Here is a 245,735-nt window from a genome sequence, read left to right on the forward strand (position 1 = left end):
GGGGGCGGGGAGGGCGAGGAGCCACCGGCCTCGGCGGCGGGCTCGGGCCAAGGGGCTGCCGCTGCTGCTGGAGGGACTCGGTCCACGCCGGGCCGGGCAGCGGAACGCTTTACTCATCCCCCTTCGCCTCCCCTGCCCCAAGGAACGTGTCATTTTTAGACAATTGCATCACGCGCGCCGCAGCGGGGCACGGCCACGGGCGCCTCATCCAGCAGCCGCCGGGCAGAGCGCGGGTCTAGCAGCACCGCGGGGCGCGGGGTTCCCCCCAGGCACCCGAGTGTTAGGCCGGGTAAGAGCAGCACCCCCGGCTCGCCCTGCTGGAGACAGAGCACAAAATCCCTCGGAGGAGAGATCAGACTGTGGCCCCCGCTGGGCTCCCCTCCTTCACCACGAGAAGCTTCCCCCAGGGAGAGATGTAAAATCACTTTTCTATAAAAGCATAGTTTAATTTGGGGGAGAAAAAAAAAGTAATGGTCACATAAAGTTTGCTCCTAACTTTCCTTAATAGAGTGAAGTTTCCTTTTCCTCCTACTTTCAACTAAAGGCAGGGCAATTTTTTTCTGCAGGCAGCTGAATTCACTCAGCAAATGATTGGGGAGTTAGCAGTAGTTATCCTGATTCTACAGCTGTGACAAAAATGTTGATATCACTATTTTATGACTGAAGTATTCCAGGGGAAGGTGAATGAATTAAAATTTAGACCATAATTAATCACAATCCATATGTTCTGGCATTTCGAGCATGTTGAGAATCCTTCCTTTTGCCTTCGAAAGATGAGGCCTGAACTGCAGCAAGTACTGCATCACCCAAGACGTATAGCCAGCATTCAACTTTTTGTAGCTCAAACATCAAGCAAGGCAAATTTCTAGCATGAACACTTAAAAAGCTGCTGTTTTTATAGAATATAGCCTGCATTAACAGGCACACTGTCTCCTTTAAAACAAAAGAACAACCGTTTAGACCATTCACTTAGCTCATCTTTCAGTAAGCACCATGTCACGTAATTACCAAACCAAGTCTTCAAAGATATAAAAGCATGTGATTTTTGTAGTAATTGTCCACTTCTAAACATTTTCTGGCATGTCGATGTTTCAAAAAAAAAAAAAAAGTTCTGATTTCACTTCAAGATGAAGAGGTAAAACCAGAGTGAAGCAGCCAGAAATCAAAATCACAGTTGTAAGAAACCTAAACTGACAAAACAGTGATCTTACTTTAAAAAGTGGCATAGTCACTGATGGAAAAGTAATCGCTAGTGCAATTTTTCCTTCTTTCTTTTCATATTTTTTTTCCTGTTCAGCATTGTATAGGGAACACGCTAATGATTTCTTTATGATCCACTTCCGAAGAGCCAGAATCCATCCCCGCTACAGAGACTTCCCTGAAATGTCTCCTGGACCACTTTCAAAAACAATTCACTCAAAAAGTTTTCAACAAGTTCTCTAACACTATAAGCTCTGTTTAAACGATTATGTTTCTAAAGCTACTCCTCATCAACAAGATTAAGGTTTAGTTTACTAAACCAGAGTTGTCTGATTTTTTGAGCCTTTCTAAAAAATGGCTGTAGTCACATTTGAGAAATGACCCACAATAGTCAAACCTAGTCCAAAACCAGGGAAAAAACAGAAACTTATTCCTATTTTTCTATAAAAGCCTTGCTAGTTTAGTTACTTTAGATAACTGTACCAATTATTTTACTTAATGATACTTTCTAGACCATCTTTCTAGTATTGGCACAAATATGAAAAAGAGCAGTAGGGAATTTAAATAAATGTATTTAGTACACTGTTACCAAAAATGTTTACGTGTAGTCTAGAAAATATGTACCTGCAGGGGAAAGGGGGGCAAGAGAGGAGAGGAAGAGACACCTATGGCTTATGTTGCTATAGCTACAAGATGCTTAGATTCCCAGTTTCAGTGAATGAATCAATAGAAACCACAGCTTCACTCTCCTCTTTTATTCACCACAGGCAAAACGGGAAGATGGGTTGCTAAGCAACACCACACTAAAGACTGCAGCTCTTTGAAATTAGCATTACTGACTCCCCTCCATCCCAGGAGTCTCTTCTATTCGAACCCATTTATTAAGGAAAGAGCTTAAAAAAAAAAAAAAAAAAAAGCACAGCTACCAGGACACGCATTTTTAAAATAAGAAACTGTAAAAGCTGAAGGAAAGCTGAAATTAACACTCTCAATTAGTTGGAGTAAAGAGAAATTAAAAGAAGCCATCACTTCTACTGAGAAAGTAAACAAAGATTTAGTAAGGAGAGAAAAACTTTAAATTGGATTACATAAACCCAACGGCAAACAGAAAGGCTCTTTACTTCTTCTGGGAATACTATATTAAAGCAAAATTTTCTCCAAAGAAATATTTATAGACACCCTCTTTTTTTTTAAATCCAAAGATGTACCCATTTGCACTCTTCTTTTGAAGACCTCATCCATAAAAAGACACTAATGGCTAGACATGCTCAAGATGGCTAATAGGGAATTAAAAAAATCTTTTGTCTGCATTGTATAAGAATAAAGCTCTTCACCAAAACTTAGTCACAAAAAGCTCAAAGTCTCAATTTTATCTGTCAACCAACTTCTGTATCTTATCATTGTCATGACCTAATCTGTTACCTATCTTATGAAAGAGTAACATCCATCTTATGCTCATGATAAAAACAAAATAAAGTAGATGTAGATGCAGAGTAGTCTTGCCTGCTTTGAAAGCATCTTGAATGTATTGATGTAAACCCACTTATTTTTAGTCTAAACTTCAGCTACATGTTATTCCAATGCTATTGAGGAAGCAAAACCACACTGATCCTGTATGAATAGGGCTGTGTACAAAGAAATGCTGTTTTACTGGAAGCTGCCTTGAGAAAGCCTATACACTTATTCTTTTAGCAGTGGGAATAAAACCAAAGCAGCATAGTTTAAGAATTCATAGTCTGCTGATTGCCACAGCCCAGCTCCCTTACAGTTTCCCCCAGCCTCCGCATTTTTCCAGATCCTTCCATGTTCCTCATTCCACTCCCATAGCATTTTTTCACCGATCTCCTAAATCACCTTCCTCATAGCTCCACCACGCTGCACAACTTGCAGGCAAAAAACCAGGAGCCTGTACTGCGTCTGGCACAGTTTTGTACAGACAAACTGATTGCCAGTGCTCAAACAGAAGGGATGAGGCTACAGCATAAGTTTCAAGGTTCCATAGGGAAGGAGAGGCTGTTTATTTGGGTCTTTTCTCAATTCTAATATTCACACAAATCTTGTAGAAGAGTTAAAGTCCTGAGACATCTCTACTCATTTTAGTTCAGCTGCCCAGCAGCTTGAAGGTTACTGAAATGCAGAGCCTGGAACCCACCAGCAGGTAGCATCATCGCATAAGTGATGTTTGCCGATCTGTTTAGGAAATAAGGCTATAAAGTTATTACCCCAGATACAGCACCCAGTTATTGATAAGCAAGATTAGATAGAATTGTAAGCAGGCTCCCTTTTGTAGCCTTAGCATTCAATTGTCATAAAAAAGAAACCCAAAAAGCAAACGAAATTACTTACACAGTGCCAGCATGAAAAGACAGTTACCGGAGGAAGAAATTGAAATCGGTTATTTTAAGAAACTTAATCACTAGTATATTAAGAATGCCCTTTTCATGCCAAAACATTACTTTTCTAGTCAAATACATATAACACCAAGTGCTGTTTGAAAACCAAATCCAGCAGTGCAACAGTGTTTTTTGTAAGGCTTTTTTTTCAAAATTTCTGCATCACTGGAAAAAACCCAGATCCTTCTCCTTTCTCTCATTCATTTCTGACATGCCATTGCTCCCTTAAAGATCCAAAGGTATACTCCCTAGGAGAGACAAGACCATAATCCGCTGTAATCAAAACGATTTCTCCAGAAAGTTATTTTATATGGATTAAACAAAATGAGTGTCAACTTCTGCATATAAGACTCTACTATCTACACATGCAATGTTGAAAGACTAAACAAATTAAAAATGTCAAACATTTCTCTTCACAGAAATATGACACGTGGCTAACAGCATGAGTAGAAAATAAATTCTGTGTAAGACTTGCATGATCTATAAAAGTCTTTACTGAATATTTACATAAGGTCTTAATTTTAAATATTAAATTTTCATTAAAGATGTAAGTTTCATTGAGAACAATGCATCTATCTGTTTTTTCAAGATTAAAAAATAAAATGTGCTTATAAAAAATGTAAAAAAAAAGCCATACTTTAGAAACATACATGTAATAATAAAGATTACACTGTAATTATAAACAAACAGCTTACATGAACTGAAATCCAGCATCTTAACAATGGACCTGCACTAGATAGCACCCAAAACAACAGCCTATCCTACGTCAAATGGACAAAAAATACTGAGCTAATGCTTTAAAACGTCGTTTTGCAATGTTGATAACACTTTACATAGCATGCATGTAAGCAGTATCCTCTTCTGAATAAGAATAAATAAAATTTATTTTAGGGCTGCAGATTTGTCTGGAAAATAATCCAGATCTCTAGTGTAATTAAGTTAATCATATTCACAATAGCTTTGTGCTGCTTTGGTCTCCGTCACTGCAGTATTTCATCCGTAGTTTCTGAAGTCAGATTAAACAAACAAGTCTATGAGCCACACAAAAAAAAAAATTCATGCTCTTAGTGATGTGCGGGCCTTGTCAAGTATTTCCTTTCTGATCTTTGGATAGTTTGGATGTGCTTCAAGGACCTGTCAAAAGACAAAACAACCCAAAAGTTCTGTGTCTAAAAGGAAAGAATACTGTGTTTAGTTATCCCCCTCAACACCGAGCTTACACATTCTGAAACTAAAATCATGACAACTTTGCTTTAAGAATGCATAAAAATTTAACTGTGGCCAGAAACTACCATGTATGGAGGTCAAGAACAGCTTTATCAAAGATGCCTTGCTTCCCTTTCACGCTGCTCTGTCACCTTGGTGCAAAAGGCACTGGAGTCAAGGGCTAAAGCCTATGGGTGGCTTGAATTCCTGACAGTATGCATGTATTCCTGACAGTGACCTCTGGAGACATTGCCAAAGTCTTAAGTATACTTGCTCTATAATGATAAACTGCTCTTATGTTTTCGCTCCCTCAGGTTCTTTCTTACTCTACTCACAGCATCTTCTTGCTGTTTAATTCCGTCTTCTCTCTTATCCTTCCATTCAATTTTTCCTTTCTAGTTATCTTTATTTCCCCGTCAAAAGAGCAAATATAATTCATTATTAATACTAATAATTATTATTTCATAATGCTCACACTGCTGCTGTAACAGTAACCCTTCTTCTTATTCTGCAGATGCGCTGTTTATGCTTGGAGCACACAAAGACAATGCAATCCCAAGCACAAACACAGGCTGAGCAGAGAATGGATTGAGAGCAGCCCTGAACTGAAGGACTTGGAGGTGTTGGAGGATGAGAAGTTCAATATGAACCAGCAATGTGCACTCACAGCCCAGAAAGCCTACTGCATCCTGGGCTGCATCAAAAGAAGAGTGGCCAGCACTCCGTTGAGGGAGACGATTGTACCCCTCTGCTCTCCTGAGACCCCATCTGGAGCACCGCATCCATCTCTGGAATCCCCAACAAAGGAATGACATGGCCTGGAGCACCTCTCCTATGAGAACAGGCTGAGAGAGCTGGGATTGTTCAGCCTGAACAGGAGGCACTAGGGAGTCCTTATAATGGTCTTCCACTACCTAAATGGGGCCCACAGAAAGATGGGAAGGGACTCATATCAAGGAGTGTAGCGATAGGATGAGGTGTAACACTTTTAAAATGAAAGAGGATAGATTTTAAGATTAGATACTACAAAGAAATTCTTTACTGTGAGGGTGGTGAGACACTGGAACAGGTTGCTCAGAGATGGTAGATGCCCCATCCCTGGAAGTGTTCAAGGCCAGGCTGGATGGGGCTTTCAGCAACCTGCTCTAGTGGGGGGGGTCCCTGCCCATGGCAGAGGGGTTGGAACAAGATGATCTTTAAGGTCCCCTCCACCCCAAACCATTCTATGATTCTATGAATATTGAAAGTTACTTTCTAACAATGTCTTCTGATATTGACATTTGAATAACTTCCTCAGCTATACTTCTGTATGGATTTACTAAGCTGCAACCACAGGGCCAAAAGAAGCTACTGCCACTTGAATATGCTTTCACATATGATAGCCAGACACTTTATCTCTTATTTTCCTGCTGGCCAGGAAGGAGCTTAGGTTAAAACAGATCATATAGAGGCTATTTGATTTAATCAAACTTATTACATAGGGAATCTTTATGACATCAAGCTGTGTGTTTCAGAAATTTCAACTCAACAAAATAAAGGATTATTATGCACAGAAATGTTGCTACAGTAGACATATTAAGTACATATTTGAATTCTACCTTATGACAAACATCGATTGCATCAACGTATCTCTTTCCTTTCAGGTAATTGAAAGCGAGCTTGTATCCTGTAAGTAGAAGGGGAAAAAAGGCGACAATTTTCATTTCTGTACTGAATAATGAAAATATCACATTCAAATTCATTTTGGTCACCATAGTTTTCTGAAATCAGTAGTTTGTAATATTCCCTCATCTAAGCCTGTAGAGATCGAAATCTCTCCTCAAAGTCACTTCAAGTAGTAAATAAGAGTCCTTTACACCACTCATAGCTATGTCTGAATCAAAAGACAACATTATTCTGGAGAGCATGTGTTACACAGAGAATACAGAATGGTTGTCCTCTTTCAATTACTGTGCTACCCCACAGCGTTTCCCGCTGTGACCTACAATACACTGCCCCTTTGTAAAGGCAATTCCATTATCAAAGGAAGAAAGAATCAAGAAATAATCAGGAGAGCAATAACAAACTAGGGAATTAAAATGCTATTCTGTTCCACTGTCAGCAGACCACTGATTAAGAAAAGTCACATGGAATAGCTAAGTCACATAGCAACATGTCAGGCTGACGCTTTCAACATAAAAGATACAGCTCAAGTATATCAGCCTGGACAGGGATCAGGACTGAGGAGGGGGGAAAAGAAAAAAAAAAAAGAGATCATAAGCATGCAATTTCCAGAATTTTAAATTTTTAATCTTTTCATTTATGAACTTATCCTCACCAGCAAATGAGTATGAGGAATCCGATACCAGTTTATAGAGTTTTACTTGCCAGATGCAGTTTGTGCTGCTTTAACCATTTTAGTTTTAAACCATGACAATTCTCACAATTCTGTATGCAAAACTAGAAAAACAATGTGCACATAGTACCTTCAGTATCATACTCTCATTTTTTGTATGCAAAACTGTTCCACAGTTTAATTTCACTGAGACATTCTCCTGTCTAGACACCAAATGATTTTGTAATTTGTTCAATTCCTATGCTCTAGAGGACTTCAAAATAGCAGAAGAAAATCTTGATCTGTGTTCGCTACAAACTCAAGAAACCACATCTTTTTACTATTATAACTTCTTCTTTCTAATATGTTTTATTTGATCAACAACTGATCTCTTAGTCAAGACATCCATAGGTCAATCTACAGGAGCAGGAACAACTAGTAAAATTACTGCATACTCAGATATCTAGAGATTTTCCCATATAACTGAAGTCTGATTTCTATCAGTCATTTTTATTTCTGTTTTGACATCCAAGTCTTCCTTCTGCTTTGACCCTCCTAATTTTTTGACTCACTGTACATAGGGTTACACACGCTTGGCAATTCATCCGCGAATGTGCATTTTTATATCTTTTACTGTGTAATAATAGCAGGAGCTAAACCATAAAACATTTAGTTCCATTAATAAAACTCTACGTTAATCTACAGATCATATTAGATAAAATCATGAACCAAACTATTGCAGAATCCAGGATTTAAAGTTAAAGGACCAGAATGTATGGCAGCTCATACAACAGTTACAATTTTGTTAAAAAAACACTGGTTTTCCAGTGACGCCAAAGGCTCTCTCACCCTAACACTAAAAAAAAACCTAGGGCACAGAAAATACCACAGACTAAAGACCACAAGTAGTATGTATTTTTGAGGGGCCATAAGCATAGACCAAAACCTGGAACAGAATTTGTGTAAACCACCAGCCTCAGGACCTAGAGACAGATTCTAGGTGTTGAATAAGAAAGGTCATTTTATCCTATGTATCTGTTCCACAAATGGTTTCCAACATTAATCTAAAAACGTGACTGTTTAGTGCAGACTTCAATTAACCATCCAAATTAGAACTTTAATAGTATGCCACATTTTCAGTCAACCATCTTTCTTGAACCATATATATTTAAAGACATTTAAATAATTCATTTTAAAAATCTTTACGTATAAAACCTTATCGATATAAATAGATAATTGTTCTGATTATCAAAATGCAATAATTAAATCAATGATCTGTCACCATCAGATATATATTGGGTATTATAAATGGTTCTCTACTGTAGACAGTACATACTGCATTACTATAAAAACCAATACTGTACTTACAGAGGAAGTGGCTCACAAAGAGCAAACTAAAACTGTTTTAGAGCAAACCTTGTACTAAAATAGTAAGTAGAAACTTCTAAAGTATCATAAAGCTGCTACCTCTTTGATGGGGGCTTTCCAAGTGGCTGTTAGGTACATCTTTAAACATCTGAGGTTTTTATGTGAGGAAACCAGTGACACCTTACCTTTATGTAAAAGTAAAAGCAGTCTTTCCAGTAAAACGTAGTAGCTGTTTGATTCCTACTGTAGTGGCTGAAATCGTGTGTATATGTTATGTATACATACCTATTGTTGGATTTGCTTGGTTTCCATATTTCCAGGCCATCTCATAATTTATTGCTGCATCCTTATATGCTTGTTCCTTTTCCATTATGTATCCCATGTATTCATAAGCCTTGCAGCATGACTGCAAAATATAAATATTCATTCAAAATTTTATTTATGTAAGCTTATATGTAATAATGCCGAGAGCTTAATTGCTTAAATACTTCAAATAAATACAACTGGAAAGCGTAAGTGATACTTGTACTAACTTTGATGATCAGATAGTCTTGATTTAAAACATCTGTAACAGAAATAAGTTATATGGAGTTCTGCACAGCAACTTCCTATGTTACTCTGAGTCAAGCACAGAGTACATCACAGAGGACACTACAACTACTTCTTCAAAAAAGTTTAGAGCCTTCAGGAACCCTGTAGATACCTCTCTCTGTTAACAATAACCCTATAGGAGCTGCATTTTAAGTCCACCCAGAAAGTGTGGATATTGTTTGTTCCACTCTTTCTTAATAAGGTATTTTCACAGTCATATTTTTGTAAATTGTTTTTACAGGATCCTTTTACACAAAGCTAAAACAGACACAAGTATCCTGAAGAGAACACCACCCACTAAATATTTCATTTTGTGTAACTCCAAGTGGCAAGCTACGAGCATCTGAAAACCAGTTTTCAAGAACTATTGTGGAGTACATGGAAATACTAGCCTTGCTTGTGTTACACATAAATATAAATAAATTTAACTGCATAATAAAAGTTAGCATGAAAGACACAGTAATTCATATATAAATCTTATATTTAGTACATAAAGAAGGAAAAAAGTTACAAAAATAAGCAAAATCTTAACTACCGAATGCCCTTACTGTGAATAGCTTATATTATCATGATGCCAATAGGTCAAATATTTTCAAGAGAAAAATGAAGCTTTTATGAAAATATACACCTTTTTTACATAGGCAAAGAAATGCTGATATATAAATTACATTCCATCTTAAAGTTCACTATTTCCAGTTAGGCTTGCAAAATCTAGTGATGAAAAGCTTTCAAATCACAGCATACTGGGATAAGTAGTATGGGAATTGCCTGGAAGATAAGGATAAAAATAAACTCCCCCTCACATTTGTGACAAATGAAACAGAAAGCTCAAAAAACAAAGAAAAGTAATCAGTAAGATACCCTAATTTCATAGAAACAGCCTGCTCATTAGGATCTCAATAACCAAATTTGAATTTTTTCAAATCAAAACAAACCTGTATTAAAAGATACTAGGCTTTTATGAAGTTTTCACTCAATATATTTACTTAGACTGTGTGTATATATATCCACATCACTCAATCTTGACTTCTAAAAACAATTCTAAAAACTAATTCATCACAATAACGTGTTTCCTCAATCGAATCAAATCTTCCAAACCAGAGAATACCATGCAAAATACTGTCTCATGAATTAACAAGATATTTGTATAGTACAATTCCTGCTTAGCTGCTTTGCATGCCAGTTGGAGAAGAGTCACTATTTTCATTGTGCTGTTTTGTTAAGGAACCAGAGTTGCAGACTCCTAATTTGCCACCCTCCTTACTATCAAGTAGAGTTTGTTAATTTAAGTCCCTCAGAGGTTTCAAACTTTTTAGAGGAAAACAAATTACTTGGTAGGCTATGTTTTTAGAGCTGCTTGGGAATTTCTGCAACAAAGTGTCATTTGTAGTCTATAGCTGCTCAACAGACCATCTATTTGAAGATATGTCTTATTTTGGACATGATTTGTGTTTATGTTCCAGTGCTACAGATTTTGCAACTTCCCTTAGCCATCTGGACAAAAGTGCAACTGACCTGTAGGAAGAATTTTTTGTTAACTAAATTCAAACTCATTTTCTGTCAAAATGAAAATAAGTACATCCTATTTTAGGAAGCATCTCTGCAAAAGTACATGATACCATCATACCACGAACTGCTGTAGCCGCCTCTTAATTTTATATGTAGAAACAAAAAAAAAAAGAGTACAAGTTCAAAAAAGTCTCTCTCTCAAGGAGGCTGCAGAAATGTGACTGAACAATGAACCTTAACTCCTATACTGATGAATTCAGAAAAAGAAATATCAGGACCTTTTCTAAAACAAATCTGTGCACTATAAACAATATCCTGAACCTTCAGCATAGCATTTATGGAAGACTAACCTACTGGATGTGTCTCACGTGAAAAAAAGTGAAGTGTATAGATGAAAAAATGTGATCAGCAAAAAAGGACAAAAGGAAAAATAAGCACAAGAACTAATAGCCATGCTTCTTCCTATAGTCAAAGCAGTTTTCCTGCTCAGAAACCCTGAGGTAAAAACATTAGAGCTTGTCCCCAGACAATCTACCAGACAGTATCTTTACAGCAGAGAAATAATGCTAGCACATAAACAAAAGAAAACCCTGTATAGTAGTAGGCTTATGAACATAAATGATGTTTATAAACATATTTTCAGATACAAAGATAACATCTCTCAATAAATGGAGAAAGTCTGCAAAATCTATATGGCTACATCTTTCTTCACCAGGTTTGTGAGACTCAGTAAAATGCATCTCCGACATTCCACAAACACGTTAAGCTTCTAGTGGCACCACAGCTAAAACCTGTGTAAGTTATTACAGAATATGAATAAAAATGACTAAGCATTCACAGATTTGTTTACTGTGTCCCACTGTAAAGTTGCTGGTTTCCTGTCTTGTTTTCATCTACTTCTAAGTAAGTGAAATACTAGGCAACTAGAAACAGAAATCCATTTCAACTCATCTTTCAGAGGAAAACTCAACATTTAGATGAATTACAGTCAAAGGTTACTAATGGGCATTCACTTACCCTGTTATGACGGAGGCATCGTTTTAGTAATTCACCTGCCATATCATATTTTGCAGATTGAATATATATATCTGCAAGGAGAAGCCAACTCTTTTCAAACTCCTCTGCATCAATGGGATTCCAGCTCATTTTTGAAATCCGTTTTAACTGACTTCTGGCTCGTGGAGTCTGTTTCAAGATCATGTAGGCTGTGGCCATTCCCAAAAGTGCTGGTATGTGATCCTTCTGCAGTAAAAAGCATAAGGATCACTTGATACTTTTTTACTTCACTTTTAGCATCTTTTTTAAAGTTAGACTTCCACCAGGTATCTGAAAACTAAACTGAAAGCTAAATCTCAGGAAATAAAGATAGAACATTCAACCTTACAAACACGTTTTCCACCTAGTGCTATGATTATTTCTGTAAACTAGTCATGATAAACACCACATTAAGTGGCTGAATAAAAGTTTGGGCTCAAAAATATATTCTTCAGGCTCAGGAAACATTGAAAGCATCCACAGGTATTTCAGCTCAACAAGACACATTCTGATAACCGTTAAGAGCTATCCTTCTGATACACAAGTATTTACTTCAGATAGAATTTGAACTCACTTGAAGTGGTGTTTTCTACTTTTACAAGTGCCTGTCAAATGTGACTAACAGGGACACCAACTCCTACAACTACGTGTACAGCTCCTAAACTGCCTGTATTCAAAAGCTATGTATAACATACCTGCCTCTACACCTCTTTGTAGGGTTGTGCTGTAAATAGGCTTGCCATAGTGGGTTGAAAAATAATGACCCTACTAAAAGCCCCTCTTCCATGTAATTATGAGCTCCCCCCTCTTCCTCAATAGTCACACTTAGGATGGATCAATAACCTCTGAAGTCTGAAGACATCTAAACTACATATTTTATGTGACCCTGGAGAGAAGGCAAAGCAGAATGAGACATTCTTCCTGCTAGAATTGTGTCACCATGTGAAAAACATATATTCACAGGACCTTAGATCAATTCTGAGCAGGACTGTGAAGTCAGTACTGGAGAGAGAGGGATATCTTGATTGTGATTCTCAGAACTGCTTTACACACAAGATAGGCATCAGTATACTAAGCTCAGCCAAGGAGAAGTTTAGCACGCAGTTATTGTGTAGTAGTAACAAGTATTTCTTGGCATTCTGATGCATTAAATGTGTCCACGTGTGCTTAAATAAAATTTGTTGAGAGGTATTGGTAACAAGAGTACCCACTATTAATCCTAAAGGTTAGGATTAGTAGCTATACTAATACTATAGCTACTACAAGTAGCTATAAAAAATAATGAAGATTTCCATCTTAAGAATGAATTTTAAGCAGATGGATAATCTTGCCTGGAATCTAAATTCTGTCAATTTGCCATGAAGTACATGAAGGCAGCTTATATTTAATTGTGTTTAGAAAATGAAGGCTCTGTATGGGCTTACATCATCAGACACACTGTGGCAAGACTGGGAACTAAAGAGCAAATAGAGCAACTCAAACCAAATAGTCTATTTACATTTAAGTAATATTAACATTTAGTTGAGTTATAAATTTGCAATCCATTGAAAACTTCTAAAAGATGTTGTTATTTCAGCATGCATTTAAAAAAAAAATATATATAAAATATTATTTAACAGGAAAAAATTGCTTAAAACAAATACTGCTAACACATGCCACTATTCCTGAATGCAAACTGCAAGACTAGTTAAGAAACCATAGTAAGCGTGAAAGAGAAGACTAAGGAAATGAGACAGGTTACTAACCTCAACCATTACTATTTCAGTGAAAGTGTTCAGTGCTCGTTCAACACTTGATTTTTGTTTGGTTGCCATGAGACAATAATTTTCCATGATTCGCAATTGAATGTGACCCTGAATGGTCTGAGGCTTGAGTTCCTTCAGCAGATTTTCTGCTGTTCTTACAGCCAACTGAACAGACTCCTGCTTCTCTGTTGAATTACTGTTATCAGAAAGAAAGTACTTGTAAAAGTGTATCTTTTTAACATACACCAAACTAATTATAAGTTAGTACTGAGTCCATGCTAAAGGCATGACATTTTGTACATGATGGCTCTGTTATATAGATATTCTACACTGATTCTCCTCTGTAACAACAGCGGTTCCAACATAAGCTGCTTTTAACACTGCAAGTGACCAGGATTCCAATAACACCTTCTATATTTTCTGCTTGAGACTGACTTCACACAGTCTAGGATGGTCTCTCACAATATGCATTAGATAAGCTTAAAGTTCTAGCAATTCAAATTAAGTCACATTATTAAGGGGTGGCAGAGGAAGGAGATGACAGAAGAACCCAAGTAACACTTACTTCATTCACTTACCCTATATCAGCATCTAGATTTTCAAAGACCTCACCACCCACAGTTTCATTATCTGGGTTCAAACAAATTTCAATCATGTTGTAGACTGCATTCTGTCCCCAGTCACTGTCCTTTCGAGCTTTATTAAAATGCCGGAGTGCATCATTTGGTTCACCTGTATACCTAGACAAATAATTAAAATATTTAAAGCTGGGCAAGTAAAATTCACTGCCCAAATCCCAAGAACCCCGACTACTTAAAAATAGATGACACACTTGCACACACTGATAATGCACAGTTTGAACAGCACGCATACTATTGCAAGGAAATTGTTTTGCAGACTAAAAACAGTCTGAAAAATTTTTAAATTTGAAAATAAGTAATATTATGTTACTGAAGCAGCAAGAATATCACTTTTAGCAAGCAGGAAATACAAAAGATGTATGAGAGACAGATAAAATAGCTTCATTTTAAAGAGAAGCTAGTAGAAAAGTATTTCAGAAGAGAAAAGGAGACCTTTCCTCAAATCCTCACACGTTAAGTAATTAGGAAAGTAGTGCTATCTTACTTTTCACTTACCACACATAGCACTGAATAATGGATGACAAGGAAGTTAATTTAAATATGTACTATATAATCAAATAAACATTATCTTAATTATAATTGCAAGTACCAAAGATACAGTCCTTTGCAGTAGTGAAATCCCGGTTCAAGTTTTGTTCTAGAAGAATGCTTTTCAGCCATTAAAAGAAATCTTGGGACTTCTTCTAGTTTGCCAGCTCTTCTTAACAGATCAATTAATCGTGAGAGGGTTGCATAGTTATCTAAATACATAAATAATTAAGACATTGTTATTCTAGTTATTTGCTATAGGGATAGCTGAAAAAAGCAGCAAGCCTGCCTTGTTTTTTTCACATACTAGGAGATATGATGTAATACATAAGCCATATTACATAGTAACCACAGATACAAGAATAAAGATATCAAATGATACTTACAACACTTCTATGAAAACCTTGTATAAAGATAATTGTACTTCACTTTCAAAAGCACTCAAAAACATTTGCTGTACTCTCATGACTTCTTTCACAAAGTCAACTAGAAAACTTTGCATTCATTATAGCACTATTTTAATACATTTTAGTAGCTTTCTCTCTGGACATAGTTTACAAATTGCTAAAAGAAACTTATTCCTGTCCAAGAGACTTCTCCTTTATTAATCTTGAAATAAAATGCTAGCTTTGTTCTGTGTTCATGCACTCATATCTTAAACACAAGAGAAAGTGCTTTACAGTTACCAGTGAATAACACCCTAGCTCTATTTGGCTTGAGGTAAAGAACGCACATTACACTGCAGTAAATTACTGTATCTACAAGAAATAATTTTCTCATCCTCCCTTACAATAGCTTTATAATTTTATATACAGAAATGATCTTTGGTTTTTAGTATCTGTTACATTATAAATAGCACACTTCTTTTTATTCATACAAAGTATTTTTTTGGATATTTATTCCTCTATCTCACTAGAACTATGTATCAGAAAGAAAAATATCACTGCTAAATACTCACCCGGCTTGCGTTCTAGGAGCTGCTGGAAGTGAAAGACAGCTTGTTCATAATCTTGCTTCCTGAACATGAGATCAGCCATCATCTACAATACAGATCAATTTAGAGAAAAGCAAACAAAGTATTACAAAATTGTGGTTTATAACGAACTCTAGTTCTGTGAAGTGCTATATTGTGAAGCTATAGCGAAACTATAGCTTTAAAGTCCTGCAGGACCAATTTGGGTTTTTCAATATTCTCTGGAAAATAAACACTCTCTATATACAGACACACAGGATAAGAATAAGGAGGTACAAACTCCTATCTCCATTTTTCACTTCAGGTAGAAATTACAAGAAAATAAAACACTTTGATGCAGGGACACCTTCCATTAGACCAGGTTGCTCAAAGACCCATCCAACCTGGCCTTGAACATCTCCAGGGATGGGGCATCTACCACCTCTCTGGGAAACCCGTTCCAGCCTCACAGTAAATAATTCCTTCCCAATACCTAATGTAAATTCTATCCTTTTTCAGTTTAAAATCATTCCCTCTCATCCTATCACTACAATCCCCGATAAAAAGTATCGCCATCTTTCCCATAGGCCCCCTTTAGTTACTGGAAAACCACTATAAGGTCTCCCCAGAGCCTTCTCTTCTCCAGGCTGAACAGCACCAACTCTCTCAGCCTCTCCTCATAGAAGAGGTGCTCCAGCCCTCTGATCATCTTCATGGCCCCTCTCTGGCTTACTCCAACAGGTCCATCTCCCTCTTATGTTTGGGGGCCCCAGAGTTGGACACAGTACTCCAGGTGTGGTCTTATAAGAGTAGAGCAGAGGAGAAGAACCACCTCCCTCAACCTGCTGGCCATACTTCTTTCGATGCAGCCCAGGATGCGGTTGGCCTTCCATTCTGCAAGTGCATGTTACCAGCTCACATTGAGCTTCTCATCCTCCAACACCTCCAAGTTCTTCAGTTCAGTGCTGCTCTTGATCTACTCTCCGCCCAATCTGGATTTCTCTCCCTGACCCACATGCAGGACCTTGCACTTAGCCTTGTTGAACTCGACAAGGTCCACACAGGCCCACCTCTCAAGCCTGCCCAGGTCCCTCTGGCTGGCATCCCTTCCCTCCAGGATGTCAAATGCTCCACACAGCTTGGTGTCATTGGGACACTCGTTGAGGGTGCACTCAATTCTACTCTCCATGTTGCCAGTAAAGATGTTAAACAGCACCAGTCCCAATACCAACTCATCCAGAGCGCTACTCATTACTGGTCACCACCTGGACGTACCACTGTGCTAGTGTCTTGTTTTAACCTCAGCCAGCAACTAGGATCATCCAGCCACTCACTCACCTCCCCCAGTAGTGATGGGGGAGACAATCAGAAGAGTAAAAGTGAGAAAGAATTCGTGGGTTGAGACAAAGTTTAATAGCTAGAGCAAAAGCCGTGCATGCAAGAAACGAGGAATTCATTCACTGCTTCCCACTGGCAGGCTGGCTTACTCCAACAGGTCCATCTCCCTCTTATGTTTGGGGGCCCCAGAGTTGGACACAGTACTCCAGGTGTGGTCTTATAAGAGTAGAGCAAAGGAGAAGAACCACCTCCCTCAACCTGCTGGCCATACTTCTTTCGATGCAGCCCAGGATGCGGTTGGCCTTCCATTCTGCAAGTGCATGTTACCAGCTCACATTGAGCTTCTCATCCTCCAACACCTCCAAGTTCTTCAGTTCAGTGCTGCTCTTGATCTACTCTCCGCCCAATCTGGATTTCTCTCCCTGACCCACATGCAGGACCTTGCACTTAGCCTTGTTGAACTCGACAAGGTCCACACAGGCCCACCTCTCAAGCCTGCCCAGGTCCCTCTGGCTGGCATCCCTTCCCTCCAGGATGTCAAATGCTCCACACAGCTTGGTGTCATTGGGACACTCGTTGAGGGTGCACTCAATTCTACTCTCCATGTTGCCAGTAAAGATGTTAAACAGCACCAGTCCCAATACCAACTCATCCAGAGCGCTACTCATTACTGGTCACCACCTGGACGTACCACTGTGCTAGTGTCTTGTTTTAACCTCAGCCAGCAACTAGGATCATCCAGCCACTCACTCACCTCCCCCAGTAGTGATGGGGGAGACAATCAGAAGAGTAAAAGTGAGAAAGAATTCGTGGGTTGAGACAAAGTTTAATAGCTAGAGCAAAAGCCGTGCATGCAAGAAACGAGGAATTCATTCACTGCTTCCCACTGGCAGGCCATCTCCAGGAAAACAGGGCTCCATCACACATTACTTGAGGAGACAAATGACATAAGTTCAAGTGTCCCCTCCTTTCCTTCTTCTGTCCCCAGCTCTATTTACTGAGCATGATGCCATATGGCAGGGAATATTCCTTTGGTCAACTGGCGTCAGCTGTCCTGGTTGTGTCGTCTTCCAACTTTTTTGTGCACTCCCTGCTTCTCACTGGTGGGGCAGTATGAGGAGCAGAAAAGACCTTGACTGCTTTACAACCACCAAAACCATCAGCGTTTTACCAACACTATTTTCATGCCAAATCCAAAGCAAAGCACTATACCAGCTGCTAGTAAGAAAGTCAGGTCTACCCCACCTGGAAAAATAACTTCTTCCCTGACCATTAGGCAATTGTTAATAGGACATGTTTTAAACCATACTTTAGTCAATCTTGCAGCTACTACTTTTTTCCTTTACTGGTACTTTCAAAGACACGTTTTTGCATTGAGATAGAACAAAGGCTACAATTGCTAGAAACTTCATATTGAATCATCATCCAGCATAAACAGAAAATAATTTTCTTGCAATGGATGTTTCACACATTTTTTGAAATCAGAAGCTGTAAGCTTTCTTAAAAAGTAGTATTTTATCAATCCATCAAAACAGATTGATAAATCCAAGTACAGACACATTTCAAAAAACTTCTGATACAGGATTAGTATAATAGCCCATACCATGGTTGCTGCTTCATTATCTTGGTCATTCTTCAGCAGTAAGGAACACTGATGTTGACAGGCATCAGTATCATCTTGTGCAAGATATAAACGTGCAAGTTCCAACATTGCCTGTGGATTAAAATTTTAACTATATGTAATTCAAAGATTGAGAAAGTTCTACAAGTATTCCCCTGAAATTTGCATAGCCTCAGGGAAAAATGTATTTCTCTTTAAAAAAGAGAGCATTTTCTCTGTTGTTTCCTGTGGGCTCTTGGTCACGTAATTTCATTCATTTCCATTCCCTCACCTTTAAAACAGATAAAACTCCAGAAGGATACTCTGGAGGTACATTGAAAACAGAGTTACTCAGATAGCAAGAGACAGAAATTAGCAGTACACACAATTATTTTATCTTAAGCAATGAAGGGGAGAAAGTTCAAGGCTTTATGTATAGCATAAAGCAGAAATAATTGCAAATATACTTCTGCACTGTGGATAACTGGAAAAATGAATGGAAAAACAATGCAAAATAGTCAGAGGGAGAACTGACCTTCTTATCAGTTTCACAGTGAACAAGAGCTTCTTTGTAAAATTTAATTGCTTTTTCATAGTTCCGCTGGGCTGTCGAGTGTTTTGCAATCTCAGCACAAATTTCAGCTGCTAACTGTTTCTGTGCAGGAACTGCATCCAGCTGTTCTATCTGAGCCCGTTTAAGCACTCTGGCTTGTAATTCCCGAGCCTAGTGCAGGGAAAGGAGTGAACAGTCAAAAATTTCCAAAGGAATGAACTTTATATTCTTTAAAATAATTAAATTTTTAAAAAGTAATTTCTATAAGCACACTATGTATTTTATAGATTAAAAGCCCCAAATAATAAAAAAGCAGGTAAAAAACGTCTTCGCTATAACAAACATCAATGAAAACAAGCAAAACAAAGCAAACCTCCTCAATATCTCTCCCTCAAAAACCTGTTTCAAACTGCCTTGCTTCCCTAAAATTCACATTAAAAACCTGCTGGAAAGCAACCTAGTGTTCAACACTTTCCAGAAGATGGAATCCCAATATACCCTTTCTAAAATATGACAACCGCATGCCAATCCAATAAAGTACAGTCTACACTTCATAGAACCTAATTTTGAGTTAGTCATACATACAGTATTTTGTGAAACTTAAGGAACAGGACATTAAATCAAAAACCTGGGGAGGGATCCAGTTTACCCCTTGTATACTTGAAGAAAAGGATGGTGGAACAAGCTTATTTAATACCTCATTTAAGGAATATTTAGGTCAAATATATTCATTTGAATAAAGATGACACATTTTATTGGTCTAAATTTCCCCAATATTTTTTGCCTTGCATTATTTCTAACATATCTTCCCCATTTCAAATGACTATGTTTCAATTTATAACTACTAGGAGAGTTGTAATCACAACAAATGCTGGTGTAGGACATGATTGAACAAAGCCTTATTAATACAGGCAAAAGCAATGCTTTTGCACACAAGCCCTACAGTTTTTCTTAGAACAATTTTTATCAGCATATCCATGGGTTCTCATTAAGAACTTCCTTACTTTCCAAGCTACCTTTCAACATCAAAACTACCTCAAAAATATTAAATGGAAGTGTTACATGCCTTTTCCCTTTTTTTTTTTAATTCTTCTTAAAATTAAGCTTTTGATAAGGTGTATAAAAAAACACCTCAAGGACCATCACCCACAAGCTGTATGTACTCAACTCCTTTATTAAGTGCAGAAAACTCATTAAAAAACAAGATGGCAAATAAACCTTCACTTTTTATTTTCTAAGGTCCTTGATTTAGGGAGTAATTAAGAAAAGTCTAGCAGAAGCACAGAGGAAGAGCACTTTGTTAATAGCAGATGCCCCAAAAGAGGGCAGATAAGGAAATAGCTATGCCCAATTCTGACTATGCCTGATCAGTTTTCTTTGATTTCAACTGGAAGTGTAGCCAATTAACACACAAGAGATTCCCTCTTTCTGCTCAAGCAGTTTTGTAACTATCTTCACATTGAAGTAAAATCTCCGAAGAGCTGCTTCACTCAGATAAACCATTTTGCTTAGCATGGAAGGAGAAGTAAAACTTGAAGTAGAATCTGGGGCAAACTTCTAACATCACTCTGAAAACCAAGTGAAGAAAACTTGTTTAAGAAGAGGCAATAACATGACCAAGCAGTTCGTCCTACTGAAATAATCAAATTACAGGTGGTTTTGTGTAAATGAATGTAGCAGCAAAAGAAGAAGGGGCAGGAAAAGATTCAAAGAAAGCAGGTACAAAAACGGACAGTTTTGAGGGCAATAACAGGAAAAAAAAAAAAAACAACAAAAGGAAAAAAAGGGGGAAAGAGACAAACACAAAGCTTTTGAAATGTGATATGAGATCTGAAAGAACTTAAGTAGTAAGTTCCTCCATCTACTTCTCTTTTTTTTACTAAAAATCAATGGGGAAAAAAGGTCAGCTTTGAGAAAGAAAAAAGTACATTATAATGAAAAAAGTAGTAAGAATTTAACAACATAGTAAATACCAGTATCAGTAGGATTTCAGCTCTTATGTACAATTATCTTTCTAAGCAATCTACATAGCAACTTCTGACCAGCAAGAAAAATAAATTATCAAGGCTTACTGTTTCCGCAACAGAGATACAATGGAAGAGAGTGTACTGACCCAGTCTCTTGCTTGAGCTTTGTACCGAGAAAGCATCTAAATGGATTAAATTAGGTCTAGCTTCCAACTTTGCTCTTTCAAGCCTCAGTCTGAGTGATAAGATTCAACCCCAGAATGAACAGATCATATTATTGCTATTTATACTAAACAGTGGTACAACAAAATGACAGGTAGCCATTGAATGCTGCTGTTCTGAGTGATGCTCAATGAACAGCTTAAGATATGTAACCTACCTATCCCCAAAGCCAATTTTGTTTTAACTTGCTGTGCTAAAACTATGCTCCATGCACAAATGAAGGCGTAGTATGACCTAAAATTCAGAGAACACTGCTCACAAAAAACTTAAGCCGTTCTAACCACTTATGTTCTTTACATTTTGCACCAGTCACTGGTGTTTCATGTACACTTTTTCCTCACAAAAACATTTAGGTTAGAATCTAGGATAAAAGTGGAACCAGGGATAACAGTTAGGACATACCAAGCTTTCATACTTTTTTTTTTTATTTTTCCCCTTTACCTGTTGTAATGAAACAATAGCTTCATCAGTCTTCTCCATTTTGCTGTAAATTTTTGCCAGAAGCACCTGGTAACGTCCATCTTCCATCAGAGAAGACAGTTCATTAACTACAAGAATTGCATTAAACAAACATGATTCTTATAAGAACTGATCCTGGTAAAGTCAAAGAAAGATTAGGCTCTCTACATACTCCACGCAAGAGCTTACATGAAAAGTTCAGGGCTTTATCTTATGTATTTAGGATTGTGAATTTGGTTTGATGTGTTGTTAGTGGGCAGGGTAAACATCACAACCTACAGAGTGAGACTTAAGGGAAAAGACACTGAAAGACACAAAAGGAATAAAAAAAAAAAAAGAGACTGCCCAGTCCATTTGCATTCTCAGAAATATGAGAGAAAAGCTTTTGATTTAAGTGGACAGGAAATAAAGCCACTGACATTTCTTGTCTAAATCCTCCTCAGAGTCAATGAAAAATGTCCAAATTGATTCAAATGAGTGCTACTGTACACTCAAATAATATAAGGTTGTTTGATGAAATTTCTACTCAGACCTCAAACTACCTTTCTTTTGCTAGAGTCTGGAGCAGACATGAATATAAATAGTTATTTTATCTAAATATTTCAGTATCTACTCAAAAAGAGACAAGCTACTTTTGAATAATGGTTAAAAAATATATGCATAAAATATTTGAAGAGTAGAAGTTCTCCCTGGCTTGTATTCATTTTAATGTATTGACAAAGCAGTATCTTGAGCACAGTTCCACGTAAAAATTTAAAAGCCACAAAAATCCATCTTTTTATCTTTACAGAAATTTATAAAAAAAGTATATTACACTATACTTTACTAGCAAACTGTCTTCAAAGGGCTGTAATTGTGACATGCTATTCTAAATCAGAGATTAGACCCGATAGCCAACCTCTTAAGATCATTCCCTCCCTTTCTTTCACAAACAGAGGATATTGTAGCATTTCTAAAAAAAGATATTAAACTGTTCAATATTTTTTCAAATCAGCCAGTAAGATACACTTTTTTTCCATGCAGAGAATGTGTGTTTATCAAAGACACACAAAAAGGATATTGGCTTATATACTTTTTGCTTTGTTGTAAGATGAAATAGAAGATTGTAAAGTACATGAGGCAAACTGTGTTTACTGCTAATTTGTCTTTCCAGACTGGAAGATCAAGCTGTCTTGAGCGTAATTATTAAAGTAGCCAGATCCTCCAAGGCTTAGCTAAGATAGTAATATAACGTTCGATCACAGAACTTTTTCAGCAAGAAATAAAGACGATAGAAAACCAACATTCCCCTGCACAATATGACAGACCAGTAACATAGTGACATAAGACTACAAAGACTGGCTAAGACTTGATAATACTAACTGTTTCTGTATTCAGGCAGCCACGAAAGTTAACAAATATAATTAAACCACTGCAAAAAGATTTCCTGAATTAAGGTTATAGCTCACACTAAACACCTTAAAACTTCTTAACTGCCTTTTGACAAAAACAAAGAAAAAAAAATCTTAAGAGTTTTAGCTTTGTGAATGCATATTTCTAACATGCAAAAGAGGTTCCTAAGAGACATCATAAATCAGTTCAATCTCTTTGCTCTCAAGGATACTGGATAGCATTCACCACATAAACAACCATTCCCTAACAGCACAAATGACTTATCTTCATTTGATCAATTCAGAATCAGAACATTTGTTAGTCCAGAAGAGAAAGAACTCTGCTGTTGTATTTACTGACTTCATCTATCGCAGATGAAGTTCCAAGTTCTTCTTCTAAGAAGATGTTCCAAGTTTAAAAGTCCTGCCAAAAGCACCTTTAAATATAAATGAAGTTTCTTTCAGAGTGCATTTCTCATTTATCATTTAATGGTTTCCTGTGTTTTACAGTTAAAAAAAAAATTATAGGGAACTTGTTCAGTCCTTAGAATCATGCAGAAAACACAAACAACAGTAGAAGTTATATGTTTTGCTGTAAATTGATAACATTCCTACCAGGCTCATGATCTAAAGCTTGCTGAAGTACTTTTTCTGCCTTTTCGTATTGTTTCAGTTTCATTAAAAGCTCAGCCAAATCATGGCAAAGGAAATTCTGTTGACCACTTCTCAATGCAGCCTCATAGTAACTAATTGCCTAAAAGGAAGAAACAAAAACCTGAGTATTATTTAAAGACAACAACCTCACTACTTAATTATTTAATTACATGCCTTAAGTTTCTCTACTTTCTTCACTGCTCTTGTAAACAAGTAATTTCTAATAAATACTGTATTAAAAAAGATGTTATTTAGTTGCAAGTTCAGGCTTCCAAAAATGTAATGCCAAATTAGAGATAAATAACTGGAGCCCACATTTTGATAAACATGCATTTACATAGGCTAACCACATTATAACATTCTGTCTTTGACACAATGACTGTCAGTTAAACTACATTTTGAAATGTAATGAAAATTTTAAAAATAATATGTATTTTTAAACATAAAAACTGCTAGCCCTATCAATGAAAAAAGTCAGATATTTACTCAAGAAAAAAAGCAATGTTTTAGGATCAATAAACTATTACTCCATACGTGTTTAAAAAAACCACTTCAAAATAACAACTTAAAGTCTTGAAATAGGAAGAAATAAAAAATTGAAGTCTATAAAACCTTCAATCAGTATTAAGCCTGACGAAAAGTGATGATGGGAGCTAGTAGTCCTATCCTGAATCCAAGGCAGAAAACAGATTTCATAGAATCATAGAATGGTTTGGGTTGGAAGGGACCTTAAAGATCATCCAGCCCCCCTGCCATGGGCAGGGACACATTCCACTAGAGCAGGTTGCTCAAAGCCCCGTCCTGCCTGTTCTTGAACACTTTCAGGGATGGGACATCCACAGCTTCTCTGGGCAACCCGTTCCAGTGCCTCACCACCCCCACAGTAAAGAATTTCTTCCTAATATCCAATCAAAATTGTATCCTTTTTCAGTTTAAAACTGTTACCCGTCGTCCTATCACTCCACTCTCTGGTAAGAGTCCCTCCCCATCTCTCTGTAGGGCCCCTTTAGGTACTGGAAGGCTGCTATAAGATCTCCCTGGAGCCTTTTCCAGGCTTAAAAATCCCAGATGTCTCAGCCTGTCTTCATAGGAGAGATGCTCCAGCCCCTGATCATCTTTGTGCCCCTCCTCCTAACTTCTTCCAGGTCCAAGAGAGACAGAGACCATTATTTGAAATAACTTCCGTACGTACAGAGGAAGATTGTGCTAAGCACTTATGGAAGAGGTGCTGCTGAAGCAAAGCACTGAGCTATTTTTCTTACTTGGTCTCCCACACACTCTCTGTACCCATTTACTGTTTGTTATTTCAACAAGTGACTAGGAAAAAGAGCAGATACTGAAAATTAGGAAGTTGGCACTGATTCCTCTGCAATTTAAACTTGTCTATCAATCCACGTTAAAGCCACTTGTACAGAATGTACATGCCAGCTTGGGAAGACGTTGGCTTCCTCCAAAAAAGAAATGAGAAACCCTCAGCTTCTTTTGCAGCATATATGCAGGAGAATACTGCAAGCAAAAAACAATTTAAGTCTTTTTGGTAACATGGATGCTATTTAAGAACACTGTATTAAAAGGCTCAGTGAGATGTAAACAAAACATAAAAGATTCTTGTAATGGTTACAATCACACCATTTGACCCACGTTTCAACCCTGCTTGCTTCCTTCCCAGGATGTCCTAAAATACTTTCTACCCTTCCCTGTCCTGTGCAAGGGCCACCAAGCTGAATGACCAGATATTTTGAAGGGGATCTGCAAACTGTTTTGCACTTTAAAAGTGAAATGCTGCTTCTGCTGAACCTGAAAACAAAATCAGGCAAAGTCCATGTGTACACAATAATTAACACAATACTCAAATAGCCTAACACATTATTTATAGAATACCTTTGAATAATTATGTGTTTTGATTAGGGCTTTTCCAATTTTACTTGCTAAAGCTGGATCTTTCGGATTTTTCTTCAAGGCCTGCTCGTAGACTTCTATGGCTTCATCAGGCTTCAACAGTAAAAGATAAAAACACAGAAGTCAAGGATTAAGATAAAAAAGCATATGAAGAAAACAAAATCTGGTACAACCTCCAGGAATGACTGACAAGTATTAGTGGTTCGTAAGTTACAATACTTCCGAGAAAAGAACGGTCACTATGAAACTGCAGGAAATGTAAAGCCCATGGAAACTTACATTTCCACACTGAAACAGAATGTGCCAAGTTTCAGAACTCTTCTAAACATCTCTAGCTTTTTTTCTGGATTTAATTTCGCTCTCAGTTTAGATTTTTTGTTAGTCTTATGGGTTTGTGTTCTTCTACATAAAATTATCTCCTTGACTTTCATGGTCAGCTATCAGAAGAAATGCATTTCCACAGCTTTTTATTTGAACTTAAAACAGTTACATTTGTAGCCAGTAATTATGTTTTATTACATTCTAAAGCAGTTTCTGTTTGCCAACTACCAATCAATAGGAGTCAGCTTGCTACATTGTCTGAACTTGCCAAAGTCAACAAATGACTCAATCGTTCTTATTCATCTCTAGCAAGCACTTACCTCTTGAATATTCATGTATGCATCACCAAGAAGAAGGAAAGTATGAGCACTTGGCAGTTTTTCTACTAGGTCTCTGGAAAGAGAAGACAGAACCTTGCTCAATATTTAACATGTCAATACTGGTATCTAAACAACAATAAATAGGGCACAACAATTTTATCCTCGGCAGATTTTAGTTTGTCTTTACTTCTGAAAATAAAACAAAAACCCCCAAGATACCTTTCCAAAATAGGACTTCCAATTACTGTTTCAAACCTTACAACACTTATTCAAATAAATTCATTAGGTCACTAAATATTTCTGACTCATAGCAGAACAGGGAAAAAGTGAGCTCACCATGCTACCATTAAACATCTAGGAAAATATACAAGCACACACCACAAACTTTTACCTATAGCAGCCAGCATATAACTTCTTATCTTTCCTGTACTGCAGATAAACATCTGCCATTTTTTCTTTAGCTTGCACAAAGTAAGGCTGTTCAGGTGTAATATTTCGGAGCATAGTCAAGGCTTGTTCAACATCTCCTTGAGCAATTGCCAGATCTGCATTTGCAATCACAACTCTTAGTTCCTCAGGAGTTCCAGAAAATTCATTAATGGCGTCTTGCAGTATTATAGCAGCCTCATGCTGCAAATAATAAAACCGATAGAATTAAATGTATTTCCTCTTGTGAAGCAGCCAAAAATAAAGACATCATCAGCAAATGAATGTCTGGGGGCATTACACAAACCAACCAAAACACCCTACAAAACCCCCCAAACCATAGTATCCATTTGTTTTGCTAAAAGATTTGAAGTGGTTTTTCCTCTTGATTTTGTAAGTAAGTTTTATGTAATATGAACTACAAGAAAAAGTTTTAGTAGAGAAAAAAACATTTGCATTGCATATATACATGGAGGTGCTCAAAATTCAACTGGACGACAATGCCTTTAGCACTTTGCTCTAACAAGTCCTGCTTTGAGGAGAGTGACCCCCAGAGGTAACTTCCAATTACAGGATTGTATGGCTTCTCTGATATTCTTACACATATGTTGTGTCCTACTGTTTGAGATACAGCTGATACTGAGGATGATGATACACAAAGATAAGGACATAATAAAAAAATATTTCTAATAGCATTAGACAGCAAAACAGGAATCTACATACTGGAAAACGAACATCAACAGTATCTCCTCCTCAAAATTAAAAGGAGTTTTACAGACTCAAAATTGAGCACCTGCAATTAGGGGTTTTTTTTTCTCTGCAGTTTAAGGTACAAGCTGTCAAGTCAGCGATTATCACCTTGAATATTTTACCAAGCAAGTCCTCTTGGTAAAGGAGGTGGGGGGTTTTGTTCTAAATTAACAAGGATAGATACATCTGTTAATGGGAAGAGAAAATTGTTTTCAGGTATGTATCATATCTTAACAAGTTTGCCATCTCACCGGTTCTCCATTCAAACGATGAGCTTCTACTAGCTCTAGGAAGACAGACACACGATCGCTTGCATCAATTTCAATCTTCTTTCCTTTAGTTTTTGAGGAAGCTGTAGGTTTTCTCATTCCGGGCAAATTCTTTGCCATCTGTAAGGTCTTAATAGCTTCTGATAATTCTCCCATCTTTTTCTGAGTTTGGGCCTTAATTAAGTGATAAACAGGATGTTCCCTCACCTAAAGAAACATAATAAGGAGTTTCCAAATCTGACATTACGCATAGTATTCAAATTCCCTGAAAAAAACTTTTTTTAAAAAAGCAGCCAAACATTGACCTCTGTCTGGAATTAAAAATTGTTTATACACGGTTTTCAATATTTATGTAAGGATCTGAGAAAAAGCTATCATTACTTTCTTTTGTATTTCAAAATTTCAAGATGTTGTAATTCAGATACCATGTTAATATAAACATTTAGATATTAAACTTGTAAACCCACCTCAAAATTATAGCTCAGACAGAGTTCCAAGGATTGAGAACATAGTTTAGTATTATTTTGAGCCAAATACACCTGGGCCATCAGTAAGTGTGCATCTGCATATGAAGGATTCCTTTCAAGACAGTAATGCAGATTACTTTGGGCTGCTTCAATATCCCCTGGGAAGTTAAAAAAGGAAAGTGAAGGAGCAGTTGATATGAAATACCGAGGTTAAGTACAGAGCATTTATTAATTATCCACAAATTTTGTAATTGGGGAGGGTGTGTTTTTTGTTGTGTTTTTGTTTTTTAAAAATAATATGAGCATTTAGTGAATAAACTCACATACAAAGTATTATATGGCTATGGAATGAAATCAAAAACAGGTTAAAGTTAAGATATTTCCCCAGTGCTTCATCTGTAAATCATTCAGTGATATTTTTTTTTTTGAAGCAATAGATAAAAAAATACCATATTTATGTGTCTGTACAATTAAAATACGCTCAAACAAATCACAAAAAAGGCAGTGCAAATGTTCTTCACTTAGCTGTAATTAATGTTGTGCAGTGAAAGAAAAATGTTCATTATGATTTAAAAGTATGAAATTAATTTTTTATATTAAAGAAAGTAAAGAAGTGGATAGCTAGCATTCATGTAACATTTACCTGACAAGTATTTTACTTTTGCACTTAAAAAGATAGCTTGTTGAAGACCAGGCACAGTTTTTACCACAGTTTCAAGAACAGAAGCACAGTGCTTGAGAAGTGGGGAAGGAGACTGCCCAGGACTTGCAGGCTAGGAGTAAAAGATAAAAACAAAACCAAAAAGCACCACTGCAGTTCACAGGTTTTAGAGTTTCATTTCATTTTAAGTCTGAACTTGACTTTAAACTCAAATGAGCAATAGCAAAGCATTGTTATTTTCTTCAGCCCAAAAATCTAAAAGCTGTCATCGTGAAGAAATGTATAAATATGTTTTAAATTTAAGTGGGCAACTTCTTCATATCAGCAGGAACACAAGACACCCTCATGGACTTCAAGGATGAGAAAACACCTCAAATCTGACATAAGCTGAAGAGTCAGACCATAAATATTTGGCAGCAGAAAGGGTTCTGGTCCCGTCCCTTCTGCCCTTGTTCCACACCACAGAACATATCCCTACCACCAGCAATAAATTATTTCTCAACAAAGCTGAGAAATAGCTACTTCCATGTAAACTGCTAGTACAGTGTAGCACATTTTAGTTCCTTATTATCAGAAGTGTTGTTCATTTCCCTCTGTTACTTTAGATAGTTGCTAACTGTTACATATAAGAAAGGAAAAGACCATCTAAAGATCCTTCTGTTCACAGCTAACATTACCAGAGGACTCCATGTCCTGGGGAAGCTGCAATCCTCCACTATCAAACTGGAAACCTCCACTGCCTGCTGAAACTCCTCACTTTCTAATACCACAAACTCCTCTTTGCAAAAAAGAGATAATGAAACTTCAGGAAAAGCCTATATTTTCTTTTACAAATCATTCTATGGACATGAAAAACAGTTTTCATTCCAAATTAAAAACCATTATCACCATTAAGTACTCCTGGAATATACCCCAAGGATATCTTCAGACAAGACACTGCCTCACAGAGTGACACTTCTTATTTTTCTCCATCCATGACATGAAATTGTCATCACTACCGATGTTTTAGACTTTCAACCATTACCATTTTGTTATAGATGGTAGGATGGATCATAACAATGGAAAACTACTTGTTTGCCTGTTAGATTTTAAAACTGTACATAAACAAATATTTATGGGAAGGTTCTATAATTAGACTAGAAATCTGCTAATAACAGAGTCGTCTCCCAGCTATTTCAGATGAATAATCTATTTAAGGAAGATGCTTTTTAAAGAAACTTTAAATGTGTTTCTTCTGCTTTAGAGATGTCAGATCCCCATTCAATTTATTAAGTTCTACATGCCTTTGTTGCTAAAACTAGCACAAACAAATCCAGCCACAGAAAATCAGCCATCCAAGTGAGATTTTTCTTTGGGATTAGTAATCATATAAAAAAGTGGTATTCCACTGATTTTTACCAACACACCAAAGAAACACACTGTTACTTAAATTCACATTTTAAGAGGGAAAATTTTCTAACTTTTGCTTCGTGATTAACTGATCTCAACATTAAATCCAAGAATAATTTCAGACAGACGTGATCTACAGCTGCTTACCTGTGCTGGGCAAAAATTAAGATATTCCCTAATGATTTCTAGCAAGAAGTCAGGGTTTAGTTTCTCAAAATATTCCACACCAAGAGGAAAACCATGCAAAGATGAAAAGTGAGTATCCAGAACATCATTCAATAAGGAAAGAACTTCTTCTTGTCTCTTATGTTTTTTCATAGCTAGGACTGCACGCAAGAAAGATAATTCCTGCAGAAAAAAAAAAAAAAAGAAGAAATAAAGCATTCTCCATACTCCAGATACATTCACTTGTTAGTGACACAATGCTAAATAATTAATACCGTTAGCCATTTCTTCTTTATATTTAGGGATACTGTAAGGTATTTAGTATGTTCACTGTACGTGACGTTGATGATTATTACATCAATGCTTTCCTTTAATTTGTGCAAGAAGCTCTACATTTTCCTGAGCGCAAAATCCTGAAAGTAATTAATATCCCTCCCTTCCTGACATTTCAAACTTATATTCAGAGATGAAGCACTGCAGGAAGGCAATGATGTTTTTGCTCTGCAAGCAAACAGCCTTACATTGCAAAGTCAGGCAACACATTAACTTAGGTTAATAGGAAGAAAAACTGAAATTTCAATTTAATGGTACTCCATTACGAATCTTCTGCTCAAGTGACTGAAATATAGAACATGAAGTAGCCAGTAGATCACAATTCAGATTGTGATCAAAGGATTAATGAAGGAAGATATCCCCTACCCCAGATTTCCCAATGGAGTGTTGAATTTCATTAAGGAACTCCAATTGCTGCTCTGCATCTTCTAATTGTCCTTGTATAAGCTGACAACGGATAATACCTGTAACATATTTAAGCATTTTATTGCAGATTTGTCTTCCTAGTCAAGCACATGCTTTGTTTTCTAAATTAATCTTTTCTCTCCTCAACCTCTTCATAAAGTGTGGATACAAGAAGAACAAATAGATCGAGACTTACGGTAATACAGATTTTACATACTTAAAAATACTTAGGATAGTTGATGCACGGTTGATACATTAATACACACAATGCCATAAAGCAGTTTCATGGAAAGATCTCGTCCCTTATATTTCAAAGTTTAAAACAGTGAATTCAACTGGTTCTAGACTAAGTAGAAAAAACAGTCTGGCTTCTAAATTCAGAACAAGTACAAGCAAAATTAAATTAAAAAAAACCAACAAAACACACAAACACAAAAACCCCCAAAACACGCACACAAACCATTCCTACCCCTTAAACTCTTCACACTGTTTGAAGTTTCAGATTAGAAGGCAATAGCACAGTCAAGGAGAAAAAAATGCAGGGGAAGATCTGTGATTCAAGTATACCATATTTAGTCTCTATTTTCTTGACAGCTATTGGACTTTACCAAAAGCAATGTTTATTTTTTCTCAAAGAATGTAACATGTACATCAAAAGTATAGATATTTTGACTTGATTATTTTTTTCAATCTAATTTAGACACACATATAGGCACGGACAACTTGTTCAACTGTCCTTGAATTTTTTATTTCTCTAGCACCTAGGAGTTACCAGGCACTACAGAAATAAAATAATAATTAAAAAAATAAAATACAGTCACATCTTGCCATTACTCTGAGAGTTCTAATTCAAAGGAGAACAGTTTCTCTTTTCAAAAGGAAACCCAAAAGGTATATCTAGTGAGGAGAAACTGTTGCTACAGGGAAGACAGCATAACATTAACTGCCCAATAATCCTGTTCTAATAGTTCTAGATTCTCCTAGTAGCAGTAGTAGGAAGACAATCAAAAAAGCATCATCTCTGTCTTAAGACAAAGGAAAAACCCAAAGAAAGTATAAGACCTTACCAGTTAGTGCAGAAACACTTGTTTCATCAAGTGTCATAGCAGTCTTGTACCATTTTAAAGCTTCTTTCACTTTCCCTTGTAAAATCATTTGGTAGCCAAGTTCTGTAGCAAATTCTGCATTGTCAGATGCCAAGTCAGATGCTCTTTCAACTAAGGTTTGCGTATGTTGAAGGATGAGTTGGTTTCGACCACACTAATGGTAAGAATAATCTTTAAATCTTAAGTTTTTCTTATTTTTCAAATTCACTTAGGAAAAACACACTGAGTATTTCTGTAGGGTCTAGACAATAACACCTCTAACTAATATAATCTGTAGTAACTCTATAAAAATTGCGACATTAACATGTGCTGGATTCAAACATAAATATACAACACCATACAATAAGGAAGAGTTGATAGTTGCTTAAAATGCTTCCTTAAAACTAATCTGATAAATACAAAGATTAAAAGAAACCTCCAGTTTCATGTCTATGTGATTAACCTTGTCACTTTGCTACATTAACAATATGGTTCGTGGACATTTGAGTATCTTTTCATTGGAAATCTGTTTCTCATTTAAAAGCAAGCAGTGAAAACATTTTTGGTATGCTTACATATTGTAATTCATACTGAACGTAAAACTTTAAATAAATGTAGTTACCAAAGGATACACAAGGTAATTTCAATTGTCAGCAATCTTCTACTTTTTAGTAGACATCTAACATCTGTCCACCAGAAAGTAAAATAAACCCCAGGACATACAGATAGTTGTACGCTGCTTAAGAAAAAAACAAACCACAAACCCCAAACAAAAACCATACTCACTGTTCTACTGAAAGCTAAAGCCATTTTATAGAAGAGCTGCGCATTACGTGGTTCTAATTTGTCCAATGCCTTAATTAGGTCTCCCAGTCTTGCTGATGCCTTGGAGACACAGGAATAATATAATAAGTAATAGAAAGAATTAACAGACTAGGACAATTAACAATTTTCACGAGGAACTAGTCAATTTTACTATGCAATAATATCTTGAAATTAAAACTCAGAAGTTATCAGGGCTAGGAGTTAGATTTATTTTGGAATTCCTAGAAAAATACTCTGGAATAGTAAATTGACAATGAAGTTGATCATGTGTCTAAAAAAAAAAGAGTGGAAGACTTGAGTCGAATCTGATCGAAAAGAAGCGTCCCATAAAGCAAGATAGTCTGAGGAATCCCTGATCTGTGGATCTTGCTCCAGTTTCACTGCGATACAGACATATATGCTCAAAACCAAAACACTTCGATGCTCAGACATTTAACATCACAGTTTCTCAAATACCCTAATGTACTTTAGATATTTCTGGAGTTACAAGAATAAGATACACGGTGGGTTTTTAAATATGATTTTACATGTAGACACTGAATAATAGATAAATTTCATCAGTTCTTAATTTTTTTTCCTAGACAGAAGTCTTAGTCCCATGTGACTTTTTACCCCAGAGTCTAGCAAGTTTCATTCCTGGACAGCTTTACTGAATTGGAGTCTGCAATTATCACTGTTTCTCCATATTTCCTACAATTGTGCATAAGACTTCAATTTGATTATAAATACACTAATGACTAAACAGTTCTTTGCAATTAATAATAATGTTTGCAATTAATAATAATAATAACCTAAACTACATTTTCCTCTAGAACTTAAAAAAAACCATACAAAACACTTAAAACACTTTACTTTTTTTGCTAAGTCTCCACTTAAATTATACCAGCATCTTTACATAACGAGAAGATATAAACAAATATTTAATGATTTTTTGTGACAATCTAGATAATGTATTTTAAAATTTCCTGAAAAATGGCACAAGCACCATATAGATATAAAATACATGCATATATCCCTGTGCAGAAAAGGATCTTGGGAGTAGAAGGAAAAGAGAATTCTTAGAGCTAAAAAAACCCAGTAAATTGTCAAAAAAAATAAAAAGGAACAAAGCACAGGTTCTAAAATATAATGTTCGCAGACTGTCGTTACGTGACTATGACCCCCTTCAAAAATTTATCACTACAAGACCTCAATATTTCCCTTACTTCAATTAATAAAATACTTAAAATTAATGGAAGGCTTACACTATCTTCAAAATTTATGAAAAGAGCATTTAAACTATAAAAGATTACTTTGATGATTTGGATCAACATGATTCAGTTAACTGTCCAGAGGCAGTTAAGGAGACTTCTGGGCTTGATTCCTGTTCTCTGGGTAAAGTAAAAATTATGTTTCCCTTAGCATCCAGAAAACACCCCAACAATAAACTAAAACAGCCATTTGAGTTAGAATAGACAAATATATCATAGATAAGTGCTGTAGCACAGGAAGAGACAAAGTTTACGAGGATAAGACAAAGAAGATGGTGCATGTGGGATCTAGTCCCTACAAAGGCTATGTTTTGTTCAACAGTCTGCTACTTAGAAGGCTCACCTCAGAGATGTTTCCTTCCCTGCACAGATAATGCAGGGCCTCCATTCTTATGGCTTCTAAATTGAGGGCATCTTTCTGCAATAGTCTAAAACCAAACAAAAGGTAAACGTAAAGAAACCAAAACAAAACCTTTGCTCAATCATCTGGTTTATTCTAAAAGGTGAATAAAATAACTTGTACTGCACAGTCACTTTAAGTCATAGCTCTCAACTGAAAGCACAGCTTTGTTTCTTTATGCATATGTCAAAAAAGGTCCTCCTCCATCCAAAATGAATTCAGGTATTGATGCAGTGCCCTCACAGAATTGGAAGGCCGGGTTCAAATACAAACTAATTTGTGTTATTAATTTAAAAAAAACCCCACCCTGATTTAACACTCGAATTCATTAAAAAGTAATGGAAACCTATCTACTTTTGTTTTGACGTGTCTTGCAGTGTAAACATGGCAAGAACATAATTAGTGATGTGCTGCTTCATACTCAACCTGTGTGCCGTTTCAACTGCCTGCTCCCAGTCCTGCAAGGCCAGTTGTAGCTTCATTTTCTTTATGAAAGCGGGAAGGAAGTTTGGAAAGTTTGCAATTATCTGGTTCACGGTTTCCAGAGCTCCTGAATAATTCTGTCGGACCTCAAAATACTGTGCCTAATGGAAGGAAGAGAAGTCACATCAAAAGCCTGTACACTCATACAGGTGAGAAGATCCACAAGTTCTTTCGTATAGAAACCAGGCAAAAAAAGCTAGTAAGAGAAAAATCTTTAAGCAATAATTTTACTTCAGCAATAGCCACAACCAGAGATACTGCATCAAATAGCAAAAGATGACATGTAAAACCTGGTGTGTAGTAAGCACTCTATCACAAAGGTAACTGCAGTTTGGTGATTACAAGTTATTGTTCAGTCACAAGCAAGCAAAAGACAGAGAAATGTAACCAAGGAGTAAAAATGTCTTACTAGGTTTCAAATAACTTTGTATAAATAATCTCACAATTTTAGGATATTGATCATAACCCACAGATTTAAAAATTTTTTCAAGCCCTGAGATATGTACCACTTAAAAACCCACACTCAGCAGGTCACTGCAGTTGTTGCCAGAATTAACTTTTTTTTTTTTAATTGTAAAGCAACTTACAGAGCACTTTAAATACATAAGTACTGCAGAAGTATCAAGTATCATAGTTGTAAATGAATTTGAGTAGAAATCAATTTAGGACTTAAATCCTCTATATTGCTCTGATTTTATTTACCATAATCCAGGTGCCTATGTGGATGTCATTTTATTTCATATTTTTGAACTAGAAATGGTGCAAACATAGCAGTTTCTGAGATTTAATTTCTTAAGCCATAGCAAGATAATTGTCTGTCTAAAATCTAACTGCAGTAACCAAATTTAAGATATACTGGTAATTGAACACAACAGTCTGTGCAACTCTCAACTACTGTGCACACTCTCCTGAACTTTAGTCTTACTTTCATTGAACAATTCTTTTCTGCATTTAGCTTTGACATATTAAAAAACATTTTATAAATAAGTAGCAATGTCTGTGATATAAACAAGTAGTATACTCCGAAACAAAAAATGTGTAAAGAAAACAATTCATGCCACTCCCTTAATGAAATGTAATCAAAGCAAACACTTGAAACAGACTGGCAATGATTTAAAGAGTGTTAACAATGTTGACAGACAATCACACTACAGTGTTTAACTATTTTTTCTTTTTGCTGCGGCACACAGCAATTCTGTGATGTGGACAGGCATCTCACACAAAAAGGAAGAAATCACACATAGTTTTACATTTTCAGGTGATCTGAAAATTCATTTCTTACATGTAAATACAGGAATCAGAACAGTTTTCCTTGTGTATATAGTAAAATCATAACCTCAATATACATTTAAATTAATTTCATTTAATCTATACTTTTATTTTTTTATGCTGGTGTCCAACGGACTCTAAAGTGTTATCTGGTAATTTTCTTTCAAGTGTGTCAAAATAAAAACAAACCCCACAAAATTTTAACATACCGAAAATAAATACGGATATGCACTAAGAAATAATTACCAGCTCCAGTCCATCAAAAAAAAAAAAGGTGGAAATTCTATTTAGTGAAACGCTATCCCACTGCAGCAATATTTTATACTAGAGAAATGTAATAATAGAAAAACACCCCAGAAATTCATAATTAGTATAGGGTAACAGACACGGTGTAACATTACTGCAACCCAGGTATGCCCGTTTGTCTTAAGCGACGAAGTGAAAAGTCTTACAAACCTCCACTATCTGTTAAAATTAACTACAAACTATTTTAAATGGGCTGTCTACCACAGGGAACAGAACTGTCAGTATATTCTTATTGTGCTAGTAATAAATTTCTGTGAGAACTTTTCTATATTCCTTTAAAAAAACCAAACCATAAATCAATTAAAACTTAAATTTCTGCTAAAACCAAGCCTTCTCCTCTGAACAAAACCGGCATGACTGTGCTATATTTCTACTTTCTGGATAAGCTCACTTGTCATAGACAACTCTTCTCAGCATCTCTCTCTAATCACTCTACAAGACTAACATGACATTTAGGAAGCATTAAAATCATGAAGCAAACTTACTTTACCAAGCAGAGCAAACACATCATTGCCTTCCTGCAGTGCTTCATCAAAGTATTTCACAGCTTTTTTAATGTGAGTTTCTTTCCCACAGGTGAGATCAAGCCATGCTTTCAAAATCAACCCCTGTAAACAAAATATAAATTGGAATTCTTTGCTAACTAGGTAGTTAAAATAGTTCACTAGACACAGTAATAAGTAGAAATAACCTAAAAATAAAGTAGGACTTCAATTATTTAACTATTAAAAATATGTATTTGAAATAATAACCAGTCTACAGCACAACCTAAAATATTAGTAATTCATTCCAGCATGAAATTAATCAAATGGCACTGAAGTAATATAACAGACAGAACATAACTTCGCAGAACTGATGGCATAGGATTGCAAACATTTCCACAGTATATTTTCTTAAGATTTTGTTTATATAAGACACTGAGAAACATACAGGGTGCTGTTTGTTTTTTTTTTTTTCTACTGTCTGATTAAAAAGAAAACCCTATGTGTGAAGGGCAAAGATCTGACATTTCCCAAATCCTCAACAGTAATATAAAAAAATACATTACTTAGAACTTGCATTTAAAAGTCAAAGGTAAGTAAGAGAGGTATATTTTGTAATTGCTAACCATCAGGGACATGATTTCTTATGCAAAAAGAAACTGGCTGAAATTCATATACTTAGGCATTCTAAAAAAAACTGAAAGTATTTTACAACTCTATTAGGAGTACATAAAGTATCTTATCAAAACAAACTGCCTATACTAAGAAAATCATATTTCACTAAGTTTAAGCACCCCTAAACACCTCCCAAATGTCTAAAGCACATGTAACTTCGTATTGTTGAATTAGGAAACGGGATAAATATAAGTGAACCCAGAAAAAGGAAAACTATTTGTTTTCTATATATTTAAATGCTAATGTACATTTTTATATATGGGCATATCCCTCTGTAAAAAAAAAAATAAATAATTATTTCCAATCCATTAAATACTTCAGCTGGAAATGTTTCCTACTAAGCAACATTCCCAAATAGTGTCTCTTAAAAACAAAAACAAGCAACAAAAACCAACTACTATGGTTTCAATAAGCAAGGTAATAAATATTGCTAGTTTACCAAAAAGGCATATCCTTAGTCTTTCAGAAAATAATATATTAATGCTTTATTATATCCTTAATTATTGCTTAATTAGGAAAAATTAGCCAGTAAAATAACTACCAATTTTAATTTATAATCAGTCATAGTTCAAAAGCTAAGACATTAATTTCTGTAATTTAAGTAATGTTTATTTAGAATAGTTGCAGATTGCTAACCCATGTAATATCATATAAACCATAAAACTGTAGATTACAAATTGAGCAACGTACTGAACCACACAGAGGAACAATCCAGAAACATTTATGTTTAATACTAATGTCATAATAGAACAATTATGCATTCAAGTAACAGCTCTGCCTTGAAGATGTCTGACAACAACAACAAAAAAATGTTACTTTTGTTTTAATTCTTGCATTAAAGCTGATATCTCCTTTAAAAAAATAACACAGTAAGTTTTCACAAACCTCTTTAAAGATTAAAGATGCTAGTCAATTTTGATGTCAGTATATAAGCGCGGAAGATATTATTACATACAACACCTAAACAGATTTTAAAATAAATTACATTCAGTAAAACCCCATGCAAATTTTGCCTTTAACAACTGCTGAAAATTTAAATGCCCAATACTCTGGGTATTTTTGAATCTTCAGATTCAAAACAGGTGTCTCCCTCTAGTGAGGCTACCACATTTAGTTTTTGCTAGGAATTATAATGCTCAGTATCAAAGCAGCAAAATTGGCATAACTACGTATTATTTTCATCTGTCAATGCAGACCTCTCATTTCTCAAGTGACAATGAATACTTAGTGGGCAAAAAAATTAATTATGGGAATTCTACTGTCAAATGAACTAATGACATTAAGAAAGTATTAGAAAACAGTTAAAGGAAACCTCCAAATAGCATTGGTGCAGTAAGTCTACCTTTGTAGGATACATGGTCCTACTACTATTTTACATAGAAAAAAGAAGTTACCTCTTTACCACCACCAGAAATTTTGATCATTCTATCAACATATTCACGGGCTTTGTCCTCACGACCAAGATGCCACAAAAATAAGCCAGCGAAGTAGAGAGCCTGCTGTCCTGCTGCTTTACGTTGCTCCTTCATTTTTGCATCCAACTCTAGAATAGCATCTCGATCTGAAAAGGTTTTGTTCAGAGCTTTTTTTGATAGCATCTCAAAATTTCACAAGAGGAACACATAAGCCAAAGGCTTCCAAAACAAATATTGTTCTCTGTATTGCATATTGATAAATGCACAGGCGATCCTCCCAATTTAAAATATTAATTGGATACAGGCATAAAAGATAGAAGAAGGCTCCCTTCAACATGGTCATTGTGCAAGAACCCTGCTGTTTGTTAAACCTTAGATTCATAGCTGAGACTTCTGTCAGATAAATGGAAATCTGACAATAAGGTTCACGTTTATACCAGTGTCTGCCAGATAATTAAACAGTAAACTGTAGCGTAGCCCTAAAATACTGAACACAGGATGATTTAGCTCCAGAATCCCTGGAAAACATGATGAGTTTCTTAACACTAAAGCTCATTTTCTTCCATCCTCATTGTTATTGTCAGTTGCTCTCACCAAGTTAACCCAATACAGACATTTCCTTTGGTGTGTGTGACTTACTGCCAAATATTTTTCTTTTACCCACATTCATTTCTGCTCCTTTTTTAGGAGCCATTAAAACGAAGTATCTGACTCTTATTGCCATGACTTCCTCAGACAGCCTTGAAATGCATGCTAATTTTACTGCCCTACACTATTAATGCTCAGGGACTCAAATAAGAGTGATGTCATGAGTCAGAGCTGTTTCATACCATACTGCTAAACAAAACCCTCAGTAACACTTATAGATCTGCACAGTCTGGAAGATACAAGGGCAAGAGTTTAACGACAACCCTGTTTACCCGATAAAGCAAATATGTTTTTGAGAATATCATACTTAGCAAAATAACCCCAGTTTTTAGTTGGAGAAAGGAATACCAACATTCACAAAGTTATTTTCTCTATTTGTAAAGTCAGGGTAACTTGAAAGACAGAAATAGCGTGGCTTTAATGACTTCTTAAATTGCAGTTCTGCTCAAAAGTACTGACATCAGACAAGACAGAACAACAATCACAAGAAGCTTTATTCAATTTTTTCTTCCATAAAAGATTTTTCATCATGGTATATAAATCACATGATATTTTTTTTTTAGTGTTTTATTTTAACATCCAGTCTTACTATTCACAGTTTTGTGTTTTGATATTTTCGTTTACAATCTTGACAAATGTCACTCAATTCAGTACCAGATACCATGTCAAATGCAAAGCTAGAGTATACCTTTTTAAATTAGGCAGACTTAGTCTACAAGTCTCAGATCTTCACACACAGGTGTTTAAAGCATAAAGCAGTTTTCTCGTAATGAGTATACCTGGATTAGGGCTCTTTTTATGGGCATAAATCAGAGCCATCATTGTACAAAGTGACACCTCCTGCTTGTTTTTAATTGATTCCAACTGTCGAATACTCTCTTGGATGTCACCTAGTGAAAACAAGTACAGAACAGGCTATAACATTTTTCAAGACAAAGTACATCAGCATCAGAACCTCAACCCGACTTAAATTTTTCCCTCAATTTTTTCTTCTGTTTTTGATAACAATTTATTCATAACTTCCTTTATTATTCACATACCCATTTTCACTTGTTTGTGCAAGTCTTTCAGACAGACACAAGAAAGAAAAAAGCAACTCAATGCTGAAAACTTAAAAGGAGTTATGTGCTAGTTCTGCCAACTCCATAAAGATGAAAACAGTGTTTATTATTTGTTTTAAACAGGGCACTGTTTCTATATATAGCCAGGATTTTTGCCTTGTTTGTGTGAATCTTTTGAATATCAATAGAAGAGACATCTTGATACATAGGAAAGTAAAACAGACAAAAAAAAAACCAAACAAAAAAGTCAGGGAGTTTGGGAACAGATACACCACCTCAAAATCTTTTCAATCCTTCCTAGCCCCCTGCCACAACCCTCCCCCACTTTGGGTTACTTATTATTCCGTTGTTATTCTGCAACATCCTTGAAATATGGATTTAGCTAAAGAAACTTCTTAAAACAGTTTAATGTACACAATGATCACCACAATAGGTATGAACTCTTAGCCCCTCTGCAGCAGATATATATAACAAAGTTAGATACAGCTGCATTAAAGGCGAGAAATACCTGCTGGAACAAACAAATTTACCTTTGTGACAAAATGCAATGGGCATTTGGATACGGCTCAAACTCCTTCCAAGGAACCCGTTTACCTGACCCACGTTCATGTAACCATTTAAAAACAAAAACAAACAAGGAAAGAAATAGACACTCATTTCTCACTTCAGATCAGTTTCACTCTAACGTTTACCTGACCCACGTTCATGTAACCATTTAAAAACAAAACCAACCAAACAAACAAGGAAACAAATAAAGAGATACTCATTTCTCACTTCAGATCAGTTTCACTCCAACGTTTACCTGACCCACGTTCATGTAACCATTTAAAAACAAAAACAAACAAACAAGGAAAGAAATAGACACTCATTTCTCACTTCAGATCAGTTTCACTCCAACCCCGCGTGTCCGTATGAGACAGATCACGAGACACCAGTGATCCTCTCAACACGGGAACGTTCAGCCTCCGTAACACCCATTTATTTTCAAGCAGCAGACTGAACGCCGCATGCTGGGCCTTTTGGAAGGGGGGCGGAGGGACAGGACACAACCCAACCCCCAGCCCCACGTTACCTGCCCTCAGGGCGCCGTACGCCCGGTAGAAAAGGAACACCGGATCGCTGCCCAGCCGCCCCAGCGCCTCATCCGCCGCCGCCCGGACGTGGTGGAAGTAGCCTTCTTGGCAGTAATAATTGAGCAGGGCCTGCGGGAGAGGCGGCCTCCGGTCACCCGCGCGAACGCCTCACCCGGCACGGCAGGAGGCCCCCCCCGACCCGCAGCGGCCCCGCCTGGCCGTTCGCCCTCCTGCCCCAGGCTCTGCCGCCCCCCTCCTGCGGCCCCAGCCCCTGCGCGGCCCCACGCCCGCGGAGAGGACCGGGGTGTGAGGGCGCCCGGCGGCGGCGCCCACCTGTTGCACCTCAGCGTCCATGGTTACTACCCAGCGCCGCTGAGGAAGGGCTCTCCGGAAGGGCGAGGAAGCGTGCCTAGCCGTACGCTGCTATTGGCTGGCTTGCAGGAGCGCCCACTCCCATTGGCTCGAAGGGAAAGGAGGCGGGAGAGACAGGGGAAGAAAAACTCATGGAAAACGCCGGAACGTCGCTGGCAGCCTATTGGGCTCTCGGGAGATGAGGGCGGGACCACCCAGCCCGGAGACCCCGTACCATTGGGTGAGAGGCGGGAGGGCGGTGCCGGGTGCAGCGGTGAGGGGGGGGCGGCTGGGGCTCCCTCAGGAGCCCTTCCAGGGGTTAGTGCCTCACAACCTGAATGCTGAATAAAAAGCTTTGAGAATTTATTTATTTTCTTGGGGTTTTTTGGTTGGACATACGGCTAAGTGGCCCACATTCCATATATTTCATCATGTATCTTAATACTGAGCGCTTCGAGGTGTGCGAAGCTTCCCAGAGGAAATTAAATGGCAATGGGGAAAAGCAAATACAGAAAGTTCTTTTTCTTTTTTTATATAATTTTCTTTCTTTTTGTTTCCTCCTAGGGAATTACAGAGTTGCGAAGACTAGTACAGTTCAGGTTTTCCCCTGGAGGCGAAAGCATTCCTGGTTGTGGTTCCTAAACACCGGACCCAACCAGCCGCTGGTGAATAACGTTCCTTTAGAGCGGCTGCGCTGCCCGTCCAACATGAAAACCATCAATACTGCCATTTAGTACAAGGAGGCAAACCCACCTTCTGCTGCATTAGCAGGTGAAGGTGATTCTTCTAGAGGAGAGCGCTCAGAGTGAGCTTTCCTAATGAGTGCATCACACGGGGCACTATTCCACATCCTCCGTGTCAGGAAGGGGCTGAAGTGGTGTGTAAAGCAGATCTAGTTGTCCTTGATGGCCAAGATGATCCTCAAAATTTTCTATTATGTTTAAGTGGTGCTCTACTTGTTCTGAAGTAACGTTCCAGCTTCTGTAGCATTGAAAACCTAAAATGGATATGAGAAACAAGTATTTTTGCATGGCCGTGACCTGTGATGTGCAGTTACAGTGGCATAGTTCTCATTTATCTCAAAACTATTTCCTCGAGAAAGGCAAAAGTTTACAAAGCTCTATATAGAGTATCAAGAAATACTCAGTTTATTACCTTATTTTTGAAGCAGTCTAATATTCCTGTCAGGTTTTGCGTAATTTACATACTTTTTAGGATAACCTTTTAAGACGTATTTTGTTTGCATATTAATCTGAAAGCACTTATCTTTTTATTTTGATACTTACACTTTTCTATGGAAGGTTTTAAAAATCTTTTTCATTATGCATTTCAGAATGATTTGAAGGAGAAATATTTTCCTCCTCGAAAGATTTGTGATGAACTTCAGGGAAAGTGCTATGAAATTTTATTCCTGCATTAGCAACTGAGCAGGCATAGAGATTACAATTGCTCATAAACTGGTTCTACACTAAGTTCAGTATTCACTGATGAGCGTCTTCAATATAAGTTGTAGAGGAATGCAATATAAAATTATGCAAGCATATAAACGAACATTTTCAGAAATTCACTGAAGCAATTGGTAAGGAATAACTGACAGGCACGCTTTCCAGCTGCATTTGCATTTTTCCATACCAGTATCCACAAATGATAGCTTCTAGGAACATAGTGCTTCCAGAGAGGTTCTTAAAAATTCCTGAGGAAAAGACCAATGGTTACTCACTCCAATGCTGATTCACCTTTTTCAGAAATGCACTTGAACGCGAGATGTTCTGTAGCCTATTTGTGAATAGCAAGAATAAACTGGTGCTTATAAACCAAGTTGGGCGATTTGATGCATCTGGTACTATTTTCAGTCCTCACTTTCTCTTTGTAAAGTCCTGAATGCTCAGTTCTCGTTCCTGTAAATGCCCCGAGCCTCCTGGGACACCCTCAGGACAGCTCTGGCATTTGGCGGTTGGTTACCCCACCGCCTGGAGCTGCTGCGTGAACTCATGAAGTTCCTCAGGGCAATACCATGGATACGTGCAAGATGATCATGCTCAGTGTCTAACATGCATTGAACTAGAAATCCCTAGTCAGTGGCTAACAAGCAAGTCCCAAGGATTTGCTCACGTGGGAGAACAGTATAGCTGGCTGTAACAGGTTTCAGTATTCTTTCATCCTCTGCTTTTAGAAGCATACCCTTTTAATATAAATGTAAGATAAGAAGACAAAAGGAACATACAATAAAAAATGTAATCTTTATTATTTTGGCGCATTAATAATGTTGTTTAGCATCAGTTAGGGTAATAGTAGCATTTTCCTGCATGCAGTTCACTAATACAGTATTAGTCAATAATTTTAATAAAAGTAATCTATATTTAATTTTCCTGTGTAAGAAACATAAAATGTCCTGATGTGTTGGATTATACAATTTTGCTACTTTCTCTTTGTGAAAAAATATTGTGGACCCAAGATAATATTTAGAATGGTTCTACTGCAGCATGAATCAAAAAAAAAATTGTGAGTAAAGATGAGAAAAGATTAAGGATTCTGTGAAAGAAAGGTTGTATCTGAAAACTTATGATGCAGGCACTGCTTAGACATTCAGTTTGAACTTACACCATGTCCCAACTGCAAAAAAACTTAGATTTTTTAGAAGCAAATTATGAACTCATTTTGCAAAAAATATTGACATGTTTGCAAATATTGTAAAAAATAAGAACCTACAGCTATCCATTCTCTTAGTTATATCTTGTTCTCTGGAGTTCTTCTGTGAAAAAGTGCTATGGACAGAAAGTAAGAAAAATGGTATGACACTAACCTGAAGATAAAATTCAGTTCTCGTTTTATGTACATAATGCTGAAAAATAAAACAAAATGATTTTTACAGTATTTATATTTGCTTATAAAATTCTAACCTTATTTTCAACAGGTTTAGTAGTTTTCAACATCTGTACAGTTTCGATATACACTATATGCTTTCCACTGAAAATTAAAAAATGTAAAACAAATAAGCTCCTAAGTAGCTGCAAAATATTGCTTAATGGTATGGAGGAATGAGGTCTTGTTGAGTAGTTTATTTCACTTAGCTCTGATGTATGGCTTCCCATATTTAAGAATCCTGGACATTCAAAGGAAGAGCAGCATAGGCAATATAAACATGCATCGATAGCATCCAAACTATCTATAATGGTAGATAATACGTAATTTTACCTGCTGAACGCTTGCACACTACACTTATTGTGGTACATATTTGATGCAATAAATGTGCTTAGGTCATTATCTGTTTGCTCAAACATGCACCACAGGTTAAAAATTACTATTTACAGAACAGAGGGCTTTTCATTAATGTGTACAACAACATCAACCTTACTGAGAGCTGAAGATGGCTAAACAATACTGCAGGATAAAGCAGAACAACTCTATAAAGGGATCTTTTTGATCAATTTGGCGGGCTGAGGCAGATTCATTTAGTATTTGTATGCAGAAAGACATTTGACGAAGACAAAATCTGTGACTCCAGGCCTAGAAGGAAGTTCGCACTCTCTAAAACTTAATGGTCTGTGCAAAAAATAATCAATTTTTACTGTTCTTGTGAGTTATAGGGGACTTTACAGGCATACCAAGACTTGTTAGGACATGATACAACATGAATACATTAATTAAGCACCTCAAAATCTGTTACTCCTTTCCAGAAACACTGTGCTAAAAAAATCTGTTGTTCTTTGTGACTTAATGTTATTTTCATGCATGATCTATAAGTGCAACATGCCTTCATGCAAATCATTTCCGTGTGTATATTAGTTGTATAATAGAACACCTGGCCCTTGTACCTGTAAAGTTGTACTTAATCCCCTTCCCCAACAGAAGCCCCATTTACAAAAATAGTCACATATAATAAACAACATATGAATAAAAATAAGATGAATCCACCAACACAGATTTTGTAAAAATATGATGTATGTGGCAGTTGAAATGCAAACAGTGGATACAGTTACTGTATTGTTTTATGCTAAACACACAAATACTTCATTTGCACCCCTTTAACTGGTCCCTACAGTCTGAGTAGCCATTTTTTCTCTCCTCTTCAGCAGTGTCAGCTGGTAGTGAGAACAGTAACCTCCTGTCAAGGTTGTTTCCCCGTATCACAGTCACAGTCACAGTCGCTGACAAGGGGTCACTGTCTTTTAATAGGCACTGACCTTTAATGTACAGTATATTTGTAAAAATTGTCAGTTTGGCATAGACCTCCAGCAGGAGTCCTGTTGACACAAACACGTGATCTTTACAGGCTAGAACTATTTTGCACATAGATGATTTTGCTTGCTATTTGCTTTTATTTCTGACCTCCTTTATCTTCCTTTTCATGCTTTTTTTTGTCTGGCCTTGTTACGTGATCATAAGAAGGTGGACAAACTGCTGTTGATGCAGTTATATCAGTTTTCTCTGTAAAGGAGTTTTCATTTAACTTGTCAATAAGGATTTCATCTTTCATACCCTGACCAGCCCCTCCTTCCGTTTTGTTTTTGTTATAGATAAAGGAAGCTTGTTTTACTGTTCGTTTTAAAAGGTGACGCCTATAAGCCCGTTGAATAATGACAGCAGATACTTCCTCCTGTTTTCTTTTTAATGTGGTTGTAATTGGTTCATAGGAAGCTTTTGAAGGATTGGATGCCATAAACCGATCTTCCATCTGTATTCTGAGGGCGTCCATCTCCCCACTTTCCCCCAAAACACGCTTTGTGAAAGCAAACAAGATGTCAAGGCAGTGAATTCTGTCGCCGCTTACCATGGGCAGATCCATTGCAATAAGCTGGACTTTGTTTGGTTTGGGTAGATGAAGAGGAGGCTCAAGTGCTGCTGCAAAATCAGACAATTTCTCAAATTCCATGAATTGTGTTGCATCGGGATCAAACTTCTCCCAGACTTCGTAGAACATCTCAAAGTCATCCTCGCTCAAGGGTTCAGCACTTTCTTCAGTAGCAACACCAAAATTCTCCAAAATCACAGCAATGTACATGTTCACCACTACCAGAAATGATATGATAATGTAGCTGACAAAGAAGAAAATCCCAACAGAAGGGTTGCCACAGTCGCCTTTCACAGAGCTCCCCGGATGAGCTTTGTTAGGGTCACAGTCTGGCTCCCCACTGTTAAGAATTGGGGCCAGCAAACCATCCCAGCCAGCAGATGTGGTGATTTGAAAGAGGCAGATCATGCTGTTGCCAAACGTTTCAAAGTTGAACATGTCATCAATCCCAGCTTCCCTCTTAACGTAGGCAAAGTTGGACATGCCAAAGATGGCATAGATAAACATGACCAGGAAGAGCAGCAGACCAATGTTGAACAAAGCAGGAAGAGACATCATCAAAGCAAAAAGCAGAGTGCGGATTCCCTTGGCGCCTTTAATGAGACGCAGGATTCGACCGATTCTGGCGAGTCGGATCACTCGGAATAGCGTGGGGGAGACAAAATATTTCTCAATCATCTCGGCTAAGAACATACCTAAAAAAGAAAAAAATAAAACCAAGACACATTAACACAATCCATATCATAGTAGAAATTTAGAAGAATAGTTTTAAAATTGGTGGTTCTATGTAGCAATTAAAGATATTCTGTAGATTCTCTTATACCGGTTATACATAGTATTTGCAGATACAGTATGTTTTGAATTATTAGAACAGTTTGATAGTATGATTAGATAAATTATTAGATAAAATGAAAAGTTCCTCGACTTAATTGTAAACCTTGAAATGGCAAAGGCTAATCATATAGTTCTATTTGAGTAAAAGTTCCCCTTGTAATCATTTTACTCTATTTTTAGTTTAATAAACAAGACTTACCTACTATTGAGAGAATGACAACCACAAAATCAAAAATGTTCCAGCCTATAGTGAAATAGTAATGGCGAAGTGAAATTAATTTGAGGACACATTCTCCAGTAAAAAGGACAATGAACACCAGGTTTATCCAGTATAAAATATTTTCCATTTCTTTACTCTGGTCATCAGTTTCTACCATCATGGTCACCATGTTAAGACAAATAAGAATCATGATGCTGATGTCAAAGACTTGCTGTGTCACAAAATCAAAGACCATGCCTTGGAATTTGTTCTGAGGAGAAAAGAAAAAAAGAAATATCCAAAACAAACTGTAATTGTTTTTTGTCTTCCTGTTAGAAGAAAGAATAAAAATACATGCAGTTAGGCCTATAAGACTTCAATACAAATTTAACTAGTGATCTTAAGTAGAGCAGTCAAAATAAAGTGAATAGAACAGCTTAGTTCACCCTTCATCGTTTGTACACATAAAACGGTTGCAAGGGAAAAATGGTTGTATTTACTGTGTTTACATTTTTGCTGACTGGTACACTAGTTAATGATAATCTTCAGACGGGACGAGTTCTCTCTATATCAATAAAAAATGAGCTGTTCATAAATAGCTATTTGTCTGATGTATTATAAATAATTTTACCCCTGGTCTTGGTATAGGTTTTTGTGGTTTTTTGGATCCCAGCTTTTTCATTGCATTGTAGTATTTCTTCTGCTCTTCTGTCATAAATATGTCTTGACCTCCAAAGTAAAAACACGAAATCAAAATTGGTTATAATCACATTTATATGCAGTGTTGAAAAAACTCTTACAGAGAAATTTGATTTATTTTTTTATTTCATCAACATCAAGACCGAATTGGGAAAAATCTCACAGCTATCAATGCAGCTGTCTGCAGTGCGGCATTCAGTCCAGAAGTTGTCTGGACATCCAGTCCTGCATCTCACAAAAAAACAGTAATGCAGCGTTTTTCTACAGTTATTTTCCTTGAACCGCAAGAAATCCTTTTCAGTACCTCTTATCTTTTATAGGAAGAGGTACAGTAAACAGCACCTGAGATAAGCTCAAATCTTCTGGGCTGCTTCAGTACTGTCACCTCTGAACTGTGATTTTAGTGAAACAAAGGAAGCAGACAAACTCAGGTTTTCAGTGCATGAGTAAGTTAGTGCTTTAGGTGTCTCTAGTTTAGCAATCCCAACATTAGCATTGGGACTCAAACTCTGAAAGGTTTTCAAGAAGATGTGGTTTATCAGACTTTGGAGAAACTGAGCTGAAGATCAAAGCACTCCTGATACTGTTAACAGCAAAATGCTCTCTCTTAATTATTTTATCTTGATTAACTTCCATGTTCAATGAAGTTCTGATTAGCAAAAGCCAGAACTGGCCTTTGGAGTCGGACAGTAAAGATAAAGAGAAAATTATGGGTCTTTCATGGCAACCTAACCAAAATTGACTGCCCATAGTGTCTTTCTTGTAGAGGCAGCTTGAATGAAAACCCATGAGACTCCACATACCTCTTGAAATAAGTTTTCCTGTATAAAGGATACTTGCAGACATCTAATTCCAGGAATGTCTATGAACTCGTAAGACTGGATGCAGCCCTTTGTGGACGAGTGTTTGGGAAGCTTGAAGACATGGGAATGCATGCACTGGACAGGCATGAGCATCTGATACTCAGACCATCTCTACCACTGAGATTATCTACATCTGCACTATGAAACACTAAAAAAGAAGCCCTGAGGTAGTTACAAACCACTCCTGCTCTGTACAGATTGTTATGTGTCACAAAATAGAACTTGAATACTCTGGATCATTAAAACAGCATCTGTAGTAGCTGGAAAATAATGCTTTGCTTTTCATAAGCAGTTAGTTATTTTTATGTGCTGATAAAATCACTACAAATCAAGCAGAAAAAAAAAAAAAAAAAGAAATTATGAGTCCTTTAACACAGAGGCCTAAATCAGGGGGTTGATTATGTAAGAAGATTTCATGAAGTTTAGACGTGGAAAAGCAAATTACCCACATAAGACTAAACTGGACACTGGAAACAGAAGGGGTTGTCCCATTCACTACAATGTAAAATGTTATGACATTAATGCATATTACATATTGGTAAGATCTTATATCTGAATATACCTCAGCTTTTTCAATTTTAAACAAACCTTGGGTGTGCATTTCACCTGCAAAAATTCAGTATTTTAGAATATCTTTAGAAGAGAAATGAAAAAATACTTATCTTCTTTTTTTGCTGATTGAAGTTATCAATAATGACACCAATGAACAGGTTCAGGGTGAAAAAAGACCCAAAAATGATAAAGATGACAAAGTACAAATACATGTACAGGTTGTCTTCATACTTGGGTTGCTGTAATACCTAAGGAAAAAAAATGTGTAATATCATTCCTAAGATTTCATGGGAAAAATTCAACTGAACAAGCAGCAACCTTGGGCAATATGTACTTAATATTTTGTGTTTGGACAATACTCCTGTCACTTATATCGATGCATTTTGCCCATTCCATCAATTACTGACAGCATCTGGCAGTTTGCATCCAGTTTTCCACAATTTGTTACAGCAGAAGTTCATATTAGTTAATTTAACTTTGTTTCATTCTATTGTATGGATGTGAATTGCTTTTGGAAGACATATAAATACACACTTGTTGATAGACAGACCTCAAACAGAAAAGGTAATTTAAAATATTGGCAGTACTTACATCTCTTGAGTCAATTGCTGCATACATAATATCCATCCAGCCTTTAAATGTAGCCTGTAAACAGTACACACCTGTTTAAGCATAGAGCTTGAAGACAATTCATATCATTATTTCCAGCAACTGAGTAAAGCACCAGGGATAATTAGCATAACATGAAATTGCTAGATAATTTTGTCTTTTAGCTTTCTTCATGGCTGCTTATCGGGTACACTGCTGTGTATCCCCCTATTTTGTCTCTATATGAACATTTTAAGCAGTAAGCATAATTAACTTATTTCTAATTATCACAAATGATAGAATGTAGTGTCGTTTTAGTGGACTAAATGTTCATCAAATCACATCAACTGCAAAGGCTCTGTACAGCCTCGTGTAACTGAGTTGCCACCAATGAAGACTGAGGTGTAGTCCCTCTCTCAGATCAGTCCGAAAGGTGGCAACCCAAGGGAAGCAAAAGTTTGATCAGCTCAGAAAGGGTATTCTCCTATCAATGAGAACTTTGAATTATCTCTAGTTTGAAACACTCTACCTGATTTAGTAATTCTATTTGCACTTTAAAGACATTGTATTGTGTTTCACAGAGGCTAGATCCCTCAGATATGTTCTGATATAAACTAGTAAGAAGAGGACGTATTTTATGTGCACTGAAGATTTAATATGCCTCATAGATGACAGCTTTTAATGAACTTTTACAGCTATTTTCTCTCCCCAAAATCTAATTTTTTATATTTGACAGTGAGGTGTAGATTGCTTCATCTGAGTGTTCAAAACAGAAAGTACATTTTCTCTGTTGTAGCAATTAGTTCTCTTTTGACTAGGCAACATCTCCAAGCTGAAATTACTCAGGTTTTAATTCAGTTGTGCCCAGAATAAAACAAAGAAGTAAGAAAATTCTCTGTCATTTGATCCCTATTATGATTTTGCTAAACAAGGCTGCAGATCATTGGTTCCTTCGTATTCCTTGCCATAGAGACCAATCGCAGAAACAAGTCAGGAATGGAACACTCTTCTTCCATGGTTATTGCTGCATCTCCATCATCTCGAGGTTTCGTTTCTAGTGGAGGTTTCAAAAAGGCTTTGCTTATGCAACATACAAAGCAATTGGCACCATCCTGAAGTGAACTTAAAATGAGAAGGAATTATTTTCTCCAAGGAAAAGAGGTCCCTTACACTTCCGAAATAGTGAAATACTAAAAGGAGCATAATTATCCTGAGATACAAATCCCATATGCAACAACTTTCACATCTTGAGGCTGATACAGTAAATATGATATTCAGGCAACTTACAGTATGATGGTGAAATCAAAGAGCAGTATCAGAGGACTGATAATTCAAGAATAAATCTGAAGCAAGTACAGGTCTCAGCTGAAGAATGCAAAGTACTTGTGGAATATTGGGACTGCAAGGGATTAGGAGAGGTAGGATCAGCTTTATTTATGCAGTTCCTAATATATGTTTAACCTGTTCTCAAAGACTTTAATGACAGACATTCCACAACCGCATAAAAAATATTTATTCCAGAACTTGTCTTTAGTGTTTCCTGATATCTAAATCCTTCTGTTGCCATTTAAGACTGTCACTTGTCACAATCATTATATATCTGGATAAGAGAGTACTAATCATCCCTTGTGCAGAAACTTTTACTTATTTGCAAACTGATTATTGCTGCCTTTCTTCTTTAGGCTGGGATCACTGTTCCTTCAATCTTTCCATGTAGATCTTGTGTTCCAGAACTCTGATCATTCTCATTATTTTCCTATGAGCTCTCTTCCACTAGATTCATCTCTTGAAGTGGTAACCAAACCTGGACTCAGCTGAGATCTTACAAGGTCTAAATTGGGCAGGATGTTTGCTTCACTTCTTACAGGCGCTACTTTTGTTTCTGTCTTGATACATTATTTGCATTTTTCGGAATGTCAAAACTTAGGTTGAAATAAGCACTTCAACCTGAAAGATGAAATACAAATAATGGGCGTCCTTTTACTTCAGAAAGATGATGCAAATGATGGAGTGGCTCTTCTGCAAAGGGTGTGCTGTTGCCTCAGATTCAGACACATGATGATCCTTGTACATCATCCTCCAGGCAAAGTGGAATTATTGGGTTTTTTAAATTTATTGGTGTAGCCTAGACTAACTAGAGTGAATGGAAAAAAATAGACTAATTTTAAAATATTAAGCTTCACCATCAGCAGTAAAGTACTCCATTAGAAACAGACTGTACATTTTGGCTAGCGCTAGGAAAAAGCTCTGAAGAACTGAGCTTTTGTGTGCTTATCATTATTATTAAAAAGGCAACTTGAAGAGAGTATGGGGGTGGAAAATATAAATATAACAAATTAGTATCTTGCAGTTCAAAATATCTAAAGTAAAATGAGTATTTTCCACAATGAGTTTTACAAAACCATAAGATACTACTGTTATTGAAGAAATGAAGAAAAAAACCAATCCCAAAACCTAGTTAAAATTGAGTCATTTAAATAATACAATATGCTCCCTCATCATGTTATTTTTTTATTCTAAACCCTTCATTAAGTTCAGTAAGAATCAGTGAATATAATTATCATTATGCAAAACCATTTACACTAGTTGAGAACTTAGCTGTGAGAAAATGGATTCTTAATTCCCAAAGCAGAAGCATCACTTCAGCAGGAGAACTTGTAATTTTTAAATGTGCTGTTTGAACAATAGCAAATAAAAGAACTGGAGTTTCAGTGTCAAGACATCACATTTAGTGAGGGAGTGTTATTTCTACTGCATTCAGTAGAAGCTTCAGCCTAAATTTATCCGCAATACATTTTCTTTAACAGAAATAAGGTATTATTTGGGTATTTGTGCATATTGAATAGAAAATAACCCAGAAATATGCCTAAGAGATCAATTTCTTGGCTTCTTTTTTTGTATATTCAAATACAAAAATATATTGTATATTCTCAGTGACACTGAATCAGGAGTAATTCATTGATTTCAAAGACTACAGCAGTGTAACTGAAATCAGCATCTATTCCAAATGGTTTTTTTCACCAAGGGAATTTGAAAGATATTCAAATGCGGATTGAAATGTAGTTAGAAAAACCAACAAATCAAAAATGCCCAATTTACTTTATATTAAAAGTATGTAGACTTTTTTTCTTGAGGAATAATTTCTAATGAAGTTATATATAATGCTGGAGTTTCGTGACTTCATTTCTTTACCAGAAATAACCACCAGGAATATTCACATTCCCTTTTGGACATCCAACATCATCTTGCTTTTAAAATACTAACCTGCTGGAACTTCGAAGCCACTCTAATCTTATAGCTCTAGAATTCTGCTTCTGCATTTTTCACCCTACACTTCACAAGATGTGTTTTCTTATTTACATTAGTAACAGCAGAATGATATAACATTGTGCTTTGAGACCTACTGGTTTGCTACGTTTTATCCTGGTAGGCAGGATATACGCTTTCCAGCAGCAATAAAAGCAGGCCAATGGGAGATTTACTTACCAAAGAATCCAAACTCTAAGTTCAAATTAAAAAGGCATAAGGCAATAAATTAGCAGGGCAGTGGCCACATCTCTTTGTGTACACCAACCTCCTCCTCTTCACTCACTGATGCATGAAAATTGTGAAAGGAATTTCTCCAGCAATCTGTCTCTGCTTTCATGCTTTTCTTTAGGGACAGAGAAATACTCAAACAAAATCAGACCAAGAAATGAAAAAATAAGTTTGCAGATCCACATAGACCAACATGAGGTATGCTGGATCATAGAAGAAAAAACTTCTTAAACAGAATGTGTACTTATATGAATCTTTACACGCCAATTTATGTAAGAATTTTGGAAAATAGTCTCTGAGCAACAAAGTCTATAAAACATGCTTATGTCAATGGCACATATTGTTAGCCGGTATTTTTGGGCAGAAAGAATTATAACATTGCTAGCAATACTAAAGATTTTCCACACTCACTCCTCCCCCAAAGAAAAAAAATGCAACCCCAAAATTAGTTTATGTTCTTTTCTTAAGTCCCTCTTTTCAGAAATGAATTCCGTATCACCAGTAAGGAAACTCAAGAAAGAACTTCTCAGAGAGTTCTTTTTGCTTAAAAAGCCACAGCCACACATTTCTAATATATTTTTGAGGCTAAAATGTTTATTTCTGAAATTATCCCACTCCTTTTGAGTATTTCTGTGTGAAAATCTGTTTCTTTTCAATATTACTCTTAAAAAAGAGGGCTTTTTTTCTGGGATGAGCAGAAAAAGCAGAAAAGGCTTTTCGTGATTCATTTATATTTTTCCCAGTGCCAGGGTTTGGAGTTCTTTTGGCTTGTTTTCATTTGGACTTTCTTGGCATTAAAATGATACTACTTCCAGTAGTATTCACTCCAGACAGAAAACCTCAGTGACGCAGAAAATAAAGATTTTTGTTGTGTTACCTATAATACAGAAAAGCTGGAGGGATTTACAATATTCTTCTTAGACTGGCCCAGAGTATGAGTCAGAGGATAGAATGGAAATAATACTGGATTGTGAGAGGCAGCTTTCTGTAGTTTCTAGCTTCCTGAAAAAAGGACCTTGTGTCTGTAATTCATGCACTGATACTTATCACTGAGTTTGTCAATAGAAAGACCCCGTTGACCTCTGTGGTGTTATTTTCTCAGATCCATCACAACCTAAACAAAAGTCTGCGCCCGAGGTTGTTAAGGCGGGGAACCAAATTGCTTCCGTAGACTTTCCAACTTATGGAAGATGTTAAAAAGAGGCCACTAATGTTCACATTGGGTGCACAGGAAAAATATCCACTTTCAACCATGATTTTTGATTCCCATTTTTCAGTCTGAATACCTTATACCAATTACTCAATTTTCAATAGATTATCTTTGTTTCTGACAAAGTAATGGGTACTGCTAATTAATTTACTTATCTTTAGTATTACTATAAGCTGATTAGGAAGGAAAGAAAATCTAGAATTGTGACATACCTATTCATTTCTCATATTTCTTCTGACACGATGGCTTTAGAAACGTATTCTAGATTCTCATCAAAAGCATTTTATATATCAAATGGAAAATCACCTTATAAATACCTTCTTTGATGGAGAAAGTGAATCTCAAACATTTATGAATTGTGGCCTTTCTTGTGTTCTTGAAGGTAAAAAGCCATAGATTCTGTATATTTTAAAGCATTGGCTGAAAATCAAGCTGATATTTTGCTTTCTCTGTCCTAGGGCTTTTATCATTCCGTAACTGCAAAATCACTAGTAGTGGTTTACTTACCAAACCCTAAAAGATGCAGGGCCAAGTGTCTGTTTTTTGGAATGACAGAAGTGCCCTGTTTTCTTCTGTTATGTCAAATAAAAAATCTCTTCATGCTTTTGTAAGAATTTTAGTAATACAGAAAATAGGTGGTGTTATCATTGACATTCTACTTGTACAAAAAAAAATCCATCCATTAGGCAAGCCTTTGATTGGTGCAAAATCTCATATTGTAGACACTGCAAAAACAACTGGCTTTTCCTCCCATGAGAACTAGGTCCCTGCGTGGTAGGTCTAGATTTATTTTTCCTTTGGAAGCATGGGAACAATTGGCAAATTTCTCCAAATTTGCCTCCCAGAAAAATCCAATAACTTAAGAACCTAAGTCTTCATGTAAGAAATATTTGTTGTTTTTCAATGAAGAGAAGATGGAATAAGCTATGCATAGCCTTGACACTGAAATACGTGTCTGCACAATACTGACTGCAAATAGCTGAGGGGTGGTGGTTGTGGGCAGAAAGCTAGGAGAAAAGGTACCTGGTGTTATCCCTGTCCCAGAACAGACTACGTTACTGCTGGAAGAAGAGCTACAAGCCACTTGGAAAGAGCTTTGTTGATGTCTGGTTTCTCCTGAACATGTTAAATAAAGCATTCTGGGCCCCCAGCCCCAAAGTGATTCTAGGTCAGTGGATTTCAAAAATAAGACAGAGAAAAAAGGGTTTGAAGTTGCTATACTACAATCCAGTTTTGTTACCAAAATCAATTTGTATTCAGTAGTTTGTTTCTTTAATACTGCTCGTCCCTCTCTGCTCTTTCCTAATGTGACAGTAAAGTAAATAATTAATCATAGTGAAATTTAAATTGTTAGAATTAGACAGTAACCTCAAAAAAACATAGAGGTTGCTGAATGCACGCAACATAGGTCAGAGTCCAGCATATTTTTTTTAATTAAAGCTGGGTCAGGTTGTTAGCTACTCCAAAATACAGACAGTGCTGTGAGAACACAATTTTTGATAGGGAAGGCATAACCTTGTAGTATCTTTCTGCATATATTTTCTTCCTTCTTTTCTTCTCTCAGTTTTTGCTAAATAAACTTCACTACGTGGTTATGCACAGAAATAGCAGGGAAAATATTCAATCAATTACAGCATCTAATGATATATTTCTTTTCTTATGTCTCTTCTGAAAGAGAAATTGCTTCTTAGATCACGTAAGTCTCCACTGGCGGCAGCCACATCATTGAGATGGGATTTCCTACTGGAATTCTTCTCTGTGACTTAATCACACCAATGCAGATTTTTGCTTTTCAGCAACAGTAAAATCTAAAATATACAGATAGCTGAATACCACCATTCCTAGGTACTTCTAGAAACTCTTAAAGTTAGAAGGGGCTGGAAGCCTAAGGGAGCCATAAATAGTAAGAATAGCACTTGTTCTGTCAGATGTCCTAAAAATTCTTTATTCATCTTAAGTAGGCTCTACTTGCTGTTTACTATGAAAATAGTAATCAGTTATAAGTGCAGTGGTATTACTAAGTCACAGATAAAAATCATCAGGTAAATATGTTTTCTGTCTTGCTAGAAATGCTTTTCACTATTGCATGTAAACAGTAAGAGGTATATAAAGAGTGATCACTTACTACTTGAAGTAAAGACAGATACCCAAATCCTACATTATCAAAGTTTACTTTCACGTTTTTCCACCGGGCACTTTGATTGTTTTTTATGAGCTCCTCGCACTGACTAAAATTGTTGATTTGGTCGACTTCAAACCTTTCATCAGTTGTGGTGTTAACACAGTAGTAGAACTTCCCAGCAAACAGATTTACTCCCATGATGCTGAAAATTAGCCAGAATATAAGACAAACGAGAAGCACGTTCATGATGGATGGAATTGCTCCTAAAAGGGCATTCACAACCACCTAGTACACAAATACAGGGGGAAAAAGAAAAAAGTGTAAGAATATTCACAGCAATAAAGGTTTGTATACTGTTTTACCAATGCTTAATAAATGACTGTTCAGAAACTAATACTATAAAAGTTAAAGCAGTACCTTAATAACTGTAGCATTGCACTGTTCTTCTAAATACTTAACATTAGAACACGTAATGAAAGGAAAATAGGTGATAAAATTAAAACAATTAAAAGAAAAACAAAAGAGAAGACCTGGTAGTAGTAAGATGAAGCCTGACACTGACATGTTCTATATAGAAAAAGACAAATGTGTTAAATATAAATACAGACATAATAAAATTCTAAAAATTAATCAAATTATAAGTTTAAAAAGTTTAAAGAAAAATGGCAACCTGTAGATCAACATAGCTTTGAAATTTAAGCTGAAAACACAAATGCCATGAATCTAGAAACTAAGCTCTACGTTAAAAGGATTATGCAGGAATTAAATACATATCTTTATTGCCTTATTGTTCCATGCAAGATTATAACAAAGATTTATTTCTTTGTATAGAAAAGCAAGACAGTTTTGCAATATGTGTCTACTTGAATCAACATAATTTATTTCAAGCTCCAGTCTTATTGTTTCACGTATTGAGTTTAAGTCAGTAATACCCTTCATTTATCTAAAGAAGGCCATATATCAAGGACAGGTTTAGGGGTTTTGATTTTGCACTTTAAATTACTTTTGGCCAGTTGCCTTCTCAGCCCCTTGCAGGCAAGATGTCAATAATTACTTATGTAGATAAAAAGAGTATTTTTCTGATATATACAATAATTAACCACATGTGTCTGTCAGAGCTATCCAAACTTTTGTTGAATTTGGTCAATAGCTAAGCAATCATTTGTCCTTAAGTATCCAATACCACATCTCATTTACAAGTCATATTTTATTTTAATTTTTTTTTCTCTGTAAAACTTTTAGCACCTTGTAGGAAGGTAAAATAAAATATATGGTAGGGCTCTGTTTCTCAGTAATCCAATTCCTGCAGTAAGAGAGGAAAGGATTGGCATGGATACTTGGGGTATATTACGATGTCTTAGTCCATCTTTGGTCCCTGCTTTTTGCAACATAGAGGGATCTTCCCCACTACCAAAATAATTCTGAGCAAGATCAGAGCTGCTGTATCTTACTACCTGTATTTCACAGCCTCTTGAAGGCCTTTGGAAGTGAAGTATTGTAGTTGTGTTACTCGTCACTCAGTACCCTCTTCCTCCCAAATGTTATGGCCAGGAATTAGAACCTGTTTAGAGATCTTAGGTAGAAATGTTATTTTCAGGGCAGATTTTCTTCTAATTTTAAGGGCCCCCTCCATTGCCAGCAAGTAGAAATGGGACCTTTCTGTAACTGAGAATTATCCCTATATTTTATAAAACCATGAATTTTTTAAAATCTGGCTTTTCTTGGCAGCATCTATTTTTGATGATAACTTTAAAGGAAGCATGCTTACTTCTTGAGATTTTTATTATAAAAAATGTGAAGTATCTAGGTGATGTATGCATAAAAAAAACAACCAACCAACATTTTAAAAGGCTAACAAGGTCCCGGTAATATTCTGAACATAAGAAACCATTTTCAAAGACTGAATGAAATGGTTTTTACTATCTTGTGGGGAGAAGAAATCTGTTGCTACTTAGTTTGATGAAACTGAAAACAACATTAAAATTATTAACACAGTTTTTTCTGGATTTTATTCCAAGTTTGGTCTGATCTATGACACTGTTGCTGCTTTGAAATTCTAGGCCAGCTAGTACTTATCTTTTTCTATTTTTTTTCCTTCACCTATAAAAACTTTCTGCCTGTGTTATACTAATTGAATTCCTCTGTTTAATCTTGATGAAAATCCTGAAAATAAAGATGTCAAGAAAGATAGATGGAGATTTAGTCCTGCAACTTAAATAAATTAAGGTTACCTGTGCTCACATGAAGAATGTTTTTATGTTAATTGAGTACCTGTAGCAATTACCTTTTTAACAACCCTGAGATCCATTGAACCACAGCACAGATCCAGAACAGGCAGCAGAATAATAACAGGTACAGGAATTGTTGCAACAATTATGAATTGATAATAGTTGTAGAAAGGAAGGTTTCTACAAAATGCCATCACTGTGTCTCGCACCTTTAGATGCACAGGTAATGCAGTCTTGCTACTGAGACTGCCAGAAGATCAGCCACCTCTTCTTGAATAAGAAGTGAACAGCTTCCAGCAACTGTTCCAACAACAGTTCCAACAACGTATTTCATATAGGTCACTGAAACCCCATCAAATGGTAACAATTTTTGGTCACTACTGACCTGGCCTGGATGCGAACTGGTGACCTAGAGATGAAAGGCTCTGTATCCTATTACCAACCCCTTGAGCTATCCAGTCCCCCTGGAAGGTTTTTTAAGAAAAGAAGAAAAGAAAATTAAAACTTTAGAAGCTGTTTTCTGTTTGCGTTTTGTTTTTTGATTATTTTTGTTTCCCCACCAGTGTTGAGCCTTTGCCTTATCATGTTTATAACGTAAAACTGCATTTTTATGTGCTGTTCAGATGCTTGGCTGACTGTAAAGTCCACCTTAGGAAGAAGTCTTTAATTTCTTCAACACATAATTATCCAGGATAACCGGGATATTAGCTTACATAATATATATCCAAGATAGCACCCATACATACACACATAACACCTATGCATATAAGTTACAGCAAATGGACAGAAAAAAGTAAGAACCAATTGAAAAGGGAACTGGATGCTGAAAAGAGATGGATTCGCATATCTTAATAAGTTAAAAATCTAGCAAATAAAAACTGTCAGTTTCTTCTTGTTGAAAAGAGTCTGTAGTGGGTTAAAATAATGTTGGCAACTACAGCTCTTATTTTTGCTTGTTCTTCAAATCTAGATCAGATGTATGTAATTCTAAACATATTTTTTATTTTAAAAGGGGCTGTTCTTTTGGGCCTATTTTCTGCTATTCCTTGAAACAGAATATAATGCCAATAAACTGGAAAAAGGTGTTTGCAGAGTGGTTTGTTTTGTTTTTAAAATTACCTCTGCATTTCCACAAGGCTGGGATGTTGTTGGTCAAGCTGACTCCGGTGACCAAACTGCAAAAGCCCAAGCTGACTCTGCTTGTTCACCTTGCCATAGCTTCAGGTAGGTGGAATAGCAATAAGAGCAAGTGAGAAGCAACGCCTGGCACCTACAGAGACAAATGGGCTCTAGGCTATACTACATCTTAGTTGATATTCATCCAGGAAAAAAAAAAGATTGTGGAAAACCATATCTTCTCTAGAAGAAAGCAGTATTTAATATATATACGCATTATTTTCATGTTTACATTTTTATAACATTTATCTTACAACATCAGATATATACGTAAGATAAAAAAATTACTGCAATGCTAATTATCATCTGGCTGATATGACATGTGTCAATAAAAATTAGTAGTCCAATAGTTGTTTGTTGTTGCTGTTTGTATCTTTTTTTAGACAACTGTCCAAAGAATACAGCAAAATGGAACTGAAAAAAAAATACCAGGTTTTGCTACCAGAGCTATGCATATGTATAGAATGAGGATTATGCAAAATACCAGCTTATCCCTGCTGTATGAATAGAATATAAGGAAGCTTTACTAGATTCAGCCTTGCTGTGGAACACATACCTGGAAAACATAGTGAGATATAAATGTATTATAGTTCCCTCAGCAAAATTGCTTTAATAGATCCTGGCATCTCAGCAGCCACAGGCTTTCCAGGAATTCCTACGCTAGACCTGACTAATGGATATATCAGGGTCGGTCTCCTGAAATCTGTAAACAAACCAGGAACAATCTTCAGTAGTACTTAGCCATTTTTTCCATAACTTCTGTAGCTTCTCTGAAGAAATTCCAAACTCTGTCCCTGGTGCAAATGAGGAGGAAGTTACTATCTTTGGGATGGAAACGAAGATTACAGAATTAAGTTTGGAACATACTTAAAATGACAAAATACTATTATCGGAAGTTGTACTAGGCTTAAACAGGAAAATTTTCCCAAAGATTTGATGTGCCGGATTTCATAACAGATTCCTTTGAAGGAGTCCATCAAAGACTAGAGAGGTTATTTAACCGTTACCTCATATTTTCTTCTGCATGTGCATTGTCACATAAGACTCACATACACAAGCACAGAAAACCAAGTAATTTTCACTTCAGCAGGACCTTTGATGAAATCAAACCTTATCTTCCGTGGATGCTATATGGCCCTAACAAGCATAAGACATATTCCTCCTGTATTAATTCTTTCATTCCTGGGAAAGCCCAAGAAAGCCTTCAGGAACTCCAAGAAAGAGGAACAAATTGTGGGCTTGAATACATATGTCCAAAAGATGTATAGTTTCCTTCTCTTTATTGACTATCTGTACGGTCACACAGTTGTAGACTTTAGATGGTGCTTGTAACAAAAAGCCATTCATCTCCCTCTTAGCAATACAAAGATTAAAGAGCCAGTTGTTCAAAGACAGCAGCATGCAGAAGAAGTTTGACAATAGCATATGCAGCATAAGCCACATTAGAGCAAAGCAGAAAAATTAATTCCTGACTCCAATGAAACACTGACACTGCCTTGGGCAGGATCTGAGAGTAAGCTATGAGCACTGCCTTGTCTTCTACAAGTATGGGGTAAGAACATTTGCCATAAGATCATGAATCTCCCCTGCTCAACTGGCCAAAGTCCAGAGGTACACAAAGCTCCCAGAGACAGCATTTGCACTGAAAGATGAAGAAGTGAGCAAGTAGACGTTGGTTTAGATTCTCAGTCCACCACAGGGTAAGATTGCTGGAATGAGCAAGCAGGTGTGCTGTGAGTGGACCTTGTGTAATCCCTTTTCAACATAAACAATTCAGAACAAGTTATAAAGTTGAAGGGACTGTACTTGAATGGCAAAACAGGGATTTCATCTGGATTTCTATTGTTTCAAAATTCCCCAAGGCCAGAAAATTCAAACTACTATTTTCTTACTCAGTAAACATGACACTAAAAAAACAATCACCAAGAATAATTTATCAATAATCACTGATTTTTTTCAGGGCATAGTATACATGTAATGTAAACACCTTGCAGCAGCATAGTACATGCTCTGCTTGTGTGGTTACCATTTTGTTTCTGCAATGTCATGTGAAAGCAGCACCTTCATTCCTATTGTCCCTTGCTGCATGTGACCTGAGAGCATTTGTAAGGTGGCAAGGATCTCAGCATGACAAAAGTGGTGGGGGTGGTCCCTTTGTTCTGACCAAATAATAACAAAAATGTGCTGTAATAATGGCTTCCTGTTCTCCCTGGTCCTACAAAACAGATGATAAAAACTGCCTTTCTCTGAAGTTAGAGAAGCCACTTCTACAAGTTAGAACATAGCAGAAAGTCAGTGGGACTGGAGGAAATGTGTGTGGGGCTTAAATTTGGAGAAGCTATGTCCATTGGAAATGTTCCTCTCACAAGGCAATGGAGGTACCTGACCTGGGGACCAGCAGACAGAATGCAAACACTCACTGCCCAGTGCAGAGGACTAAGACTGATCCTTAGTGGTGGCTTTGGGCTCTTTGCCCAGTTGCTCAGTGTGTGGTTTGGAGGAGAAAGAAAGAAAACTAATGATGCAGTGGGAAAAATATTCCCACACAAGATAGCCTCTCTCATCTGAGTGTATGAGTGGAGTTTGATAGAAGAGGCATGTCAAGTCTGGATATATAAGGATTAAAAGTTCTTTATGTTGAAGGGATAAAGTATATGTACATTCCCACAGCAGTAATGTAGATGGGAATTTCTATTCAGAGATAATAAAGAAAAATTGTCACATTTTCCCACCATTTATATCAGGTAGTAAAACATATCGGACTATGCAACCTAGTAGAAGAGGACAGAATGGGGAAGGGAGAAAGGGAGAGGAAGAGAAGAGAGAGATTGTGACATTTCTTTTACTTGCAAATACATACTTTAGCAAGACACCTCAAACCTTCATATTTTCTTATTGAATAGCTTGGAACTGGTACATTAGGAAGAAGCATGCTGCATGTGCTTGATGATCAGCTATGAACTGGCTTTAGAGACAACAGAGGATGATAATAGAATATTTCTATGAGAGAAAGTACAATGTACTGAACATGACCCAAATAATGATTCTAGGGGGGAACTATGGTGAATCTAAAAAGGTAGATTCATCCAAGTTATTCAAACCTTCTAATTTTCAATTAATTACTCCTCTCTGTTTTATCTTAAAGAATTTGTGAGAAAATCTTACATCAAATGAGAATGTCCCATAACCCAACTTGTGACTGTTGCTTCTTGTTATCACTGTGCACATCTGAGAAGAGGCTGGCTTTGTCTTTTCTATATCATCCAGTCAAAATTTGAGGTATTTTATTGTTTTTGCCTTTAAGAAGTCCACAGTAAAATAGAATATTGCCACCTTTGCTACACAGTTTGCCTTTATGCCATGTACTTACATATAACTCATTCTTAACTACATGGCCTATGATTATTTAAGCCCAGAATTAAGTAAATTAATAAAAAATTTTAGAAAAGTTAGAAGCAAAGGAAAAAACAAACCCAAAATCTTATTCTAGAAAATCCTTATCCTTAATTCAGGATTACTACAAAGTAGCAAATAGAAAGTATGAAAAACTAAATTATGATATTGAGACTAGAATTTTATTTAAATCAATAAGAAAAGCACAAAAATTTGTTTCATGAAAGAAATGAATGCATTTTGTCAGTGTTAGAACCTGCATGAGAAGCACCTCACATGTGAAACAATTGAAAAAAATGAGTATTTTAAACAAGATTTATGACAAGATTTTCAATTTTTGAGTCAAATGAAGACTGTATGTGGAATGCAGGCTGAAGATTATTGGAAAAATATCATTGAAAGCAGCAACTGTAAAGAAAAATTTGGATTTAACTGGGAAAGTTAAGAGAAGCAAAGAGAAGACAGGCAGATGGAAAGAATCAGAGACGCCTGACAAGGAAGTACAACTAAATCTTAATCTTAACAGTTACAAACAAATAAAGTTGAAGCAAGAGATAAAAGAACTCAGAGGAAAACAAAATCACTGCCTTAAAAATTGCATTTTTTATTATTTATTTTTATTATTTTATTTATTATTAAAAATTTTCTATTTTTCCTTGATTGTTAATGTGCAAGTGTGGCTGACTGAAGAATGCTTCTGACAGAGAATTCTATCTTCAAAGAAAGCAAAATGCCTCCTCAAACACTTAATACACAAATTGTTTTTACAACACTTTGTGCTGGAAAAATGTAATGCTATTGGGTGGTGCGTTTATACCTTGGAATGCTAAGAACTGTTAGCAGGGAGGTGCGACTAGATGATCTTGGGAGGTCCCTTCTAACCTCAATCATTCTGTTCACTTCTAGCTTTTGTAAGAAAATTTACCTTGGTTAAAGTAGCAACAGAAGCATTTCTTAGTCACATATAAAGGCAAGCTACACTGTTAGATTTAACAAAATACTGGAGTTCCCAGAGCAGCTTTGATTCTGTTTCTCACCAGAAATCATGTATGTGACAAACTACTTTTGAATACAACATAATTTAACATACTGCATGTTGAAATACAATAATTATCTGCCAAACAATAAATCATATGGCTGTATTTGTTTGAGAAGATCTAGTAAATATTGTTAAGTACACATGGGCATGAAAACAGAGTAATTATTTGATGTGGGAACAATATCTTTGAATTTTACTGGAAGCAGTAAAAAAAACCCACAACTTTTTGCTCTTCCTGTTGTCTAAATGAAATGTTACTGAACTTTATGTGTTTAAAATTTTTAATTAAAATGTAAACTGTATTATGTATCTCATTCAAATTCCAATAAATTTTGATCCTAAAAGTAAGGATTTTCTTCAAGGTGCAACAAACACAAATCTGGAAAAAAGTCAGATCAGTTTCAATTATATAAGAAACTTCTTCAAAAGCTTTGTTCTAGAAGAATTATAGTCTAAGAGAAATGTCTAAATACAGGATGTTTCCTGTATGATTTATGAACATCTATAGAGTCTTCTTACATCAAAGTTTGTATTTTTTTAAATTGTCTTTCAGGAGACATAACACTTCTAATAGACTGTTCTTAAAACTCAATGGTAATGACTAAGATCACAGTCCTCAAAAAATCCTTCAAAGTGCATAATCTTTTGATTAACAAAACATATTCCTCTATATTTAAGAGAAACTTATAGAAGAGAGAGAATACACTTTCTTGACAGTGCGTAATAATTATTAACCATGAGGTAAGATGCTAAATTTACAGTAAATGCTACTTATGTTGATATATCACTTACACTGAATCTATAAAACCTCTGCACTAATGATACTCTTCTACAGATGGTGCTTGCAAGGGTGGTAGTCTAAGAACTGGATTTTTCTAAGGATCTGACACTGCATGCAAATTTTTTATATCACTGACATGTCTCCTGCAGGACATTTCTAAACTCCAAGAAAGATACTAAAAAAATAATAGTTATTAGTATTTTATAAAAAATTTCAAAAACTAGTTTCCAACACAGGCCAAAGAAGACTGAATTGATTCCAAGAAAGGATTATATATGTTATGTGATGTCTTGTGTTCTCTATATACACTTGGAGTGATTTACTTAATGTAACATATGGGGATTTAAAAATTATGCACAAATTTAAACTGTAATTATATAAGTATTTGTAGTTGTGACTATTCATAGTGTTTTGGTGTGTGCTTAATGTATTACAAGTAATGTTCAAAACTTTCTATGGGATATTTTTGAATGTATCTAGCTATAAATTGAGTAATGGAGTAAAGCACAGATCTTTCCAAAACAATGTAAAAGCCAGATTCAGACTTTTAAAGAAAGCCATTTTTATCTCAGTTAAAAAAGCATCTAAAAATCTAAAAATAGCTGAGCTACCTTTCTCCTGCAAGAAGAACTCTGTTTTCATGTTATTTCTTTAACATCAGAAATTTCAGAGGACTATTTCCAAAGATTTAAAGCAATTAAGAAGGGGGTATAGGGTGAAGGTATATAATCTACTTTTACTCCTACTGGGATTCTCAGATAAGGTTGTCTTTCCTTCTAACCCTAAATACACAATGTAGTGATAAGTCACAATGTAATCATTAAGGGTAGAAAAGGGGGAAATACTGTACCCATAATACAGATAAGGGGAGGAACCAGTGGTCCACCCCATCCAATCTGAAGAAAGGTTATCCTATATGAAATAGAAATATATAGCCTGTTATTAGTTATGAATCTGTAATGACAGACACTTGATGTTATGTTTTATAACTCAGTCATATGAGAAATGTTTCTTTCCTACGAATGAAGTTTGAAGTACTCTTGAAAATGTCTCATTATCACTTTCCTGGTAAGGGAATCTAAGGAATAGCCATTGAATTTTAGAGGATATTTAAGACATCAAATACTCTAATTTAGTTTTACAAGTTATGAAATTGGACTGGAAATTTGAAATACAGTAAATGTTTAAAGCCATCAGCCAGAAATATGCATAAGGCATGCAAAACTGAAAGTGCAAGTGGATTTCAGATTGTTTGCTGCCTTCTACTATTTCTCTAATAAATAAATCAAGCACGGCATGACATGCTTTGTTTTGTGAAATTCGACACAAATGCATGCTTTATTGTCACTTAATTCTCTAACTCAGCAAAGCAATGTATACTCAGTATTCTACATTTACAAGTAGCATACCAATTCAGAACTAGCGCAAAAGCATTATATTGCAAGTACTAAAAAGCTAAACAAAAAGCAATGGGTATATTCAAATCTCAGGTTGCAGATACTTCTGCCAGTACATAGACTAATTGAGATGAGAATATAAACCCTAAGACAGAAGTATAAATTAAATTAAAGCAATTCTTTACTTTGCCTTCCAGCATCTGGGTGGAGTTGTTTTTGAGATTCACTGTAGAAAGTATTAAAATTTCTCAGAATTCAGTATACTAGCAGATATTTTAAATGCCTTTAATAGGGCAAAATTCACTTCTGTGCTCAAGATAAGCACAGGCTATGGACTGCTTAGCCTATTTTAGTGCAAGTGATTCATATATCTTACATTCATTTTGGAAAGAGAATTTATCCCATTTATGAAACAGCATAATTAAAAAATTAAGTTGTAACTGCAGAGTATAACTGTAGACTTATAAGAATATAACTTAAAAAGCAAGTATGTTTCATATTTAGGGAAAACAGAATACTTACTAGTATTAACTGACTATGTAAAATGGTGTATTCTTCGAATTCACCAGAATGGTAAACTTATTTATTAATAAATTTGATTTAAACTAGCTGAGAACTTAGAAGATTGTTTAACAAATTGACGCGGAGCTTTTTACATACTGGGACTTCTGTGGAATACATACGATCTCTTATATTTTCAAGGCAAAATTTCCACAGCTTTAAACATGGAAGTAAACATTAAAATTATAAATACATGCTGAATAAAAACTCAGCTTGTTTTATCACAGCTCAGTGTAGATATAGACAATATGAGAAAGCAGAGAGGGTTGATTTATTTTTACTTTCTATTGGCAGATAAAAGAATCTGGGTTTATGTATTTTTATGAAATGAGCTCAGTTTCTGAGAAGACTGACTATAGTCTTATCATGAGCTGGTCAATTATTTGTTATTTGAATCTTTTTACTGTTTGTGAGTCATTAATAAAGTAATGCTACTATCTGTCAATAAGCTGGTGTGAATACTTTCCAAATGCTTTGGAAAAATCATTTTCAGGAGTATATGTAGTAGTAATGGTAAGGTCTATACTGTTGGCCAGTCAAATTTGCTAAGTGACAGGAATCGGTTACTTCATTGATTATCATTAATCTTGGAGAACCGAGCTGGAACCTTCTCCGTGATTCCTGCACAGTAGGTCCCTTGTGAATTATTCATGTTAGGTGTCTGAAATTCTATATGATTTGGCTTCTGGCATAATTTCATACTTATTCAGTGAGAAATAAGGGAAATCAGTAAAGAGATTTCAAATAACAGGTATTTTTCTTTAAGCATGAATATCATAAAACTTTTAAGTGGAAAATTTGCTCTGGCAATCATGTAAAGATATAGAAAAATGGAATAAAACATTTGGAAATCAATTGTGTGGTTGTCTTTCTAGAAATTTTCTGTTTTTTTCCAACATCATCTAAAGAGCTGCATTTCTTGTCCCTGTGTAGCTTCTGTACTGGTCTCCCAGTCCTGCAGCTGACCAGAACATTATTTAAAAAAGTAAAGCTGAAAGCAATTTCCCAACACTTCTTTGCACGAAACCACATTTACCTGAATGTTCATGAACAGTAAGTACAAAGAAAGAGAAAGAGAAAATGGCTAAATCAAATAGTCATTCCAAACTTAAAGGAAAATTCGTACATTCTGTAGTGCATGACCAGCTCTTCCCCTGCTCAATATCGATTCGTCAATTTCAAATGATGAGAAAACTGTTAAAAGTCAATTTGCTATATGAAACTGAAATGTATTAATCTAGAAATCATTGGTTAGCAATATTTTTTTCTGGTGCATTCTGAAGTAGAGATATGTAACTTGATGAACACAATTTAAGAACAGAATTCTAAGCCTCAATTTGACTTGATTAAGCTTAGATTTGTATCTAAAGGATGTTCAGACAGAATATTCCAGGCTATTCCACTGGTTTATAATTGACTTGAAATTCATTAACATGTTTCCTCATGTTTCCATGAAGCAGCAAAAAGCATTGTCTTAAAACATATTTCAATGACATGCATATAGAGTTAGTTTGTATTCAGTGGCTTTAAGGAACAAAAGGTATAAACAAATGAAAAAATAAGTTAAAATGCTTTCTTGAGTGAGATGAATAGTAAGCAGGGCCCCTAAATTACTCAGAATATGTAAGAAATAACCTTATATACATTGTATTGAATACTGAATAGAGATTCATTGAAATAAGAAAATCATTTACCCTACAAAAACAATGATTACATAGAGAAATCAAATAACTTGATTTGTTTTTAAAGTCAGCCAAACTCAGAAATAGATTTAAACCACTAGTGGATACCTCTAATACCATCTAGTAAAATTCAGTGTGATTAGACCAAAGGCAGTTTATCAAATATGAAGAAAAATGAAGGATTTCAACTAGTAACAGAAAATATCTTCACTAACTAATGCTAAATTAGATTCCTGTATACATATTGTAATTTTTTTATCATTAAAAAAAATAATAAAATCTTGTCACAATTTATTCATTATTAATCATCTATTAAGAGAGTTTGTAGTTGGTAATTTCAAAGCCTTATATGCAAAACTCCTGAGATTGGCTAGAAAGTAAAGTAACCTTAATGAATGTAACTTCTATGTCATACTGCATATGGATTTAGGTGAATTGATGAAGCTTTTTGCTTATCTGTTAGTAAAAGATATGCAATAGATAAAAAGATAGTGCAGCCTTTCTGCATGGACTTGTCATTCCTTATTCTGCATGCATGGATTCTTTCTATGCATGCATAGTTTCAGATTCTTTCATGTTGTCTTACCCTCATGCCTTCAAATCGTGACAAAGCTCTTAGAGGTCTCAAAGCTCTTAGTGTCCTAAGGGACTTAATGGCACCAAGTTCAGAGTAACCCAATGCATTTGCTGTTAAGCTAACCAAAGAGACCTATATGAAAACAGGAAAGTAAAAATTATTACATTGTACATACTACTTTACATACCATAGATGTGAGATCTAAACTTCTTTAGAAGAATCTAATTTTGGACCACTTTCTTCAGGAATAGGAAGTCTTTTAAATAAATAAAAAAAAAGTAATATGAAATAAGAGTAGGATAGCTAAACAAACAAACAATCATATCATAAGGTAACAATATCTGGAAACATGAACACTTCTAAATTTCATATTTTGCTAGTAATTTGAGAGCATTCAAAACCACAAAAATAAAATTAAATTAATCTCTACTTTTTACCAATTCAGGTATTGCTCTCACTTCTTTTTTTTTTTTTTTTTGTTTTACAATGCTGTTGTGATCACTACAGTTGATAACACTTATTTGGTTCCCCAAAACTAAAAGGGAAATGATTGAAGTCTGTTTTGAATTAACAGATGGGTCACAGAGCAACATTGCTCCTCTGGAAATTGGTAGAAAAGATTAATTTCTATATACAGTTATACTGACTAATCTTTTTGCCTTACTGCTGAATTTATATGCTGTACAGGCTGACATTAACCTGGATTATGCCATTTTTTAAAGACCTTATAAGAACAGTTCCATAGGTGGCAGAAGTCCACAGGCCTTTATATATTCTATGTCCCTACATTCCCTCAGTGAGGAATACCATATTCTCTCCATTTACTATGGCTCCTGTCCAAAATAATACCTTCTGTTTTCTTCCCATTTCCCCTAATTGCTCCTTCATTGCACTGCTCTAATTCTGTGACTATCTATTGGGCCAAAAATAGCATAATGGTCTTGTGTACTCTTTCATTATAAAGAACAATGCATCATTAAAGAGAACTCTGCGACAGTGCTTTTTATGAACCATATTTAAAAACAAGTATTATATGTGAAATCTTTAGCTTTTAAAAGTTAATAGCTTTTCTGTACTTGTCAATCCTAAACTCTAGCAACCCACAAAATGAGGTTCTTCTGAAATCTGAATTTCTTTCTCCACCGCATTCATCATAGTACTGAAAACTTTCGAGCTTTCAAGCTGCTGTAATCAGAAGCCAAATTAAAAGAAAATATCCAGGTGTTTAAATTCATGATTTAATCATGAGTTTATTCAGACACTTGAATATGTGTTATACCTGCCCACAAAGAAGTATTCAAATGTTCACGTTCACAGGATGGCTGTTTGGGATATTATGATTTTAACAATGATGTCAAATATTAATGAAAATGAGTTTAGAAAATGAACAGGTGCTTCTGTTTGCATGCTTCTTCAAGCTTTTTTGTGCCACTTAAGTACCCATTTTGAGAATATTTTAGATACTAAAGAACAAAAGTTTTTTCCAAAGAGAGGATACTATCTTTGTATGAGCACTATGTTTGAATGTGGTTATCTGTAGCTGTATACGCAAAGTTAAATCTTGGATAGATTTAATACATAACGTGCACCAGTCACAAAGCTTGTAGGCACTAGTCACAAAAGAAAGCTTGAGAAAATGAACTACTTTGATTAGCCCTTGTATGCTGGGAACATATTCAGAAACTGTTGGATTTTTAGCAATTCTTTTAGCAATTCTTTTCTGCTTATGAAGTTCAACTTTTAATTATTCACTGTCTGTTACTAAGTCATTGAAACCAGGACAAAATGCAACTTAATTTTAAAATTGAGCTTGTTTAATATTTGTTTTTCCTATAAGTTTTACGAGAAATTTTTGTCCTAAAAATAGAGTGACTAGTTGCAGTTTTGTAACTATGTAAAACAAAGCATTTTAGTTTCACACACAGAACTTCATGGGCTGCAGAAACAGTATGCGTTCGTTTCTGCACTTTGGAGGTTTTCTCAAGGGGCTATACTTAGGACATTATTTCTTAAATTCTCTGTAACTGTATCAATGCATTAAGAAAGGGTCTCTCTCATTTCACAGGACAGCATAGTAGAGCTATAACTATGAGATAACCCTTGCAGGAAAGATTATTGAGCCTGGTGTCAAACACGGCTGTGAAGACTGCAAGTTGAGTAATATTTATTGCACTTCAATACCGAGTAAGCCACACCACCAATGCTACAGATACCTCTTGCATTCCTAGTAAAACCCTAATTCAGGTAAGATAAATATAAAAGTAATATCTAGGAAATACACTACATACATCGACAATCAGGAAGTCCAGCCAGCACCAGGCATTAGTAAAGTATGTCTGATAACCATAGGCCACCCACTTCAGCAGCATTTCCAGAATGAAGATATAAGTGAAGACCTTGTCAGCATATTCCAGCATAGTCTTGATAGTTTTACGCTGTTCAATATATATGTCTTCAAAAGCCTATGAGTAAAAACATTCAAAGATACAAAGATATTTGTTATTCCATTTTGATAGTGCAAATTCTTTAGGAAAAAAAAAAAGCAACAACAAAAAAAGGAAACAATCTTTCTTCAAGAAAAGACATGGGAACTATATTTTCCAGCTCACAGGAGTGAGAAGCAGATATTACACAGGAATGACTCCATTGGTCATTTATGAGGATGAATTATTCTTCTTAGATCTCACAAATAGCATTGATTCTGCAGAGTGGTGTACCTGTACTGAATTCTATTGAGAATATTTGTTTTTCATGTAGATAGATCCATATTTAAAATTCAGGGCCACAGCTGTAAAATTTTCAGGACAATGACAATACAATTGACCTTTTGTTTTTACCATAGAATCATAGAATGGATTGGGGTTGAAGCGACCATAAAGATCATCCCGTTCCAACCCCCCTGCCATGGGCAGGGACACCCCCCACTAGACCAGGTTGCTCAAAGCTCCATCCAGCCTGGCCTTGAACACTTCCAGGGATGGTGCATCTGTGACCTCTCTGAGTAACTTGTTCCAGTGTCTCACCAACCTCACAGTAAAGAATTTCTTCCTAATACCTAATCCAAAATCTATCCTCTTTCAGTTTAAAATCATTACCCCTTGTCCTACCAGTACACTCCCTCATAAAGAGTCCCACCCCATCTTTCCCATAAGCCTCCTTAAAGTACTGGTAGGCAGCCATAAGGTATCCCCAGAGCCTCTTCTTCTCCAGGCTGAACAACCCCAACTCTCTCAGCCTGTCTTCATCAGAGGGCTGGAGCACCTCTCCTGTGATCTTCCTGGCCCTGCTCTGGACTCACTCCAACTGGTCCATGTCCTTCTTATGTTGGGGGCTCCAGACCTGAATGCAGTACTCCAGGTGGGTCTCATGAGAGCGGAGTAGAAGGGCACAATTACCTTCCTCGACCTGCTGCCCACATTTCTTTTGATGCATCCCAGGATGCAGTGGGCTTTCTGGGCTGCAAGTGCACATTAACAGCTCATGTCAGGCTTCTCATCAACCAACAACCTCAAGTCCATCTCCTCAGGGCTGCTCCCAACCCATTCTCTTCTCAGCCTGCATTTGTGCTTGGGATCACCCCAATCCACGCACAAGACCTTGCACTTGGTCTTGTTGAACTTCATGAGGGTCGCATGGGTCCACTTTTCAAGCCTATCTAGTCCCCTCTAGATTGCAATCCTTCCCTTCAGCGTGTTGACTGCACCACACAGCTTGATGTTGTTGGGAAACTTGCTGAGGGTGTGCTCAGTCCCACTGTCCACGTCGCCAGCAAAGATGTTAAACAGCATTGGTCCCAATACCAACACTTGAGGAACACCACTCATCACTGATCTCCAATTGGACATTGAGCCATTTACAGCAACTCTGAGTGTGACCATCCAGCCAATTCCTTATCCACCGAGCGGTCCATCCGTCAAATCCATATCTCTCCAATTTAGAGACAAGGATGTCTCTTAATCCTGTTGGATGTCTCTTTTAAGACACTTTAAGTCACTTTTAAGTCTTTTAAGTTGGATGTCTCTTTTAAATCCTGTTGCTTTTTGACAATTTCAAACAGTAAATCATAAAACAAGTTCTTCCTTTCTTTAAAAAAATATTTATCTAAACGAAATATATGCTTTACTGTATTAATCAGATTTTATGATATATAAAATTTCTGAGATCCTTGCAATGTCATTTGTATTGTTTGTGTGTTTTCACTTCTAGACATTTCAAAAAAAAAAAACCAACTTCTGCTTTTCAGAAATTCTTCCTGTCCTCCAAGAAATTTTTACCTGCAATTTTTGCTTTTAAATTTTAATTATGCTATCATTTTTTATGGAGAACAATTGATTTTATTGGATTGAAAGAACTGGAATGATCTGCTAGCCTGCAAAGATTAATATATTTACTGATATTAACATTCATTTTTACCCAGCCTGCTTTGGAATCACTTTACACCCGTCAGCTCAAATGATTAGTGTTTGTCTATCAATCACCAAATTGACAGATCTGTTTCAGTAATTTTGGATACTTAGATCAGGTACTAGGGTACCTGACATTCACATGAAATCACTAGCAACTTCATTGCACAAAAGTGGTAAGAGTCAACACGTATCTCTTCTGTTTGATAGCTGGGAGTATGCCAGAGGCTAAGCTATCAGTCCTCTTGGCAGCTGGAAGCCTGTCTGCTCCCTGCCTGAATGCCCCCAGGGTGTGGGTTTGCAGGCAGCCTGCAGCTGCCTGTGCCTGCCAGACTTCCCAGCTGTAATGACAGTGAGAATCCTCTGGAGTGTGGCCTTGGGGTGAACATTTGGATACAGTCCAGGTCCAAAGAGACCTTTTCACTATCACAAAGGAAGTTGAAGGCAGAGCAGGGTCTCACATCTCCAGAGCCTTGGCCTAATAACCAGTCTCTGAAGAATTTTCACAAAAGAAATATTCTGTGGATGACACACACCTTCACAAGCACGAGATGCTAACACTGTGGGATTTCAACTCAAGCTTCCTCTGAATACAAGGATGGAAAATTCACCTTTGCCAGATCTCTTGGTGGTACTTTTCTCTCATTTAAGTTCTTGTCACTAAAGGTTTTGTCCACTTGGTAGCATTAACCAAAATTCCTCAGTATAGGCATGAGTCTTTTGTTATTTCAGGGTTTTAAATCACAGGGAAGGTGTCACATGGCATTGAGTAAAAGTTGCTTATTTGATGGTTGTGTTGGTATTAGAGCAAACAAAAGAAGAATGATTCTTAAAGAATGTGGGCTTTATTCTGGGCTTTATTCTGCCCCCACATACTTGTTAACCTTATAGCAAATTCACGTTTTTAGAGATATCATTTTAGTCTACATGAGTATGAGTCAGCAGAAGTTGAATTAGAAGCATACATAATAAATTCTTATTCTTAGAAGGGAATGACTACAAACACACAGTCTCTGTCTTTCTTGCTGTTCTAGCACATAACATTTATAAGACTGTATAAGCCAGCTCTGACTTGCGAGCTGTTTATGCCATTAGTTACTTCCAAACTCTTCTTTTTCCCATAAGTGACAGTTCTTTTTCCCGAGTTATATCAGTAAACACCAGTAAAACCAGAGAACAAACTCAAATAACAAAGTTAAGTATGTTCTCTTCTTCACATGTTGTCCCTCTCCCTGCTTCAGGCATGTCATTATCACTATCAGCAAAGGAATTAAGCTCTCTCTAATAAACTATGCCTGTTCCTCTGCTGATATACTGTTGAGAAGAGACATTTTCTACCATTCTTTCAAAGGCCTGACTAAAATTTATTCCTGTCATTTGAATTGTGTCTTCTTTCTGGCAGAGAAAACTAACTATGTTTGAAGAGCCAACTTTGAAGAAGTTTTCTGACAACATTGTGACACTCTGTTTGTGTTCTACTTACCAGAGCTCCACTACTGAGGAGAATCATAAAGACAATGAAAGTCTCGAACCAGTTGTGTTCAACAATCCTGAAGCAGGTTTTTCTAAGGTTCCACCACTGCTTTCCTCTTCCTTCTTCTATACTTACTTGACAGCACTTGAACCTTCGTACACAGCCTTTAAAACAGTGTATGTATTGAGGAGGGGAAAAAAAAAGAGATTTTGTTGAATTGCATTAATTTCGGTTATTTATTCTATTAGTGCTACAATGCTACTTTTCCAGAAGCTGTGTTATTTAATAAAATCCCAATAGATTTCCACCTAGATGACCTTCTTTTTCTCCAGAGCAAAAAAATTTAACAAAAAATGAAAAAAATGAACAAATGAGAAGAAAGTATTTCTCATATATCAAGAACTAAGTGCTCAATACAGTGCATGCAAAAGATAGAAGTCCGTGAAACAAGAAATCAAATTACAAAATACAAAGTATGAGTAAAAATATTCATACTCATCCAAATGTATAGTAGGTTTATGTAGTATGATATGGGCAAGTGTTATTAAATTGTACTTTCTTTTGTTTCAGATATTAAATTGAGACAATGTTACATTTATTCTATGAGAAAATTCTAAGTCTCCTATCTGAGTTCTGAGTTTCTCAGTACCGGCTAACTTCTCTAACTTGTGTCCTTAATTTACTTAAGCTTTTATGATTTAGCTGCTGACTTAATTTTGTTTCTTCTTTCATTTAGGTAGAAAAATACTAGTGATCAAAAATGATATTTTCTTTCCCAAATCCAAGTCTGTTACAGTACTACTTCTTACTAGTTCAGTGTAAATTTCTAAAAAAATGTCTATTACCATGTCCAGAAATCACCCAACTCCAGCACTGACAGTAGTGTTTATTTTCCACTCTAAATCTAACTTTTACTTACAGATAATAAAAATGGCATTTGTATCCTTACATTACTGTTTTAAACATATTCCTTTTCCCACCTCCATTAGAGGCACACATCCATAAGGTTTCTCACAAGGAAATGCCTTGGCAAATAAAGTTTATAATCAGATTCTTGTTTTATTAAGTTTTGTAAAAGGGCCAATAGAAGGAAATATCAAAGATTAATGAATCCACCAGGTGAGACTGTTCTTAGCCCAAGTGGAACACAAAGGCTCTTCCTTCTCTTTTTGTCAATTTGTAAAAGGTTCATTTAGTGTTTTGCACAAAACCATCCAGGTGCAGTTTTTATTTACCACTCAGCACCTGTTTCAATAATGTATACTTTATAAGGCACTTAGATAACTATGAAGAGTGGTATAAATATAATGTGTTATTTTATTATCTAGAAGACTAACTAAACTCAGAAAGTATAGTAGTTTGCACTAAAATAAAACTTTCAGTAATATGTTTTTCTTCAAAAATAATGATAAATTTCTGAAAGTGTTTTCTAAATTGTTTATCTGATACATAATACAATGGAGGTATCTGTAACCATTTAGTAAATTATGGTCTAAAAGTACTACCACTAATAATAATAATTTAAAGATTAACAAAAGAGTAATTCAATACACAAATATTGATACTTAGTTTGAATAAATAACTATTCTGTATTGTATGAATAAGTATTATTACTATGTTTGTTCTAAACACCTTCTGTGAAGCAGGCCTCTGGCTCCTGGGCTTCTTCAGGTTCAGCTTCTGGTTGCTCTTCTGCAGGAAGTCCTATATCAACTGTGCTACCTTCGGATGAACTAGACGAATTCAACTTCTGTAACAGGGAAAAAAGAAAAGCATCACAAATGGACCGCAAATATTTTTAAGGCAAATACTAGTTGTTCTCAGAATAAGTAAATAATTCTGCCATGGTTTTGAATGTTCTAGTATTAAACGTAAGTAAATTGCTGTTAAACATATGTGAAATTCGTACAATCTTTGGTTTTCCTTCTGCATTATGGATGCATTATCTAGAAGGTGTATCAGTGATAGATAAGGCTTTAAACAAAGTTATGGAAAAATCTGAATGATGATGCTAAACCTGCAAATATTTATGACCACAACTAGCCGTAAGTAGGAATGGTCTCTCGACCTACATAGAAATAATGAAGCTTAAATATATATGCAGGAATCCATAGCATCTAATGAAAATCAGGTAAGAGCCTAAATATAACTATTTAAATGAGGTGGGAGTTAAGAGGGAAGGGGGGAAAAAGCATTGAGAAAGGTATACTTTAGAGGTCAGCAAGTCCAGATTAAAATTGCTGAAAGTCTAGCTCAGAGTGAAGCAGAAACTGCATACAATAAGGCTGAGATAGATTAATGGTGGCCCATAAAACATCAGATTGTACTTTTTAACCTAATCAAATTTTCAATAGCGTGGTGAGCATAAAGAGAGAGGAGCGGAAGGTGGAAATCATATTTAAAAAACCTGAATGCCTTTTAGCTAATCCTACCCCAAAATTTCTCAAAGCATTGTAACATGTAGCTGAGACTTGGTTGCAATCTAGCTGGTTGGTATCGTGGCTAAAGATTGGGTAAAAGTTGTGAAGGAAATATATTTAAGGATGTAGAGGTAAACAAAATAATGGAATAAATGCAATATAGGTTCATCACTGCTAGGTTGCAGCAGGCTTTTTGATACTGAGGACAAAAAAAATCCCCAAACCCTAACAACAAAACTCTTACTAAAGCAGTAGCCAGTCTATTTTTTCAGCAACAACTCCAGGACTCGTTGACATTGAGTTGCATGAGGCTTAATAAAATTTGTAATATTTTAAGTAGCCAGTTATTAGTTAATTTCATCTTGTGGTGACTATAGACATGGGAAGAACAATTTTTCAACTTTATGAGGAAAAAGAGTTGACGTATCCAGTCTCAGGTTCTGTCATTAGTTGTCAGAAGAACCAAATTACAGAGGGTTTTTTCCAAATCACATTACAGAGTTGACACTCTGATATTTTTACAAAAATATTGTATACTTCTAGTAATCCATTTTTTACAAATCATCCTTTCCAGTATGACTTATTACTTTTCAAAATAGTTTTTATAATACCTTTCAAAACTTTTACAAAGCTTTTTCATTTTTGGAAAAAACCTTTTAATTTATTTCTCTATTTCCTTCTAAGAAGCAGAGTTTCTGTAATTGTCAGCTACACTTTGCACACTAAAACTAAGCTCTTTGAAATATAGTTTGTAATTTTACGATGATTAATTCATTACTTTGCTAAGGCAGAAAAAGAGTACTCAACTGAAAAACAAAACAAAAGAAAATAAAACAAACAAACAAAAAACCAAACCCCTACAGGTGTCCCCCCCACTTTTAGAGCTGACCCAATCAGCAAAAAGGGATCCTGGCCAGCACTGTAAAACTCCAGAAATGGTGCTGAAACACTCAATCTGGTCTGAAGCCAGCTGGAACTCACCTGTTAGTGCCCGCTGGCCTGAGAATTAGAGAATAAATACAATCTTTTGTAAGTGGGATCTCATGAAAAACTCAGCTAATTCAAAGGCTCTGCTGTTCCAGTGTTTATAATTTCTTTTTTTACGGTCCCATTATACTAAAAGTCAATAGAAAATAAGGAGTTGGACTCAAATCCAAAACAGCACTGCTGGATGGATTTTCCATGGAAAACTATTAAGAGATTCATAAGCTTCTGGAGGAAGTCAGAAATGTCATAGTACTTTCTCAATGGGATAAAAGGTAACCCTGGTCCTACAGGCAGTAGCTTTCCTAAACTGAATCTATTCCTCGTTGGTCAGTCATAAACCAGCTTGTTTCACTCCACTTGACTGCCTGCTGTATGATGGGTTGGAAGACTGGACTGGCCTGGCCAGCATTAAGGTAGTTGCATGGAAAGTAGATGACCAGTGGTTATTTTTCTCCAGTGGATCTTTGTTTAAATGCTGTATTAATTAGAAATTATTCTTGCTGGGGCAAGTTCATAATGTGCTCAAATACATTCTTATAACCTCTATTTGTGGCAGCAGTTCAGAAGCTTGAGTCAAAGCCAAATTCTAAGACATTTTGGCTAATATTTAACAGGAAAATAAATATTAATGCTTCAGATATTACTTGGGAAAAGGGAACACCACTATCTCTGAAACAGGTTGCCATGAGAGGCTGTTGTGTCCAGGTCTCCTTTCTCAGGGGAGGATGCAAAGACTGCACTTAGCTTAACAATGGATTTTTGTTGAGAGCACTACAAGGCTTATGGATACTGAAGTGATGGCAGTACAGAATTCAGCTAGCCTAAAATTAGGCATCTTAAGTACTGTTAGCAATACAACAGTGGGAGAGGAAGATGAGCTATCTCATAAAGAAACTGGATTGCCACCAGAATGGAAACTAGCTATTTTAAGGTTGAAGTTCCTTAAGTCAGAAAATTAATTTTGTTAAAATGTCTGGAAAGATAATTTTCTGATTTGACTAAAATGTCGACAAACTAAGTCACTGAGGGTGTAGTTGTTTTTCAAATTATGTTATCAAATCAATTTAAATTATTTTTTAAAAATAGCCACAGACAAAAAGTCATGTAAAGGAACAATTACAGCTGTAATAGGTTTTTTAAAGATACAGTTCTCAACAAGTTTTTATATCTATAGCCTGCTTTGGCATTCCCTTAGATACTTTTGCCTGTTGATAGTATTTTTAATTTTTAACAACTAAATGAATCTGAAGTATATTGAAGATCCCATGGTTAGAACTTCTTTTTATGGGAATCTAGGTCTCAAAGAGCTGACAATTTTAAAATCTAGAATTCCAGTGTCTAAAGGAAATACATAAACTATCTTTAAGTTTTCTGGTTTATACCTGCTCACAAAAAAAAATACTGTAGAGGGGGATTTTTTTGAGTGGCAGAGAGATGTATGACATGCCTCACAGCACTCTTGTTACAGGAGGAAAGCAGAAGTTTCTGGTGGGACAAGGATGGAGCTAAGGCACTGCTCTGCTCTACCAGTTGTTGCAACTATCATATGGACCATAAACAGTTCTTATGGACTAGCTCATTTTCCCTTTGCTTGGCCTCTTATCTCCTCTTGGAGACTGTAATTTTTACCCCTTTCTCACACTTTTGTTCATCAAGAATTAACCCCTCCTTTATACACTCATTTATGTCCATGTAAAAAGAACTGTCAAAATAACAAATGATCAAGAACTGAATACACTAGCTTATGCTGAAAAAAATAAAAATACTCAAGAGATCAGAGAGAAATGCACAAATTATCTAAATACCTCTTTGCTTTCTTCCAGGTCTGATTCACTACTAAATTCCTCTGTGTTTAGATTTTCAAAGTCGGATTCACCCACAGCAATGGGCACTGTCACAGTGAGACTTGGGTTGTTTATGAATGACATGTAATCACTTTCGTCAATTATGTATTTTTCCACACTGCTACCTGTGCCTATGCCACTAGTTGTTCCATTCACATCTTTAATATAGTCATGGTCCTTGCTTAGATCCACGGTTGTATGGTTAGAAATACAGCTATTTTTGTTGTTCAAATCTTCAAGTGGTTTGATTTCATCTAAAGCTTTTTGTTTTTTAACAAAAGCTTTTTGGATGAATTCACGTGCTTTTCTCTTCACATAATCTATGCCCTTCTGCATTCTTGCTACAGCAATTTGGAGATTATTCATTTCATTGTCATCATCTGTCACGGCAAGGTTGTCTGCACTAAATGAGCTCAAGAGCAAGGCCAAAAATAGGTTCAGTACCTGCAGAAAGACAAAAAAAGGATGTTCTAGACTTTATCTCAACAAAGAATATTTATTTTTTAAAAAATTGTTGTATAAGTGACATCAAAGACTAAAATCCCAATAATTCATCATAACCGAAGAAAGGCACCTTCAAAAGTTTTTCTCTTCTCCATAAAAAACTTTTAAAATTTTGCTTAGGTCCTGTTCACTATTAAAAAGATATTCCTGCAACTGACTAGTATCTGTAAATGTGTCTTTAAATCCACAGTATATAAATATTTTGGTGCAAAATCTTATAATCTAAAAATGGAGAGAACAGATTTGCTATTCAGCATCATTAAAAAGTTTAATTTATCCCATCACACAGTAGAAAGTAGATTATTTAGCTTGCTAATCATATGGGAGAAATAATAAAAAAAATCAACAGCAAATGGTTTATAAAGAGCCCATAAACTAAAATTATTTGAAGCACAAAATATTTACAAAGAGCCAAAAGACAAATTAAGAATGTGACTAAGTGCTCACTCTAACATTCTTATGGTTTTGATATTGCAGAATACTTTGTTCTCAATCCAAAAAAGCTCTTAAGCTTAACTTTAAGCATTGCTTGAAACCACCTGCTTAAGTGCTTTGTTGAAGCAGAGCCAGAGCACTTTGTTCACTTCAGGATTGAGCCCAGTTTATTGCCAAATAATTTTCTGCTAATGCTTTGATTACATACCACTAGGTTTCCAATCACCATGACCATCATGAAGACCGTAAGGCACATGGCTTGGCCAGCAACCTCCATGCAGTCCCACATCGTTTCTATCCATTCTCCACACAGCACTCGAAATACGATCAGAAAAGAGTGAAAAAAATCTTGCATATGCCAGCGTGGAAGAACACAGTCACTTGCAATTTTGCAGACACATTCCTTATAGTTTTTCCCAAACAGCTGCATCCCAACCACAGCGAAAATGAACACAATGATGGCCAACACCAAGGTCAGGTTCCCCAGAGCTCCCACAGAATTACCAATAATTTTTATCAGCATATTTAGGGTTGGCCAAGATTTTGCCAATTTGAAAACTCGTAACTGGAAGAAAAGAAAAATAATGTTAGGATAACCAGCAAGAAAGACACAAATTTTAATGTTAATTTGTGGAAGGATATTACTGCAAAATATGCCCCGAGTATGACTTTCAGAGGGTATCCTTGTGTCTCAAAGCACAAAGATGGAAAGTTCAATCAACAAAATTTAGTGACACTTGAGCTTGATATCCTCAAAGCATACATTTTACTGAAGGTCAAAGAAGCTACCAGTCATACTAGATGGAATTTAAAATCTAGGATTCATCTGTTAAAATCACCTGGGACACTTTTCTACTGGTATTCGTAGAGTATATTTATTCCTGTGATACCAATTACAGCACAGTACACCTAGTGAGTTGATTTCTTTTTGCATAGCAGGATGTTTAAAATGTGTATATAGAATAAATACATTGGAAATAGGCTCAGAGCACCCACTGCTATCTCTTTGTCTGGATCTCTATCAATTCCCATTGAAGACAGTAAGATACAGCAAGCAATACAGTTTTGTACTAATGAGAGAGACATCAGGACCAGTATCATGGCAAACATCAAGCAGATTTTTAAGGAAAAAATGGAGTTGTTTTAATGAAGCCCTTCTGAAAAATCAGTGCAATTGATGCATATTTACCAATCTGAATGATCGAAGAACTGAGAGTCCTTCCACATCTGCAAGACCAAGCTCAACCAAGCTAAGGGTTACAATAAAACCATCAAAAATATTCCAACCCTCCTGGAAATAATAGTAAGGATCCATTGCAATTATCTTGAGAAACATTTCTGCTGTGAAGATTCCAGTGAAGACCTGAATTCAAAATACAGTTTGTTATTTCAGTGTGAAATATAACATTACTGATTTAGCTGTTTTCTAGGTTTTTAATTCAAGGTACATATCTGCAATGTCTTATCCAAAACTGGTACTTAAAAATAGTTCAGTACTGTAGTGATTTCTTAGGCCCACTTTCCCCTAACAAGTGTCATACAATTTTTTCAATTAATTAAATTTTATACTAAACAAATTATATAAGCTTCTGTTTCATAACATTTATAATCCAATTCCAACTCTAACAGGATATGGACTTTCCCATGTACTGTACAAACACAATCCCAAATTTGATTTTCACAACATAAACCAGAATGCTTTCCAAGAAATTATATGGTATAACATCTTTCTTGGTATACTAATTACATTATGCAGCAGCATGAATAAGGCCAAATCTAAGACTCCAGAGGGGCCATTCCTTTGCTGCTATAACCTGCCATAATCCCGTTCAGTTCAACAGAGATAAGATTATTTATACCAGATGGGGATCAGCTGAGATACAACAATTTGCTGAAGCTGAGGAAATTCTACCTGGGTGTTGCCAGTAAGTTCAGTGAAGCTGATTGGCTCAATCACTTTAATGTCAGGAATCAAAAAGCATTTAAAAATGCATTTTAAATGTGATATTGCTGGCAATCGTTTCACATCATTATGCTATGCTGAATAAAGTACGAATAATATTTAGGAGCCACCAAGGTGGTGACCCTGAGTAGCTTTGAGAGAAATTTTAAAAGAATTTCCTGTAAGGTAGGAATGTAAGCCACTCTTGAAGGCTGCCTGAGCCCTGGTCTGAAATGCTTTCTTGTTTGGTTTTGATAACCCATTTTCAAGCAAGTTGAACAGAAAAATGGGACAGCTACAGAGAATAATCTAACTGGGATAATCAGGAGATGGCCAAGAAGAGTCTGACTTGCTCCACCAAGGAACACCAATGCTCAAGGTAGATTTTATTACTGTCTTTACATACATTCCAGTTATAAACACCAGAGAGGGAAAGGTTACTATTTTTTGAGCTACAGGATTGGAACCACTGAGGAAGAGGTAGGAATGAGTAAATACAGTTTGAAATGCTGACTTGGGTTTCTAACAATCAGGACAATGAGGTTCTGAAGGACCTTTAAAGTGCAACTATTGGAGCAGGTGAACCCTGGGGACATCTATATTGCAGAAGGGGTTTATGTCAGGGAGCCAAAGACTGGAAGAGCACGGTGCTTATAGCCAGATTGTCTCGCACTCCTGTAGTCAGATGTATACCAAGACTTATATGGCATTTTCTTGGTTGGAAAACAAACCTACAAAATACTACAATACAGGATTTTACTTTTTACTAGGAAACTCAGATTCAGAGTTTCCCTTATTTTAAATATATGAAAACCAGCTATGCATTTATCTATTAATTCTACTTTCTAAATCCTGTAGTTATTTACATGATCTGAGATATTTTTTCCTCATTACAAAACAAGGATTATTAAAAATCCCATTATCACAAATCATTTCTTAAAATAAAAGACAAAGTAGGACTGCAGCTGCAGATACTTCTATGTGATCAAACCTGTCAGTTCAAAAGCCTCACAGCTACAAAAAATTAACTCCTGAATTCTTTAATAATTTATCTTTTCGAAGTAAAAGGGAGAAAATATAGCTGACAACATGAGGAAAAGATATCTTACTAATTTTCTGAAGATAAAAAACATAAAAACTATAAGAGGAAAACGTACTGAAGGATATTTTTAATAGTTTTACATAAAGCATATAAGGAAAACAATCAACATAAGTCTTTTACAGAAAATTCTAGAAATGCTTTTAAATGGCTCTTTTAGCTACCGTAGACCTGTGCTCAGGAAACAGAGCAATTAAAAACACATTCATAATTTAAAGATTTGGTTTGTATTGTATTGATTGAAAAAGTATCACTATGTTTATTTACATAGCTTCTTTTTCATGGAAGTAATGCATTTCCTGGTTTAGTAGCTGGACAAATCAACTTCTGTTTAAGGTGGACTTTACTTAATGTAGCATTGGTGCCATTTTTTAAATTTTTAATTTGGCTTAGCAGAACACTAACACATATATTGATTTTACAATATCCTAAGTTACATGAGTCAGGGTTGAAAGTGAAATTTTCAAAAATGTTCTGGCGGAGTCATATCTGGAGACCAATAAATGTCCAATAAATCTACTTTCTAAAGAGTGCAAAAAGAGTGCAGTTATTTCAAACATACTTCCTTCTAAATCATGAACATAAAAACCCAACAGACTTACCAGATTTCCAACTGAAAGTACGTTATTGAATTCATCGGTCATTGGATAATGTTCCATAGCCATAAAGAGTGTATTTAAAACAATGCAAATTGTAATAGCCAGGTCAACAAATGGGTCCATTACCACTAAGTTGACAATATGTTTTACTTTTAACCAATGTGGACTGCAGTCCCAGATCAAGAAAATATTTGCAAATTTATACCAACATGGTGGGCATTTCTGTCTTGATTCTTCAAGTTCTGTGGGAAAAGGAAGATCATACAGGTAACTATCTAATTGCTTTAACATTCCTCAATCCTATATGAATTGTACTAGTCAGATTGTCAATCTGAACTAGTACTGATTAACTTTATACTTTTTTACAGGGCTTTTCAAGAAAGTCTTAAAAAATTGCAATCAAATGTATTTATTTTGTTCAAAGCTTATCTATCAAGCACAACTTCTCTGTATTCCAATCACTATTCTGATCGGTATCAATTTATCAATTTTTATTATGTATTTCATTGTTCTTTGGTTCTGTTCCTTCAGTCTGTTCCTCCCACTTATTCTTTATTATGTAAATATTTTTGTTTTGAAATTCATGCTGTTTAGGTAAAAATTTTCAATATATTTTTTGTTCCTAGTTCAAAAAAAAAAAAATTATCACCAAGAATAGCACTTCCTTAAAGAGTAATTGCATAAACATAAGTCTTAAAGTACATATATATTTTAACAATAGTTGCATATATTTGAAAAATGTTCAGTGGCATTTTTGTGTCCAATGATATATTTTTAATTAATATGCATAAGTACACACTCAGTTATGACCACCAAACATAACTCTGTAGTCCTGATGACCATTGAGGTAGATGATGGCAAAAAAAGGAGATAGAAATGCTTACCTATGTAATAACTTTAATGCTTATCAAAGCCATAACATTATGTAATAATGAATAAAGAGCTTTGAGTTTACTGATAGATGTGTCAGTTTGTGGGATGCTATCTGTTAATTAAGCAATTTGAAATCAGTTTTTAAGTTTCAACACAAATTTTCAGAAGTCCAGTGAAAAACAGGTATTAAATGCTAAGCTATGTGTAGCACATACCTTCCACAGTGTTTGTGAGGATGCTAGCAATACTCATGGCTCTTTCCCTTAAAGCTGGATCTTCGAGGAAGTCCATAGAAACGTGGAAAGAGCCTGATATTCTCTTCCTCATTTCTGCTTCTGTAGTGGTGCCCTATACAAAGAACAATAATAGGTGAGACCATGTTGAAGTAATAAGATAAGCAAATACTATATAGAACCCTGTTATTAATGTCTTAGCTTGGATACGTGCTTCGTGCACTTTAATTTCTATCATGTCAGACTTCTATTACTTTTTTGTATCTTTTAAATAATTTTTAAAAGATATCAGGCAATAGTTAACTACTGTTCAAGACTGAGAGCTTATTTACTTTTGCATTTATTTCCTTCAAGCTATGAAAAATTACTTAAACAAGTGGAAAAGGATTGAGCTCAAAATATTGTATAAAATTTTTACAAATTGTAATTCTTTTTCCTTGCTTTTGCTGACAGAATATTCTGGGTTTTGCAACATAATAGTCTGTCCCCCTAGGCAAACTGTAGCAAGTAAGAAAAGTCTGACTTCCTCATGCTTCCTCATGCTAGTGTTTTTTCAGTAATATGAAACTTTGAACTTTGAACTAAGCAAGAATTTTTTTTTGAGACATCTTCTCTTACCTTGTATACAGTAAGAGAATGGCAGCAATATGCACTGCGCATATGTTCACACAGACATTTGTATTTTTGGAAGTGTGTATTGAAATGTGATCTTCCAATAAACTATTTGTTATCTACACTACAGAACTGCACCAGCAACGGATGGAAAATATATAGGAATGATAAATAAATGATAATAAAGAATTGACAACTTCCTTACATTTTTAACAGGGCTGGTAAGGAAGAATATTATCAAAATTAACTAATAATGTTAATTTTGATAAAGTGGTAATAGTATCATCATATTGAGTGCAGTTATATGATAAAATTTTTGTATACTATTTTCAATTGTATAGTAACTATGTTTTTGCAGGCCATAGCCAGATCTTTAGATCAGCCAAAGTAAAGTATAGCACAGTAATACTGTATAGTGCTTTAATGAATGTGTAAGAGCTAATATATTATTACTTAGAAACTGAAAATTTCATTTGTTAGTTATGAGAAATTTGTAAGTAAATTATTAGGTTGCAAACCTATCTTAGCTGTTTTACTTATTAAGATTTTTACAAGATGCAGAAGCATTCACAGCTTGACCAACCAGGAAGCATTGCCAAGGGTTCCATTCTGTAGAAAACACTGGCTGGTGCAGTAAAAAAAGGCCACGATGCCTAAGCTATTTAAAACTTTCTTACATTGTCATCAGTAGCTGGTTTATCTATTATCACCTCTGGCAGAAGCTGTCCAACAGGCGATGTAGGAACAGATGGTCCACCAACCAGGGAAACCACCCCATTGCAATCCACAGTGCTGTGCATCTTCCCATTCACTGGAAACACTGCCAGCATCCTGGATGACCTACTGGCCTGACTAATGTTACTGTTGCGCCGTTCACCGTGTCTGCGCGGCACAAAGAGAGAATCTCTTCTGCTATCATTGTCTTCAAAAGTGCTGTGCTCATCATCAGCAAAGTCATTTTCTGATCCTATATCCTTTGCTCGACCTCTGAAGCTGAAAAGACTTGTTCTGCTGTTACGCCGCGGAGAAAACAGGGAGCCTCGAATGCTCAACAAAGACTGCAGGGAAAAAAATATAATTGTGATTATTAGCAGAAGCCTTCAAATTTATCATTGTTATTAGGAGAGCATGGGTGGTTTTTTCCTATATGAGAGTAATGATTTTTCCCAGAAGATAAATGCTGCTGTGAAATCTTTGTACTTATTTAATTATATTTGGAAGTCAGAAATACCACTGTTCATGGATTCTTAAGACAAAACCAATTATAAGCACCCCTTTCTCCTAATGTTAGTTAGAGTTGCTGAGTAGTTGCACAATACCCATCAAGCAAAAACGGGAGCCTATACATTCTTTCATGTATGCAGCATCCTGCACATACTGAACCAACCTCCAAACATCATCGAAGCAGGAAGAAAATATGAGGCTATCATAATACAAAATTACTGTAACATTTTAATAAGTCTAGATAATATATAATCACTCTAACCCCCCTCTCCCCCCCCAGAATCAGAGACTATTTTAATATGATTTTTAAAAAATCCTACTATAAGAACAGAGATATGAGGTTACACTTAATTGTCTGTGGTTTTTTACAAGACAATCTAGCAGCTACAGCACTTTCTCTCAAGCACTAGCAATAAAAATAAAGTTTAATGAAAATCTCAGCGTTTCCATCATTCTTTATGAAGTAGGGTCATATTACGATACCAGGAAGACTAAAGTAGCTTTGTAACAGCTTATGACGTCTTTAATGTATGCTTCTACTAAACTGTATGCAATACCTGATGTGGAGAAGAATACTTCTTTTCATATGTCAACCTATTGCCTTCAATTGACAATCGGAAACCTTTTCTTCTGATGCTGTCTTCTGATTCAGACTTGTGAAATTCATCTTCATCTTTTTCCTCTCCTCCAGACTGTTCTTTCTGTTTTCTTTTTTTCCTTCTGTTTCTCCTCTCTTTTGCACTCTTTGAGCTCAATTTTGATGCCTCTGAGGAACTTTCTGAGAGGCCTCCTGCTTCTCCCCCAGCGCTGGGCTCCCTTGACTCCGCAGATGCTGTTACTGCTGCTGCTGCCACCGCTGCTGCCTGCCATGATGCAGAATGAATTTGTGTCACTGAGCAAACCACAACATCGCAGATTTTTTTTTCTTGAATTTACTTATACAGAATTTCTGATCCAAACACGCTGGATCTTAACACTTTCCATAGGATATCCTCTCCCTGTTTTTTTTCTAGTTTTCATTACTTAATTGACTTAAGATATGTGTTGGTCATAGCCTTCTTCCATTTTTCATGAGTAGTTTTAAATGCAGAAGTCTAACAGACTGTATTAACGACACTAGAATAAGAAAAATATAATGAATAATGTATACCTTGTTTTGAATATTTCTTCTTGATTATGGCTAGATGTCACAATGTCTTTAGTGCAGAACAGAAAAATCTCTAAGCTAGCTCTGTTGTTGAAAGCCCAAGAGGGTGTTTTATAATTCCAAATTCAGAAAGCAGAGGGTGAATATCTCTAGTAAACTTATTTCCATACAATTCTGCATTACTACACCATAAATTCTACCTGAGCTGCTTCTTGTTGCTTCTTCAGTTGTTCCAGCATCTGTTGAAATTCTGCCTCTTTCTGTTCTGCTTCTTCCATAGTTGCTTGATTCTGTTCTTCATAGGCCATGGCAACCACAGCCAAGATCAAGTTGATCAGGTAGAAAGAACCCAGGAAAATCACCAGAACAAAAAATATCATGTATGTCTTCCCAGCAGCGCGCAGTGTCTGGAAATAAGAATACATTTATTAGCAAGAATACCTTAACAAAAGTTCTGTTTTTCACACTGTGAAAATTAAGATAACATAAGAAAATTGATTTTACGCCTCTTGCATTATTGGTACAAACCTATTTAGTCTATTTTGCATTTAAAAATTCTCACCAATTGATAAAGGTTTTCCCAGAAGTCTTGAGTCATCAGTCGAAACAGTGACAAGAAAGCCCAGCTGAAGGTGTCAAAACTTGTGTAGCCATAATTGGGGTTTCTACCGGCTTTCACACATGTATATCCTTCTGGGCACTGCCTACAAAGACAAACTGGGTGTTAACCTTATATTTTAATATTATCACCTGGAATGTCCAGGAGAAGTATAGGGTTAAAAAGTGGATTTTTCTTTAGTTAACCAGACTAGAAATAATAGCAGTTGTGATTTTTAGTAGAAAAGTATTTTAAAGGACACTAGAAAAATTAAGCAGGAAAAGCACATAAAATTAGTGTAAAAAGTTTAATCTAAGCTTCCAAAAAATAATATTCCAAATAATTTCTTTGATTATCACAGAATGATATGGGGTTAGAAGGGACCTCTGGCAATCATCTAGTCCAACCGCGCTGCCAAAGCAGGTCCACCTAGAGCAGGTTGCACACGAACATGTCCAGGCAGGCTTTGAATGTCTCCAGAGGAGTAGACTCCACCACCCCCCTAGGCAGCCTATTCCAGTGCTCTGCCACCCTCAAACTAAAGAAGTTTCTCATGTTTAGATGGAACTTCTTATATTCAAGTTTGTGCCCATTTCCTCTTGTCCTATTCCTGGGCACCACTGCAAAAATCCTGTCCCTGTCCTCTTGACACTCTCCCTTTAAGTATTTATAGTTGTTGATCAGATTCCCCCTCAGTCTTCTCTTCTCCAGACTAAAAAGACCCAAGTACCTCAGCCTTTCCTCATATTTATTAATGTTGTAACATTGATGTCAATGTCAGTGTTTTCTACTGACTGAGCCTGTTAGTACTGATATGTGTAGCTGGAATTGCAAAATAACATACATTTTTCAGCTGCTGTGTCTGTTACTTCTCATCCAAGCAGGAGCTACACTATTAACAAATTACTGATTCATTCATGCAAAGACTAAGCTCATCTAACCAACCCACTGAGCTCTGATAGGGAACCCAAATCCTTAGTGCAGTGTAAAATCCTGGTATTTCTTATGTGAACGAAAGTGGCGACTCAAAATACAGCACCCCTCCAACTGCACATCTGAAAAACATTAATGTAATTTCTACATGGTACAATAATATGATAAAATTTGGTCTTACCCAGCATCAGAACTATTTCCGCAAAGCAGAGCATCGTTTTGCCCTTCCAGAAAATAAAAATGACCTGTTCAGAAAAGAATTTTTAAAAAATTAAAAAATTCTGAATATGAAAGTTTTCTTGCAGGTCTATGAAATAAATAGTCCTGCTCTAAAAGTGTTAAGGTGGTTTCAGATGCAGTTTTAAACAAGCAGTATTGTTTTTTCAGCATGACCATAACTTTAGAGTAAATGACAGTACGAATTGCTGTCAGGGCTATCACTCACAGAACTTATTGTTTAAATGCCAAAAATGTACTAAAAATCCTGTGAAATGCTGCTGGATGTAGATGAAACGTACAAGTCTCCCTTCGGTCTGATAACTGAGCTAAATCACACTTTATGAAATTATATTGTACAGTTATTTATTAAAATAAATAAATTGTATCTGAAAAAAATATACTGCTAATTTATTTCAAAGTTTCTGATCTGTATTGCCAAGGGTTCCAGTTTGTCACTTACAGACACTTCTGACAGTTACCTAATATGTGAGCTCTGCAAAAAAACACTGAGTTGCCAATGACTGTAACTGTTACAGGTGTGTGCACACTCCAATTAGCCCTCTGATTGGTATGGAGGTCGTGGTATATATCTAAATTTAACTCACACAGAATTACTGCAACAATCAACAACTTGCATAGGCAAGATTTTAGGATTATATGATGAAATTATTGATCACTTTAGGAAAGAAAAATTGGGTAAGTTCCACCAAATTGCCCTGTAGTCAACCATCCTGTTGACTGTACAGTAATCTTGTTTTTAAATTACATTTTAGATGGTTTAAACAACAAAGACATTGACCTATGTATGCTTGGAAGAATGCACAAAACATTGTGCTCATTAAGATTCACTTTTACTGTATCCTTGCGAAATGCTTTTCTTTTTCCCCTCAAAGCAGATGCCTACAGTTGCCAAGCTCTTGATTCTGGAAGAATTATCACAGGAGGAGCTTCCTCCTGTGGTAACAATCTGCCATTTAGTCACAGGCTTAAGGATGCAATTTACACAAGATAGACCAAGTAGCCCAGTATCTCATTTCTCATGGAGACCAAAAGCGTTGCCTCAGGATGTCTGTAAGGACAGGGCAGGGACATGAACACCTCCCCAGCTTCCAATAGTTCTGAAGTACAGCAACTTCAGAGTTAAGGCAATACCTTTTTTGCTTCCTGAGAAGATTTAAACCTCCCATTTGGTTTCTCTTCCACTGAACTGGCCTGTTAGATTCCCTTAAAATTATCCCATCTGAAATGCTACCGCTGCAGCTGAGTTTAAACTTGACTATGGCTGTACCAGCTGTGCTGTCCAAGCAGGGTTCTGACATAAGTTAACGAATTCTGAGTCTGAGGAGATGTCACAAGACACTGGCTCTGAGCATTGAATTGCTGCAGGAGGGTCACGATCCCCTGGCCAGCTGTATCTCTCCATCCTGTGAGCAAAATCACCATTTGAAAAAGGTAGTTTTTAAGCTGTGTGTAGACCCTGTTCTGACACTCTGTGAAGGACACAATTTCAGTGTCTAATGATACACCTGCATCTTAGAATCACAGAATCATTTTGGTTGGAAGAGACTTTAAGATCATCAAGTCCAACCATTAACCTAGTACTGCCAAGTTACCAGGCAGTACATGTCCCTCAGCACTACAACTACACAGATTTCAAATACCTCCACGAGTGGCAGCCTGTTCCAATGCTTGGTAACCCTTTCAATGAAGAAATGTTTCCCTATATCCAATCTAAACCTCCTTTGGTACTATTTGAGGCCATTTCCTCTTGTCTTATAATTTGCTACTTGGGAAGAGAGATCAACACTCACCTCACTACAAGCTCCTTTCAGGTACTTATAGGGAGCAGTAAGGTCTCCCCTCAGACTCCTTTTCTCCAGAATAAACAATCCCAGCTCCCTCAGCTGCTCCTCAGAAGACTTATGCTCTAGACCATTCACCAGCTCTGTTGCCCTTCTCTGGACACACTCTGGTACCTCAATGTCTTTTCTTGTAGTGAGGGGCCCAAAACTGAACAGAGTATTCAAGGTGAGGCCTCACCAGTGCTGAGTACAGAGGGAGGATTACTTCCCAAGTCCTGCTGGCCAGACTATCTCTAATACAAGCAAGGATGCTGTGGCCTTTTTGGTCACCTGGGCACACTGCTGGCTCATATTCAGCCCACAGTCGACCAACATGCCCAGGTCTTTTCCACTGGGCAGCTTTCCAGCCACTCTTCCCAGAGCCTGCAGCGCTGCATGGGGTTGTGCAGGGCCCGGCTCTTGGCCTTGCTGAACCTTATACCATTGGCCTTGGCCCATCGATCCAGCCTGCCCAGATCCCTCTGTAGGGCCTTCCTACCCTCCAGCTTGACACTCCCACCTAGTTTGGTGGCATCTGCAAATTTACCAAGGGCGCATCTTACAGGGTACAATCTTCTGTACTGTGCAAAATGCACAACCCTATGTGTGGCCGCTGCCATTCCGGGCTGGTATGCATTGCGGAACAGCACTGTGCTGAAACACAGCTGTAAATAGTAAAGGTAGCTGACATGATGCTGACCACAGCTGACCCTTATGAAGCAAATCTTACTCTGCATTATGTCAGCTAATCATGGGTAAAACATGCTGGAACGTAACAGCTGGTTGGGAAGAATGCAAATCTGACTTGATATGGCTTACATGGAGCAGTCAGTCATGATCAGTACTGCATCAACTGAGCTGAATGGCTAAAATAAGGTCTGTATTCAAGTTCTGTGGTTGAGACAAGATGTGCCCTGTAAGCATGCTGTACTTGTCAGCTCCACAGGAAATAACAGCCACCCAGGCTTTCTCCAAGTGCATGGATAAAACCATGAAAAATACTCAAAATATTACCATAGTAATAAAATTTTTATAACAACAAAAGCTGAGCATTATAAGCATGTATCCCTAACTAGATGCAAAACTCTGAATTGTATTTTACCAACATCCCAGATGCAAAACTCTGAATTGTATTTTACCAAAGTAATTTGAGAAATCCCTCACTACATCTGGTATATGTTTGGCTCCCCTTTATTTCATCAGGAAATGGGAAAAAATCCCTGGTGATTGAGCAGTTTACTTCAAGAGAATTTACAGTTGTTTGGGTAAACCTAGGGTAATGACTGAGAATAATTGTTATTTCACAAAACAGACTGAGATGGTATTTCCCAGAAAAAAATTGCTTATGGCAAGCCTGCCAAGATAAACTTAAACTTACCTAGTATTAGGTTTATCAGATATGGTATCTTGGAAAAAGAAAAATGAAGAAAAAAGAGTGCTTGACTCACTAATGCCAGGAGTGCTTACATAAAGTATTGTATTTCCAAAAATTAGCTTAGTGGCAAAATTAGGGCTTACATGCCTTTTTTGCATAGTATACACAACTACTGGCATTAAAACTTTTATAATTCCTACAAAACAAAGTGCCATTGCACCACTCTGAGCTCCAGGCAAGTCCCTTCTCACTGCCCTGTGACACAACTGATTTAAGAACCATCTCTGTATCCTGTCTGCCCAACTGCAAAAAGAGAGCAGGAAGCTGTGACACGATAATTTTTCTCTTTGAAAATGCTGGTAAGCAAGGAAAAGCTTATTAACTTCATAATAAGACTCATAATTTCATTATAAATTTCATAATACATAAGGAATCCTGTGTAAATATACCAAAGGTTGAAGTAGGCATTCAATAAAGTACCTTCTGCAACTAATTCAATTCAGCTTTGTTTATTAGGGGGCTTCAGGTCTTCTTTAAATCATATGAAATCAGAGCTTGAGTTTACAGAGTCTTCATTAAAAAAACAGGAAATTAAGTCTGACCTTGAACTGTAGGTCTTCATTAGGAGACCTTGCTGAGACTTTTTTATACCCTGTGGTATGGGATCTCCAGTAATTCACATGTTCAAGTAAAGTGAGCTTCACAAAAAGATTGCACCTTGATTTAAGAAATTCAGATGGAAATCTATCACAGTGAATGATCAGCTGTGTGAACACAGTTAGAAGCTGTCTGTCTTCTATTTGAAATCTGTCTGGCTTTGACTTGCAGCTATTGAACCTGTTATAACTCTTCCTCCTAGATCAAAGATATGTCTATGATGAAATTTCTGTTCCCCATGAGGTTTTTCTCCACTCTGATCAAATCACCCCTTAAACCTTCTCTTTGATATGCTAAGTAGGTTGAGCTCCTGGTCTATCTTGGTATAAAGCATGTTTTCCAACCCTTTAATCATTCTGCTCTTTTCTGAACATCCTCCAATTTTTTAACATTCTATCTAAATGGAACTTTATATCGTATTCCAGTAGCAACTGCAGTAGCACTAAATACAGGAGTAAGACTGCCTTCCTGGTCATTAATTTATTTATGTGAACAGGATACTATTTAGCTTTTTGGCTGCAGAATCTTAGCCCTAATTTGTCAGAGTCCTGGCTGCTCCACAGTGCTTTAGGTGCTTTAGCCTCTTTATTGCTAACGGCTTTCCAATTGCATTTCTCAGTTGCAACTCTGCAACCTTTCATATAAACTGCTGTGGCAATGTTTTCTAGAGCCTCTGTGGCACTATTTTTCCTTCGTTCTCATGCTGGTTTTCATGTTGCTGTTATTCTCATGACATTACACCTGCAAACAAATTATTGTTGCAGCAGGTGCTCAAAGGAAGCAATTGTCTCCAGTGTGAGATTCACTCCTTTTTCTCCCCCTTTTTCCTACTCCTTGCTTGTAGCTTTTGGTTTATATTAGGTGACTTAATAACATGCATATACAAGTCTAAAAAAAAAAACAACCAGCCATGCAGCATCCCCCCCTGATTCAGAGTGCGTTCCAATTAGTGCTAATAGCACTGTAAGCAGGAAAAACCTGTAGGGAGTTAGAAAAGATGCTACTGAAAAACACACAACTGCTATGGGAAAAGTATTATGGAGTGACCACTGCTGCACTGAAAAGATGCCTAGGGGAGGAGACTCATCTGGGACCCCATCCTTTCTCTTCACAGCTGGCCACTGTAGTCAGATTTCTCTTTCCCCTTCCCTTTTCTTCCTCTCTCCCCCCTGTTGCTCTTCTTTTGCACCAAAAGTAACTTCCACTGTTAGAGATTATGTGTTGCCATCAGCTACCATCTTTATGTATGTAACCTGTCTCAACATGAATTGTGCAGCACTGGCTTTTAGTGTTTGAGATCTTAGATTTGTAACCTCACATTGAACTGTACTGAAATATAATTCTTTTTATCTATTCTCAGTTTGTCAGACTGCTCTGTATCAGCAAAAGTGGTTGGAAAATCCTACTTTGGGAAATCATCGAAATGGAAAAATGCATCAAAACAACTTCTGAAGAGGTTTGTCTGAGATTGCTGCTGTTTAAGGTTTTAACTAATCTAGATGATGGAAGAATGCTAAAAGATTTTCAAATGATACTGCTGATAAGGATGGTGGTGAGTTTGAGGAAACAACTACACTTTAACAGATCCAGGACAGTTGGAGAGAGGGCCTGAAAAAATGGGGTGCTGTTCAGGCTGGAAAGTGGGAAAGAAAATGAACCAAAAGTCTGTAGAAGATTCAGGAGGCACGTAGACCACAAGCTGAACTGGATTTAAAGATGTTACAATTGTAAATGATGGGAAGTCCTAGCCTAGGATATATAAAATAGAAGTATAAATTACTATGCTGCCACATAAGCCTTCTTTTCTGCTTATTATGCCTCATTTGGATGAGAAATGTCTAGATGTGGCTACTACACATTAAGAAGGAGTTTATAAACAAGAAAGGATCCAGATGAGAGGTCAAAATGTAGAAAATAAACTGCAGGAGGAAAAGGTTAATGATCTGGGTTGCTTAGCATACAAAAAAAAAGACTGAAAGCGGAGAGAACAGAGCATACTAACATAAGAATTGCCTCTAAATACCTCAGAAACAGTGATTAATGATAGGGAATAATTTTGTTTTGATGCCTGTGGTGAAGTTGGTAAGAACAATGGGCTTAAATTGCAGTGGGAAAATTTGTTGGACCTTAAAAAAAAACCCTTTCTAATAATAAGGATAGTGAAGTACAAGAATGGATAGATGATGAAAATACTGAGGAATCCATCACTGAAGTCCTCACTGAATGTCAGAAGTCTCTGACATCTGACAGAAATAACATAGCAGCCTGGTGCTCATCTTGTTTTGGAGTATGGGAACGGAAAATGCTTAAGACTATTAAGTAATTTTAAGAACTCCTTTGGACCTGTTGCCTCAGAGAGGAATTGGATCTGGCAGAGGGAAATGAGAAAAAGAGCAGTATCATGTAGAGAGACCTTGTTCCTTGTTCCATGTTGGCCTTTGGAGCAGATCTGTGTGAGAGAGAAAACACTTCTCCTGCTCCGTCTTAACTAAATGTATCATCCCTTCCCCTCCTTATTTCTAAGAACTGGGTCAGCCACAAATCACTTCAATAAGAATTATGCTGACAATACTTACTTTCATCTTCAATGTACCCCTTCCAGTCAAATGGAGTCACTGTTGAATTAACCAATGTACCGTTTTCACCTATGGTGCTGTTTAGCTGGGAAGTAATATTTGTATCCAGAGTAAAATTTTCTGGAGGCCACTGCAGGCATTTATTCCTCAAGTTGCCCATGAACAGCTGCAGCCCTATTAGTGCAAATACACTCAGACAAAACACGGTCAGGATCATAACATCCGAGAGCTTCTTCACAGATTGAATTAGGGCTCCCACGATAGTCTTCAAGCCTGAAAATGCAAAGGAATTTTTATTCTGATGTTCAAAACTTTTTGAAAGCATAAAAATGACAGTATCTCCCAGTAAAGTTATAGATTTCATGCAGAAGCCCAAATAAATGTAATGTTTGTGAAATAACATTTTTGTGAAGAGCTTTTTCACTTGTGAAAATGAATAAATAGCTGAAATTTATGTTCATTTAAAACCGTGAATGGAATGAGTTGCATATATTTCAAAACACTTGTTTTAATGCTAAAACAAGTGACTTTTTTTTATTCATGCTATACATGAATCTCACATAAAAGTCTTCTTTCTTTTTATTTGTCATTACCTCTTGCCCCAAACCTTTGCTACTATCAGTTTTATAACATAATACATTTAGAAGACGGTAGTAAAAAGCCTGTTCAACAATAAATAGGATTAAAATTTAATGCTATAAAACTGGAGATGGTTTGGAAAATCATAGAATTTTAAGATAATAAATCCCCCATGCAATGCCCATGCTATTCTTTATTATCTTATTCCTTCATCTTCTTACTAAGTCAACATCTTGAACAGTTCAGTTTTTAGACACAAATATTCACAACAAATACCACATAACATCATGTAGGTAAGATACACATGGGTAAGAAAACTTCAGGGTCACTGATATTCGTTGAATGTGGAGAAGAAAGCTTGACATCATACGATGCAAACCACACACGCTGTGTACTGCAATGTCTCATGCACGAATCTGTTAAACTCAAAGGCTGATTTCAAAAGAAAAGAGCTCATGTTAAAAAGCAATGAATCAGAGATTTCAGTGAATTCTAACATCTTCCGATTCCTGCTTTTTTGTGAAAAGAAATAAGACGTGTTTAAAGAATAAATTCTGTTTCAGTGAATTAAAGTCAGCCTCAGTGTTTAACCTAGCTCTCACCTGGAATGACTGATATTGTTTTCAAAGCTCGGAGAACTCTGAATGTTCTCAACGCTGAGACATTGCCCAGGTCCACAAACTCTGTCACATATCTGTAATAGGGGAGTTCACACACAAACACAATGACAGGATAAAAAGGAACAGTTGGGAGGTACAAGGGGCCTAACACCTTACACCAGTTACTTCTTACCTGGGATTACAGAAATAGTTTTCAAAGCTCTCAATACTCTGAAAGTTCGAAGAGCTGAAACATTGCCTAGGTTTACAAATTCTGTTACATACCTGTAGGATTAAATCACAATTATTCAGAATTTAGGCAAAATTTATGCTACTTACTTGGGTCTTTCATCAAGACCGCTTTGGCGTTTTTAGCAAAAAAATTAAATAGCAACAGTCAGAGATTTACCTTTCACTGCAGTTTGCCTTGCATTAATATGCTTTCAGAGCCTTCAGTTAAATTAAATGTCTCTGAAGTGAATCGCAGTGATTTAACTTTGAAAGCCTAAAATTTATCTAGACTAGATTGGTAAGTTTGGAGAATGAAGTCAAAGGGACGCTCCTTTTCTGCTCAGAGAAAAAAAACGCAGGACATGAAATTAGCCTCTCTAATACTAGCTGTACTAATGGCTTCTGCAGTATTTATGTTTACATCAAAATATGCATATTAGAATGTGAAAATCGTTTTAGACAAAAGCAAATCCATACAAGAATTTCCATTTAACAAAATTGATATGTATTGATACTAATTTCATGCCCTTTTTGCCCTTCACTTTCAAAGAAAAAGCAAAAAACAAAAACTTACGCGAAGGTAATAACAGTGAAATCAAGCCAGTTCCATGGATCTCGAAGAAAAGTAAAATCTTCTAAGCAAAAGCCTCTTGCAATGATTTTTATGAGTGACTCAAACGTGTAAATTCCAGTGAACGTATACCTGGAAAATATACGAAAATGTAATCAAAATAACTAGCAACATTTTACATTGCTATTCTGATAGAAAGGTGATGATCAAATGGAAGAGTTTTTATTTCAACACTTCAACAAAGAAATACAGTAAATAGCAATTTCTTCTAAAATGCATGATAGTCATCATATATACTTGTATATTTACATGCATTAGTTGTGACATGCTGTTGAAATACAGCAGTCCTCATCTTGTACACAAATCAAAATAAATAAGTCTATTGAAGAAATGACATATATTACAAATTTATTGGTGACACAGCTTGAAAGTATGCAACACTAGATCTGTTACTGCTAACCAAGAAACTTGTGAGCATAAGAAATTGCATGCTGTCTGAATCATTAACGTCTAAAACATTATTAACTCTGAAATGGGAAGAATGCAAGCATGTACTGAATTCTCACTTTAGGAGTACCTTTGCTTATATGCTGTCCCTAACTGACCTGTACAAAAAGATGGCCATGGTTCTGCTATTAATGCAGTGGCATAAAGGAGGAGTAAAAACATTGGGTAGATGCTAAACCATGAAGATGAAAAAAAACTAGTGGAATCTCAGTAGAATACTATCTGTAAACAATTTTCATTTTTTTTCTACCCAATCATTCTTCTAGAAGGAGATTTAAATAATTATTCAACATTTCTACATATTTTAGAGAGGAAATAGTGGTAGTGTCTCATGATAGTTCCAGCCAGCACACATGACTACAGTTACTGGCATGCTGACTCCCAGAAGAACAGTCAAGGGTATCTTTAAATAACATATGCAACTTACTCTACATTCTTTGTCCAGTCCGGAGGGTTACTCATGGTCATAAATACACAGTTGGTCAAAATAGTGCACATGATAAGCATGCTGAATAATGTAGATATAGTTAAGGAAAACACAATAGTAATTGATACAATATCACATCAGCCATATATCTTAAGTACACTAAAATATTGCCACTTATACAAATCTTTTAGACTTTGGTGAACATTGCACATATATTTTGCTTAACCTGGTAGTTTTAACTTTAGAACATTAAACTTTAATATTAGACTTGATTTGTTAATGTTCCGATGTTGATGTCCTTTTTGTTTTCAGCTGGTACTGAAAGGCGAAGGAGATGGCTCTCGCACGTCCAGGAGTAATGTGTGCTGAGAAACAGCCAAAACCGAAATAATGTGCAGAATACTGTTTTACTTAAGTACCTGATATGACTGAATAAGTGTTAGTCTTTCACTTCTAAAATTTTGGTACTAAATTCAACAGCTGGCATACACAAGGTAAAAAAAGTTTATTCTATTTACCTATTTATTTTATTTTATTGAGAGTTGTAGAGAAAGCACACATCACCCCAGCACAGCCAGTCTGTCAAAAACACAGAACAAAACACAGAATACTGTTTTTAATCGCTGAAGTGACTGCATTCTGTGTTTCCCTATCACTTAATTAGAGGTACATCCTTCAGTCAGTGAAACAGAACTCCACAGAGAGCTCACATATTAAGGTGAATAATTTTCCAATATTATTTTGGGGCTCTCTCAAAACATGTTAGCAGCAAAAGAAGAATCTCTTGTTCTACCCATGCTATAATTTGAAAATGGCTCAATAGTACTTTGTGGTCAACTGATTGAAAAGCATGGAAAACTGGTGAGGATTAGAATGAAAATTACTTTTTATTTAGAGTTCCAGCAAGGAACAATTAGGTACTATGAAACCCAGACTAACAGCTCAAAGGGGCTTATGGTAGGGAGGTGGGACAGGTCACCGGGGCTTCATTATACCCAATGTGATGGCGCTGGTTTATGCTGGCTCTACAAACATTGTGGTCCTTCCCTTTTCTTTGTAATAAAGTAAACTTGATTATTTAAGCATTTGGAAATATGGAAGTAACAAAACTAGACCAAAACCTGACTCAAAACTGCCACATGATGGCAGCAAAAAATAAGAACCACTATGCCTCCTTTACACCGAACGGTTAACTCAACTCTAATTTTTCCTCTAGTCATCTTTATAAATAATGCGTTCCTTAAAAATAGTTGCATCAACATAACTGGAAAAGAAGCTAGCTTAAAGTTAAGAAGGGCATTTACAGACAAACTTGCACATAAGATCCCAGGATTCAGGATTTTTAATTTATTTTCTGTTTGGCTTTTTTTTTTTCCAATGAACAATAAAGCATTTTGTTGTTTGGAGCACATTTTTATGCCATGGACAAAAAAAGCCCCAAAACCCAACCATTCAATCTTGGTGAAGGAGGAATAGAAGTAACATCTTAGCATAAACTTTGCAGAAAATGTGTGCAAACATTAAGATCATCGCTTACAACTGCTGAACAATACAAACTTGAGCATATCTTTTCAAGTAAACATTCAAATTACAGGGAAGGATTTAGCTGCCTGATTCCCATAGGTAGGTCCCTGACCTTTGTCTAAATAACTGATCAAGCAGTGAATATTGTGGTATCTTTCACTAAGTTACTTAACTCGTTTTGAATATCATGTTGTCATTCAAGCTCTGTACAGTTAAAATTGTTGATAAGTGGCTTAGAATAAATGATTATGAGGCTCAATGAGGCCCTGGGCAACCTGGTCTACTTGGGGGTATCCCTGCTTCCCTGCAGGAAGGTCAAACTATATGACCTATGGAGGTCCCTTCTGGCCCGGACCATTCTATGATTCTATGCCTAAAGAATCTGACTTAATATAATTGGGAAATTCCTTTAAATAAAGAGAATCCATTTTGGTAGTTGAAAAACTTGGCAATGCCTGGCTGCAGCTTCAGTAGTCTCATAAGACAAAGACGTGAAATGACCTTTTAGGAGAGCTGAGATTTTATCCCCATACATTGTACTGTGTGTTAAGAGCTAAGAATCATTCATAATAAAGGCCACAGGTGGATCCTTGCACATTGCTCACTCTGTACATAACTCACCACATCTGTGAGTTGCATAGCCAAAGTGCTCTTAAGTTCACTCTTTAAGGGAGCAGATGCTCAATAGGACTAACAGACTTTGAAATCTAAACTCTGGCCATGCTTTCCCCTTTGGAAATCTCGAATATAACTGACACATTCAATGCCTGTGCCTCTCTTCCTTCTTCTCCCACATTTTGAGTGTCTGATTTACAACTTCAATGTTCCCTTAATGTACTCTTTTATGTGCTATGTTCTATATATTCAACTATACACAAACAGTTCTGATATATGATGACTTCTTAATGGAAATGTACTGTCTTTTTTATGCTCTTCCCATATAGGCAAGCAGTAGGGTTAGAGGCACTATACAGCCTCAAGATAATCAATTACTGAAGCAGCTGAAGTCTCTTATCACCTGTGTGGATTTGGTGGAAGATGAAGATTAGAAAAAACAAATGTTGCCAATTAGTTTCAGAGATATCTGCTGGCAGTCAGGCCACACTGAGTAACTCCTTGCACTTGGCAGCTCCAGCCCCTGCCACCTCCCTTTTTTTTTTTTGTCTGCTCAGCCCTCCACCTATTCTTATGTTTTCATCCTTTCCTATTAATTGCCAAAGCCTGGCAATCTCCCACCACTCTTCTGTTGCACCTCAACTCAGGCAGGCAAAAAAGGAAAAGGAAAAAAAAAGCGAAGCAGCATACTAGGAGGTGAGTCAGCAGAGAATGAGAGAGAAAGAAATTCATGCTGTTACCGGTTCCTGTATCTGGTATTACATTAAGTACTGGCAATGAGAAAGAATAATTGCAGGGAAAGTCTCTGAGCGCTGAGGGAGTGCTCTGTTTCTTCACAGGGGGAGCAACATCTGACCTCGTGTGTGGGCAGATGTGATCAGAGCACCCTGTTCAGAGAATCTGGAGGATTTACAGATGAAGTTTTCCAACCAACATGCCAATTTCATTGTGCTCAACACACTTTCACACTAAAAATGAAAGGCACAGTTCTGTTACAAAGGCCAAAATGCCAAACACCCACCTCAAAACATGAGGGCAGTAGAGCTAATCGGTAAAAGTCCCAATATTATTAAAAATAATAAGCAACTTTATCCCCTAATCTTTTCCTTACAGGTGGCTAACCTTTTATAAGCAACTGAAATCTAAATTGCATTACAGAACATATTATGTCGTTCTTAGTTAAACACATTCATATTTGCAGTGTTCGTACTATACTGCATAAAGAAAAAAGGAAAAGGAAAAAAAAAAAAGAGAAGAAAAGAACCTGTGCATCTATTCTTATGTTTAAGATAAAAAAGTGAAAATACTCCCTGTCTATCTCTAAGAATAAAATAGCCCATCCCATAGTTGGTTGTTTGTATAAGAAATCAGTCCATATAGTGAAAGGAAACCTCCTCCTAAAATAGAGCTAAATTACATGATCACACTATCAGTTAATAGACAGAAGAAAAAATATTGGAGTTGCATATTGCTTATTAGAATTGCTTTTGTTCTGACTGCCATCAGGACCAGCTGGATACTCTGAACACAATTAGGAGGAACTTAAAACCAAACCAAACTCAGCAATCAGTACGCCAGTAAAAACATTACCCACAACTAGCACAGATGCAGGGCTGGAAGGTATTGTAAATCAGAATCTCTAACTTGAATGGATGAGCATTCATTAGAGGCTCCAACCTGACAGTATCTGAGTTTCCTTGCCATCACCACCACTATGTCTGTAGGCTTCTGTCACTTAGCTACTGTCCCCACGTGCTCCCTGACTCGTCTCCAGACACCTTTCTCCCCTTCTCTCAGTGCTTTAACTTCCAGGGAGCTCAGAGGAAAAGGTTTTCTGAATCAACAGCAATCAGCCTTGTTTCTTCCTTTTCCCAAAGAACTAGAAAATTCTGCCAGTGGTATCGAATAATAAAGCTTCTGCCTTTGACTAACTGTTCAATTTCAAAAGTCTTACTGTCACACTGAAGTTTTCATTTGGTGACTACTTTTCCCAGTTCTGATGTTTTGCAAGAAAAGTGCACCAAAACCTCACCCACTAGAACTTTCCATCAACCTGCTATGGACATTGGGCACCAATCCCACATACCAGTCTAAAACTTTACCCATCAGTCATGGTCCCCCAATCTGTCCACCATCTGCAAGTACAGATGCTTTGCAAGCCGCCTGCAGGACTGCTGCCTGTGCTTTCTGGCAATGTACTAAATTTGGCAGAGGACTATGGTGCAACTGGGCAGGTTTGGGAATGTGAGATTCAGCATACGTGAACCAGGTTTCCAGGCACGCTGCTGCAACAAACTATAAAGCTTGTCTTGAAGGTGGCATCAGAAGGACCCCTAAAAGGCAACATAATCACACCTCTGAGTTAGCTGCGCCCGAGCAGTTGCATATTTGCCTAACTGCTTGCAAAACTGAGAGCTCTTCTGGAATTTGTGAGCACAAATTGCATTTTTTTTTTAAAGATGTAATTATTTTATTAATAGGTTTTGTAGTGCAAGAAATAATCTGGGATGCAAAAAATTTCATTGTTAGAATAAATCTGAATAAACTTTTCTGAAAAATTGATCTAGATGGATTATTAAATCCATCTGCAGATTTGTACAGCAGTAGTATTGAAATTCAAGACAATAGCTAAAATGTAACTATTATATATACATATTTTCTAGTATTTATTAAACCTTACCATAAGTCTTTCCCTGGAAAATAAAAAATAAAATTAACAGCCTTTATGAAATGAAAACATTTATTTACAATGAAATAGAGTTTTCTTAATTTCAGTGTGTAATGCTTTGAACCACCATTGAAAAAGGATATGAATGTACCAAAATTTTAATAGCTATTTTTCTAAGAGGATTGAAGGGAGTTAAAATGTACAGGGCAGAGGTGGCACTGAACCGGAAGATTGCCTTCCCTTTATTCAATACTATAAAGGTCTGAAAAAGAGAAAAAAAAAAGACATTTTATAAGTGTGTATTCACTGTAGATGCTCATTTTAAAATTGCTCCTAGTGACTAATAACCAAAATTGTAACTTTTTGAATAGTTAATACACAAAAACCATGACCCATATTTTAAATAAAACTTATTTCCAGTACTTACCTGATGTACCTGACATATGAAAACGTAATTCTAAATATGGAACATTCAATTCATTAAGGTTTTTATAATAATTCTGCATTAAACAACCTCAATAGAGTAATATGATAAATTTACATGATGCGTTTCTCATAAAAAAAGGTGCAGAAATTATTAACTATAATTATAATTTTATTTATGCTTTACCATAGAAAACTCTTCCAGTTTGAAATAACATAAGCAGGGAAACCTTACTAATGTATCATTAACATCCACAGGTAAGAGAAATCCTTACAGAAACTGATTTAATATACTACCTATTTGTTCACTGTTTTTTATTTCAGTCTGTTTCTTTGTCTTTGTGCTGAGGAGAGAAAGAAATAGCAATAATATATAGCCACAATTTGGTAGATCTCTGAGGACTGTGGGGATCTGAACACACCTTACCAGAGGAGAGCAAGAAATACATCCCAGATGACCCCCCTGCACATTTGGGCTTTGCAGGTGCGAAACCTTCTCAGTTCCCATCCAAGAACTTGTTAAATTTAAATTTTAACAGCTAAAGACCCTATTAAATTCAGAGAAACTTAAAGGTATGCAAGCCTTACTTCAGAGAATTGTAGAAGACTCTGTAGGCTGAAAGCTTGTCTATTTGTCTCAAATAAATCCATGAGCCAAATATAAATGGTACAAGCAAACCCTACAAACATTGCTTTGCTTCCACTGCAGGCTATCATGGCTGCAACAGCATTACAACTATAGCATGGGAAATGTGGACTGTCAGGTTCCTTTGTGGCACTAAGGGGCTCTTCAACTGCAAGATCAATCAGGAAAGAATGAAAAACACTGCAGAAGGAAGGCTTAGTAACACAGAAGAAAGCTGCATGCAATGGAAGGGACGATGCAAGGATTTTAGCCTAAATTCAAACTGAATTAAAGGTATTTAAGAATCTGCACAAGAGAAATGTCCAAAATTGCTTTTTTGGCTTCTTCAGAGTTATGCATTTTGTAAAGAAGCTATATTAAAGCCATAAAGCCTCCTTGTTTTTCATTGTGCTGCTGACAAAGGGAGCTGCAAACTAGAAAGCCAGTGGAAGTGTGAGAAAGGGGTATGTTGATCTCTTCTGGTGTCCATGACATCAAGCATCACTTCAAGACTGTAAGCAAGTGGACTACAAGGCTATTTCCAGGAAGGCTGCCAGACAGAGAAAATATGCTGAGGAGGTTCAAGAAGGACGATTCTTCAGTCTGCTTAGATTTGGGAAGCTTAGTGTATATAGACCATGGAGTATAGATACATATCTCTAGGACAACCCAGGAGGTGGAGAGAATCGTGGACATGAGGGTTTCCACCAGTCTGTGAAGATATCAAGTACTGAAGGCAGAGGAGAAGCAGGGATTAAGCCCTGAGGAAAAACTGTCCCCATCCCAACTCACTTGCTGGATTCTTCTCTGAGCTGTCTCTCCATCATAGCTCTGCACAGCACACCTTCCTATACAGACCAAACCCCTGAGACTAAGGAACAAAATATCTCACTTAATATTGCCTTGAGTACAAACTCAAGATATGTAGGAATAGTACAAGATATGTATTTGATTTCCCCACTTCTGCACAGAAATGGAGAAACTGCATATGAAACAGGAGAGAGGGATAAAGCCTGGGCTAATGTTTCCAAATTACACTTCCAGTTATGGATTACAGATAACAACAACCTTCAAAGCGTATCTGCATATGACCTGACCTTAAATGAGGCTTTCATTTTAAATACTGAAGCAACCAAGCAGATGAATGATTTTTTGGCACAAAGTTACAAAGCCTCACATCCCAAGGGAGAAGGTGAGTTTCCCCTACCAGGTCTGTCCCCAGTCCCCAGGACTCACAGCTAAAAAGCCTCTAGCTCACACCGTTGGCTTTTGTAGCTATGAGGTAGTTGACAAAATACATTAAAAATCACACTCCCTACTAACTTTGTATCTAAGCCTACACCACCTACATTTAGTCAACCTACATTTCTTTAAAAATCTTTGAACACAAGCATATTAAACATACATCTCTTTTCTAACATGCCTTATGGAAAATAACAGCATGCTGGCACAGCTCCAGTTTCAGTTGGAAGCTGCTGCTATTTTAGCTGTTCTACTTTCTGCTGCCCTGCAAAAGCAGAACCAACAAGACATAAATTCCCTACCTCGGTTTCAATTTTTCACTCAAAGCATCTTTGTAACTGAGGCCTTCAAGAATGACTTTGTTAGTCCTGTGACTTCTAGCCTTGAACATCAACTAAAATTGTATCTCATTTCTGAAGAAGAATTTTCATTAAAAAAATACAGATAACAGCTGATATCCCACCCCTGCATAAGCTTCCCTCCCCAGTAAGCCTGCTATATTTCACTCCAGTCTCAACCCAGATGCAAGCCAATGCGTAGGCAGTGTGGATGAACATGAAGTATTGTACCCAAAGCTGCCAGGACAAAGCAGAGATACACTGAGAAAAGCTAAATAAATTCTCAGCAAATTGTAAGATTAAGGTTCGCATATGAAGGTTTATGTATACTTTTCAGGGCTTAGGTTTTATAAAGTGCTTTAACCATTTTGTATAGGCAGGAAAATTGCTCACACTCAAAGTATGAACTGTGAATATAAATTCAAAGAAATCCCTAAAGACAAGTCTCTGATTTGCTACTTTTGCATCTGTAACCAGGATCTCAGTTCTGCAACTTCTGCCATATTTGATTTAAACCCAGAAATTGCATTCTTAGCAAGGCAAAGAAGGAGGACTATTTTGAGAAGATGCAGCTAAGAGGGAAGAAGTGTCCACACTGAACAAAAACATGGTCTCCGAGAACCTTGTGGGACAAAGAGTTCCCAAAACCTTATTTCTCCTCTCCTTCCTCCAAGTTAGTTTTAAATGTAGTTTCCTGAAGGCTACATTTTGCAGGTCGTCTGCTACTTCTTTGCATTTCCCGTTCCTACAGTTAAATAAACACTATCAAAAACCTCATAGGACCTTCTGAGAGGCAAGAGGTGACATTCTGTTTAGCTGGGTCCTTAGCTTTTTGGAAAAAGCCCCAGGGGCAGTTTGAACAAGAGACTCATGGCATATTGGAAGTTGGCTTTTTTTTTTTTTTTTTGGTGTTATCTTTTGAAACCATGTTTTCTAGCAAGATCTTAATTTTTTACTTTGCTGGAATTTTTCAATTAAAAAATCTTTCATTTACAGTTACCAAAAATATCTAAGTATATTCCCCTTTTCTGATGTAATGAAGTTCAGTAAAGCAACTTGATAGAATGTTTTTGTTTCTGCAATCTAAGAGAAGACTGGGAATCCCAGGAGGTAGTGGTTTGATCAGATTAGGGACTGATATTATCCAGTGCCAGGACAAATGTAGGCACCTTTCCTGACAGACATCATTCAACATCCTTCTGGCAAGAGGCAGGGCATGGAGTGACAATCAAAAACGCTATGTCTATATTATAGCAAGGAGGAAACTGAAGTAAGACCAATTTAGTTCCACCTATTCTTTCCCTCCTCTTTAATGCATCAGCCTGGGTTCAAGAGAAAATAGCCAGCCCTTAAAGTATGAAACCAAGTGGACCAGATTTTGATGCATGCCTGCAGGTCAGGATCTTAGGGGGTTCCAGCTGATCCTTTCTCTATAGACAGTGATGTGAACCTCCTTGATCCTTTGTGATGGCAGCCCGAGCATGAACAGGCAGTCATTATTATACTGGGAACACACAGATTTGCACTTACACAGAAGCAGAACGAAAAAAAATGGGTAAAGTCCAAGTTCATTTTCACTCAATTTTGGATATAAAAAAAAAAACAAACAGCATTGCAAACATTTAGGATGTTAAACTTCGCAGTTCTAAAGATCAGCATTATTGATCACAACAAACAGCAGCATTTCACTATAATAAAATTATAGCAATGTGAGAACAGGTATTGTATTATATTATAACAAAACAATTGAGTTTCTTATCCTTTCAACTTCAGATTATTATTGGGCATGAATATGTCCTCTTTGGTTTTGCACAGAAGCACAGTTACAAAATCATAAAGCTAGCACACCTATCTGGCTTTGTTTCTCTTAAAAGGTTTTCCCATTTTTAACTTTTCATCTCAGGGCTACCTTTTCCACACATTACGGCTGTTGCACCAGCTCAACACATTTATTTATTCCTCTCTTATTCTGTATTAAACTGTATTAATTCATAGCATTCACAAACCTATGGCTTAGAAAAAAAGTTCCAAAGATGAAATGTAAAACACATTGAATGTTTCTACATTCAATGCATGCAAAACTACAGTGAACTTGTTCTATCTTGCTATAAAAATAGGAAAAAAACCATCTGCAAATGGGATGCAATACTTGCATATGAGGCAAACGATGGATGATTTCACTCATGACCCAAATTTGAAAAAAAAAGGATATTTCTAAAACTCTTGTACAGGTGTCCTGAATAAACACTGACGATGTTCATTGGTATCATTTGATCAGTGCTGTAGGTAACTTTTTTTTTATTGCCTATTTGAAATTTTGGAAGCCAAACTGATATAGCTTCTGTCAATAAAACAGATATAGTTTATGCAGAGATCTTAATAGAGGTCTGAAGCAACAGTGGCATCTGGTAATCCATACATTTGTCCTAACCCTTCCTTGCAAATACGTATTTTCCTTCATTGTAGTGTTTTTTGTTAGATAAATATCATTTCAGATAGATGGTTCCCCAGGCAGAAATGCAAAATCTCTCATGCAGCAGTTGTCAGATCATTGCACTGGGATAGAGTGTGCCAATTGACTCCTTGGCTTTACAAGGTGGAATTCAGAGGGGGATAAAAAGAAAGCTGAAATGTTAAATGGCATGGGGGTGAGTGCACTGAGCATTAGTGGTCTTTGCTTCTTCCTGCAGTTGTTCCCTTCTGCTTCAGGCTTTTCTCAAACTGCTTTTCCTTCTGAGAGTTGCCGAAGCATCAACTGCTACCAATGCTCTCAAAAGACAAGTGAAAAAAGATAAAAGCCTTTCTAGAATTCATAGACAGCTAGATAAGGAAATCTATGAATTTAGATATTTTAAAGTCAAATTACTGATATAAAATTGAAATAAATGTTGGGATTTCTATTAGGAAAGCCTATTTTCCTTTAATGGAAGCAACTAAAAATGGAGAGAATTATAGTGTGTAAGAAATTTTTGTCTTATCATTGACTGACAGGGCTGTTTCTATTTCTGTCCTGTAGGAGGCCAAAACACGTGCATAGAGAGGATGTGTGGACTTCAGCAGAAATAAGAGAATCCCAGCGAGTACGTGACTTGCCCATAAAAGTTATTTAGAGTGCAAATAAAAAGATTCCTCCTTCCAAATACTACAGAAACTTGGTTGAATATGTTTGGCTGGTTTCACTCCATTTCTTGCAACTCTGTAGTCAGACCTGGCTGAGGTAGTGAGTTTTCAGGTCCCTCTGTGAATGGACTGAAAGGGTCTTCCATTTCTAAGAGCTCAAGAGGTGTACCTGTAGGTCATACCTATCATGCATCTGTTTTCACTTCAAGACATACAAGACAGAGTAATTTGACTTAAAGATCCAGGATGACCTGTGGGCATGTAGGGATATAATGATATATGAATTTGTGTTATAAACAGACACAATTAGTACAGAACTCTACAAGTCCTGCTTTTATAGAAACACATCTTTTATCTTTGTAAAAGTAGAACTGTGTTTTAAAGATAAATCTTCATACACTGTGAATGGCAGATAAAGGCTCTTTCAGAGGCATCAAATAATAAAGATAAAAATATTATTCTTTCACATAGTATTTTCTCTCTTGTCAAAATAGGACTCATAATTCACATGACATTTAGCAAGCCAAGACACTTAGAACACAGCACTTTATGAAAATCAAAATAACTCCCGTCTTGATATTTATAGAGTTTTCATAATCACAGTATCTAATAATTAAAGTATCACCCAAGCTAGCTATCACTATAAACCGTGAACCTTTTCTGCTGCATATGGGCTGTGCAACAGAATCAGCCCGAGAGGGTTCTAGGGCTGTTCAAGGCCAGTTCTATCAGAAACTTTTAGTTCAGTTTTACACTCTCTTTATGATAGTTTCTGCTTACCTGTATGTTTCTCTATTGATTCCATAAATTTCCTAAGAATTTCCTATCAAAGCAGATTTCTGAGAACAAAACGTGCTATGCACTGATTCATGCTGTCAGTTTTAAATCTGAAGAATTTCAGAGAAAGTGTGGCATGTTGGTGTTCTCAGTTTCAAGATACCTTCACATTTTTAAAGTTTGCAAGGTATGTAATCTAATATGTATACACATTTGTATAGGTATCATATATTGTTTATAATCAAAGACAACCTAGAATGATACCATGGTTCAGTTTCAATGTAAATGTTCCTTTGATATAAGTTCAGTTATATCAAAGGAATAAATTTCGATGCAAATTAAAAGGATGAAAGATTAGTAACCATTAAGGATGATGGGTTCTGTCCTGTACCACAGAGGACAGCGGGCACTTTGCTAATGATTGAGAGTGAATAGAAGCCTAGAATTTTACACTACTATATCTATTGTACAACCATATTATACAATCTGTCTTAATGTTACCTTTATTGCCAACTTTATTAATTTAATTCTAAAAATGTTACTGCAAAATTCCTCCTTACGTAAAGCAGGAGGACCAGTGTGCCAAGGGAACACAAGGGTAAGTGTGTTCTTAAAACATACATTAGCTAAATCAACTTTTTATAACTACAAGATATCAAATATTTATTTACTAACTTTCTGAAGGTAGAATATATATGTATCATGGGCATCAAACATTTTTTGCTCTTGCTGTACACCTAGTCCTTTTAGCAATGCTCAACGGTTTCCATATTACTAGAATGACATTTTTCCACATAGCTGCAAATTATCAGACCAAAGTAACAAGCTATAGGACTGCACAGAAATGAAATGAACAAGCACTCCAAATGGTAGCATATGAACAGAACTGATATTGGACTCACTTTTTTATTGATGTAGTATGGGTCCATGTCTTCCAAGGGCTCAGACACCATTCCTGGAGGTATATCGCCATATATAAACGGAAGTGTTTTTCCTGCCTCCAAATCACTGTTTGGCTTTGGCCCATTTTCATCATCGTTGTCTTTACGATCTTGTTTAGAATTCTTAGCTTTTTCTGCAGCAATGCGTTGTTCAATAGCTGCAAGAGACTCTCTAGTGAAGTATTGGAAGCTGTCTGGTCCTGGTGGTACAAGCACTGACTGCTCCATCTTTTCATCCTGCACATTTTAATTACCATTTATTCTTCTGCATAGGAAAATACTAAAAGAAAGCAGAAAATAAAATTTAAACAAACATGTTAAAATCAACAAGTAAGAAAGATAAAACATTTATTTTTACATGCTTTCATTTTTCCTATGTTGGAATGTTCAAATACACAATAATGAGAATTATGTAAAGAAAAATAAAATAAGCAGTTTAGTTGGTGATCTGACCTTTGTAAGAGGCACTTGTGTGGTTCTTATTCTAGTTATATAAACTGCAATTTCTCAATTCTACTTACTCTCAATTCTGTTTACTCCAAATAAGCAAAAGCATGATACTTAAGAACAATCAGATACGTTCTTTCCTCATAATTCTAATGATCTTAAAATCACCTCACACTCCTCTAGAATCAATCAGGATTATATTGGTAACTATAAATAGCACAGTCCAACAGCCCTAATGCAGAAATTTCCACTGAGTTCAGCAAGAGTATCAACTTTTTATAACTACAAGATATCAAATATTTATTTACTAACTTTCTGAAGGTAGAATATATATGTATCATGGGCATCAAACATTTTTTGCTCTTGCTGTACACCTAGTCCTTTTAGCAATGCTCAACGGTTTCCATATTACTAGAATGACATTTTTCCACATAGCTGCAAATTATCAGACCAAAGTAACAAGCTATAGGACTGCACAGAAATGAAATGAACAAGCACTCCAAATGGTAGCATATGAACAGAACTGATATTGGACTCACTTTTTTATTGATGTAGTATGGGTCCATGTCTTCCAAGGGCTCAGACACCATTCCTGGAGGTATATCGCCATATATAAACGGAAGTGTTTTTCCTGCCTCCAAATCACTGTTTGGCTTTGGCCCATTTTCATCATCGTTGTCTTTACGATCTTGTTTAGAATTCTTAGCTTTTTCTGCAGCAATGCGTTGTTCAATAGCTGCAAGAGACTCTCTAGTGAAGTATTGGAAGCTGTCTGGTCCTGGTGGTACAAGCACTGACTGCTCCATCTTTTCATCCTGCACATTTTAATTACCATTTATTCTTCTGCATAGGAAAATACTAAAAGAAAGCAGAAAATAAAATTTAAACAAACATGTTAAAATCAACAAGTAAGAAAGATAAAACATTTATTTTTACATGCTTTCATTTTTCCTATGTTGGAATGTTCAAATACACAATAATGAGAATTATGTAAAGAAAAATAAAATAAGCAGTTTAGTTGGTGATCTGACCTTTGTAAGAGGCACTTGTGTGGTTCTTATTCTAGTTATATAAACTGCAATTTCTCAATTCTACTTACTCTCAATTCTGTTTACTCCAAATAAGCAAAAGCATGATACTTAAGAACAATCAGATACGTTCTTTCCTCATAATTCTAATGATCTTAAAATCACCTCACACTCCTCTAGAATCAATCAGGATTATATTGGTAACTATAAATAGCACAGTCCAACAGCCCTAATGCAGAAATTTCCACTGAGTTCAGCAAGAGTATCAGAAACATGCACTGCAGAATCAAAATTTCTACTAAGCAAATCAAAATCAACTCTCTGTATTATGAGAGAGTAAAGTATTGGTTCCAAGTAAGTTTTTGTACAAGTAGTCATTCCTAATAATAAAAACACCAATTGAGTATTTTTATTTCAATGTAACTGTTTTTATACATATATATATCTATGGTTCTTTATTCAATAGATGTAACTGGATAATTCTTGAAGTATTCTAATATACATATTTATTTATATATTACAACTGAAAAAATATACCCCCTCCACCCACCCCCGCCCCCAGTAAAAAAATGTAGTCCAGTTAAAACTACAGATCTGGCATCTTTCATGCCAGATCATCAGAATAATTTTCTGATGCCATCAGACATACAGATGAAATGTGTATTTGGGCACACAATGGCACATGTATCCCTCATGCCTGAATGTAAACACATATTTGCAATCTCCATCCATTGCTGGGATCTTTGCGAAATGACCAGTCAGCCATAGAAATAGGCTAGAGATATGGAATGACAGAGAAGTAAGAATACAAGAGATGGTTGGGGGAAAAACATATTAAAACAAATGAAAATGTGACAAAAAACCCCAGGAATTATGGAAGGAAGCTGAAAAAGATGAGGAAAGTAGAGCAAAAAAAGCTAACAAGAGGAGACCATAAACTAATGTAGAAAGAATTGGGGAGAAAGTGAAGAATGTAGAAAGAAAAAAAAATAGCAAGATTGGAAGATTAGCAGTATAAAAATGCAGAGATGAAAACAAAGAAAAATAGAACAGTAGATGGAAGAACAGAATATTGGGAAAGGAGCAGGAGGGGAAGCAAATATAACAGGGTTAAAATTTCTATTAAGGAAAAGTCAATAAGGAGGATAAGAAATTAGATGAGAAATAATGGGAGAAGAAAGAAAAACATAGCTGGGAAATGAAAGAGAAGGTCACTAAAATATATGAAATACTAAACCCCAAATCCTCTAGAGCATTAGTGCCAGGATGAGCACAAACATCTTAAGCACACATATGTATTGAGTAGTGGAATACAGTGGATAAAATAAGAAAGTGCTTATGGGCTGCATAACCCCAATTTTATTGATTTCTCAGAAGAATTTAAAAAACGTATTTCACCCAGATGTACAGAATCATCACCCACAATCAGAGGAATGACTTTTAAAGAATCAAGGTGGCAGACCTCTCACTGTAAAAAATTAAAGGGAGCCAATCTCCAACCAAAACACAGTATTGACCCATGCAGAGTGCAAAAACTGGTTCTCTGAATCTTTCTCTTCCTAACTCTGAAAGGAATTGGAATAATTCTGTTTTCTCTCCATTAGGGAGAAAAAGGATATAAGAAAGTGTACCTTAACCAACAAGGAATTAAAATTTTGTCTTCCTCCACATAGAGAGCATCCTCCAGACATTCTGCAGCTTGCCATTTCATGGTTCTGTTTACTTCTTGGAATTGACTCTTCAGTTTCTTAACTACTGAACAGTTATAAACTCACAGTTTCAATCACAGTACCCTCATGCATACTGGGAAAGAAGGAGAAGAAACTACTAGCCACACCACAATCCTTGCTGATCTCCAAACTCATCCCCATATGTGGCACCATAATTTGGGAAACAAGTCTCATACAAAGCCACTATTCAACCACTATGGAAGCCATAGCTGTAGGTGGATCCTACTTGCTCTGTGGGCTTCAGGGAGATACAGAGACTCAAGAGAGACGGTCAGGCTCTCTTTTCTGCTCAGCTTATTTGGAAAAGGAAGGGATGAAGACCTTCTCTTCTGTCCCTTCTCTCTCAACACAGGTATAATCCCCATGGGCACCAGCAAATGAGGCTACACAGCCATCTCTGCCTTTCCCTCTCCTCCTCCTTGTGAGATCCAGGAGGCTGGTTTTCCCCTTTGCCATTTTTCCTTTGAAAACTCCCTTCATTGTCTGAAAATCCCACAGCACACAGCACTCGGTGTTCCCTGCCATAGTGGCCAACAAGGGCACCACAAGCCAAAAGAGTCAAGGCACAGCAGGAGGGAGGTGCTGGACAGTAGCAAGGGCAATCTCATGTTTTGAAGAGGAAGGAAATGGACAGCCAGTGAGCAGTCAGCAAAGACGAGCTCTGAAACCCTATGGTGCTCTGTCAGGATCACCTTTCGTTCAGCTGAGTGTCCTGAACTGGCATGCAGAAAAAGGAGGCAATCCATCAGGATTTGCCTGCAGGTGCACAGGAACAAGCTACTTTGTAACCATTAGTTAACATCGCAAAAAATATTTGATTCAGCTGCTGTGTTTACATACTGAGCTTAACCAGCAAATGCTGTGGGCTTTTCTAATTATACCTGTATTTTTTTCTTTTGAAAGGAACATTATTTTTGTATAATTAATCCCAGAATGTTCTCAAGTCTATTCAAATATACATGGAGCTAGCGAGATATATACCTTTCAATGTATTTAAATCTATGTAGGCTGTACTTAACAAAATGTTTCAGGAGAATTTATGAAGATTAAATACTTCTTATCCTCTACTTAACAGATTAAAGGATGATATTCCAGATATATTTTTCCTTTTCTTCATGCATTTCCATGATTATAAGTCTTCAGAATTGCAAATAGAGGTCTTCTACCATTTCAAAAGTCAATATTAAATACCTACAGAATGCAGTATGTTTTTAATCCCAAGTCACTTTCATCCATCATATCACAGTGGTTAAAAGAAAGGTTTGTATTTCCTTTATTATAGGAAATGAATTTACCCTTATGTATCTGTGTAGGGAATGGTTAACAATTGATACCAGGCCAGTTAATTAGCTGATATCCTTCTGATTTCTATCAACTGATTTATTAAATATTAATTTAATAACTACACAATCCAAATGGACTTTTTTTTTTCTCTAGGATAGCAATGGTTATTCAACAGAGGAAAAAATATAAGAATACACAATATATAGATTTCTTACTAAATTCTTTTCTACTCTCCTGGGGTGAACAATTTTTTTTTCCCTTCATCATCTCTAATTGTGTTTGAGGGACCTGCTTATGAGCAGTGTATTGGTAGGCAAAACATTTCAAATTTTGGAAAATAAGGTACTCAGAACATTTGAGAATCGAATCATTCTGTTTATTCTGAAATTTCCCAGGGAAAAATGTATTCATATATACTTTGTAGTATACACTGTTGTAAGCCAGGTAACTCCAGAGCACACTCAATATACTCTGTGTGAATGGACTGTGTGTAAACCACATGCAGAATAACTCTGAAGTTATTCAGCTGCATCTGTGTAATTGCACAACGCACAGTTGATCTGCCTGTGTATATTAAGTCTGCAGCATCCAGAACTACACTGGATTAGCTATGAACACACTGAGCCTCTGGGCAATACACATGCAATTGGTTCAGCATTTCCCTGATAGATGTGATCCACCATGCACCTTGAGTAGTTGTAGGTCTACACATACTTAGAGAATAACTCAAGCTGTCAAATACCCACAGGAGGTCAGGAGGTCCTTAGCATACATGTAGAATTACCATACAGCAAATACCTAAACTTTAGCAAGCTATTTTATTTATATTATCCATACGCTTAAATCTAAACCTGCAACATGCTTTGATGTTTGATCTTCTGTGACAACACGCATGAATTACAATTTGCCTTCTATTTGCCACAGAATATAATGAAGGTTGAGATGTTGAAGTTCCACTGGGTTCTACATGCTAGAAATTTGATCATAACAGACTAGTCCCAACAATGCTTCTCTGGTTCAGCTTTGTACTTTCACCTACATAAACACCTATAACAAAGCCTTCCATGATCACCTTTATATCCAAATGCTGACATCAAACCTGATCTCTAAAAAGAAAATTGCTTTCCTGCTTCTCCCTCCATCCTTAGGCGCCAAGATTCTCATCAACTTTCAATATTAGTCAGCATTTAATTTTACTCAATTAGCATAGCAATATGACTAACTTAAAAAAGCTACAGCTTCTCAGATTTGCCGTATAGCGATGTGCCATAGGCCATGTTTTCTAGAACATACTACACAGATGTTCAGTTTCTTCTATGGCTAACACTGCAGGTGCTGAGTACTGTGAATGTATTTCTAATATACAGACACAGTGAATAGACCAGAATGGTAGTTTTGCTCTTCTGTTGGACTAGCCATGTCATGCAGAGATAAACCTGTGACAGCTCTGAACTAGAGAATAATTCATATTCTTTACTTTTGAAGGTAAAACTTTGCATACATTGGAAGTAGTGGTGACTTAATAGTTATGGCCTCCCCTGCCTCACATTTTTTTTTTTTTTTATTCTCCAATTTCTCAATTTGGTGAAAGGCCATTGAGACTAGACTTATACACAGCTACATGATGCAATCTGAGATAGCATATCTCTGTTTTGCTGGATATGAATGTGTGTCCAAAATGAAGTAGAAAGATGATTGCAAAAGGGAATGCACATGAATCTTTCAACAAATACACTGGACATTCTTTTGCGCTGCTACTTGCAGAATTAATGACTCACAGGACCCTTGATTATATACATCACAAAATGCAATTTGTTACACTTAGTGCTATAAGACATAAATCATTTCTCACCGCTAATGTAAAATAAAAATGTCACTAAATCGAATCAAATATTAAGAAATTAGCAAATGAAACTGGACTGTTTTCAGTGCCCAGTTAATGTCCCTTTGAATTTCAGGAAGGCACCTTTCTGTACAGATTGCTGTTTCCTTGTACTTTCCAGCACTGTGGAAATGATTGCTAAGAGAAAACTCAGGCAAGAGAATTCTGCTAGAGTAAGCAGAATTTAATCTTTGCCCTTCATTTTGCCCTTGCCTTGTGACACACATTATGGTTTTGCTTTTGGCATAAACTAACAAGTCAGTTCTACTAAAAATGACTTATCTTACTATTTTGAAAAACCTTCAGAGTAGTAAACAGTAGCATTAATATTTTTAAGTGCTCTAGATGCAATGATGTAACATTGGTAACTTCAATTTTATAAAGAGACTAACTAGGTATTAGTGAGGATATCAGTGATATGCACAGGGAATGCCACCTGGCTGATTCAAGGCACAACTAATAGACCACACCTACATAAAATGAAAGATAAATCAGTGAATCTACATGTAAACTCAGAGAGCCAAAATCTCTTTATTATACTACTTCTCATTATTTATGGGCACAGTTTCTCCTTATTTTTGATTTATCAACTACTCACTATGATTCTTGTCTTCAAAATACAGAATAAATGTAAATTACATTCCTCAAAGTGTGGATGTGTGGGAGGAGCGGAAATATCTTATGGCCAACTACTGCAGTTTTGTATGTGAGGCTTTAGCTAAAAAGAAACTCCTGTTCCTTTCTTCATCGAACCAAGCCTGTATCTGGTTTGTTTCTTTCTATTTTAGGGCTACTACAGGTAGCAAATGTAGGCAGGATATCCAAAGCAACACACTGGGCAGAAGAACAGAAATCAGGTTAGAATAATGGGACTCTGCATCGTTTATGACTCCCTTGTCTAGCTCATATATCAAATTAAATTTAATTCTCATGGACAACTTTATAAGGGAAACATGCATATTACCAGATTGATAATAAGATTCTCCCATATCCTTTTCCGTCATCTACTTGATGTTCCCTCTTGGCATGGATAATGCAGATCTGGGCAAAAGGACTTGCTTACAATAGATTATGTGGACTTGGCTAACTATATTTATTTAATGCATATTAACTTTAAATAAAGGGTAGATACATTAATACTGCAGACATCAGAATAGGGTAGAGACATATGAACTAACCTATAAATGAAGTACCTGAAATATTGGAAGCAATCAAATAGTATATAGTAGCTCAACTGAAAGCCTATGCTTTGCTGCTAGATATTGGTATTAGCTAAGCTGATACACAAACAAGGTTATTGGCATAGGGAAAGAGTCACAGAAGGGGTGTGATGAGGGGAAAGGATGACTATTTGGTTTGCCATGGAGTCGCAAACAACCATGCATAGCTACGTGATTTAAGAAGGCAGTTTAGTGCCCCAGTCTAGGCTGCCCAACAGCCAGAAAACAGAACAGCCAGAGACAAGAAATATAGCTAATGTCTATGATATCCACACTGTTGTATAATTGCTTAGCTTACATCTCATTACATGAGTATCTATGCTAAACTCTCTCATCAGCTCCAGGGAATTCAAAGCCACATTTCCCATCAATCAGCAAAACTCTTACACTACCACAGGCAACAGACCATCTGATCTCTTTTTGCAGTGCTCTCCCATCACTACAGAGAAATGAAATCAAGATTAATAGGATAGAAGGAAAGCCCGTAAGAAAACAAGAACTTGGCATTCTAATGGTAAGCCTTCATTTGGGAAAGCTATCATGGCTTCTGATCCCTGGTCCTAGAGCTATTTCTCTATTATATCTAATAAATTCACTTGAGAAGAGTTAGTTGAAAACCGCTGGAAGTGTATTTATAGCTGAGAAGAAAAAAATTAGGAATACCTACAGGAAAAGAGGGATTAGTTCTAGTTTTCACTCCAGCTAATTTCTTCAATTCAGGCAGGAAATACAAGCCTCAGAAATAGAATGCTCCCTGTGAGTTCTCTGTACTAGGAACTGCTTGCTGCGGTCCAAGCAGACTTTTGGGTAGCAGCAGCCTTTTTCCCCTCTAATACCTAGATTTTTAGTTCTATCTCTGTTTCTTGGTCAGATTAAATCACAAGACCACATTATGTGGACACAGCATTTTATTCATCAGGATTAGTTGTATATATGTGTGCATTTTGAGGTTGCTATTCTCATTACATTTTTAAATTTAACTAATGTATCTCTAAACCAAAATACAGCTAATATGCTTTGCTTTAGATTAAAAATAAACAGCTTGCTTCTGCTTACTGCTTTTCTAGCTTAATTCCATTATCTGCAACCAAATCATTTCTATTTTAGAAAGCTGAAAAAACAAAATTAGTTATGCAGTTTCATAGAAAGGAAAAAACTATTTTAATGGGACAAGTCACAATGCATCTGCATTACTACTTCATCTAAGCAAATACATTTAATAGGTTAGAACTACTGGACTGCTACCAAGCTGAATGAATTCCATATTTACAGTGTTCCTGCAGCGTATCTTGTGCAGCAAATGACTGCAGTACAGAATAGCAATCTTTCTGCTTTCGTTCATTTGATCAAAGCAGGGATCCCTTCTATTGGCAATTTACATTACTAATTCAAGATTAATTTTCTCAAGCAATGTCTGAAACATCTGTTTCCATTTACCTCAGCAAACATAATAACACCTTCCTTCAGTTAAAAAAAAAACCAAAACGTCCCAAAGCAATGTAGGCTATGCAGTGTAAATTATATAATGCTACTGTTTCATTTTACATTAAAGTAAAATTGAATTTAAGACAAGATTTAAGTTCTGGTTTTGGCATATTACCACACTTGGGAAAAAAGAAATAAAAGAGGATGGAAAGCAGATTGCTCCATACACTAGAATGGTGTCAAATTTGCAGAGCCAGCAAACTGAAAGACATCTCCACACTCAAAAAAGTTACTAAATTATGACCTTTTTGGGTTGCTTAACTCCATTAGCAGGTTTCTAGTATTTGCTGTTTCATGTGGTCAATGCAAGGGCCAGTTTGACATCAAAAATAGAAGCTTTAAAGATGTAATAATGACAGTATTTACATTTTCAAAACTTTCTGACAGTTTTAGTTATGTGTGTATTTTTCTTGAAAACAGACAGAACAGCAAGCACTGATTTAACTCTTGAGGTTCACCTGAGTCAAGAAAGTGGATGTGGAGACAGCAGGAACACATTTAACACACAAGATAATGGGAAAAATTCAACTCTAATTAAGGAAACCAAAAGAATCGCTGGTTAGCAAGTAAAATGACTGGACTTTTGTGAAGTGATAAAGCCGCCAAAACTGTAGAAACTTGTAAATACTTTTTGTAATGCACTGAAAACCCAGATACCTTATGATGGGTAGAAGAGCTGAGTTTCAGCCTTCTCCAATTAAATATTATAAAGAAGTTTTCACACTTTATCCCCTTGCTCTCACTCTCTGTGCACTCAAGGCATGTTGTCTTTGAAAGGAGGGAGTGCTCAAGGAATGGGAGATACTCAAACCACAAACCAGTGCTGCAGCCTAGGAAGCGCTATTGCAACTGCATGACCTCTGAATAGCTCCTATGCCCATCATCCCCTTCTGCAGCTGTCAACCTACCTTAGGTTTTATGATACACAACAAATATTCTCTTTGGGCTACATGTTATCAAGTGTTTATCAAAATAATTTGTATGCTATATGCTAATATCATGTAAGATGTAACACATGTAACATAAAACATGCTTGTAAACACATGGCATTTTTATTGCTGTTTATGTGGGCAAGGCAATGTATACTTTTTACTGGTCACTTCCAATCCTGCTAAAGCCACACATCTACAGTTTTCCCGACACATCCCTCCGCAGTTTTGTGATTCTGAACTCATAAACAAGCAATCATTTTTACCAACAGTAGGAGGATTCTGCTTTTTCTTAGTAGGCTGCTTCTAACTTATTAAGAATTTGCTAATAATATGAGAAATGGCTTATTACTAGGAGATAAACAATTTCTCTTTACAGTAGCATAATTAGTATCTGTTTTGCAGATACAACTTTAACTTCAGAAACTATTTTACATATACAGATAGCTCTCAAAATTTATTATAATGAATAAAGAGTCACATCACTGCTGTGAAGAAACTCCTTCCAAAACCCAGACCTGGTCAAAAATAAACAAGTAAACAACTCTCAGCTATTACCTGGTTAGCTTTGAACTGATTTTCAACAAAATTTGAATCAACCATGTTAGTCCAATGTCACTTTACGCAAATTCTCATTAAGTGGACATCAATGAGGCCACCGTGTCTCAATCTTGTGTCCCGGCATGGCTATCCAAGACAGTAGTCTTGAGACCTGACAGTGCTCAAGCCCTGGCACCTTGTGTAGTAGTATAATTGCACAGTTACTGTAACTCTATCAAATATTAGATAAAGTAATTTGCACTAACATCCATGAATTATTGCTGCTGGTACTTCAAGTATGCAAGCATGTTACAGCTGGTTTCTGTATCTCTGCCTTTTGCGATTGAGATGATGTACTCCCCTTAGGTTACATGTTGCCTTGATAACTCTCTCTGACGCACCTCGTAGGCAAAGACTAACTTTCCTAAAAATGGCACCCACGGTTCAGCAGCCATCCTAAAATCCCAGCACCAGTGCATATTCCCACACTCATCATGTTTTAACAGATTCATCCCAAAGCTTCATACTTCTGGCAGTGGTGTGCAGCTCACCACTTAGAAAAGCTGCAGCTGAAGCATGTGATTGAGAAAAGCAGCATTTGAAGCAAGTGGCACAGAGACTTTGCAGAAATCCTTGATACATTTATACTTTACTCTGAAGAGAGTAAAAGAGATAAAACCAAAAATAGAAGTACTAAAACACTTCTCCATTACTACTTCTCTGAATTTCCTAGTAACTCTTAGCTTAATCTTTGAGGTTTGGTCTATCATTTAAGCTGTCTCACACACAAAGCTTTTCTCAAAACGGTCAAGGAGAACCTCTTGCTTTTACTACTCCTAACTCCTGCATCAGGAGACCTGGTCATCCCCATCCCCCTACTAAATTGCTGTTTAGTGGTCCTACTTACCAGAATGAGTTTTCTTGATTGGCTCCTACTCACAAACATGGCAACTGTAATCCTGTGACTACATCTCAATCATTTTACTGAAGCAATGCTAAGACCAAAGCTAAAGGCCAGATTTGCTTTCTGCTTGTACTGTTTCCCTGCGGAGAAACCTGGAAGGTGGTTGTGAAGCAACCCAGCTGGTAAGCTCACATACAATTGCTAAAAGTGAGTCAAATCTAGACGCAATTAAAAGGTGTGTTGACTTTCTGCGTGCGTGGGCTGCAGGCATATTTACCTTCCCCATCCATCCAACCATCCATCCATCCCTCCCTCCCTCCCATCCATAGTTGCCCTTGTGATAAATCCACACAGCTGATGCTGGGCAGAAGTAAGGTCGTACATGTACTGCAAAAAGATGTCTAGGGATTTGCTAGAAGCCTGAGTTCAGATCGATAGTCTTGGTGAACACCAGTGTCCACCTAGAGTTTCACACAGATACGTCATAAATTGTAAGAGCATTTTGTGTAGACATGGAACATCTTAGCCCAGAAAGCATGAATGAAAACATAATATTCGTAATTATAAAGATTTAGGCATAAAAAGAAGGAAAATATTTCAGAACAATAAACTGTAATGCATAATTCCAAATGATCATAGTTGGATTTAAGAGATCCACCTGAACTGGGCTTTGTGTATAAAAGATTCCACACCGATTTATTCCCTCCAGTGTTTAGCTTGTTTTGAGATCTAGAAAGGTCCTACATGATATTTTCAACTGCATAAAGGGGAAGAAAAAAATCTTTAAAATTCCTAGAAGCAATGAAATAGCTTTTGCTATTAAATGGTTAACTACAAGCAGCAGCAACAGCATCTGCCGCCTCTGCCACACCCTTTGAGCAATGCCTTATTGCAAAAAGCTTCAGATTTGCAAAGAAAGGCAGAGCCCGGGAATTAGTATTTCTGCAGAGGCAGTGGTTTGAAAGCCACTGAATGAAGACTGTTAGCCACTCCGACTTTTATTTAAAAGCAAAGATTTCAACTTTTTTTTCTTTTGAGGTGCTGGTGAGTTTCCAGTCATTTAATATTTTATATTCTAACCCTACAATATATGTTCAGGATGTAAATTTGACTTTTGAAAATATAGGAATATAAAGAGATAATAAATAATCCAGTCAAAAGCTAGAAGGTATAAAATTATAGACAATGAAATCTAGTGATATCAGGATTTGTGAGTTTTCTGAGGTTTTTAATCCTATGATTAGCCCAGAAGAAAAATAGAAAAATGTGCTTCTTTAAAATAAATAAGAATATATTATGTGCAGAGAATTTAAATGTTCAGCAGCCCAGAACATTTAAAAATTTATGAACTTAAAGCTAATTAAGTATTCTGAGAAAACAGCCAGAATGTATATTGCAGGTGACCACAAAGTTAAAAATTAGCAGAACTAAGGGAATACCACTGGATAACGTGATATTTAAAAGCAGAAAATGATTAATCCAAAATTTCTGAAATATAGATATATACTTAAAACTAGCAGCAACTCACACACTCAAATTCTGAGCCACTTCTGGTACTTTCCTGAAGACCAGATCATCTACTAAAAAGCAGACTACGTTTACTTTATCAAATAAAGTACTGTAGTTAAAAATATAATTGTAGTACACAGTGATTAATTTGCTAAGAAACCGTTCTCAAATATAGGGACAGAAATATAAAAATGAAAGAGTCTTGAGATCTGCAGTTCCTATAAATATCATTTAGTGCACATCAAACGTGCACTTAAACTATGCTAATGAAAATAATGAAGTAATAAAAAATAAAATAATTTTAATGGTTTCTATCTTGCATTCTTTCTTGATTTGAAATGAATAGATTACAAGGTCTGTATCATGTGAGTCAGTTCATGTGAATCCACCTATGGGATGAGAACTCAAATAGGAGCAGCAACATGGTATAGTGGAGAGTGCAGCAAATAATGGCAGATGTGACTAATGGCAAACCACATTTCTTTCAGCCTCTGCTTTTCTGATGGGGAAATGACAGTTTACCCATTTTAATGAATTTCTGATTAGTGATTAAAATACTTTCAGCTATTCTTCTCATTAAAAAAAAAAAAAAAGAATTGTCTTTTTAGTGACTTAAAGTACTCTTGCATTTGTGATTTGAACTGCTTCCTGCTGTCCTAAATTGTAATTTTTAAAGTTGTAACAGTTAAAGTGTTTTGGAAAGCTTTTTCTGAATACTAATTTTTAGTTTATATTAGTGAGTTAGAATGTCTTTTGTTATTTTGGCACTGGGTGGCCAGGACAGTATCTTAAACAGTTTGAAGATAAACTCTAAGATTACTCATTTTTGTCCTGTAAGTCTTTACTCTGCTAATAGCAGACCCAGTGTGAAAGCTAGTTCTAGCCCTACTAGATGAGAGAAAGCTTCAGCAACTCAAACTCCCAGGGTCAGGTGCCAATTTACAATACACCCAGCTGAGAAACAATGCAAAGAGGCATTCCTCAGCACATTACTCTTCTTGTCTGATCAATGCAGCTGAAGACAGGGCACCATTTCCTACCAGACTCTGAGACCTGAATAATGTTTCTGCAGGCGTCACATACACAACCTAGATGCATTTGTATAAACAAGCTTGCAGTGAGAAGCCAAAGTAGGGAACTTCACTTTTTAAAACCATTTTTCAATGCGCTTGAGAGAGGGCACAACAATGGAAATAAGTGCACTGCATAAAGACAAGAATATCCAGCTATAAAAAGCAAGTCTTCAGTATGTGAACAATGAACATTGTCAGAGAAGAGATCAGTGCAGCATGCAGGTCGTGGCTCTAAGGAATTGAGGAACATTTAAGTCTGAGGGAACATGCACAATTAAGAAGCTTAGAAATGATTGTGTTACATTGATTATGAGGCAAATTGGGGACTTACTATTCATAAGTGGAAATGACATCAAACAAATCTTAATTTGTTTTTGAGGAAAATGCCTATGACAAGTATAGATACAGAAGAATTTTCAGGACTTAGCAATTTTGAGAAGGAGGCTGGTTTGTTACGCCTGTTTATCCCGTTTTCCAAATTTATTACTCTTTAAATTCTTGATTTTTCTCTATGACTTAAAATTGCATCAGAGTGTATGTTTTTACTGTAACAGATAAAATCTTGATCCTATTGAAGCTGTTCTCAAAACATGCTATTGACTTCATTCACGCAGGTAAGTTCTATCACCTAATTGATATATTTCATTTATATCTTGAAGAAGAATTCTGATTTGTGCTAGGTAAAAATGTAATTTCAACTCAAACTCCTTTGTCTTACATTAAAGGAGAGGTGTATTAGCCTGGAGGAATATTTGCCTTTAGTTTTCCTTTACACACTGAGATTTTACCAGCTGAGTTTCATATGTGCTAAAAAGATGCAGTTTCTTTTGCTGAACATATTTTGATATTTCCATGCTGTAGGACTAATGCATAAAAAAGAAATATGAGTGAGAGATATTTGTATTAATAAATTACTAAAAGTACTATCGCAAATCATGTAAATTTACATATACCATCCATCATTTAATAATAACTTATTAAAATTTTTGTAGAGTGTTTATAAAATCATTATGATGGAGCTCCTCTTTTGTCACTTATACTTCAGATTATTTCTCATAATTTAAGTTATGGGATGGTAAAATGATTTTTACGTTCGGACATGTAATGTCACACAACATGTAACATCATTGGAAATAGTTGCTATAAAACAGCAATTCTCGAAGTGGGAAAAATTGAGACTGGCAGCAGGGATTTAGCCTGGGGAAAGTCATAAAAAAAGGCATGAAAACTTTATCAAAATTTTTGCTTTCCCGTCCCCTCTTCTTAATTTCCTTGCTCAAACTTTTTTTCCTCCATGAAATCTTTTCACCTGTCTGGCAAGCCCATGGGCTTGAACTTAACATTGCCCTTAAGTGAACGGGTCCTAGGGATTGAGATACAGGTCTGCTCCCTCCCTCCCTGTGTGCTCCAGCCTTCCCAGGCAGGCAGGCTTGCTGGAACCTGAGTGTTACCTGGGGAGCGTTTTGGGCTGGGCAGGATCAGGGCTGGGTTTTCAGGTATGTGGTTGTGAAGTCAGTTTTTCTGCTGGGCTAGGTGGTGAGGGAGTTCTTGGGTGAACTAAAGTTTGACTGCAGAAACTTGGAGCAAACCAGAAAGCAAGCCTCCAAAATATTCCAAAACCAAAAAAGATAAAGATCCAAACTGTTACCACTGTAAAAGACAGTTAAAGACAGCTGAGAGTGTAGAGCAAGAGGCATTTTTTCACTGAGAACACAATGATCTGATGCATAACAGATGGCCAAAGCATAGCACTACAAATAGGAACCTTACACAGCCCCTTAGTGACTATGTCCCTTAAGAAAGGACATCAGTGAAAATGTGTGATATATTACAGTACCAAATCTTAAGATTCCTGTTTCGAAATATAAGCACATAGATTTATCAGCAGCAATATGAAATTTTAAGATTCTGTTTAATTTTACTATCTATTTTTCTCAGGTTACATCGCTACTATTTTGACAGTATGCAGCCAAAGCTGCATTCTGTCACAAGCTGCTCCTGTATGAACCTGTCCATACTGCCTTTTTTAGGAATTCCTTCTGGATTTGGAGGCAGGTTGCTTGCAAATATCCAAGTTTGTAGCAGCAGATATCTGAGCTTCTCTATAAAGATGTTCTCGAATTACTTTTGCTCTTGTGTCCTGAACAACCAACAGTCAAGATGTGTTCACACTGCAAGTAAATGCTTTTACACACCTTTGAAGATTACCTTTTCAGAATAGCATCAGAGCTCTCCAAAACATATTGGCCCCGCTGAAAGCAGGCAGAATGGATGGTTATTTTGGGCTCCGAGCTCCTTTCAGAAACATCCTATTTATCCTATATGTGGTCCAACTGACTCAAGTTGCAATTATTTCAGACTTCCTTTCACTGCCATTGCTGGTCTAAGTGTTTTCAGTTTCTAGGTGGAGTGATTCATCCCAGCCTATGACTGCTTAACACAGCATATGAAAGGCTAACAACCAAGCCTAAGGGCTGCTAAGGGTAGTGGTGTCTGTGCTACCAGTAAGTCACATTAAATCTGATTCTCACCTGTCAAATGTCTTTGAGTTTTGGAGTTTATGTCTAAATCTTACTGTACTTTCCCCCCTCCCCATACATACCTCACATACAGTCTAAGCCATCCTATTATTGTCAAACAAGTCTCCGTTTTCCATCATGCTTACAAGAAAACAAGTTTCTTTGACCTTATCAAACAAAGCCTGCCCATATCCAGGGTCATTTTTAACTAGTTGCTTAGGCTATGTTATCCTGCTGTATAAATTCTCAGAAAATAGATGGCTGGTTTCCTCTCAGAGGATCTTTGCAGCCTTTCTTCATTATCTCAAGTGCCATTCTTTTAGATGTTAACTCCACTGTTCAAATTTTTAATTTACATCAATATTGTGCTTTCAAAGAAGACTCCCAGTCACATTTAGAAGACACAGACATCTGCAAAGCCCTTCCTTTCTTTTTCAAGATACCTTTCTCAGATGCCTTTCTCTCTGTGCCATTTGAGCATCTTTCTTTATACTTAGATTGTATGCTGGTTGGGGCAGTGATTCCCTTTCTCTCTGGTTTGGATGGCACAAGGATTGGGGTCCTAGATTCCTTGTAGGAACTCCTACTTGTTATAGGCATACAAAAATATCCATATGTACGCAAGGTAACAGGTAATGTTGGACACAAACTGAAATAGAACAATTTTGGGGTAAGAATCTAGAATTAATGAGGTGTTAAAGTTCAGGATTGTATACTTTAGGGAGTAATATGAAGGAATGCTTTCAGAACTAGAGCCTAACATAGCCAGGAAGAAAGAGGTTTTTAAGAACAAAGTTCCTGAAATTTCCAAAATTAAAAATGTGCTCTACAATATTGCAATACGGTATTTTAACTGAGATAACACATCACTATCTCAAAATATTATATTTCTTCTTTTAATCCCTGAAAACAGTTAACAATTACTGCAGCAGGGAAGCGCTTGAAGTAGAAGCATTACACAGAGAAAGACAGACCTGCAGACAGTGAAAGAGAAGGGAAAATTGCTTACTGCGTGGACTTCAGAATAATGCTAATCAGTTTCACTACCCACAGCCATTACTTAGCCATCTTCACAATCTTTTCTCACATAAAAGAGAGCAAATGGCTCATATTTCATATCTGTAATTTATCTGAACAGACAGGTAAAAGCATAAGCCATCCTCTTCCAAAGTGCTAAGCAATCAAGAATTCATACAAAAGTCAATATGAAATTCTTGTTCCTCTGTTTTGGAGCATTGCATTTTTTACCTAAGCACATAAATATAGAATTAAATACACAAGTTTAGACCTATTTTATGAAATTTCAGCCTTATATCACAGTCAATCTTACTTTAATCACAGAAGAGAAAAAAACTATTGCCAAAACCAAGACACTTCCTGCATTTCAGAATTCTAAAAAGCATATTACCCTGAGAAATGTATGTCACTGCTGAGACACCCATAGAAATATTGTGAGCAAGGAGGTCAAAGTAAAATGGAGAGAATTTTTTTAATAAAACACTGTTATTACTATTAGACAGTTAAACAGTACTTAATGTATTGAAAACAGATCTGTTTTGGAACAGAGAAGTAGCTTTCAAAAATAAAATTGAATGTTTACTATTCTGCTACATTTTTTAAAAAATTAATCGATTCATATTTCCCCAGCTTTTTTTTCCTCTTTTTTCATTTTTCCCCAAGAAACTTAATGCTAGCTATTGTCTAAGAATTACGCATGCAGGCATAAAAGATGGGATACTGTATCAGCTACTTTGCTTTCTCTTGTTAGCATGTCTCGTAATTTATCATTCTCTACTCTTGAGCAGTATGCATTTTTTTTTCTCCTGGCAGAGCCATTAAATATTATTTAGTGCTGGTTCAGGATCAGTCTGAACTTGGACTTCACAGATGTACAGAAACCAGAAACCTGTCTTGAGGGGAAAGCAGAGGGCAAGTCTGAGGTCAATGCCCACAAGTGACAGCCTCACAGCCAGCCTGTGCAGCAGCTAGGCAGCTTCTAATTTAGAGTCAAAACTACCAGACATACTTTCTAAAAGATATGAGAATTTCTTTTACCAGGCTGCAGCCCTAGAACTCCCATAAACTGTAAGAATCCTTGGGAATGGCATTACATATAACAATTATCAGTTAAAAAACCCCAAACCAACATAATACGGATGCCCTTCTAAGCTGTTGGTCATTTTCAACTTGTTGTAGTGATAACATAAGAAAATGTGGTTATTAGAAAACCAAAGGAGACAATGGTTCTAGAAAACCAAAGGAGACAATGTTTCTTTATAGTTTGGACTGAATTTTGTGTGCAAAACAAAATAGTAGTGCCACTGCTACTAGTGTTGCAAATAAAATTTTCAAAAAATAATTCCAAAATATGAACTTAAAAATATTATTTGAATAAAATTAATTTTCAATTTGAATTCTACTTAAAAAGTACTAAAAGTAATTTTTTTCCTAATCTCATTGCACATGTGTATCAATAAAGCTGTAAACTTCTGTCTGCTATATGTCCCATTCATGAAATATGACAACGTTTTCTCTTCAGAGCAGGTACAGTTTTCATAACTGGTGATGCAAGACTGTGCATACATTAGCATTTAAAATTTTCAGTTTACATTTCTATTAATAGAACTATTTTATATTTTTTTATAATTTATATTTCTATCTATATTCTCATTTTTTGTATTTTGGTGCATAGTTGCTCATTATTACAGATGAATAGGCTAGTGACATCCTCCACCATGCACTCCCAGGATGTGGTTTTGTAATACAGAATCACAGAGTGGCTGAGATGGAAAGGTACCTCTGCAGGGGGGCTTCTGTATTAGAATAAAGATATTTTGCAACATTTTCTCACACATTTCTAGGCCAGGGGTGTATAAATTCTACTTCTAGAAAAGGTTACAGGCAGTGTTATATTTGCCCACCAAAAAGCAGACAAAAAACCCCACACAGATACATCCAGATATAACATCAGGCAAGCCTTCCTCATTTTGCTGTGTCAGTAAATAGAATTTTGCAAAGCTCCCCAGTTGTAAATGGTGCTATGGAGTAAAGTATACTATTTTGAAGCAGATTTTAAGTATATTTGATATATTTTCCTTTTCTCAGACCCTATAGATGTCTCACCCATCATTTGTTAAACAAAATTGATTTAGTTTGCCATTAAATAGAAATGTATTTTTAATGATTTGTGATCACTGGTTTTCACGCAAGCATTCAAAATTATTAAAAAGAAATAAAACAAGTTTTGGGTTGAATTAAGTCCAGTTTGGCATCTGATTTAGAAAGATACTTTCTAAATTGTTCTTGCATTTCTTGTAAGCATTGGTTAACAATCTTCTACACTACAATTTCTTAATTAATATTGAAGTTAAACAATCCATCTGAAGATGTCTCTCTCCCTAACATTGACTTTCATGGAAGAAAAAGAAACTATACATTTCAAATTTATTTTTTTCCAACTATAAACTGTTCCTAATGGACACTCAATGAAATATTCTTCTGTTTCATTTTCAATTGTTATTTCGGAAGTTAAAATATTTTATACTTACTCGATTAACTTGTTATCCCAGTTTGTGCACTTATTTAGCTTATTCTAAAGCCATATTCGAAAAAAAATCTGCCTGACAAAATGCAATTATCTCTTCCCAAGTAAATATATACATATTTAGTTATACATATTTATACATACTTATTATATATAATATATATTTAATATATATTTATATGAACAATATTTATTTTGTTTGCTCTATAACTACGAAGTCAATGCATTAATAAACATTAAGAAATACGCCTGGATCTGGGGACACGAGATCTTGTTAAAAAGAGCTGATCCTGGTACAATTTTCATTTGTTTTAGTTAGAAGTTTCCCACGGAGTTTGGGGAAATGACTCAAGAGTCAGCTCACATTAGAAGGCATGCAGCCACCAGGATTTTAAGGACAAGACCCTTTGCAGACACAAGGTATCTCCATGTCAGGTACCCTTGGCTTAGGTGGAACTAAAATGACTAAAAAACCATAGCTAATCACATCGTTAATGTTTAAGACAAAAAGCAAAGAAAATTGATGGATAGCTTATTTTTCAATTAAGCGTTGTTAGTATAGCCAGTATGGAGCTCTGAAAAGTTGTCTGTCTCTATCTATCATTGCACATTTCAGGTGATATATTTGGCATTATTTAGGCTTTCATGTCAGAAAATAAATATACCGGATTGGGTTTCTCAGCTGTGAAAAATACTGAACATTAACATAAAACACAAACCATTGAAATGGCTCAGGTACAGTCACTCTATTTAGCTTTTGAAGTGTCCTAGTTCTCTCTGCTGAAGATAAACTACCAATTTAAAAAGTCTTCTTCATTAAATGTATAATATTTACCTAACAATAAGCAAAAATTGATCAGGTTTGCCAAATAACCTTTTCCTACTCCTTTTATTCACATATTTGCTATGGTTAACCAGTAAAGCCTACTTTATCTAAAAGAAATCCTAAGAAATTAATTGTTTTGAGAGGATGCTTATATACTTTACAAAAATCCTAATAAAGATAGCTCTTAGGAGGCTTATTTTGAACCCTATATAATTTATAATATACTTTTCTTTAAGTCTATTGTACCTCAGATATCTACTTCTTTTCATAGACTCAGAAAAATCAGGCTGGAAACAATGATCACAGGCCATCTAGTCCAACTCCATGCCCAAGTTAAGATAGCTATATCTACTTTCCAACAGACATTTCATCTAACCTCTTCCTACAGACCTTCATGGCAAATTTCACAGCTTCCCCTGACACTCTATTGCAGCTCTTCACTGTCCTCTCTACTAAAGTTTCTCCCCAGTATGTCATGATGAGCCCATTTCCTCAGTCTTCACTTCCTGTCCCACCTACTATGGATGTAAAGAACAGGATTCATCTTCAATATTCAGATTCTAATGATTCGCCAGTCTCTTACCTTCCTTTTTCATCTGCAGACCTACTCCAGGAATCCTGCAAAGCTACTGAAAGAGCTCTGCTGAGACATTCCTGGGAGGAGAATCTAGCTGCCTGAGAAATATCTCAGTCATGACTTCCTCTTGGCAAATAAATTCAACAATAATTTGAAACAAAACAGTTAGAGACTTTAAATCATTAAAGAAAATGAAAGATCTCACTCTGAAGGAAATACCATTACAGAGTAAGTAGAAAATGGAGTCCAGGGAGGGATGAGAGGATGGAAGCATTGCAGGCAAATACCACTGGAACACAGTCAAGTCATTGGCTTAAAATGCACTTAAATAACCAAGCATTTGAAAGCTTCCCTCAGATACATTACTTCAGTTTAAAAGTACAGTATCTGCTGCTTAGTTTCGTCATCTTTGACCAATAAGACTATTAAATAAAGCCCATTTGAGTCATACAAGCTTCTACATTTAATCCTATTAATCCTACAATATTATGTTCAGTCAGAAACATCAGTTTTATCTTGTGATGGTTAAAATTTACTCAAATGTCTATTTTTTCCCACTTTAGAATATTTCAGCTTTATGATTATTTTCTCTTTGAGCAATTTGATCTCTTAAGTGCTCTAAAACATTATGCTAAAAAAAACAACTAATGGTATTCCTTATCTAGTTTGTCTGACTGATGTAATGAATTTTTTTGCTCAGTTTACAAGTGTGAATATATATTGTTCAATTTTTAATTTAGTTTGTCTTCTGCTGTATTCTTTTTGGCATCAACACAAAGTCTACAGGTCAAATAAAGGTCTCTTACTCTTGTGGAATCCTACTGCCTCCTATATATATCAGCTGTCTTCAATGGAGAAAAGAAAGGTAGAATATGTTCCTGCTATTGGAAGAGAATCAACAGATCTCTTCGTGATGTTTAGTCCAAAAGACCCAACATGTTTTCCCACAGGTGAGTTGGTACTGGAGTTCAGAAAATTAATAACATGAAAGAAAAGACATCAGTGCAGAAGAGTGTCACAGCTCTGAAGACACACACACAAATTCGACCAAGCTTTCTGCCCCTTTTCAAAATAAATTTGCAAAGAAGTACCACTTCTCCTGATTACTGCCAGAGTATTTCTCACAACCAAGAGCTGGAAAACTTTCACAATTCTGTAATCTCAGTTCTTCAATTTAAGATAACCAAAAACTATAGAGAAGAATCAGTAAAATACCATTTAAGAAACAAAATACAATGTTAAGCTTTGTAGTTTGGTCCCCTAAATAAATCTGCTTCTGTCATTATTGTAGAAAACTCTCACAGTAGAATTTGCATGTTGGAAGGATGTGGTGTGATATGGATAGTAGCAGTGATTCCATCCTTAAAGTCAAAAATCTGTTGTCCTTCAAAGTGTCTGGCATTGGGACAGCACATTGAAGAGAAGAGTCATATTCATAGACATTCTAAATGTTTCCTATTTCAAGGCCACCTTCATTAAAAAAAGTGAAATAACCTATTATTTACTTTAGCTTCCCAATTATCTCAGTTGCTGACATTTGCAACTTCATGAAACTTCAGAGAAAGTTTAAGTTATAATATCACAATTTTAATGTAGATTTCAGTGATCAATAATAAAGCACCCTTGCCACCAATAGAAAGTTTTGTTTCAAACAGTTGATGGGATATAGGATTTCATGATATACATTCATTTATATGATTCTCCTGTAAGTCATTATAGTCAGAGTTTTAAAATAATTTCTTTCTGGTACAAGATACTATGCAAATTGCTGCTTTCTTCCTAGAATTCCCTAGAATTGTACTGATTATACTATGCCTTATGCAACAAAAACTTGACATCCCTTGAGGCAGGCTAAAGGTCTTACTTTCTCCCCCTCCCATCACTGATACTTTCTTTAAAACAATGAAAACTTTCTGTGACTACCTGGTAAACTGAGGACAATCACTTTAAGGCTGCCTGTCTCCAAGTTGCTTTCTTGTGTCTAAATACTTCAGCAAATATTCAAGATCACACAAACCAGGCTCAACAGAACAAACTAACAGGGTGTCAGTCTTGACAGCAATCATCCTGTTATTGTTTCACATGAGATTCTCAGAGTCATTTTTAGAACAGTCTTTTTTCCTTTGTACTTTATATTAACAGATCGGTCAAGCCTGAAAAACACAATAGAAAAGTAGGAGTACTTCAAGAATGCAATGCTAACATCAGCCAATATAGCTCAGGAGTCTGACACCATAACTACAAAATAAGCATTTCTGGAATAAGTACAATTGAACAGGTTTTCAAAAGGGACAGAAAACACCAATCCATTTTCAAATACTGCAGAAGGAGCAACAACTTTTTCAAAGCCGGAGGGGGGTTGTGGAGGGGGGTGGGTTGAAGAGACAGCCCAATCCCAGGTAAATTAGTTCAGTGGGAGTCTTTTAAGCACATACCTCAGACAAGCAGCAGAGAAGAAATCCATTTTAGAAAAGACGCTGAAAGAGCTGGATGTCCACCTGGGAAATTTCTTGTGCTGTTTGAAAAAGCAAGACGGTTCAGATTATGAACCGAGTTATATCTACAGCATCACAACCAGTCCTGATCAGTATGGAAACGACAGTAAGGGCTTCTAGCAGTGTACCTGATCAGAAAGACTAAGGGCAGGGGGAAATAGAGAGAAAGAAAAATGAGGGAGCCCTTTCTTCCTTTGGTAAATCTCATTTATGTGAGGCATTTAGTCTTAAAGCAGAGTTTCTCTATGGGAAGGAAAACTGCACACTCCTGCAGTGCTAGGATTTTGACATTGCTTGATTTAGCCCTTAATATGTTTTCAATGTGAAGGAATAACATGACCTCTGTTAACTTGTAAACAATTCAGAGGAAAAATCTTGAATAATAATTTAAACATCCCACTCCCCAACTGAAAAGCACCCAAAAATATAAAGCCAGTGAAATCCATCTTGAAATCCATCAGAAAATGCTGTGCTGTCAAAAAGACCTGACTGTAGCTTTTGAAACATTTTTAAAAACACTAAAATTGGATTTTCTCCTGAATTATGTGCTTAACAATAACTACAAAGCAAGCATTCAGAAATGATAATAAAAAAAAGCCAGGGGGGACAACACCCCATGCAGACAGCTAACATAAATGAACTAAGGTCTAGGATTTAGCATCTTGCTGGCTTACCTTATAAAACATGAATTTCAAATGTATTATTAGGGAAAAAACCCAAACCAACAAAACCCAAGAGATAGTGATGATGAAATCCTTGAAATGCTCTCTAATAAACTTGTTCCGATTCCCAGTTCCAAAAGATTACTGAGTATTTATAAATTGCTGCATTCTCATTGGGAAGGAAAAAAAAAAAAAAAAAAAAAAAGACCTCTGGAGTATCCTCTCTGCTTCATTCTCGGCTTCCTGTTCTGAGGCTTTCTCTATGGTACCTAATACAAATCAGCAAATAGCAGGTAAAAAAAAAAAAAAGAAAAGAAAAAAAAAAAAGAGGGGGGATGGAGGAGGATGATGAGAGATAGAGAGCAGGGTGAAAAAAGAAAAAAAGGGAAAATAAAAAGATACTGAGCTATCACCTTAAAGGACAGCCCCATCTACTGGCAAAAGAAATGAACCGGTTGTAAAAGATTGCTTTTTAAAAGATTTTCTGACTTAAACGAGTCTGAAAATTTACAGCTCCGGGTTCCTTCAGCAAGGAACAAATGGCAGGGGTTGTGCTGAGAAGTAGATTTCCTTATCCAGTGTTAAAGGACTCAAAGTTTTCTTTAATTTTCACTTCTTTTCTGTTAATTGGGAAAGGGTTGTCTGTTATAAAAGCACCAAAAACCTTTCCAGGTCAGCCCCTGGCATTCCAGAAATAAATGCTACCTGTCCTCTGCCTCGTTTTACACCTCCCCACTGAGCCGTGGTGGTAGATTCAACATATTCAGTCACGGTTCAATCAAAAAAAAAAAAAAAAAAAAAAAGTGTGCCAGAGTCATATGACGTGTCCATCTATTACAGACTCATTGCCAGCCTCACAGCCTGGTACACGACTGCCACGTCAGATCTATACATTCCCGTGTATTCAGATGACAGCTGCGCTGCCAAATCTGGATCCTAGACAATGAATTCTCCTTCTTAAAATTCAGACTGCTAAGTAACAGTAACTGGTAATACAACAAACTCCAGCTGCATTGGATCAGCCTCAGTTTGAGCTAAATCAGACAGCATTGTGGATTTCCAAGTTTGCTTTCTTGACAAAGAAAGGAAAAAAAAAAAAAGTGGAACTGGGATGGCCATCAGCAAACACTTTTGAAAACCCTGGTTTCAGCCGTGCTGGAGAGGGGTGGGTGCAGTATGGGAGGAAAGGAAGGGGGCAGTGACTAGGCAGGTAAGAGGTGCACAGAAAGAGGGCAAAAATAATAGATCATGTATTTCATTGTCCAATACAATTTTGGCATGTAAAGATGGAAGAAAATAAACCTAATTGATGCAATAAGCTGTCATCTATGATGTAACAGATACTTAACACATTAACCTGTGATTCAGTGACCCCAGGCAGCTATAATGAATTTGATCCACTAGAGTCAATTCCAGTATTGCTCTGATATGTTCTTTTTTAATATTTTTACATCATAAGGTTTTGACTGCTTAAATTTTGCTTGAATACAAGGTATGTGAAGCTGAATTTCTCCACCTCCAAGTGGCAGCCTGACATGCCTGGCCCTTCAAAAGCACATGGTAATACTTAAAAAAAGCACAGTGTAATACTTAATTTTCAAGCATTTATCAACACAGAATATTATGAACAATTGTTCTAACAATGAAATAAAATCTCATAATTTTTTAAATAGTCTCTCTGCACTACTACAGTGATTAAAATAACACAGCAAGCAACCTCGTGACACTAAATATTTAGTTAAAACACACTATAATATATCCAAATATTAACACTCAAGTGCTGACACACAAAGGGCAAGCCCAAGCCGGATACCTCTCTCCTTTGTATATGCCTGAGCACTAATTTGGGAAGACTTCACATGCTTTAATGTTTCACTGCTGCCACTGTCACCAGTTTTGAATTTAGCTTTTCTGCTAGCACTACTGGTAGGCTGTTAAATATCTCAGGCAGGTCCCCGCTACTCAAATGCAGTTCAATTCTCTGGCCTTGAGGTAGAGAGATCTACAAATGATTTTCTTATTATTATCATCTGGTAAAACGCTATTTGACTGTTTGGCTCCTATTTAGGTATAATTGTTAAAAGCCGAGTTATCTTTTTGTCATGCATTTGCAAAATTCTTTGAGGTCATGAAGAGCATCTGCAGGTGAAAAATTACTTTGTAATACTAACACCCCTGACTCAGAATTATCCTTAGAATTTTAAATACTAAACAAATGTTCATATACTATTGCTGATGTTAATTAATTATTCCCAGAAATATTTCTGTTCATTGAAGATGTTTCTGGAAATGATGAATTGCCTGGTGTTTATAAATACAAATTTATCACTAGGTTAAAAGGCAGAATACTTAGCTTGAATTTTTAATATTACTTCCTTCAGTCTTTGCTATAGTTTGGGTGTTTGACATTTTACAGGCATGACTTCTTTAAAATCTTGCATTTTGAAATGAAATTAACACCACCAAAAGAAACAATAAACCAGGAATCTGGATAGCTTAAAAAATAAACACCAGGTAGTAAAAATCCTAGAGATACCACAGGTACCTACAGTTTTAGTTCTGAACATAACACTGAACACACAAAATTTCCTCCCAGCTTAACGCATTATGAAAGCATGCAGTTTTGAATAGTCCTAAAATGTCCTTCTTTTAAGTATCAGTAGAAGTTCAGCATAGGATGCTTAATATGACCAGTGACTTTAAGAACTCTTCAAGTACCACTAACAGAATACTGAAAGCTTTTATTTGTAAGCAGCATTTCTCATGGCTCATATTTCACTGGTCACACTGGTATAACCAGGCCCTCAACTTCAGCTCCACCAAGTTTACAATATCAAGAAAACTGGTAGGGTTTGTAGTTATCCTAACAAGCTCCTTTAGTGGCTCCTTGAACCAGCCTGTCATCTGATCAGGGTTTGAGAGAGAAGACTTTATCAATACACTAGCAACTTCTTTCCAACTGCTAAAGAGCTAAAGGCCTTCAATTCTTATATTTGTAATGTTTTAAACTTGTACATCGCACCACAATTTCAGAAAACAAAAAAAAGGTACAGATTTCTCAACCACAGCTGCTCCAACTCTAAGATAAATTGAAAGCTAGTAAATAAAACACGGTCTCTCTTCCCTCTCCCCTCTGCAAAATCCAACGCCTTTTTTACTGTGTCTAAACAAATAGGACATTGCTAATAGCTAGAAAAGTAATATTCAAAACCAAGTTAGTCTAGGATACTCGTTGCATTTACTTTGGAAATTTTTGACCATTTCCCTGCAGGTATGGTGACAACTTCTCCCATCCAGAGTGCCTGAGGAGCAACCATCTTAATGGGCTAGGGCTGAAGCAACCATCCAATAGGCCCAAAGAAGAGCACCTTCGTACTGTGCACAGCAGGGACACAGTTGCCAGGCAAACTTCTGTTGCAGCCTTGAGCTTGCAAGCTTGCAGATTTCAGATTATGCAGACCTGATAACTTCGCACTAATGGAGATTTGTGGTTCACTTGCCCTCATACAAATTTTTACCAGTCCTACTCTTGGCTCTGCCTCAGGAATTATTCTGCAAATGTTTAAAAGCACTGGTGAAGAATAGCCCAGTAAGTTTTTGGCTCAAGTACCACAAACTTCCCACCCTTAGGGATCATCAGGCACTGGGAGATTCTGGTTTTCTTCATCACATGAAAGGATTTATCTGGAAGCCCTTCTCTGGTGATCCTCTGCAACACAGTACCCTTTTCGAAAAGGACCCATAATGAACTCCAACTGAAGAAAAAGAGAATGTAGTTCTTTTTGTCACTATCCTGTTTCAGTGTTTGTGCTGCAAACATTATAGTTCTGTACAACCTAGAAAAACCATTAAAATTAGCCTTAGAATCTTAGATGTTCAGTAACGGCAGTAAACCACATAAGTAACACTGCAGAAGAGCGTGTTCTATATACACAATGAATAAAGTGTTAACAGCAATATATATATTAATCTCAGTGTCTGAAGGTACATTTTATTTATCAAAACATTAAGAAATCTCCCTTAATTCTTTACAGTATCTCTTTCTAGTGTTCCAGGAATGAATTCTGTGAATTGCAGTGGGGATAGAAAACAGGTAATGGAGTAATTAATCTAATCTTTAAGGAGTGAGCCACCCAAGATCCTCCATGGACAAGCAGATGAACACGATAATCCAGGGGGCTTTTTCTCTTTCTATACTTGTGAATCTATTGTATTGCAATCACAGAAGAGCCATACAAGCAGTTAAGGATGGAAAAACATCACTGTTGAGAACCAGGACCTGGAAAAATTACTACAGTAGCAACACAGAACAGATGATTGCATTCAACCAGTTTCAATGAAAAGTGAGGAAAACCTCTGAATAAAAAGAGTGATAATTTTTTGCACAAGGAACAGAACACTTCTACCAAGTTCTAAACAGGTATCTTCAGAACAGATACAGACCATTTGGAATGGTTTTGTGTACTAGATGCAAATAAAAGTTGGCAGCTCTAGACAGTGAAAGATCTGCATTTGTGAGTCCAGACTTACCTGGAAAGCTTGTGAATTATACTATTACAGTCTTATATTTAGATGTTACATGAGATAAAATAAACCACAAATGTTTGTGGTCTTTCTTTTTCAACTTAGCACTAACTTAGCATATGACTGTCACCACAATATATATCTCAGCTACGCAATTAAAATGGTAAGATAAAATCTGAGATATAAAGATCTTTATAGAAACTAATAGTCTAATGCATGCCCCTATACTTTGCTTACATTATAGATTACAAAATCTGGTCTCACTACCGTTTATGCTAAAAATATTATTCTAAAATAATTTAATTCACACACTTCCATATTGTTTCCATGCTCCTCTGTTTTAGAGACATTTCCACGGCTATGAAGACAGCACAGATACTCCCTTGCAGGACAGAAAACTCTAGTACTGCGAGGAAAAGTGAAGACAAAAGTTTATCAGAAACTGAAGCTGCATATTGTGATGTGAGGGAATATGCAGAATATTGAAAGCAAGCTACTGATGTAGCCATGGACTGGACAACTCCAGTAAACCACAGGAAAATACCAGGAGGAGGCACTGACCGCTAATGGTCCATCTCTTGCATTGAAGTGGGTTCAAGACATACCTTGCACCTTGAATTCAACTTCTCAGCCCCAAAGTGATATACCAGAATATAGGATATATAAATACACATAGGAAACACCATTTTCTAACACTTGGTATTCTACTGAAGCATCTGCAGCTTGCTATGCTGAGAAGTATGGTGCATGCCCTACTATGAACCATGATGCAAAAAATAAAAATAACGCTTCCAGAAACCCACCATACATTTAAAGACAGTAAGTATTCTTTTTCTCTTCTAATTGAATAGATAGGTTATTAATACTCCTTAAGTCTGTAAGAAAATACTTCAAGCACCCACACTTGAAATGGGACGGAACGCAGTGTACTCATATATAATAGCATAACTATTTTAGAACACTTCAGGCAGCAAGAAACAAAGAATCTGAAGTACATCATTACAATAATGCGTGGTACCTAGCAGCTTTGTTCTAAGTTCCTATACTATACTATTATTTTAAGAGTTTGTTTGCAAGATGTAGTTCTGTATTTTGAAGTATAAAATGGTCTCTGTAAAATATTATAAAAGGTAATATACTGCATTGCAACAGAGGTGTCTTCAAGACACCAAAAATGAGTTAAATTTTCTTGAGCTTAACTTCTTTCACATTGTGATAAATGAAGGCACCAGCCTGGTATTTCTACTAAATCACAGCATAGATTTACATGACTGTCATTAAAAAAAATAAAAAACAAAAGAACAAAACCAAAACCCCCAACTAATTTAGTAACTGGTAAGGTAAGACCATGATGAAGAGACAACTGACTGCTTGGCAGGTCTTTTCCAGAGAAAGAGAGCCTTTAAAAATTATAAGAAAATGATAAAACAATTCACCTCACAAACAAGTGCTGAAAATAAATTCTACCAGTTATTTCTAGAACAGTGTGGAGAACCACTAGTTTCTAGTGGGAGAAAAAAAAAATGTTTAAAGGAATTTCACTCTTCCCATCACAATTAGTTTTAATCTAATATTAATACATAATCTTATACCAATATCAATCTTATTTTGATTTAAGAAAGGGACGTTCATACTTATTCTTAGAGCGAGCAGTTACCTATTAGACATGAAAATTCTGTAAATGCCATGTTGTCAATTAAAAATAATTTTGCATTTTTAATTTTCTGTTTTGACACTCATTAACAGAATTCAATACATACATCACCATTTTTAAGTTAATATATTAAATGAAATCTTGGAAGTAAGGTGTTAAATATAAGTAATTTGATATAATGCTGACCAAAGATTCTCTCAGGTGTTTTTACTATAAATTCCCCTATATTTTGGAATTCATTAAAGTATCTTAAATTTGTATTCTTCAATGTTTACAAATTGCTAACTCCCATGAAGTACATTACAGAACCACAAAATAAAAAGTTGCTGTCCAAGGTACTGTACATGAACACTCATGTTGTAATTAATCTCTCAAATGCATTAAAAATAGTTTCAAATTTATTATATAGCTATTGTCCCTAGCAAGCAAGCTAGCATTGCTGAAATCCCTACATGATACTGCAGTATCAGTGGTATGCTGTTACTTTACGGGGCCTCTTCTGCTGCATTCCAGTATAATCAGACATTCCAGCACCTGCCAATACTCACTATGCATAATTCATTTAAGGACAAACCTGTTCTATGTTTTGTTACAGACTGATTTTCAGCAGGGTGTAGATACAAAAAAAATACTTTGAATTCTACACAGTGCATGAAAAAAGCTACCCTCTAATATAAATCTAGCTAACATCTACTGTTCAGGCATTCTGCAGAGCAATCACTAAATGTACTTTTATCTGCAGTATTCATCTTACATATTTCAGAAGCACATAGATTCACGCATTCATGCAGTAAATAGCAAATAGCATCCTGGATTCAATTGCTACATCAAAAAATAACCAGAGATTATGAAATACAATTAAATAAATTTTTTTCATTTTGCTTTGTTTAATGAAAGAAGCATATTTGTAATTTGCAGGTCTAAAACAATGCAACAGCCAGGAACTGCAGTAAACCTCTCAGAGCTAATAGCTCTATCCAATAATGCTTTTCCACACCACCTTCAAGCAAATGGATTTCATTCACTGCTTAATCAGTCAAATTAACAATAATCCCCAAATGGTTAGAAAAGATGTTTGTTAAACAAACCCAATTTATGATTTATTTATTTGTGAAGTGTCTTAAAGCTGAGATGCCTAGAAGAACTACTACTCTGTTAATTCAATCATGCTGACAGAGCTGGTTTCACCTAGCAAATTCCCTCTGCAATTCACAGCATGGCTGACAGCTATCTGCATAGAAAAATAGCACAGTAACCACTTAGATCATGCAAAAACATTTACCTGAGAAGATGTAGCAAAGATCAGGATCCAGCTTCCAGACCCCATGAAGCATGAAGCTGAGGGAGCAATCCACTAGCTTGCTCAGGCCAGCAGTGTCTCTCCTACACTTGACCTAGACTGCCTTACATAATGAGGAATCAGTGCTGTATCCTGTGTGGAGGAGCAAGCTGAATGTCATCACTGGCAGAAGTAGGAAGAACTGGCAGCAGGCAGGCTGGTAGTTAGCATGGAGATCACGAAGTCTGCTTTCCCTGAGTGTTCTGGGAGAAAACACAAGAACAGCTCAGAAATGCTGGTGTCATTCCTCCCCTGGAACGAATGACCGGAAGGAGCCAGGGTGTTACTAACCTGAGGCAGACAGCAAGTGCTAAAGCTGCATCTGCACCTGCTATCAAGGTAACAGAGTTCCTGTCACACTCTGTCGAGAGGACTGCAGAGCTACAGCTAATAGGAGAGCAACAACAAGGCAGAGTAAGGAGGGAGACACTCAGACTGCTGCTGCATGCGTTTCTCTATATACTACGCATTGTGGTGAGTAGAAGAAAAGCAATGGTATAAGATAAAATACTGGGATTAATTTCCAAAGGGAAGGGATATTCCCTTACATAAATCTTACTGCATGCAAGTTAGTTTCTGGAAAAAACCTGGTGTAACAGAGGCTAAAGTGCTTGTATTACAGAGATTTTGGTATCTTCAGGAAAATGATGGGTAAATTACATTCCTGGTTGTGAAGATGTTTACAGTGATTTCTGGTGTTCCTTTGCTATTTTCTGGAGAGAAGCTTGGGAATATTTTCTAGTTTATTATTGTTTGGGTCACATCAGTACTTCCTCTGTGGGGGTACAAGAAGAGAAACAAGTATCCAGGCTTAGCCAGCAGTTAGAAACCTATATAACCTTGTTGTTTACAAAAAACAGCTTTGTATTAATTAAAATCACTGCATATAACTTGTATTCCACATTGTATTTCACTTGCATGTTTGAATAGTAACTAAAGAGCTTTAAATACTGATAATGTATATACAAATTATTCTTGAATTAATATTTTGAGTGACATTGTTTGTCCTTACAAAAGAAGGCAAAGGTTTCACTAAGATGAGGCATCTTAATTTTTCTAGTTATATTTGAGACAGCGTAATGCAACTGGACACAAATTTCTAATGTCACAGATCAGTATCTCTTGATCATGAATATACTTACTGAGAGATAATGAAAGTATCGTTTAATAATAATTAATGCTTCATTTTATGAAAGTACTGCTATATTTGATGGTCCCTCTTGTTTAAATTAAATGGGTTTGTGTGAGTGAAATAATGGACATATTATTCAATACAGCTCTGAAATTTGCCAAGTGGAAATCCTGGACTGCATTAAATACAAGAGTAAATTGGAACTCAGCAACAATATTGCAGCAACATCAAAAGACAGGTCACTAAACTCACAGAAAGTTTTAGTATCAATGTGGAACATTGGCCGGGTTTTACAGAAGTCAGTTTAGGTACAGGGACTATTACCCTTAGTTCTGCCCTTAGCAGAGTAAACATGATCTGAGACCTAATTTCAAATGGGAAAATCAAGGTGAAGGCGAAAGGGATAAAAATTATCCAATTTTTGTTTACAAAAGCTATTTAAATAATTATTTCTCTTTTATAACTAGGCATAAATATAAATAAGCATATATATTTATATATAAATATATAATAATGTCTTTCCTAACAAATTTGATTAGGTTAAAGAAAAATATGCTTGAGCATCACTGCTTTTTAAATATGTTTTCCTAGTCTCTTGTTGAATGATTTTTTTTTGCTTTCTTGAGAACAGAAAAAAAAAAAAAGAAAAAAGAAAAACGAAAAGATCAGAAGCATTTGGTAGAAAAGGTAGATCAGTAATAACTTAGGATATACTAGCTATAGGTCTAAAGTATAATGTGGAAACCAAAAAAAAAAAAAAAAGCAAAGGAAATATCATTTGAGAATGACTTTTTTTAACAATTATTGCTGTATTTGAAATCAGTAACTTTTTATCTAATGAGCACAATTTATTTATTCCACACAAGCAAATAATATCAAAACTGTCTCACTGCATTTACTCTCTCACATATTGGTATTGACTGTTAACGAGGAGTCCCTATTAAAACTTTATGTATGTACCAGCTTCTGGTATTTCAAGTGTTAAATAAGAGTACTTGCTTACAAGAAAACTATTCACATACCGGACCCTGGTTAATCAAGAGATGAAAATATCATGACTTGTATTAGGCTATGACAGCATATGAAAATAGTTTAATTAAAGTGCAAAGGGTTGGTGATTCTGTTGATCATGGCACAAAAAACACCAAAGCAGCCAAACTACTCACCTAAAGCCAGCTCAGAAGCCTTCACAGCCATGACACAGTTAATACAGCACCAGAATAATCTGCCTACAGATTACCAAAAGTTGACTGCATCGGGTAGAAAAATAAGTAAAGTTTATAGGTAAACTATAGGCAAACCAACCCACTACACAAAAACTGAGTAGCAAGTGCTACCTAAATGAACAGAATAGCAAACCTGACTGTCAGCATTGCAAAGGCAATATGCAGTTTGCTTGATGTTCGGGCAAAGTTAGACAAGTTTGATACAGCTAATTCCATCTTTGGGCAAAACGGTAAACTAGATATTCCTTCAAAGCTTTTCCAATCTTCTTTTCTATGACATTGCCTATAAACTGGGTGTCCAATTGCAGAACAATGACTGTCTTGTTACACTCTTTTGTCATGGTGATACATAAATACAAAGTAATGATTTGTAAACATTGAATTATTGTCATTGAGAATACACCTGCAAGCCATAGTTTTTGTCCAGAGATAAATAGCTGCTTACTTCTCTCACAAATTCATCCCCTTGTTCTTCCATTGAGCCAAAAAAATTTGGTTTACAATAGTTCTTACAAATATTTTTGCTCTAGATGAACTTGGTCTGATCTGCTGGCAAGTCAAGACTATCTTAACAAAAATTGATACAGAAACTGCTGACATATAGGACTCAGTGAAAGACTGTTTCTGAGCCAGCTGCACTGATAATGTGTGTAGTAGAGTCTAATGCTTGATAGTGGTAAGAAAGTAAGTCAAGTTTATATCACTCTCAACTACCAAATTAATTATTCTGATGCCACAGCAGTTAGAAAGATTTCTGTCACAGCATATAAAGAAAATGCTGGTTTTTTAAAAAAAAATTTTTTAAAATTGTATTCTTTTGCAAATGACTGTAGAACAAAGCTGCTGATTGGAAAAGAAGAATGGGCTAGACTAGCCCTCACATCAAGAAGGAGATGAACATATGAAATTTTGAGAGTCTAATGTGAGGAGTAGAAAACAACCTAGACTCTTTTGCTTTTCCTGTCTTATCAAGATAATGCTAGTGATGTTTTACAGAAGACTGTAGCCTATGAAACAAGTTCTGAAATTTTTCTTTTACAGAAAATTTGGCAATAGAAGTTAACAATGCTTATCACTGAATTATCCTTACTGAGTTTATGTCCACAAGGTTCTTTCTATTCCATGCTGAAATGAAGGAAGGAGTATCTCATAGACATTATTCCTGCCAACAACCCTGAGTAAACAGGACGATTTTTTTTTAGACACCTTGCTCTTAAGATGCCTTGCACATAAATAAATCATTACTTGAGGTTTGCTCCTACTAAGATAGATTCCATTTGGGATTTGATGAAACATTAAAATGCTCCAGTATCACTGACTGGAGAGATGTCTACAATATCTTGAGGTGCAGGTTTTTGCAGGGTTGGTTGTTTTTTTTTATGACCTTGCTTTCTTTTCTCAAAATAATTTCTCCCTTGGATTCCTGAACAATTTTCGCAAATGATTCATGCTGAAATGTGTAAACAGTGGCTCAAAGTCTTCAAAAAATAAAATGCAGTACCGAATAGAACCCTGTATTTTTACCTGATATCACATACTCATAAAAGGTGGCGGTATATGTCCACATACAAGTCCTCTACCCAAATCTCTCTGAAGACTTTGGCCATTTCTATGTATGTCCTACTTCTGTTAGCAAAAGCAATAAAGGCATACCTCATATCTCATTTTTGAGATAGGTAGCAAAAGCTTTTGATTTGTTTCTTTGAGTATCATCTAACAGCTCAAGACCCAAATTTCCTCTACATGTATTTTTTATTATATGACCAAATCATATCACAATGAGGACCACTGGAGGGCTAGTCAAAAAGGAAGATTCTTCTCCTCTAGTTGACTAGACTTCCTGGAGTGTCTGACTGATGCCAATATTTAAATAGGCAGAAGAACAACTCTAAATATTCTTTTATTCTTAGATTATATCTTACCAATTTTGCAACTGAATGAAAGAGCATTTTAAAAAGTAGTAATATTTCCAAATATAGTAAATCGTATGTTTTAGATGTAAGATGTGTCAGTGTTTTTAAATCTCCTTTCATTAGTACTCTACAACATTTACTATTCTACATGTTTAAAAGAAGGTCCCAGATTTTACTCCAAATGACCAAGTATTACAGCAATGATAGATGAACACTGAAATCTCACATTCAATGCAAACTCCTCAGACAGGTATCACTAATTTTGTACACACATGCATTTTCTGATACTTCACATCATATATGATCCTAAAAAATAACTGAAAAAACTATAACCCAAATAAGCGTAAAAACTTTCTACAATTAAACTATGAACATTGAGTAGGTCAAGGTTAGAGTAATCTTAATATTAATTTAACTTCCCTTTGACATCTTTTCCTCTGCAATGAATCTAGCTATGTTAGCCTTTTTAATTCCTTTCCCAGATTTTTTGGTAAGATTTATAGGGCTGCCTATTATACCTCTGAGAATGGCCATAAACTGATTTCCCAAGACACTATTTTTGTACTTATCTCACAAAAAGCCCCATCTGCTGTTTTGCATATTAATGCTAAAAGAAAATGGCAAAAATAGGAAAAAAGAAAGAAGTTAAAATTAAAAAGCAGTTAATTAAGCACTCGATAAATATGCCTATTTATTTTGAGTAAATGAATGATCTTTATCAACTGAAAATAATCAGCACTGGTAGGCTTTTTTGTTGAATTTTCTTCTGTCAGTTATTGCCAGATGTTGAATTTAGATTTTAAGGGGTTTTTTCAGTATCTCCCTGAGACAGTTCTTATAAGCTGAAGAGCAAGAAACAATGCACACTTACTTTTGGAGACTAAGTTGTTTAAGTTGTAAGTCACCCACGAAAACTTTTTCTAGAAATTGTAGTGTAGTACCTTGAACTCCAAGGCATGAGCTATTGATGCCTAAGAACAATGTCAGGGAAAACAGATCTATGGTTCAGCGTAATAAATGTACCATTAGCACTAGAAACAATAAGGCACCATTTTTTTTTCTTTTTTCCCCCAAACTCTACAAAATAACCCACAACATGCATAATTTGTGATATTGAGTCAACTGCCTATTGAGAACTGCCTAACACAAAATCCTGACAGACCTACTGCGATGGACAAGTTCACAAGACTGGTAATCCCCTCTAGCAACACATGAAGATACAATCATATTGACTGCATAAATTCATTACTTCAATTTCATTCTGAAACCAAGTTGCTTATTTTTGTCCTTCTTCAGTTGCATGGGACCCAGATCTGTCAAACAAACTATATTTAGCCTTCATTAGGTTTTAATCTCTTCTCAATTCTTTGAAGTATCTATAGTTCCAGAAAAAAAAAAAAAAAAAAAAAAAAGGAATTCAGATTTGCTTCTTGATAGCAAAGTGATAGTACTTGTCTTTTTTTTTTGTTTTTGCCAGAAATTTTAGAAATATGATTAATAACGGCAGGGTACCAAGAGTGTGGGTGACCTGTTAAAAGCTTTCAAAATATCTCTTTGGTTCCCACCAAAGAAAATGTTCCGCCTTCTGGATTCTGTTTCTCTTACTTTCATGATTGCGATGTTTCCAGGAAGTAACAGATTCTCTTTGGTCTCTTGCTTTTCTCCCCAAGGGGTTCTTAGTCTCTTGGGCATAGCTTACAATTTAAGAGCTCACAATTGCCTAAAAAAGAAGCCTGTGTCTCTGGCAACTTTTCAGGTCTCTAGTATCTGTAGCTGTCTTCCATATAGGACTTACTGAGCAGTAATCAAAGCTTTTCAGGCTATATATGCCACATCCAAACTTTGGACTTGCACACTACAACCACTCAAAGGCAAAAGACTACAGCCTTCAAACTATCTGCAGAGTTAAATGTGGATGATGCAGAAGTGTCTAGGTAAGAGCATACTTCTGTCCTTGTATCTCCTCTACCGACATAAAGATGAAGACTAGTAAGAATGAGACAAGTCTTGCAGGTCAATACCTTTGATCTAAATATGGAACCTGCAATCAGTGCTGAGAGAGACAGTGGTCCAATGTGGTCAGTCTCCCAAATCTTCTTTGTAAATTGACTGTAGTCCCTTACAGAGGAGGAAGATTCAGGGCACTGTCAGCTGTCAGTCACATTCTGCAGCTTCCAGGTTCTGAGGTTCTCCAGTTCAGCGCTTGGCTGACTGGCTGACTGGCTTGCCCAGGGAAGTTGTGGATGCACCATCCCTGGAAGTGTTCAAGGCCAGGCTGGATGGGGCTTTGAGCAACCTGTTCTAGTGGGAGTTGCCCCTGCCCATCGCAGAGGGGTGGGAACTCAATGATACTTTAAGGTCTCTTCCAACTCTAACCATTCTATGATCATATGATATGCAGTGTACTATTTATCAATACAGGAAAATGTATCGTTGCCAATGCTCTTCATATACTTAGGCTTGCATATACATTACACTTACAGTTCAAATGCTACCATGTCTAATGTTGAGCTTAGAAGCACTAAAGATAAGCCTCAAAAAAGATCTGAACACTATCTCATCTAAAGAAAACTCAGTAGCTCCTAAATGCATTCTTTATTAAACATTTGTTTTACCTGTCAGAGTAACCTTTTATTCCGTCACTTAATTTATTTTTCATTTAACTAAACTCTCCACTAAAAATAATGAACGCAAGAATTGTGTAATGAGAAATAGTATTTTGAAGCTTAGAGGACAAAGACACAAAAAAACTCTGTTATTTTTTAAAAAGACAGATCTTTTTGCTTATCTTGCTCATCTTTTTGACACAGCTATATCTTTTTCATTCCCTTATGTGAGTAAACTGAATGTCCTTGTAAGCCACTGTGGCTTGCTGCCAGGCACAGTGAAAAAAAAATTAACCATAAACTGACCAAAGCAGTGTATAAAAATCCTTGTCTTTTATAGATAATGGCTCTTTATCTCCTTTGGACTAATTCCACAGTGTAAAACAATGAAATCTCACAAAAATCTATTGCAAAAGTTCCCTTTTCTTCAACTACTCCTAGTGAGTCATTCTTCAACATTCAGCTATAGCTATACTCAAATCACTATGTTTTCAGATGTCAATGAAATGAGGGAAAATACTTTTCTCATTCTTTTTTTCCATGTCATGTCAGATTAATTCAGCAAATTCTAGTCTTTACAGCACTTTAAAGAAGCAAAATTCTTTACTTCAGCATATTTACTTCTTCAACAGTTATTCATTTTTATTGGAAGCTGTGGCAATGTGACCTTGAGAAAGACATACCTCTACTCTTCGTTCTTCAGTCACTTACATTGCAGTACTGGGATGCCTACCACAGTCCTGTCAGAGACCATGTTCCTCCCAGATACTGGATATCTCAATCTATGTCAACTTTGAATCATTGCCTTGCAAAATGCCGGTTTTGGTCTCCTTATGTCTAAAGGTGAACTTGCAAAGGAAACCAAGCAATGCAAATCTATCTGTTCTCTCGCCTAAGAACAACTGGCTGGAGCCACCTGAAAGCTCCAGGTCTAAATACAGTCATTGGTGAAAGAGGTTGAGCTCTCTCTCACAGATGTGAGGACTCCTGTGGTACTCAAATAGAAATATTAATAGGAGTTTCTGCCTATAACCACAGCTCTGCAGTCTTGAACCTTCCTCCAGTATTTCTATTTTGATTCACCAGCTTCCTGGAAACAATGGGTTTCCCACTGGACTTTCCATACCCTCTCCTTCAGGACTGTGAGAACAGGATCAAGTAATTTTTTACTTTCCCTTTTTAACATAGGACTTCTCTGAGGATACTAATTATATAATTGCTGCTCCCCTAACCTTAAGCCTAAGCGGGGTTACTCTGGTATTGGTTGTAGGGCTGTATTGATATTTTCCTTCTACATCCTCTGCCCTCCTTTTGTCACTCTGAGTTGGCTACAGCAGTAATGTCATCCTAGAATTGGTACAGTATGTTACAAATTGCCTTTGCTGAGAGCTAATCTTAAGCATTTTCAATGGCAACATAGAAATGAATGCTAATCCCTAATGACTTTACTCAGTTGCAGCCACTTTCAGATAGTAAATTGACTTTAAGCAATAAAAGTTAGAAAATATAAGCAGCATTGTTTCACAGAACTTAGGGCTTCACAGGCTAGAATGCTTAGTCTGAGCTTCTCTCCCCTAGATATGGTTCAGTTACTCCTCTAATGAAAGCAAAATTTATTTATTTTGACTGAAATCAGGAGGAGATTAAATAATAGGGTGACAAAGGGCACAGAATGAAGAGCAAGAAATACTGCAAATGCCTCTGCGGGCAAGTGATTGCTAGGTGAAATGTATCAAGATGCCCTGCACTGCGGAAGAGAGGAAGGGAAAAGCCCTTGAAAGTCTTTTTTTTTTTTTTTTTTTTTCCACTCATCCTCTCAACCAGAACTGGAGATCTATGAAAATTCTACCAAGCTAAGTTCATCTTTTAGGTAATACTTTTAATCAAGATTTTCTCCAGGTCTTTTTTTTTTTTTTTTTTTTTTTCTGATCTGAACTGTAGCCCCAAGCCTGACGACCACTTTAAAGCTCAGTTCATGAGATAAACACAGTTGGCTCATTCCCACTAGTTCTTCAGACTACAGGTATATTCCAAAAACTACCTAATCCCCAGTGGCTAATTTATACTGCCTGAAAGCAATTCAGAGAAAAAAGAATAAACAGAATACAGCTGACTAATTTATGCATCAGGGAGAAATTCTTTCATGACCTCTAAAGGACATAATTTTACTATAATAATCTTGAAGCAGAACTGTTCTTATTAGTCACAGGAAAATACTCTTTTAAGATGAAGGGAAAAGGAATTGCTAAATTAACAAATTCCAAGACGGAAGTGAACAGCTTAAATTTGATTTTCTCTGAATCTGAATTAAAGGCCCAGGCTGTTTGTATGTCCATTGCCTTTTGTATTAGCTGTTCCAACACTTATTTACAAGGAACTGCATTTTACAAGGTGAACTTATCAACTATCAACAGCTGGATGTTGGGTAACATTATTCCATTGTTGGACATGCTGGGAAGTCTCAGTGTAATACATTCTCCAGCAGTTGTGTGCTTCTTAAGTTTCAGCAAGTTCACAAGCTGAGTTCTTTGAGCCCTGTTTAGATCTCATTGCTAATCCCTCAAAACATAGAATCATAGAATTCATAGAATCATAGAATTTCCCAGGCCGGAAGGGACCTCCAAGGGTCATCTAGTCCGACCTCCCCGCAGTCAGCAGGGACACCCCCAACTAGACCAGGTTGCCCAGGGCCTCGTCGAGCCTCTCCTTGAATATCTCCAGGGATGGGGCCTCAACCACCTCCCTGGGCAACCTGTTCCAGTGCTCCACTACCCTCACAGTAAAGAACCCCCTTCTAATCTCCAATCTAAATCTGTTCCCCTCCAGCTTGAAGCCATTTCCCCTCGTCCTGTCACTACAGGCCTTTCTAAACAGGTTCTCCCCAGCCTTCCTGTAGGCTCCCTTCAGGTACTGGAAGGCTGCTATTAGGTCACCCCGGAGCCTCCTCTTCTCCAGGCTGAACAACCCCAGTTCCTTCAGCCTGTCCTTGTAGCAGAGGTGCTCCATCCCCTTGATCATCCTTGTGGCCCTCCTCTGGACCCTCTCCATCAGGTCCATGTCCTTCTTGTATTGAGGGCTCCAGACCTGCACACAATACTCCAGGTGAGGTCTCACCAGAGCAGAGTAAAGTGGCAGAATCACCTCTCTGGACCTGCTGGCAACGCTTCTTTTGATGCAGCCCAGGATGCGATTGGCCTTCTGGGCTGCAGCTGCACACTGCCTGCTCATGTCCAGCTTCTCGTCCACCAGAACCCCCAAGTCCCTTTCCTCAGGGCTGCTTTCCAACACCTCACCCCCTAGTTTGTATTGGTGGCGAGGATTGTTCCGGCCCAGGATCTTTCGTGGGTCTCCAACAATCTGTTAATAGAACTTCAAGAACTTTCCTGAACAAAAAGGCAGAATATCCTGAAGAAATCTCATCGGGGCAACACGTCCCACCTCACACCATCCTCATGTCCCTGCTTCTACTCATGGCTCCCCATTCTAGTCACCACAGGACCACATCGGCCTTCTTTCCCAGACCACTCCCTTTGAGGCAGTTTGGGCTTTTAAATCTTCCACGGTTGGACTCAATGCTCTTAAAGGTCCCTTCCAACCTAGATGATTCTATGATTCTGTGATTCTTGTTTCTTTTGAAAATGAACTTTCTTATCCTGTATTCTGAAGTCCCAATTGTTGTACCTTGCATTTCACTGTATTAAAATACAGCGTTTTCAACTCAAATATTTAAACAGAATACCCAGCTTGCCCTTAAATAGCAACCTTATTAACCTTGTTCTTTTTTCATGTCATCTACAAACTCTACTACCAAAAACCTTACAGTATGGTTTGTGTAACTGACAAAAATACTAATTACACCAAACAAAGAACTTATTCATAGAAAGTTCTTCCTAGAAATAACACCACACAGTTACACGTCCCCATTAGTAATATTTTAAAATCTACATGTCCTCATTAGGAATATTTTAAAATCTATCAGGCCAGGTTGTAGCCCACCTAATATATTGTCTATAACTTCCAAATAAAGTAAGTGTTTAATGAATGCATGGTATTTAGTGCCTTAAAAAAACCCCACAACTATGCTTCTACATATGCCTTTTAAAATAGGTCTATGATACTGTCAAGAAAAGGAATAATTTAACAAGAGTTATCTTTGTGCTGATTACCATAATTACCACTTTAGTCTCTAATTTCCTGTTCAAGTCCAAAAACCTTCAGTATTTTACTTGGAATTGACATCCATGTAACTAATCAATAGTTCTTCAAAATGTCATTTCTAGTGTTTATAAATTTGGAGTCCGATTGGCAGTCCTCCAGTGTTCTGAATGTCACATTTTCTGAGGCTTGCTGCTAGTTGTGCTAACAATAATTAATATTACTATTGTTCATCAAGCCTTCGCTGATTAATCTCATTTATTTCAACTTTTGATACACAGTAATAAAATTGAGTCCATGCCTGATATATCAAGAGACAGCATTCAGAATACCAAAGATAAAATTACATATTGTTTCTCTCCTTTTCTTCTTATTCAAGCAAACAATATGTTGCTTATCTTTCTTCAGCTATTCCATTAAAATGCATTCTACCCTCAACAGTCACAAAGACTACTGTTAGTGCTGTGAATACTGAGTGAGTATTCACATGTCTACCTTTGGACCACATTGAAAATTCTCACAAAATACTTTGAGGTTCTCAAAGCTTTTGCTTAATATACTTAGAGCACATATCTTTATAGGGACAAACTTTTTGGGGTCAAATCACTGCCTGTGCTCACTACGTGCCACCTCATTAGGAACTGTATAAATGCCTTCAGTGAAATGATGGCAGTTTCTTAAGATGATAATTGTAGGTAAGTATTTTCTGTACTTCTAGCACTCTTTTAACTGAGATTTGAAATGGGAAACAAGGAGCAGCAGCAGGCCTGTGCAAGTCAACATGGCTAAAACATGACACTTCATAATTTGGAGTTCAATTATTCTCCACTTTCCCAGTTGTAATTGTGTTTCAAATTTAAAATTTTTATTACAAATAATTTTTCAAACAAAAGAGTTATTTTCTGATTTGTCTAACTTGGGTAAAAAATATCCAAATGTATTGTTCCGAACCTATTACCATCACTTGAAAACTCAATGTTGTGGACACTGATGCCACAAGCAGTTGATGGTGAAGTTTTTCGAGGCAATTGAGTTATAATTGAGGCAATTGAGTACCCCAGGAGTTGCAGAAGAGCAGCAAGTTGGTTTTTTTAGCTTCCTCAAGTCCATCACACAACCAAAAAAGGGGGTGCCAAAAAATGCTCAAAATGATGTTGTAAAACTATTCAGAGTAGGACAAAAGGTGGTCTTCTTTCCTAGATGGCATCACACTACAGAGCACAGTTCCTCCAAGAATTTAGGATGCACCAGTAATGTTTACATTGATTCAAATGCCTACCTGCCTTGCTTTGCATACTTTACATTCAACAGGAGCCTGAAGTCTTAGAATCACCATTTTCTCTGGCTAGGAATAGCCACTAGAATACATTAAGTTTATGGAACATTTATTTCTTCAGCATGCTCCTGGGAATAGCTTGCCCCTATTCCCAAATATCTTTCTGATCTATCTGCTACAAATATGTAACTATTAGAGAAAGAGGATTCACACAACCTCTGAATGAATGGTAACAAATTAATGCAGGTTTTTGTAGCGCTGAGAATTCATCGTTCATATATGTTGGGATTTCTTGCCTGCAGAGACAAGGAGTTCTGCATAGCTATTGTGTGCCAGGAGCTATTGATCTTAATTTTTTTATTGAACAGAAACAGGGTGGAGTTGAAATAATTATAGAAATATAATGTGACAACCTCCCAAAGGATCTTAAGCTTGTAAGAATAACAAGGAAAATAGTTAACCAAAGATAGTTTAGATAATTTTCAAACAAAATCTTGTAAGCAAAGTGCGTAACAAATGATTAAATTTGTGAAAGAAAACAACATACTGATGTTTAAAAAGATAATAAAACCTTTAGTCTAAAACATTATCTGGCCTATCAAAACACTTACCAGTGGGAAAAGATTATATTCCCCAAAGAAATATTTTTTTTGAAAAACAGATTAAATAGCTAAATTAAAGGGAATATATAATGTAGTAGAAAATTTTAACACTTAAACCTTAGAGTTGTATTGGTTTTAGCAAATTAAAATTCCTGAGTTTATAATAGAAATATACCTTTACATAAAACCATGTATGATTTTTTCTGATGGGTGTGGCTCAGTTTCCATCTGTGTTTTGAAGGTTTTCTATTGAAGTGTTAACTGCTTCTTGAGGTATTCCTAGTGTGCACCTGTGTGAAGCTGCCTACTGTTACTGCTGCATTTAGCTTTCTGGATTGCATTTGCAGGCTGACATCTGAACCATTACAAGTAGATTTTTATACTATTATTTTTTCCACAATTTGGCAGAAAAGAGCACAATGATTTTCAGTAATAGAAGTGAATGAAATATGCTTGCTTGCTTACATTAACAATTCTTTTAAACAGCACAGCTGGGCACCTACTGTTTGGGAGCAGACATTCCAAATTGAGCAAAATACTCTTTTGTAAAGGCATTATCAAATAATCAGTTTTTGCAAAAACTTTTTTTTTTTTCCCCATGTGACAGGTACTCATATCTAAACAGGTATTTCTCTGTTGCTCTATGTACACATGTTGCAGTTCAGGACTACACAGCTTGATTTCCCTGCAGATGCTGTAGTTAAGAAACCCAGGAACTGAGGAAGCATTTCTATGACCTTACCTCTTGGTGTTGCCTTGACTGTACCAAAATGATTTGGAGATTAAACCTGTCTAAGTTATATCCAGACAACAAAGCATAGGAGATACTCTGGGAATGGGAATTCTTTTAGTTGTGAGAAATAATAACTGCTCAGAAACAGAAATTTTGTGCAGCTACAATAAAGTTATATGAGTGGGGTTCTGCGTAGGGAAGTCTCTAAAGGAAAGCACATACACATGTTGTTTTATTTACCAGAAAAACCTCTTCATCTTTCAAATGTGCTTGGCATCTATATTTCTATTTTCAAGAAGACTGAAGCATTACATATTCCAGCAATTTGAAAATCAAAGAAAAGGAAAATTCAGAAGATCTTAGCCCATTGTTATTCTAAATCTCTAACTATAAAGTAATTGGCTTGATGGACCATCATGCCCTAAGTTTTTTTCCCTAACCATTCTGATGTATAAATATTAGTGGAATTTAAAAAACATTTTTGTGTGTTGGAACGAAGCCTAGGCCTAATTTTACAAATTGCCACCTTTTAAAGGATTCAAACCCTTTTTTTTCCAGCACTCTGTAGATGTTGATTGCCTTTCAGTGCTCTGTCTAAATGGTTACAGCTAAAGTAAGATTCATTCTCCTCACTTTCCATTTATGGTGCTCAGATGGTATCCAGAATGCTTAATTTTAAAATTGACTACACAGTCAAGAGCTTCAAACGTGGAGAATATTTTCAATTATCTATGTTTCTGTCATTACATTGAAGTTGTCTTTAGTATTCAGTATCTAGGCTAGTTTTGCTTAAATTTGCTGATAAGTGTCTGAAATATCGATCCTAGATCTCTTATTTGCTTCTGTGGCCTATTCTAATGCACTTCAGAGTTCAATTGTTTCTTTTTTTCAGCAGTTGATCACCTCCCATTAGCCACACTTTGAAAGAAGCTATACTTGGATCAGCTTAGTATTCCTGGCCTGTTCCTTAAAACAAATATGAATTTGTGAAGACCTCTTCGGACCATGCTTATTACACAGTATATGCTCACATTTGTGATGCTTTTAGATTATTCAGAATAGATTACTGATACGTGGACTTGAATATCTCTCTGTAAAAGAGAGGGTTGTAATGTTAGTGAGGAGTATCTGTTACCCCGAACTGAAAAGTGAAATCATAGTGAGCTGAGTGGCTGTGTCTTAATTTTTCTGAATTGTGCTTACCCAGTTCCAGCTGAGACTGGCATCTGCAAGTCTTCCATTTGGGAATCTGATGATTTGGTGACTAGGCAGCTCTGATTTAACAGGAGGGATAAAGTACCAACAGGGAAAAGATTTAGGACAGTATACACGAAGTATCTGTTTATCTAAAACTTATTATCTCAAGATGCCCTAAGTTCCTCTATACTGAATAGGATGAAGTTGAACAACTCCAAAACACCCACCACCCCTCTTAGAAGACCATTCCCCTGTTTTGCAGCCAGTGCTCCCATAGTCCTGACAAGATCCAGGCACTGGCTCACCGGGTTATCTTCAGTGAGACCTGTAGCCAGCCAAGCCAGGAGTCTTCCAACTCATTTGTTCAGACCTGGTACCTCAACCACCCTCCAGTTAGGAGCTCTCAAACTGACCACTTTCAACTCCCCTGTCTTAAAACAGCTGCTCTCAAATTAAGTTTCTCCCTTTGGTTGGGCTGCCTAATGTTTCAGATCTGTGCTCTGCAGGGCAAGACTGATAACACACAGCTGCTGAAGGAGCCTGATTGATTTTCAGCATTGGGTACTTGCACGGCAGCTTTCTCAGTGACCTGAAATGCACTCAGTGCCCTCCAAATTGGCAAATGGGTTATCCATTGCACTTTCTGTCTTCTTTCTTTCCCCCCCCCCCCTTTTTTTTTTTTCCCCTCACTATAATCTGCTGTCCAATTAAAATGAATGACTCATTTATAGACGAGCCTACTACAAGTAAAACATACAGTTTTCAGAAACCATTGCAGAAATGCTTTGTGTTTATCATGATTGTATCATTTTTTTTCTTCTATCTCTACTTTTTCCAGAATATTTTTATTTCTCTCTTTCTCTGCATGCTTTAGGTCACTCACTTCCTCTCACTTGTTTTTTCCTTACATTTTCTCCTTTCCTTTTACTTAAAAAAATTCTCCCTTGTCCACCCACATCTTAATATTTAGCACTTTATTTCTAGTTATGAAGCTTTCCAAAAATTGGTGACTATGCTTGGGATTCTGGAATGAATGGAATGGAGCAAATACAACGATGGACATAAAAAACCCAAATATCTTATGTACTAATTCTTACCTGAGAGGAAAACACATACAAGTAAAATCACATGCATTCTATTTATAATATGCAGGGTAGTGTCTGCATTTGCTTTCATCAAGAGAATGCCACCTTTGCTTAACCTATTAATTCCCTTTTTTCCCCACCCCCCAGCAGTCATAAAACTTTCTGCCTTGTTGAGAAGCGAACACAGACTAGTCAGACGCCTGTCCAAGTATTATGCCTCTCCTGCTATGCATCAACTCTGGCTTGTCTTTCCATCCAGATATTTGTTCTTTCTACTCCGGAGGAGATTAACATGAAATTTGATAGCTTTCAAAAACGGTTTGAAACCTCAAATAAGAGCAGTTTGGACCAATTGTTCAGAACAGTGAAATGTGTCACACTGCATATAGCCAAGCATACTCTGACAGTTCTTTCACTCTGAACTGGGTAATGTGAAAGTCAGTAAAGAAATGTTACGTAACCTGCCTTGAAGCCCATATTATCTGAGTTTTAGAGAATTCAAACAAAACACAAAGAAAACTGTATTTGTTGTACAGGAAAAGAACGAGTTGGTTCTGCTTATCTTCTAAAGTAAGCTCCTCCAGGCAGGGACTGTAACTTTGTACTTTTTACAATATCAAGTGTGCTGCAAGCACTTAACAATTAATAATGAATAGTAAGTAAATGCAAAGCTTGTGAGAGGTGCCAGACTGGCATCTCTGGAGAGTTCTCCTGTCTATTTATATAGAGAACAGGCAGAGCAGCAATGCAGGCTTGTTTACACTGCCCCGCAAATCACTAATGCATTTCACATAGGCTTCTCAATGACCATCAAACAGTAACTGCTCACAATCACCAAAATCCTAGAGAGATTTAGACTGCTTGCTTCATATTCTAAAGCTAGAAATGGTGGTTGTATCATTATTATCAATCACCAGAACAAAGTAGCGTCCTTTATTTTTAATTGGAATAACACTACTCCAGTAAATGAAATTTTTGTTTGGTGCACTAAAAAGTATTGCCAGTAGGATTAGAGGAACTGCTATGCACCAGATGTATGATTATGTGCCATAATAAGTTAGTTAAAAGTAGGTTTTTTGCATTTTAGCCCTATAATTTTTATTTCTGTTAGAATGTCTTCTCATTTTCTGTAATGCTGAGGAACGTAGGCATAGTATAACTCCCAGTAGGTAAAATCTAATAATCCTCTTTGAATTTCCTTTTAAAAACACAGGTATGAAAAGCTTTTTAAAGAAAACCTGAACAAAGTAGAATATTTCATTCAGTGTTGTACTTACCAGTAATTCTTTGGGTAGTAGAGTCAGGAGACAGGAGGAACTTCTTCATGCTGTGCAGAATTAAAAAAAGAAGGTTCACCTTTGTATCAGTTAGATCGTAATAAGTAAAGCAGCAGCAGATCAGTCTTATCTCTATTACAGCCACCAAAATCAAAACATCGTCTTTCTCATTAAGCAAATAATGGAAAAAATGGGAGTAGTAGGGTAGCATTCTGTAAAGGTAGGTACCCATCTGCTTTTGCATTAAGTCCAGGGCTGGTGTTAAGGCAGGACAAACAACAACAATCTCACTGAAATGAACTCTTGCAGACCTACTCCCACGTCTGCGTACTCTGAGTGTAACTGGTTCAGGCACAAAATGGCACAAATGCATTTAGGGCTAAATATGTCACCAAATGTTGAAAGCACTTGGCTGGTCTAGACACTCTGGCTTTTAGGAAAAGATGTTGCACTGCTTGCTAGTCCCTTACCCCACAGCTGTCACTTCTAGAGAACAAGCCCTTTATAACACAGGAGTCTTTGCGTTTAAGGCTCTCTGAATGCTCCATACCTTCCTCCCCACATGGCAGGGAGAAATCACAGAATCACCTAGGTTGGAAGGGACTTTTAAGATCATCTAGTCCAACCATAAAAAAACAAAACAAAACCCACAAACAACCAAAAAATACCACCACAAAACAACACACACCAACACTAAACCATACTCCCAAGCACCATGTCAATTCGTCTTTTGAATATCTCCAGGGATGGTGCCTGAACCACTTCCCTGGGCAGCCCATTCCAATGCCTGATAGCCCTTTCAGTGGAAAATTTTTTTCTAACATCCAACCCGAACCTCCTCTGGCGCAACTTGAGGCCATTTCCTCTTGTTCTATGGCCTGTGACTTGGGAGAAGAGACCTACCCCCGCCTCTCTACACCCTCCTTTCAGGTAGTTGTAGAGAGCAATAAGGTCTCCCCTCAGCCTCCTCTTCTCTAGACTGAACGACCACAGCTCCCTCAGCTGCTCCTCATAAGACTTATTCTCCAGACCCCTCACCAGCTCTGTTGCCCTTCTCTGGGCCTGCTCCGGCACCTCAATGTCTTTTTTGTGGTAAAGGGCCCAAAACTGGACACAGTACTCGAGGTGAGGCCTCACCAATGCCGAGTACAGGGGGATGATCACCTCTTGGGTCCTACTCACCACATTGTTCCTGATACGGGCCAGGATGCTGTTGGCCTTCTTGGCCACCTGGGCACACTGCTGGCTCATGTTCAGCCGACAGTCAACCAACACCCACAGGTCGTTTTCTGCCAGGCAGCTCTCCAGCCACTCTGCCCCCAGCCTGTAGCACTGCATGAGGTTGCTGTGACCCAAGTGCAGGACCCGGCACTTGGCCTTGTTGAAACTCATCCTGTTGGTCTCAGCCCATCAATTCAGCCTGTCCAGATCCCTCCACAAGGCCTCTCTACGCTCCAGCAGGTCGACACTGCCACCCAGCTTGGTGCCGTCTGCAAACTTACTGAGGGTGCACTCGATCCCCTCGTCCAGATCACTGATAAAGATGTTAAAGAGAACTGGTCCCAGTACTGAGCCCTGTGGGACACCACTCGTGACTGGCCGCCAACTGGATTTGACTCCATTCACCACCACTCTCTGGGCCCGGCCTCCAGCCAGTTTTTAACCCAGTGCAGAGTATACCCATCTAAGCCATGGGCAGCCAGTTTCTCCAGGAGGATACTGTGGGAGACTGTATCAAAGGCCTTGCTAAAGTCCAGGTAAACAACATCCACAGCCTTTCCTTCATCCACCAAGCGGGTCACTTTATGACAGAAGGAGATCAGGTTTGTCAAGCAGGACCTGCCCCTCATGAATCTGTGCTGGCTGGGCCTGATCACCTGAACATTCTTCATGCGCTGCATAATGGCACTCAGGATGATCTGTTCCATGGCCTTCCCAGGCACCGAGGTCAGACTGACAGGCCTGGAGTTCCGTGGATCATCCTTCTGACCCTTCTTGTGGATGGGCGTCACATTTGCTAGACGCCAGTCGGCTGGGGCCTCCTCAGTTTGCTAGGACTGCTGGTAAACGAGGGAGAGTGGCTCCACAAGCACTTCCACCAGCTGCCTCAGTGCCCTCAGGTGGATCTCATCTGGGCCCATAGACTTGTTTGTGTTTAGGTTTTGGAGCAAGTCCCTCACCACCTCCCTTTGGATTACGGGGGCTGCATTCTGCTCCCCACCCCTATCTGCTGGTTCAGGGGTCTGGGTACTCAGGGGACACCCTACTCCACTACTAAAGACTGAGGCAAAGGCATTCAGCACCTCAGCCTTCTCATCCTTTGTCACTACGTTACCTCCCATAATGAACCCCCCTACAGTTGATTTGCTATATTGGTTTTAAACTATCAATAAAATAAGGCTAGAAGTAATGTCTGTCTGCTTTGTTTACATGCTGATAAGTTCACGTTTGGCTCCATGATAATGTAGCAACCACAGCAGTGAATGACTTCACCCACTATACCAGCCACCACCCTGCAGGTTTTTTGCCACCGTTCTTGGCTATTCCTCAAGTTACCATGCACTAGCATTTCATTTGATGGTACATGTAGTATTGCCCTGAAAAAAAAATCAAAACACAACAAATAGGCACATGTCTAATGTTCACCTAGAAATAATAAATTCACAGGCATGTTCTAGTTTTGTTGTGCTCCCCTTTATGCCCAAAAATATTGGCACAGTGTCACTGTCACTACAGTGAATATTAGCTTATTTTTTTCTAATACTGAAGTTCATTATTCAATCAGTTTACATTCTGCACTTGGAGCAAAACCCACAAAAGCTAAAGAGTCACTACGAATCTCTGTTTCTACAAACGCAGTCAATAGCACTAGCAGGTTTTTCATTATTTGTCACAATAACATTGTCACCTTCCTGAATTTGTATACTGAAGAAGACATCGTTTCAGCCCATTCACGCCTTTGTAGTGTTCCTTTATGCTCATAAGCCTCCAAGGAACCAGGAGTTTATGGATTTTCTCAATATTCTTTTAAAAAGCATCAGCAAAATCACTGGATTTCTGAGAGCATAAACTGCAAAAGGCCGCTGTCCTAACAACACCTGCAAACTGCTGCAGAGCACACTGGCTGCCTGCTTCAGCAATTTAACGCCCTGGCTCAGCAAGTGTGCTACAGAATTAATCTAGTCTCATGCCACTCTAGCCCCCAAAATCTTGGCATACTGACTGGGCCTGGCATGCCAGTGAATTATTTTTTCCATTTTATTAGCATTTGCGGAGACACAGGTAAGATCTAATTTTAAAGCCTTCAGTCTAATTTTTCTGCCATACTCAGGAATCTTGGCAGAGCGCTCAAAGACGAGGGAGGATGATTCTATTCATTCATGGGGGAGTACTGGTTTGATTAAATCCTTTAGAACTAAGAAAATATATTTTCACCCTCTTATTTGTTTAAGAGGCATATGTAATTACTAGCTAAATGTATGAATTAGGTTAATCAATTATTTTCAGATGCATGGCTTAGATCTGCATATTGGAAAAAATGCTTATTCAAATAAGCCAATTTATGCATGTTTTTTATCAACAGGTTTATTGCTGCTAAAAGCTGAATTTCTTAAATTTAATGATTGATAGGGATTTTGAAAGAGGGAGAATTTCTCACAGTTACTAACAAATGTGCAATAACTCTATTAAGTTAACCTAAAAAAATCACCGTCTGGGAACATTCAGCTTAGGTACAATCTGCTTCCTGATGGCATGACTCAGGTTGAAGTGGCCAAAAGTGATAAAAAGCCAGAGCTGGGGTGGCAAGATGCTAAAAAGAAAAACAGCTGATGGGGCATTATATCTTAATATTATTATTATCTGTCCTGTCAGACATTAAAAAGTGATTAAAAAAATACAAATCCCTACTTTTGATTCCAAATACCTTAAGAACAATTCTAGAAAATAAATAAATAAAAGAAATCAACTGCATGACAATAAACATATGCCCATCAATTTTATAAAAAAAGTCATAGAGATATTTTGCTTCATAAAAAAAAAATATCTAGAATTCAGACTTGTCTTTAATTGAATAAAAACTTCTTAAAAGAAAAATCTCTTCTGATCCTTGGAAAACATGGTTACGGAAAAGATAGTTATGCAAATCCTAAAAAGAAAATCATATTAATCTCCAGAGTCTATGCATTCTTCACTAATCGTTTCTTATGCATGTTCAAAATCCAGAATCCAACCTAACATTTTTTTTCACAAGGCTAAACATTCAGATCTTAATGGAATAAATAACACAGGGAGATGCAACCAAAAGATGAAGGTCAACTTGAAAGTGAAAGTAAATTCATTGAATGGATGACATCTCATCCCTGACCTGATTTTATACAACTACCACACACCAAAGTTGTCACAACAGTTGTCTGTGGCAGTTGCTCCCAGACATTTTGTAGCTGACCTGCAGCATGGGTTCTCCTCCTACCTCACTAGTTCACTGCTTCTGCCTTAACACACCCACCCTGCTGCCACTTCACTGTTCCCCTGCCAACACACCTTTTCATGTCAGACAAAAATAAAGTTGTATATACTACAACTGAAATTGCTCAGCTTGGAGCTGGAGCAAAGTCCTCTTCTAAAATGGAAGTAGCCTGTGTTGACTTTCTCTACCTCTACGCCCCTCTAAATGTTAATTGTCAAAAACCAGTGCTTTGGAAACTGGAATAACCAGAATGAGCACATCCTAAGAGGAAGCATTGTATATTATTTATGGAGTGCATTGTAGTCATACTTTTGTCTAATTATTTGTGGCAAGATTAGTTAAGGAGAGGTAACTCCCAAGAAGGGCTATAAAGGATCCAGGTTTAAAAATCATTACTCGGAAGTAAGTGAGCAGCTACACATCTTTTACTTCTCTTAGGGGTAGACAAAACGACTGGCTGATAAATCAGTTGCTACACGTGCAGTAGTCTAATATGGAGATAAGAAATACAGTGATTACTGTGACTAAGATGCTGAAAGAACAAGAACGTAGTTTTCTGGCTAGAAAAACTTTGAAGAAAATAAATCCTGTAATGAAAGTAAAATGATGGAAAGACCTAATTAAGAGATTTTTCATCACACATTTGAGGCTATAAAGCTATCTACAGCAGAAGGCATGGAAAATAAAGCCATGGCTATTCCTGAGTAAAGCTAAAGGCTACTCCTATTTTAATTATTGTGATTAAACTTAGAGAAGAACATAAGAGTTACCATGAGGGGATATATCTATATTGCTGACATAGCTTCTAGGAGTAGAGTACCAGATAGTGGTGTTTTTTAAATAATCTTCCTATCAGGAACAGAAAGTTAAATGAGACTTGAAATATAATTTTTCATTAGTCTCCACCATTAGTCAGAAATTAAGGTTGAGATAAATAATTCAGAAAAATATAATAGCATGCCATATTAGTTGATGTTTAATTACATCAGCAAGCATTTGCATAGAGGCAAAGATAGCATGGGGCTGGATTTTGAGCAGTATGCAGCAGTCATGCTCCTGGGAATCACAGGATCACCAGAGGATGGTGAGGCAGGTTAACTAACAATACCTAATTCTAGCCTCTGCTGAGCTGTGGACTCAGTGGAAGCTGCTGCTTCGCATCTTGGCAAAATCCTACTGCTGAACAGCCCCTCACTGCTTCAAGACCCAGCACCCTCTGGACCCCATTGAGCTTTTACTACGGGATTTAACTGGCAACTAGGTACCACTCTAAACAAAAGAGCTCAAAACAGATTAATCATATGCCAATTTCAAACAAAATAGCATTTTTAGAATTTTGATTAATATTAGTTTTGTTGATTTGAAAAGAATTCTATTTTGGCGAAATGAATTTAATACACAAAATGAAGGTCAATGGAGATGAAAATGAAAATTTCATCTATATTACAAAAGTGAAAAGCAACCAATTTTAGTTAACAAATTCCTTGTTTTTATGAACAGACTATGTCAAGGGTGTAGAGTACTGTAAATTGAACGTACACAGGTTTGGGGTTGACCAACATTGCCATTTTAGCATAGGCTATCATGGGGTCTGAATCCTGATTTTTAATTCTCATAATGTAATGCTTTCTTTTTTACTTTATAATTTTATTTCTCTTCTAGGAGGGAAGGAAAACATCAAGGCTTTAGCTTGAGGGACCACCAAGAGATGTCCAAAGCCATAGTTTCACAAAGACCAAATTAGTACAGAAGGGCATCGCTTGCAGCTGTCCATCGCCCTTCTGTCTAGCACAAGCATTTGTATGGTCGTATAGTGAATTGAATGGGAAAATTATCGAGGTCAAAGATAAACTTTTTTTTGTTCTCACTGAGTTTTCAGTTCTCCAATCTAGCCTGTTGTAGGGCAACACAAATGGTTGTGCTAACCTAGGGGAAAGGAAAGGGCAGGGCTGCTTCTTTCACTTACATTGCCAGCTTATGGCAGTTAAATATGTTTGTGAAACCATGGCCTAATTTAGACTTTCCACTTGACAATTAGTAAGGATGAGACAGAAATGTCAGCTGTCAGAAGTGCTACTGAGACAACAATCACAGTGAGTCATCAGCAGCAGATCTTACTTACCAAAGGGTTCTCAAGAATTTTAAGGAAGGAAAGAGAAAGCCACAGATATATAAAATATATTCACTTAAATGAAATTATGATTATATGATAACCAGTTTTCTAAAATTCATGGCTGTCAGTATTACTTATACCGTATTCACACTGAATCAGGAGATTCAAGATTAATGCATTACCTTTCAAGGAAGGAAATTGGAATACTGGAAGATAATTTGATGTAAATCTGTAAAATCAGAGAATAATTTTGCATTGATAACATGCAGGGAATGACATCTTCTTCCTAAATCACTCAATTTCAGGAAAATTCACTTATTTGTTAAGATTTGACCTTAACTTCTCTGTTCCATTCACTGTCTAGCAGCTGTGTTAATAAGTCTCTTATATCAATCCTGAACATTAAAACTACCTAACAGCACTATAACTAGTTCTTTTCAAAAACAATTTGACAAGGCTTTCCCAGAATACCTTCCACAACTGTGTGGTGAAAGAACTCCTAAATTGAGAGTGTATCTCAGCAGATTTCTCAAGCCACTTATTCTTCAGTTATATTGGAATATAAACGTCCCCATGTTTTTAATCTGCTTTGGAGGGCCAGAACAGTTCTGGAGTTTCTAAAAGTATTAGGGGACAGCACTGATAACACCAATGAGGTGACCCAACTCCTCTCCTAGCTAAGAACAACTAGGATTGGAGATTCTGGATATGGAATTCTAACTGAAAGACACTGCACTGTGATAGTAATAACTAATCATGATATGTCAGTGTAATTGACAGTAATGGATGTAGATTATTTTAGACAAATTTCAGTAATCCCTTAAACTGATCAGATGCAGCCAGAAACTTTTGAGCATGCTTGTTTCATAAATACAAAGAAAGCTGTGCAATTGCTCAATATCTGTTATCCTAAAGAATCCCCTCACTGAAATCAAGTTGAAAAATGTTCATATTTTCAGTAGACTCATGATTTTTTTTCGTCATTTTTCTTAATGCTAAATGAAACAGTGGATTGCCTATAATACTAGTCATAAACCAGTTCAGCTAATTCAGTCTGACAGTTTGGAACAGAAGTTACTGCCCAGGTTCATTTTGTTCCTTTCCTTTGTGTTTATCCCTACTCTGACCACATCCTTGGGAGCTTTCTGAACTGAGTTCCTTCTCCTCTTCCTTTCCATCTTTTCCCTTATTTCCCTCAGCTCAAACTGATGGAAAAACCCCGCCTCATCCACAACAGAGTTTACCAGTTCTGTACTCAAGGCTTTCACCACAGTGTGCAGGGTGGAGGAATGACTTTTTAACTGTTGTGCTTTCACAAACAGATGTATTGAAGGATTAATACACTGTGCTTTTGATTGTGATCTGCTGAAAGACAGAACTTTCTACCTGCTCAGTAACTACCATGACTTATCCAGTGCATAAGCAGGCTGGGAAGAATCAGAAAGCAATAGACTGGTCAGTCTCTCATCCAGGGAATCAGCTAAGCCTTAGATTACCTCGGTAATGCATTTGGTAGCTTTTCGGCATTAAGGTTTTTGCCTCAAGGTTCCAGCAACAGCACACAGTGGATACCACAAAAGAAATGAGTGCTTGTAGTGGGTGACTCTTTGTTTAAGGGGCACTGAGGCACCTATCTGCAGGGGTGACAGGGAGCCCTCTGGGAGCTCAGGTCCGAGATATTGCCGAGAGGGTGCCACTTGTCAAAAGCACAGACCACTACCCACTGCTACTCTTTCATGTGGTCATGAATAACACCACAAGCTGGAACCTGAGCAGAACCAAGGAAGACTACAAGGTCCTGGGGGTGCAAGCAAAAAGTATTGGTGCCCAAGTTATCTTTTCTTCCATTTTACCAGTTGGAGGAAACAGTAGAGCCAGAAATAGAAGCATAATGCAAATCAGCTGGCTTCATGGCTGGAGTCATCACGAGGGTTTTGTCTTGTATGACAATGGGACATTCTTCAATGATTACAGGAGAGATGAGATCTACCTGTCTAGAAGAGGTAAAGAAATCTTTGGCAGCAGGCCGGCCAACATGGTGAGGTGGGCTTTAAACTGAAGGACTTGGGAGGTGGGATACAAAGTAGAAACTCTCATGTCATTGCAACCAACTGAGGAATAAGCCAGGAATAAGATCAGTGAAAAATGTTCCTTAGCTGTCTCTCAAGATGAGAAACAGAAAACCATCCACCTCAAGCATAGGCATACCAATGCACACAGCCTGGGGAACACACAGGAGGAACCGGAGCTCTGCGCCCAGTCAGAAAGTTATGATACCACAGGAATAACTGAAACGTGATGGGACAACTCACATAACTGGAGGATCGTGATGGATAGGTGCAAATTGTTTTGTAAAGACAGGCAGGGAGGAAGAGGAGGAGGAGTTGTGCTCTATGTTAAGGAGAGCATAGAATGCATAGAAGTCAACTATGGCGATTTTGGAAGCCCTATCAAATGCCTCTGGATCAAGAAGGGTCGTCTCCAAGGGGGAATCTTAAAATAGGCATCTGCTAATGACCTCCAAACCAAGACAAAATGGCCAATGAAGCAATATTTGGGTCACTTCAGCAAGCTTCAGGCCAACAGAACCTGGTTCTTAGGGGTGACTTCAACTGCCCAGACGTTTGTTGGAAGAACAATACAGCAGCTCAAATGTCATCTATCAAGCTCCTGGAATGCATAGAGGACTGTTTCCTCGCACAAACGTTAGATGTGCCAACCAGGAAGGAGGCACTGCTGGACTTGCTACTCATAAATCAAGAAAACCTGCTTTGTAATATCTTGGTTAGTGACAGCCTTGGCTGCAGTGATCACAATACTGTGGAGTTTGAGATCCTGTTGAGCATGATGAAGGTTAGTGCAAAGACAAAGGTTTTAGATTTTAGAAGAGCAAACTTTGGCTCGCACAGAGCCCAGCTGGGAGGGATTCCATGGGAAGCTTCCATGAAGGATAAAGGAACTATCAAGTGCTGGGAGTTTTTCAAGAATGCTCTCCTGAAGCGCAAAAACAGTTCATCCCTGTTAAAGGTAAGGGAAGCAGGTCAGGCAAGATACCCCCTTGTCTTAACTGCAAGCTTCCGAGTCTGCTCAAAACCAAAAGAGAAGCGTACCAAAGATGGAAAAGCAGACAAACACCCATTGACAACTACAAGGGCATTCCTAGGGCATGCAGAGATGCAGTTAGAAAAGCAAAAGCTCAGCTTGAATTGAAATTGGCCAGAGATATCAAAAACTACAAGAAAGCATTCTTCAGGTATGTAAACAACAAGCATAAACAGAAGGAAAATAGGGGCCCACTGTTAAACAGGAGAGGTGAACTAGTCACTGACACTGCTGAAAAGGCAGAGGTTCTCATCACTTCCTTCACCTCTGTCTTTACCAGCGCTGTTGGGCCCCAGACCTTTGAAACAACAATCCAAATTGATGCAAACACAGACCCACTGTCAGTGAAGGAAGAGTTGGTATGTGAACAGGTTCTTGACCCCTACAAATTGATGGGCCCTGAGAATATCCACCCAAAAGTGTTAGAGAGCCGGCTGATGCCATTGTGAAACCACTCACCATTATCTTAGAGAAATTGTGGAGACTGGGTGACATCCCAGAAGACTGGAAGAAGACTAATGTCACCTCCATCTACAAGAAGGGCTTAAGGGAAGATCCAGGAAATTATAGGCCCATCAGTCTTAGAATATCCACCCAAAAGTGTTAGAGAGCCGGCTGATGCCATTGTGAAACCACTCACCATTATCTTAGAGAAATTGTGGAGACTGGGTGACATCCCAGAAGACTGGAAGAAGACTAATGTCACCTCCATCTACAAGAAGGGCTTAAGGGAAGATCCAGGAAATTATAGGCCCATCAGTCTTACTTCAGTCCCTGGGAAAGATATAGAATGAATCCTCCTGGGGGCTATCACAAGTCAAACGAAGCACGTTATTGGAAAAAGCCACCACGGGTTCACCTAGGGTAAATTGTGGTTGACAACCTTGATCACCTACTACAACAAAGTAATCTGCACAGTTGATGAGGGGTGAGTGGTGGACATTGTCTACGTGGATTTCTCCAAGGCTTTTGACATGGTTTCCCACAGCCTCTTCCTAGAGAAACTGATGTGTTTCAGACCACAGTCTAGACATGTGGTCTGTGCAGTGAATGGGGAACTGGCTGACAGACCGCACCCAGAGGGTGGTGGTATATAGCTCCTTCTCAAACTGGCAACCTGTCACAAGTGGGGTCCCCCAGGGATTGATAGCAGGCTCAATGCTGTTTAGTATCTTCATAAGTGATCTAGATGATGTGATCAAGTGCACCCTGATGAATTTTTCCAATGACGCCAAACTGAGTGGGGAAGTGGACATTTCAGAAGGGAGAGCCACCCTGCAGGTCTTCCTTTGGTCCTGGATAGGCTGGAAGACTGGGCTAACAAGAACCTTATGAAGTTCAGCAAGGACAAGGTAAGGTCTTGCACTTGGGAAAACATAATCTAGGAATGTAGCACAGACTGAGATCTACCTAGCTGGGGAGCAGCTCTGTGGAAAAGGACCTGGAGGTCCTGGTATAGAACAACTCAGTATGAGTGAACAGTGTGCTGCAGTGGCCAAGAAAGCCAACAGGGTGCTGGTTGCATCAACAAGGGCATCACCAGCAGAGACAAAGAAGTAGTTATCTACTCAGCACTTGTCAGGAACACTGTGTTCAGTTTTGGTCCCTGCTATACAAAAAAAGAGGGTCAAGAGAAATGCCATCCAGATGATAAAAGAACTGGGAAGCCTGCCATATTGGGGAAGGCTGAGAGAATTGGGTTTTCTCAGCTTTGAGAAAAGAAGGCTTAGGGAAGACCTTATCACCATGTTCCAGTATTTAAAGGGTGGCTACAAACAAGATGGAGGCTCCCTTTTTACAAGGAGTCACATGAAAAACACAAGCGGTAATCGGTACAAGTTACTCCTGGGGAGATTCCGATTGGATGCAAGAGGAACAGGATGTCTAGAGGAGCAGGTGTAGGCTCTTCAATGTGGCATTAAAGGTAAATGTATTGACCTCTTCATATCAAATGAGGGCTACATGAATTTTTACACTGTTAAAACTTTTTCCAACTGTTAGACATACATCTCAAACATTCAGTAATTTTTTACCTGCGGAGAGGAGTAGTATCAGAATTAAGGAAGATAGAGAATTAAATTGCATTAAATAATTTAATCCATTGTTTGATTCAATTACAGTTCTCCTTCTAATATATCTTTTCACTGGACTTGATATCCTAAAATCAAAACTTGACAAATAAGACTCATTTAGGCATCTGAAACAGGATTTGAGATGCAGCATGCTATGGTATACCAACTCCCACTTTCTCCAAAAACAAGCTACTTATTGAGCATTTGAACAAAAAGTGCTATACCTTGTTTGAACTCTGTGTTCAACTAAAGGGACGCACATTTCAAAAGCATCTCAGCTACACAAGTAGAAATTTAGAGCAGAAGTCTATAAGAAAAATTATACTGAGAATGACACGCTTCCAATAAAATTCTTAACAGGACCCTGATGACTGCTTTTGGTTTTTTTGGTTTTGGGTGTTAAAATATTTTAAAATATTTCCTTTACTAGTTTTTTGAACCTCACACCACCTATGCACATCTGCTGCCCTTGCCTTTGTAGATAAAGCACTTCTATAAAACTGAGCGGGATTTTCTGAATTCTCAACTTTTAAGCCTTCTTATATAAGTAGGCCTGAGCCTCATGAGAAGTTTTAATATTCACTTGTGTTCAAGCATCTCCATTTCTCTTGGGCTTTAATCAGTCCTCTAAAAAATTCTACTACTGAGATAAGGGAGAGAAATAAGTCAGCAGATCGTATCTTAACATTTTTCCAGTTTTTACGTTTTAGCAAAAAGGTAGATTTTACATATACTTTCTCCAGATTTTTTATGAATACACAGACATCAGGTCCTCAAAAATATCTCAATATAATTTGAGCTCCCTAACTAATCAAATCTTAGACCTGGTTTCCCAAGCTTCAGGGGAATAATTTTAAACATTCAGACATTTCCAGTACATTGGAGATCCCTACCAATGATAAAAGGTAAAAGTCAGGAAACTAGGCAAGAGAGTAGAACAGGCTGTATATATAATCCAGTATCTAATTAATGTGATGGCAACACATAAATTGTCCTAGTCTTGACCATCACAGAGAGCACAGTGTCAAAATCAACTGTTAATGAAAGCTGACATACTTTTATAAAGAAACATTATCAAAATTAGGATAATAGGATTTTCTAGAAGAGCAAATTTAGAAATATTTCTCCTTTAGGAAATCCGTAACTGGAAAACACTTAAATCAGTTTGGGTTTGATTTAAATGCTATGGAACACTGTTGCACAAGACCTATTGTTTTCTCTAGTTTTCAATCAAGACTTCAACATCTGAAGTGGACATACTGAGAAATTAGTTTTCTTTTTTAGGTATAATCAAAAACATATGGCCACTGCTGCGGACATAGTACAGTATGGACACTACTCACCTGCTCTTCCTTCAGATTTCCACAAAGATACTTCCACAGGAATAATGGTGAAAATGGAGTCAGAATCTGTAGACTAAATGCAGCTCTGAAGAACAGTTTGGTGGTTGGTTTTGTTTTATTTTTTTTAACACTGTTGATGAGGGAACACTGAGGAAAACTTTCAGATTCAGTTCCTTTGACTCAACAGCCCTTAAGTTTTTACAAGCTAAGAAATTGCCCAAGAGAGTCTTTTTTGGACAGCATCTTATTGAAAAAGCTAGGAAGGCCTGCAAACTTAACCTTTCCCTGCCCTTCAGAGGGGAAATTTTTTTTAATTTACTTTATCATGAACTTTTAAAAGGACTTCATTCACACCACTTCAGTCTGAATTGTCATGTGAAATCTTCACATGGCATAAAGGAACTGATAGTGGAACAGGGAAAGAGAAGCTGGAGTGCGAGTGGGTGCCAAGAAATACAGAAAAGTTGAGCTTGCATGCCCTCCTATTATGCCTTTTCCTAAGAAAATTGAGGAGATTTTTACACTTCAAAATTATTAAAGAAGTTTATGTAACAAAAGACATGAATAAATAGGGTATGTACATGTAGATACGTTTTGGATATTAACAGACGTATAAATTATTTTTTGATCCCAGGATTTAGTATGAAGTTTTCTCTCTGATCACAGAAGCAAAACAGATTAACTTCTGCTAAGATAGCTATTTCTAATTGTCCTCTGCTACAGACTTTTCTCACTGCCATGTTCTTTGGTACAATCTTTTAGTTTTAGATTGCATCAACTTCCAATTAACTTCTGCAAAAGATTTCACATTAATAACCTTTCAGTAATATCTGCACTGTAATCTCCTTTCCTGTCACCACTTCCTCTATGTACCTTTTGAAATTTCCTGTGTTTGAAGCTCTCCTTGTATGGGGTAGAATTAAATTGTGAAATAAAGCTTTTAATCCTAAAATACAAGCAGAAAGATCGTGTTAACATCTTATTATGTTTTCTCCACATCTACTATTGGTTACTATCCTCTCAACACAAACATTCTCACTTCCTTGTTCTTTTAATTTTCATATAAAAGGAACAAAATTCTAAAAGATAACTGCAATATGGTAGATAAATGAAATTTCAAGTAAATCCTTTCCAAATAAAAGAAAAAGCAAAGGTTGTAGAGCTTCTGAGTTCACAGTGCTCTTGAGCATCACTCCAAATATAGTTACATTTCTTGGATGTACATTCAGCTCCAGATAGAGGCTATCAGCACTTATCTGCCCACCTATTCATCACCACATAAATCACATCCAATTTCCAAGCTTTAGAGTCTGCATGAGCAGCTGCTTTCCATCTGTATAAATAAATACACTTGTATTTGCAGCAATGCTGCATGAACCTTTATACATCACATTTGACATCCACCAAGAAGTTAAGACAAGAGAAAGGTTACAGGGATTCACAATGCCTATTACTGAAGAGAGTATTTTAAATTTTTGCCTGCCTGAGACCATGAACATGGTCATCACTGGCATCGTCTAGTTTGCCTTATGTGGTGGACACAGATGCAGTATTTAATAAACATTAAATAGAGATATTAATGCAAGTATTGCTGCAGGATATGAGCATAAAGCTACTGTATATTTTGGCAATTAAAAAGTAGCACATGATGGGGTTGCTATGGTATTTGCAAGCATGACAGTTTTATAAAGCAATACTGCAAATAGCAATAGAGCGTGTTATTCTCTGACCGTTTTTAAATGCTACAGATACTTACTACTTTGAAAACGGAAACAGCTTACTACATTCTGTTTCAGATATACATTTTCTGAAAAACCTATTGTGGGTTTTTTAAATCAGCTATCAGATTCTAAAAGATTATCATTAAGACTGCTGTTAAAGAGAAAGTAGCATGTTTTTAAGACAATAGAAAATGCAAGTGCAGAGCTTGCCTGGCACTGCTGGTTTTGATTGTTATAAATTGTTTATGCAGTGTCATTCCTTATTTTCATCAAACGCTTTTCTTGCAGTAGAGATCATGTGTGCATCAGCATGCAATTCTCCCTCTCTGGAGGGATGAGAATGTGCCGCAGTTTACTTTGCTCGGGTTACACTGCAGTATCTTTTTTATTTTTTTTTTTCAAGGCAAGCACTAGGATACGTCTGTTTCACTGTGCAACAGCTCCCACTGATCAGGAAGGAAAAATAAAATATGCTAAGTAACAGAGACTGCATGCTGTATCACACAGACAAAACCTAGCTCTGCTCAGAGAATGCAAGAGATCAGTACCATCCCCCACTGAAAACGATGTAGCTAATGCAGAGGTTTGTGAGCCATAAATATTCCTGCACTGCAGATATTTCAGATTGTTCTCCTAATGCATTATAGAGCTAGATAAGACTTTCTGAATATTTACTATAGAGTGAGTATCGTAAGAATTTTCTACGTCCAAAAAACCATTGCATTTTTAATAATACTTCATATTATTTATGACTATTTATGAAAATGAGAGAGATACTTTCATACGTGATTCTTTGAGAAGGCTGGGGCTGATTCATGGGTGCACCGAGAATTAAATGAATAATGTCTATTAACAAAAGTAAAGCTAAAACTATCTGTGGGATCAGTGCATCAGCACCCTTCAGCTATATTTTGGTAAGCTCAGATAAGTGTGGCAGTTCTTAACCAATGTGGTGCCAGCTCTGTATACAGGGCCACATGCCCTACAGCGTACAGAACCTAGACCCAAAAACTCTTAGTTCAGTCACAAAACTATTACCAGCAAAGGTATCCTTACACAAAAAGTTGAATTATGATGTTGTAGCTTCATTAGTTCACTAGAACAGAACAAGTACAAAATCTATAAATTCTCTGGAAAGCTATAAGCTATCCCCTGTGCCTGTAAACTGTGGATTTCTCGATTCTTTCTGTGGCTGAAGACACCAGACACAGCACCGTGATCATCTGGCAGGTGTTTGTGCCCTCTACTGGATGCAGTCAGGCTTAACTATTTATTAGAAATCCTATGCTGTTAACAGCCAGAGAAGAGATGCTCTTCTACCGAATCTGAGGTATTTATGGTATTCAGCAACATACATTTCTGCTTAAGAATAATACAAACAACCTCCAGAATGTGCTTCTGGCCTCTTCCCCTTGACATCCTTCCCCTTTGTATTTTCACATTTTTGTTATAGAGTCGAGTAAGACCAAGATTTAAAAAAATTCAGAACTTTCCCCATCTATTTCCTAATATAGTTTTTGGGGATTTGGTTTTCATTTGTTTTGTGTTTTTTCTTGGGGGGGGGAGGGTTGGTGGCATATTTATTCTATTGCTAGATTAAATACAATAAAATATACTTACATTCCTGGGTAGGTAAGAGAGAATAAAGAAAGGTCTTTTTCTGAGAAAATTTTAAGGGAGCCTTTCTTATTAATTTTTCATTCTCTGTGAACTAGGACAGTAACAGAGTGCAGTGTCCTCCTGTTCTAGGAATTTTGCTTAATAGTTTGCATACTGATATATATGACTGACTCATTACACTGAAACATCTGTCTTATATCAACATTAAAACCTGAATATATTTTATACCTGCAAGTTAAGGAGGAATACTGAAGGTTAACTGTGTCTTCCATAAAGGTAAATAACTTCCACATATATCAGAACATATAAAAGCATACATGTCTATTCAAATATATACACTTGAAATCTGCAAATATATTACTCTTGGTGCAAAGGACCAAAAGGTTTAGAATCAGAGTCAACAACAAAAAAAAAATGTATAGAGTGACTTAAGTTTGATTATGGTTTCAATAAACATAACAATGCTAGAAATTTTATAGGGTAAAATTATTTTATAAATGACCTCATATACTTCTGCACACTACCAAATTTGTAGAAAAATTCTTACATATTTCATGCTTAGTCCACATGGAATTTTTAACTATGTACCTATCCAGCACCGACTTGAAACAATTTTGTTTTCTAAACAGGAATTCAATACTTACCAAGATTTTATTAAGCATTTGCATCATTGCTTTGTGCAATTATTGTTAGCAACTAAGACATTAAAACAATAACTATTCTGGATTTAAAACAAAAAGTTTTAATTCAAATTAGATATAGTTACTAAAAACACATTATCCTTCAAAGCACAGTGTAATACTTGAGGTTTGAATAATACTTGAAGCTACCCTTCTCAAGAGAAATGAGAATGGAAAAAAGGGCATTACTCCATGCACTGGTCCACCTGCCCACACCCTGTCCCATATCCTGCTACCTGCATGGAGTCATGTCTTGCCAGGGACCATGCTTGATAGACTCAATAAAGGCATTGGTTCCTGAAGCGAGCTGTGGGGTAGCCATAACACCTCTAACAGGTCTTTTTCCTTTCTCTTGGCAAGAATGGGTTTCCAGAGGAGGAATGAGACTAAAGTGACACTGTTATCCCCCTGTGGAGCCTTTTCAGTGACAGATCCCAGACCACCCACCCCAGGGCGAGTAGTGTCTGCTGTATCCGCTGCTCAGCAAGATGGCAGAGGCATCCTCCATTGGACTTGGCCACCAGAGGACACCACTGGAGCTCTTCCTGGACAACTCGTAAAAAAAGTGACAAAACCCCACACAGTTGGAATGGGATTCTTTTCTGAATTCTAGAAAAACTTCGCTGGCCAGAAGAACTTAAGCATTTCATTTCAACTAGATGGTGACAAGTTAATATTGATCAAAGTCATAAAGCAACATGTGATCTAAATGTCTAAAAAACATTGCCTCATTGCAAGAGTGGTTCCCCCTTAATTTTACCAATAATTACTTGTTCATCTGTATAAACTTCATACAATAAAACCACAAAGACTAAACAAGTACGTAAAAAGGTTATCTTTATTCTTTCGGGTTGTTAGCAATGTAGTTATTTTTGGTAAAACAACTTCCTGCATGCAGTTCATCAGTACACTATGAGTCAATAGTTTCTATAAAAGCGGGAGCCCATCTATATTTTAGTTCTTTTGTAAGAAATGCAAGGTATTCTATTGTCCATTGCACAAGCTCACTATTCATTCTCATGAAGAAAGACTATGAATAACAAATGATATGTAAAGCGCTTCTGCTGCAGTATGAATCAACAAGAAAAGCAGACAGTGTGAGACTAACACCAGCGAAAAGCAATGTTTCTATGAGTAAGATTAAGCTGAAAATTGACAGACAGGACTATAATTTCAAAAGAAACCCTTCCATCTTGTTTCACATACAAGGACCTACCTACTGATCAGAAAAAGAACTGTACTGCCCATTTCTTTTAAAATTATTCCTTATTAAAATATGTTCAATATAATTAGCAGAAACTCATGATTACCAATTCACATTGTATCTTAGATTTTCCAACAGTAAAGTGTCAGAGAGATAGTCATAAGAATTACTAACAACATGAAGATATGTGTAGTTTCTTATAATAAGTATAAAATATTATAAAATAAAATTATTTTCCAAATAACAGGAATAGATTAATAGATATTATAAAATTTTTTTTTCTAGCCCCACATATTAAGCAAATATATTATCCTGTGTGTTCTGGTTATTTACTGCATATTTGCTGTTTACAAAACTCAAACAAAATAAAATCTGTAATAGCAGCAAACTATTGCTTACTGGTATGAGGAATGATGGTCTCGTCGAACAGTTTTTTTCTTTTTACCACTCACATGTCTTCCCATCTTAGACTTTAATAGCTGTAGAATAATAGCAGCAAGCATGCATTAGTTAAAGCTTCCCAATTATTTGGAGCATTACAGAATATATCATATCATCTATTGAAATGTTATAAGCTACACTTACTAGGGTACATATTTGATGCAATAAATACACTACTTAGGTCATTCTCAGTTTGTTCAACCAGGTATCACTGTGTAAAACAATTAATTAAATAGCACAGGATATTTAACTTACAGTCAGTCTTGATGATAAAAATAAGTCATCCGAACCACAATGCAGGACACAGCTGATTTAAGTACGTCTTTTTGGTCGTCTCAGCTTTCTATGGAAGATTGCATTTCATACAGTGGAAACCTGACTAAAGTGCCATGGGGGGGTCAAAACCATCTCTGATGTACATATTTGTGTCTCTGGCATGACCCATCCTTCCAAAGTATGGAAATTTAAGCCTGAGGTACACATTAAGGTAGGATTTGTCCCAAAAGGTACTCTGCTATCAATTTATACACATAGCTTTGATTATTGTCTTAAGTGGGCTACATTCATATGAAATAAGAAGTGTGGAAACAAATTTTGGAATGAAATATGGAAGGTCCTCATGAAATTACAGGGTCTACATTTAAAAAAAAGAAAAAAGACTGCCACTTCTTTTTATTTCAGTAATTCCTTGTAGGCACGATTCAGCGTTCACAGCTTTTCCATAAAAACGGTTTAAATCTCTCAGGAATTACAAGATATTTTGGATCATGAAATTAGTAGGGTTTTTTTCATAGTTTCATCATTTGTTTAAAACACTGTACCTGAAATGAACTGCATAATAAATTTAGAATTACTAAAAGGTATTAAACGTAAGTATATTAAAACCAAGAGACTAAACTACCAACCTCTTTTCTGCAAAAATGATTCCCTTGTTTTTGTTTTCTGATAAATTCTCTATCTACACTCTGATCTTTTTTATCACTTCCTCTTGATTTAATCTAGATCCTGAGGTTCAATAATCTGGAATCTTGTTTTTCTGCTTTTAGAAATGGCTTGAAGAGAACTGTGTTCACGTTATGATGCCGTAATGATGTATTCCTGACATTTGTGTTCCTCTGAAGAGTATGCAGTTATTTCCTCAGCACAGCAGAATTACAAATAGCAGTATGTGAATTAAAGCAAATGAGATCATGAAAGAAATTGACACACATTGAACATACATAGGAGATGAAATGTACAGTGGATACACTTATTCCACAGAAATACAGACTTATTAGGACTGGTAATTTTGCACTCCATTAAGGGTTCCTTCAGTCCAAGTAGAAATTCTGTGTCTCCTCTGCATTAGTGCCAGTTGATAATAAAAACTATTCTTCTGGCAAGGGTGTTTACCTGTTACACACTGAGAGCTTGCTAGTGAAGGGTCATTGTCTTGGTATAGGCACTGACTGTAGCAGTGTGTAAATATGTAAAAACTTGTAATTTTGGCATAATCCTCCAATAAGACTGCTATTGATAAAAACGTCATCGTCTCAGGCTTGTGAACATTCATCATAGAAAGCTTCTTTATGTCTTTTTATTTCCTTTGCTGTCTTTCCCTTTGTCTTCTTTTTCTGCTTTGTCATCTTTATATTTTTCTTTATCTGGGTTTGTTACACTGTCATAAGAAGGTGGAGATGCAGCGGATGCAGACATATCCATTTTCTCAGGAGATGAGTTTTCACTTAGCTTACCAATAGTAATATCTTTTTCAATAAGTAGATCAACCCCATCTTTGCGATACATAAATGAAAGTTTCTTTACTGACTGTCTTAAAAGATAACGTCTGTAAGCACGCTGAATTATAGTAGCTGACACTTCCTCCTGTTTCCTTTTTAATGTGGTTGTAATTGGTTCATAGGAGACTTTAGAAGGATTGGCTGCCATAAACCGATCTTCCATCTGTATTCTGAGGGCATCCATCTCATCGCTTTCCCCCAAAACACGCTTTGTGAAAGCAAACAAGATGTCAAGGCAGTGAATTCTGTCGCCGCTTACCATGGGCAGATCCATTGCAATAAGCTGAATTGTGTTTGGTTTTGGTATATTAAGAGGAGGATCCAGAGAAGCTGCAAAATCAGACAATTTGCTGTATTCTATGAATTGTGTTGCATCAGGGTCATATTTTTCCCAAACTTCATAGAACATCTCAAAGTCATCCTCGCTCAAGGGTTCAGCACTTTCTTCAGTAGCAACACTGAAGTTCTCCAAAATCACAGCAATGTACATGTTCACCACTACCAGAAATGATATGATAATGTAGCTGACAAAGAAGAAAATCCCAACAGAAGGGTTGCCACAGTCGCCTTTCACAGAGCTCCCCGGATGATCTTTATGGGGGTCGCAGTCTGGCTCCCCACTGTTAAGAATTGGGGCCAGCAAACCATCCCAGCCAGCAGATGTGGTGATTTGAAAGAGGCAGATCATGCTGTTGCCAAACGTTTCAAAGTTGAACATGTCATCAATCCCAGCTTCCCTCTTAACGTAGGCAAAGTTGGACATGCCAAAGATGGCATAGATAAACATGACCAGGAAGAGCAGCAGACCAATGTTGAACAAAGCAGGAAGAGACATCATCAAAGCAAAAAGCAGAGTGCGGATTCCCTTGGCGCCTTTAATGAGACGCAGGATTCGACCGATTCTGGCGAGTCGTACAACTCTGAACAAAGTAGGGGACACAAAGTACTTTTCAATCACCTTAGCTAGAAACATACCTGTGAAGGATAAAAATAAAATGGTAACGTTTTATCATAGATTACATTTTCCACAACAAAATATGTATAAAGAACAACTCTACCTGTGGACTTAGTGGAAATTATAATTGGAGTTAAATTTTATCTGTTATACATAATTTTAGTTTTTTTTTTTCCTAAGAATGTTGGGAAAAGGTCTATTAAAATTGACACAGCATTATTAAAAGTATGGTTTCCATTTCCTATATAATCAGAAGAAATTAAAATTAAGTATTTCCTCTAATCTGCAAAACCTGTCAGAGATAAGGCATTTTATACATCTTACTATATTTCATTTGGAATATAAGAATTTCTTACCTACTATTGAAAGAATAACAACCACAAAATCAAAAATATTCCAGCCAATGGTGAAGTAATAATAGCGGAGTGAGAACATTTTTAAGACACATTCTCCAGTGAAAAGGACAACAAAGACCAAGTTAATCCAGTATAAAATGTTTTGCATCAGTTCACTCTGGTCATCTGTTTCTATCATCATGGTGACCATGTTAAGGCAGATGAGAACCATAATGGTGATGTCAAAGGCTTGCTTTGTTACAATATCAAACACCAGACCTTGCAATTTGTTCTGAGGAGAGAAAAAAGAAAAGGTAATAGTATCTTTTATGTAATGAACATCCCCTTTTCCTCCCTCCTATTTCCTTCTTCCTCCCCAAAAATATACAACCAAGCAAAAGGCTAAAAAATGTAAGGAAAGCATTGCCGAGTAACTTCTTTATTTGCCAGCTGTAAATTTTCCCCTCAGAACCCAACAGACTTCTATTTCTTCAGATTCTTGGATTCTCTACTTCCTCAGGCATAACAAATATGAAAGACTTTTCCTGCAGAACAGAAATATGTACGTTTCAATTGAGAATGAAGGGCTAACTTGAAATAGGCCTCAACTATTTTAGGGTTAAGGGAGAAATTTTTTGATAGTTAATATACTGCTGCTATTTCTTCCCAAATGCAGATGATAAAAGAATAGCACATATTCTTACCGCTGGTCTAGGTATAGGTTTTTGTGGTTTCTTGGATCCCAGCTTCTTCATTGCATTATAGTATTTCTTTTGTTCTTCTGTCATGAAAATGTCTTGACCTCCAAGGTAAAATAATAAAAACAGAACTAATTACAGCCAAGCTTTTAAATCCATTAATTCACAGTATTGCAGAACACGTTTTTTTTATGAACTATGTATTCATTCTTACACATTGTTACCAAAACCAAAATATAGTAATTATATGAACAATTGTTAAAATATCTGACAAGTCTCAATGGAAAAATAAAACAAATGTAAAAATGGAGAAAAGCCCCATAACTTCTATCTGTTATTAAAAAAAAAACAAACAACATACCTGATTAATTCAATTAAATACATAAAAACCCTTCTAAAGTATACGTTCCATACATACTTATAAATCTAATATCATAAACTCCACACTCCAAATCAATCAACCAGAAATAAAAAAAGCTTCAAGGGTAGAAAGATTCACTGAGAGCTGATATGCCTACAGGGAAACCATATGAAGAAAAAGAAATTACTGATATTACTTTTCAGGATGCACGTTTTATCATATAAGTACAGGTATCTCAGTTCAGACGGTTTTTTACTCCAGTAGTACTTCCACAGTTTCATGTGGCTTGATCATCCCCTTACACTGTTCAGAGACTATCAGAAGCTTGGCCTTACCCTGGGGTTTCTTGCCTGAATAAAAGGACAGTTCAATGACTTGGATGAGGGAAGGAGTGTACCCTCAGCAAATTTGCTGATGATACAAAACTGGGAGGGGTGGCTGACACACCAGAAGGCTGTGCCGCCATACAGCGAGACCTGGACATTCATATCACAACAACATTGCCCAAAATGGAGAGATCTCAATAACATGAATGCAGAACAAAGACAAGAAAAATACTTCTGGGTAGTTATGCACTGTGTGATCTGTACATTTCTATGAGCATGGGTCCATCTATAATTTCAAAAGACAGGTGGCTAATGCTTGCTTATCGACTATATGAAACTGAAAATATCAACAGGTTCAGAATCACAAATTCATCCTTTCTTCTATGTGGGTCTGCAGACAAGAGACTCAAAGGATCTGAAAAAGCATCATATAAAACTGCATATTCCAATCTCAAGTGGAAAGATTTAGTAAAAGTTTCCACTGCAGTAAGTTTAGCATTATCTTTTTCAGTGCAATGAATCAAACTTGACAAACCATCTAGAAACAAAAATGAAAAAATTATGTACTGCCTTACTATTATTTAGCTCACATTAAAAAAAAATAAAATATCAATATTCCAGTATGATTCTTCTCCAAGTGTGTATAGAAAAATAAAACTACTGCAGACTTTAGACAGCATTTATAGCTTAAATAGCAAGTAGAATCTAATTTGCTAACATAATTTGCCATTCTTGACATAATCCTGTGTTCACCTGAATCACAGAAACAATTTCAGTTGAAACACATTTTCAAACATCAACAATTTTCTTTTCCTTGCAAATTCTCAACTCGTGAGACAGTTTCTCAGTCCTCTCTAATCTTACAATACAGAGCAGTAGTTCCAGTATTCAACTTGTCTGTATTAGTCTCTTTGTAATTGAGAGACCTTCATAATATTGCTATACATTATCTGTTTATCAATTTTGATATTTGTAATTTTGCATATTGTCTTCTTCCCTCTCATCTGTTCGCTTGAATTAAGTCATCTGCATTTTCACATAGCTTTGTCAAAGCACTGTAAGGGTAAGAAAAAAACAATACATAACTTTCTGCTGTACAACATATCATTGGGCTGTACAGGCATGTGGAGAACACTCAGATACTCAGTGTAAGCTTAAATTACTTCAAATGGCTTAAAAAAGCAAAGATTATTATTTCATTATTTTGAATAAAAGGAAATCTTAATAGCTGTTTTCTTTCTATTACTATGAGAAATTTCAGACATTCATATTTACCCTTTCAGACATTTGCTGAATGCTTAGTAAAAATGAAGTGTTGGGAAAATGAAACATGATACTTATCTTCTTTTTTTGTTGGTTGAAGTTATCTATGATGACACCAATGAACAAATTTAAGGTGAAAAACGATCCAAAGATGATAAAGGCAACAAAGTAAATATACATGTACAGGTTGTCCTCATACTTGGGCTGTTGCCCTGTCTATGCAACATAGAAAAACAGCAATACATTAAAAATAACAGTTAAGATAAGTTATAGAATACTGAGCACAAACAGAAGTTGCATCCAGCTGGACAGCAACTCCTTGACAAGCAGGGAAAACCAGCCATTTTGGAGCATACCCTCGACTTGCCTTATCTTTGAATTTGAAAATCTACTTAATAGAGGTGTCTATAATTGCACACACAGACCTATCATTCCTCCCCCTTCTGTCTGACAGTTCCTCTCTAATGACATTTGATATTTCATGTAATTCCTACGAAATATGACCGAAGTAGGCCACTCAAAAGCAATTCAACTCCTATGGAATTTATGCAATTCAGGAGCTGGATAGAAGAGATGCAAACAAATACTGTCATTAACAGAAGAACAGGCAAAATTCAGCCATTTTATTTTTTGAGACTGCCAGAGTCTGCATCTCTGGATTAACTATTGCAGGGGTTGGTTATTAGGATTATTTTTGGAGAAACAGGAAAAGCTTCTTTCCTAATCTGCATGACTTCCATAACATAAACCAACAGGAATCAAGATTTCATTAGTTTTTCATTTGCAGATGACTTATTAAACTAGTAATACCTTATGTAGATCTATTACTATAATTTTTTTACCTATTAAAAGTATATGTACTTCCTTATAATACATAGATCTGTATAGAAAATTTATCAAGGTTTTACATTTTTATTATTTCCATTTCACTATTTCAACTGCCATTCAAGAATCATTACATCAATCATATTGTTTCAGTCAGTAAATTTTATATTGCACTCACTTCTCTAGAATCAACTGCAGCGTACATGATATCCGTCCATCCTTTAAATGTTGCCTAAAAACAAAGTTAGTTAATATTTTCTATCAAAGCTCCATAAACATTCTAAATAAAACACTGTCTTCTGCAATATATTTGCATCCACAAAAATAAAGAGGAATAGTAAGTCTGGTAAGACACATGTGAAGTGTTCACAGGAAGTAATTTACAGTGGAATACTCCTCCCTAATACTTAAGCAATGCATAAATTCTAATCTTCATGCAAATTCATATAATTCTATGTGAGATGAGCTGCAATCAATATCTGAGCATAACAGAAAGACTGCAATTTATAACAAGGCTCTCAGTTCTAACTTTCTTACTACCAAAAAACTGGAGGATGACTCCAAAATTAACCATCATGGGTTGGCATTTTTCTGACAGAATATGCAAGCAGTTCTAATAGAAACTCTAGAAGGTAAGTAGTCCCAAGAAATCTTAAGAAAATAATAGAATCATAGAATGATTTGGCTTGGAAGGGACCTTTAGAGATTATCTAGTCTAATCCCTCTGCCGTGGACAGGGACATCTTTCACTACATCACATGCTTCCAATGATGGGGCATCCACTTCTCTGGGCAACCTCTTCCAGTGTCTCACCACCTTACCATTAAAAAAAAATAATTTTTCTTTATATTCAATCAAAATCTACCCTCTTTCAGTTTAAAACTGTTGCCCTTTGTCCTGTCACATCAGGCTTTGGTAAACATTTTTTCTCCATCTTTCTTATAAGACCCCGTTATATATTGAAAGGCCACAATAAGGTCCCCAGAGCTTTCTCTTCTCCAGCCTGAACAACCCCAACTCACTCAGCCTTTCTTTGTAATTTCTTTTGACTGGTCCTCTGAGTAGGACTTATAAGAATAACAAAAATGGAAAGAAAAAGTGAATTGAAAAACATTTTCAAAATCCACAGTTGGCATTGCTTTTGTTGGCAGATCAGATGAACCCTGGAATGTATTTATTTGACTACCATAGAAAAAAAAAAATCTAAGTCAACCTGCCTTAACAGATCAAGCAAATAAAAGAAATTTAATCCTAACTGCATTTTTTTTGTTTACTAGATACTGTATTTCTGTAGAACTTGAAAAGGTACTAGCAGTTGGGTGCGAAGGAACTTTTTGTCCAACTGGTAGATACCAAGTATTCCTCCTCTTCCAAAATGGCTATAGAATATATCCGATTTTTACCATACGCCAAAAAAAAAAAAAAAAATCAGAGAAAACAATTATAAAATCAAATCTCATATCCATTTATATATTGTAAAATAACACTGAAAATTACAGAATTAAGTATTACTGCTACAAAAGTTAATAGTGGAAAATTAATTTATCAAAATTGATACACTTACTACTTGAAGCAGAGAAAGATAACCAGCTCCAACATTATCAAAGTTTACTTTCACATTTTTCCACTGAGCATCCCCAGAAGTGATCGTAAGGTTTTTACACACAGTTACATTAGTGACTTCCTCTGGTGGGAATTGCTCACCAGTTGTGGTGTTAACACAGCGATAGAACTTGCCAGCAAACAAATTTACTCCCATAATGCTGAAAACTAGCCAGAATGTAAGACAAACCAGAAGTACATTCATAATGGATGGGATTGCTCCAGTAAGAGCATTCACAACCACCTAGTAAATAAACACAGAAAAAAACCTTTTTAAAAACAACATGTAGAACAGCAAAAAGATTACCTTTTTTTTTTTTTCCAAATATAGCAAAAGATTTAATGTAAAATAGTAAAATACACTGAATTAAAGCCAACAGAAAAGGAGTAACACATGCAATACAATCAAACATGTTACTGTTGGCCTTGAAAACAGTCATGCAGTTCAGGGTTCCTCTGTGACTTTATAATTAGGTGCATTTTTATGGATTTGTTTTATATTTCTTTTTTTCTTACCCTCATGCCTTCAAAGCGTGACAAAGCTCTTAGAGGTCTCAAAGCTCTTAATGTTCGGAGGGATTTAATTGCACTGAGTTCTGACAAACCAAGCGCATGAGCTACTAAGCTAACCAAGGAGACCTAGAAGAAACAAAACACAACAAAACAAAATAACTTTTTTTTTAATAGCCTAAAAATAGAAACGTAATTCCTAGAGGAATAAAACTTTTATCTGGATATCAGGAAAAAAGTTCATAAGGACTTTAAGTTTCTAGCAAGAACAAATAAAAAAGAATGAAAAAAAAAAATCAATAGAACATTGCATGTAGATTTCAGAACAGTTTAAACAACAAGAGACCTTAATCTCTGCAATTTTCATCAAAGAGAGAGTACTACTTAGGAGAATCCACATCATACCTGTGCAAAATTAAGGGCAATTTAAATAAAAAGAATTTGAATAGAAGCTCACGTTCTCAATAAACTCAGCCAAAGCCTGAAATGTACTGAAAACCTAAACCCATTCTATATGACACATTACAATACTGAAGTGTTCTACTACAGATTTGCTATTATAGTCACGATAAAAAGTGAGCAGGCAGGACTTATTTCTGCTATTTTGCACATATTAGCAGATGTATGAATAACTAGTAATTCGTATTGCCTGAGCATGACGACAGACTTGAAAGTGGCATATACTCAGTCAGACAGGACTCTGACGTGTGACTCCTAACTATGTGACAGACAGAAAGAAATACCAATGTCAATATAATTACCTAAAATCAATGCACTCAAATGCATGGAACAGTAGACAGCACTTTCCTGGGAAGTGAAGTTATAACGGAGTTAATAATTTAATTGTTAGCTATGACTTCTTGTCTTTTCAGAATACTTCAATCTGGATATTTAAAAATCATAATATCAAGTACCAGAAGAAAATCTATGTTTAACCCCTATTTGGCAAAGAGCCCTGCTTCTGGTGTTTGAAGTTCAAAACCGAAGTTAAGAATTCTAAGTCCAAGAATGAACAAGAAGCTGGCAGATGTGTTTCAGAGTTATCTGCTTTAGAGTATCAAAATGGGTTAAACAATGGCATATCATAAAATAGATAGACAATGAGGAGAAAATGGCTAACTTTTTGTGTCATTAAACGTAGCATGCAAATTTTTAATAAAATCAGGGGTGATTTTAAAAAATCAAGACACTTTTTTTTTTTTTTTTAAATCACATGAACTAGATAAAACCAAATTAACTCAGGGAACCCAATATCTGTGCAATATATGAAATATGAGTCAGGGATCACCACAGTGCCTTATCATGAATAACTATATACTTGTATTTATGAAATAAAGCATCTAAAACTTTACATAATTCAGCTGCTGAGGTAACTACAATTAGACCACATAGTTCAAGAGAAGAAAGTTTCATTAAAAAAAGGGGAAAAGAAAACAAGAAGATCCAGAAAAAGAACACATTCATTGAGTGGAATGACCTTTGTTTATGCCACTTGTCTCATTTCCTACACAAATTCAACTGTCATACTTAAGTGTCAAAAAGACTGTTCCTTCTTTAAATTCAAATACTAGACAAACACTTATCACAGAAAGCATTAATCCATATGAATCCATCAAGATCTTAAGATCATTATGTGCTATTTTTATAATTCTAGAGAAGATATAGAGAAAATCTGTTTCAAGTATTCCTGTCAGATAACAACAGTATTTTCTTAAAAAGTGCAGTTATGATATCTGCATGTTTGCATTGCAAGAAATCCTCTTCCTGCAAGATTACCACATCTCTATTTAATGATGTAATAGTTTTATCTTTCTTTGGAAACTAAAGTACAATTTAGTACATTGCCTTTTTCTGCTTTCTTTTTTGGAGGGGAGAAAGGAAAGTTCAATCTTACCACATGTTGCTGATGGCAATTACATCTTAAAATTTTTGTTACAATTTGTGGATGTGTGTGCGTGTGCATACTTTTTTCTTTCTTGTTTTTCTTTTTTTTTTTTCCAAATAAATTATTTCCCTTCTTCCTTATGTATGATCATGGTTTAAACAATTCCTGATACTCTGAACTTTCTTCCACATACAAAAGTGCTAACTGTAACATTTCTGTGATGTAATATTAATTATATACTTTCACCAACACAGTAAATTCAAAAGGTGTGTTGCAACAAAAAAGGGGAAAATGTAAAACCAGACTGTAATGATACACATGAGACAGAATCCATTCTCAACTTAATTTCAACTTTCTGTTCCATAACTACCAAATAGAATATTTGTAGAAAAAACACACTGTTAATGTAAACCCGAAACATCCTACTTTGGATTTGTTAAACTGCTTGTGTTTTGGACAATTAATGTGCCTTGAGATTTATTTCCACTTTTAACATAATTACTCTTGTGGAAGAAGAATTTTTGAAACTTTCAGTACAGCTGTATTAACAGCTCAAAACCTGATTGTCCTGCTGTTTCTGGTGAGAGTCAGTGACTGAATCTTGTCCTTTCTCCTGTTGCATTTACACGAGGAAGCCTTATGCAGATTTCTTTCCTCTAAGGGTACTTCAAGCAAGCTGTTGAACACTACATGAGTGTTTGTTCTTTTCTGTGTATAACAGAACTTGCACGTGGAGGGCTGTACTTGTTTTGGGGCTAATTATCCTTTTCAGGAAACACTGTGAACGCCACAGTTAGTAAGAATTTTTGTTTGTATGCTCTAAGTTCTCAGCCAGAGTTAGATCAATGGATATAGAACAGTTTACCTAAAAAGATCCTGTTAAGTGTTGCCTCACTGTGTAACACTTAGACTGGTATTGGTATGGCAAATTTGTTCTATGTTTAGCTGGATAAGGCATAGGACAGGAAGCTAAAGCAGAAATAGGAAAATGGGTAAAACGCCAGCAGGAGAAGAAAGAGTTAAAGTTGCTTGCTATTAGGTGAAAATAGTAACAAGTAATTCCAGCAGTAAACTGAGAAAACGCTAAGCAGAGCATGATTGACTTTTTCAAGGAATGGGCAGGGGTGGGGCAGAGCAGTAGGTTTCCAATACAGATGGTCAAACACTGGAAACAGATTGCCAAGTAAAGCAGCAGAATCTCCATTCAAAACTGGGTATCACCCTGAGCAATCTAATCAAAGGTTAGAGCTAATTTCTAAACTGCTCTGGCTTTCAGCAAGGTGCTAGACCAGAAAAACTCCAAAGGTGCCTTCCAACCTAAATTATTGTATGATCTGCTGCTATAGGGTCATAAGCTATAGGCATTCCAACCAAGAGAAGATGGTGGCTACATGAGAGCACAGAAATCACTGTTAAAAGGAATAGCTCATACCTATCCATATGGAGATACGGCACAATTTACTAAGAATTTATCTTAAACATAATTCAAGATCAACCTTTCACAATACAAGTTTGTACAGAGATACTAATTCTGAATGCTTCTTAAATGGTAACACATCTATTTATTTATTTATTTATTTTCATTCATTTCCACAAATGACAACTCTAATGGACACATAGAAATGCAAATGTAAGTATCACAAGAGGCTGGAAATAAACTGTCTTGGAATCCTAACAGGAAATGAGACTAAAGCATGGCATCAAAAATTCTATGCAAAGATGACAAAGTTAATCTGGATGATTGCTGCTGATTTCCCATTAAAAAATTTTCACACTTTTTTAACTAAAATTTGAGTACCAATGAAAAAAAAAAATCCAACCAGAAGTCTATAGCACCCATAAAGAAAGCAAATATTAAAAAAATATATTTTTTTTCAGGCTCACTGAATTCAGCTTCCAAAAATGAATCGCTATAAAGTCATGTATCAATGAAAAGTGGAAAAGTTGCACAGAAGTTAGCCTTGCAGCCTAGTACACAGCGAGTGCCATTACAATCAAAATGAGGATTGCAAATAAGTGATGCCACCTTTTTATACTGATCCACAGGCCATCACTTTTCATTTTCCTCAGTCCTTCCCTTTACTGCAATTGCTACTTCTTTGCCCCAATTTCTCTTCTTTTACTGTAGCCTTGATTTCCTGATACTATGCTCCCCTGCATTTTGCCAGTGATTCATTAAGCCCAGGATCAACTGTCCTACCTCAAACCCATGTGCTCACTTAAATTTCCCTTTCCTTTCTGCTTTTTCCTTATTCTCTGTCACCAAATCCAGAAGACTGAAATTCAATCAGCTGGTTGAATCACACTGGCTGGGACCCAGCACAGTAAGACACTGACAGAACACACGGAATCAATCATAGCATAAACATAAAGGCATATTTAGTTACTCACTGAATAACTACAATGGAATCATGTTCACTGGTATGTCATTCCCTGTTCTTTTAAATGCAACTTATATTCTTCACTGTATATATATATATATGTATCAGATTGGAGTTACATAAAAGGACCTGCCTCAACAACAGAAACAGGCTACTTAGAAAGTATGGTACCTACATCAACAATCAGGAAGTCCAGCCAGCACCAAGCATTAGTGAAATAAGTTTGAAAACCATAGGCCACCCATTTTAGCACCATTTCCAGAATAAAGATGTAAGTGAAGATTTTATCAGCATATTCCAGTATGGTTTTTATAGTCTTGCGTTGTTCAATGTATATATCTTCAAAAGCCTGTGAAAAATGAGTTGCATATAAGTTAGTTATTCATAGGTCTTTGCAAACTACAAATTAAGCCAAAAGAACTGAATTAAAAAGGCAAAGTGAAATAATTCTCAACTGAGCCCATTGGTGAAGCTGGTGGTGGCTCTGGGAAAACATACTTACGAAAGGGCAAAACACTGCATAGCAGTATGAGGACTGAAAAAAAAAGTGAGAGAAACTACCCTGCAAATATCAAGGTCAGAGAAAAAGGAAAGAACATGGTCCTTCAGGTGCTGGAGCAGAGATAATGACAGTATATACTAAATCCTATGTCAATCAACAACCAAAAAGAACCCAAAACTTATTAGCTGTGCGAAGGACTATATGTCACTGAGAATAGTATAAAGGAATTAAAGGATTTCTATGTGACAGTGTAGAAATACTGCAACTAAAACTAAAGCAAAAAATTAAGAGAACATGATGAATTCACCATCTGTACTGCTTTTGAGGACAATTTTAATTTGAAGTAAAATAACTGTTTCAGTTATTGCATACAACTATTTTGTATGATTTAAAAAATTTCTTCAACAAGATTTTTAGTGTAATTCTTCTGATAAACACATTCATACACACATATCACCTTTTATTCATCAAAAATTCATCTGCAGAATGTTATTTGACAGCAGAATTTTAATTATTTATTTTATAGGCGCTCCCCAAAATATTCTAGGAATTTAGTTCCAAACTCTCTTTCAAGTTAACCTTGTACTTTTTTCTTAATGAGCACAGATGTGTTATAATACTATATTTGATAAAATATTTTTATAGCTACTGTTTCTATAGGTGTATGCTCTACTTACCAGAGCACCACTACTGAGAAGAATCATAAAGACAATGAATGTCTCAAACCAGTTGTGTTCTACTATCTTGTAGCAGGTTTTTCGAAGATTCCACCAGATTCTTCCTTTTGTGCTTTCCATACTGCCTTTACAGCATTTAAACTTCCGTATACAGCCTAATAATACAAACAATGAAAAATTGTTATGCAGTAGATTTTTCATTATCATGAAAAAGCAAAATCACTTTTAACTAGCTCCTGCTTCATGAGGTAGTCTGAGCTTCAAGTATGCTACTTAAAGCATCTTTACCTTCTCTATTTGATACTTCAGATATAGGAAAACTTGCATGTACACAATTTTTCTATTACCTTCAAGCTACATCAAGGTTAGAATCAAAAGGAGTTATCTGAGATAATTTTAATTTATAAAAAAACTTTTAAAAATTATTTTTCACTGATCTATAGATCATCAGAGAACATACGAGAATTGTCAGGGAGCAGAAACAAAGAGCATAAACACAAAGCAACTTTCACAGGAACTGGTTCAAGAGTACAGCAGCTTCTTGTACTTTTGTCTCTCAGCTAAAGTTCAAATAAATCGCACAGATGTAAACACCCTTTATTTTATTATACTGAGGAATAACCTCTGCTTTAAGGGCTGACTAAGGATAGCTCTTTCATGACATGAACAACTAATTTAACTGGAGATTGTGACAGGTTCCCTGTGTGGTAGAGGTTTATGGCAACCATTCCCAGGATTCTTCCTCACCTTGGAGAGCTGCCTGCCTCATCCTGGGGCCTCAAGGCACAGTTCTACAGTTCTCAACGAACCTCAGTATCTGCCTGGCTAATAGTTATCACATGATTCTGGTTTAAATTTCTCAGTGGAGTGAACCTGGTGTAGGGTTTGGTCTTGCAGATTTCACTACTGAGGTCACTTTAACCAACAGGATTACCGATTGCTGAGAATCAGTTTATAGAATTGTCCATAGTGTTTATTTTAAAATACAATAAATGATCACATACACACATATTTAACTTTTTGTCACAAAAATGGCTCCATAGACTTCAGTACAACTATCTACAACAGACAAAATTAATCATATCACAAGACTTGACAAACTAGGATCTGGGACTGCACTGACAGATAGCTTCCTTGAACTACGAACGTTTGTTGCAAACAACCAAAAAGTAATTGCTAATCCCGAATTTTATTTCCATACCTTCTGTAAAGCATGCCTGTACCTCTGATGCTTTTTCTGGTTCAGTTTCAGCTTTTTCTTCTCCAAAGAGAGCCAAATTAACTGTACTTCCTTCAGATGAGCTGGAAAAGTTTAGCTTCTGAAAATAAAATTCGGTACCAGTTATACTTCACTAATATTTACATTTTTAGAACTGTAATTAAATTTAAGCATGCAACACTGTGTGCAAATAATAATAAGAACAACATTTGTCACCAGAAATACACACAAACATTCACACATAGCAGTCAATGCTGTTGAAATGTGCATAAATCATCCACTTTCTACCTAGAGATTGCAAGGCGTATCATGTGTCTTTCAGGGAATTTCAGAATTTCTGATCTAAATATAGTACAGTGTTATAATTCATCCAAGTTTACTACTACCGAGTAGATCTTCTGATACATATTCTATTTATTTTTCTTTCTACTATTATTTTCTTACTATAATTTCTCTTCCTACATTTTAAACCAATACCAGTTATACTATATGCTTTAAGATCGTGTATGTTGGTAGCCCACGGGCAGGGACACCTTTCACTAGACTAGGACAATTTAGTAATTTTTCATTTTAAGATAATTCTTACGATCTAGATTGGAAAATGCTAAAGTAAAATCAGAATTAATAAGAAACATTGTTTCAGATATGAATTTGAACATTACTCTCAACACATACATAAAACAAATTAAGCCTGTTCTATCTTAACCCATAATTATCAGTACCATATGAACACTTTTTATGCTTTTTCATATATACTGATAAGTTTCAAAAAGGAAAAAGTATGATAAATACATTTCAACTGGCATTAATTTGCATTCTTTTTTGCCAATGCACATGTGTATTACATTGTGCATTCTGAAACTACCCATTACTCTGGTACACATACCTGTACAGTGAACACCCAGAAAGAAAGAATCTTTTTTGTTTTGTTTTAATAATTAAAATTACATAGCTCACATTAATATGAAAAAAATACTACTAAAATGATAACCCTTAATTTATTTTTGATTTTTTAATCTGCATGTATATTGCAAATATCCACAGCCTGAAGATTTTAAAGGAAGATACGGTGTCCTGTACGCTTAATCTGAGTATGAGTACCAAACTAAGTCAAAGCAGTTTTGGTCACAGCATTCTCTGACATTTTACAATGTTATTATCAAGAAGTAAATAACATCAGTAATGAATTCACACAACTAAATGCCTGTAGGGAATGATGTAAGCATACTTTGTAAAAAAGCCTCAGTTTTCATTAATTTAGCTAGACTGGCACACTAAAAAGACATTTAAGATATAAAAGCAGGGAAGTTACAGGCACTAGCCAATCAAGCCATATTTACACCTCAATTGCAAAATGTGAAAATACAATTTTTTTTTAATTATTAAACGATTTTTGGGCTATGTTTGTGAAAGAAGACAGAGACAGTTTAATAAGAAAAAGTAACCCAGTGTTCTGCGTTAACTTTCATTAAAAATGGTTCAATGATATTGCCTACTTTGGTGCTACCTTAGAAACCAATTATCTGAAACAGAACCCCCAAATTACTCATACTTAATGTAAACACCTCTTTTCATTTTTAGTAGCATTAATTTTAAAATATCACTATTCACAGCATTTTTTCCTATCACTAATTCTACTGAACCTAAGGATAGCACAATAGACATCCATCATTTTATTAACATGCTGCTTTCATCATTCCATGACATAGCACACATATTGCAAAATGTTGCAGCAGTGGTGGGTAAACTGAAATAATGAATTATGAATCAAATTACTAATTTTAAAAATGTGGGTTTTTTAAGAGTAAGGAAGTGTTATGTCATATTGCTAATTAAAATGAAAACCAACATGAAGTACCCTTGGTCATTTGAACTATAAGCTACTTAGTACACTGCTTGAGCAGATGACAAAATCAAGTGAAAGAATACAGGTTTTTATGAATTAACAACATTAAAAGATGAACAACCATAAATGGAAAAGAAACTGAAAAGAATCAGTTTGTTTTAAACATGAAGTTATATATCTCACTTAATATACGGTAGAAGTATCAGAGATTAAAGGGTTTTTTTTATTGTTAGTTAAGCAAGTTAATTTCCATGACTCTAAGAAATAAAATTAGAGGCTCAGTGACATGTTTCGATATAAAGGACAGGTAGCGTGGTTCTCTCTTTCTTCTAACTACAGTGTAGGACATAATTCTGTGCTTGAAGAGTTACAGATTTAATTAAACTTTGGTTCTCTTTTTCATGTGGGGTGCTCATATTATTCACCAAGATGAAGGTACCAAGCAATAGGATGGCATGGTAACATGACAGTACAAAGTAATATGCATAGAAGAGTCTCCTGTTCTAATTAAAAATTCAGTCAGTTTCTTTGCTATGTACAAAATTCACAGAGATAGAACCGATTTTGTGAATCCCTCCAGGAACAGGACTTTTTGGAAAGACAGAAATGTTCATCCTTTACCTTCCAGGGCACTTAGCTGCTGTTCAGAGTTTACCAAACTAAGGTAAGAAGGCCTCAATGTATTGAATAGGTCAACTCAGGTACTCAAAAGTTGATTAGCTGCCCTGACATTTGCAAATCAGCAGCTAAAATGTTTTCATTAGAGGAAACTTGCTCAATATAATACCTTTTTTTTTTTCCATTGTTGGCAGTGAAATACTATTCAGATTGTGAATACTTTAATTTTTTTCAATACAAATACCTATTGTACTGTTATAAGGTCAAATTTGGAGCTCATGATATTACTATTTTCCTGAAGGAGTCAAAGTATGATGGCACAAATACTTGCAAGAATAATGTTACTACTGTAATTGTTCCACTTAGGATTGCTTGAGGTAATTAGTAAAAAGAGTCAATCTTTAGCATGCATCATCTTAAAAATATTAAATGAAAGTGTACACAAAATTGCAGATGATGATTTTAAAGAAAACTCTGTAAAAGTGATAATAATAAGTAGGCCACTGATTATTCATATGGTGCAACCTACTATGCATTCAACTTTTAAGTCACGCACATTTTGATATTCAAACAGTAAAGGAAAATCTGATATGTTTCCCAACCTCCAAAACAAAGAACAAATGTACCAGCAATACAGCTGTTGGTACAAAGAATAAAAAGGAAACATTGTCTTGTGTAATTTAAAAAAACAAACAAACAAAACAACCCCACAGGAAGACTGTGCTGCATATTTTTATCATCTTGTTTACTAAGGATCTCTCTCTCTTTTTTCTTTTTAATTTCAGTTGACTGAGTCTCTTTTTGCTGGAGAAGGATGTAAAAAACTGCAGAAAAACATGAAAGACAGCGCTTTGGAGAGTACATTCAGGAACTTCTTAGAGAAAGAGGATCCAAAAATATTACTACATAGGAAGGAAACAGAAAACCTTAGCACACCTGCGTTATGCTGCTTATATTCCAGCAATTGAATATTTTCCTCCTTACTCAAATCTATTTTCAGCAGGAAAAACTTCTTCAATTAAAAAAAAAAATCTTTTACATTTAGTCTTAACCATTAATTAAACAACAAAAAGGACACAAAGCGAATTTTTTGTAATCATCATCTCTACTACACCAATTTGACTTATCACTGAATATGGTACTCTTCAGTGTAGGCACAGCTGGTAAAGTCATTTTTATTGGGATCTCTATATTTATCTTTATTTATCTTTTCTATTTATCTTTCTGAAAGAATAAAAGCAAGTAAGTCTATAAATAAGCCTTGCAAATTATTTACCTTTTAAAGAAACCAAAAGCATTATCCATAGAAAATATTTTTTTTCAACAAACTAAAACCTACCTTTCCTACTCTATGCAGCTTAAAAAAAAAAAAAAAAGGCATGCATATCTATTAAAAAAAAGCATATCTATTAAAAAAAAGCATCACCTTATTATGCAAGGAATGTTACAGTAAGACAATGTGACATCCAAATGAAAAATATTCAAGTATTTTTCAGTCAAATGATTACAAGCCCCTGGTTTACTATTTTGCGTTCCGCTCTACACCTGGTCCAGATTCATGACAGCAGAAGTTTGAAGCAGGAGCAGCGTACATAAAACATCCACCAACTCAGAATCATACCCCCTTACCAGTAGGACAGGATACTACCACATTCTACTCTCCCCTACTTAAGTTTCTTTTCTAAAATGCTTTTGAAAGGTATTTTTCCATTTTACATTTCTGAATAGCTTACAGGCCCCCAGGGTGCAAAAGTGAAACCTGAAATATTTCCAATATATAATACAATGCAAAAGAACACATGTAAAATAACTTAGGAGTCCACTATAAACCACATTAACAAAATTTGCATTTGAGAAAGGAATATCTCAATGACACTTAAATGGCAAGGAGCAGAACTGCCCAGCTATTCAGAAGAGATCGTCAGGAATAAAAAACACATGGATTGGTACGATTAAGGTATATTTTACAGTTTTTGAGTTCCTGAGTTTAGAGATTTGGGAAGGTACTAGTTCCTTTTGTCTCTTTAACAATTGCCTTAATTTTAGCCTTATCCTGGATTTTTCCAGTTTTTATATTTCTTTCTTGCTTGAACTTCCTTATTTACAGCGTTTTCAAACGCCTAGATTTAGAAACCTACATAGAGTCTACAAAGAATTTTAGCCTGAAATTATGTTTTATCTCTGTTTCTAAAAAATAAAGCAAATGGATTGAGTTCACAAAGAAATAATTATTTATGATGAAGAGCAAAACTGATAGAAATGATCCTCTACCTTCCAATCTTACAGACATACACAAACTTCATGAGTAGTGTATAACTACATTATTGCATCTATATTCAAAGAGACTATGCATATTTATAAAAAAATATATGTTTCTTTCCAGGAATGTATCTTTCATCCTATATTATAGTTTCTCTTATATAAGAAAACTGGAACGTAAATTACATAAACATTGTAAACAAACACAAGACAATTTATATCAAAAAATATAAATATTTTAGCATACAAGTAATCGCATATATGTAATATTACAAAGGTATTGGTCGAATGAACATGATCAGAAAAATGTCCACAATTACATGACAGCTAAAAGCATGGTTCAACAGATGAACAGAAAAAAAAAAAAAATCAAGTGAATATTATCTTTTCATTTTCATAAAATCACAGGCTGTTAAGCTCTTTTAAACTTGAACAGTCTTGATGCTTAATAACTCGGTTAACAACAATAAAAACCTACAAAGCATGCAGGTTATGCCACAGAAGTAGTACAGAAAATACCAAAGACTAACACGGAGAGGGTAACATGTTGGGGTTGCCCTCAACCATGCTGTGACATTAGTCATGAGACTCAGGTTACAGAGTGCCTGTGCATGTTTCCACTACATTGCAATGGATGGGGGAAATATATTGTAGCTGAGTAGCATGCAGGCCAATCAATCTCAAAAGTGATCAGATATGTATGATTTATTGAGGTAACCTGTGTAAACATGCTGACACGTTGCTCTGCCTGGTTAAAAAGCACCAGATCTGCATTCTTGACTGATCCAGCTTGATTTTACCCCTGTGAGAAGTAAGAATGGTACGCAACGAAGTTAAAACATGGTACCCTTTAGGTTGTTTGAGTTCTGGAAACAGCAGAAGTATGGATTCCTACTTAATTAAAAATGTGTTTTCTAAGCATGTCACACATTTGCAAAACGTAACATTTATAGCTGTCAGTTTGTTGATTAGAGTTTTAAGCACATCCAAAGACATACTGGAAGAGGTAAAATTAGCAGAACGTCTGGAGCTCATAGACGTTATGTTGGACTTGGGCCTCAACCTGAAAAAGAAACACCACAAACAACCCTCCCCCAAATGCCTCCAGCCCCCCCAAAAATAACCCCAAACCAAAAAGACAGACAGATGCACTCACACTATGTGTATTACAGCTTTAAGCAGCCTCTAAATGGTAGTAATTAGACCTTTAAAGTAACAGAAATATATTTTTCCTTTCATTTCGTTTTCAAGGTTATTCCTGGTCTTCACTAGATTTTAAATATGTATCTAGGATACACCTTCAGAAAGCAGCTGCAGGCAAAACAAACCAAAAATAAAATAAAATCTATTATACCAGGTCAAACAAAAACTTCTGGGTAAGCAATTTTTTTCCCAGCCTCATTAGCTTTTTTGAGTGCTTAACTTAAAAAATAAAGTTTCAAATACTTTAAGGTTCTTATGGATTTTAGCAGACATATAGCAATTTAAAAGCAAAAACCTCTGTCTAGCAATAAACCTGTAATTTTCTCAAGTCCCTCACAACTTTTACAAATCTTCTGGAATAAACCTAATCCTATGTCTCACCAATGACTTCTCAAAGGTTTATCAAATAATGCAGCTATCTAAAAACTCCAATATAAACTGCTCCCATTTAAAGGGAAAGTCTGAAAGAAAGAGCTGAAATAATCTACAAAATGAAAGACAATTTCCATATTGACTATGAACTGGTATGCATGATTTTTTTTTGGTTGTTAATTTACTTATCTCCTATGGTTTTCTTTCAGCTATACCAATCCATACCACTTTTCCAAATCTGAGTGGGTTAAAATTCATACTAGATAATAGTATCTTATACAGTTAAAGCTGATGTTTAATCATGAATATCAGAGGTGAAGAGGCAGGGAATTTGTTACCCAGTTCTTAAATACAAAATAGTGAAGAACCAGGTGTCATCAATTGCTGGATAATTTCTAGGTAAGGGTTAGATTTAACACAGTTATCAGAGCAAGAGTAAATTACCGGGATTCATCAGATATTCCTTCCAAAAAAACAAGTTTTAATAAAACACATTAAGAAAGCCACTATCTTTTTTACTCAGATTAATAATATGCAAAAGATGTAACAGCTGTTCAGCAGACATTATAGCTTCCTTACAAAGTGCAGTTAATACTTTAAAACAAGTTATAAATATTGTTTGCTTTGCTTTTAAGAGGCTTCTGAGTAATCAGGCCAATGTAATATATGGGGTAACAGAATCTCCAAAAAGTACATGGAACAAATCAAGTGTCAGGAAATGACCTGCTGAAATAACAAATGAGTGTAATACTACTGAACACTGCACTTTACAATAAAAGAAGCACCTAAAGAGTCACCTCATTACGTCTTTCAAATTTAAGTTTAATTTAACTACACTTTGCTAGAACAAACTTATTTTCTCAAATTTGGAAAGAGCATAGGCAAATTCATTGTCAGTTCAAAATAAAGCAATCAAAACCTAACAAGTCCACAACCAATTAAATAAAAAAAACTCCTCCAAGCTCCAAAAGAAAACAATCCAGACCAAGCAAACGAGGCTGAAGTACGGCTGTCTGCACAAGCCGTGCAGTGACACTCCATTAATGCCCTTGTGTCTCCAGATGCCCGCGGGGTTGATACCAGACACAGTCTCCACTTGGAGCCGCAGCAATCTGAATTTTCAATCTGTCTCTCAGGATCCTGCTGAAATCCATGATTTTGGTTCCCCCTCAGACTGCAGCTGCTAACAAATGACTACTTTCCTAAAGCTGACCCAGTTCAAGGTCAGGCAGTTGTCATTGAAGTGACTGGCTCAAAACACTCACAAACAAGCAAGAAATTAATATTTTTTCATTCAGTAATTCTGTTTTTTTCTCATTATTTTTACTTGACATATTGACTTAAAATACTGACATTGTTCCCTTGGCTTTCCCCCACCATTTTAACTTCAGAACTCAAGAACTGCTGTTATTGTTCTCATTAGCCCAAGTTAGCACCTCTGTTAGATTATTCAGGACAAATAATGTTCATTTATGTAGAATTCAGTGAGCTTTAAAAATCACATGCAACTGGTATTAATATTCCTTATTAATATCTCCTCTAATATTTCTAAATACAAATTCACTTTTATCCTTACTTTATGAAAATAGTATGATTATATACAAAAACCCATGTCTTTTATCTGTTAATTATGCACATAAATATTAGGTTTTCTATCTAAACAAAAATTTGGAAAAGCTTGTTTTTCAAAACCCTTTTATAAATGGGTTCGTATATGTTTATATAGTTCTGCCTAGATTTCCTACTCTTTTTAGTTCCACTTTCCCACTTTAGTTTATTCACTCTCAGTACAGTCCAATTATCTCAAATCACAATCCCTTCTTATTTCTAAGCAGGAAGAGACATACTATGAAAATAAAATTGGTATAATTCATCCATACAAAATATAAAATATTTAAATCTTACCTCCTTGCTTTCCTCCAAATCTGAGTCACTGCTAAACTCTTCTGTATTTAGATGTTCAAAATCGGATTCTCCAACAGCTATTGGTACTGTAACAGTAAGGCTTGGGTTGTTTATGAATGATGTATAATCACTCCCACCTATAACAGCAGCCATTCCATTCTCATTTTTGTGGTATTTTGCATCTATCCTTATCTCAGCAATGGTACAGTTGGAAATGCAATGGTCTCTCTCATCGTTCAACTGATTTGTTGCTGGTTTTTGATTTACAACAGCTTGTTTCCCCCAACAAGTCTTATGGACACATTCACTTGCTTTTTTCTTCACATAATCTATTCCTTTCTGGATTCTTCCAACAGCAATCTGTAAGTTGTTCATTTCATTATCATCCTCTGTAGGAGAAAGGCTGTCTGAACTAAATGAACTCAGCAGCAAGGCCAGAAAAAGGTTCAATACCTAAAAAAAATTTAAACAAGACAGACATTACAGCTGGATTTTCTCAATTTTTCATGCACATGCTTCTCTTCTATCACCCATTATGAACTTAGACTTCATGTTCTCCTTTGCTGCATACGATTCCAGATTCTTTGCTGCATACGATTCTGGAAATTACACTGTAAATAAAATGCAAATGCGGTTTAAGCAGTACACTGGTCCTATAGCCCAATGTAGGTTTTTTTGTGGTTTTGCATTGCTGTATGACTACAAAGACTCTTGTAAATTCTTTTTCTGCTTGAGGTTAGAAATTAATGATTCATTGGTACTGACTGGACAGATCCAAAATGTTTATTTCTCTGGCACAGGGAAGCACTCTGCAACAGAAGATCATAGCTGATCTGTGCAGAAAACAGCTTTCTTAACCACTGGCCCAAACTCACAAATATTTTGCTGCATGTGACTTAAAAAATGCAAAGCACCTAACCTTCTCCTATCCCCCAACTCATCCTCTTTCCATGGCAAGACAAAACATAGAAGAGATCAGTTATAGAAGCCCAGAGTTAACTGAGGGGGCCCATCCTCCATGCTGAGGATTCTATATAGGATCAGAAATCTAAAAAACAAAACTCTATTTCGGAACACACTTGTAACAAATTCAAAATCATAAAATACATATTTACATAACACATTTAATAATACTTAAAAACTTAAAATTACTGGTTCTATTACTGTTCTATCTCTAAATGGATTCTCATATTATTTTGGCTACATACCACTAGGTTTCCAATCACCATGACCATCATGAAGACCGTAAGGCACATGGGTTGGCCTGCAACCTCCATGCAGTCCCACATCGTTTCTATCCATTCTCCACACAGCACTCGAAATACAATCAGGAAGGAGTGGAAAAAATCATGCATGTGCCAGCGTGGTAGTTCACATTTCTTAGAGATCTTGCAGACACATTCCTTGTAGCTTTTCCCAAACAGCTGCATCCCAACGACAGCAAAAATGAAGACAATGATGGCCAACACCAGGGTCAGGTTTCCTAGAGCCCCCACTGAATTGCCAATAATCTTAATTAGCATATTTAGCGTTGGCCAAGATTTTGCCAGTTTGAAAACTCGCAACTGAAAAACAAAAATACAGAGACATTATTTGCAGTAGTTACAAGAACACTATAGAAATAAAGGACAAATTATGAACTAGTGACTCTCAGCAATACCAATAAAGAAACTTCAACATGATTCCAACAACAACAATTTACACAGAAATAGGAGTTGCATAAAATCCACACTTTTAAACCTTAATAAATTTTACGCTTTGCTCTTTTTTTTGTGTAGTATATCTGTATTCTTTTCCACATGAAATAAACAGCATACTGGTTGAATTTGCTTGAATAGTGAATTCTGAACCTGGCACGCGTCTCAACCATTATGTGCAGAAACAAAATAAAATTCTAATAAAGCTTAACAGCATTCTAGGAAGGAAAATAAAGAATTCTGAAACCTTGAAGAACGGGGCCTTCCAAAAGAATACCGCCTCCAAGAAATTTAAAAAGGATCAGACAGACCCACGGTCTGGAAATAGAAGTCAAACACAAGCCCTAAGTCAAACATTTCAACTTATGAAAGGGAAAAAGTATAATTCATACTCTTTCTTACCCATAATCCACCTAAAATAAAAAAGGTATTAAATATTTTTTGTTTTCAGATAAAAGAGAAATGGAAATGCAAAATGGCAAGAGACCACACAGAAAGACTGCCTCATAGCTCATTTCTCATTTTTAAAATAAAAATGTTTTTCTAATAAAATAAAGCATTCCTTTTTTCCCAAGGGAGAAAAGAAAATCGATCTATTTTAAATTTAAAAACATATGAATTTTATAATTCCTACAGTTTAAAATAAAATTTCTAGTCTTTTTGCAATTTTCAGATATGGAAGTAGACAGAAGAGTACACATGTTCTATTTATTAACTTATCTCTCAATATGCACTAAATAAATTGTACACTTCACTGTGCTTTACCCATCTATGTTAAAACAATTACAATAAATTTACAGCTCCTTCCCTTGAAAAAGTACTTAGGTGCTTGAGAACCATAAAAAGGCACACACTATTCAGTGATAACATAATTTTATAAAACAAGCTTGCAGAGATATGCTGTGACACTTCACAAAAAATTCACATATTACTAAAAAGAGTCTTAATTACATGAGTACAGTTAAAATACAAACATAATACATTACTTAATACAGATATATTACTATCAGGAAATTATTTACCAATCTGAATGATCGGAGAACGGATAATCCATCCACACTTGACAGAAAAAGCTCCACCACACTAAGGGTAACTATAAAACTATCAAAAATATTCCAGCCAAATTGGAAATAATAAAAAGGATGCATGGCAATTATCTTGAGAACCATTTCTGCTGCAAAAATTCCAGTAAAAACCTAAAGGAAGAACATTTATTGTTACTTTATGGATGAGCACAAATAAGTTGAACCAGCAGACAAAAAATAACGTAAGAACTAACAACCCTCTTTCAGAAGGATGTCATTAAGGAAAATTATCACAAGCTGAACCTCACAAAGATAAGTGGCAACATCAAAATCAGCTGTAGCATAACTCTGTTAACTTTAATTAAAACGGACATACATTTAATGACTAGTGAAGAATAAACTATTCTTAACAGGCCTCCTGTTTGCTCCTTATATCTGCCGTCCATCAAATTAAAGGAACTTTCCTCAGCAAGATAATAGCAGTTGCTCTTGCCATGATAGAAACTGCTTTACCAAAGGTATGTGGGAAAATATGAATTGGCCATAAATTGGAGAGTGATGTGCTATTAAATGAAATCTTCATGAGAATTCACAGATACGGTAAGCATATCTTCTCTCTCTAGCTGCCAAAAAAAGGATAAGTTATGCCAAGGCTCATGGTTGAAGTAAAACTCCTTTCTGCCTCTGATGCCTCTGAAAAGGGAGTAAACTCACTGTATTTAGTGTGGATGTATGACCACCAGTATCTAAAGAACTCCATAATTTGTTATCTTTTGCTAGAAAGATAATTAATAAACCTCTAAAAACATCAGAGGCATTTGAGTCTTTAAAAGACAGTGCAAAACAGTTCAAAAAGGAAGAAATCAATTGCTGAAGCTAAACCTGTAAGATAGTGGCATTTCAGCTGACTGGGAGCAAACACATTCTTATCAGCACGAAGGAGCACTCATACTCACGTAGCTTAAAACCAGATTAATATTAAACTACTTCATTACAGATGAAAGGAAAAAAAATGGTGGTGTTTCCTGGGTAAAACACACAGGCATGATTAAATGACAACCCTCTGCAACAGCTACTGATCCTCATCTATTCGTCTACCATGTCTTTCTCCTCAAATACATCCTGAATCTATTTTAAACAGCAACATGTCATGATTATCTTCCACAGACAATAACCTCTGACTCCAACCTAAGGTGGAAACATTGAACTATGTATTGGCTAAAAATATCAGCATACAATTTAAATGTTGACACATTAACAATTCTGGGCTAAAACATGAATATGTTCCAAATATGTACTAGAATTTCATATATTCTCACAACTGAATTGTTTTTTTATTTAACTACAGCATAATCTCCATAATTACCACTTACAATAAGCATAGGTTAAGACATATAGCAGATAACATGACCTGTGTTATTGCCATTACCAAAAAAACCCAACCAACCACCCCAAACCCGACCTACAGACTCTCCAATACTGAACAAAACCTAACTGTATCAACAGATACTCTTGGATTAAGTCACACATTCTTTGCCTTCCAAACTGTTATGGACTAATCAAAGCAACATTCTTCATGGAAATACAAAAATAAAATAAAAAAAAAAAACCCCACACAGTGCAAAATAATAATCCAAAATAACATCCAACTCTTCCTGTGTTACCAATGATACAGTAGAAAGGATTTAATTTGGCTCCTACTGTTCTCACAATACTAAACAAAACCAAGTCAGATTTCTTTTGGGTTTGTGTCATTTTAACTCCAGTTGTTGAAAAATCTATTTGGAGATATTTCTATATAGAAATCAAACTCTTAAATGCAACATATCTTGAATGGTATTTTTAAAATATTTTTATCACAATTAAAACTTTAACATCTATTTTAGGAGACGATAATAAAAGTAATAAAAGTAATGCTATTCCAAAGAGAAACCAGGTTCTAATTTTATGAAATTATATACTTTGATGGACTTACCTGATTTCCTATTTTAAGTACATTATTGAAACTGGGAGTCATTGGATAATGTTCCATGGCCATAAACAGCGTGTTTAAAATTATGCAAACAGTGATAGCCAGATCAACAAGCGGATCCATTACAATAAGTTCAACTACATTCTTTACTTTTAACCAGGGCTCCCAACAATTCCAAATTAAGAAAGTGTGGGCAAACTTATACCAGCAAGGTGGACATTTTTGCCTTGATTCTTCAAGTTCTGGGAAAAAAATAAATGTATAGTGCATAAGTTTTGGAAAAAGAGAAGATACATTTTTATCTGCTTTCTTAGGTTTTAATCTTTGTCCCTGGAACCATTAAGGATGTTTGGAGGAACCTCCTCAGATTTCCAGGAACTTAGCTTACTGTTGCTGACTGAAAAGGTTTCAAGAAGACTAGAACAAAAACCTCAAGAGTTTTGAGCTAATAATTGAAAAAGTTGTCTATTTTTAGTATCGCATGATCTTGTTTTAAAAAAGCCAAACTACTTATGCTTACATTTCAGTAAAAACTAGCTTTACAGTCCTCTCAAATGTCTAATTATTTATTTTCTGGAAAAATAAAATTAATTTCATCATGAATACATTTTTGAAAACTATTAAAGCTTTTTCAAGAATTTCATTAGTAATTTCACTGTTCCAAACAATCCTACTACAGATTTCCTTCTCCTTATTAACTGAGGCTTGACCTTTAATTTTCTGTAACATTTTTGCAGTATAGTTAGTGGAAAATTTATCATAAGGCATTCCTTCTAATAACTGTATTACTAAACATGAATAACTAGCATAAAACACATACACATTATCTATTTTAAATAGAATGTGTTTCTTAGTTTAACCTGGTTATCAGATTGCTTCATTTCTTTTTTTCCACTATGTACATTTTTGTTCTATTACTCAGTCTATGTATTTGCAATGGCTACATGTTTGTCTTCTGTATTTGCACTCTGATATAATACCTTCAAGCAAGTCTAAAACTATGTCAAGAAAGTTCACACATCTGCAGTTATAACACACCTTCCATTGTATTTGTGATAATGCCAGCTATACTCATAGCTCTTTGCCTTAAATTGGGATCCTCCAGCAACTCCACTGGTATTTGATATGAACTTGCACGCCTCTTTCTTACGTCTTTTTCTGTAGCAGTGCTCTATAAAAAAAAAAAAAAAGGTGTAAATTAAATTCAACTTTAGAAATACTGCAAATCAGGTATCAGAAAGACTCTTTAGTTTCAATTAATTCGTAATATATAAAACTTTGTATTTAAGTGCTGTTACATTACTTTTCCATTATATGTGTAACATAAGCCTAGTATGTTTTTTAAATGGCTATTTTCATGTTATACTTCTGAATATTGCCAATAATATCTACTTCCCAGGTTACCACTGCATTATAGTTGACTGGTATAAACTCCGTATTAGACACAAAGAAATTTTGGAGGAGGTTTGTTTCCTTGGCTATGGGCAAGAGTGTTGCAGCACTGAAATCAGAAAAATTCCCAGTTCCATGCTTTCTCTACCAATATTTCAATTCTAAACTAGTTCAATGACAAGATACTTATAATATATGATTTATACTAGGAATTCTTCTGCAATAACAATTATTCTCTAAAAGTATTTTTATAGATCAGTCTTGATCTCTATACCCATTCAAAACTAATTTACAGGATGTATTTTATCTTGAATAGCTATCATTTGTGATTTATTTATGTATTCCAACTGAAGAAACAGAAGAAATCTGACTTAATTGACCCAAAAAAAGAACTTTTTGTTTTAAAGCATTTTATTAAAAAAATTGAAAGCTGTGTTATAGTTCTCTCATTGAAAACACTTCAATTACAAAGTTCTGAATGTATGAGCATGGGTAGATTTCTTTCAGTAAATTAAATAAATGAGTAAAAAGGAAAGTATAATAAACTGCAAGAAGATTATAACTGCAAGGAATCTGGCTGATGCACTTTCAGATGCTGTGAGCCGTGCAAAAAAATTTTTTTTCAATACAAGAAAGTCTCTAGGAAAAAACATGCAATGGATTCCTCTGCTCCATTCCTAAAGCAGACTGGGGGAAAAGGGAAAAATTACCAGAGGGAGAAATGGATGAATTTGTGTACACTTTTTTTTTTTAAATTATACCCTCATCCTAGGCAGTGAAAAACTCAGATTGCCTCCGAGATCCAGGAGAAAAAAAAAGCTGTCAGAGCTTCTAAAATGTCAACATAATCTTAAAGACTATGCTATATTTGTACAATAACAAACATATGGACAACAGAAAAATGTGGAACCAGTAGATAGATTACTGATAGAGAATCAGGTAATACATTTAAAGGGAGGCTAAAAAAGAGAAAGAACAAAAATCAAACCAACATAGTAATATGCAGAATGTTTAGAAAGCTGAGCACTCTATTTTGGGTTCTAAAACAGATTTAGCAATGGAACATCACTAATTTGATTCACTAGGCAGGTACGTGCATGTCCTTGCTCTGCAGGTATATAAAAATGTACTACTTTGTTCTCTTTCATTTTCATGCTTTAGCCTTTCACTTATGAGTCAATCACCGTAAACTCATTTCATTACAGCAAGATATGCAAAAGCATTCACAATTTCTCAAGCATTTTCAAAGCATTTAATTCCATACATTAAATGGAATTTAGAAATAAATATGCAATGTGCAATAAAGAAACGTCATGAAACCTGAAGTCATTTAAAACTTTCTTACGTTGTCATCAGTTGTTGGTTTATCTATTATCACCTCTGGCAGAAGCTGTCCAGTAGGCGATAATAGGCCTGCTGGTCCATCCACTAAGGAAACCACCCCATTGCAATCCACAGTGCTGTGCATCTTCCCATTCACTGGAAATGCTGTCAGCCTTCTTGATGATCTACTGGCCTGACTAATGTTACTGCTGCGCCGTTCACCGTGTCTGCGTGGCAAAAAGAGAGATCCTCTTCTACTCCCATTATCCTCAAACGTGCTGTGCTCATCATCAGCAAAATCATTTTCAGATCCTATTTCTCTTCCATATTCTCTAAAACTGAAAAGACTTGTTCTGCTACTACGCCTGGGAGAAAACAGGGACCCACGAACACTCAGTAAAGACTGCAAAGGAAACAAACAAAATGACCGGCTGAAGATTTTAAATATACAAAATGCATGTATATGTATTAAAAAAGTAATTATTTATATTCCCCATGAATCCATCAGTGCTATTTTTCATACAGTGCCTTAGGTAGATTTCACACACATGCACTAGAGATGAGAGTCACCTGAACAGGTAAATTTCTAATATACGTACAAAAATTATTGGAGAGAAAACACCTAACATGCCAGATAAGGCCACAGTAGTTTCCATCTCTATATTAAAGAGAAAAATCAAGACTTACAGAAATTCTAATGATCCACATAGATCATGCATTATGTTAGGAGATATCAATACCTTTAATCTTCTATATTGATACATTATAATTAAATTTTCCCCTTATGAATTAAAAAGGGATTTCTACTTCAAATTAACTAGGAAAATGCAATGCTGCTGTGCGTGTTAAGACCCACCAGATTCTAAACAATAAAATGAGAAAGATCAAAACACTTGTTTAGGTACACTCTAGAAAATAATACCAACAGTAAGTCAGTATTTAAAATAATGCAAATCCTTGGTTGTATTACTTTGCAAAGTTGCGGTGAAGTTTGTTGGATATTACAGCTATCTCAGAAACCCTCAAAATAACAACTGCACTATTCACAGTACCTGATGGGGGGATGTGAATGGCTTCCCATAAGCAAGTCTGTTTCCATCGAAAGAAAAACGGAAACCTTTCCTTCTGATACTGCCATCCGATTCGGATTTTGGAAGCTTCTCATCCTTCGTGTCATCCTCTTCTCCAGAGAGCTCCCTCTGCCGCCTTTTCTTCCTTCTGTTTCTCCTTTCTTTGGCACTTTTTGAGCTGAGCTTGGATGCTTCTGAAGAACTATCTGAGGGTCCACCAATCCCACTTTCACCACTGTACTCGGTCATCTCTGCTGCAGCTGCCGCTATTGCCTGCCACAGCAATTATTTAATGTGATGCTTTGCAAATCACACCATTTTTTAAAGAAAGCTATAGTGCTTGTTTCTAAGATTTATATCAAATTACTTCTAGATGTGCGACAAAAGCCTACACAGATTTCTGCAAAACTTCCAATGGAATTCTGTAATGGGTAGTTATGGAATTGCCCTTTGAACAGAGTTCTACTTTGCATCTGTATCGTGGAGTCAGCCTGCATTGTGTACAGCCTTCTGTGACAAAATTCATTAGAAAATACTTGCAAATTAAAAAAATTATTAATTAGAGTGCATGCAATTGCAAACAAAAGAGCTAAACAGAGTAATACTTCACACTATGTTAATTTAGTAACCTATTTTTAACTGTTATTGTAAATAACAGCTTCCTTAAGCTGCTCTAAGTAAAAAACTTGGGGGTACTATTTTTAGAACTTGATTTGCTGGTGATAACACAAGTAGCAAAAATTAGTCAGAAATTCATGGATAAAAATTTTTTGAACTCTAATCAAGGCTTGACAAGTATTTCACAAGTATTGTAATTATTTCTAAGGTGAGAATTTAGAAAATCATGATGACAGGTTACTAGATACTACCCCTAGATAAGAAGTATTTATTTAAAAACTATTATTCTGTTTTGAGGAGTACTTTCTATTCTCACTTCAGAAATTCATTAATGCTTTAGACCTCACATATTTCAAAACCAATAAAAAGCCACAGAGAAAGCAGTCTAAAGTACCTGTGAGGTACATAGAAGAATGGCTTTAATACATTATTTTAATTATTGGTTTTATTTTGAACAAATAGCATGCAAAGGAATACACTAAAGCTCAAACTCTTGTTAGAAAATACCTGAGCTTCTTCTTGCTGCTTCTTCAGCTGTTCAAGCATCTGCTGCAAGTCTGCCTCCCTCTGTTCTGCTTCAACCAGAGTTGCTTGATTTTGTTCTTCATAGGCCATGGCAACCACAGCCAAAATCAAGTTAATCAAGTAGAAGGAACCCAGAAAAATGACCAGAACAAAAAATATCATGTATGTTTTGCCAGCAGCTCGTAGCGTCTATAGGAAAAGAGGAGAAATGATCCATCAGTTCTGCAGTTCATAAGCATTTACTAAATTTAAAAAGTGCAAAACTATTGAGTTGCTGTTCCTTCTGTAATACGGTCATACAAACTTTCTTAATTAAAAAGTAATTAAAATAAAGATAGCATTCACGTGTGTGAAAAACATGTTTAAGGATCATGCTGCTTACAGACAAACCTTTTTTAATGCCCAATAATCTTGAAAAGGATGCGAGATCAGAGTAATTGATGTTAATCACACATCACAGGTTGGATGCTTAGTATGCTTACCATATATTTGCATGCCTTTGCCTTGAAATAAGCAAAAGAACTAAAGATGGTATAATTGATTAAGTAATTAAAGGATAATATTTATTATAATTAACAGATTTTCACACACCATATAATGAAAAGCTATGGTTAGAAAAGTGATTTATATCAAGACGAGCATTCTCAGTTATCAAAAATAGGATTCAAACTACAGAAATTAAGATTCAGATTTTACTATCACAGAGTATTTTTACAATTTAAATCCAATATTAAAGTTTTTGAGAATAAGTTTTTATCATGAAGCACAAAATGAAATATACACTGTAACAATAAAATAAAGTATCATCTCCTCTTCAGAAATAATGGTAGATTCTGTAGTCAGTGCCCATGCCTGCAACTGAATTTGATCCCTTTCATCAATGATGTCAATATTGAATTGCTAACCATAGCAATGGTCTATAATATAGATATGAATGGCCTGTTCCACATTCGATTTGGGGCCAGTAAGGCACTAACTACAATTTTTACAATATACTCACCTTCTGATAGAGATTTTCCCAATAGTCCTGTGTCATCAGACGAAATAGTGACAAGAAAGCCCAACTGAATGTGTCAAAGCTAGTATATCCATAGTTGGGGTTTCTACCAGCTTTCACACAGATAAAGTCTTCTGGACATTTACTAGGAGGGAAAAAAAAAAAGAAAAAAGTAAAGCAATGCATATAAAGACATTGTGCAACACTGCAATTCTTTTAAAATTATTGTGCCTTGAGCTTCTAATGAAGGTTCATTAGATACAATCTGTGAAACGGGCTACTATTAAGGGACATCAGGGAGTGTAGTGATAGCACAAGGGGTAACGGTTTTAAACTGAAAGAAGGTAGATTCAGATTAGCTATTAGGAAAAAATTGTAGCAGTGAATTTTCTTAATTAACATTCACATAGTATTTTCTCATTTAACTTTTTCATTTATTGAAGTGTTTACGTACTATGAACCATGACCACATATTATTGACTGTGAAATTAGATAGGTAAAATATCTTTTTAAGTTTAGTGATAAGTTTTGCATTTGTTTAGACAGGTAGTACGTAATTTTCAGTGTATCTTACCCTGCATCTGAGCTATTGCCACAAAGCAGATAATCCTTTTCTCCTTCTATGCGATAGAAATGACCTGAAGAAAAAATAGGAAGCAACATCATTATAAATGGGAGGAGCATTTTTTTTTTTCTGGTGAGGGTGAACCTATGTTCAAGTTATCATGGTTTGAATGTTCACATTCTCCCATTCATGTTTTCCCAATAACAGGTTCAAATACTGACACATCCATAGTGGTAAGTAAAGTTGCAAAATTAAAGAATAAAATAAAAACACAATGTAAAAAAAAATAATCCTAGAACAATGATTAGAACAACATAAGTTGCATATTCTCTTTTTGAATCATAGTAAACACTGAATATCCTTCCAAAAATCTGATGTTCAATAAATGAAAGAAAGCACAAAGCTTAAAAGTCCTTCTCTTATTCAGTAGGTGATTGTAATCAAACAATTAAAGTGTATCGTATTTAAAATGGAACTATTTACAATGATTGGCTAACAGTTTTGAAGTTAGAGCAACAACAACTAGCTCATCCTGTGACTGACAGTACAAAGGTAACAGTTAAAAAGAAGATGGATGTTCCAATGCCAATGTTATAACGGATGCTGTACTACAAACAATTTTACAGAATTCTTCTTTGAATTATAAGGCAGTAGCCTTCAGAAATAAGGGAACATATTTTGTTATTAATGATTAACAACTGTGCCATCTTTAAAAAAAATAGAAAAAAGAACACAGAAAGATTATAACAAAGTGGGAAAGAAGCTGATAGGAGTGAGGGCAGACCCCACTCAGAGGAATAGGCAGGCTAGAGGGACAGGCTGACAGAAGACACATAAAATTTGGCAAACACAAGTGCAGAGCTGTGCACCCAGGAAGGAAGAGCCCCTTGCAATGATGCAGGCTGGGACTGACCCGCTGGGGAACAGCTCTGCAGAGAAAAGGCACTGGGGGTCTTGGCAGACTGGCAGCAAGGGGAACGTGGGTGAGCAGTGTGACCCGCAGCCAAGAAGGGCAACAGCCCCTGGGCTGCCTGAACAGAAGCAGAGTGAGGGAAGTGACTGTCCCCCTCAGCTCAGCACCCCAGCACTCATGAGCCCCCAGCACTCATTAGCCTGTCCCTAGAATATTGTTGTCCAGGTTTGGCCCCATCAATGCAAGACATTGGTAAAGTGGAGCAAGTTCAGCAGAAGGTCACCAAGACAATGAGGGGGCTGGAGCATTCACCCTGTGAGGAGGGACTGAGGGACCTGACCTTGTTCATTCTGGAGAAGGGAAGGCTGTGGGGGGAGTTGGTAGAAAGCATCCAGCAACTACAAGGAGGTTATCAAGGGGACAGAACCAAGTTCTTCTCACTGGTGTGTGGCAGAAGAATTACAGATAATGGGCATAATTTGAAACAAGAGAGGTTCCCACTAGATATAAGGAGAAACTTTTCACCACGAGGTCAGCCAGGCGCCAAGACCTGGAAGAGAGACAGAGATCTGGAAAAAACTCTTATCCCAACTAAACTCATTGTCTGTCATCCTCAACTAGTACCCTCAATGTACCTTTCAAGCTGACAAAAGGCTTTGATTTTCACAGGATAAAACACTATTATTATTGCTATTATTTAAATAGCAAGAAACAGCCCATGGAATAAAGAATATATGAAGACAGGAGGATTCTAAGCCAAACCCTTAAATCAAGTCTATTGATGCCAAAATCCTACTATTCAAGAACAGTACTCATATAATGTTAGAAAAAATTATAATCCTGTTACTTCCACAATAGCTTTAAAGCTGGCCAAAACTCTAAAATGATCAGATTTTGAGCTAAAAGCCAAGTGCCAATATTTTGACATGTGGATCCAAGACTGTGAGTATCTTTTCAAAAAGTGAATCTGGCCTTGTTCTTAATAAATGAAAACACACAGATGTTAAGAAGAGTCACTAAAGGTTATCACACTCAGTCACAGCAGACAGGCACATGACGTGCTGAAAGAAATATTAGGATCTTAGTGAAATTAAAATGCAACTGACACAGACAAATGATTAAGAACAGGTTATAGGAACAAGGAGGAATACAAAGAGGACTAGATGGAACTGCCTTGGTCCCATCAGCACTCTGCAGAGACTCGCAGCAAAGTCAACCATTGTAACAGAGGAAGCAACTGTCAATCTGGAATATTTTAGTTCTGTCTTTCAGTTTTACATTCCTGCTTAGTGGGAAATGGAAACAGAGAATCTATTTGAAGCAAAAATTCACAAGTGTTCGACAGCATTTAAGCTATCAGCCAAAACTGCCCATAAAGCTGACAAATAGCAGTATCACTACTCCATTTTTGCGTCCCTTCTTGATGGCAAATAAACTAGCTGAAATTATAGGTAGCACAGAAAATGCAAATATAGTCACAGAATTTCCAGAACTTTAAAAATTCAGAAGTATACAAAGAAATTCTGAAAATACAGAAAACAGCAGAGAACTTTAATGTCCACTTTTAAGTAAGGAAGGAAATATTAAAACTCAGCCTATATCAAATGTATTTTCTTTAACTTTTTGGACAGTGAGGAGAAAAGCTAGCATCCATTACTATACCAATTTCTTTTTACTTATATACACTACTTTTACAATTAATTACTGAGTAATACCCTGTAAATCCAGTTCCAGCACAAACACATACATTAAAATGAATTAAATGTTAGGCAATTAAAAGTTGTTAAACTATATCTCACGGTTCATTGTGTAGTACAACTTCACTGGTGCTATCACTTAAAATGACACAAATAAAAAATAATTATCTGTGTGCTTCTGAACGAGCCTGAATGTTATCACTTCAGTCTACAGAGCTTAAGACTGTTGAAAAATATCTGGATAAAGATGTCTTTTTCATCCCCCTTAGGAACAACAATCATAGATGAATACCATGTCCTTCCCCACCAGAATCTCTACTTGTCTAGTGAGCTCTTTATTTCACAGCAGAGCTACTAGTTTCTTATCTCTACCTAATAATAAAAGTACATAGTGTCCAGGAAATCTCTGACACTATGCTTAGTGTGAGAGATTAGTGCTTCTCTGTCTTATTTATAAGCTAAAGATACAAGGGGAGGCTAAGAGAATTGGTTTTGTTCAGTTTTGAGAAGGCTAAGGTGGAGGGGGGAGACTGGGGGGCGAATCTTCACATTACCTAACAAGTATTACATGGGAGACTGTAATGAAGATGGAGCCTGACTCTTCTCTCAGAAGTACACACTGGAAGGGTAAAAGGCAACTAGTAAAAGGCTGAGCACAGGAAATTCTCATGTCAAACACTGGAACAGGCTGCCCAGAGAGGTTGTGGAATCTCCATCTTTATTAAAAACTTGACTGGCCGTGGCACTGAACAGTTTGCTCTAACCGGACCTGCAGATGAGCAGCAGTTGGTCAGGACATCTGGGGAGATCCTGTCCAACCTGCATGATTCTGTGATTCTAAAACCAACCTAACCCTATAATCATGTTTCTACGTGCAGTTAATGGAAAGAACAATCACGTCAGCATGAGCCTGGGATGCAATACATAAAAATTCCTACTCTTTGCCATCCTATTTAATTGATTTCTATCTTAAGCCTACAGTATGAAATAGCAATCCTGTGCATGTGTGTTTATACACAAAAAATTTTAACAGGTTACAACAGTATTTCTTACTTTCATCCTCAATGTATGCTGTCCAGTCAAACACTGTACCATTAAAGTATGGAGTTAGGTTTCTTCCAAAAGATGTTGAATTTTCTGGTGGCCAAAACAAGCATTTATTCTTCAAACTACCCATGAACAGCTGCAGTCCTATTAGTGCAAATACACTCAGGCAAAACACAGTCAAAATCATTACATCCGAGAGCTTCTTCACAGACTGAATTAAGGCTCCAACAATAGTCTTCAAGCCTGAAAACAGAGACAGATTTTTATTATAATATTAAATATTTCCCTAAGCTAAAACACAATGTGAACTACTTCAACATACTATTAAATATCATGCATAGCTCACAAAAATAATCTTAAAATATTTTCCAAAGGAAAAAGGTACGAGTAAGTTTCATTGTTCCTGAAAAATTAATTTGAAATATGAATGGGCCTGAATGGTGCACATTCCAAAGTGCCTGCTCTTCAAATTAAGAAGTAACTTTTTATTCATGCTCTCTATACATTAAAACTACATGTAAAGAAAATTGTTCATTTTCTTTTCTTCTTGATGCCTCTTGCTCCAAACCTTTGCCAGCGTTCTATTCCAATACACAATATATTGGGTCTATAACAGCACACAAAACCAGAACGCAATTGCCTTGCAGTAGAAATGTTAATAATTGCATTCTATTGCACCCTATTCAACTGGAGGTTGGGTTTGGTGAAGATGGGCATCTTAAGGTAATAAGTACATCATGCAATTCCCATGCTACTCTTTATTATCTTATTCCTTCACTTTTGTCAAGGATTCAAGATGTAAACAGACTGAAATTTTCAATCCCAAATGTCTTCGATAAATAGTAACATTCACATTAGTAAGAGAAAAGTGAAAAGATAATTAATTTGGATAGTTAATGCAGGAGAGAAAATTTGACATCGTGAAATGGAAATATACACAGGCTATGTAATTCAATTTCTCATGCAAGAATGTATTAAACTCTGAGGCTGAATGTTTTAGAGAATTAGAAAAAGGAATCAAATTGAAGTTAAGATTAAAACCTGGATGGTTCTGTTAAATATATGAGTCCAGCTTCTGTGGAATTTCAGTCAGCCTCAGTGTTTAACCTCGCTCTCACCTGGAATGACTGATATTGTTTTCAAAGCTCGGAGAACTCTGAATGTTCTCAACGCTGAGACATTGCCCAGGTCCACAAACTCTGTCACATATCTGTAGTGAGGGATTCCACACACAAACACAATGACAGCACACACAAAATTAAACAGAGGTGACATAGAGGGCCTACCATTTTACACAGCTACTTCTTACCTGGGATTACAGAAATAGTTTTCAAAGCTCTCAATACTCTGAAAGTTCGAAGAGCTGAAACATTGCCTAGGTTTACAAATTCTGTTACATACCTGTAGGATTAAATCACAGTTATTCAGAATTAACATACAGTGTATGCTACTTACCTGGACCTGAAATCCAGAATATTGTTTTTTTGGAAAAGGCAACTTTAAATGAAAGACTTGCATTCATATGTTCTTGTTTCAATGCAGTTTTCCCTAAGAAACACACCCTTACATATTTCCATCGAATGCAAATTAAAAATTATAAGGATTCCCTTGATTTTATTGTTTAAATACTTATTAAAACTGGTTGTTCAGTGGCAACCTCTCTTTCATACTGTGGGAAAGTAGCACACACTAATTCTGCTGTGTGTTACATTAATGTAAAACATTAAAATGGAAAAAGTTGAAACACAATTCAACTACGACTCATTCTAAATGAGCTAAGACAACCCAAACAAATTATTACAGGTTCAAAAATTTCTAAGTGTTATTTACTTTAAGAAAATTATATACTTACGCAAAGGAAATGACAACAAAATCAAGCCAGTTCCAGGGGTCACGAAGGCAAGTAAAATCATTTATACAGAAGCCTCTTGCAAGGATTTTTACCAGAAATTCAAAAGTATAAATTCCAGTAAAAGTGTACCTATGAGAAAACATCCAAGCCAAAGTTAAAGGTTGCTGTTCCGTGCTATAACATCACAGGCATATAGGAAAATCACTCCAAAACAGTGATAAGCACATGCACTGTAAAAGTTAAAGACTTGCATAAACTATGACTGTTTTTCCACCATTCCTCTGCAAGGTAACTGGATCTATATATTTATTTTATTTGAAACATATTTTTGCAGTTTCTGGCACATAAGAATTTGAAATGTCAGCACAAATAATCATGACTGACATGAAGAAACTATTTTCGCTCAATTAAAAACTTCAGCATGGTTGCCATGTCAGAAATAAAATTCATGGGTAAGCGAAACCTACTGTTTACTAAAGTTACTTGATGGCTGACCAGGTACACTTGAGAATATAAAAAAATAATCCTCAGCAGAGGTAATTTCTTTAAAGAAGCTGTGTGTCCCATTTTTAGATTTTGTTACACAAAATGAAGTTGCTTCATAGGGGCTATAGAAAGCATCTTCCACACTGGGGAAGAACATGGGTTGAATGGCTATTTTCTTCTACTATTTTTTTATAAATGCTAAAGGAACAGCATAAAAACATTACTTGTTCTACATTCTGAATAAGTATATTAATCAGAGTTTGTTCAGAGAAAAAAGTTAACAGTAATACAGCTTATTTCCTTCCTAGGTCTTGCACGTCTATACTGCTTTGTGTTGCAACTAGGATCAAACTCCAAGCTAGAAAAAGGAAACTACTGGTATTACCCACAAGGATAAATAAAACTACACAGTCTAGCTCTTAATTTACCTTTTCATTTTTAAACCATTAAAAAATTATTAGCTAATTTAAGCATACTTACTCTACATTCTTTGTCCAGTCTGGAAGGTTATTCCATGTCATAAATACACAGTTTGTCAAAATAGTGAGCATAATGAGCATGCTGAATAATGTTGACTGTAGTTAAGGAACATACTCTTTTTTAAAGCTGAATTTGCCTCACACAAAACATGAGGAATTGAGCAGGCTATAGAGCACTGACAACACATATGATACAAATCAGTTTACTAGTACTAGCAACATCATAAATAATGCAAAGATGTTTTGCAATAATGATGGCTATACCACTAACTCTGCAAGCTGGGTATACATGCTGTGCATCTCTTCCTCTGAACTTCATCATAGGGTTAAACAGAAATATCTTAGCTCTGATTCATTTTGAGAGAAAGAATTAAGGGCAGGAACACATTTAAAGGCTAAAACAAAAAAACACAGTGTTATTAAATATTAAAAAAGACCAGTAATAATTTTTAACAAACTACTTGGAAAGGATATGAATGAACCAAAATCTTAATAGCTATTCTTCTAATAATATTGAAAGGAGATAAAAGGTACAAGGCAGGTGTGGCACTGAACCTGAAGATTGTCTTCCCTTTATTCAATACTATAAATGTCTTTTCAAAAAAAAAAAAAAAAAAAAAGGGTAGGGAGGAAGGGAAGGGGAGGTAGGAAATAAGAAATTAAAGATACGTTAGCAACTTTTCCATAAATGGAGGATGCACTTACACAGATATAGGTAATTGACTTTCAATAGAATTATACAAGCAAATATCAGATTCTAAATTTTTACAGGAGTAATGAAAACTGAACACCTTACATTCTCTCTGTGCTCTTAAACTCTTCATGTTAGCATTTTCCAGGATTATGTAATTGCATTAAAAAGGTAATTAAAAATTTGTAATTTTTAATATTAAAAATTAATCCAGCTATATTACTTGCACTTCAGATCAAAGACAGCAATGCAAAATGAAGCACCTAATTAACCATTTTTGGACACCTATAAGCAACTATTTAACCATTACAGCACTTTAAAACTGCTTCTGACATAAGTAATCCATGGCTTTTGAAGGCTTTACTGCCTTTATTACCTGTGCAGTAATCGCTAATACCATTCATGCAACCATTTGTGATTTTGTCTAGGACATACATGGAAAATGTCATCTAAAGAAATCTTAATTCCATCTACATCTTATGATTATTCTCCCAAAATATATCTAATATCTGGAAAAAAGCAGGTTTTAACATTGAATCTTTCTGTTTTCTAATGATATTCTATTGTAAAGGAAATATATCATTTGACAGAATCATTTTTCAAGAAACTGTTTTACTTTTTTAATTCAACAAGCATTTTACTGATTTACACAATAAAATCACCACTTGCCGCTTATTTTGTGTTGCCTTTTTAATGTAAACTCGATTTTGCTTTTATTCTTTTGCTTATTCCACTTCTCATGCCTACATAAAAACATAATTTCTTCATCTGTACTTGCTAAAATCATCACCCTTGCCTTTTTCTCCTTACGTCATCCTAACATCTACAAAAGAAACTGAGCCACATTACAGTACATGTATATACATTTAGATTTTCTTTTCACATCGATATTAGGCCTTTAACATAGACCCAATACTGAAATACAAAGTACAGTTTTAGGCTTTACACTTAGTCCCACGTGAGAAGAGAATGTGGGGCTACTCACATGAATGTTACTTTTATACTGTTTTGCTGAACTGATACTGAGCCACAAATTCTCTTTTACATTAAACAAACCCACAGCATTTATATAAAATTTCTTGGAAAAGTCTGCATCCATGCAGATTTAAAGTGATACTAGGAGGAAGGATGCAGACACTTTCAAGAACTTCCTTGCCCTGTAACACACTATTATTGAGGGCATGTGACCTTAAATTGTCCTACCAGTGTAGTCTCTTCATGTTCCTCATGGGGCAGTGCAGGAAGGGATTACTTGCTGAGGAACTGGTATTAAAATCATCCTGATGATTAAAATATCATGAAAAATATAACTGGCCAGAAAAATCAAATCCCCCCATGAGACTCAGAACAGTTGCTGTGGTCCTGAAGCAAACTTTAGCACAACAAACTCATACCTGTAAGTGACACAAGCTGTTACCAATTCACAGAAATTGCATCACATGAAGCTGGCAACATATCATAATAATGTATTTTTATTTTTTTTTTTACTTATGTTCCCCCCCTAGTCAAATAGAGTTAAATATTAAACTTTTTGTAAAACAAATATTTCTATGAGATTTAAAGGAACGTTTGACAGTCGATCATTTTGGCAGATGACTAGATAAGCACTTTGTTCAAAGACCACTCTGCTAAAGTAGATCTCAGGTACTATGTTTTCTAGAAACCTCAGGAACAAAGTAGCAGACACAGAGGAAGTTTTCCAATGCTTCAGCATTCAATCAGTTTTGAAGAGATTAAAGGACATCCAATGCAAAATCCACTAACTCAAAATATCATCATATGGAATCCTTAGACATTAAAAGAAAAGTTAATTTGAAAAATAAGCAAATTAAGCAGAAGAATTGCAGTCATATTTATACTGTATTCAAAGTAACCAACACATACTGCATAGTACTTTCAACCAGGCCTTCTGACTATCTCCACACCAGACAATTCACCACTTTATAGCTCAACAGAAGTAAAGCACTTACTTTTTTATTGATATAATATGGATCCAGGTCCTCCAGGGGTTCAGACACCATTCCTGGAGGAATATCGCCATATATAAATGGCAGTGTCTTTCCTGCCTCCAAGTCATTACTTGGCTTTGGGTGATCTTCTTCATGACCATCATCATCTTTATGCTCTTTTTTGTCGCAACGAGATGTTTCATCAGCAATACGTTTTTCAATAGCTGCAAGAGATTCTTTGGTGAAATAGAAGAAGCTGTCAGATCCTGGTGGTACCAGCATTGCCTGTGCCATCTTTTCATTCTGCAAATTTTAAATGTTTTTAGGCTCTTGTGCAAGATCCTAGGAGAACATGAGAAAAAAAGAAACAGAAAATAGAGTGCAACAGCAACAAAAATCTCAAAATAAAAGCTTTTGACATAGTCATCTCCCTCTCTTCCAATTCTGAAACACAGTAGTAAGAAGTATTTCAATTAATTGTCTGATACTTAATAGAAAATGAGATGCCTTAGCTTTCCTAAAGTAATGACATAGAAAACAGACACAAGTTATGAGCTGGAAAAAAAATGAAAGGAAAAAAAGGCCAAATTTGCCTACAGTTTGTGAACTCAGGTTAATACAAACCTCACAACAAGAAAAAAGGAAAAACATTCTTGCTTTCCCTAGCCTAAAACACACTGTAGTGTGAAAAAATAATGCGTTAACACAGCTATGTACTGCAGTTAATGGTTACAAGTTCTAACATATGGATATATATGTCAAGTTGGCCTTTAAGTACCTTAAAAAAACTTGCAACTTTGAACTTGAAACTCTCTCTTAATTTCTGATGGCAACACTACTCCATCTAGTGGTTTATACTATACTTGCTAAACTAATGTTTATATTACACTATTAGACAAGTACTAAATACATGAATTTTGTATTTGAAGCCATATGCACAAGCAAGAAGCAACTGGGCTGAGGATTAGCTTTTCCCTTTTTGAGTTTCCTGACCTGCATCTTCCTGATTTTTAATTGTAACTTTGGTGGTGCTATGCTCCAAAATTAAGGCAGTTACGATGGATGAAGGGCTTTAGATTTATACAAAAAACATGGCATGCTCTCCCCAAAGCTACAGTACTCTGAGGGCAGATATACTTTCAAAAGACCTAAAAATAATAAATTGATTAAATTACAACAATAAGTTTTCAATGGATCACTTCTTTCTAGGTTTCTATTTTCTACAGTGAGAGCGCAGTTAACAAGCATGGGGACAGTTTCTTCACAATAAACCAATTTTATGAATAGAGACAAACTGGAATCCGGTCCTGCTTGCTGACACTGGTGAGTGTTGTAGCCTTCATTGACCTTGGCCGGCTGCAGACTCCCAGCCAGGACCTCTTTCACTCCTGCTCCTCAAAAGATGCAGTGAGGGAGAATAAAGCGAAAAAGTACATGCGTAGAGATAAAGATAGGGAGATCACTTACCAATTACCGTCATAGGCAAGACAGACTCGACTTGGGGAAAAAATAATTCATTGCCAATTACAATAGATTTGGATGGTGAGAAACAACGACAAAACCTAAAAGAACTTCCCCCTCTCCCTTGCCCCTTTTTTCCAGGCTCAACTTCATCTGTTCTTTCTCAGCTCCTATACCTCTTCCCTCCCCAAGTGGCATGGGGAAGATGGGGAACGAGAGGCTGAGGAGAGACCACTGCAGCTCCTCTCTGCTTCTCACTCCTCCTCATGTTTTTCTCCTGCTTCAGCATGGGTCCTTCCCACAGGCAGCAGGGCTTCAGGATAAGAATTGCTAGCAGGTCCAGAGAGGTAATTCTTCTGCTTTACTCTGCTCTGGTGAGACCTCACCTGGAATACTGTGTACAGGTCTGGAGCCCTCAATATAGGAAAGACATGGACCTGAATGGAGCAGGGCCAGAGGAGGGCCACAAAGATGATCAGGGGGTTGGAGCACCTCTGCTACGAGGACAGGCTGAGGGAGCTGGGATTGTTCAGCCTGAAGAAGAGGAGGCTCCAGGGAGACCTAATAGCAGCCTTCCAGTACCTGAAGGGGGCCTACAGGAAGGCTGGGGAGAGCCTGTTTACAAAGACCTGTAGTGACAGGACGAGGGGCAATGGCTTTAAACTGAAGGGGAGCAGATTTAGATTGGAGATTAGGAGAAAACTCTTTACTATGAGGGTGGTGGAGCACTGGAACAGGTTGCCCAGGGAGGTGGTTGAGGCCCCATCCCTGGAGATACTCAAGGTGAGGCTTGATGAGGCCCTGGGCAACCTGGTCTAGTTGGGGGTGTCCCTGCTGACTGCGGGGAGGTCGGACTAGATGACCTTTGGAGGTCCCTTCTGGCCTGGACCATTCTATGATTCTATGATAAGGCTGCTCCAACATGAGTTCTCCATGTGGCACAGTTCCTCAAGGAATACCCACCTGCTCTAGTGGGCACGTCTGCTCTGGCACACTCCTCCATGGGCTGCAGGGAAACACCTGCTTCACCATGGCCTGTCCCACAGGCTTCACTGGCACCTCTGCGCCAGCACCTGCAGCCCCTCCTCCTTCTCCTTCACTCACCTTGGTGTTCACAGAGCTGTTTCTCGCACTTTTTTTCCTCACACTGAGATGTGGCATTTTGCCCTTTTTTGGATGTGTTTTCTTACAGGCGCCACCATTTTGGCTGAGGGACTCAGCCGTGCCCTGGGGCAGGTCGGTCGGAGGGGCGCAGGGAAGCCCTGGCCTTTCCTCACAGAGGCCGCCCCTGGACCCCCTCCCCACCAAAACGGATGGTGCCACAGACACCCGGTACAGAAATATTGTGAATATTGGTCAGGGTGCACAAAGCCCAGTTCCCAAGAGGAAAAAAGCTGAAGCAAATTTAGATGAGTTGCTCCATTCGCTGAAGGCTTCTGTCACCAAAAATGTCACAGACTGCGCCTGTTCTACCCAGGAGGTGAGAGCTGGCTAAAGACATAACTTCTTTTCTTAAGAAAGTATGTGCTCAATAGCAGGGGTGTCCTGGGAAGGTAAAATAAATTGCTGACATACTTTTTCATGGAGTGTAACAGCTCTGAAGTCAATTAATACATGACGTCACGAATCCCAGAAACCTGCCTTTTCTAGGTCAACTTTTAGGTAACTTTTACATCAACTTAATATTAGTTGAGAAAATTTTCTATTTTTTAACAGTTTTCCAATGGAAACTAAATTCTCATGGACATGCACCCTACAGTTAGACAAGCCACCACTTCCTCAAAATTAGCCACTCCAGGGCGTGCACAGACTTCAAAACCCTGCTTTTTCAGCTGAGCTACAACAGCTTCTGAGTCCTTAGCAAATACTCTTTACCACAGTAAAAGACACAAAAAGGGGTCTTTGCACAAACTAGTAAAGAGATGAGACATTTCGTAATAAATAGCTATAGAAATCAGGCATTTTTCATGTCAGTCACAAATCACTTTAGGAAAACACAGAAATTTGTTTTCTCTGGAACAGAAAGCCCTAGAATGCCAAGTCTTCCCTTATTTATTAAAAAATGAATACTTTCATCCATGCCATCTTAAAGTCATTCATCATTCTCAAATGAAATATTTGATTGTTGCTTAGCCTTCTCCAGCTACACCCTTCTCAAATCCAAAGCACCTGTGACCCTGAAGATCTGCTATGCTTGGACTGAGAACCAGCTGTGTCTCAAAAGGTACTTTTGCTTCAGAAGCTGGAAGACATCTGTGGCTCTAAATACCTGGGGAAGATGCATCAGCAAAAATGGACAGAGATCGGGCTTACGAGGAAGGATACCAGGATCCTCTTCCATAAGCTTCATTTTTACCTAAGAACTAAAGTAAGTAATGCAAGTATTATTTGGTACCCTTATGTCATTTATTTAGCTTACAACTAATTTTTTTCAAAAATAAAAGGCGGGGAAGGCGGGGGGGAGTATTATCTATTTCTCTATTTGTAAGCTGAAAATTCATAAGAATTTCCTTAGCGTGAGCAGCCATATCTATTTAATCTTATTTTTTAAGTCAAGGAAAGCTCTTACTAGCAGGGGCTTTTTCCTACACTAACGTGGTAGCAGTCTTAAGTTAAATAGCAGGTTTTCCCCAAAGAAGTCATTCTTATATGGTATATTAACCAATACTGTATGTTGTAAGAGATTCTGAGGTCCGCACTTAAAATAAAATTTGCCTTTTCTGTATTGAATTATGCAAACAGTTAATATATATGCAGCTATATGTAATCAGTCTACACACAGTTATTATCTAAAATGGTTAGATGGTTGCACAAAGTCTTTTAGAGTCTGAAGAGACAAAAGCAAGATCCACAGCCATTAGAACAACTTCTATCTTAAAACCAAATAAAACAGAAGCTGTACACATGTTGACTGTAACAGGGGGCTGCCCTGTTACAGTTATGCTGCCCTTTATGGAATAAATATGATACAGGTTTTTTAGCACACATACACTGCACTGACCAGTCCACCACAACTATGAAAGTAGGAGCATACTTAGCAGTCTAGGAAATACTCATGCAACTTTGTGTTTTGATGACTATCTTCAGAAACAAAACAGGCAGAAACAAACATGTCAACAAAAAGAAAAAGGAGACACTCTCAGAGAATAAGACAAATACATGCCATAACATCCAGCTAGTCTTTGGGGGGATGCTGTCATTACTTGGAGAAAGACTTTACAAAACTTTAAAAGTAGTTTTCTAGTCAACTTTATGAACATAGACTCAGGTTGTAACGAATACAGTATCTGCTGAAACTGCTCATTAAAAAAAACATGTACTTGATAAATATTGTGTCTGTCTATGCATTTAGGCTAAATGTTCTCTTTAGAAGTCTATAATATGTAAAACTAAAAGTTCATGATTGTTCATTTCACCAAACATTACTATGGCCTCATAGAAATTTTTGTGAGTTGTTACAGTTTTTATCAGAATGAACACCAATCTTTCGGCTTGCCTGTTCATATTCCACTGGTTTATTCAGCAAGGCTTAAGTGGCATCCTTAGGGCTAATATGAGCCCCATTATTTCTCTCTAGAGACACCACAGACAATGACTGCAGTACATCTCTCAATGTTAACATAAAACAGAAAAAGGATCTTTTCCAATACATAACAGGAATCTCTTCTATTAATGATTTACCCTAACAGCCTAATCAGAACCTGTGCTTGGAAAAAACGCCACACCTATTAAACAAATCTTGAGATGCAGTTCATTGATGATGTTTTCTTGTCATGACTTCTAAAAAGTACTACAAATATATAAACACTGTAGTATTGTAGAGCAAACTGATACCACTTATATCATTACCTCACGGAAATCAGTTTACCCAAGAAAGAAATGGAGTGAAAAAAAATTACAAAGACGGATGGATTTTGTTTAATGACTTAAATGTTCTCCCTCTCCCTTCTGTAATCTTGATGGCTTCTGTATAATGAACTAAGAGGTAATAACAAACCAAAATCAGAAAACAAAAATAAAATGAATTCTGAATAAACTAAATCCCCTCCCCCAAAGCTCACAAAGATCTTTCAGAAAGATTCCACACACATCCCTGAAAAAAACAACCAACACATAAAAACCAAAAACCAACACATAAAACCCACTGTTTTTCAGCTCACTATGAAGAGATAGGCTTCTAAACCCAAATGGCTACATTGTGCATGTGAATGTAGACCCTCCCCATTCAGCGGGTCAGAAAAAGCAAGTTACAAATGAGAGAAGACAGACAACTCCTGCATAGCACCGACTATCTAGTACCACAGCACTATAAGGAAACTCCTGGGTCCAGGAATAAGCCACTAACAACACGATACTAATGTAAACATTAATATATTCTTATGGAATATGGTTGAATGAGCAAGAATAATTTTAAAATTATTTTTAAAAATATATATTTTAATATGCATACAAAGAAAAGCCTCAGGGTCATACTTACGTCATTTTAGAAACAATACGTCTCTTTTATTACTCTATTTTCTATATTGGACATGTAACAGATAGCTGCTCCAATACATTCTCCACCAAGTTGTATTAAATCTAGTCCTACATTATTTTACACATAGATGTTTGAGTTTTTCAGCTTGAGTCCACTGAGCTTAAAAAGAAAAGCATGAACACACTGTTTATATTTTCTATAGGAATCTACAAAATGCTTATTGTAACATTTAGAAAAATAATGGTCAAGCTTAGGCCCAAACCATACAGCAACAAACCCCCAATACTGAGGAGATGTTTCCCATACAGACATAGTATATTTATCTTCATATTTTTTAGAGTTAGAAACAACACATCCACTCTCACTACCCTATATTCCATAACGTAACAATGAAATTTTACAATATTATTTTCTGTATTCTCTGTACTATGGTACATTCATAGTGCTATATGAAAAACCTAAATAAAGTTTTCAGCACCTTAAAGAAGTCAGGTGAAATTACTAAGAAGTCTCAATAGCCATATAAGTCTCACATGTATGAACACTAATTACAAATAAGAAGTTACTACCATGACAATTGGGTGAAGATGTACAGTGAATTCAGTTAGGCAAATAATCAAATTGGATGACTCGTAAACAAACTTGCATATATTTTCTTTGCTATGCTCTTTTTTGTGCACATCTATATGTAAAAGAATATGGCTTTTTTCAGGGATATTGAATTTTACTCTAAAAAGTACATTAATAACTACTATATTGTCATTATTCAATGATGCATCCTTCATACCATTAGTTTCTACAGAAAATAAGCAGGTTTTATCCCTGCTACTTCAATATTACTATTCTCTGATCATTTGCAAAACAAGAAGCCGGCTATAATGCAAATCTAGAAAGTTCTTAGGAAAATAGGTTAATCTAGAAAGCATCTACTCTAATCAACAATTTAAAATCTAGTATTCTGCCTTCTCTCAAATAATTTCCTGTGTAGACGGTAGAAGTACATACACTATTTGTCCACTTATAATGCTAAACATCAATAAGAACTGAAACATTTCTGAATTATTAATAGCTCCGAGACTGAATAAATTAGACCTATGGTATATTTCACCCCTGTTCCTTCATGGCAGGAGGCTGTAGCAATACAATAGGACTAAATGAGACAACTTTCTATATCCTTCATTAATCAGATGTTTCTTTCTCCACAGCTTGTAAAAGCTAAAACAAACACGAATGGAAGACAGACACAATTTCTGCTCAGTTCTAGGGATTCAGCTTTTTATATGCATTTCACCTTACATGACCTGTATCTTTTCCAAAGTTATTCCAAACTAGCTATTTTCAATTCAATAACCTCTGATTTCAGTGTATGAATTTATAGTAATACTCAGAAGATATCTGAAAAATATTAATATTGCAGGAAAGAAAAATGTTTAAAAAGTAGAGGATGCTACAGCTGATCTTAAAAAAGAAAATTTCTCTAATATAAGTCCATTTTTAGAATCTGCAACCACTTATGCAAACCGACCTGCCTCTTTCCTTTATGTCAGAAAATGTATTCAAGTGCAGATCCAGGAAATTCAGTGGTCACAAACAAGCAATCCAATCGCTGATGTATCAAATAGAAAATCTGGAATAGAGCCAACACATAGAAAATACAAAACTGTGAAGGTTTTATTGTTGGCAACATAATTAAAACCAGTGAAAAACATGATTTACGCTGTCAGAAATGTGACGTGCACATATTTTTATTTTATCAAATATAGTATTTCTGGTATTCACATGAGTGTCTACTATGACATTTTTCCAGACCATAGAAATACTTCTTAAAATTTCAAAATGCTGCTTCCAGCTAGGTCTGAATAAGTCATGTAGCCAAGCCCCTGGATAATACTCTTAGTTTAAAGGCTTCCTCAAACTGTTAATTCTTTTTACAATGTAAAGACTCCTACACTAAGGCTGTTCTTCAATAAGAAGACCACTGTCAGCCAGTGGTGCTTCCTATTTTCATGTATTTACAGTAAAAATTCTCATCTCTTAATACTTCATCCCGTGATATGAGTTCAGTGAACCTTTTCTTTGAGCCAAGTTTAATTATGATATAATTATTTATTTTCTACATTTTTTGTGTTTATGTTACTTTGTGGGATAGATTTGCTTTTGCACATCCTGATGTTTGGTCTTGAAACGTTTCATTATGATTCCTCCTTCAATTTTCTACTGTATTTATGCGACATTAAACCACTTTATGTCAAAATAAGACTATGTAACTTCCAACAAAAAGCACTGATCATGTGTGCAGAATGACCTTTGCTGCAAAATACTTCTCTTTAATGACACTAAAGATAATGACATCAAGTGAATTACATTATGACCTTTAGCTTCATAAGTTCAGATAATTTTTCTGTGTAAACTCATAGCAAAAGACAACCATCAAAGCTTTTAAACACTATTTCTATCTTTGGATTTAAATGAGCATGCATCTAACTCCTTGTTTTGATGTTAAAAGACAAATAGAAAAATTAAATATCTCCATGGATACTACGTAATATCATACTGTAGCTGCTTAGAGATTAAGTTATGAAACAATACTGAAAAAATTCTATATGCATTTTCAAATAATTACGGTACTCGCACAATGTTTACTTTCCTTGTATTCATTAGCTGAAAGACAGTATGAAGAAAGGGCAACCATCATAGAGGATAAATTTATTTTCTTCACACAGAATACTTATTACCAAATAATTGTGTTCAGTTACAATACTGAATTCACTTTAGCTATATGAATTCTTTAGGATGCAACTGCCACATTCCCCAAATGATAATCCAAAAGGTATTTTATCCAAAAATTGTATGGACTTGATCTTGTATCATTTAAATCCTGTAAGTTTTTGAACCAAGAGAAGTTAGTGAAAACACAGTGAAAAAGAACTTTTATTCTTGTACAACAGAGAAAATAATGTTTTAGAAAGTCAGGTTTAGCAGGATGTTTAATAGGAAATTGAAAACAGTTCTCCGGGAGGGTGTCTGTTCCTTTAAGCATTCAAATTCAAAGGAAGGAATAAAAATGTATAAAGAAAAGACAAAACTCCAATTAAAAATAAATAAATATTATTCAGAACTACTAACTCTGGCCTCACTTACTGAACAAGGTCTCAAAAGTACAAGAAAAACAAGAATGGCAACGACAACATCGCAAGTTACTTTTCAGAGTTAGATTTCTCTTACATTGCAGTGATTCCAAGAAGTCAATAAATAACACTTTCAGAAAAGAAGGAAGTACTACAGTACTTCTAGATTAAATTTTCAGAAGCTCTCTGGCTCAGATTTCACCTTTACTGAGTGTATGCCAGCTGAAAAAGAAAAGCATGTTTCCTTGAAATGAAACTGTGGAGAAAAGAATTGCCACAATCGGCAGAAGTATTGCTTTAAAATGCTTTGCCTACATAAAATCCAAACATTTATGAAATTGTTACAGATTGCAGTCACCAGCACATTTGGTCACTTCACTTTTTCTTGGGTAATGCAATTTTTAAAATGAGTAAAAAAAAATAAAATCTATCGTTTTGCTTGAAAGGAATATTTTTCCAGGAATAATCTTTCTTTTTTTGTGAAGTAGAAAGAAGTAAATAAAAATGAGTTTGGTGTGGTTTGGTGTGGTCCTTAGCAAGACTCTGATCTACAGAAGAAGAGCTTAATATTCACAAAGATATCCAGAAACTGCATTATTAGAAATTGGAAAAATGTTTCTTTCAAGTTCACAAGCTCATTTATTACCTGTCAAATTCTATGTTATAACAAACTTAAGATCCAGAACTTGGTCCAAATTCTTAAGTCAAAAATTCTTATTTGATTTCACATATATATGAGAACCAAAGCTTTTAACGTAACATCTAAAACTGATTATGCAGATCCTCCTTGTGTAATGGACCATTTATTGGAAGGCGCTCAGCTAGTCTGCTTTCTTGCACAGCAGAAGAGTAAGCATAATTGTATACAGTTACGTTACATGACTAATGTTAAATTAGTGTTATCCAAAGCCACTAGCAGCTTCCATTAACATATGAAAGAGATTTAAAAAACCCTCAATTAAGTTTCAAGTGGTTAAGGGGGACTCCCAAACAGTCTTTATTATCAAGAGCAAACATTTACAAAGAAACTATGTTTGGCAATTATAAGCTTAGAGACCATAAGCAAGCTTTCTTTTCTGAATTAATGGAGGAATGGTAACTTTCAAAAGAAGTGAATTTGCTTTCCATTACAGTTGCATATAAAACAAGGATTATATATTTTAACATATTAAGTGACATGCTCAGAGAAGGACATGAAAATGAAAAGTAGAGGCACTTTTCCACGCATAAAATGCAAACTTCCGGCAAAATAAAATTAACAGGGATACAAGAGGCATAACATTTGGTCTAACACCTACATTCTGTTGTGAAAAGCTGTTTGTCTGTTATTGCAAAACCACAGCCACAATACTTCTGTATGTTAGACATATTTACGTTGAGTTCAAGATCCCAGACAGTTTTAAGCTTGTGTCTAAACTGTAGTGTTGTCATAGATCCTAGTCACTGTTGTTTTGTAAAATGAAAACCAAAGGAAAAAGGAACCAAAACCACAGCTACTTTACCAGTCCTACGTCCAGCACTACGTTACTGGATAAAGTTTCCATTAAATGTCCCTAAAATCAGGGCTGTGAATAAAGGCGATAGATTGAGAACACTCTGTTTAAGACTGAAACATTAATAAGTAAGTCAGAGGCTCTTCCAAAAACTAACTGAAAAAAAGCTGCGCACCAGAAATCTCTAGGCATCAGTCAACTTTACAGTAAATCACCACCTTTAACAAAGTCACACAGAGAATATCAGTTTTACATTGCAACCAAAGGCAACCAGCCAATCAAACCAAATAAGTGCTGAAATATCTCTACTTTGTTGAGAGCTTTAATTCTGGGGAACTGCATCTACAAACAATGGCAATCAGATTATTTTAAACAGTTTGGACATAAGGAACACGCGTTTCTTCTTGCATGTAGAAATATCTATACATTTCTACAGGTAAGAATTTTCTGGCCTCAGAGCAAAAAGCAGCAGTATCTGAAATAACAAATCTAATGATCTCTGCATCCAATTATTATCACAGAAGAGGGTTATGACTTCCCAATCAAGGATATTGTTTCCCCTGAAACTGGTCACTGCTTTAAATTACCCATATTCTGCTTTTCCTCAGAGACAAACGCCTTGCACTTGCCTCCTGCACTTGGAACTTCTATGTATATAATGCTAGCAAGCAAGCAATTAATTGTCTTTCTAAACAATATATGATCTACCTGAAATTTTAAATGACTTGAACTTCTAAACAAGTCCCCCCCATGAGAGAAGAACTCAACAATAAGTAAATTTAGGAGGAGTTAGGCCTACCTACTTGCAGTCACTGCAACACGTTAGGTCATACCGCACACAATGTCACCTATCTCAACTATCTGCATTCACTCCTTAAACAAAAGGGTATTTCAAGTTAATCCACATGATACACTAGTCTAACTAAAGCCTGGAAAGACCATTACATCAAACATAGTAGCAGTTTTCAATAACATATTTTGTTGATTAACTATTTTTTTTTCCTTGTTACACAAGCTAATGGCTTTGTTACACTGCTACTGGCTATGTCCTTTTATGATCAAATGTATTTTTCCATTAATCATAAAAATTTTGGGGGGTCCACAGGGCTGACTAAAACAACAATATGGCTTTCCTTGCTTTTGTTTATAAAAGACACATGTTCCTTACATTGTATTATCATCATACTAATATCTACAGAGCTCTGCTCATGACCCTGGAAGACAATATAAATTTACTGATTGGTCACTCTGATCAATCATTAGATGAAAAGACATTACACAGGAGGAGCTGGACGTAACAAATAGCAGCAAAATGCCTCAGACAAATTGGCTATTCCATTAAGGGAATTTGAGAAAAAATTCTTGGAGGCATATGGTGGAGCCTCTGCTCTGGTGCCTGGGAGAACCCCCACATCCAACAGAACTGCTGTCAACAGTGACTAGGGTACACCAAGACGAACCTCTGTTTTTCTGAAGGCAACTCACAGGATTTTGTGAAATTTATCAGCTTTTAGGAAGCAGGAAAATTCTTGGAAACAGTCACAGCTACAAAAGACACAAAACATTTACTACAGAAATACCTTGTACCAAGCTTTTAATAGAAAAAATTAGACATCCCAACAACCATTTCAGGTTCAGTTCACTTTCTCACAAAAATAAACAGATAAACCTCCCTTTAAAGGTGTTTCACTGCAAGCTAAAGGGCTGGGAGGAAGCAAACAAGTTGAGAGGTTTTTTTCACCTTTTTATAGGTAGGTGCTGGAATTTTCACAGTGAATCAATTGCTGATCCATTACAATACATCCTCTCAAAGTTCATTTACTATCCAGAGAGACTGCCTCAGAAGCAAATCAGAACTGCTCCATAATTTGTTCAGACTTATAATTTAGTATTGATGAATTATTAATACAGTAATAAATAAATTACATGCACACAATATTACAAAGTACATAAGCACTGTGCACAACAAAGAAACTGCACTCATCCAGGTACATGGGATTTTTTTATTAGTTTGGCTCTTATAAGCATGGAATCAAAAAGTCATCTATTAAGCCAGGTATGTCAGAATGGTCCATGTAAATTACTCAAAGTTTGTACACAGTACTCAGACATTGCAGAAACATCTCCAAGTGATTTATTCCAATGTAGCACTTGCTATACATTTTTTAGACTGTAGGCTGTTCCATGATTCAAAGTTGTTAATAACTTTACTGTAAAATTCATTTAAAAATAAAATTATTTTGAATGCCTTACCTCTACCAGATTAAAGTCAATGTATTGGAATCCTGATAAAAATTTTGGTGTTATATTTATAATGACTTGTGTAAAATAAGATTACAGAAATTAGAGAACAAAACAATTTAGGAGACACCTTTGGAAGTCAGATAGGCTGCAGAATATGAAGCTATGGTTACCTACCTTATATTGCTTACACTAAGAACTCAGTAGGTCCAAGGGGTCTGTTCCAGATTGCCTCCCCATCCCCCTCCACTGTCTCTCTACAGGATCTCTCAAGATGCCTTAGTAAATCCTCTACTCACATTATTCCAACCTGCTCCTTGTGCAAGCCCCGGCTTATTTTACCAGCTCTCTATTAGCCCTCAGCACCATTTGTCTCCAGCTTTCTGGCTTGTGTTCTACCAGGTGGAACCCTAGAACATTTGCTACAGGTTTCTGCTGGTCTGTTATCAATTTCTCCTTTCTGTTTTTCTGCCGAAATATTGGGCCATCACTAACGCAAGTCACCACTGCAAAGCAACAGTAATAACTGATGTCAGACTAACACAGCTTCCAAAAACCTGCAGCTGAAAGCTTCCCTCCTGAACAGCAAAAATTAAATAAGAACTGAAAGAAAATGAACTCTTTAAGCTACCCCAAACCTAGGTTTTTGTTTATATTAGGAAAGTCTTCTTGAATAATAATGAAACAAAAACCAACACACCACCAGAGAAAACATAATAAAAACTAACAAGATACATACTGCAGAACCCAAACCTATATTTCACTCGATTTAAAACACTAAAAAAAAAAATTACATTCTCAAAGTCTTAAAACGTACACGGATCCTGGATTTTATCAACCAGAAAGCTCAAAACATTATAGTTTCCTTAAGGAAAAGCACATGCCTACCTATAATACAAAATACATTTTTCCATTAACTGAAAACTGCTAAAATTCCGAAGCCACCTTTAAGTTTATTTTCTGTTATGGATAACATTATTACAATATAATTAATGTGATAGGATTTTTATTAAATGTTTCTAATGACTATTTTTTAAATTACAAATTTTGCTGTGTTTTGATTTTCCACGTAGTAAATGAGGATTTCTGTAAAATGATCAGAGAGCATAACCAAACAGACATATAATTCAAAAGATTTTAGAAAGAAAATGTGCTTCGTTAGTGCTTTGTCACAGGCTCTATAGCCTACAAACATCAATTGTGTCAGGTTTTCTCCCTCAAACATTGGAAAAGATACCATTGTCTTATTGCAAATACAAGAATACAGGAAGGAGGGGGAGAAAAAGCAACTACTTCCCCCTCCCAAGTAAATACTAAGAAGGTGAAAACTGGCTACAGAATATAAGAAACATAAAGCAAGGAGTAGAGCCAGACCTCTTTCAGTTCCCCGTTCTGGCTAGACAGCCTCCCTATACCTCCCTTAATGGGCTCATTAGTGTAATCTGAGTCTACTTTTTGTGCCTGTCTAATTTCCTAGTGAGGCTGGACTGCTGTTCTGCAAATGGATACAGGCTGGGGGTGATCGGTAAAACCTGGCTCGGGTTATAGTGATATGGAAGCAAAATTCCCAAATCCATTCTAAGTCTTTGTGCAAACACCCTGAAAATGGAAAATTGCATCAGCTTACATCATCAGAGCTGTAAGGCTGGATGTTCTTCTTGAAAAGGTTCAGCTGTCAGGTTCAGAAAGGAATTAGCACCTCCAGCATATTATTGAATTTTTGCATGTACCGGAAAAAAACTGTTTACTCATCACATCCATTAAAATACCATAGAGGCAGAATCAGCCTGTAAAATTGAGATGAGAGTTCAATACCAATTATTCCTTTCAGTTCAACAGCCTAAAATGCAGTGCTGTGTTGCTACAAGAGATTTTAAAGCCGTCAACCACACTGGCAAAGTTCACTATCTGCTTCCCAATGAACATGAGAGGAAAAAGAAAGGAAAAGAGAAAAAAAGTGAAAATTCTTGACACCATGATGGGAAATCAGAGGAGACAAAGTCCAAAGTGGACGTGTAAGAGAAACTTGGTTCTCATGAGAAAGCCTTGCTAACCTACTTCCAGCTAAAAGTTCTGCCCACAGTAATGAGACTACACCTACAGTATTTTACTATTATTGATGACACACATATTTAAAAAAAAATTTAAAAATCCCTGTTACATTAAACTCCAGCTTTACTGCCAAAAAGCAATATGATCTACAAACAAAAATAAAGTAAATATTAGGGAATGAATCCTGTCACCTGCATATTCTGACCTGACCAATTCAATTAATACAGCTCAGTAATATTAAAGATTCACTCATATTTGCATACATTTCTGTGAGTTTACAAACCCCACTACTTTTCATAAATACAAACATTAATGTAAGATTGTGTCTTCTCTTTGACACTGTAGCTATAGAATATCCACAGGAATGCCCATCAAGCAAGGGTGCCAGGAGGGTACAGACAATTCAAAATGTGATAGAGATTCAAAGAAACTCCTCCGGCTGAAGTAGGAAATACGTACATGTCAGTAACCAGCAATGTGGAAACACGCAGAATATGGTAACACATTACAAACAGCCTTGCAATTAAGAGTGGACATAAAGGAATGAGAGGAAGCACTGATGACCTTTCTCCTCATGCCAAATTTATCACAAAAAAAACCCAAAACCAGAAGAGGCACCCCCATTATCATTGTTTTTAACCAAACTATTTCCAGTATTTATGCCAGTGGCTGAAGTAAATAGATAGGAAGCATTTCCTTCGGTTTTCCTATACTTTCTACCAGTCAGGTGTATTTCACTACAGAATTGCTTTCTATCACAAGTAAAAGACAAAGGGAAAAAGGATTGTGAAAGAAACTTGGAAAACAGGTTGCTTGAATTTGAAGTGTTAGAAAATGGTATGGTGAGACTAGGATGATAACCACAGCTCTTTTTCACAACCAAATATGCCCTGCATTTGTTACACTCTGTCTGTTTTGCTCAGTTTTGTTCAGGGATGTAATTCTTTTTAAAAGATTTTTCCCTTTGCCCACTGAGTCTTTTCTGTAAACAATGTTAATTCATTTAGTCTTTATCAGTCGTTTTCAGACATTCATGTGATCATAAGCCAGAACAATGGAACTTCAAGGCAGCTTTGACAGTAGCTTTCTCTAGGGCTCAAATACAAAAGTCTTTATATTTTCTGAAGTATTTGTCCTCCCTCATCCCTTTTTCTTCTCAGCTTTCTATTTCCCCTGGCTCTATATTGTGAGACAGGTCTGTATTAAAATTTATCTGGCAGTATAACCAGTTGGCAAGAATACAACAGGAAACTTTTCTCCACCTTGCACAAAACCATACAAAACCCACAACGCTGAAGACTCTAAAGGACATCTGGAAACATGTCTCATGTTTTCATTTATTTTTCTTATTTACTCGCTTTAAAAAAAATTAGTCCTGTTCTAGACTGTGTAAACAACAATTATGGACAACAGAAAATAAACTGGATTAGATTAAGTTTTTCTAAAACAAAACCTGAAAGCTAATGCTACCCTTGCACCTGCTGGGGAAATGTTGAACAAATGAACAGATATGACAGTACCCTCTAAAAGAAAACAAAAACTCCTGAATGAAAAAGGAAATGCAAATCTGAAGTAGTAATTTAATTTCATAATTATTTTCCTTCCACTATTTTTTGCCGTCCACATTTAAATTTAGTTTCAAAATCAAGGTTACACTGTCTGGCATCGATTGCTAGCTGATAATAAAGGGCAGCAGTAAAACACTGTACTACGTTGGATTGTTGAAAAATATTGAAACATTGATAGTAATTAATGAAGCGTTATTATCGATACTTGATAATATTAATATTGATATTATCCAATTGATATTGATAATATCTAATATTAAGAATATTAGAATCAAACCATGGATTCTGCAATCAATTTACCTGAATTTAATTTAAAAGATGTTACTGATATGAGCAATGAGAAACAACTTTCAGCAATTAAGTATGTAAGACTCTTGAAAATCATGTAGAAAAGGATCAACTTCTATGAGCTATTTCATTATAATCTGTAGGCAAAGATAAATGTAGTGTTCTGGTGCAGTCCACTCTTCTGGACATGACAACATAAAAAGAATGCAAAAGAAAATGATTTTTTTCACCTCATGCTAGTATGAGAGATATCCATATTTTCCCAAACATGCTCAAAAATTCAATAGTTAAAGGCTGAGGAGACAAAGTTGATAGTTTTACTGACTTAGCTCTTTATAAATTCTGAAATATTCACAATGTTTGCAATCATTGTATCAGCTGCATGACCGCATAAAAAAAAGTTTGCCAAGTTCACACTGTATTATCATGGTGTGACACTTGGTAGAAGAAAAAATAACCATAGAAACGTGTCTGCCAACAATGCCTATTCAGAAGTCACAAAACCATCTACTGGCTTGGAGTCCCCAATTTCCCTTGCCTTGAACCCAGCGATTGACACTCCTTCCAAACAAGCTCACCCTGGGCACCTGGCGTGGTTCAACGCTTCTGGTTGGATGGGGCTTTGAGCAGCCTGAGCCAATGAAAGGTGTCCCTGCCCGTCTACGATGACAGGCCTCTCACCCTGTCCCTACCCAAAAGATGTCCCTGCCTCCCATATGGAGGCAAATACCTTTTTAGTTGTTGCAGGCCCCACCTCACACACATGAAGGCACTTCACAGAGTCCCACTTTATTAATACAGCATGATCAGCAAGGGAAATGTCTAAATTGATTTCCCTGATAGCTACCCAGTGTTTGTTCATTATCAAATCTTGAGCCATTAAGAATACTCCAAGAAGTAACACCTGCTAATCATTTACTTTGCAGCACAAAGCGCCCGATGAATATGGGCAACCTACGGGCAGACCTTTGAAAATATACCTATAGCAACAGTAGCTACAAGTAGTCATAAGCATATAGGGGACAGACATTCCCCCAATTCTTCCAATTCAGATTTTCAATTGAAAATGAAGGCTATATCACGACGTACCTTTAATGAAAATGATAATTTACAGGAACACAAAATGATATTCCAGGTAAAGGATTACTGGCGAGATGGCAGGTATCTCATTCCATAATGCTGGATCTAATTCATTCCTCATGCACTTACGTCATTTTAAGAGAGACTCTGGAATCACCCTAAGGCAAATAAGTAACTGAGTGAAAGGGTCTCAATGCAAAATCTGGAGTAAATCTGGAGTAAAACAAGCAATTTGAGAACTTTTGTTTTTGCTACATTTGAAGAAAGAGAAGGGCTTAAGTGGCCACATATCTGCCCCAACCCCTTCATCAAAGCTGAGAGAGTGGAGGGCAAACTGCATACCCACAGAAGTTCTTGGGTGGATTCAAACATGAAATTTAAAGGACACTATTAGAAATCATCATAATATGCTTCCTTCGTGTGAAAATATCCTTAAATACTTGCATTATAAACAGCTTTTACAAACTCATTGTGAGGATTTCAAACATACACATCAGCAGGTTCAGCAACATAGCATTTGCCATCACACATCTTGACGTCAGACTCAGAAGCACATTTATAACTTTTATATGAAGAAGAAAATAAAACTGTGTCAAATTCAGAATGAGAAGTGCCAAATCTCAACTCCACATTTCTCTCCTGCCCAATGGATTGAAGACATCGTTTAAGATGGCCATGTGAAGAAAACAAAAAAACCCAACAAACAAAAAAAAGAATCAAAAACCAAACAAAAAGATCCCACTCAACTAAAAACCAGCAGTGTAATTTGGTACATGGACTAATATATTGTTCCTTGATCTAGGCACATAACTTTTCTCAATATGCATGCAGTAGTAAATGGTTCCCTAGAAACAAAGGAGTGCTACCTTGCTACAGAAAGCTGCAATTATATTCCACAACTGCAACAGAATTAAAACAGAATTGCAAGATATTCACAGAAAATATTCCTTTAAAAAGTACTATACAAAAATGCAGCATTTGGTTCAAAAAAAGTAATTTCCTTCTTTTTTTTTTACTTAATTCACTACCATTTTCTTTTTCAGGCAAACAGAAAGCAGCTGTTTCAGACCAGACCACCAGAGCCACTGTACTTTATCAGCACTGTGGAATGACATGCAGCTTCAAAACCTTCCGTGTTCCTTCCTTCCCAGTCATACAGTAGGAATAAATAATTTAATCAAGTATTCATCAAGAGAGGGGAATAGCCTATTAGTCTGTGCCTGCATTCCTCCCCCTCACTTCCTTGCATCTCTTAGGACTCCAGATGAGGGGGAAGTGTACATCTTCCTTTTTATCTGTGTACTTTATAGCTTAGGCAAATAAAAGCTCTATGAGCTTAAGAAATAAAGCACCTTCCAAGTATCTTCAAATTCACGCACAGCTTTTTAAAATTAAAAGCGAGTAAAGAACTAGTATAAACAGAACATTACAATTTTTGGAAAAGAACCAGAAAATTCACACCGCACAAGAAACTAGGAAAATGGCACTAAAACAATGCCATTTTTAGAAAATCAGTTATCAGAGACTTCATCAATCCCCAAAATTACGCACACATCTGCTTCTAAAAGATACCTACGAGCACATTTCCCAGTAATGCACAACCATGAAAAAGGCAGTGGGTTTTGTGGCTAGTTCACTTGCTGGTAAAACACATTCACATTTCTTAAAATACTTAAAAAGTACCAAGCTACTGTCATTTGACACGTTTGCCCAAAATGGGAGGAACTTCGTCCTCAATCTGACTGACAAATTTTAACAGAAAAACAGCGGCAAATGGAATAGCATTGTTGGACACCTTTGCCCCAGAGTTTTTAATAGGTGTTTTAACAATGTAAAAGCTTGAAAAAAAGAAGAATCTATCAGTATTGCTGTCAATCATATAACAGTAAAGATGGTATTTTCTTAAAAGAATGGGAGCTGCTGTTCTGAGGCTTACAAATGCTTGATGCTATTTGCCTTCTGTTACACTTGCCTCTGTGGTTCAGTTGCCACACTGTCAACCATTTTTCTAAAAAGCAAAACCAAAGTCATCACTCCCCCAAGAACTAGAAATTTACTTAACTACTTTTTTCTTACAGTGAAAGATAACAGTATGGCATGGAGGCTGTAAAAAAAACCTCCACAAACCCACAAAAAAAAAAAAAAAAAAAAAAAAAAAAAAAAACCAAAAAAAAACCCCCCCCCCCAAAAAAAAAACCAAAAAAACC

The 245,735-nt window shown here is 36.3% G+C and overlaps 3 protein-coding genes across 11 annotated transcripts in view; all 3 read right to left on the reverse strand.

Moving 5' to 3' along the window:
* Window positions 1–4,455: 4,455 nt before the first annotated feature.
* On the reverse strand, window positions 4,456–42,477 carry TTC21B (tetratricopeptide repeat domain 21B). 2 transcript variants are annotated; one of them, XM_014954260.1, is made up of 29 exons: window positions 42,356–42,477; window positions 42,022–42,151; window positions 40,668–40,778; window positions 39,220–39,386; window positions 37,154–37,276; window positions 35,037–35,194; window positions 34,554–34,638; window positions 32,922–33,020; window positions 32,118–32,310; window positions 31,012–31,109; window positions 30,295–30,495; window positions 28,741–28,870; window positions 28,098–28,255; window positions 27,613–27,837; window positions 26,577–26,815; window positions 26,186–26,258; window positions 25,527–25,637; window positions 23,607–23,745; window positions 21,604–21,710; window positions 18,956–19,144; window positions 18,424–18,534; window positions 15,489–15,570; window positions 14,592–14,742; window positions 13,940–14,101; window positions 13,362–13,557; window positions 11,599–11,823; window positions 8,767–8,887; window positions 6,398–6,465; window positions 4,456–4,727 (listed from the first exon to the last, which is right to left on the reverse strand). In XM_014954260.1, exons 1-29 carry the CDS (start codon window positions 42,374–42,376, stop codon window positions 4,650–4,652), a joined length of 3,951 nt encoding a protein of 1,316 aa, XP_014809746.1. In that variant the 5' UTR covers window positions 42,377–42,477; the 3' UTR covers window positions 4,456–4,649. The 2 variants fall into 2 exon arrangements, with proteins under 2 accessions (XP_014809746.1, XP_014809747.1); XM_014954261.1 differs by lacking the exons at window positions 39,220–39,386; window positions 42,356–42,477 and having other exon boundaries at window positions 42,022–42,148.
* A 2,117-nt stretch (window positions 42,478–44,594) lies between these two features.
* Window positions 44,595–146,017, reverse strand: SCN1A (sodium channel, voltage gated, type I alpha subunit). Of its 8 annotated transcripts, none has more exons than XM_014954271.1 (28): window positions 145,900–146,017; window positions 137,718–137,797; window positions 114,772–115,090; window positions 106,463–106,581; window positions 101,513–101,602; window positions 100,582–100,710; window positions 99,780–99,871; window positions 98,599–98,871; window positions 92,112–92,175; window positions 90,962–91,103; window positions 90,600–90,806; window positions 89,810–90,115; window positions 88,706–89,086; window positions 87,399–87,531; window positions 86,314–86,552; window positions 83,860–84,033; window positions 82,879–83,235; window positions 81,693–82,175; window positions 78,113–78,230; window positions 76,490–76,644; window positions 72,892–73,065; window positions 70,613–70,735; window positions 57,773–58,054; window positions 50,904–50,957; window positions 50,423–50,560; window positions 48,830–48,934; window positions 48,199–48,469; window positions 44,595–47,860 (listed from the first exon to the last, which is right to left on the reverse strand). In XM_014954271.1, exons 3-28 carry the CDS (start codon window positions 115,036–115,038, stop codon window positions 46,692–46,694), a joined length of 6,045 nt encoding a protein of 2,014 aa, XP_014809757.1. In that variant the 5' UTR covers window positions 115,039–115,090; window positions 137,718–137,797; window positions 145,900–146,017; the 3' UTR covers window positions 44,595–46,691. The 8 variants fall into 8 exon arrangements, with proteins under 8 accessions (XP_014809757.1, XP_014809758.1, XP_014809755.1 ...); XM_014954272.1 differs by lacking the exon at window positions 145,900–146,017 and adding an exon at window positions 138,452–138,499; XM_014954269.1 differs by lacking the exon at window positions 137,718–137,797.
* Window positions 146,018–181,097: 35,080 nt separating this feature from the next.
* The window catches only part of LOC106895136 (sodium channel protein type 2 subunit alpha-like), a 77,240-nt gene continuing 12,602 nt past the window's right edge, over window positions 181,098–245,735 (reverse strand). The window contains exons 5-30 of the mRNA XM_014954277.1: window positions 225,762–226,082; window positions 223,575–223,693; window positions 223,102–223,191; window positions 222,136–222,264; window positions 221,593–221,684; window positions 220,290–220,526; window positions 216,636–216,699; window positions 216,065–216,206; window positions 215,047–215,253; window positions 213,904–214,194; window positions 212,874–213,254; window positions 211,175–211,307; window positions 210,140–210,378; window positions 208,162–208,335; window positions 206,651–207,007; window positions 205,443–205,895; window positions 197,222–197,339; window positions 196,021–196,175; window positions 195,017–195,190; window positions 190,582–190,704; window positions 190,028–190,309; window positions 188,642–188,695; window positions 187,717–187,854; window positions 185,695–185,799; window positions 185,012–185,282; window positions 181,098–184,675 (exon numbers count right to left, since the gene is read on the reverse strand). Of these exons, the coding sequence (XP_014809763.1) occupies window positions 183,489–184,675; window positions 185,012–185,282; window positions 185,695–185,799; window positions 187,717–187,854; window positions 188,642–188,695; window positions 190,028–190,309; window positions 190,582–190,704; window positions 195,017–195,190; window positions 196,021–196,175; window positions 197,222–197,339; window positions 205,443–205,895; window positions 206,651–207,007; window positions 208,162–208,335; window positions 210,140–210,378; window positions 211,175–211,307; window positions 212,874–213,254; window positions 213,904–214,194; window positions 215,047–215,253; window positions 216,065–216,206; window positions 216,636–216,699; window positions 220,290–220,526; window positions 221,593–221,684; window positions 222,136–222,264; window positions 223,102–223,191; window positions 223,575–223,693; window positions 225,762–226,034 (5,988 nt within the window). The 5' untranslated portion in view covers window positions 226,035–226,082 and the 3' untranslated portion in view covers window positions 181,098–183,488. The remainder of the gene's footprint in view (window positions 184,676–185,011; window positions 185,283–185,694; window positions 185,800–187,716; window positions 187,855–188,641; window positions 188,696–190,027; window positions 190,310–190,581; window positions 190,705–195,016; window positions 195,191–196,020; window positions 196,176–197,221; window positions 197,340–205,442; window positions 205,896–206,650; window positions 207,008–208,161; window positions 208,336–210,139; window positions 210,379–211,174; window positions 211,308–212,873; window positions 213,255–213,903; window positions 214,195–215,046; window positions 215,254–216,064; window positions 216,207–216,635; window positions 216,700–220,289; window positions 220,527–221,592; window positions 221,685–222,135; window positions 222,265–223,101; window positions 223,192–223,574; window positions 223,694–225,761; window positions 226,083–245,735) is intronic.

This window comes from Calidris pugnax, unplaced genomic scaffold (genome assembly GCF_001431845.1).
Source record: "Calidris pugnax isolate Ruff unplaced genomic scaffold, ASM143184v1 scaffold103, whole genome shotgun sequence".
NCBI lineage: Eukaryota > Metazoa > Chordata > Aves > Charadriiformes > Scolopacidae > Calidris > Calidris pugnax.

Bases quoted from the DNA above. Each gene is read 5' to 3' on its own strand.
- TTC21B (XM_014954260.1), bottom strand. From the start codon at position 42,376: ATGGACGCTGAGGTGCAACAG. The intron at 34,639-35,036 runs GTTGAGTATGAA...GTTTGGTTTTAG, and splicing joins GCAGTTGAAACGGCACACAG to ACTATTGCAGAAAGATGCCC. The intron at 28,256-28,740 runs GTAAATGTTACA...TTAACTTCCCAG, and splicing joins AAAAGTAAAATACTTGTCAG to GGGATATTGAAGCAGCCCAA.
- SCN1A (XM_014954269.1), bottom strand. From the start codon at position 115,038: ATGGAGCAGTCAGTGCTTGTACCACCAGGACCAGACAGCTTCCAATAC. The intron at 90,807-90,961 runs GTGAGAATTTTT...TCTTATTTCCAG, and splicing joins GGGAAAACCTTTATCAATTG to ACACTGCGCGCTGCTGGGAA. The intron at 73,066-76,489 runs GTAAGTAGAACA...TTTTACTCATAG, and splicing joins TCCTCAGTAGTGGAGCTCTG to GCTTTTGAAGACATATATAT.